Source organism: Heteronotia binoei, chromosome 2, assembly GCF_032191835.1.
Source record: "Heteronotia binoei isolate CCM8104 ecotype False Entrance Well chromosome 2, APGP_CSIRO_Hbin_v1, whole genome shotgun sequence".
Taxonomy (NCBI): Eukaryota; Metazoa; Chordata; class Lepidosauria; order Squamata; family Gekkonidae; genus Heteronotia; species Heteronotia binoei.
The window spans coordinates 200394050-200678667 of NC_083224.1; the positions used below are offsets into that span (position 1 = coordinate 200394050).

At 50.4% G+C, this 284618-nt stretch overlaps 3 protein-coding genes and 1 non-coding gene across 4 annotated transcripts in view; all 4 read left to right on the forward strand.

Moving 5' to 3' along the window:
- Positions 1-639: 639 nt before the first annotated feature.
- LOC132567472 (phospholipid-transporting ATPase ABCA1-like) lies at positions 640-147532 on the forward strand. The gene is made up of 50 exons (XM_060233147.1): positions 640-751; positions 2672-2765; positions 3287-3428; positions 6380-6507; positions 9092-9213; positions 12775-12963; positions 15081-15170; positions 15832-16069; positions 33955-34094; positions 35807-35923; positions 39005-39184; positions 40333-40547; positions 43031-43213; positions 45534-45756; positions 50470-50691; positions 54591-54795; positions 55537-55656; positions 58817-58988; positions 59965-60096; positions 61032-61171; positions 63292-63429; positions 64898-65118; positions 69899-69971; positions 70938-71140; positions 74441-74483; positions 78501-78602; positions 82323-82340; positions 84378-84532; positions 84619-84747; positions 87825-88019; positions 88812-88906; positions 89657-89689; positions 92889-92994; positions 94318-94392; positions 96658-96827; positions 105313-105490; positions 105611-105726; positions 107119-107263; positions 110592-110715; positions 114722-114851; positions 118666-118786; positions 120872-120934; positions 122315-122421; positions 124018-124159; positions 125648-125782; positions 125892-125995; positions 130567-130659; positions 134014-134257; positions 137179-137319; positions 146942-147532. The coding sequence occupies exons 1-50, from the start codon at positions 686-688 to the stop codon at positions 147530-147532; spliced, it is 7308 nt and encodes a 2435-aa protein (XP_060089130.1). The 5' UTR covers positions 640-685.
- An 11017-nt stretch (positions 147533-158549) lies between these two features.
- On the forward strand, positions 158550-174222 carry LOC132567473 (procathepsin L-like). Its single transcript, XM_060233148.1, has 8 exons — positions 158550-158554; positions 161472-161604; positions 162631-162753; positions 164895-165053; positions 167780-168004; positions 170117-170285; positions 171731-171845; positions 174111-174222. Exons 1-8 carry the CDS (start codon positions 158550-158552, stop codon positions 174220-174222), a joined length of 1041 nt encoding a protein of 346 aa, XP_060089131.1.
- A 20718-nt stretch (positions 174223-194940) lies between these two features.
- LOC132567811 (nuclear pore complex protein Nup98-Nup96-like) overlaps positions 194941-284618 on the forward strand; it is a 90139-nt gene continuing 461 nt past the window's right edge. Inside the window, 30 exon segments of the mRNA XM_060233494.1 lie at positions 194941-195066; positions 202964-203029; positions 203119-203259; positions 205624-205708; positions 223734-224183; positions 225976-226116; positions 227407-227540; positions 229319-229506; positions 230584-230694; positions 235589-235896; positions 240272-240385; positions 243274-243412; positions 243526-243703; positions 244397-244567; positions 246164-246385; positions 249876-250080; positions 255968-256139; positions 257117-257248; positions 258175-258314; positions 260415-260555; positions 264279-264548; positions 266900-267057; positions 267248-267391; positions 269059-269198; positions 270274-270495; positions 272107-272348; positions 274014-274168; positions 283765-283876; positions 284242-284319; positions 284322-284618. The exon segment at positions 284322-284618 is cut by the window's right edge and continues 461 nt beyond it. Coding sequence (XP_060089477.1) covers positions 194941-195066; positions 202964-203029; positions 203119-203259; positions 205624-205708; positions 223734-224183; positions 225976-226116; positions 227407-227540; positions 229319-229506; positions 230584-230694; positions 235589-235896; positions 240272-240385; positions 243274-243412; positions 243526-243703; positions 244397-244567; positions 246164-246385; positions 249876-250080; positions 255968-256139; positions 257117-257248; positions 258175-258314; positions 260415-260555; positions 264279-264548; positions 266900-267057; positions 267248-267391; positions 269059-269198; positions 270274-270495; positions 272107-272348; positions 274014-274168; positions 283765-283876; positions 284242-284319; positions 284322-284618 — 5182 coding nt within the window.
- TRNAT-CGU (transfer RNA threonine (anticodon CGU)) lies at positions 243038-243109 on the forward strand. Its single transcript has one exon. It is a non-coding gene; the product is annotated as a tRNA-Thr (tRNA).

A 284618-nucleotide genomic window follows, 5' to 3' on the forward strand; every position in this document is an offset into this window, starting at 1 on the left:
TGCTGGACTAGATGGGCCACTGGTCTGATCAGAAGGCCTCTTCTTATGTTCTGATACAGGGTGGTGGGCACAGCCACAAAATAGTTGTGGTTGGTGGTCCAAGAGGCAGAGCCACAGAAACATAAAGGACACAAGTGATGAGAAGTAATTAATAAAACCCAACGAGGGAAAGAAGAGTGAGAGAGAGAATAAAACTAATGCTCTGGGGGGAGCTGTCAAAGCAAGAACATTATTTTAAGCTGAGCAGCCAATCAGATCTCCAGTGGCCAGTCAGAAACCCTGCTGGGTAGGAGTCCTCCTTGACCCCAGACGCTTTCTAAAAATACTAGGCAAGTACCTGGAAAGGACTTTGTGAGTCTATGGGCACCACATTGGGGTCTCTTGATCTAAAGTAACGTATGCCATGAGCAATAATTCATTCTCCGAGCAATGGAGTAGGGAGCCCATGGCTGGAAGAATGAATCAGATTCTGTCCTTCTAGGATGGTTTTTGCATTTTAACTGCACATGCTTCCCAGACTACCTTTGCCTCTTCATGGACTAGAAACTTGCTTTGTAACTTGTGGTTCTCCAGGAGGTTGAATGCTATAGAATTGTGGAAGCCCTAAACTAACCCATTTTACTTGTGCCTGAAGGCGAACCAGCCAGCTTTCCAGAGAGCATGACCCTGAAGAGAGCTTTACAAGATGGGTATCGGCATCCAGCTGGCGTTGTTGATGTGGAAGAACTTCACGTATCGGCGTAGGCAGACGGTGCGTTGTTCTGGAGAATTCTAGTTCTGTTTCCCTAACCTGAAATGGCTCCTCAGGGCTGCTTTTTGCCCTGTTGAAATCTGAGGCTGCTTTTGGGTTAGCAAAAGGGTGTGAGGATGCTAATAACACCCCTCCATGTGTATTCGTGGCCTAGTCCAAGTTGGACCCTGTGCACCTGAAGATTAAGTACAAAAATCTGTGGAGAGCTCTGAATGCAAAAGCTCCCAGAGGGCATCTGGTGAGACCCTGAGAGAGATCAAAGGCAAGGTAGGGTGTGGGCTGGATTTAACAATCATGCAAGTATGTCCAGATCCCGTGAATGGAAAACCATATGCCTGGTAGAACCTGTGAAGCTGCCTTATTTTGTTTTACTGTGAAATACTACTGTGTTTTGTTTTACTGTGAAATACTACACACTCTCACTCTGTGTAGAAACAATATACAATTGTATTCAATATGTATTCAGTGAGAATGCTATCAAATGCTGCAAGATAGAGACTGGCAGTGGCATTTCAATAAGAGATTCTATATAAAATATTAATTTGGAAGGCCAAGATATGAAATACAGCACTACAACCCTATTGAACCCATAAATATAAAAGGCGGTCCCCTGAAGAAGGGTTCTTCCTGAAACGAAATGGACCGGTTCTTTTTATGATTCGTTGGACTTCAATTAATTTTTAATTGTTTGGACAGTAGGAGTGTTGTGGACGAGATGGTTTTTTGTCTGTATCATTGAGATATTTACAAGAGGATATGTTTTGGAAAAGACTGAATACATATTGAATACAATTGTATATTTTTTTCTACACGGAGTGAGAGTGTTATTTCAGTTTCCTTACCTCCGTGGTCCCGTTCTCCGCTGACGTTATTTTATTTTACCTCATGTATAACCCACCTTTCTCTCCAAAGCGACTTACATTGTTTTCCTCTACTCCATTTTATATTCACAACAACCCTATGAGGTAGGCTAGGTCAAGAGAGTGTGACTGATCCAAGGTCACCCAGTGAAATTCCATAGCAGACCTGGGATTCAAACCTGGGTCTTCCCTGATTCTAGACCTACACTAATCATTGACCCATGCTGGCTTTATGCTGAGTCAGATCAACAGATCATTCTGCTCTGAGGCCCCTGTAGTTATCAGGGAATTCCTGGGCAGAAGGGGAAAAAAATCTGTAACACCTGAGTCAGGAGGCCTGCATGGCCCCACCTCTTTACCTACATATCCCCACCCAGGTCTTATCCTTGGTCACACCAGAGTGATGTGGTTTTGCTTTTGCCTGCCCACAGAGTCCTTAGTGCCCATGTAGCCCCGTGGCGCAGAGTAGTAAAGCAGTCAGACTCTCTGCTCATGACCTGAGTTCAATCCCGGCAGAAGCTGGGTTCAGGTAGCCGGCTCAAGGTTGACTCAGCCTTCCATCCTTCTGAGGTTGGTAAAATGAGTACCCAGCTTGCTGGGGGGCGGGAAGTGTAAATGATTGGGGAAGGCAATGGCAAACCACCCTGCAAAAAGTCTGCCGTGAAAACGTCGTGATGCGACGTCACCCCAGAGTCGGAAACGACTTTGCACTGGGGACTACCTTTACCTTTTTAAACATCACCTGCTGTTTGCTAGAGTAACCTTCACATCCATCTACCCCCTCTATGTCCCTTTTCCTCTTTTGCTCCCAGACGCCTGTGCACCTAGTTTGCATATTTTGTATCAGACTTCACTTCCCACCCCTGGTTTTACAAGCAAAAAATTTCCTAGAAAAGCCTCTTGGAAATGTAGCTTGGAGACTCCAGTTAGTTCAGAATACTGCAGTTCTGCTATCAGAGTTGCTGGAGCAATGCGTGCTGTGCCCCTTCATTTACTTCTTTGGCTGCCCATCAGTTGCTTTTACCTAAAGTCCTTTATCGACTGCCTTCTTTCTCCCTAGGTCCAGCTAATTGTGGAAGTCCTGTGGCCCCTCTTCTTATTTTTCATCCTCATCTCGGTGCGGCGCTCTCACCCGCCTTTTGAGCAGCATGAATGTGAGTCCAAAGGAGCGCTCCTGTGGGTCAGGGCTGGCTGTCCCTTGAGGTTTGGGGTGGAGAAATGGCTTACAGGTTGGGTTGGTTTCCAGGACACCTGATGTCCGTGTTTTGGTTTTTGGTTGGGAGAGCCAGTTTGGTGTCGTGGTTAAGTGTGCGGACTCTTATCTGGGAGAACCGGGTTTGATTCCCCACTCCTCCACCTGCACCTGCTGGAATGGCGTTGGGTCAGCCATAGCTCTGGCAGAGGTTGTCCTTGAAAGGGCAGCTGCTGGGAGAGCCCTCTCCAGCCCCACCCACCTCACAGGGTGTCTTTTGTGGGGGAGGAAGGTAAAGGAGATTGTGAGCTGCTCTGAGACTCTTCGGAGTGGAGGGCGGGATACAAATCCAATATCTTCATCTACCTCACAGGGTGTCTGTTGTGGGGGAGGAAAATAAAGGAGAATGTGAGCCGCTCTGAGACTCTGAGTGGGGGGCGGAATATAAATCCAGTGTCGTCGTCTTCTTCTCCCATTGCGTAGGTCACTTTCCAAACAAAGCCTTACCGTCCGCTGGGACTTTGTCGTGGATTCAGGGCATCATCTGTAACGTGAATAACCCCTGCTTCCGGTACCCGACCACCGGAGAAACGCCAGGCTTGGTGGGGAACTTCGATCATTCCATGTGAGTAGAGGGCCATGAATTTGGGGTGCGTTTTCCCCCTCTCCATGTAGAACAAAGGGTGCCAGTTTGGTGTAGTGGTTAAGAGTGGTGGACTGTAATCTGGAGAACCGAGTTTGATTCCCCACTCCTCCTTTTCCACATGCAGCTGCTGAGTGACGTTGGGCTAGTCCAAGTTCTCTCAGTGCTATTCCCTTGAGAGCAGTTCTCTCAGAGCTCTCTCAGCCCCACCCACCTCGCAGGGTGTCTGTTGTGGGGAGAGAAAGGGGAAGGAGATTGTAGCCACTCTGAGACTTCAAGTGAAGGGCAGGGTATAAATCCAATCTCTTCTTCTTTTCACAACAATAAACAAAACTAGGAGCTTGTATTTATTTTTAATGGAATAGAAAACATGATTAAAAATAAGGAAGAGGGTATCCTGTGAAGACAAATCCCACCCCCCTCTGATCATCTCCCTATTTTAAAACATATTTCTGCACAAACATTAGCCTTACTGATTTGGGAGCCCCCCCCCTTCCACGGTTTCTTTTCCAAAATTGTTTTTTTGTGCAAACTTGGGGATTTTAAAAAATCAGCTGTAGCTGGATTTTTAAAAACCTTCTCTAGGGGCCAGCCTTTGCCTTTTGGAAATGAGGATGGGGAAATCTAAAATGAGTGAGAAAGCTCATCAACATGATTTTTGTTAGCCACCATGAGCTCCACAAAGGAGAAAGGTGACCAAGAAATATTTTAAGTAAAAATTAATATATTTTCCCATTGTGCTGTATTGGCAAGACAACGTGATGTGACAGAGCAGGGGCTCTGTAACCCTTCCCTGGGTATTTTCACAAATCAAAAGATTTAAGCACTGAACACCAGTGCACAGACTCTTATCTGGGAGAACCGGGTTTGATTCCCCACTCCTCCACTTGCAGCTGCTGGAATGGCCTTAGATCAGCCATGGCTGTTATAGGAGTTGTCCTCGAAAGGGGCAGCTGCTGGGAGAGTCCTCTCAGCCCCACCCGCCTCACAGGGTGTCTGTTGTGGGGGAGGAAGGGAAAGGAGATTGTAGGCTGCTCTGAGGCTCTGTCCTTGAAAGGGCAGCTTCTGTGAGAGCCCTCTCAGCCCCACCCACCTCACAGGGTGTCTGTTGTGGGGGAGGAAGGGAAAGGAGATTGTAGGCTGCTCTGAGGCTCTGTCCTTGAAAGGGCAGCTTCTGGGAGAGCCCTCTCAGCCCCACCCACCTCACTGGGTGTCTGTTGTGGGGGAGGAAGGGAAAGGAGATTGTAGGCTGCTCTGAGGCTCTGTACTTGAAAGGGCAGCTTCTGGGAGAGCCCTCTCAGCCCCACCCGCCTCACAGGGTGTCTGTCGTGTGTGTGGGGGGAGGGAAGGTAAAGGAGATTGTGAGTTGCTCTGAGACTCTGAGATTCAGAGAGAAAGGTGGGATATAAATCCAATATCTTCTTCTCCATCTTCAAAGCATCCATCTGTGCGCATCCCGTTGCTCAAGGTGATGAGCATTTAGCCAGGAAATAGTCATACAATGATTTTGAAAGAGAAGAGACCCTTTCCTCAATTCCATACCAGTTTAAAGTGGCTGGCGGTGTTACACCTCAAACAACTTTTTATTGGGGAATATTAATATTTCTTAGCTCAAAATGGTAGGCCTACGAGAGGTGAGGTGTATGGGATCTATATCTTTGTCTACGGAGATAGACCACTGAAAATCCTTTGGTTAATAATGGATTTTATTATAGCATAGGGTTTCAAATAGTTACATCTCAATCAAACAATTCAAGCATACAAGAGGAATACAAGAGGTTAGCTGAATAAGCAGGATGGGGGAGGGTGATACAATACCTAGATCTTGCAGGGTAGACTCAGTCAGAGGAAATGCAAGGCTTCTGGAGGGAGATTTCTCTTGAGAGGAAGGGGGGGTGAGGGTAGGAAGGGGGTGGAGGAAGGAGAGGGTGAAGGGATTCCCTTTTTCCCTTTCTTCCCACGCTTCTCGCTGTGCTGCCCCTTTTTCCTGTGCTTTTCCCTGTGCTGTGCCCTAACCTGACAGGTTGGGTTGTCTGTTTTCTAGGGTAAATTACGTCACATCACTCAATTCCACTACCCAATGAGGGAGCAGAGTGTCACACCAATGGAAAGTCGGGGTGTCATATGTGTAATAGCCAATCAGAGACCATTCGTATCATAGATCCATACCCCAACATAGGCATTTTAATTACACTGGCCAAATGACTTTATGGCCTTGTTTTTCCCAAAACTGGTTCCTTTGAAGCTCCCCAAAAGTGATAGATTTCTCTCTTAGTGTCAAACATGGATGGGCATCCATCAAGTGGTCAGGGGACTGGCTGACTTTGATGGCCTTAGCAATTAATTAAAGAAAAATAGAAACTTTGTTAAAAGTCAGAATTGTGAGATCAGTTTACAGGTTATACCACACATTCACAACAAAAGGAGTGCTTAGCCTCTAACCTTCCTGCTGTCTTGTCCTGAGGATTAACAGACAGACACAAGCCATTTATTTGTGTTGGAGGTTTCCTGGGTCATTCTTATTTCCTTATGCTTTGATAACAGGACTTTTAAAGGTTGCCAAAAGTGAAGGAATTTTTATGGCACTGCCCACACCACCTCTCTGAGCCCGAAACTTTTTCACTCCCAGGAGCAGAAAGATGGACGCTTCTCAACCTTTCAGCTGGCATCATGTTGTTCTGGCCTGTGAACCAGAATCACATTACAGACCTGCTTTGGGGTCAAGAAGGAACTGGATTTGTCTCCCTTATGTGCAAGAAAGACCATTCCAATTCAAATGGGCATTGCTGTATCCAATTAATATTCTAGGGTTACATTGCAATATCACATTCCAGGGGTGCATGGCTTGGGAATAAGTACAGGGGTGTCTTCTTGGGTATCAGCGGGTCAGATGAAAAACCATGAGGTTTAGCCTGTGTTGTCTTCCCTGGCAGCCTCTTTCGCCTGTTTGCGGACGCCCAGAAGATCCTCCTCCATGTGAATAACGGGCAGGTGAAGGGCAGTTTCTCCCAGCTTCTGTCTGCTTTGCAACAGCTCAGTGGCAATGGAAACCTGTGGGCAGGTAAGGATGTTCTCAGCTGCCAGGTTACAAGTGCAGAGGAAAAGAAGTGCAGTATCTGTGCACACGTAATGCTGCTGAAGGTGCAAAAGAGCACCCAGATGCTCTGCTGTGTTGCCACAAACAGGCTCTCTGCCAGCCAGGTGAGGTGAGCTGTTTGTGGGAGCTCAGACCTGGGAAGGGTAAAGCCTTTTCATGCCCAGACCTGGGAAGGGTAAAGCCTTCAGTAGCTCTCTAAGGCAAGCCAGGGCCTAGGCTTGGGGATACGTGGGTTCAGTCCCAGCTGAGCTACAGAGGGCGGTGAGTGGCCTTGGCCAGTCACTGTCTTGCAGTCCCGACTACCTCGCTGGGTTATTGGGAAGATAAAATGAGAAAACCTCCTCAAGTGTGCTGCATTTTCGTGTAGTGGTCAAGTGTGCAGACTCTTGTCTGGTAAAACCGGGTTTGATTTCCCACTCCTCCACTTGCAGCTGCTGGAATGGCCTTGGGTTAGCCAGAGCTCTCGCAGGAGTTGTCCTTGAAAAGGCAGCTGCTGTGAGAGCTCTCTCAGCCCCACCCACCTCACAGGGTGTCTGTTGTGAGGGAGGAAGGGAAAGGAGATTATAGGCTGCTCTGAGACTCTGTCCTTAAAAGGGCAGCTTCTGGGAGAGCTCTCTTAGCCCCACCTGCCTCACAGGGTGTCTATTGTGGGGGGAGGAAGAGAAAGTTGTAGGCCGCTCTGAGACACTGTCCTTGAAAGGGCAGCTTCTGGGAGAGCTCTCTCAGCCCCACACACCTCAGAAGGTGTCTGTTGTGGGGGGAGAAGATACAGGCAATTTTAAGCCGCTCTGAGTCTCTGAATCAGAGAGACGGGTGGGGTATAAATCTGCAGTCTTCTTTTTGTCACTGCCCTCCATTTTGGCTTCCTTTGACTGTCATTAGTCCTTCCACTGGTTTTATTCTGATCCCCTTCTGTATATTTTTATGTTGCTGATTCTTTTATAACACAAATGTTCTCTGCTTTGTTGCTGATTATTTATCTTTTGCTTTTGTGATCCAGGTGTTTCTAGTAGTTTTTTAGATTTAAAACATTTCAGGGATATTTTGTGGCAGTTGTTAGTCAATGTGGTTAAAGTTATTAAAGTACACCAAGTTCTTATCTCAAATCTATTGGTAGCGGCGAAATCCATGATTTTCTTTAAGTGGAGATCAAAACAAGCTCTGTCAGTCTTGTGTTGGTTTTCCAAGATTTGGGACAACCTTATAATGGAAAAAAAATCAAAGACTGTATCCATCAATCTGACTCAGGGCCTCGATACTCAAAAATCACAGAAAAATTGTTTCCTTTTATTCAGTACACTGCAGCAAATGACATTCAGTCTCAAAAACTGGAAGATTTTGAACTTATTTTCTTATGTTTCCATCCCCCCCACACACCTTTTCCTCTTTCCTTACTTACATGTGCTAGTTGTGGTCTGTACCTTATGGAGTCCTCTTTTTTTCTTAATGCAAATAGATTTACATTCCCAAGTCATAATACTTCCATAATATTTTATACTCTTCATTTGACTGGTTACCTTCCAACGATGAAAAGCACTTAACATTTCTGCCTAGTCATCAGTTACTTCTTTCTCTATACAGATATTATGGATTGTTTGATAGCTTCTCTGACATATGTGTAATTCTTGTATTATTCAGAGTTTATTTTCAGTGAACATCTATATGTTTTGACAGTACTGTATGATCTATTGAGCTTTCTTCTTTTTTAAAAAAATCAGTAAAAATGTTAATTTAAAAAAAATATTAAAGTACTGGGAGACCTGGGTTCAAATCCTTCCTCAGCCAGTCTCTCTCTCTTAGCCCAGGGCCCCCCACAAGGTGACCAGTCTCTCTCTCTTAGCCCAGGGCTCCCCACAAGGTGACCAGTCTCTCTCTCTTAGCCCCCAACCCCTGGGCCACAGACCAGTACTGGTCCATGGCCTGTTAGCAACCGGGCCATGAGTTGTATAATTATTTCATTATATATTACAATCTAATAATAGAAATAAAGTGCACAATTGTATCATCCCAAGACCATCACCCTCCCCTGGGCCATGATAAAATTGTCTTCCATGAAACCGGTCCCTGGTGCCAAAAAGGTTGGGGACCGCTGTCTTAGCCTAATTATCTCTCAAGGTAGTTGTAAGGATAAAATGAAGGGGTGAAGAGAGAGAGAGAGAGAGAGAGAGAGAGAGAGAGAGAGCCATATATGCTATGAGGAATGTGTACTGTGCAAAGGTGGGATAAAAATCAAATAGGTAAAGAGTCAACAGAAATATCAGTCTTAAAAATGTAGGGTCTAGGTGTCTTAAAGAAATAAGGCATGAAGAAAGGGAATGCAGGAGTCCAGAGAACCTTTCACATGAGCTGACAACCTTCAGCTGAGTAGCTGTTTATACTCAGAGCAGCCTATTCAGTTGGAAGTTGCTTGACTTGTGTTCCAATCGTGGCATAGACTATGTGCTTCTTCCCTTTGCATTGGCCAGACGAGTGGTGAGCCAGAGGGCCATGGGTTCAAGTCCTGCGTCTCATGGTCATTCTGAATCTTGAATTCCTTTTTCTTTGCCAGCGGTTCCGGTCAGGGCCTACTTGAGAGAAAATGAGACTTTCTCTCAGTTCCTTGAGGTGAACGCCTCCCTCCCACCCGCCTCGGTGGAGGACCTGCTTGGGGCGGAGCTCAGCCCACGTGTGGTAAGTAAAAAGCAAGTTGCTTTTTTGGAGGGATGATGAGGACTAGAACCTTGATGTGACTCCTGCTCGGCGCAGCAGTCATGAGAGACAGAGGCTCAAGGTGTTTTAGGGTAGAATCCACGGCACATCTGTTTAAAAGAATCTCCTTTCCTAAGGAGCTGCTGCCAGAATAGAGACCCCTTGCTTAAGAGCAGATGTCTGCATGGTTTCAGAAGGTAACTCAATAGCTGTCACGGGCTGGGGCCGGGTCAGGCAAAGTCCAGGGGCAGTCCAAGGTCTGTAGCCGGTGAGCAAAGAGGGTCCAAGGTGCCAAAACCAAATCACAGTCCAGGTATCGCAGGTCAGAGGTTCAGAAGCCGAAGTCAGGGGGTCCAGAAGTCAAAGCCAAAGTCAGGGGGTCCAGAAGCCAAAGTCAAAAGCCGAAGTGGATGCTAGAACGTCAGGTAAGTAACTAGTTGCTTCCACAAAGCCTCCTCCCAAAGCGCACAGCTATATAGCCCTCTGCTGTCTGTTGCCCATTTGGGCTAATTGCTGGCTCAGAGAGGCAGCCAGGATCCTGCTGAGACTCAAGCATCCTCACTCCTAGAAGGGCCAGAATCCTTTCAAAACTCAGGGCTCAGGGAGCATCTTGCTCGTGAGCGTGCCGCCCTCCTCCGATCCCTGAGGTCCTGACGAAGGCGGTCACGCTCACGAGCCACCCGAGAGGGCGAGGCAGGGGGGCTTGGATCTTCTCCAGCAGGAGGCAGGGGCACTGGTGCAGTTTCTTCCGCAGGCTCAGCTTCTTCTGCAGGGTCCCCAGTACCCATGACAATAGCAGAACTAGGGTTGTCAGCTCTGAGCGACTCATTTACATATTAGGCCACACCCCTTGGTGTCACCATTGTTTCACACAGGGTTTTTGTAGAAAAAGCCCAGCAGGACCTCATGCATATTAGGCCACACCCCCTGACACCAAGTCTGCCGGAACTGCGTTCCTGCTAAAAAACAAAGCACTGTTAAGTATTAAATAATCAATAGAAGGTAAAATGTAGTTATTAATATAAGAATAGATTGATTCTGGCCACGATCAGATGGGCTGTTTGGTCCGATGTGGTCCCTTCTCCCTACCGGATTTAATATGAGTGTCCAGATAGTAACATCTGTCCCCCATTCCGTACCCCCTCCCGTCCTTACCCTGAACTTTTCTGACCCCTGAGAAAGTCCGGTATTTACAGCTCTAATTGTTCCACCGCACATTTCCGGCCATCTAGTCACCCCATTGCATGCTCAAGTTTGGTGAGTGGTTAAGTGTGCGGACTCTTATCTGGAAGAACCGGGTTTGATTCCCCACTCCTCCACTTGCACCTGCTAGCATGGCCTTGGGTCAGCCATAGCTCTGGCAGAGGTTGTCCTTGAAAGGGCAGCTGCTGGGAGAGCCCTCTCCAGCCCCACCCACCTCACAGGGTGTCTGTTGTGGGGGAGGAAGGTAAAGGAGATTGTGAGCCGCTCTGAGACTCTTCGGAGTGGAGGGCAGGATATAAATCCAATATCTTCATCTACCTCACAGGGTGTCTGTTGTGGGGGAGGAAGGGAAAGGAGATTGTGAGCCGCTCTGAGACTCTTCGGAGTGGAGGGCGGGATACAAATCCAATATCTTCATCTACCTCACAGGGTGTCTGTTGTGGGGGGGAAGATAAAGGAGATTGTGAGCCGCTCTGAGACTCTTCGGAGTGGAGGGCAGGATATAAATCCAATATCTTCTTCTTCTCAAGACATCTGGAGAGCTGCGATTTCCACTCCCTGGCCACCATCCCCCCCCCCCCCTCAGGTTAGTGATGTGCGCATAACTGCATATTTGTCCATGGTAAATAAATGGTTCTGCACATGCATAAAATGGAGGGGTTTTTTTGTTTTTAAAAAGGGTGGTGTGTCTGGTTGCTCCCTTTCCGGAACAAATAGTTCTGGAGATATTAGAGGTGCAGGCAGACCACACCAAGCCTACCATCCGATCAGGACCCAAATCTACTTTAATCTCTTTTATTTTTCCATATATACTGTATTAGAATTTCTATAGTTTTGATTTATCCACAGTAGTTTTAATTCTTGTTGGTTAACCCCCCCCCCCAAAGTTGAGCTTCTCGGGATCATAAATGCTGCATCAGTTTTGAAGAAGAAAACTGCAATTTTATACCCTGCCCTTCTCTCTGAATCAGAGACTCAGAGCGTCTTGCAATCTCCTATATCTTCTCCCCCCCACAACAGACACTTTGTGAAGTGGGTGGGGCTGAGAGGGCTCTCCCAGAAGCTGCCCTTTCAAGGACAGAGGCTCAGAACAGCCTACAGTCTCCTTTCCCTTCCTCCCCTGCAACAGACACCCTATGAGATAGGTGGGGATGAGAGAGCTCTCCCAGAAGCTGCCCTTTTAAGGACAGAGGCTCAGAGCGGCCTACAATCTCCTTTCCCTTCCTCCCCCACAACAGACACCCTGTGAGGTGGGGGGGGCTGAGAGAGCTCTCACAGCAGCTGCCCTTTCAAGGACAACTCCTGCGAGAGCTCTGGCTAACCCAAGGCCATTCCAGCAGCTGCAAGTGGAGGAGTGGGGAATCAAACCCGGTTCTACCAGACAAGAGTCTGCACACTTAACCACTTGGCACTACACCAAAATGCAGTACACTTGAGGGGGTTTTCTCATTTTATCTTCCCGATAACCCAGCCAAAACTCCTGAGATTAAAGGGGGGGGTATACATTCTAGTGCCAGATCTTGGAAGAAGGGCAGCCTGATATGGCGTTGGACAAATGATGTTGTGAAGAGCATGGCTGAAGAGAGGCAGCATAGAACCATTTAAGTATAAATAGATTAATTTCCTGATGACGATTAAGAGGGGTCATTTTGTAGAAAAATAAGTGGTGGAGCTCATTAGCATAACTCATTAGCATATGCCACCCCCCACCAGGCAAAAGCAACCTGACGCAAGAAAGGAGAGCCCCAGGTGAGCAAGGACTGCTTGGGCTGGCTAGAGATCCAGCCAGCCTAAGCAGGCCTCACTTACCTGGGGCTCTCCTTGGCCACCCCCCTTCCCAGAATCAAAAGGCCAGCAAGCCACCCGCCACCCCAAATCACATAAGAAGTGTGGGCTTCTCCAGGGGTTCATGAGGGCTGCTGGGGGCGTGCAAAGCCCCTGGTGGCTGGCTGCTTGCCTGCTTTCCTAATCCGGGGATTGTTATGCAGCTGCACCTCCTATTCAATGGACTAGGTGGGGAGGAGGAGGGGGTACCCTCAGAAAGGTTCAGGAGCTGTGCTCCTGTGAGTTCCTGCTGAATTCAGGGCCTGACGATTACTGTTGATTTGCCCTGTATGAACAGTATTATTGCTATTGCATCCACCCTGAGCAGTTAGAGTGTTGGAGAACATTCTCTGACCACTACACCAGCACAGTCAGGAAGAGCAGCTTGAGTACAGACCACTGGGGAAAATCAGAAACTTTTGTTTTTTTTCTGTTATGGAATATGGAATTTGTTGATGTGGTCTAAAATGTGCACAGTTTTCCCTTTGACTAACTACCTGATTTCTTTCCTTCCAGTTCTCTCGCACTGGCTTGTCCTTAAAAGAGATTGTTTGCAGCCGGTCGATTCTCGCAGAGTTTCTGGCGGTGAAGGGAGCTGGGGCTGCTGAGGACCTGCAGAAGAGGCTGTGTGCTTTACCTCCACCCACTCTCCAGGCCTTGGAGCGCAGCTTCATCTCTCAGGCAGACTGGGTCAAAATATTTGCAGTTAGGTGGCAAAGGGACGTGAGTGTATCTTGAGGGTTCGTCGCATGATCTGCTGCAATAAATCGTGCAGGGATTTGTGCCATCGACCTAACTTTCCATGATCTGCCGCTCTTTAGGTGTTTCAGTTCTGGGTTCTGTCTGCAAAAGCTGGTCTCCTATTTTAAGGAGGTAGAAATCTGAAAATTTGCTTTACGTTTTTGGATGGAGTGTATAATATAGTGGGTTCAGTGCATGGAGGAGACGCTATTGCAGGGATCATAGCTCTTTATTGGGATTACAGCATGGCAACCAGTAGCTAAAGGAGACTGCCTAACTGGACCAATGGGGCCAACTATATGTAGTCCTGGTTCCCGCGCTAGAACACCATTGGATCGTTTGAACCATCAGGGGGCTTTTAATTGGCCAGGGCATCAGGGATTTGGATTCTACTGCCCATTGTTCTAGATTCCCCAAGCTCAGTCCTCAAGGCTTCAATGAGCCAGGCAGGAACACTGCTAAAGAACGTAAGCATGAGTCCCTGTACACAACAGAGCGTATCGGCTAAGCCTCCAGTCTACAACAGGCAGCCTTAGGAGAGCTTCTATCTTTCCCCCATTCCTCATTATGGAGATAACGAGACTAGAACAGCTCACAGGGTCCTTGGGAAGAGTCATAGAATCATAGAGTTGGAAGGGACCTCCAGGGTCATCTAGTCCAGCCCCCTGCACAATGCAGGAAACTCACAAACCTCCCCCTAAATTCACAGGATCTTCATTGCTGTCAGGTGGCCATCTAGCCTTTGTTGAAAAACCTCCAAGGAAGGAGAGCCCACCACCTCCCGAGGAAGCCTGTTCCACTGAGGAACCGCTCTAACAGGCAGGAAGTTCTTCCTAATGTTGAACTGGAAACTCTTTTGATTCAATTTCAACCCCTTGGTTCTGGTCCTACCTTCCATGGCCATAGAAAACAATTCCACAAAATCCTCTCTAGGACAGCCCTTCAAGTACTTGAAGATGGTGATCCTACCACCTCTCAGCCGCCTCCTCTCCAGGCTAAACATCCCCAGCTCCTTCAGCCTTTCCTCACAGGACTTGGTCTCCAGACCCCTCACCATTATGAGACTCTCATTTGTACAAAGCACTGTGAATATGTAGGGCTGCTGTTGAAAGAGAAGCTGCTATTTTAAAAAGCCGATAAACTGGGGGGTGGGAGTGGGTGGGAATCGTTTTGTTTCTGCACCAGTCCTGTGCCACTTTATAGGACATAGAAGCAAAAATCAGAATCTGCGTCAATTAAGACCGATTCCCCACTAGCCTTACGCCGCTCTCACTCTCCTCTTCTCCGCGGGGCTCCGTCAGATTCCACACTATCTGCCCCAGGGGTGCCACTCACTCTGCTTTTTTCAAGCAGCAAACAAGATCCTCTGAAAACTGGTTTCTGTTTGCCGCACGAAAAAGGCGAAGCGAGTTGCAGCCCCGCGGAGAAGAGGAGAGTGAGAGCGGCATAAGGCTAATTGGGAATCGGTCTAAATGGGCACAGTTTGGCTCCGAAATAATGCCTTGCTGTTTTGTGCGAGGGAGAAACAAGCACAAGCTCCTCATGAGTAAGGAGGGGCACTGACATGAAATTCAGTAGCATCCCTAGTGAGACCTCCTTTCCTTCCAAGAGCAATGTTAGTTTGCTTATCTCTGATTCCAGTTTGGTGAGAGCCAGTTTGGTGTAGTGGTTAAGTGTGCGGACTCTTCTCTGGGAGAACGGGGTTTGATTCCCCACTCCTCCACTTGCACCTGCTAGCATGGCCTTGGGTCAGCCATAGCTCTGGCAGAGGTTGTCCTTGAAAGGGCAGCTGCTGTGAGAGCCCTCTCCAGCCCCACCCACCTCACAGGGTGTCTGTTGTGGGGGAGATTGTGAGCCGCTCTGAGACTCTTCGGAGTGGAGGGCGGGATATAAATCCAATATCTTCTACTTCATCTTCTTCTTCCTTCAATGTCTCAAAATCTTCCCTGAAGAGCCCTATGAAGCTGCTTTATAGATGGAACAGACCCCTGACTCTTCTAGCTTGGGGAGAGGTCTCTTCCGACCTGCAGGGCTTCTCCGAGTTCTCAGGCTGGGTCTGTCCTCCTCTTCCCTCTGACCAGGAGCGTTTGAAGTCTGGATCAGCTGACACAACAGACGGTGCAGAGTTGCTGTACATTGTTCTTCGAGACACCTCATTGTTAGCAAAGGAGGTAATGTGTGTGTGTGTGTGTGTGTGCTCCAGGGAAGAGGCAGTGTGGTGTAGAAGTTAGAGACCCAAGGTGAATTCAGTCCTTCAGATCAATGTCCCCTCTAAACTGTGGAGTCTTGTGAGGAAAAAATATACTTTGTGAGCTACTGGCATTCAAGCTGTGAGCGACTGGGGCCATTTTTCCTGAGGCCATTTTTCCTGGGACCATTTTTCCTGAGCTGAGACAAAAATGTGTGAGCTGGAGGCTAAAAAATTGTGAGCTAGCTCACGCTAACTCAGCTTAAAGGGAACACTGCTTCAGATCCCAGTAGGGGTCAGTCAACAGAGGCTAAAATGACTTCTAGGTACATTCACAAACGAAAAATGCAAAAGAGTAGTAGTAGTAGTACATTCACACACAAAACCTGCAAAATAATAGTAGTAGTAGTACATTCACACATGAAAAATGCAGAATAATAGTAGTAATAGCAATAAATAATAATAAAGGAGGTTGGGAAGGGAAGCATTTTGCACGTGCTCAGAAGCATACACTGACCGTTCTGGGGTGGCCCAGAAAACAGCCCCCACCTGTAGGTAACTTATGGATGCCTCTTTGTGCTGGGGTGGGGTGGGGCAAACACAGCTGTTTCTAGAAGCTTCCAGTGTGTTCTCCTGTGTCCCAGGTCTCCAACATGACCAGCTTTGGGGAATTCCGTGAGGCCATGCGGAATCTGTCCGAGGGTGCCATTGCCTCTTCTCCTCAAGGAGCATTTGAGACGGTGTCCCAGGTTGTGTGCGGTCACCCGGAAGGGGGTGACATGAAGATCCCCTCCCTCAACTGGTACGAAGACCACGACATCAAGAGCTTTCTCAGCCGCAACGGATCTGAGCAGAAGTCGGTCTCCTTGGACAACGCCACGAGTGAGTGAGAGCAAACGACTCATCCCAGAGGATTGTTGGACAGGCAAGACCTGTTGAAGCTTCTGTGGACTCTGGGTGTTGAACCCAAGGAAGCACTGGGAGGTGGTGAAAAGGGGGGTTGCTTTCATATGTGGCGGACATGTCCACTGATTTCTTCATTTTGGTCACCAGTCATTATGGAAGTTTTTTATATTACGGGAGTAAGGATTCCATTATCCCCTAAAATTGGTCTCCTAAACATTTGGGATGATTTTAGACTTCCTGAATTAAAGAAGGAGTTGATTTCTTTGTTGCTCAATGCAGCTAAGTGTGCTATTGCATTACTCTGGAGACAGAATTCAATTCCTTTATTGGTGGTCTGGTTAAGCAAATGCTGGGAGTATTTTATTTTGGACAGAATTGCATATAATCTAGAAGGCAGGCATCCTGTTCACATAGAAGGTCAGCTCTTTTAGCTAAGTGATCCCCTTTTCTGGATTATTTTTCTTGTGGGAATTTTGGTTCAATTGCAAATAATATACTGGTCTGGGATTCATTTGTTTTTAACTTGGTTATGCACTGTTTATACTTGTGGTTCATTTGGATGTTTATTGGTGACTTTGCTGGATCATAAGTTTGATTATTATTTTGACTATGATCCTGAATGTTAATCTGTTTATTGAAATAAACTTGTTTTTATTTTTTTAAAAAAAAGTAGCGGAGCCCAATCCCACAGGGGTTGCCACCACCACCTTTCCTGCAATCAGACAGAATACCACTGGAAAACAATAAGTGCGCTTTATTCCTTATGTATGATTTTTGCACATATACGATTTTAAACCAGTGTACACAAAAACAACATCAATTTATAATTTCTTCCCTCCAGAAAAATTACAAATCCTTACAAACAACAGTTTGGTTTCAAAATTTCCAGTAGAGGGATTAATAGTCTTCAGGAATCCTTCCTCCAATAAACAAAGTTCATAACGCTGTCCAAAACGTGTTGTGAAATCCTTTCCAAAGGAGGGACCAGGAAATCCTTGCAGCCTTCATAAGACATCCCCTCTAGATTTCAATACTGGTCTTCTTCAGTTAACCAGGCTGTTAAAATAGGACCCGATTTCTTATAACTTCTTTCACAGACCCAAGGTTCACAGTTTACAGCGGAATCAATAAGTTTTTCAGTGGCATTCTATTTGCTTGCCTTCACTCTGAAACCCCTTCTTCTGTTGCATAACCACCTCCTTTCCTGGCACCCACCAAGAGTTTTTAGAAAGTAGGTGGGGCCAGATGGCGCTTTTATCCAGCAAGGCTTCTGATTGGTCGCTGGTGATTTTACGGGTTCTGTAGATTTTTAAAATGTAGTTTTGGCAGCAGCTGCCACCACAGCACAAAGGTCTTCGCTGTAAAATGGAAGGTAAGCTGCAATAGCCATTTTGTGGTTGGCTCTTTCTCCTGTAAATTCCACAGAAGAAGGGGTTTCAGTGTAAAGTCAAAGCAGATAGGATACCACTGAAAAACAATGAGTAAACTTCAATCCTTATATATGACTTATCCCATATACAACTTTAAACCAGTGTATACAAATATCAACATCAATTTCCAATTTCTTCCCTCCAGAAAAATTTACAAATTATTAACAAACAACAATTAGTTCCAGTACTTTCCAATAGAGGGATTTTCAGAAATCCTTCCTCCAATATAAAAAGTTCATAATGCAGCCCATAACTTTTTGTGAAATTCTTTCCAATGGAGGGGCCAGGAAATCCTTGCAGCTTTCATAAGACGTCCCCTCTAGATTTCAAGACGTTTCAATGCTGGTCTTCTTCAGTTAATCAGACAGTTAAAATGAAGCCCAATTTCAATAATTTCTTACACAGACTCAGAGTTCAAAGCTAAAACAGAATCAAGAAGTCAACTCCCTATTGAGTCGCCAACTCCTGGAGGGAGCTATTTCTCCTCCGGCCACTTGGGCTCGCTGCCACCACCTGCTCAGTCTAGGGGTTCAGATTGAGAGGAACAGGACTCCCAATCCCCCTCTCCAGCTCTGTGGCCAGGCCTCAAGGCCCTCTGCCACCCAGTACTTGGGTGTCACAGAGACCACAGCACTTCTTCGGGGAACCACTGGAGGATTGGCACCTTATCCAACTGCATGCCTTCCCCGGGGCCCCCTTCTTAAAGCAGCGTGGTCTAAAGCAGTTGGGGATCTATGTGGTACAGAGTTTGACTGCCAGCATTCAAAACAGCAAAAATATTTAATTAAAAGAGAAAAAGAAAAGAACAGAAGAACAAAACAAAAACAGTTGCATGTAAACGGTTAGCACAGCACAGCACCCGCACAGCAAACAGCATGACAAAGAAAAGGTGGTTATAAACGCATCCTACTGTCCCTGGTCTAAACTTGCCCTGGTTTGTGGATGACTTACTTGGTCTGACTGCCTGGGGGCCTCCTTTTCCTGAGTAGGCCTATCCCACAGTCAGGAGCCCCCATGCTCACAACCTCCTCCTTTGAGCGCCCACTGAGGACTGCCCCTCTTCCTGCCTAACTCACATACCAAGAACAAAAGAACTTCCTGCCGCTCTAGGAGGCTTTCCCCCTAGAGTTGTTGGTTTGGCTCTGGAAGGGAGGGGGGAATGAAAGGAGGGCTAGGCCCCAAAGCCTGCTTAGCAGTTTCATGTTCCCTCCCAACTAAGATGGCGTTTCTCCACAGATTGCATTACGAACTTTGTTCATTGGAGGGAGGACTGTTAATAATGTGTTAATAATTTGGAAATCGATGTTGATGTTTGTATTTGGTTTAAAGATGTACATAGGATAAATCATATATAAGAATTCAAGTATATTCATTGTTTTTCAGCCGCTCCTTCTCCTGTGGCAGCTGGTTTGTGACAGCAGCCTCCATATTGCATCCGAATTGCAAAAGTGCCCGCGGTCTCCAAAAGTTTGGGAATTCCCTCTAAAGCTTCAGAGTCTTGCGAGTAAAAGTTCTACTTCGTGAGCTGCTGGTATTAAAGTTATGAGCTACTGGCATTAAAGCTGTGAGCGACTGCATCAGTTATTGTGCTCTGGGGGTCATCCTTCCTGAGCTAAGACAAAAATGTGTGAGCTGGAGGCTAAAATCTGTGAGCTAGCTCCCGCTAACTCGGCTCAGAGGGAACTCTGCTCTTGGGATGCAGTGCCTGAACATAAGAACATAAGAGAAGCCATGTTGGATCAGGCCAACGGCCCATCAAGTCCAACACTCTGTGTCACACAGTGGCAAAAAATGTTATATACAAACATACACTGTGGCTAATAGCCACTGATGGACCTGTGCTCCATATTTTTATCTAAACCCCTCTTGAAGGTGGCTATACTTGTGGCCGCCACCACCTCCTGTGGCAGTGAATTCCACATGTTAATCACCCTTTGGGTGAAGAAGTACTTCCTTTTATCCGTTTTAACCTGTCTGCTCAGCAATTTCATCGAATGCCCACGAGTTCTTGTATTGTGAGAAAGGGAGAAAAGTACTTCTTTCTCTACTTTCTCCATTCCATGCATTATCTTGTAAACCTCTATCATGTCACCCCGCCTCTAAGGCTTTGCAAGGAGATTTGGCGGCCACTCCCTCTGCATTTCTATTCAGAGATTTCATGCACCTAAGCTCTGCCTTTTGCATTTCCAGGTCAAAAATTTTGAAATTCTCCCTCACAACCATTACTTACAAGCTCATGGACAGGCCCAGGGGTAGGGGTCCCTATGCCCCTAAGCCGAAGGCCTATCCTCCGCCCCCGAGTCAATTTTGCGCACACTTTGTGCGTGCGTGCACCTGATGATGTCATAATGGCATCACTGCCACACTCCCCCGGACTTAGCCGAGCTGGCGCGGGGGAGGGGCGGGGACAGCAGCGGGTGCAGGGGGGGCGCTGGGAGGCGAAAAGCAGCAGTGGCAGGCGCTGGGAGGCGAACGGGGGCGGGGCAGGCTCTGGGAGGCGAGCGGGGGTGGGGAGCGGGCACTGTGAGGCGAACGGGGGCGGGCCCTGGGAGATGAACGGCGGCAGGCGTTGGGCGGGGACAGATACTGTGAGGCGAACGGCAATGGGGGGGGCGGCCATTTTTGAGTCACACAGTGAAGATCCTTGTGCTGCTGCCAAAACAACATTTTTGTATATCTGCACAGGCTATCAAATCTCCTTTGGCCAATCTGAATCCCTGCTGGGCAAAAGCCCCACTTGGCCCTGCCCACTTTTTAAATACGCTTAGTGGGCACCAGGAAGAGTATTAGAGGGCACCCATGGGCACCGTGTTGCGGACCCAAGGTTAGATCTAGGGCTGCCAAGTTCTCGGGCCAGGCAGGGGTTCCCCCGCTCCCGGAGGTTCCCAACCCGCATTGGGTCACTGGGGGGGGGGGGGGGGGCTCTGACGTCGCTGGCGCAGTGATGTCATCGCACCAGCAATGTTGCATGCCGGCCTCTCTAGGAACTTCCAGGAAAGCTCTAGCAATTTGGGAGGGAAAATATGGTACTTATTGTACCATAGAGTTTTCCCTCCCAAATTGCTGAAGTGTCTGGAAAAACCATACCGTTTCCCCGGAAGCTCCTAGAGTGGCCAGTGTGCGCTGCCACTGTGACGACATCATTTGCGAGTGATGTCATTGCGCCCTGCGCACGAACAGTCCCCTGCCGTGTTGGGGACCGTGTTGGGAACTGAAGGGTAGATCCAGGGCTGCCAAGTTCCCAGACCGGGCAGGGGTTCCCCCACCCCCAGAGGTTCCCAACCCGCATTGGGCTGGTGGGGGGGATCCGATGACGCCGGCACAGTGATGTCATCGTGCTGGCTGTTCTAGGACCTTCTGGGAAAACTAGCAATTTGGAAGGGAAAATATGGTACCTATTGTACCATAGAATTTTCCCTCCCAAATTGCTGGAGCATCCAGGAAAACCATAGAGTTTTCCTGGAAGCTCCTAGAGTGACCGGCGTGCTCTGCCGCCGTGATGACGTCATTTGCAAGTGATGTCATTGTGCTGCGTGCACGAACAGTCCCCTGCCGGAGGCTGCTGGCGGACTTGGCAACCCTAGGTTGATCCTCGAAGCTTAGAACTCATCATACAGTTAAAATCAGAGTGTTGGGATCAAGGCAGGAGTATCAATTTAGCCGGATGTGTGTGGAAAACATCCAAATCCGGTATGTGTACTGGAGGATCCTCAAGTAAAAACAAAAGATGTACACATTGATACCCCAGAAAAAAGGCAGAATTCAGCATCCAGAACATGTTTAATTCCTTCCCTCCCAAAAAAGGCAGTTTGTAATCCATGTGTTTGATCAAAACCTGAGGACCCAACTAGACATTGCCTGTGGCTGCTGATGCCGCGGCGGTTGGCTCTTTCACCGTTTGAAAAGACATGATGGGAGAAACAAGATTGCCTGACCAGTGTTCTCTGAATTAGCATGAACTAGTTGGCCGTTTTTTAGTCCATACATTTTTGCCTTAGCTCACTAAAAATGGCCCCAGAGCAAACTAACTGTCAGAACTTAAGAACTTCAAACGGATCCCATACTTGGTTACAAAGTTAGGATTTTATTGAAGAGAACTAAGCACTGGAAAAGGCAAGATAACAGTGATGGCGAGAGCCAGCACCAACTCAATTTTATACACGTAAAGCAAACATCTCACAAAGCCACAATTCACATTGTATAGGCACATCTGTCTTCTCACCATCACTATCAGTAGAGAGGATGCCTCCCTACTCTGAAGGCCATGCTATTCGGCTTCAAAGGGTCCCAGTGTGAGAATGTGCAGAGACATAACATAACTCACTCTACAGCCCCAAATATTTTGGATACCAGTGGGGCAAGGTTAATTACTATTCAGGCACTCTGGGTTAAGCAAAGGTTACAACATGGAGTCAGTTTGGTTCAGTAACAATACAGCTCTAAGCCACAGTAAAACTACCATACAGCATTGGTCACATTATAGGGGACCAGCATCAAAGATACAAGTTCTGACATATTGCCCCCCCTAAGCGCCCCCTCCCGCGGGGCCAGCTTTGGGCTTGTGCGGGTACAGTAGGTGAAACTTTTTCAGCAGTTGCGGAGCCGCTACGTTCTGAGACTCGACCCACTCGTCACAGCTCGGGGGGAAGTGTTTCCACCTGATCAAATAATACAGTTTCCCCCGTTTGACTTTGGAGTCCAGGATCTCCTGGACTTCATGGTGACTCTGACCCCTCACTGTCGTCGGAGGGGGCGGTGGGGCCCTGGGATGGAAGGACGTAGCACCAGGGTCTTTCCGAAGCAAGCTGCAATGAAAAACAGGATGGATCTTACTTAGAGATTTGGGTAGTTCGAGTTCCACCGTTACTTTATTTATCACCCTCTTGATTTTAAAAGGTCCAAGGAACTTCAGTGCGAGTTTGCGGCAGGACTGGGGAAGGGGGAGGTTTTTTGTCGACAGGAAAACTGTATCCCCCACCTTTAGATCCCACTCTGGGGAGTGTTTTTTGTCGAACTGCTTTTTGTAGGCTTTTTTCGCTTCCTCCAGGTTTTCCTGAATTCCCTTCCAGCCTTCACGAAGTCCCTCCCACCACTGTTGGCATGAAGTCGGTTGGGATGGGCTGGCCGGGAGGGTGAGTGTGGGGAACGGCTTGCCCTCGTAGCCATTGATGATTTGAAAAGGGGAGGTCTTTGTTGAGCTATGGAGGCTATTGTTGTAGCCGTACTCTGCAAAAGGGAGGAGATCCACCCAGTTGGTCTGTTGGAAATTAATGAAACAGCGGAGGTATTGTTCTAGAAGGCCATTAACCCTCTCCGTCTGTCCGTCCGACTGGGGGTGGTAGGCAGAGCTCAGTCCTTGCTCAATGCCAGCCAGTTTGCAGAACTCCCGCCAGAAGTTGGCAACGAACTGTGTTCCGCGGTCACTAATGACCTTGTCTGGGAATGAGTGTAGGCGTACAATGTGAGTGAAAAAGAGCTGGGCGAGTTTTTTGGCCGTAGGTAATTGTTTGCAAGGGATGAAGTGAGCCTGCTTTGAAAAGGTGTCGACTACGACCAGAATGACTGTTTTGCCCTGTGAAGGTGGGAGTTCGACAATGAAATCCATGGAGACTACCGACCAAGGTCGGGTGGCTGTAGGCAGGGGAACCAGGTGGCCCGGAGGTTTGCCCCCCCTTCGTTTAGCCATGAGGCAGGTGGGACATGAAAGCACAAATTCCGATACATCTTTTTTAATTTTCGGCCACCAGAACTGGCGGGTGAGTAAGTTGAGTGTTTTGACATAGCCAAAGTGGCCGGCCAAGCGACTAGAGTGGCAGCGGTCCAAAACCTCCTTCCTGAGGGGATCGGGCACATAGATTTTTTCATTGTGCAACCAGAGCCCGTTCTCGGCTTTAACCAAGTTGGGGGGGCGGTCAGTTTCTTGGATCTTCTTCGTGGTCTCTGTGCATCACACTGATGGGAGTAAGGCGCCTGCGCCGATCTCGATCGGTAAACTAAAAAGCTGCGGATTTCCGCGCCAACGTCCCAGTGCGCATGCCCAGGAGCCCCCACCACGCATGCTCACTGAGACGGGCACGGACATCCCGCCAGTTCTCTTCTGACCGCCGCGCTGATCAGTCGATCTACTTGCTTCGGTCGGTGAACTTTTTTTCCCTTTCTTTGGATTTAGTATAGCTAGCTGTAGCTTAGTTTTATAGTGTTAGTTTTAGGTTTTAGTTAGTGTTAGTGTTTTTTTCGGGGGCGTTCGGGCGGAGCGCGTTAATTTTGCTCCTTTCCCCCCCCCCTCTTCCCCGTCTTCCCGCCTTCTGGCGCATGGAAAGGCGGTGGGGATTTTTTCGGCGGTGCTCCAAGTGCGGGAGCAAGATAGCTCCACCTGACGGGCACTCACTCTGCCTCCTGTGCTTGGGAGAACGGCATCGCCCAGACTCTTGCACACACTGTGCAAAATTCTCGAGACAAACCCGGAAGAACCGAGCAGCGAGACTTGCGGCGGCCCTCATGGAACAAACTCTGTCTCCGGTTTGTTCATCGGCGGAGAGGGCAGACCAGCCCGTCGTTACCGACCCACCATCGACGTCGACATCGTCGGTGGTCGATGTCGAACGCCCGCTTTCCGACGCCGAACGGCACGCCAAACGCGGTGCCTCGGCCCCTCTGTCGGACTCCTCTATGCCAGCTAAGCGGCCTAAAGAGGATATGGGCGTAGCGAGCGAGAAGAAGAAGAAGAAGGCAAAAAGGCTGGATAAGCCAAAGCCTAAATCCTCGTCCTTCATCGCTCCCACCTCTCCGCAGGACCCGACGGCTCCGATCATACCGCCGCTTAAGCTGCTTGCCTCGCCGATTCGACCACTCACCTCGATGTCGACGGAGCTCGTCATCTCCTCCGACTCCGACCAGGAGATCGAGCCCGGCCAGCGTCCCGACATCGAACCACCGTTTCGGCCTCGCCCTCGAGCCCCCCGCAGTCCACCCCCTCGGGACCGAGAGGAGAACATTAAGGACCGTTCGCCTAGGAGCCGATCCCCTCGACGCCGAGACCCTGCCCAGGTCCCATGGGACCAGAGACAGTGGCAATATTTATATGGGGCCTACCCCATGCAGCCTTCCTTCCCGTGGCTCCTTCCTCGTCAACCGGATTGGGACCAATCTTCCGAGGCTTCCTACCGGTCTCGGACGTCGTACCGTCCCCCGCGTCGCACAGCCTCCGCGTCGGTGTCGAAGGCTCCCGACGTCGAGGACACCTCATCACCAGTTCGGCACCGAGCCCCAACAGAGAAGCCAAAACCAAAGACCCCGGTGTCTCCACCCGACCCGCATCTCTCGGATCGTTCGGAGTCACCTGCGCGATCACCTAGGTCGCATGATTCATCGGCTGATGAACAGGATACCTCTTCGCCGAGACAACCCTCCCCTTCACCGAAGACCTTCGAGGAGCAGCCCATCTCCCCCTCGGAGGACTTAAAATCATACGGGGACTTGGTAAAGCGCATGGCGCAGTCACTGTCGCTCACCACTGTGCAACCCGAACCGATCGTTACCGACACGGTCTTCGATATCGTTCAGAGGGATACTTCCACCGCAGTGGCGCTACCTTTGACTAACGTCATGATGCACACTGCCAAAGCCTCATGGGACAAACCCATTTCGACACCTGTGTCGTCTAGACGCCTGGATCATATGTACCGGATCCAGGAAGCTGGTGCAGAGTTCTTGCACAACCACCCTCGTCCTAACTCCATTGTCGTTTCTTCATCTTCACGCGCCAAGAAGACGCATTCCACTCCTCCCGATAAGGAGGGGAAGAAATTAGACTCCATAGGCAGAAGGCTGTATTCTACAGGTTCGCTGGGCTTCAAAATCGCCAACTACGCGGCCTGTATGAGCCGTTACCAGTATGGTCTCTGGGACCAGGTGTCCACACTTCTTCCTAGCCTCCCGGAACAGACTAAAACTGCCCTCCGGAGACTGCAGAAAGAGGGTATGTTGCTAGCAAAGCAACAACTGAACTCTTCCAAACACTCGGGCGACACTTGCGCGAAAACACTTACAACTGCTATTGCCCTTCGTCGCCACTCCTGGCTTAGGTCCACGGCCCTCCAACATGATACCCAGGCCTATATAGAGGACTTACCATTCGACGGCTCTGGCTTGTTTAGTGCAACCACCGACTCGGTGTTGCAGGAAATAGATAAGAGTATCAAAACATCGAGGAACCTGGGAGTCTCTGCGGCACGACCTCAGTCCAAACGACAGACACCGAAACCTTGGAACCGGAAACCATTTCCCAAGTCGCCGGACCAATCATGGCGCCCCAAGTCTGCCTCCCCGTACTCTAAACAGCAATATACGCCCAAGCCAAAGTATTCTCCTCCGGCTGGACAGTCTTCTAGGCAGAAGGGTTCCAAGCAACCCAAGCAGGGCCTTTGACTGCTTCCCGGCCCTCCTCCCTTCCCCCTCCTTGTACCGTACCCGCCTCTTCCCATATCTGGAAGCTTGGGAGACTATTACGACGGACAAATGGGTCCTCGGCATCGTTCGAAGAGGCTATATCATCGAGTTTTGTCAACGCCCGGTCACACCGACGTTCGTTTCCACCACCCCTACGGACGTGTTGAAAGAAGAGGTCGTATCCCTCCTTCAGAAGGATGCGATCGAGCGCGTACCTTCAGACCAGCACCGCCTAGGCTTTTATTCCCGATACTTTATAGTGCCCAAGCGGGATGGTGGCCTGCGGCCCATTATGGACCTCCGGGCCCTAAATTTGTTCATAAGCTACCTCAAGTTTCGGATGACATCTTTGCCGAACATCCTTCCCCTCCTGAACCAAGGGGATTGGATGGCCACACTGGATCTGAAGGACGCCTACTTTCATGTGTCTATTCATCCCTTCCACCGAAAATTCCTTCGTTTTTCTGTCGGCTCAGATCACTTCCAGTATCGGGCCCTCCCGTTTGGCCTTTCTACGGCCCCCAGGGTCTTTACAAAGACTATGGTCGTGATTGCAGCGTTTCTACGGCTTCAGGGCATCACCCTGTTTCCGTATATCGACGACTGGCTGCTAGTCGCTCCGTCTCGAGAGACTCTGCTGTGTCACATCACCACTACCCTCACGCTGCTGCAGAACCTGGGCCTGCAGGTGAACCACAAAAAATCCCGTCTCCAACCCTCACAGAGGGTCCAGTTTATCGGTGCCATTCTGGACTCCAGGGTTTGCAGGGCTTTCCTCCCACCGGACCGGGCGGAAGACATCATTCGGGCGGTGAGGGCTCTCCAGGAGTGCCCTGTGGCCACCGCTCGCCAGCTTCAGCGCCTACTAGGCCTCATGGCCGCCACCACAGCGGTGTTGGTCTTCGCGAGGCTTCGCATGAGGCCTCTTCAACTATGGTTTCTGGCTCATTTCAAGACCGGGAGGGATTCGCCAGAACGCCGCCTGTCGCTTCCCCCAGAGATCTTGCATTCCCTCGACTGGTGGACGCGGAAGGCCCATCTATTAGAAGGGGCTCCTTTTCACAAGGAACCTCCGACCCTCACCATCACCACGGACGCCTCCCTGTGGGGCTGGGGGGCGCATATGAACGGACTCTGTGTGGGGGACCGATGGGCTTTATCCCAGGCAGGCAATCACATCAACTTCCTGGAGCTTTTGGCGATCTTTCACGCAGTGAGATCCTTTCACAAGTTCCTGCGGAACAGAACGGTGGCAGTTCTTACGGACAATACTACAGCTATGGCGTACGTCAACCGACAGGGCGGCACGGTCTCCCGCCGACTCTGTGGCCTAGCCGTAGCTCTGTGGGACTTGTGCATCGCCCTAGGGGCTTCGCTGGTCGCCACCCACCTTCCTGGGAACCTGAACACCCAGGCGGACTTCCTCAGTCGGGGGGGCGCCGCCGGGCACGAATGGGAGCTCAATTGGACTTTTCTGCGTCCGGTCTTCCTGACGTGGGGATTCCCGGAGCTCGACGTGTTTGCCACGAGGGCGAACAGGAGGTGCCCTCTCTTCTGTTGCAGGGGCGGAGTGGATCCGCTGTCCCTCGGGGACGGCCTCCTTGTGCCCTGGACGAGGCACAAGGTTTATCTCTTTCCCCCGCTGCCCCTGATCACCAGGGTGATCCAGAAAGTCATCCGGGAACGGCCGAAGGGCATCCTTGTAACTCCCTGGTGGCCCAGACAGCACTGGTTCCCCCTGCTCCTTCGCCTGACCGGCGGGGTGTACCACCACTTCCCGCAGGCCCCGGACTTGCTGCTACTGCACGGAGGGCAGGTGGTACACCACGACATACCGCAACTGAAGTTGACGGCTTGGCGGCTCCAGTAAGGTCATGGTCGGAAAGGGCCCAGTTTGTGATGCTGAATAGCAGGAAACCCTCCACTCGTAGAGCGTACTCCTATAAATGGGGAGTGTTCGTCCGCTTCTCTTCCTCCCGTACGGGTGACCCTATGACGGCGGGCCTGCCGATCGTCTTCGACTTCCTACTCTCCTTACTGGACAAGGGGCTCTCGGTATCCTCTGTTCGCGTGTACCTTGCGGCCATTTCTGCTCACCACTCGCAAGTGGATGGGCGTACTGTGTTTGCCCATCCGGACACTAAACGTTTCCTCAGAGGGGCTATCAGACTGTATCCAGCTGTTAAACATCTGGCGCCCGCCTGGGAACTGTCTCTGGTTCTGCAAGCCCTCTCGGGGAGACCCTTCGAGCCCATGGCTACGTGTCCTCTTCAACTGCTAGCCTGGAAAACGGCGTTCCTGGTGGCCATAACCTCGGCTCGACGAGTGGGGGAGCTGGCAGCTTTGCGCTGCGATCCCCCCTACTTATGTTTTTCTGAGGAGGGAGTTCGTCTGCGACCCGATATCACCTTCCTCCCGAAGGTAGTGTCGGCTTTTCACCTGGACCTGGAGACGTGCCTTCCAGTCTTTTTTCCCAACCCGTCTAATGAGGACGAGCGTAGGCTGCACGCCCTGGACGTAAAGAGGGCGCTAGCCTTCTACCTGCACCGCGTCAGGCCTTTCCGGAAAGACCCTAGGCTCTTCGTATCCTACGCCCAGCCTTCCCTGGGGCATAAAATATCGGCCCAGAGGCTGTCCAAATGGATAACGGAGACTATTAAGCTCTGTTATCTGCTGCGCAAGAGGCCCTTACCTGGGCCCATCAAGGCCCATTCTACCCGAGCGATGGCGACTTCAGCGGCCTTCATGCGAGGCGTCCCACTGCAGGACATTTGCAGGGCTGCAACCTGGTCCTCTGGACATACCTTCGTACGCCACTACGCGTTGGACCTACGAAGCCGTCGCGAATCGGCGCTGGGCCGAGCGGTGTTAGAGTCTGCTTCCTGCTGATGGACCGTGGCACCCGCCTCCAGGTATGGTCTTGGCTTGCTAGTCTCCCATCAGTGTGATGCACAGAGACCACGAAGAAGATAAACAGGTTTCCTACCTGTAACTGATGATCTTCGAGTGGTCATCTGTGCAGTCACACTCCCCGCCCTCCTTCCCCGCTGCGACCGGTCCATCACTGGGCTGACGTGGCGGTCAGAAGGAACTGGCGGGATGTCCGTGCCCGTCTCAGTGAGCATGCGTGGTGGGGGCTCCTGGGCATGCGCACTGGGACGTCGGCGCGGAAATCCGCAGCTTTTTAGTTTACCGATCGAGATCGGCGCAGGCGCCTTACTCCCATCAGTGTGACTGCACAGATGACCACTCGAAGATCATCAGTTACAGGTAGGAAACCTGTTTTTATACTCTGAGAGGAATCGAGACAGTAATTCTAAGTCTGGAGGGTTGGTCTATTTACCGGAGCGGGTGGTGACCCCCCCCGCGATGGTTGAGGGGGAAATTAATGAGTCCACCACCTCCTCCCTGAGACTGTCGTGTTGGGGCATGCGGGAAAGGGCGTCCGCTAGAAAGTTTTTTGAACCTGGGATGTGTTTCAGCACAAAATCAAACTTAGCAAAGAAGCCTGCCCACCGGATCTGTTTTGCAGTCATTTTGCGACGCCCAGTGAGGGCTTCGAGGTTTTTGTGATCGGTCCAGATTTCGAAGGGGACTCTCGCTCCCTCAAGCCAGGAGCGCCAGGTTTTTAGGGCAAACATGACTGCAAACGCCTCTTTGTCCCAGACAGACCAATTTCTCTGTTCATTGGAAAATTTCCTTGAAATATAGGCACACGGTCGGAGCACCCCATTTTCTCCCCTTTGCATTAATATGGCTCCTACAGCGGCGTCGGAGGCGTCGCATTGGACCACGAAGGGCTTTAGTTCGTCAGGATGAGCCAGCACGGGTTCGGAGGTGAAGAGGCGTTTTAGCTCAGTGAAAGCTTTTTGACAGTCAGGCGTCCACGTTAGGCGTGCGCCTGGCTTTTTAGCCTCGTCACCTTTCCCTTTGGTTTTGAGGAGTTCTGTGAGAGGGAGCATGACTGTAGCGAACCCCTTTATGAAGTCGCGGTAAAAGTTAGCGAACCCGATAAAACTTTGTAACTGTTTGCGGGTTCGAGGGGGCTCCCAGTCTAGCACCGCTTGGACCTTTGCGGGGTCCATGGACAACCCTTCTCCTGACACCCGGAAACCCAAGTAGTCCAGCTCGGTCTTGTGGAATTCACATTTCGACAATTTGGCATACAGTTTGTGTTTACACAGGGTGCTTAACACTTTTCTGACCAGAGGCACATGAAACTTTAGATCTTGTGAATAGATAATGATGTCATCAAGGTACACCACCACCCCCTTAAACAGGAAGTCCCGTAGCACTTCATTGATAAAGTTCATGAAAACACCCGGGGCCCCCTGTAGCCCAAAAGGCATAACTAGGTACTCAAACTGTCCCAGTGGGGTGTTGAAGGCTGTCTTCCACTCGTCCCCCTCCTTGATGCGGACGCGGAAGTACGCGTCTCGGAGGTCGAGCTTGGTAAATACTTTTCCCTTTGCTACGGTGTTTAGCAAGTCTTTTATCAACGGGATCGGGTAGGCGTTGGACATGGAAATCCCGTTTATCGCACGAAAATCTGTGCAAAGCCTAAGAGACCCGTCCTTTTTCTTTCGGAATAGGACGGGGGCGGCATGGGGGGCTGTGGCTGGTCGAATAAAGCCGCGCTTTAGATTCTTGTCCAAAAACTTTCGGAGTTCAGCTTTCTCCGCCCAACCCATGGAGTACAGTTTCGCTTTGGGAAGCTGCTGCCCTGGGATTAGCTCAATGGCACAGTCCGTAGGGCGGTGGGGCGGTAGCTCGTCCGCTTCTTTCTCGCTAAACGCCAGTCTTAGATCCCGGTACTCCTTGGGGATGGAGGCGACTTCCTCGAGTGTGAGGCACGCCCGCATATTTTGGGGGGGAGCGTGCGGCCCCCATTCGGGGCGCCAGTGGTGATGCTCGCACCTCCAATCCGGGAATCGGACGATCTGTTCCTCCCACCTTATATCTGGTTGGTGGCGGGCGAGCCAAGCCGAACCCACCACAACATCGAAGGAGCAAGAGGGGGCAATTACGAAAGTCTCAATTCCCCAATGCTCCGCGGTCCCTACCGGGACCGCCTGAGTTTCCAAAGTACATGGCTCCCCCCTCATGGGACCCCCGTCCATCTGCTGGAACTGCATCGGTTGTGGCAGGGGCGAGGTGGCTAATCCCAACGCCTCAACTAGGCGGGGGGTGATCAAGTCCCTGTTACACCCTGAGTCGATTAGCGCTCGGGCGTGCATGAATCTCTTTAGGTTCGGGTTAAGGAGGGTGACGGCCATAAAAAGTAAACCCCCAGTTGCTCTCACCGTGAGGAGTGCCGGCTGTTGTTGGACCTGCTTTGCGGCACCCATTAAAGCAGGTCGCTGTCGTTTCCCGCCGACTCGGTGTCGTCCGACTCCTCGGTCGACTCCTCTACTGTCGCCAAGTTGGTGGTAAAATCCTCGTCAGTCGCCAAGGAAGTGGCGACGGAGCCCCGACTGGGCTCCTTCGAGCGGCTGCTCTTTTTCTTTTTCGGGCCCGGGGTGGTTGGCCTCGCCGTGGGTGGTGTGGAACCCGCTTTCCCGGGGCAGTTAGCAGCAAGATGATTTGGGTCTCCGCATTGGAAGCACTTGCGGGCAGGAGACGGGGTGGAGGTCGCCGGAGTCTTCCTCCCTTCGGACTTAGTCGGGGTGTGTTTGGCTCCCTTCCTCGCCAGTTGCTGTCGTCTCATCCCCACATGTTGGAGGTTGGTCTCCACTTCTCCGGCCAGTTGGATCCACCCGACCAACGTGTCGGGCCTTCTTGACTGTAGCAGCGGTCGAGGATGCTCGGATTCAAACCATTGATGAACGCGGTATATTCCATGACCTCGTTCCATCCCCTCGCTGCCGCACAGTACCCCAGGAACTCGGTGGCATACTCGCGGGTGGAGCGGTTGCCCTGCTCGATGCGCTGAAGGGCGGCGACCGCCTTCTCCTCCCGTAGAGGATCGCCATACTGGCGGAGCATCGCGTGCAGGAACCCCGCCACGGTAGCTAGCTCGGGCTTTCTCCCCATGAAAAGCCCCACGTACCACTTGCGGGCCGCACCTCTCAGTCGGGACGCGATGTGGTACACTCGACTGGCCTCGGTCGGGTAATCTGCACCCCAGTGGGTGAAGAACGTGTCGCACTGAATGGTAAAGTATTCCACGTCCTCCGGATTCCCATCGAAAGTAATCTTCAACTCCCTTCCCCGACCCTCGGCCCCCCCCCGGGGCTCGCGGCACCCCAGGCGGCGGCACCGGGCCCGGTAGAGCCGGCGGGATCGGGGCGGGTGGCGCCGGGGCCCCCGGGGCGGGCGGCGCCAGCGGCGCCGGGGCGGCCGGGGCCGGCGGAGCCGGCGGTGCTGGGGCGGCCGGAGCCGGCGGCGCCGGGGCGGCCGGAGCCGGTGGGGCCGGGGCAGCCGGAGCCTGCGGGGCTGGGGCTGGCGGGCCCACGGGCGGCTGCCCCAGTGGCAGCCCTCCAATCGGCATTCCCAGGACCGCAGTTTGCAAAGTGCGGAGCTGGTCGTAGATCGCGCCCAGGTTCTGCTGCAACTCCTCGGCCATCGTCACGCGGGATCGATGCACGTCGTCGTGGATCTCCCGCACCCAGTCGAATAAGTCGTTGCGGAGGGTCCGGATTTGATCGTCTCCCCCTCTGGGTTCCGTGCCCTCCGCCTGGTCTTCGTCGCCGTCTCCGGCTCCCCCTTCGCCCAACATGCTCCGGTACCGTTGCTCCGCGGCGTCGATTGCTGCCGTGGACTTCCGCGGGCTCCAGGTTCGCGGGGCCGGGAAAGCGGCGTCGACCGAGAAAGGCGCTGGGACCTTAATTTTGCGTCGGACCCCCGTCACGTTTGGGTCGAGCGGCGGGTCCTCCGATGGGGTGGTGGGCTCTCCGTCGTCTGGCACTTTTGCCGCCATCGGGCCAAGCCTCCAGTACAGATAAGCCACGAACAATGGGATCACTGTTATAATGTCAGAACTTAAGAACTTCAAACGGATCCCATACTTGGTTACAAAGTTAGGATTTTATTGAAGAGAACTAAGCACTGGAAAAGGCAAGATAACAGTGATGGCGAGAGCCAGCACCAACTCAATTTTATACACGTAAAGCAAACATCTCACAAAGCCACAATTCACATTGTATAGGCACATCTGTCTTCTCACCATCACTATCAGTAGAGAGGATGCCTCCCTACTCTGAAGGCCATGCTATTCGGCTTCAAAGGGTCCCAGTGTGAGAATGTGCAGAGACATAACATAACTCACTCTACAGCCCCAAATATTTTGGATACCAGTGGGGCAAGGTTAATTACTATTCAGGCACTCTGGGTTAAGCAAAGGTTACAACATGGAGTCAGTTTGGTTCAGTAACAATACAGCTCTAAGCCACAGTAAAACTACCATACAGCATTGGTCACATTATAGGGGACCAGCATCAAAGATACAAGTTCTGACACTAACTTATGTAGTAGCTCCCTACTTTAATGCCAGTAGCTCACAAAGTAGAATTTTGTCTCACAAGACTCCACAGCTTAGAGGGAACAATACACCTCACCTCTGTGTGCTGAAGCATTTTTTTTAAAATGACTAAATTCTTCTGTAATATGACAGTGGCCATGGGTCCAACCCATGGGCACTGTAACATCTACTTTGGCCCTAATGGATGGTAGAATAATATTTCTAGGGGTTGGAGATGGGTACACACCAGTACAACCAGAATAAATTATGCAAATCAAGCACTCTGCATAATTTATAGAGGCTGCAGAATTTGGATTCCTTTGTGTGGAATTTTAATTTCTTTGAACTAATAATGTGAAATACTTTTATTCCTGACTCAAGTGTACGAACGTTGACGTTTTTGGTTTTTAGAAATGAGTGGGTCCTGTTATTTCCCCCTGCAAAAAGTGTGTGTGTGTGGGGGGGAGGAATATTTGGGTGGGGCAAACTGAATCCTCCTTTTTCTTCGTTATTGTCCCCTTCAGGCCCCTACTGCAAAGATTTGATCCGGAGCTTGGAATCCAACCCGTTCTCCCGCATTTTATGGCAGGGCATCAAACCCTTGTTTGTCGGCAAAATTTTGTACACCCCTCCTACGCCTGCCACGCAGAAGGTCATGGCTGAGGTGAGACAGAGGAGGCCTTTTGGGAATCTACCGATGAAATGGGCCTATATCCAGGTGCTCATAGACCTTTTTTTGCAATATGGGAATGTCAATATTGGACCTCCTTTACAACATGAAGTATGCAAAATTTATAATATGAAGTATTAAAATACATGAATGGATGATTAAATTGGACCTTTATTATAACATGAACTCTGCAAAATTTTAAATGTGGAGCATAAATTTATATGAAGGTTTTTAAATGGTTATAATAAATTTTTTTATTCGCTACAGTAGTTGTTTAACTTCCATTGTTTGACGCAGAAGGTCATGGCTGAGGTGAAACAGAGAAGTCCCTTTGGGAGGTGGTGGCCATCTTCTGGAAGCGTGTGTGTGGGAACCTTTTTGGCGGGAGTCGGGGTGGAAGATAAGCCTCTAGGGTAGCAGCAGAAAAGAGCAAGAGTCCTGGAGCACCTTAAAGACTAACAAAATTCGTGGCAAGAAGGAGCTTTTGTGAGTTACTGGAAGTGAACAGCAGCCCCGTAGTCAGAAAAATTTGGGTGGAGGAGTCCAGGAGATAAAAAATTTGTTGGGGGGGGGGGGGCACAGGGCTTGGCTGCTTTTTCCCTCCAGCAGCCAGCCCTCACAGACTCAGCTCTCTGTCTCCCAAAAAAAGAAAAAAAAAAGAGAGGGAGAATTCCCATTGTGTGGTTGACACTTTAATAAATAAAAAATGGGGTGAGGGAGTGGAGCGCGGGGGTTATTTTACAGTGTGTCTTCTCTCCTGTGGAGTGTTCATTTCTGATCAGGCCCCAGGCTCTCTCTCTCTCTCTTGCTGTTCCTCTCTTGCAGTTGCGCTCTCTCTCTCTCTCTTTCTGTCACTCTCTCTTGCTGCTGCCCTTTCACAGTTTCTCTCTCCCTCTGCCGCTCTTTCGCTCTCCCCCTTGCTGTTGCTCTCTCTCTCTGCCACTCTCACTGCTGTTCTCTTGCTGTTTCTCTCTCTCTGTTTCTCTCTCTCGCTCCCTCCCTTTTCCTCAGGTCCAACGGAGGGGCCCTACAGAGGGATGGGGCGGGGTTAAATAGTGCGGCCTGCCCCCCCCCCCCGGTGGCTACATGAGTGACTCACGAAAGCTCGTACCCTGACACATATTTTGTTAGTCAATAAGGTGCTCCTCAGCTTTTTTCCTCCTACTGCTACAGTCAGAGTAACACAGCTACCCATCTGCAGAAGTGAGCAGTGACTCATGAAAGTTTGTACCCTGGCACAAATTTTTTTGGTCTTGAAGGTGCTGCTGGACTTCTTACTCTTTTCTGCTGCTGTGTACAGACTAACACAGCCACCCAGTCTTGATCTAAGGCCACTTAAGATCCTGCCTCTCTCCCCCATTCCATTCCCCCATGATATGGCGTACTTCTTTCACCGTGGTGGCTTCCATTGGGGCTCTCAAGTACACAGAAGATGCAGACCTATCAGGGGGGTCTCCTGTGTAGTTGAGCTTCCAGGTCCAGAGGCATTCAGAGGTAGACTGCCTCTGGAGCTGGAAGCTCAACTACACATGAGACCTCCCTGATAGGTCAGTCAGCTCCTGGAAGCAAAGCACTGTGTGGGGGGGAAAGGCAGTGTCGGGTCTTGGCCTTCGTGCCCCGCTTTCTGCCGTTACCTGGTCAGCCTCTGCGGGTCTTTGGCCTGACCCAGATTCGTGCTTACGGCCACTGCACCTCGCCACCTCCAGGTGAACCGGACTTTCCAGAACCTGGCCGTTTTACGTGAAGTGCGAGGAGCCTGGCAGGACCTGGGGCCGCAGATCTACACCTTCATGAACGCCAGCCCTGAAGTGTCCGTGATTCAGGTCTGTCTGTTTTTCTTACGCTCAGCCTTCCTTAGGCCTCCGTGTGTGTGTGGCGGGGGGGGGGGGGAGAATTAGGGTGTGATTTAGAGGGGCTCATGTTTCCAAAATTGCATTTCCACCAGGGCCGGCTCGACCACTAGGCAAACTAGGCAGTTGCCAAGGGCGCCAGGAGGGGGGGCGCTGACTTGGGCTCTCCCTCCCTCCCGGCGCCCAAGACAAACGCCTAAATTTGCATCTCGGCCCCGCTGCCACCCCCCCTTCCACTGCGCCATGCTCTGCCCCCGCACATGATCAGAGGAGCGCGCCGCGACGAGGATTGGCTCTACCGGCTTCGAAGGAGCCAACATCTGAGCATTCTTTGAAGAGAGAGCTGGAGGATGCTTTGCTCTCCCCTCACTTCCAGTTCCGGAAAGGAGGGGGGAGAAGCTTCCTCCACTGCGCTCTTCCAAGAACGTGCAGATGCCAGCTGCCTCGAAGCCGGTAGGGCCGATCCTCGTTGTGGCACACTCCTCTGACCGATGGGGGGGGGGTCGAGACGGAGCATGGTGCTGCAGAGGGAGGGCGGTGGGGAGAGGTGGGCAGGGAGCCATTCCCAGCAATGCCCCCTCTAAGCCGTGGAGTCTTGTGAGCAAAAATTCTACTTTGTGAGCTACTGCCATTAAAGTGGTGAGCGACTGCATCGATTAGTTTGCTCTGGGGCTGTTTTTCCTGAGCTGAGACAAAAATGTGCGAGCCAGAGGCTAAAAACCTGTGAGCTGGCTCACACGAACTCAGCTTAGAGGGAACCCTGATTTCTACCTTCTGTCGGTGCTGATCATGGAGCAGGGGTCCCCAACGTGGCGTCTGTGACATTTGCTGACATCTCTCCTGGCAGCCACCAAGTGCTTTTAGAAAGTAAGCGGGAACAGGTGGGGCTGCCGGCCATGGGAGATTTGATTGGCTGTGCAGATTTTTAAAAACGTTGCATTGGCAGCAGCTGCCCCCATAACCTTTGGGGTGGGACTGAAGGTAAGCTGAGGCAGCCATTTTGTGGCTAGCTCCGCCTCCCACAGCAGCCATTTTGTGGCAGCCATTTCACAGCCATGCCGATCAACCTGTGTCAGAATCCCAGAGGTGCCCACAGGCTCAAAAAAGTTGGGGACCCTTTTCTTAAGAGCAAGGATTGCAGAGTGGGTGCACAGTGTTGAGCATTCTGGCAGCTGCCCCCTTTCCCCTTCTCGTGATGGAACAGATCACCATTTACCAAGTGGTAAGGTATGCCCCGTGGTGCAGAATGGTAAAGCTGCAGTCCTGCAGTCTAAGCTCTCCGCTCACGACCTGAGTTCGATCCCAGCAGAAGCTGGGTTCAGGTTGACTCAGCCTTAATAATAATAATAATAAATTTATTTTTGTATCCCGCCCTCCCCCGCCAAAGGCGGGCTCAGGGCGGCTCACAGACATGGCATTCCATGATTCAAATAAAACAATGTAAACAACAATTTTAAGTAAAATCAATTCCTTCCATCTTTCCGAGATCGGTCAAAGGAGTCCCCAGCTTGCTGGGGGGAAAGTGTAGATGACGGGGAAGGCAAAGGCAAACCACCCCGTAAAAAGTCTGCCATGAAAACGTTGTGGTGCCTGGAGTCACCCCAGAGTCAGAAACGACTGGTGCTTGCACAGGGGACGACCTTTACCTTTAAGGTATCCTTGACAACAGTTGGTGAATGGGCCTTTGGAATGATGCTGCCAAGTGGTCAGGACAGGAGTATTTGTCCGACTTGTTCAAACAGAAACCCACAACTATCCTTCTGAATTTTCCAGGCAGCTTGTATGTAGGGAGAGATGGAGGTCCGAGCCCCTTGTGATCTGACATTCTGTGGTCAGGGGATGATGTGACATGAAAACTGGGGGCTGCTGAGGTTCAGCCTGGTGCAGAGTAGATTTTTTTAAAAAACAGAAACCAAGAACTCCTTAACGTTTTTTAGCTACATGAGTCCCAATGTCGAGAAGGGCTGTTGAGCAAACCTCAACTAGCTTTATGCCCCTGGATCTGGAAAGCAAAAAGGACAGATAGTTTGGTTGGGTTTTAAAGAGCTGTTTTACAAGCTTGCAGACACCTTGGTCTTGAAGACACAGCAGATGTCCGTCCGTGCAATCCAGTGCCCCTCTTTCTCCTCAGTGGGGACTAGAACAGCCAAGCCCCCGGCGTTGGAGGTTCCCAAACTGCCGGCCCGCACTGGGCCAGCCCGGGGAACTTCGTTGCGATGATATCACCCACGAGTGATGTCATCGCACCGGTGATGTTGTGCGCTGGCCGCTCTAGGCATTTCTGGGAAAACTCTATGGTTTCCCCGGACGCTCTGGCATTTTGGGAGGGAAAATTGCTAGAGCATCCGGGAAAACCATAGAGTTTTCCTGGAAATGCCTAGAGCAGCTGGCGTGTGATGTCGCCAGTGCGATGACGTCACTCACAGGTGACGTCATTGTGCCACACGCACAAAAATCCTAGTGGGGACCCAAAGCAGCTTACGTTGTTCTACTTTTCCCCATTTTATTCTCACAACAACCTTGTGAGGTAGGTTAGGCTGAGAATGTATGACTGGCCCAAGGTCACCCAGCAAGATTCCATGGCACATGTGGGGATTCAAACCTGGGTTTCCTAGTGTAACACTCCTCTACCACTACACCATGCAGTTGTTTTCTCCACCCAAAGGCTCCTGGAGGTGGCTTGTTAGGCCGTCCGAAACAGATACAGAAGCTGATGGAAATACCAGTAAATCAAAGTAGCTGGCAGCCAGCAGCAATATAAATTCCTCAGCATGCAAAATTTATTCAGCAATGACAAAAGATACACGCATACAAGGGGCAACATTTATTTAATTTTTTTTTAAAACACCTCCAGTTTAAAAAAAATGCTAAAAGATTAAACAGTGTTCATGATAGTTTTAAACAGTGCTAAAAAGAAAGAGTCTAAAAAGTCTGGATGAGTTTAAAACTTCTTAAGCTGACACCTGAAACAAGAAGCTTAGTGCTGGCTTACCGAGCATCCCAGAGTTGAAAGTTCAACCTAGAAATCTGAAGCACCTCTGCTCATTTCCACAGAACCTTTTGGAAAGCCCTGGGGTGACCCAATACCTGGAGCAGCGCCTCAGCGGAACATTCTGGAATGTGTCAACCTTGAGGGACTTTCTGTCAGCGGACTCAGGAGGCCAGACCTACACTTGGCGTAATGCCTATGCTGAAGTGGATGAGATCATTGGCACCTTGTCCCGGTTTATTGAGGTGTGTTTGGGGTCATGAGTTATGTCTTTCTGCCCCCCTCCCCACTATCCTCCTTCACAGGATATTTCTTGATGGCTGAGGTGAGACAGAGAAGTCCCTTTTGGAGCTGACGGCCATCTTCTGGAAGTGTGAGAGGTGATACGATCACCATCTTCAAGTACTTGAAGGGCTGTCTCATAGAGTGTGGTGCGGAATTGTTTTCTGTGGCCCCAGAAGGTAGGACCAGAACCAACAGGTTGAAATTAAATCAAAAGAGTTTCCAGCTCAACATTAGGAAGAACTTCCTGACCATTAGAGCTGTCCCTCAGTGGAACAGGCTTCCTCAGGAGCTGGTGGGCTCTCCTTCCTTGGAAGTTTTTAAACAGAGGCTAGAAGAGCCCCGTGGCGCAGAGTGGTAAAGCTGCAGTACTGCAGTCCTAAGCTCTGCTCACGACCTGAGTTCAGTCCCAGCGAAAGCTGGTTCAGGTAGCCGGCTCCAGGTTGACTCAGCCTTCCATCTTTCCGAGGTCGGTAAAAGGAGCACCCAGCTTGCTGAGGGGGGAAGTGTAAATGACTGGGGAAGGCAATGGCAAACCACCCCGTAAAAAGTCTGCCATGAACACGTTGTGAAAGCGATGTCACTCCAGAGTCGAAAAAGACTGGTGCTTGCACAGGGGACGACCTTTTCTTTTTTTAAGATGGCCATCTGACAGCAATGCGGATCCTGTGAGTTTAGGGGGAGGTGTTTGTGAGTTTCCTGCATTGTGCAGGGGGTTGGACTAGAGGCCCCTGGAGGTCCCTTCCAACTCTAGTATTCTATGCTTTAAGTGGGCTCTCCTTCCTTGGAGGTTTTTAAACAGAGGCTATATGGCCATCTGACAGCAATGCGTATCCTGTGAGTTTAGGGGGAGGTGTTTGTGAGTTTCCTGCATTGTGCAGGGGGTTGGACTAGATGACTCTGGAGGTCCCTTCCAACTCTAGAATTCTAAGTGTGTGTGTGTGTGTGGGAACCTTTTGGTGGGAGTCGGGGTGGAGGATAAGCCTCTAGGGTAGCAGCAGGAAAGAGCAAGAGTCCAGGAGCAAGCTGTAGTGTCAGGGGAACGGGATCATGGCCAGCAGGCGTGTATTCCTTGCAAAAACTGAGGGTGATGGCAGCCCCTTGCCCCTAGTGTGTCTCGCTGGACAAGATCGAGGCGGTGTCGACTGAAGAGCGTCTCATCTCCCGAGCCATGCGGCTGCTGGAGGACCGCCAGTTCTGGGCCGGAGTTGTGTTCCTACCGCCAGAGAACCAAAGCGAGCTTGGTCCAGACTTGCCAGCCCGTGTCCGTCTCAAGATCCGCATGGACATCGACGACGTCACCCGCACCAACAAGATCAAGGACAGGTGTGGCCAGATTTGGGGAAAACTGAGAAGTGGAGACATCAACTCCGCTCTGACACAAAAGAGAGAAAGATGCCATTTCTTGAGCCAGTAACTGGCTTAATTCTGTTCCGTATGACCGAGGGAGTCTCCTAGAAAGCGCTGAGGCGATGGCTGGTGAGGTCTCGGTACGCTGAGAAGGAGCCCAACGGCAGGCTGGGAAATGAAAAAGAGCCCTGGAGTCAGCTGAGCACTCTCTGCAGTGCCGGAGGGGCCGCTTGGCTCATGCAGCCAATGGCAGTGAAGATGATCCAAGTGGTGGGGGGCGGGGCAGCTCTGCTGCTTGAGCCTGAGGTTGGAGTATTCAGGTAGGAGTCCAGGAGCCAGAACTAACAACGAGAGCCAGCTCTCTCAGCCCCACCCACTTCACAGGGTGTCTGTTGTAGGGGAGGAAAGGAAAGGAGATTGCAGGCCACTCTGAGACTCTGTCCTTGAAAGGGCAGCTCCTGTTAGAGCTCTCTCAGCCCCACCCGCCTCACAGGGTGTCTGTTGTAGGGCAGGAAGGGAAAGGAGATTGTAGGCCGCTCTGAGACTCTGTCCTTGAAAGGGCAGCTTCTGGGAGAGCTCTCTCAGCCCCATCCGCCTCACAGTGTGTCTGCTGTGGGGAAGGAAGGGAAAGGAGATTGTAGGCCGCTCTGAGCCTCTGTCCTTGAAAGGATAGCTTCTGGGAGAGCTCTCTCAACCCCACCCACCTCACGGGGTGTCTGTTGTGGGGAAGGAAGGGAAAGGAGATTGTAGGCCGCTCTGAGACTCTGTCCTTGGAAGGGTAGCTGCTGTGAGAGCTCTTTCAGCCCCACCTGCCTCACAGGGTGTCTGTTGTGGGGGAGGAAGGGAAAGGAGATTGTAAGCTGCTCTGAGTCTCTGATTCAGAGAGAAGGGCGGGGTATAAATTTTCAGTCGTCATCGTCTTCTACCAGAGCTTAGACGTTCTTGCAAAGGCTGAGGGGGGAACTGAGGCCTTAAATACTCCTGGAGGGAGATAGAGATGCAAGCCCCGCCCCTCCAAAAGCAGGCTATTAGTTGTTAAAGGCATGGCATCTACTTACGACAGTTAGCATCCCAGCAAGTTTGGGGCGGTTCAGGGCTTTGTGAGGCCTGAGGGGTCAGTTGGAGACAGACCTCAGATTTTGCAGGCAGCTCTGGGGTGGAGGTCGGGTTGTCAGGTGCCCTCCGTTGCCTGCCCTCACTCCTGTGAGAAGAGGGAGGAAAATGGGGAGAGGACAACCGCATTTCTAGCAATGCTTCAGGAACTAACCCAGTCTCTATGGTGCCTATCATAGAGTTTGGACTGACTCCCAAGAGCACTGTGACATCACTTCCAGCTCTTTACCTGGAAGTGACATTCAAGTGTCAGCGATGCTTTCCCTCCTCCCAAGCAGCTCACGGGGGTGGGGGGTGGGCCTGGCATTCCTCAATGGAGTCCGAAGGTAGGGCTGTGTCCCAGGGCGAGAGGGCAGGCTCATATACTTGGGGCTCATCAGAGGGGGTTCCTGGGAGTACCTCAGCCTCCCCCTCCTGTGGTGGCGTCAGGTGCTCTGCCCCCTCCTCCCCTGAATCTTTGGTCTCTGCCTGGCGACGAGAAGTCAGTTCTCTGGTCCGTGACGCCCAGTGGTCGCCCTTTGCCTCTGCAGCGTATTCCTGTCACTCAGCTTGTTCCCACTGCCTTCCAAGGCAGAGACCAATGGGGAACTTCCCTGTGAATTTAAAGCGCTGATCTGCTCCAGAAGCGTGGCTGGACTGGGAGCCGCCAAGCGTACCGCAATCTGAGTCGTTTCTTGTTTAATTCCTTAAGCTGGGGGTGTCGAACTCATTTGTTATGAGGACAGGATATGCCATAAATGAGATATTGTTGGGCCGAGCCATGTTGGGCCAGGCCATGTGGGTACCCATTTAAGATTAGGTAGCAGAGATATACATTTATAAGGAACACAGACAAACACAAATATATATATTTTAAAAAAACTTAAAACATGCTTGAAGCGTTAGCACTCATTGGTCTTAAAGGTGCTTTCTTTGTACCTCTCCCACGGAATCCAGGGAACTGGGCAAAGGAAGCTCTTTCCTTCCTTCCCCAAGGAATGGGAGGGAGGAGCCTCAGCCAATAGAAGGAAAAGAGACTTGGCTCAGTAGCTCTGCTGTGTGATTGAGAGAGCCTGGCAAAGCAAGCTATTCCTCCCCAAGGGAGGAGCCTCAGCCAGTGGAGAAAATAGAGGCTTTGCTCTGTAGCTCCTGTGCAATTGAGCAAGCCTGGCAAAGCAAGCTGTGATGCAGAAGGAAGCAAGAGAGAGGGAGAAGGAAGCAGATGACAAGCTAGTTGCTCGGTGGCCTGATAGAGCCCTCTGGGGGCCTGATTTGGCCCCTGAACTGCATGTTTGACACCCCTCTCTTAAGTGCAGAGCGTCGTTGCCCCGAAACTCACTCTTCTTTCCTGCTTGTGCCCCATTCAGGTTTTGGGACCCAGGACCCGCTGCTGATCCCTTTGAAGACTTGCGTTATGTCTGGGGCGGCTTCGTCTATGTGCAGGACCTCGTGGAACAGGCGGTGGTGCGGGTTCTCTCTGGGATGCCGTCGCTGCGTCGCACGGGCATCTATGTGCAGCAGATGCCCTACCCCTGCTTTGTGGATGATGTGTGAGTTATGGCAGGTTTCTGGTCCTTACATGCTTTGGAAAAATCTTACACTGAGCCCATGCAGGAGGCTCCATCCTTTGGGCACTTGGGTGTGTAGGGAGCTTCTTCGCTGCCCAGCCTGCCCCTTGTTGCTTCCTGGCTCTGGCCTCCCCGGCTCCTCTCCTGAGACACTTGTCATTCTCTGGCCAGTTTCTGCATCTCTTGTCTGACTGCAGATTTATACCCCGCCCTTCTCCCTGAATCAGAGACACAGAGCGGCTTATAATCCCCTTTATCTTCTTCCCCCACAACAGACACCCTGTGAGGTGGGAGGGGCTGAGAGAGCTCTCCCAGAAGCTGCCCTTTCAAGGACAACTCCTGTGATAGCTATGGCTAGCCCAAGGCCATTCCTGAGACACTTGTCATTCTCTGGCCAGTTTCTGCATCTTTTGTCTTGGAAGGTATCCTGTTACAGGAAGGGCCTGCAAAGAATCGGCGAAGGGGAGGGGAGACACAATTTGGAAATCAAGCCCTGCCTTCCAACATCTTCCCTTCTGGACATTTTTAAGCTTTCTGGTGTTGTGCATGATTTGAGAGAAGAGCAAGATTTGAGTCCAGTAGGACTGTAAAGAACCAGGTTCCCCAGAACAAAATTCAAACCCAGTGGCACCTTTAAGTCCAACAAAGTTTTATTCAAGGTATAACATGCTGTGTGCACACCCACTTCTTCAGATATGGTACGTGAAGGTGTGCCTGAATGCAAGTTTATACCGTGAGTAAAATGTTCTTGGTTACGGAGGTGCCACTGGACTCCCACTTTGTTCTGTTGCTTCGGACCAACATGGCTGCCCAGCTGAATGTCTCTTCAAGATTGCCCAGGTGTAATCTTTCAAGGGCTAAACTTCCCTTGGGACTCCGGAAAGACTCTGGGGATCTTGTCGGTGCTTCAGATGCTGCTGGACTCCAGTCTTGCTCTTCTGCTGCAGGCCCAAACTGAACAGGCGAGGGACCCCCTCCCTTGCGGGTCAGAGTCCCCCACGGTGCAGCTGTCATTGTCTGCACAGGGGCCAGGCCGGTAGAGGGATTTCCCTTCGTGCGGACTCAACACTGGCAAGGTTAGTGGCCGGCCAGAGTCCTGGGAGAGGACGCCCACGAGCCCTGACACTAAGAGCGGCTGGGCTGCTGAGGGATCTCATGACCCGGGTGTGTGGGGGACTTACCAGGGATGGCTTGTTCCATCTTCGGCGTCGGAAGAGAAATCACGCCTGAGGCTGGCATCAAGGGTCAATATTGATATGCAACCTGGAAAGGTTTGCCCTGATACTGTGGTGTTACCACCTGCCCTTTCTTTGTGGGAAGTGGTGGGAAAGGATCCCTGAATGAGACTGAATAGGGGAGCTGGAGAGCAGCTGGAGTTGTGGGACCACTGATCGGCAGCAGTGGGGGAATGATGATATGCTGCTCGGCTTGGTGTGGTGGTGAAGTGCGCAGACTCTTATCTGGGAGAACTGGGTTGGATTCCCCACTCCTCCACTTGCAGCTGCTGAAATGGCGTTGAGTCAAGCATAGCTTTTGCAAGAGTTGTCCTTGAAAGGGCAGCTGCTGTGAGAGCCCTCTCAGCCCCCCCCACCTCAGAGGGTGTCTGTTGTGGGGGAGGAAGGAAAAGGAGATCGTAGTCTGCTCTGAGTCTGTCTTTGAAAGGGCAGCTTCTGGGAGAGCTCTCTCAGCCCCACCCACCTCACAGGGTGTCTGTTGTGGGGGAGGAAGGGAAAGGAGATTGTAGGTCACTCTGAGACTCTGTCCTTGAAAGGGCAGCTTCTGGGAGAGCTTTCTCAGCTCCACCCACATCACAGGGTGTCTATTGTGGGGAAGGAAGGGAAAGGAGATTGTAGGTCACTCTGAGACTCTGTCCTTGAAAGGGCAGCTTCTGGGAGAGCTCTCTCAGCCCCACCTGCCTCACAGGGGATCTGTTGTGGGGGAGGAAGAGAAAGGAGATTGTAGGCTGCTCTGAGACTCTGTCCTTGAAAGGGCGGCTTCTGGGAGAGCTCTCTCAGCCCCACCTGTCTCACAGGGTGTCTGTTGTGGGGGAGGAAGGGAAAGGAGATTGTAGGCCGCTCTGAGACTCCGTCCCTGAATGGGCAGCTTCTGGGAGAGCCCTCTCAGCCCCACCTACCTCACAGGGTGTCTGTTGTGGTGGGGGGAAGGTAAAGTAGGTTGTGACTGCTCTGAGATTCAGAGTATGGAGTGGGATATATATCCAAAATCTAATATCTCCCTACTTTGGAAGTTCAATGAATCTGTGTGGATTTTGGTCATCTCTCTCTCCCTCCCCCTGCTCCAGCTTCCTGCGTGTCTTAAACCGCTCCCTGCCCCTCTTCATGACGCTGGCTTGGATCTACTCCGTAGCCATGATCATCAAAGGCGTGGTGCACGAGAAGGAAGCTCGCCTGAAAGAGACCATGAAGATCATGGGGCTGAAGAGCGCCACCCTCTGGCTCAGCTGGTTCCTCAGCAGCTTCATCCCTTTCCTCATCAGCGCCTTGCTGCTCGTCCTGATCCTCAAGGTGGGTCATCTGGGACTCGTATAAGAGAACAGGTTGCTAGTCTGGTCTCTCAGTTGGGCAGATCCCTCTTAGGTCACCATTCAGAAGTACACAAGCCACGTCGTTGCACTGCCAGCAATGCTGGCCTAAGTGTAGTTTCCCTGCAGGCCTGTGAGGACACTGCCCCCTCACTTCCAGGCAAGGCCGCCTGATTTCCAGGGGGCAGGTTGTGTTTTCCCTTTTTTTTGCCATGGCTGGGCCACCAAAGTGTCATCAGCGGGAGCTGGAGAGCTGAGCAGGGCCCAGGGCACTGCAGCAGGCAATCAGCAGGCGGAGAGGAGGGAGGTGGAGGAGAGGGAAGCAGAGGAAGCCGCATGGAATGGGCTGGGGGGGGTGGGCAGGTGGAGCTGTTGGCTGCAAAGTGCTGGGGTTGGGGAGAGGGAGGTAGAAGGAACCTCCCCCCCCCCCCCCGCTTGCACGCCAGGTGCAGTCCCTTGCCAGTTTGGTGTCGTGGTTAAGTGTGTGGACTCTTATCTGGGAGAACCGGGTTTGATTCCCCACTCCTCCACTTGCACCTGCTGGAATGGCCTTGGGTCAGCCATAGCTCTGGCAGAGGTTGTCCTTGAAAGGGCAGCTGCTGTGAGAGCCCTCTCCAGCCCCACCCACCTCACAGGGTGTCTGTTGTGGAGGAGGAAGGTAAAGGAGATTTTGAGCTGTTCTGAGACTCTTCGGAGTGGAGGGCGGGATATAAATCCAATATCTTCATCTACCTCACAGGATGTCTGTTGTGTGGGGAGAAGATAAAGGAGATTGTGAGCCGCTCTGAGACTCTTCGGAGTGGAGGGCGGGATATAAATCCAATATCTTCATCTACCTCACAGGGTGTCTGTTGTGGGGAAGGAAGGTAAAGGAGATTGTGAGCCGCTCTGAGACTCTTCGGAGTGGAGGGCGGGATATAAATCCAGTATCTTCATCTACCTCACAGGGTGTCTGTTGTTGGGAAGGATGGTAAAGGAGATTGTCAGCTGCTCTGAGACTCTTCGGAGTGGAGGCGGGACATAAATCCAATATCTTCATCTACCTCACAGGGTGTCTGTTGTGGGGGAGGAAGGGAAAGGAGATTGTGAGCCGCTCTGAGACTCTTCGGAGTGGAGAGCTCTGTTCTTGGGAGACAGGACTTCTGTAATTTTTCTTTTGCCAGTCTTTTATCAGCATGGCAGCCTCTCTGGAGCTTGTCTAGAGTGCTGCTCCGGTTCTGGGTCCATTCTAGGAGCTCATTTCTCCATAGATCCTGATAACCTTTCATTTGCACTTTTTGTCCTTCCACTAAAAAATAAATAAATCTTGATGTATGATTTTTTTTAAAAAAACTACCGAGTGTTTTATTTCTCAGTGGCACTTGGGCAGTGTGAATTTTCACCCTGCTGAAATCACTTTGACTGCCTCCCTCAGACATATTGGACTCAGTTCCCGCACTTTGCATTAATTGGGTTATAGTTGACGCTGATGCTTTTGAAATAATGCCTTCTAAATAGAAGAGAGCAGTGTGCATGTAGAAGTATCCCCAAGTGGGTGGCCCCCTTCACTTCCTGGCAGCACACAGAGCAGAGCACAAACGATATCAACTGCGGACTCGGAAGCTTGGCAGATATTTTCCCTTTGAGGTCATTTATGATCCATCAATGTGAAAAGTGGGTCGCAATGTATTCTGTTTAATTTTCTTTAGCAAAAACCCCTTCCTATTGTCATAGTAACTCCCTTAAAGAATCCCTGAGTCACCTTGAAAGCCTCATCTTATAATGGCCAAAGACATCTCCTCCTCTTGCAGCTCTCTCAGCCCCATTCACCTCACAGGGTGTCTGCTGTAGGGGAGGAAGGGAAAGGAGATTGTGAGCCACTCTGAGACTCTGTCCTTGAAAGGGCAGCTTCTGGGAGAGCTCTCTCAGCCCCACCCACTTTACAGGGTGTTTGTTGTGGGAGAGGAAGGGAAAGGAGATTGTATGCGGCTCTGAGCCTCTGTCCTTGAAAGGGCAGCTTCTGGGAGAGCTCTCTCAGCCCCACCCACCCCACAGGGTGTTTGTTGTGGGGGAGGAGATATAGGAGATTATAAGCTGTTTTGAGTTTCTGAGAGTTTCCTAAGAGAGAGCCAGTTTGGTGTGGTGGTTAAGTGCGTGGACTCTTATCTGGGAGAACTGGGTTTGATTCCCCACTCCTCCACTTGCAGCTGCTGGAATGGCCTTGGGTCAGCCATAGCTATCACAAGAGTTGTCCTTGAAAGGGCAGCTTCTGTGAAAGTTCTCTCAGCCCCACCTACCTCACAGTGTGTTTCTTGTGGGGGGGGGAAGATAAAAGGAGTTTGTGAGCCACTCTGAGATTCAGAGTGGAGGGTGAGATACAAATCTAATTTCTTCTTCTTCATTCTAGTAGGAGCAAAAATGGGGGTGGGGTGGGGTGGGGTTGGATCAACATCATGTGACACCACTGGAATATAACAAGAGCTCTGCTGAATCATTCCAGTGACGGTGCATCTAGTCCAGCATTCTGTCTCACACAGCAGCCAACAGTTCTTCTGGAGGGCCAACAATAGGACACAGAGGCCGAGGCCTTCCCCTGAGAAGAACATCAGAAGACCCCTGCTGGATCAGCCCAGGAGGGTTCATCTAGTTCAGCCTCCTGTCTCACACAGTGGCCAGCCAGTTCCTCTGGAGGGCCAACAACAGGGCAGAGAGGCCAAGGCCTTCCCCTGAGAAGAACATCAGAAGAGCCCTGCTGGATCAGATCAACGAGGGTCCGTCTAGTCCAGCATCCTGCCTCACACAGTGGCCAGCCAGTTCCTCTGGAGGGCCAACAACAGGGCAGAGAGGCTAAGACCTTCATAAGAACATCAGAAGAGCCCTGCTGGATCAGATCAACGAGGGTCCATCTAGTCCAGCATCCTGCCTCACACAGTGGCCAGCCAGTGGCCAGTGGCCACTGCCTCTGGAGGGCCAGTAACAGGCCATAGAGGCTGAGGCCTTCATAAGAGCCCTGCTAGATCAGTCCAGTGAGGGTCCGTCTAGTCCAGCATCCTGTCTCACACAGTGGTCCCAACTAATTGCTATGGACAGCTAACAACAAGGCATAGAGGCCAAGGCCTTCTCCCGATGTTGCCTCCTGCTCCGGGATTCAGAGCATTGGTGCCTCTGAATTTGGAGGTTCCCTTCAGGCACCACGGTTACTAGCCATCCACAGGCTTATCCTCCATGAATTGATCTAATTTCTTTCTAAAGCTGTTTTAAATCCATACGCTTCTGATTGCACCTGGAAGTTATGTCTTGACACTCTAGGATTTCCCTAAATCTCTGTGATTTTTGCCATAGACATCTGGGAACGCCCAGAGTCTCATGATGTCATTTCTGCGTAGAATCAGAAGTGATGTCATGACATCTGAGAGAAAGGCAGATATATAAATATTTTACATAAATAAATGCATGCACAGTCACAGAGAACTTAAATAGGCGAGGGGAGGAAGGAGAAAGAGAGGAGGGATTCTGGTAGATGACGAAAGGAGGACCAGGGTGTACTGCAGCTATGATGGCACAAAATGGGTGCTTCTAATTACCTGCTTGGGATTGCAGGCTGTGTTTATATCAGTGCCCTACATGGCCAGGGGCCAGCATACCTGCAGGACCGCCTTTCCCTGTACATTTCCCGGAGAGCAATACGGTCGAGGTCACAACACCGTTTATCTATCCCTGGCCTGAAAGACGTCAGGCTGGCTTGACTAGAGCAAGGGCTTTTTCAGCTCTGGCTCCTATGCTACGGAACAAGCTGTTGCAGGAGACCGGGGCCCTGTGGAACTTGCTTCGATTCCGCAGGGCTGTAAGGCCGAACTTTTCCAGGTGGCCTTCGGCCAATATCTCTGTGCCTCTGGCAAGAGTAATTGGTCTCTCTGTGGGTTCTTTACAATAAGAATACTTTTGCTTAACATAAGATCAATAGGCCACCGGGCCATTATCATTCTTATTGACTGTAGTCTGCTGTATACGACGCCTGTTTTATAGTATGATATGATTTTATTGATATGTAACTATTTTATTGTATTTATTGTACTGATTTTTAATATTGTTGGAAGCCACTCTGAGCTGTTTTCGGAGGATTTAAATGTTCAGAAATAAATAAATGTTCAGAACACACACACACTCACAAGAGCCCCGTGGCACAGAGTGGTAAAGCTGCACTACTGCAGTCGGAGCCCTCTGCTCACGACCTGAGTTCAATCCCAGCGGAAGTTGGGTTCAGGTAGCCGGCTTGAGGTTGACTCAGCCTTCCATTCTTTCAAGGTCGGTAAAATGAGTACCCACCTTGCTGGGGGGAAAGTGTTGATGACTGGGGAAGGCAATGGCAAACCACCCTGTAAAAAGTCTGCCGTGAAAACATGAAAGCAACATCACCCCAGAGTCGGAAACGACTGGTGCTTGCATAGGGGACTACCTTTACCTTATATATATATATATAGTGGTCATTTTGTAGAAAAATAGGTGGTGGAGCTCATCCAGGGATTGTTATGCAGCTGCACATACTATTCAATGGACAAAGAGGTGGAATTCTCAGAAGGAGGTGGTGGAATTCTCAGAAAGGTGCAGGAGCTGTGCTCCTGTGAGCTCCCTCTGAATCTGAGGCCTGTATATATATATTCAGGATATAAATGTTCAGAAATAAATAAATAACATGCTCTCCTGTTTTTCTCTCCAGCGAGGGGACATCCTGCCCTACAGTGACCCCACCGTGGTCTTCTTGTTCCTGGCCACCTTTGCCGTGGCCACCATCTCCCAGTGCTTCCTCATCAGCACCTTCTTCTCGCGTGCCAACCTGGCCTCAGCTTGTGGAGGCATCATCTACTTCTCCTTCTACCTGCCTTACGTGTTGTGTGTGGCTTGGCGCGACCACATTACTTTTCCTCTGCGGCTCTTGGTGGTGAGACCAGTTTCCCGTGTCCCCACGATTGCGCAGCTTTCCTTACCTCCCTGCCAGTGTTCCCTCTAAGCTGAGTTAGCGTGAGCCAGCTCACAGATTTTTAGCCTCCGGCTCACACATTTTTGTCTTAGCTCAGGAAGGATGACCCCAGAGCACAATAATTGATGCAGCAGCTCACAACGTAGAATTTTTGCTCGCCAGATTCTGCAGCTTAGAGGGAACATTGCTCGCTGCCCTTATCCCTTCAGCCCAAAGTGGCTCAACTAATTCACTTTTCAACGTGTAACATAAATATCTGCATCATTTTTTTTTGCCATTAGAAAAAAAAATACTTTAAAATATAGCGGAAGATGGGTTTAGTTTATGTAATTAGATAAACAGCCAATATCCCTTGTTTGAGTGTGTGAATACAAAAAACATTATTTTGATACACTATCCTGCATCAGATCCTGTTTCAGTGTGCTGTAAATGTTTTAACTACCCCATTAGGTAGGCTGCTAACTCCATAATTGTAGTTGAGGGTGCTGAAATTGAGACCATCTTGGAAGTGGTGTCAAATGTTATGAGGGCCAGATCTTACATAAATACCACTTTGTCAGGCTGGGCCATGTGAACACCGTGTGCCAGAGATACAAACTCGATAAAGGACACTGGCAAACCCAATCAAACTGTTGACCCCTAGCACTGTTAGCAATTGGTTTACTGGGGAACCCACAAAAAATGGGCTCTCCCAGATCCCCCCACTCCCATTTCTCATCCTTCCTGTACTTTCCACAGAAGTAAAAAGTGGTTTGGATCCTGTTACCGTTAGGTGGATCTGTAACTGGTTGACAGATCACACCCAAAGAGTGCTTGTGAATGTTTCCTCATCCTCTTGGAGAGGAGTGACAAGTGGAGTGCTTCAGGGATCTGTCCTGGGACCTGTTTTGTTCATCGATTTGGATGAGGGAATAGAGGGAATGCTTAGTAAATTTGCAGATGATACTAAATTGGGCGGGGTTGCAAACACAGAAGAAGACAGAAACAGGATACAGGATGACCTTGACAGGCTGGGAAACTGGGCTGAAACCAATAAAACGAATTTTAACAGGGATAAATGTCAAGTTCTGCATTTAGGTAGGAAAAATCCAATGGATGGTTATAGGATGGGGGAGACTTGTCTTAGCAGTAGTATGTGCGAAAAGGATCTAGGGGTCTTAGTGGATCATACGCTGATCTTTAATCGACAGTGTGATGCGGTGGCTAAAAAGGCAAATGCAATTTTGGGCTATATCAACAGAAGTATAGTGTCCAGATCACGTGATGTGCAGGTATCGCTTTACTGTGCTCTGGTAAGACCTCACCTGGAGTATTGTGTTCAGTTTTGGGCACCACATTTTAAGAAGGATATAGGCAAGCTGGAACAGGTCAGGTCCAGAGGAGGGCAACGAAGATGGTGAGGGGTCTGGAGACCAAGTCCTATGAGGAAAGGTTGAAGGAGCTGGGGATGTTTAACCTGGAGAACAGGCGGCTGAGAGGTGATAGGATCACCATCTTCAAGTACTTGAAGGGCTGTCATCTAGAGGATGGTGTGGAATTATTTTCTGTGGCCCTGGAAGGTAGGACCAGAACCAAGGGGTGGAAATTAAATCAAAAGAGTTTCCGGCTCAACATTAGGAAGAACTTCCTGACCGTTAGAGCGGTTCCTCAGTGGAACAGGCTTCCTCGGGAGGTGATGGGCTCTCCTTCCTTGGAGGTTTTTAACAGAGGCTAGATGGCCATCTGAACGCAATGAAGCTCCTGTGAATTTAGGGGGAGGTGTTTGTGAGTTTCCTGCATTGTGCAGGGGGTTGGACTAGAGGACCCTCGAGGTCCCTTCCAACTCTGTAATTCTAAGTGGTGGGGCTGAGGGGAAGGCCTAAGAGAGAGCCTGCTTTCAAAACCTCCAGGGGGTGCTTTTTGCCTTCCCATGGCCTCTTTTCCCGCAGGGGCTGAGAACAGCACCAGTGGCTCATGGGCAATGTTCCCTCTAAGCTGTGAGGCCTTGTGAGCGGGAATTCTACTTTGTGAGCTACTGGTATTAAAGTTGTGAGGTACTGCATCCATTAGTTTTTTTCTGGGGCCATTGTGAGCTAAGACAAAAATGTGTGAGCCAGAGGCTAAAAAAGTGTGAGCTGGCTCACACTAACTCAGCTTAGAGGGGACACTTCTCAAGGGATGGATGGAGCCAGCTGGGCAACCGCTTTGGTCTGAAGCAAAAAACAAAGTAGGAGTCCTGTGGCAGCTTAAAGACCAACAAAGTTGTATTCAGAATGTAAGCTTTCGTACGCATGTGTGCTTCTTCAGACGAGGGAGTGGGATACAGAGAGCAGAGCTACACATAGCTGGTGGGCAGCGGTTAAGCCTGCATAGCGGTACTGGGTTGGAGCACTTTCCCTATGAAGAAAGGTTGAAACGCTTGGGGCTCTTTAGCTTGGAGAAACGTCGACTGCGGGGTGACATGATAGAGGTTTACAAGATAATGCATGGAATGGAGAAAGTAGAGAAAGAAGTACTTTTCTCCCTTTCTCACAATACAAGAACTCGTGGGCATTCGATGAAATTGCTGAGCAGACAGGTTAAAACGGATAAAGGGAAGTACTTCTTCACCCAAAGGGTGATTAACATGTGGAATTCACTGCCACAGGAGGTGGTGGCGGCCACAAGTATAGCCACCTTCAAGAGGGGTTTAGATAAAAATATGGAGCAGAGGTCCATCAGTGGCTATTAGCCACAGTGTATGTGTGTATAACATTTTTTGCCACTGTGTGACACAGAGTGTTGGACTTGATGGGCCGTTGGCCTGATCCAACATGGCTTCTCTTATGTTCTTATGGTACAAAGTTAGAATCCGATGGCAAAATAGTGAAGTTAACAAACTGAAAGAACGTTTGGTCAGGATAGCATTTGCATGGGAAACCAATAAAACAGTAACTTGCCAGCATGGGAGAATGATGGTGAGAGTGTCATAAGGCAATAAATGGAATCTGTTAATTGCCCTATTGCTTGCAAGTCAAGGTTAAACTGAGAACATGTCTTTCCCCGAGGTGTCCCCGTCCACCTAATTTACTTTTTAACATGTAACATATGTCAGTTCCGCAGGGCCTGTAAGACGACCCTCTTCCGGCTAGCTTACACCTAACTGGCATAGGAATTAAATGTAGCTCTACCAGATTCTTGCTATACATACTGCCGTAGTGTTTAATGTTTTTAAGGTTTGAAATGTTTTGAATGTTTTAAATGTTTATATATTTAAATACCAATTTAATATTTTATGTTTGACTCATCTGTTGTAAGCCGCCCTGAGCCACCTTGGTGGGAAGGGCGGGATGCAAATCATAAATAAATAAATAAATAACATCATAAATATCATTCTAGTTTACCATTAGAAAAAAATAACACATTAAAATATAGTGGAAGAGGGGTTTAGTACATGTAATGAGATAAACAGCCAATATCCCTTATTTGAGTATGTCGATACAAAATGCATTATTCTGATATACTATTCTAAGAGAGAAATACATTGGAATACTGTGGATGTATAGCTCTACTTGGTGAGAATGGATTTTTAGAATATGTAATGAGATAAAAAACCCAATATCCCTGTTCAGTCCCGGGGAGTTGTTTGTTCCAAGTTTGTAATTCAGCAGTTGTTTGTTCCAAGTTTGTAATTCAGCAGTTTCCCTCTCCGTTCTGTTTTTGAAGTCCCTTTGCCAGTGGACCATGTGTTTTTGACACCCCTGGCCTTGTGACCTTTGGGCAACAGTGAGATTTGAGCGGGGCAGGGGGAGGCCTCCCGGATCCTAGCTTGTCTGATTGGCTCACTTCTCTGTGACATCTCCAACCTTTGTTCCTTTCCTTTCTCCCCACCTGCCCGCCAGAGCATCATGTCCCCAGTGGCGTTCGGCTTCGGCTGCGAGTACTTCTCCCTCTACGAAGAGCAAGGGATAGGTGTTCAGTGGCACAACCTCCACTCCAGCCCCGTGGAAGGAGATCGTTACACATTTGCCACGTCTATGGGGCTGCTTCTCTTCGATGCACTGCTCTATGGCCTGGCCACATGGTACATTGAGGGCGTGTTCCCAGGTAAACAAGCCACAATTCTCTGGGGTTGACGTCGGTTTTGCATATTGTTTCCGTTTATGTCGTAGATTCCCGAAGCCACAAAAGATAAGTTTTGTGGCTGAATCCTGTGGTACTTCTGCTCTTTGAGTTGCCCCAGTCTTCGCTTCTGACTGGGATTTTGAAATTTTGGTAGCCCACACACTGTCCTGTCACGCCATCTTGGCAGATTCAGTATGTTGATCTGTTGCAACTGGCTTAACAACTATTGAGTCGTGGGGAGAAAAGGTGTTCTGGATTTTTAGGAGATACAGGTATGTGGGGTTGCAGGCTATGTTTGGGTGTTTGCTCTTGGGAGAGTGGCTCTCCCAAGATGGCAGCTGCTCTCTGTGGGTTTTGTATGTAAAAGCTGGGCTTTTTCTGTAGTAGGAACTCCTTTGCATATTAGGCCACACCCCCTGATGCAGCCAATCCTCCTGGAGCTGACAGTAGGCCCTGAACGAAGAGTCCTGCAAGCAATTGGAGGCTCGGCTACATCAGGGGTGTGTGGCCTAATATGCAAATGAGTTCCTGCTACAAAAAAGCCCTGCGTAAAAAGGATTAACAACGCTGTCCCTACTGTCCTGTTCAGCAGTGTTTTTGAACCCTGTCTCCAACTGCTGGAGTTGAAGGAAGGCTTCACCTGTCAGATGCTCGCCTGTTTGTTTAAATTGATCCGTGGGGTGTTAATTGAAATGACTTGCAGCCCTGATTTTCTGTTGCCAGGCCAATATGGGATCCCAAAGCCTTGGAATTTCCCCTTCCAGAAGAGTTACTGGCTTGGGAGGTCCTCCAGCGACGGCTCCCCTCACCCCTTTCCTACAAACTCTCTCAACTCCGCAAAAGGTAGGCCTGCGTTCTGTTCGGTGGCCCTTGGATTGCCGGGGTTTTGTGCGCGTTGTGTAAAACGGCATTCCTGTTTCTAAGGAATCACCCTCGTACAGCAGCCATTGGCGTAGTTTGGTGTAGTCAGCCAGTTTGGTGTAGTGGTTAAGTGTGTGGACTCTCATCTGGAAGAACCGGGTTTGGTTCCCCACTCCTCCACTTGCAGCTGCTGGAATGGCCTTGGGTCAGCCATAGCTCTTGCAGAGTTGTCCTTGAAAGGGCAGCTTCTGGGAGAGCTCTCTCAACCCTACCCGCCTCACAGGGTGTCTGTTGTGGGAGAGGAAGGAAAAGGAGATTGTAGGTCGCTCTGAGACTCTGTCCTTGAAAGGGCAGTTTCTGGGATAGCTCTCTCAGCCCCATCCGCCTCACAGGGTGTCTGTTGTGGGGGAGGAAGGGAAGAGATTGTAGGCCGCTCTGAGACTCTGTCCTTGAAAGGGGAGTTTCTGGGAGAGCTTTCTCAGCCCCATCCGCCTCACAGGCTGTCTGTTGTGGGGGAGGAAGGGAAGAGATTGTAGGCCACTCTGAGAGACTGTTCTTGAAAGAGCAGCTTCACTCTCAGCCCCACCCACCTCACAGAGTGTCTGTTGTGGGGGAGGAAGGGAAAGGGGATTGTAGGTCACTCTGAGACTCTGTCCTTGAAAGAGCAGCTTCTGGGAGAGCTCTCTCAGCCCCACCTACCTCACAGGGTGTCTGTTGTGGGGGAGGAAGGGAAAGGGGATTGTAAGCCACTCTGAGACTCTGTCCTTGAAAGGGCAGCTTCTGGGAGAGCTCTCTCAGCCCCACCCACCTCACAGGGTATCTGTTGTGGGGGAGGACTGTTGTGAGACTCTGATTCAGAGAGAAGGGTGGGGTATAAATCTACGGCCTTCTTCTTTTCCCAGCCACTCTTTCTGTTGCTTGTGGAGAGTACACTGCACCAAGTAGACAGGGGGAACCCTTCTAGCCTTCTTTCTATGGTTCAGGGGGACCCAGGAGCATGTCTGTCGAATGCCTCCTTGTTGTGATGAGCACTTGGAAAAGCCATCTGTTGCAGAGAGGGATGTCAGGCTTCTTGGTGTGCAGAAGGAGTGGCTTTTTCCCTCCCCTGCCCAGTGCTCCCCTCCCCAAGAGGCCGCTCCCAGTGGGGACAGGGCCTCCAAGTGGGGTTCTGTTTTGCTCGCTTATGGTGGGAGACCTCCAGCCCATCCCAGCTCTTGGCAGCTGATTGGTGGGCAGAAACTGGGGCCAAGGACTGGGGAGAGTAAACACCTTAGGGGGGGGGATGAAAAAAAGCAAAGCCTCATGTACTTATAGGAAGTTTTGACCATACAGTTCTTAACCATAGAGTTTGCCAGGAACTCTGGTCAGATCTTCTGGTAAGCAGCCGAGACCTTATTTTGCTTTTTGGATTTTTCTCCAGGATGTTGCCCCCACCCCCTGCAGCCCTCCCACCGTTTGCCAGGTGCTGCCTGACCATCCTAATTCCCCGTATTCGTGAGTTAGGGCTGCCAAGCCCCCGGTCCGGGCGGGGAATCCCCTCCCCCTGTGTCACTAGTGCGATGATGTCACCCAGAAGGGACGTCATCAAAATGGCGGCACACACAGGCTGCTCGAGGCATTTCCAGGAATACTCTATGGTTTTCCCAGACGCTCTAGCCATTTGGGAGGTAAAACTCTGTGGTACAATAGAGTTGAGCCAGGACTTGAAGAGGACTTGGCAACCCTAGAGTGAGTGGAAGCATTTTGTTCTCGCCACAGTCTCCAAGGGCATCCCTTTTCCCCCTGGAAGTGAAGGGCATCCCTTGGCACTTTTGTGAACAGGCAGAAGGGGTGTCCTTGGGGACACTGTCGGAGGAAAGATGAAACTGCACTGCCAGGATCCTGGGTTTTGCAGGCAGTGGTCCTGCGGTCTGATTCACTCTAATGAAGTGTTTCCGACTACAGTTGCTAGACCCCCTGGTCTCATGCTTTTGGGTGCTCCTCTTCCCACCCCCAAATTACCCCATCATATCTTCAAGAAGCATGAAATGAACATATGAAGCTGCCTTATACTGAATCAGACCTTTGGTCCATCAAAGTCAGTATTGTCTTCTCAGACTGGCAGCGGCTCTCCAGGGTCTCAAGCTGAGGTTTTTCACACCTCTTTGCCTGGACCCTTTTTTAGTGGCGATGCCAGGGATTGAACCCGGGACCTTCTGCTTCCCAAGCAGATGCTCTACCACTGAGCCACCGCCCCTCCCTGAGGGACGATACGCCTACATCACCCAGAGGTGTGGCGATAACTATAACTACGATAAGCCTACATCACCCAGAGGTGTGGCGTAGGCATGTTCAGTGGTGACACTGTCGTTTCGGGGCAAACTTCTTATGATGATTATGGTAGCTAACTTTGGTGTAGTGGTTAAGTGTGCAGACTCTTATCTGGGAAAACTGGGTTTGATTCCCGACTCTTCCACTTGCAGCTGCTGGAATGGCCTTGGGTCAACTATACCTCTCATAGGAGTTGTCCTTGAAAGGGCAGCTTCTGGAAGAGCTCTCTCAGCCCTACCCACCTCACAGGGTGTCTGAGACTCTGATTCAGGGAGAAGGGCGGGGTATAAATCTACAGTCATCATCTTCTTCTTCTAATTCTACTGTAGAGTTTTCAATGCCCAGCAAATGCCGACAAGGCCACATCATTGTGGTGCTCCTCCCTACTTCCCAGAAAGGTCCCTCCCCCCCCGCCCTGATTTGCCAACCTTATTTCCCACCCTTCTGGTACAGTGGCCTGGAAGTCCAAATTTACTTGGCAGAGTGACCCACTGAGGGGGAAGAAGTTTGTGCACGAATCGATAAAACCTCAGATCCCGAGGTCCTTCTTTCACAAGCTTTGTGACCTGCTTTTGGGCCAAGACTTGCAGGTTTGGAGATGCTGCTGTTAGGCAGTTTCTCTGCATCCTCCTGTGGCTGATGAAGCGTCAGGGTCCCTGTTTCCCAGTCACGGTCCTCTCCAGACGGAGCAATTTCATTGCTCAGTCCATTTTGAATATTTGCATTCTGCTGCATTGCCTCAGTGACGATGCACGCCGGCTTGTGCCGAATGCCCCTGAACGCTCACCGCTGGGAACACCTCATCCGAGCTCTTCTTTGCCCTCTCTCCCAGCACTGGTGGAGGAGCCTCCTGCCCATGTACAGGTGGGCGTCTCCATCCGCAACCTGGTGAAGATCTACCACAGCAGCAAGAAGATTGCTGTCAGCGGCCTCAGCCTTGACTTCTACGAGGGCCAGATCACTTCCTTCTTGGGCCACAACGGCGCCGGCAAGACCACCACCATGTAAGCCAGGTTTGAACAGTCTGGGCGAGCCCTGGGTTGAAGGTTTTGTCTTCTTGCTCGCAGATGTAGGCAGCGTCCTTCCATTTAAGTATTGTCCGCAATACTTAAATGGAACCTCCATGGATGGGGGAAGTCTACCTCAGCAGAGACGGGCAGTAGACTTCATGACCTGCCACTGGACTTGTCTGGAAACCTCTGGGCGGCCACTCTGGTTAGCAGAATGCTGGGCTGGGTAGAGGTTTGGTCTGATTGGGCAGCTCCAACTAAAAAGAATCCAGGCAAGTAGGCGTGAAAAACCTCCGCTTGAGTCTCTGGAGAGCCGCTGCCAGTCTGAGTAGACAAGACTGACTTTGATGGACCCAGGGTATGATTCAGTAGAAGGCAGCTTCATATGTTCATATGTTAAGACGCTGGAGAACTTCAGAGCACACAGAGCTTGGGGAACCAGTTCTTTGTAAGACAGCTTCATATATATGTAACCCTTTGACCTGTTAAAGGGTCAGGGTTCTGGTCACAGAGTTGTGGATCCCCCCCCCCCTTTTAAAGCCAGAACAGCACTTAAATGGCTTCTATTTAAAGGCAGGGAAAGACAACGGATCTAATCTCTTATACCAACCCTTCTCTGTGATCTTTTCTTTGCTCAGACCCGTAGCTAACCAGTGACCCATGGGACCTGGCCCCCTGACAGTTTTGGGGGGCTCCTCACCCCCATCCCAGGGCCACTCCTTTCCCTCTCTCTTCTGCAAAATCATGCATGGGGGTGGTGGGTGCTTCTGCAAGCCCTCCCATGTTATTTAAATCACGCAAGGAGGAGAGGGACAGCTCCAGACTCTCCAGCTTTCTACTCTCACCCTGTGGCTCCTCCCCCATGACCCCTTCCCCTGCGGCCCCTAACTACGGGGCTGTCTTTGCCCTGCATTGCAACTGGGAGGGGCTTAACTTGGGACTGATTTTTCCTTCTGTTCACTCCTCCCAGGTCCATCCTGACCGGCCTGCTGACCCCCAGTTCTGGCACCGCCTATATCTTGGGGAGGGACATCTGCTCAGAAATGGACACCATCCGGAAGACGTTGGGGATGTGCCCTCAACACAACGTCCTCTTTGACATGTAAGGCTTCCGGGTCAGTTCCTGCAATGGAAGTCACAGTAGAAAGGGATGAGCTGGAAAAAGCAGTTGCATCGCAGTCTTTGTCCCTCCAACGTTTTGGGAGTGCGTGACCCTACCCTGGGCCCGTATCCTGATCTCCGTTCTGCAAGTTTTCATGCACGTGGGCTAAATAAATGTTGAAATGTATCCTCATGCCCGCCTGCTTTATTCCCGGATGTTCTTATAACTGTCTGCAGGACAAAAATCCTATCCCAGGCTGCGGTTACATTGTCTGCAGCCGCACACCAGCTGTGCACCCCTGCCCTTTGATTGGTAAACAAACAGCCATGCCATCCTGTAATACCTGCAGGCAGGGGTAGAATTCTTGCAGGCACTCCTTTGCATATTAAGCCACACACACCTGATGTAGCCAGTCCTCCAAGAGCTTACAAAAAATGAGCCTTGTAAGCTCCAGGAGGATTGGCTACATCAGAGGGTGTGGCCTAATATGCAAAGGAGGTTCTGCTAGAATTTCACCTCTGCCTGCAGGGAGATATATATATATGAGCCCTGTGGTGCAGAGTGGTAAAGCTGCAGTACTGCAGTCCTAAGCTCTGTTCATGACCTGAGTTCCCAACGGAAGCTGGGTTCAAGTAGGCGGCTCGAGGTTGACTCAGCCTTCCATCCTTCTGAGGTCGGTCAAAGGAGTCCCCAGCTTGCTGGGGGAAAGTGTAGATGACTGGGGAAGGCAATGGCAAACCACCCCGTAAAAAGAAAACGTGAAAGCAATATATATATTATAGGTAGGTGTCTTCCAGACTGAATTAAGCTTTTTTGATACGGGGAACCCCTCCCTGCAAGTGATGGAGCCGCTTTCGAGAGGTGGTGTAAGTGAAGGTGACCTCCTTTCCCAGGGCATTCACATCCAGCTAACATGTCTGCTCCTTTTTCCTCAGCCTGACTGTGGAAGAACACATTTGGTTTTATGGACGTCTGAAGGGCCTCTCTGAAAAGCAAGTCCAGGAGGAGATGGACCAGATAATACAGGACGTGGGGCTGCCCCACAAGCGGTGGGAACAGACCAAGAATTTATCAGGTTGGTCTGGGGTTGAGGATCTAATGAAACATATGTATGTAATAATGCCACGGGTGGAATTCTAGTAGGATCCTCTTTGCGTATTAGGTCACACACCCCTGATGTAGTCAGTACTCCAAGAACTTACAAAAAAGAGCCTTATAAGCTCTTGGAGGATTGGCTGCATCAGGGGTGTGTGGCCTGATACGCAAAGTAGCTCCTGCTAGAATTCCACACCTGCTAAATGCCTTCCAGTTACAACCGACATATGAAAACCCAGCAAAGGGACTTTCAAGCCAAGTGAGAAGCAGAGGTGGCTTGCCACTGCCTTCCTCTGCAGAGGCCTCCTTGGTGGTCTTCCATCCAACGACCAGCTTATGACGACCGCAGCAAAGGGGCTTTTGGGGCAAGTGAGAAGGTGGTTTGCCATTGCCTTCCTCTGCAGGGCCTTCCTTGGTGGTCTTCCATCCCAGTACCAGGGGCTTTCAAGGCAAGCAAGAAGCGGAGGTGGTTTACCGTTGCTGCCTTCTACAGAGCCTTTCTTGGTGGTCTCCCTTACAAGCAGTGGCCCTGCTTGGCTCCTGAGATCTGATGAGATTAGGCTGTGCCTTGCTGCTTTCCTTCCCAGGGTGGTGGAAACCCTCTCCTAAGTGACAAGACCCGCTGTGCTTCATGACTGGTTATATACATTGTGTGGGGTTCAAGTTTACTCCCTAATTTAAGTTTCTTGGCAGCAGGAGCCCTGTTTTCAGGAAAACTGGTTTGGTCCAGCCGTGCCAATCACAGTAGTCAACTTTTGAGTGCATCTTTGCATCCATAAGGGCTAGACGTATTATTGTGGCTCAGTGGGAGCAAGGGGCCATGGCTCAGTGGAAGAGCAATATGCTTTGTATACAGAAGTTTCCAGGTTCAATCCCTGGCATCTCCAGTTAAGAGAAACAGGTAGGAGGTGATGTGAAAGACCTCAGCCTGAGACTCTCGGGAGTCACCGCCAGGCTGAGTAGATAGTTCTGACTTTGATGGACTTGTGATAGGATTCAGTATAAGGCAGGGGTGGCCAAACTGAGGTTCGGGAGCTCTTGTGGCGCTTTCACACATAGTGTGTGGCTCTTAAAGCCCCCACTGCCCAATCAGCCAGCTTGCAGAAGGCATTTGTCTCTTTAAATTACTTCTCCATGCCAAACCAGCCAGCACCTTGGAGAATGCATTTAAAGTTAAAGCCGCTTTCTTTCCACCTCTCCCTCCTTCCCATCTATTTTCCTTCCTTCCTTCCTTCCTTCCTTCCTTCCTTCCTTCCTTCCTTCCTTCCTTCCTTCCTTCCTTCCTTCCTTCCTTCCTTCCTTCCTTCCTTCCTTCCTTCCTTCCTTCCTTCCTTCCTTCCTTCCTTCCTTCCTTCCTTCCTTCCTTCCTGTCTTGTGGCTCTCTAACATCTAATATTTATGCTATGTGGCTCTTACGTCGACAAATTTGACCACTCCTGGTGTAAGGCAGCTTCCTATGTTCATATGCCTTCTTTTAGAATGAAAGCTAAGAAATCACCCCCCCATACACACACACACACAAAAAGGTTGCATTTCATGCCACTTCTGCATTTCCACCAGTGTACTGCAGCATACGAACTGGCCTTGAAATAATATATAAATTACAGAAATTCCTATAGCGTAGGAAGCTGTATAATCGCAAAACATATTGGCGAGGTCTGGCAATTAAGCCAAGCCGCGTGTAAGAAAACTATCTTCTCCTGCCTATTCCTGAAGAAGACCTTGGCCTTGCCTCTGGGGATCGGTTCGATTCTGATTATGTCTGTCTTTCCTCCAAAGGAAGATTCAGAGCAGGGGTTTACCCCAAAATTATTGTCTGTCCCCAGTGGTCAGCACACAGCAGATCCCAGGTTCCATCCGCAGCATCTCCAAGTAAAGGACCTCTTTTGTGCCTGTGAACCTCGAGAGGAGCTGCATTAAAACAGGTGGTAAGACCTGTGAATAGCAGCAAATTAGCATGCAGATAATAAAAGAGTTAACAAACAGATACGAAAACCGAGTGACTTAGCATGTGTAATGAGATAAAAACCTGCTATCTCTGTTAAGCCCTGGGGTTCCATAACGTAGCTTTCGTATACATGTGCTCTTTTCTCTGGAAAGGTGGAATGCAACGGAAGCTCTCCGTAGCCATTGCCTTTGTGGGTGGCTCCAAGGTGGTGATATTGGACGAGCCCACAGCCGGCGTTGACCCCTACTCTCGCCGAGGGATCTGGGAACTGCTGTTGAAATATCGTGCAGGTCAGAGCTTGCTGGCATTGGGGTTCGGATTGTGTGTATGGGGTGAAGTATGCAGCAAGTAGATAAAGAGAAGCTTTCCCTCCCTGTGCCATCAGGTCCATGAGCAGCCAGTACAGTTCAAATCTGGCCAGGTGAAAGGAGTTCCCCCCCCACACACAATTTATCATTAACTTGCGGAACTCACTGCCCCAGGACGCTCGCTATTTCAGATGGCTTTGGTTAGACAATGTTAAGGATGGATCTGTCAGTGGATGCAGTGCTAGGCAGTCAAAACCTTGGGGGCCCCCTTGCAAATTATGTCAGAATCGGAACACCTGCCATGCCACCTGCCGCCCCCACTGCAGCCTGCAGGCCCCTTCTGCAAAGCCCCTTTGACAAAGCTGCAGGGGAGAGGCAGAGAGGGGCAAAGCTGGCGACAATGCCAGCTGCACCAGGCCAGTCAGGCAAAGAGTGGCTCAGTTGCTGGCTGCCCGTGCAGGCTGGGAGGGCTGCAAGCAGGGAGCAAACCGGGGTGGGGGAAGCCGGCGTGGGGCCCCGAAAGGCATGGGGGCCCGTAGGCCGGTGCCTGCTTGGCCTAATTGAGTGGATGGCTAGATGCAGCCTCCATGTTCAGAGGCCGCCCACCCTTGGAAGCCAGCTGCTGGGGCAATGGTGGGGAGGGGGGAGGGTTTGACACCTCAGGGCCTTCCTTGCGGGACGTCAAGGGCGCCTGGTGGGGCACTGTGGGAAACAGGGTTCTGGGCCAGATGGAGCACGGGGCTGATCCAGCAGGGCTCTTTTTACATCTTCCTGGAGTCCAGGAGCACCTAAAAGGCTAACAGAATCTGGGACACTGTAGGAGCTTTCATGAGGCACTTCTCACTTCTGAAGCTCACTTCATGAAAGAAGAAAACGACTGCAGATTTATACCCCGCCCTTCTCTCTGAATCAGAGACTCAGAGCAGCCTACAATCTCCTTTCCCTTCCTCCCCCACAACAGACACCCTGTGAGGCAGGTGGGGCCGAGAGGGCTCTCCCAGCAGCTGCCCTTTCAGGGACAACCTCTGCCAGAGCGATGGCTGACCCAAGGCCATTCCAGCAGCTGCAAGTGGAGGAGTGGGGAATCAAACCCGACTCTCCCAGATAAGAGTCCACACACTTAACCACTACACCAAGCTGGCCATTCCAGCAGGTGCAAGTGGAGGAGTGGGGAATGAAACCCAGTTCTCCCAGATAAGAGTCTGCGCACTTAACCACTACACCAAACTGGCTCATAGCTCATCCCCTGCCACAAATGTTGCTAGTCTTTTAGGTGCTGCTGGACTCTTGCTATTTTCTACCACTACAGATTGACTGACATGGCTCCCCATCTTGATCAAAATCTTCCTGGGCTTGCCTTGCACCAAAAGCAACGAGCCTGCTAGACTCGGGGCTGCCAGAGCCAGCCAGAGCTCCTCACGAACGCTCCTCTCTCCTTCCGCGCTTTCAGGCCGCACCGTCCTCCTGTCCACCCACTACATGGACGAGGCAGACCTGCTCGGTGACCGCGTCGCCATCATCTCCCAGGGCCGGCTCTGCTGTTGCGGCTCCTCGCTCTTCCTCAAGACGAAGCTGGGCACGGGCTACTACCTGACCCTGGTGAAGCAAGAGGCCGGTCGGGCTCGCGAGAGGGTGAGCGCCACCAACGGCCTCATCCCCACCAATAAAAAGGTAACTGGGCCGTAACACACAGAGCTCAGGATTGGAGCAGCCTCTGCTTTGTGTGAGAATACTAAGACTTCACCAGAGAGAGGCAGAGAAAGGTGGCGGGGATTGTAGAAATCCCCGACTGCCTTTCTTGGTCCCCTGGTTCTCTCTGCTTCTCTACTTTAGCAGGTAGTTGTCTATCAGGCGGGGGCAGGAGTAGGGCTTTTTTTTGTAGCAGGAACTCATTTGCGTATTAGATCATGTCCAGATCACGTGAAGTGATGGTATCGCTTTGCTCTGCTCTGGCAAGACCTCACTCTGGTATTCCCCACTCCTCCACTAGCACCTGCTATCATGGCCTTGGGTCAGCCATCGCTCTGGCAAAGGTTGTCCTTGAAAGGGCAGCTGCTGTGAGAGCCCTCTCAGCTCCGCCCACCTCACAGGGTGTCTATTGTGGGGGAGGAAAGGAAAGAAGATTGTGAGCTGCTCTGAGACTCTTCGGAGTGGAGGGCGGGATAAAAATCCAATATCTTCTTCACCTGGAGTCTTGTTTTCAGTTTTGGGCACCACATTTTAAGAAGGATATAGACAAATTGGAACGGGTCCAGAGGAGGGCGACAAAAATGGTGAGGGGTCTGGAGACCAAGTCCTATGAGGAAAGGTTGAAGGAGCTGGGCCTGTTTAGCCTGGAGAGGAGGCGGCTGAGAGGTGATATGATCACCATCTTCAAGTACTTGAAGGGCTGTCATCTAGAGGATGGTGTGGAATTGTTTTCTGTGGCCCCAGAAGGTAGGACCAGAACCAATGGGTTGAAATGAAATCAAAAGAGTTTCCAGCTCAACGTTAGGAAGAACTTCCTGACCGTTAGAGCAATTCCTCAGTGGAACAGGCTTCCTCGGGAGGTGGTGGGTTCTCCTTCTTTGGAGGTTTTTAAACAGAGGCTAGATGGCCATCTGATAGCAATGAAGATCCTGTGAATTTAGGGGGCGGTGTTTGTGAGTTTCCTGCATTGTGCAGGGGGTTGGACTAGATGGACTAGATGACCCTAGACTCTATGATTCTAAGTGTGTGTGTGTGGGAACCTGGGTTCTGCCAAGTGTTTTTGGAAAGTGGGCAGGGCCAGGTGGTGCTTTTACTCAGCGAGGCTTCTGATTGGCCATTGGCCATGCAGATCTTTAAAGACCTCATTTTGGCATCGACTGTTGTCACAGCACAAGAGCCACTGCGTGATAGAGTGGGAACTGCAGCGGCCATTTTGCGGCTGCACCCATCACTCTGGGTCAGAATCCCAAAGGTGTCTGGAGGCTCAGAAAGGTTGGGGACCCCCGCGGTAGGGGGAGCAGGGAAGTTTAGCTGCCGGAAGGGGACGCCATATAAGCCAAAATAGACTGGGGGGAGGAAGGCGGCTTGGAAGGGGAAGGGAAAGTCTTATATCGAGTGACCCTGCCTAGATAGATTTTATGTACGGCAAAAGTCAACATCTTAAACAAAACAGATAGCTATACATATCCATAAGAACTATCTGTAAAACATGGTAAAAGTATTATAACATTATTAACATTGAAAAATATACAGAAATGGCCATTAAAACAAACATACTCTGGCATTTTAGGCTACTAGTAATTTTCTCGTCCTGAAGGCGAACCAACCAAATTTAGCTATTTTAAGAGTAACTGCCAGATATTTTTCCCTCCAGGAGTTCTTTAAGTTGGGATATTTTTTGACTGCTAGTGGGGGGAGTGATCATGGAAGGCAGGAGGGAGTCTCTAGGCTTCCTGTACACCTTGCAGTCATAAAAGACATGAACTAATGACTTTATGTCAGGGGTGGCCAACGGTAGCTCTCCAGATGTTTTTTGCCTACAGCTCCCATCAGCCCCAGCCATTGGCCATGCTGGCTGGGGCTGATGGGAGTTGTAGGCGAAAAAAACCATCTGGAGAGCTACCGTTGGCCACCCCTGATCTATGTCATCATTACAGCAAGGGCATATAGGAGCTTCATGGGGATTTCCCTGTATCCACCCTCTGTAACTGCAGAAGGGAGGGCGTCCCACCTCATAAGGGAGAATATTCTTCTGCATTCATGGTTTTCTAGGGGAAACAAATATGGCATGGGAGATAAGAACATAAGAGAAGCCATGTTGGATCAGGCCAACGGCCCATCCAGTTCCACCCTCTGTGTCACATAAGAACAGAAGAGAAGACATGTTGGATCAGGCCAGTGGCCCATCCAGTCCATCACTCTGTGTCACAGAAGAACATAAGAGAAGCCATGTTGGATGAGGCCAATGGCCCATCCAGTCCAACACTCTGTGTCACATAAGAACATAAGAGAAGCCATGTTGGATCAGGCCAACGGCCCATCCAGTCCAACCCTCTGGGTCACATAAGAACATAAGAGAAGCCATGTTGGATCAGGCCAACGGCCCATCCAGTCCAACCCTCTGGGTCACATAAGAACATAAGATAAACCATGTTGGATCAGGCCAATGGCCCATCCAGTCCAACACTCTGTGTCACACAGTGGCAAAAAAATTTATATATACACACACACTGTGGCTAATAGCCACTGACAACCTGCGAAACAGCTCTATAAAGGTGCACCATCTTTGTGAGTTATTTAAGTCCGTTTGCCTGGCAGTGTCTAATATCCTTTGAGCCATCGAGTGATGCGGTTTGGTCTGGTGATTAGGGTGGGCTTTAAGCTTGAAAGTGGGTTTATGTCCCGTGTTGCCTCTCTTTCCTTGGGCTGGGGAAGGAGCCAGCACAATCTGACTCGTTGAGCCTTTGTTGAAATGCAGTTGAATTGTACATCCCTCACCCTGGTTTGAACATCAGGCGAAGCTTAATATTGCGAAAAGGCCGGTTCCAGCCTGCAGCCCCGTTATCGCAAACAGCGGGGTTCCTGGCGCTAACCATTTCCACTTGTTCAAGGAAGAGGGCGATGCCCCTAATAGAATCTCGATGAATTTACAGTATTTTGGTGCAATATTGAAGACGTTTATCCAACCGCCTTTGCGGTATTTCTCATGAGTCAAGCGGTTTGAAAGAATATGCATATTGAATTGTGTGCACTACACCTGGTGAATAACTGACTGTATGGATTGTCGAATCATATCTCGAATTTTTCTGTTTAATATATTAACACTTTCCAGTAATTATAGCCGTGAGCCTATTGGTTGTTTTTCTAGCTTATATTTCCTGGCAAAAACCCTGGGCACTCGGACTGCCCAACAGTCATTTTTCACAGTGCTGTCCCTGCAAGAAGCTGGGCTTTTTTTGATAACTGCCTTTTTTCCCTGGGAAAATCTGCCCGAGGCTGGGTGGTGTGCACCCTCTTTTGTGGCCTTTTGTGAGGTCTGGGTATTCCAGAGAGCTTTTTTGGTTAAGTCTTAATGCTGGACTGTTAACTTTTTCGCTCAGTCCAAGTTGAGCAATTGTTGGAAAGTTTTCGTACCCTATTGTGATTTTTGGCTTGCAGTTTTAACTTGTGAAAATGTCTGGTGTGTGTGTGGCTTTGGTTTTTAAAATGTTGTTTTCAAAGGCTGCTTCGAAGGGTAGAATAAAAATGTTTTAAAATTAAATACAAATAGGAAAACCAAAAAAGAGAGAGAGAGCTGGTTGAAGTCTCTTTTTTGATTTTTGAAATAATCTTTATTTTTAATATACACCAAACCAATATGACAATACATTAAAACAAAGACAAATACACATTTGTTACAGAGAAGATAAGAGCCCCGTGGCGCAGAGTGGTAAAGCTGCAGTGCTGCAGTTGGAGCCCTCTGCTCATGACCTGAGTTCGATTCCAGCGAAAGCTGGTTCAGGTAGCTGGCTCCAGGTTGACTCAGCCTTCCATGCTTCTGAGGTCGGTAAAATGAGGACCCAGCTTGCTGGGGGGAAAGCGTAGATGACTGGGGAAGGCAATGGCAAACCACCCCATAGAAAGTCTGCTGTGAAAACGTCGTGAAAACAACATCACCCCAGAGTCAGAAACGACTGGTGCTTGCACAGGGGACTACCTTTACCTTTTTTTTTTACAGAGAAGATACGAATAAGGAATGACATGTATTAGGAAAATAGCAAGTCCCGATAATAAGCCTTATTAGGAACCACATTTTGCTGAGTCAAATATGATACTACTGGAAACCATACTGCTGTACATTTTTCTTGATAATTTTGTAAGTTAGGCATGAGATGACAACTAGTAATTTTGCAGTGAACAAAACATTCCCACACTTTATTTTGCCAGGATGATAAAGAAGGTGAGCTTTTATCTCCCCATTTAGAAGCAATTACAATCCTAGCAATGGCTAAAAGTAAAGGCAGTCCCCTGTGCAAGCACCAGTCGTTTCCAGCTCTGGGGTGACACTGCTTTCCCGTTTTCTCGGCAGACTTTTTTACGGGGTGGTTTGCCATTGCCTTCCCCAGTCATCTACACTTCCCCTCCAGCAAGCTGGGCACTCATTTTACGGACCTCGGAAGGATGGAAGGCTGAGTCAACCTGGAGCCGGCTACCTGAACCCAGCTTCTGCTGGGATCGAACTCAGGTCGTGAGCAGAGGGCTGCGACTGCAGTACTACAGCTTTACCACTCTGTGCCATGGGGCTCTGAGCAATGGCTAGGAGAGTGGTAATCAGAATATTTCTACTTTTGCTTCCAAAGCCAACTGGTAGCATGGATAACAAAAGGATTTCTGGCCTGATAGGAACCTTGACTCCTTTTATCATATAAATATGCTGTAAAATCAACATATTGGTTGAGGCCTTCTTGGAACGTTTGCTCAGGCTGTGCCCTTTTCTCTGTAGGAGGATGACATTTCGGAGAGGAGCAGCGATACGGGACTGGGGAGCGAACAGAACAGCGAATCCAGCGCCTGTGGTGAGCAGGTCTTGCAAGGGCCGGAATAGGTCTAGAAGGAGAAGGAAGACTTGAAATCCAAGATGATTAGAGGGCTGGAGCCCCTTCCCTATGAAGACAGGCTGAAGAGTCTGGGACTTTTCAGTTTAGAAAAGAGATGACTAAGAGGCAGGGGTCGTTTTGTAGAAAAATAGGTGGCAGAGCTCATTAGCATATGCCGTCCCCCCACCAGCCAAAAGCAACACAACGCAAGAAAGGAGAGCCCCAGGCAAGCGAGGCCTGCTTGGGCTGGCTAGAGATCCTGCCAGCCCAAGCAGGCCTCGCTCACCTGGGGCTCCCTTTGGCCACACACCCTCCAGTCAAAAGGCCAGCGAGCCACCCGCTGCCCAGATTCACATAAGAAGTGGAGAAAGGGTGGTGTGGGCTTCTCCAGGGGTTAATGAGGGCTGCTGGGGATTGGCTGGCTGCCCGCTCTCCTAATCCAGGGATTGTTATGCAGCTGCACCTCCTATTCAGTGGACAAGCAGATGGGGAGGGAGAGGAGGAACCCTCAGAAAGGTTCAGGAGCTGTTCTCCTGTGAGCTCCTGCTGAATCTGAGGCCTGCCAAGAGATTTGTAGGTGTATGCACAGGGTGGAAAGAGTTGAGAAACAGAACTTTATCTCCCTCTCCTCAAATACTAGAACTCGAGTGCATCCAGTGAAGCTGACGGGCATTAGGTTCAGGGCAGACGAAAGGAAATACCACCTTACCCAAAGAGTAATTAAAATGTGGGATTTGCTGCCGGGGATGTAGTGATGACAGACGGGGAGCAGGTTCGTCAGCTTCTCAGAGGAGTCTGTCTGGCTGCTTTCGGAAGCGGGATGTTGGGCTAGAAGGATGCCCAGTCTTGATCTTCTCACGACTCCCCACCCAAAGTGTGCGTGTGGTGGCCCTCGGCCCTGCTCTTTGCACTCAACTTCTGCTCTCCTTTCTGGCTTGGAATCAGATGTGCCGCGACTCACAACTCTGATCCAGAAAATGGTCCCGGGCTCACGGCTGGTGGAGGATGTCGGCCAGGAGGTCGTCTACGTCCTGCCATACAGCGGTGCCAAAGGGGGTGCATTTGGGAACCTGTTTGAGGAACTGGACAGCTGCCTGGGTGAACTCGGCATCTCTGGCTACGGCATCTCTGACACCAGCTTGGAGGAGGTACCCTTTGAGAGATCTCTCTCTCTTTCCCTCTATTGAGCCAGTTTGGTGTAGTGCAGGGGTGGCCAAAGGTAGCTCTCCAGATGTTTTTTTGCCTGCAACTCCCAACAGCGCCAGCCATTGGCCATGCTGGCTGGGGCTGATGGGAGTTGTAGGCAAAAAACATCTGGAGAGCTACCGTTGGCCACCCCTGGTGTAGTGGTTAAGTGCACAGACTCTTATCTGGGAGAACCGGGTTTGATTCCCCAGTCCTCCATTTGCAGCTGCTGGAATGGCCTTGGGTCAGCCATAGCTCTTGTAGGAGTTGTCCTTGAAAGGGCACCTTCTGGGAGAGCTTTCTCAGCCCCAGCTGCCTTACAGAGTGTCTGTTGTGGGGGGATAAAATATAGGAGATTGTGAGCCACTCTGAGCCTCTGTCCTTGAAAGGGCAGCTGTAAAAAGCTCTCTCAGCCCCACCTACCCCACAGGGTGTCTGTTGTGGGAGGGGGGAGGTAAAGGAGATTGTGAGCTGCTCTGAGACTCTGAGATTTAGAGTATAGGGCAGTATATAAATCCAATATCATCTTCGTTTTCTTCTTGTCTTCTGGCAGACAGTGAAGACTTTTTTGTTCTCTTTGGCAAACCTCTAGTAACTTTGGTTGGATTATTTATTGAATTATTGTTTTAGGCAGATTATATTATTTTATTAAATTATTGTTTGTTGTTGTTTTGTCGTTGTTATTAAAACATTTTTATGTCACCTTTCCATCCAGTGTCCACAAGGCGGTGAACATAAAAAAAAGATTAGAACATTTGAGTAGTTAAAAACATAGTTAATTTTTTTTTTTAAAAAAAAATTAGTTTAAAACACATAAAAAAACTAAGGAGCTCAAGTTGCTATTATTTTAATTTTTTTCTAAATGTTCAGGTGTTATAATGTTTGCCCCCTTTTCAGGGGTGGAATTCTAGCAGGAGCTCCTTTGCATATTAAGCCACACCTCCCTGATGTAGCCAATCCTCCAATAGCTTACAAAAAAGAGCCTTGAAAGCTCTTGGAGGATTGGTTACATCAGGAGGGTGTGGCCTAATATGCAAAGGAGCTCCTGCTAGAATTCCACCCCTGCCCTTTGGGACCCTGTTTGGGTGGAAAGGTGGCAGGGAACTGTTTGAAATAAGTTAGAAAGAAAAGAGGTTGCTGCAGCAGCTCATAAGTTCACCAGATGTCAGAGTTACGGGGGGGAACTGTAGAGGTCGTCTGGTCAGGCGTGTTGCCCATGAGAGAGTGTGTTGTCCATCCGGACCCTTAAATCCTTGCCATATTTATTCAAAATAGAAAAAGCGGGATATCAATATTCTAAATAAATATTTTGGAAAGGGAACTGGGCGCTCGTGGAATGGATGGACGATGCAGTTGATGGCTGCCAGTTTTCTGCCGAAACTCCAACTCCCCCAGCTCTCCCCCCCCATCACCACCCAGGTCATGCTTGTGGACGTAAAAAACCTCCAAGGCCTGGGAAAGTAGCGATATGGGAGAGTGACGGGGAAGCAGTTGAGGATGGAAGGAGCTTCACCGCTATCCTTTCCCCCAATGCTTTCCGGCAGTGGAATTCGCTGCCAAAGGACGTAATGATGGCCACAGGAATAAACAGCCTTAAAAGGAGAGTAGATAGGTTCATTTTGAGCAGACTTCAGAGGATGGTGGAAGACAGGAGGGCCTGCGTGACTTGGTCCAGGGGGTCACAATAGGGTTGCCAAGTCCCATTCAAGAAATATCTGGGGACTTTGGAGGTGGAGCTAGGAGACTTTGGGGGTGGAGCCAGGAGACATTAGGGGTGGAGCCAAGATCAAGGCTGTGACAAACATAATTGAACTCCAAAGGGAGTTCTGGCCATCACATTTAAAGGGACGGCACACCTTTTCAATGCCTTCTTTCCATGGGAAATAATGAAGGATAGGGGCACCTTCTTTTGGGGCTCATAGAATTGGACCCCCTGGTCCAATCTTTTTGAAACGTGGGGGGTATTTTGGGGAGAGGCACTAGATGCTATACTGAAAATTTGGTGCCTCTACCCCCCAAAACAGCCCCCCCCAGAGCCCCAGATACCCGTGGATCTATTCTCCATGATTTTCTATGGGAATAAATCTCCATAGAGAATAATAGAGTTCCCAGCAGACATTTCCTTCCCCTCCCCCCGCTTTCTGACGACCCTGAAGCGGGGGGAGAGCCTCCAAACCGGGGGATCCCCTGCCCCCACCTGGGGATTGGCAACCCTAGGTCAAAAAGAGTCAGACTCGACTGTGCGACTGAACAACAACAGATAGGTTCATGGAGGATAGGTCTATCAGTGGCTCCTCGCCATGGTGACTGAGGAGAACCTCCACATTCAGAGGCACTAATCCTCTGCATCTCAGAGCCAGGAGGCCACATCAGGGGAAAGCCTTGGCCCTCCAGAGGAACTGCTTGACCGCTGGGTGAGACAGGAGGCTGGACTTGATGGACCCCTCGTCTGATCCAGCAGGGCTCTCCTGATGTTCTTATGAAGGCCTCAGCCTCTGTGCCCTGTTGTTGGCCCTCCGGAGGAACTGGTTGGCCATTGTGTGAGACAGGATGCTGGACTTTGTGGACCCCCGGTCTGATCCAGCAGGGCTCTTCTGATGTTCTTATGAAGGCCTCAGCCTCTGTGCCCTGTTGTTGGCCCTCCGGAGGAACTGACTGGCCATTGTGTGAGACAGGATGCTGGACTTTGTGGACCCCTGGTCTGATCCAGCAGGGCTCTTCTGATGTTCTTATGAAGGCCTCAGCCTCTGTGCCCTGTTGCTGGACCTCCAGAGGACCTGGCTGGCCCCTGTGTGAGACAGGAGGCTGGACTAGAGGGACCCCTGGTCTGATCCAGCAGGGCTCTTCTGATGTTGTGAATGCCTGTCCCTGGCTGTTCCAAGGGCATCAGCAGCTGGATTTTACAAGACCCAACAAAGGCTTGCAAAGGGCAAAGTTATCAGAGTCCAGAGTAGATTTGCTAGGTCCAACTCAAGAACTATCTGGGGACTTTGGGGGTGGAACTAGGGAGTTCCATCGCACACTTAAAGGGACCACACACCTTTTAAATGCCTTCCTTCCATTTAAAATAATGAAGAATAGGGGCACCTTCTTTTGGGATTTATAGAATTGGGGAATCTCCTGCCCCCCACCTGGAAATTGGGAACCCTAGTCCAGAGTCTAGTGAAAGATCACTTATGGCGGCTGTAGAGGAAGCTGAATCCTGACCACAGGGATTGGGGACCTGTTCCAAGCTTTGTTTCATTTTCTTTTCCTCCTTCCAGATCTTCTTGAAGGTGGCTGAGGACACTGGTGTGGATGCAGAAGGTAATGCCTAAGTTGACTATCAGCAAGGCTCAGAGCTAGAATTGTAGATGGGGACTCAGAGGCCATCCAGTAGACCTCTTTCAAAAGGGTCTTCCAACCGTCTCCTTCCAACAAGCCTATCTGCCTCTCACGGGCCTCGGTACCCCAGCTGAAAACCCAGCGAGCTTTGGCCTTTAATTGAGGAGACCTGCATTCTAAACCAGTTTGGTGTAGTGGTTAAGTGTGTGGACTCTTATCTGGGAGAACCGGGTTTGATTCCCATCACCTCCACTTGCAGCTGCTGGAATGGCCTTGGGTCAGCCATAGCTCTCGCACAGTTGTCCTTGAAAGGCAGCTTCTGGGAGAGCTCTGTCAGTCCCACCTGCCTCACAGGGTGTCTGTTGCGGGGAACAACAGAGACTGAGGCCACTCTGAGACTGAGATTCAGTGTGGAGGGTGGGATACAAATCTAATGTCTTCTTCTCAATCCTAAAAGCTGATTGGTATGGCACTTTTTCTCAGCCTTAGTTCAGAAAGCTGTTTGTTTAGGTCAGCCTAATGTGGAATACCCCTTCTGTATCTCACCCAGAGGATTTCAACAGGAGGGAGAATGGGAAGGGGGAAATGGTGAAATGCAAATAGGTTTGCCTATTACCAAAACGTCCTTGTTTTTGAGGATGTGTGAAATACTTTACCATGAGTGAAAGCTTCTTTTCACTGATGGAAACGAAAAGAAATCTTAACTTAGCCTGAAAAAACTAAGGCTGTTCTTCATTCAATTTTTTAAAAATTGCCCCCTTGTTGACTAATCTGTTAATGCTTCATATCATTTTAAAAACCATGTAAGTAACAGCTTGCCTCTGGTTTTGCCCCAGAAAATGGTCCAAGTACCCTGTAAGGTAGGTGAGGCTGAGAGAGCTCTCACAGAAGCTGCCCCTTCAAGGACAGCTCTGTGAGAGCTATGGCTGACCCAAGGCCATTCCAGCAGCTGCAAGTGGAGGTGATGGGAATCAAACCCGGTTCTCCCAGATAAGAGCCAACGCACTTAACCATTACACCAAACTGGTTTGGAATCCAGGTCTCTTCAATTAAAGACCAAAGCTCGCTGGGCTCTCAGCAGGGTGTACCAAGGCCTGTGAGAGGCAGATAGGCTTGTTGGAAGGAGACGGTTGGAAGACCCTTTTGAAAGGGGTGACTGGGTGCGATGGAGGAGTACCAGAAACGATTTAAAGTGATTGATATGCCTTTCATATGTTGTCTCTTCCATTTTTATCCTGCTGTTCTTCAGAGAAACTCTGGGAGGCAGGGCATTTTTGTATGAAAAGCCCAGCAGGAACTCATTTGCATATTAGGCCACACCCCCTGCTGTCACCAGAAGTGGCATCACCCATTCAGTAGGCTACTTTCCATATATCGACGCAGGACAGTACAGTGCCATCCGCTGCATTTCATGGATGCGTGTTCTCACGAAGTCCAATGAGAGACTTTGTTTTGCCCCCCACCCCCAAAAAACATGGCCGGAGAGAGAGAGCCATGTGTGGTGGAGCGGGCAGCGGCAGGCCCAGCTTCTCCTGGGAGGGTGCACTTGTGGGTGGTTCCACATCTCTCACTCTCTTCGCAAGCCTGTTGAGGGCTGGAGGCGGCAGAGAGGACAGAGCTAGTGGTCCGGGAGCATGTGGCTGCCTAGTGCTTCCCCTCTGCCTGAGACTTTTCTTTGAGCCAGAGCTCTTGCCAAGCCAATTGGAACGGCGTTCCTGCGCGTTCCTGCTCAAAAGAAGCCCCACTGGGAAGTATATACGGTTCTCACTTCCTCCATTTTGCCTACCCAGCCTTGTGAGGTAGATGAGACCGAGAAGGGGAGAAAGAGAGAGGTTCAGAGTCACCCAGTAAGCACAGTGGAAACAGGACTCAGTTTTATGCCACCCAAATCCAACACTCTATATATCAGGGTTTCCCAAACTTCCCCCCCCCTTGTGGCCCAGTTATTTTTACACTTCTCCTTTGTGGTCCTTTAAAATTTGGGGGTGGAGCCAGCAGACTTTGGGGGTGGAGCCGGAAACAGAAATTATGTCATTTCCTGTGGTGTCACTTCCGGTCAAAGGCCAACACAGAGACATTGGGGGATGGAAGGAAGGAAAACGGAGCTCAGGCTTTGCAGCCTGTGTCACTCTTCAAGCCTAGCTTTTATCTGCACAACAGAGACGTTGGGGGATGGAAGGAAAACAGAGCTCAAGCTTCAAGCCTAACTTTTCTCTGCATAACAGAGAGATGGGAAAGGAAGGAAGCAGAGCAGAGCTCATGCTTTGCTGGGGGCGGGGCTAGCTTTGGCTTTTCTTGTGACCCGGTATTGAAGCTTCCATGGCCCGGTACTGGGTCACGACCCTGCAAATGGGAAACGCTGCTTTATACCAAAAACAGGCAGACTTGAGCAGGTCTCCTTTCTTTTGGCCTTTTTTGTCAGAGTTTTGGGGTCCACCATCTCCAAGCTAGCTCCTCCTGAGGGCAGTCACAATTGCTGCTTGTATGACTTTGTGCACATTTTATTTATTTATTTATACATACATATCCAGGGCTTTCTTTTTTTTTAAGCAGGAATGCATGAGAATGCCGTTCTGGCTGGCATGGTGTCAGGGGGTGTGGCCTAATATGCAAATGAGTCCCCGCTGAAACAATGGTGCTGGAAGGGGTGTGGCCTAATATGCAATTGAGTCCCTTATATCCCATTCTCCACTGCATGTCAGAGATGATGGAGATCTTTAAATGGAACCTGGGGTATCTGCCTGCCTGTCTGTCTGAATACAAATTGTAACCCAAGGATTCCAACCCCTCACAAAGAGCTGGTTCTGGGCTGCCGGTTGCTGCGTCCATTGTATAGGCCCGGAACATTGAGGCTGCAGGAGCTGAGCCTGGTTCCTTGTTGCTTCCAATCAGGGGTGTCAAACTCATTTGTTATGAGGGCCGGATCTGACATAAATGAGACCTTGTTGGGCCGGGCCACGTGTGTACCTATTTAAGATTAGGTAGCAGAGATATACACTTTTATAAAGAACACAAACACAAATATATATATATATATATTAAAAATTTAAAACATGCCTAAAATGTTAGCACTCATTGGTCTTAAAACTGCTTTGCATTTCTCCCATGGAACCTCTGTTTTCTCCATTGGCTGAGGCTCCTCCCTTGGGGAGGAAGGGAGGAGGAAGAGCTTGCTTTGCCAGGCTCTCTCAATTGCACAGCAGAGCTACTGAGCCAAGCCTCTCTTCCTTCAGTTGGCTGAGGCTCTCCCCACCCCAGTCCCCTGGGGAAGGAAAGAGCCAGAGCTTCCTTTGCCCAGTTCCCTGGATCTCATGGGAGAGATACAAAGAAGCACCTTTAAGATGAACGTGCTAGTGTTTTGGTTCTTTCCTTCCTTCCCCAGGGAACCAGGAGGGAGAGGAGCCTCAGCCAATAGAAGGAAGAGAGGCTTGGCTCAGTAGCTCTGCTGTGCAATTGAGAGAGCCTGGCAAAGCAAGCTCTTTCTCCTCCCTTCCTCCCCAAGGGAGGAGCCTCAGCCAATGGAGAAAACTGAGGTTTTGCTCTGTAGCTCCTGTGCAATCGAGCAAGCCTTGCCAAGCAAGCTGTTACCCAGAAGGAAGTAAGATATGGGGAGAAGGAAGCAGATGACAGCCAGTTGCTCGGGGGCCTAAAAGGAACCCTCCAGGGGCCTGATTCGACCCCTGAACTGCACGTTTGACACTCCCGCTTGAAACCCATTGCTCTTGCTTTTTAAAAATTGTGAGTGGACTTGAGGGGAGCTGCTGTAGCAACATGAGCCCACCACCCTTTTTGGACTTGGCGTGGGTGGGGCTGGGCTCCTACTGAGAGGAAGCCCTGGGGATTCCCTGGGGACTCTTACGTTTTCCCATGACCCAGCTGGCCACTGAACAGCTGCTTCCTATTGCCCATCCACCGTTCACCTCCCTGGCACTCGAACATATGCTGCCAGCAATCCTGTCAAATCACGCAATGTGTTGTCTGCTCACGTCCTCTATGCAGGTGCTGCTGAGGCCCCTCCAAGTCTCCCCACGTCCTCCCCGGTCTCTGCTTACACTCTCCGGACCCTCAGCGAGGACACCGAGATGGCCGATGCCGAACCGGGTAAGCCAGGTTGGGGACTGTTGGGTTGGCGTGTTTTTTTTGGCTCTGGCAGCCATGCACAGTGGCTCAAGGAGAGATGGCAGCCACGGTTTATCCATTTTCTAAGCTCTTGGAGGATTGGCTACATCAGGGGGCGTGGCCTAATATGCAGAGGAGCTCCTGCTAGAAAAAGAGCCCTTCGTGTGAAACGAGAGAGGCTGTGAGCTTTTCAGGCAGAGTGACTGCTTTGGAGCTTTATTTGTTTATGGCTTAAAACTCAGACTGATTCCCCACTGGCCTTATTTTATTTATTTTATTTTATTTATTTATTCTATGATTTGTATCCCGCCCTTCCCACAAAAATGGCTCAGGGCGGCTCACAACAGACGATAAAACAGAATTCAAATTAACATTTACATATATAAGCAGTTAAAAAAGTCAGTACATTTAAAACCTAAAAACCTTAAAACTTTAACATCAAATCTTATACAATGTAATTAACAGGAGTCTAATAAGCTACATTTATTTCCCAGTCAGATGTAGGCTAGCCGGAAGAGGGTTGTCTTACAGGCCCTGCAGAACTGAGTAAGGTCCCGCAGGGCCCTCACCTCCTCTGGCAGCTGGTTCCACCATGTAGGGGCCATTATGGAAAAGGCCCTGTCTCTGGTTGACTTAAGACGGACTTCTTTAGGCCCGGGGATAGTAAGAAGGTTTTGAGTTCCCGACCTCAGTACTCTCTGGGGAACGTGTGGGGAGAGACGGTCCTTCAGGTAGGCAGGTCCCAGGCCATATGCCGCTCTCCTGCTCCTCTTCTCCATGGGGCTTCCGTCAGATTTCACACTATGTGCCCCGGGGCTGCAATTCGCTTCGCCCCTTTCATACGGCAAACAGAAACCGGTTTTCAGAGTTCCTTGTTTGCTGCGCGAAAGAGACGGAGTGAGTTGCAGCCCCTGGGGCAGATAGTGTGACATCCGACCGAAGCCCCGCAGAGAAGAGGAGAGTGAGAGCGGCGTAAGGCTAGTGGAGAATCGGTCTCAATGTGGTTTTTTGATTCTAAACCCAAAAATGACTTTGTTGCAGTCATGGCCGAATGGGCCTGCGCAGGCATATAGGCCCTGTTCCACTCTGCCCTTCTGGGTTTTTCTCACACTTGAAGACGCTTTTCTTTCTCTCTCTCCCACCACCTGGCTTTCCCCAGGAATTACCCACTGGGAGGGTCAGGACTCCCAGTTCCCCTCCCACGTTCTGAGGCCTTGCCTCAGTGTCTCCTGCTGCCCAGCTCCTGGTCACCACCGGAACTGTTTACGACCTTCTGTGCCCCTGGAGGAAAGGCACTTGCCAGCAGCCTGCCTTCCCCCCAGTGGGCGAGATGGTGGAAGTCTATGTCGTACAGAGAATCACTGCCGGCATCAGAAGTTAAAAGTTGAGAGAGCCAGTTTGGTGTAGTGGTTAAGTGCGCAGACTTTTATCTGGGAGAACCGGGTTTGATTCCCCACTCCTCCACTTGCACCGGCTGGAATGGCCTTGGGTCAGCCATAGTTCTGGTAGGAGTTGTCCTTGAAAGGGCAGCTTCTGGGAGAGCTCTCTCAGCCCCACCCACCTCACAGAGTGTCTGTTGTGGGGGAGGAAGGGAAAGGAGATTGTAGGCCGCTCTGAGCCTCTGTCCTTGAAAGGGCAGCTGCTGTATGAGCTCTCTCGGCCCTACCCCCATCTCACAGGGTGTCTGTTGTGGGGAAGGAAGGGAAAGGAGATTGTAGTCCATTCTGAGACTCTGTCCTTGAAAGGGCAACTTCTGGGAGAGCTCTCTCAGCCCCACCCACCTCACAGAGTGTCTGTTGTGGGGGAGGAAGAGAAAGGAGATTGCAGGCCGCTCTGAGACTCTGTCCTTGAAAGGGCAGCTGCTGTAAGAGCTCTCTCAGCCCTACCCCCATCTCACAGGGTGTCTGTTGTGGGGGAGGAAGGGAAAGGAGATTGTGACCGCTGTAAGACTCTGAGATTCAGAGTATAGGGCGTGATATAAATCCAATATCATCATCTATAAAAAGTTTACAAAGCGTACTTTAAGTTCAGCACTGAACTGAGCAAGGGAATCCAAAAGAAATAGGTAAAACGCAAATCCTCTGTCTTTTAACTCTGTGCGTGCCCTATCAGATGTTAAAATTTAGGATATGCTCTTTAGCTTAGGATTCTAAACCTCTTCCTTTGAAGGTTTCTCCAGCTCTTTAGGCCGGGACATTGGCAAAATGGCTGCCTCCTCCAGGAAGAGATCTGTGTGTGATTGTCACACCGGCAGGAGACCAAGGAGGGCTTTCTGCTGGCTGCCGCCATTCTGGTCGGGGTCTGTCTGGGAGGGCCAGGAGTGGCCACCCGACCCCTTTGCCTTCCTTATTAACAAACACCTTCTGTCTGTGACCAAAGAGACATGAGCACTCAGGCAGTTTAACAACAAGGAGTTTAATATAAGTGCTCTAGAACAAGAAGTGGTTTTAAATATTAGAGCAACAGTGAAAGGCAGAAATAGTAAAGGTGATGCAAAGAAACAACAGCCCCGACGCGACTAACTAAATTAAAGGTGTCATTTGTTATGAGGACCGGATCTGACATAAATGAGACCTTGTTGGGCCAGGCCATGTCAGGTTCGGCTGGGCCATTTTGGGCCAGGCCATGTGTTTTAATTTAAGATTAGGTAGCCAAGATACAAACTTTATAAAGGATATGGACAAAAGCCATTACATTCTTTTTTTAACAAAAACACCTTAAAATGCTTAAAACATTAGCACTCATTGGTCTTAAAGGTGCTTTCTTTGTAGCTCTCCCATGGGATCCAGGGAACTGGGCAAAGGAAGCTTTGGCTCTTTCCTTCTTTCCCCAGGGGACAAGAAGGGGGATGAGCCTCAGCCAATAGAAGAAAGAGAGACTTGGCTCAGTAGCTCTGCTGTGCAATTGAGAGAACCTGGAGAAACAAGCTCTGCCTTCCCCCCCTTCCTCCCCTAGGGAGGAGCCTCAGCCAAAGGAGAAAATAGAGGTTTTGCTCTGTAGCTCCTGTGCGATTGAGCAAGCCTGGCAAAGCAAGCTGTGATGCAGAAGGAAGCAAGAGAGAGGGAGAAGGAAGCAGACAACAGCCAATTGCATGGGGGCCCCATGTTTGACACCCCTGAACTAAATGTTCCCTTCCTCTAATACCACAAAACTCACCACCCTGAGGTGAGGGAACCCTCATGACTGCAACCTTAGAGAGAACACATATTCTGCATTCTTAGAGATAACCCACTCCCCTCTCCAGCTGGCCTTTTATTGTTTCCTCCCAGGTCTCACCCTGTTGGCCAAGTTTTCCCACCAAAACTGCTTTCACCCAATCAGAGGGACAGAAGGGATCCTGGGAAATGTAGGCCCAGTAGCTACTCTAATATAGGTTTCCCTGGAGCCTGTAGGCCTCACTAGGCCTAGGATCATGACAGTGATCATTGACTCAGCAGCTAAGGGAGGGGGTCAAAGGTGCTCCTTCCTGTAGACTATCTAGTATTCTGTTCCTCCAGATCTCTCTGTTCCTTGTTTGAAGGGGGGAACTTGAATCTAGCTGTTCTGCTGTGCACCAACTTGGCTGCCCTTCTGGAAGTCTGCAATGGGGGTTAGGCAGGTGGGGAGGTTCACCTGGGCAGTCCTGAAGGCAAGAAAGGGATTCTTCTATCCTAACCTCTCTTCTCTCTCTTTCTTCTTCCTTCCCGCCATCTTTCTGCTAAGTCAAAGGACGCAAGAAAGGTAAATGGTTTGGGACAGGGTGACTCCTTGTCCCTGAAACGAAACCAGAATGCTCGGCGTGCAGGGCTGGAGATAGGGTTGCCGAGTCTAATTAAAGAAATATCTGGGGACTTTGGGGGTGGAGCCAGGAGACATTGGGGGTGGAGCCAGGGCAAGGTTTGACAAGCATCATTGAACTCCAAAGAGAGTTCCGGCCATCATGTTTAAAGGGACCACTCAGCTTTTAAATGCCTTCCCTCCTTGGAAAAAATGAAGGATAGCGGCACCTTCTTTGGGGGCTCATAGAATTGGACCCCGCGGTCCAATCTTTTTGAAACGTGGAGGGTCCTTTGAGGAGAAGCATTGGATGCTATGCTGCAAATTTGGTGCCTCTACCTCAAAAAACAGGCCCCCCCCCCAGATACCCGCCTATCAATTCTCCATTATTCCCTATGGGAATCGGTCTCCATAGGAAATAATGGAGTGCCCAGCAGACATTTTCCGATGACCCTGAAGCGGGGGGAGGGAGGGCCTCCAAACCGAGAGATCCCCTGGTCCCACCTGGGGATTGGCAACCCTAGCCTGGCTGCTGATTGCGGTTAGGGATTCAGGAAAGTCGTGTCCGTGGCGACCAGCTTCCACTCACAGGGTGGAGAAATCTGTTCCCTTCTCAGCGTCTCCGGACCCGGTGGCAGTTCGAGACCTTTTATCACCCGAGGAGCCGGAGCAGATGACGAAACTCCTGTGAGAAGAGGGAATTGTGTAAGAGCTTAAAAGGCCCTTTGGGGTGTTCTTTTAAACTTCTTTAAAAGACTTTTAAAGTGAGTCCATCGAGTGAGCTTTGCGGTCTTCTCGGAGTCTCACAACGTTCCTTCTTATCACAAGAGTTTGACCCCCCCCCCCCCGCTTTTTTTTTGTGGTTCCACTGCTGGTATTGATTTTTGAAGGCACCAGGGCATGGGTGGATACTGGGTTTTTGATTCCCTGTCACGTTTGTCGGTTCACATATTAACACTAAACTGGAAGGACTGGAGGAGGGACTGTGGCTCAGTGGTAGAGTATCTGCTTGGGAAGCAGAAGGTCCCAGGTTCAATCCCTGGCATCTCTGACTAAAAAAGGTCCAGGCAGTAAGTGATGGAGATGGAGGGATGATGGCTCAGTGGGAGAACAGAAGGTGCCAGGTTCAGTCCCCAGCATCTCCAGTCAAAAGGACCAGGCAGAAGGTGATGCGAAAGACCTCAGCCTGAGACCTTGAAGAGCAGTTGCCAGTCTGAGTAGACTTGGATGGGCCGAGGGTCTGATTTGATATAAGGCAGCTTGGTGTGTTCATGGAGAAGGTGCGGGAGTGCAGTGCAGGGTACTGTGTGACACAGTCACTCTTCTGGGCTGTGACACCCAGGCCAATTTTTGTAGTCACCTGTTTGGTTGACAGCCAGTTTGGTGTAGTGGTGAAGTGTGCGGAGTCGCATCTGGGAGAACCGGGTTTGATTCCCCACTCCTCCCCTTGCACCTGCTGGAATGGCCTTGGGTCAGCCGTAGCTCTCTTATCTGGGAGAACCGGGTTTGATTCCCCACTCCTTCGCTTGCAGCTGCTGGAATCGCCTTGGGTCAGCCATAGCTCTGTTATCTGGGAGAACCAGGTTTGATTCCCCACTCCTTCACTTGCAGCTGCTGGAATGGCCTTGGGTCAGCCAGAGCTCTCTTATCTGGGAGAACCGGGTTTGATTCCCCACTCCTCCCCTTGCACCTGCTGGAATGGCCTTGGGTCAGCCGTAGCTCTCTTATCTGGGAGAACCGGGTTTGATTCCCCACTCCTTCGCTTGCAGCTGCTGGAATGGCCTTGGGTCAGCCATAGCTCTCTTATCTGGGAGAACCGGGTTTGATTCCCCACTCCTTCGCTTGCAGCTGCTGGAATGGCCTTGGGTCAGCCATAGCTCTGGCAGGAGTTGTCCTTGAAATGAGGGGTACTTTCTGAGAGCAAAATGATTAAAAGCAGTGAATTCCTTTGCAAGCCAGAAGGAGCGAGCTAAGCTGTTGCGTTTCCTGTTCTTTCACCAGCCGATGAACCAACAGAGACAGATCTCTTGCGTGGCGTGGGTGCCCAGGATTCCTGCCGCCTGACGGGCTGGGCGCTGACCTCCCAGCAGCTGCTTGCCCTCTTCACCAAGAGGTTCCTGTATGCCCGGCGTAGCACTAGGGGATTCCTTGCACAAGTATGACTCCTTCCTTTTCCGCCTGAAGAATTTGGAAAGCCCTCGCTGGGTTCCTCTGCCTGACCCTTTCTGGGTTCCCTTTCCAGATCGTGCTTCCTGCCCTCTTCGTCTGCATCGCATTGCTCTTCAGCCTGATTGTCCCGCCCTTTGGCAAATACCCGCCATTGCCTCTCACACCCTGGATGTACGGTCCCCAAATGACTTTTTTCAGGTATGCCTAGGGATCGTTTTGTACAAAAATAGGCAGCGAAACTCATTAGCATAACTCATTAGCGTATGCCCCCTCACACCAAAAGCAACCCATGCAGGAAAGGAGAGCCCTGGGTGAGCGAGGCTTGCTTGGGCTGACTAGAGATCCAGCCAGCCCAAGCAGGCCTTGCTCACCTGGGGCTCTCTTTGGCTGCCCGACCCTGTCTAAAAGCCAGCAAGCCACCCACCGCCCAACATCACTTAAGAAGGGGAGAAGGGTGGTGTGGGCTTCTCCAGGGGTTAATGAGGGCTGCTGGGGGTGTGGCAAAGCCCCTGGTGGCTGGCTGGCTGCCCGCTCTCCTAATCCAGGGATTGTTATGCAGCTGCATCTCCTAATCAATGGACAAGGTAGGTGAGGAGGAGGAGGGGGCAGCCAGAAAGGTTCAGGAGCTGTGCTCCTGGGAGCTCCTGCTCAGTCCGAGGCCTGGGCATGCCTTTGCTCTTGCCCTGCAGATGGGTGGGCAGCTGGCTAGCTGATAATGGAAGTCAGTCCGGCTGGAAGGTTGGTGACTCATGAAACTCTTGGCAGCGCTAGGAGGAGCTCTGTGCTGGTCAGAAAACTCCCGTCTCCCTCATGACCCCCTTCTCATTCTCTCCAACCTATCTGCATCCTTCAGCCATCTACCTAATTTTTATCCCGTCTTTCCTCCAAAGAGCTGTGTGCGGGGTACATCGGGGTCCCCAACCACAGGGCTGTGGACCAAAACTGGTCCGTGGCCCGCAACCGCCTGGGCCGTGCAGCGAGGCCGAGGAGCCGCACCGCTCTCACATGCCCAGGACCCAGGCGGATGAAAAAGGCAGAGCAGCCTTGCTCCGAGGCAGGGAGGCAGCCTCACAGCGAGGCAGAGCAGCCCCACAGCCCTTTCCTCCTGCCTGGGACCCGATCGACTGACCGGCGGGGGTCTTTAAATGGGATGGGGAGCCAGATTGGCCTCCTGCCCCCTGGCCGCCTAGCAAGGAGGAGGCAGAAACAGCCCCAGTCTCCCATTTAAAAACCCCCATTTAAAGACCCCCACCTCACAGGGTGTCTGTTGTCGGGGAGGAAGATAGTGGAGATTGTGAGCTGCTCTGAGATTCCGAGTGGAAGGCGGGATATAAATCCAATATCATCTTCTTCTTTGGAATTCTGTCACAGTGCAGTAGGCACAGCACAGAATGGCTGCCGCAAAATGGTCGCCACAGGAGGCAGCCGCAAAATGGCTGCCAAAGCTTGCCTTCAGACACACAGGGAAAGATGCTTCTGCTGCGCTGGCAGCTTGCTGCGCCAGCAACATTTAAAAAAAATCTGCACAGCCAATCAGAAACCTTGCTGAAGAGAAGCCTTATCGAGCCCCATCCACTTTCTAAAATCACTTGGAGGACACCACATTGAGGAGCCCTGCTCTTTCCGCTCTAACTCTGGCTCTTTCCTCCACTGCGTCCCCAGCGATGACTCCCCCCCGGGTGATGCAGACTCTGCTCGACTCCTGGAAGCCCTTCTGGAGGAACCAGGCTTCGGCGCCGAGTGCGAGTGAGTACTCCTGAGGCTCCCTGAACTGCGAAGGCACCTTGCTTCTGAGTTCGTGTTGGAGACATGCCTCGCTCACTGATGCGGGAACGATCCGTGACTCTGGAGAAGGCAAGCCCCGAGCAGTGCCTCACGCAAACAGGTGGCGGTCAGCTCAGCGTGGGTGATTTCGTACATCTCTGGGTGCTGACGTTTATTGAAAGATCCAGTCTTCCTCAGTGCTCTGGTGCAGTTGAATGTTCTGTTCCTTGGAGGAGACTAATTGAGCAGTCAGACCAGTAAGTCATGCAGAGACATGATGTGGCGGACTGGTCCTGCGTCTTGTAGCTGGCCCCAGCCCTGGCCAGCCCTTCCCGGTATGCTGACCTGAAAGGGCTGCTCCACTTTGCTGCCTCAGGGTATTCGCTGCCACCACTGTCCCTCTCTGGGCTCTGGTTAAGCTGGACAGCCTCCTAACCTCCCTCTGGACTCGCTAAGAACCCTTCTTGGGGCTTCCTAGGGATCTTTGGGCCTCCCCTGGAGAGTTGGCAACCAACCACTGTGCCACTTCTCTCCACCCTAGGGATTCCGCAACCCACTCCTAAGCGTTCCACGCAGTTGGGGGAACAAGGTGGTACAGAGGGACTCCACCTTAAACAGACAAAATATATATAACTATGTACAGGCATTTAAAGTAGTGAACAGAAGAAACAAATCAAAATAGGGGAAAAAGCGCCCCTTCTCTCCCTGTTAAAATACTTGCCCTAACTAGATGACATGCAGGGCAGGCTCCTTACTTGGACTGTTGCAAGCCTGACCAGACCTTCTGAGTTAACTCCAAGGCCGAACTGCCCACTATGAAAAGGTAAAAGGTAAAGGCAGTCCCTTGTGCAAGCACCAGTCGTTTCCGACTCTGGGGTGACGTCGTATCATGACGTTTTCACGGCAGATTTTTTACGGGGTGGTTTGCCCTAGCCTTCCCCAGTCATCTACATTTGCCTCCCCCCAAGCTGGGTACTCATTTTACCAACCTCGGAAGGATGGAAGGCTGAGTCAACCTTGAGCCGGCTACCTGAAACCAGCTTCTGCTGGGATCGAACTCAAGTCATGAGCAGAGGGCTCCGACTGCAGTACTGCAGCTTTACCATTCTGCACCACTACCAATTTAGGGTTTCCCGCCCAAAATCCTCAATATAAATTGCAGTTCCCGCCCAGGAACTGGTTTATTCTCCTGCAGCCTTCAGGGAGACCAGCCTGAAAGACTTCTTGTCTCTCTAGGAGGCCTCCTCAGAATAGCTGTTTCCAGACAGGAGGGGAGGAGGAAGAGACTTAGGCCCAAAGCCTGCCTCCAGTTAAATACAGGCCTAAAATGGCGTTTCTCCACACGTGACAGCCCCCCCCCCCTTTGGGTTTTTGTTCTGGCTCCAAGGAAGCCTTTCATGATTAGTCTCTCATGACCAATCAATGTTTCCACCTGCTGTTCTATGTGACGTTAATGGTGATGCCCTCAAATCCTGACCCGAGGCCTTGTTCTCCTTCTGCCCCGCTTGCCTTGAGGGTGTCAGGAAGCTGTCGTGCTCCCACACTCAGAACTTTGTGGTCCCAGAAGTGCCTCTGTCTCTGGTGGAAGTTTTTGAGAATGGCAACTGGACTCCGAGAGACCCCTCTCCGGGATGCGAGTGCAGTTCCCAGGCGGCTCGAAAGATGCTCCCCAACTGCCCCGAAGCAGCTGGAGGGCTGCCGCCACCACAGGTAAACCCCGAGCTTTCCCTGTAGCAACAGAAAAGAGCAGAAGTGTCCAGTGACATCCGAAAAGACGAGCAAAATTTGTGGCAGTGGATGGTGCTTTTGTGAGTAGAAACGAGCAAAAGTGTCCAGTAGCATCTGAAAGGAGTTTTCCTGAGTTCCTTCTCACTTCTGCCATAAATGCAGTTAGTCTTTAAGGTGCTACTGGTCTCTTGCTCTTTTTTTACTGCTCAAGACAGACTAATATGGTCACCCATCTTGAGCTTTCTCTGGGTTTTATAAGTTGTCATTGGCGGGGGAGAGGAGGGCAGGATCTCTCCAGCTAAGGTGTTCTGAGCCTGTGCCGTCCAGACCTGCCTCCCTTGGCCATTTATTTATTTAAAACTTTCATTAGTCGCCTTTTCCCTTGTGGAACTCTAGGCTGCTTGCAGTATAAAAAACATCTTAAAAACACAGTAAAAGCCATGATAATTAAACAATCACAAAAAATGAAGGCCTAAAATAAAGCTGTCTTCAGCTGCCTCCTGAAGATGAAAAGTGAGGGGGCCACGCACATCTTTCTGGGGAGGTTGTTCCAGAACTGTGGGGCTACCACCAGAAAGGCCCTCTCTTGTGTACCCAACCGGATGAACTTTGGCCAATGAGACAGTCAAGGGGACCTCTCCCTGCCATCTTAGCCCCTGGGCAGAAACATACGGAAGAAAATGGTCCTTCAGATACCCCAGTCCCAAGCCATGCAGGGCCTTTGTAGTAGTTGTCGAGTCTTCCCTTGGTGACGATTGTGTCTCCCCATTCCAGATGCAGACAGACACCGGTCACATCCTGCAGAACCTCACTGGAAGGAACATTTCGGATTACCTGGTGAAAACATACAGCAGAATTATTCGCAAAGGGTGAGCACGCCCCCCTGGCGTTTTGAGGTGGGCAGGCTACAGTTGAGATTGCCAGATTTTGCAAACGTAGGGAAGCGGAGTTTTAAAATAGTTCTATTTTAAAGATGAAATTTAAAAACAAAACGCCCTCTGGTGGTAGACACCATCCAAGGAGAGACAGTCCTTCCGGTACAGGAAACATGGAAGCAAGGCCTCTTGTAGACCATGTTTTGGGACTGTACCCACCTCAGTATGCCTGCAGGACTTTCCATAATTCTTTCTCAACAACCAAACAAAATATCCTGACCGGGGAAAAGGAGCTCTAGACTGATCTTCTCTTCCGCATATATAAGGGGATGGAAGAGCAGTGCATTATGACACCCCCCTCCCACGTTTGTGCTTTATGTGTAACTGGTACAGTCCAGAAACAGTCTCGGTTTCATTTTATGGGGGGCTTTTGAAGAGGCCTTCCTCCTTCTCTTGCACAAGAGGGGAAAAACTCTCTTTGGGCATCCCGTAGAAACAAAAAAAGCAAGGAACAAAACAATTTTTACAAAATTCTGGCAACTTAATTAATTAATGGATTAAAACTTCCACAGTTAATTGGCGAGGATTTCATGAATCAGCTGGCAACCTGAAGGATGGCATCATTGACAGATGATTCTTCTGTCTGGGTGTGCCATAAACTTCCACAGATTCTTGCATTACCCTTTGTCTCATTGTGCACACTTCCTTTGACACCCTCAGTACCAATTCTTGTCTTTCTTTTAGGTTAAAAACAAAGAAATGGGTTAATGAACAGCGGTAAGATACTTTTTGGGGTTTTTTTGTCAAATGAATATTTTCCTAGACTGGTGATCTGGCTGTATGTGTTCTGGTTCTCATTGGTAACTGCTTTTGATCTTGTGCAAGGATCTTAGGAGGTCTAACTCTTGGGTTTGGGGGGTTTTTTGGGGAGGGGGGACCTATGGAATGCGTCCATTTTTCTGGGGGACCAGAAATTTTTTCTCCCTCTCTCCAAATACTAGAACTCAAGGGCATCCATAGAAACTGATGGGCAGTAAGTTCAGGACAGACAAAAGGGGATGCCACTTTGCACAGGGAGTGATTAGAAAAGGGGTGGCCAAACTTGCTTAACTTCAGAGTCACGTAGAATAAACACCAGCTGTCTGAGAGCCACAAGACATGGCCATCAGATGTTTGAGAGCCGCAAGACAGGGAGGGAGGAAAGTAGATAGGACGGAGGGAGAGGTGCAAAGAAAGCAACTTTTAACTTTAAATGCATTCTTCAAGTTACCAGCTTGATTGGCTTGGAGAAGTATTTTAAGGAGATGAATTCCTTCTCTAAGCTGGCCATTAGGGCAGTGGGGGCTTTAAGAGCCACACAATATGTGTGGAAGAGCCACATGTGGCTCCTGAGCCACAGTTTGGCCACCCCTGGATTAGAATTTGCTGCCGGAGGATATAGTGGAGGCCACAGGAATAAACAGCTTGAAGTGGGGATTAGATAGATTAATGGAAGTTAAGTCTTGGTGCTTGGGGGGGTAGGCAACAGTGGGAGGGCTTCTAGTGTCCTGGCCCAATGGTGGACCTCCGGACGGCACCTGGGTTTTTTGCCACTGTGTGACACAGAGTGTTGGACTGGAGGGGCCATTGGCCTGATCCAACATGGCTTCTCTTCTGTTCTTATGTGACACAGAGTGTTGGACTGGATGGGCCATTGGCCTGATCTAACAGGGCTTCTCTTCTGTTCTTATGTGACACAGAGTGTTGGACTGGATGGGCCATTCCAACAGGGCTTCTCTTATGTTCTTATGTGACACAGAGTGTTGGACTGGAGGGGCCATTGGCCTGATCCAACATGGCTTCTCTTATGTTCTTATGTCTGGGGCAAGTGATGCTCTGTATTCTTGGTGCTGGAGGGGGGGGCACAGTGGGAAGGCTTCTAGTGTCCTGGCTCCACTGATGGACCTCCTGATGGCACCTGTTTTTTTGGCCACTGTGTGACACAGAGTGTTGGACTGGATGAGCCACTGGCCTGATCCAACGTGGCTTCTCTTCTCCATCAGTGGCCACTAACCATGGTAACTGAGGGGAACATCCGCATTCGTTCTATAACATTTGTTGATGAATTTTGTTACGCATGTTTTGGATAAAACTTTTTGGAGAAATACTGGTCGTTGGTCTTTTCAATCACGGTGCTTTTCCATTCAGTCGGTCTTTTTCCTTGGGTTCTCTTTTTGGTCGGGTAATCTTCAGATGGGCAAGACCCAGTGTGGCTCCAGGTTGCTGCTGAGCAGGGCTTCCTGTGCCCAGCTTAGAGGGAACGCAGAAAGGCCATACGAGGGAGAAAAGTGTGACCTCTGCACTAGCCCTTGATGCTGTTCTGACAGCTTCCCCACCCTGAGTAAACTCACCTGAATACTCATACGTGGGACTGTCCTTGACTCTCCTCTGGAAACTCCAGCTGGTGCAGAACGCTGCTGCACGGCTGCTGACATCGTCGCCTATACGGGCACGGATCCATCCCGTGCTGAGTGAACTGCACTGGCCACCCATTGAGTATCGGATCCGGTTCAAGGTGTTGGTACTTACCTTTAAAGCCTTATGCAGCCAGGGGGCAGCATACCTAATGTCAGACATTGAACGTCGAAATAAGCACGAATCATTTTGTTGCAAAATTAATCCATTTATTCGAGAACTAGTGGTCTGGGATAGAAGCAGATTGAGTTTGATACATTCCAGGGTTGTCCCTGGGCTTATGTAGAAGATAATAACATAACAATAGAAGCATTCTCACACCCTGAGAGACAGTTGTCTGTTCCCATACTCCCTTACCTCCTTCCCAGGAAGGCTCCCTGCTGGTTACCTTGAAGCATACCATCTTCAAAGGTTTGGAGCGCCTGGGAATGCCAAGTGAGAAATTCCTCCCCTGGGATTTACAATCTCCTCTCTGTGTTTGAAATGCACAGTTTAGAAATCAGGGTTAGTAATAGCAACCAAGATGGCGTTAGTCATGTCAAGCAACTAAAATCAGTTTAAAGCAGTTACAATGTCTGACACCTACGGGACCGCCTCCCCCTGTATGAGCCCCGTAGGTCCTTACGATCAGCGACCCAACAACTTCTGTTGATACCCGGCCCCAGAGGCATCCTTCTGACCTCGATGAGGGCCAGGGCCTTTCCAGCCCTGGCCCCTGCATGGTGGAATGAGCTCCTCCCCCTGGAGATCCGAGCCCTGCGGGATCTGCTCCAATTCCGCAGGGCCTGTAAAACAGAGCTCTTTCGCCAGGCTTTCAGCTGAGGCAGTGGGCGTCACTTGTTACTGGCCTCTCCCCTTCATTCCATCCCAGTGCTATAAGCAGGGCTCTTTTTCTAGCAGGAGCTCCTCTGCATATTAGGCCGCACACCCCTGATGTAGCCAGTCTTCCAACAGCTTAGCAGGCTCTTAGTAAAGGGCCTACTGTAAGCTCCAGGCTACACCAGGGGTGCATGGCCTAATATGCAGAGGAGCGCCTGCTAGAAAAAGAGCCCTGGCTATAAGACCTGGACCTGGACAATGGGCCACATTTGTGAGGCAGAATTTGCCATTTTAGTACCTGTCGTTATTCTGTAATTTTAGATTTTATATATTTCAAATTGTTTTTTTACTGTCGATTGTTTTTACGATATAACCCACCCTGAGCCTGTTCTTCGGGAGGGGCGGGCTAAGAATCAAAAATAAATAAATAAAGCTGCCTTTGATCTGACCCTCGGTCCATCAAAATCAGTATTGTCTACTCAGACTGGCTCTCCAGAGGCCATTCATATTATCTACTCCCTGCTCCTTTTAACTGGAGGTGCTGGGGGTTGAACCTGGGAACTTTGGCATGCCAAAGAGATGGTCTACCACTGAGCCATGGCCCCTCCCCGAGGGCTTCTCCTTCTCAGAGGTGACCGGACTTGTATGAAAGCGAAGGGAGCAGGCCAGCCTCTTAGTGACTCCGCTCCATTGTTCCCACAAGATACGGTGGATTCTCTCTGGGGGCCCACAACTCGCAGGCTCTGCCAACCCCTCAAGTGGTGGACACTACTGTGGAGAAGATCCGTGGCTTTCTCAGAGTCACTAAGGTGAGGACTGGCTTGGGACTGGTTCAAAAGGGGAGGGGATACAACAAGTGAGGATCTTCACATCGGAGCTGCACGTTCACCACCATTTCAGCTGGGACCAGAAATGATTGACTTGATCATACCAAAGGGTGGCTTCAGAAGACCGGGCACATTTCACTCCCCTCTGCTCATGCAGCAGTAGTTTGGAATATGCTCCGTTAGCTGCAGGGCACCAAATGAATAGGCCATGCATGGTGCCACAAGTGACCATGTGCATACATGGAAACGCATTGCTAGAGGACACAACGTGCATTGATTCCCAGTTTAAACCGAATTTAAACCAAGTCCTGACTTTGAAAAACTTCCACCGATGAACTTTTAGCATGGTATTGTCCAAAAGTAAATATTGGGATGGTTGTTCAGCTATGGGGTGGGGAGTGGGGCAGAAAATAGAGACTGCCTCTATGGAAGCTGGTGATCCCACAATGAGGAGTGCAAGGCTGATCCGTAGCCCTCTGACCCAAAGCCCCCTGATCAGTTGAAGACATGTGGATGGTGTGGAATTGTTTTCTGTGGCCCCGGAAGGTAGGACCAGAAGCAATGGGTTGAAATTGAATCAAAAGAGTTTCCGGCTCAGCATTAGGAAGAACTTCCTGACTTAGAGCGGTTCCTCAGTGGAACAGGCTTCCTCGGGAGGTGGTGGGCTCTCCTTCCTTGGAGGTTTTTAAACAGAGGCTAGATGGCCATCTGACAGCAATGAAGATCCTGTGAATTTAGGGGGAGGTGTTTGTGGGTTTCCTGCATTGTGCAGGGGGTTGGACTAGATGACCCTGGAGGTCCCTTCCAACTCTATGATTTTATGGCCTCACTTCCTGACATTTTTGTAGTTGGCTCCGCCTCCTGTGGCAGCCATGTTGTAGATGTGACCACCACCTTACGTCAGAATTCCCAAAGTGCATGCAGGCTTGAAAAAGTTGGGGACCCCTGCCTTAGGCCATCTTCTGTCTGAAGAGCTAAGATATGTTCCTCTTCTGTAGTCTGCTCTGTGGTGGGTTTCCCTACCCCGGCTGCCCCTCCATTCCCCTCACAATGCCTGGCTGTGTTTTTGAACATTCCGTGCCTTCTCTCTCCCCTGCCGCAGGCAGCTTGAATATTTGTGAACATTCCTTGATGTTATAGCAGCTTGTCTTCTGTTGAAGTGATGGCGGTGGAAAGAAAGTGCACCCAGTTCTTAGCCTTAAGCTCCTTCATGTTTCCTTATCGCTTTCTCTAGACTTTTAAAATCAGACACAAGCTTCTAGTCCTCCTCACCCACTTGTTTCCTAATATTTTTTAAACCCTCAGGGAAGTTCTCTGGACAGGCTTTTCAGCAACCTTAGTGGCTTCGTTGATGGACTGGAGTCCTCTGAGAATGTCAAGGTTGGTTCTTGTTTAAGGTTATTAAGAAAGGGGTGGGAAAAAGACAAGCCAGTACCGTCATCCCTTTGAATAGACCTCTGGTGTGGCTCTTATCTGGAATACAGGGACACAATTTGTGCCAGTAGCGCTTAAAAGCTAGCAAAAGTTTCCAGAGTATAAACTTTCTTGGTGCTTGGGAGGGACAACAGTGTGAGGATTTCTAGTGTCCTGGCCCCACTGATGGACCTCCTGTTGGCACCTGGGGGGCTTGGCCACTGTGTGACACAGAGTGTTGGACTGGATGGGCCATTGGCCTGTTCCAACATGGCTTCTCTTATGTTCTTATGTGACACAGAGTGTTGGACTGGATGGGCCATTGGCCTGATCCAACATGGCTTCTCTTATGTTCTTATGTGACACAGAGTGTTGGACTGCATGGGCCACTGGCCTGATCCAATATGGCTTCTCTTCTGTTCTTATGTGACACAGAGTGTTGGACTGGATGGGCCATTGGCCTGTTCCAACATGGCTTCTCTTATGTTCAGTGAGTCCAAGCTCACTTTAATCAGATCCTTTGACTCACAAAAGCTTATTCTGGGGCTGCCAGGTCCTTACCTCTTACCAGCGCGGAGAAGAAAGCAGCCTTCCAGGAGGATAACTTCCAGGAGTTATCACATCAAGGGCATTGCATGGAGGGCACTCTAGTTTGAGGGCAAAACTCTGTGGTTAAATTGTCCTCAAACCATAGAGTTTTGCCCTCAAACCAGAGCATCCCTGCATTACGTCATTGCGTTGGGGATGTCACTGTTTGGGGGTGGGGTTTCCAAGCTGGCTAACAGTGAGGTGACGCCCCTAAAGGTGGGAGATCCCCCACTTGGACCTGGGGGTTGGCTACCCTAGCTTATACCCTTGGGGGAAAATGTTGGTCTTTTAAACACTACCGGACTGGTTATTCTACAGAATAACCTGGATCCCCATGTAAATCCATAGGGCTGTGAGAAGTACAGAAAAGGGTGACTCAAATGATCTGGGAGAACCAGGTTTGATTCCCCACTTCTCCACTTGCAGCTGCTGGAGTGGCCTTCGGTCAGCCATAGCTCTCGCAGGAGTTGTCCTTGAAAAGGCAGCTACTGTGAGAGCCCTCTCAGCCCCACCCACCTCACAGGGTGTCTGTTGTGGGGGAGGAAGGTAAAGGAGATTGTGAGCCGCTCTGAGATGCTGTCCTTGAAAGGTCAGCTACTGTGAGAGCCCTCTCAGCCCCACCCACCTGACAGGGTGTCTATTGTGGGGGGAGAAGACATAGGAGATTGTGAGCCGCTGAGTCTCTGATTCAGAGAGAAGGGCGGGGTATAAATCTGCAGTCTTCTTCTTCCCCCCTGCAGAAAACCGAAAGAATTTGGGGCTCTATAGACAAAAGGTTATGGGGGGGAGGAGGACATTGAGTGCATGTGTAGAGTGCCACCACATCACAGCTGACTGCAAGGGTGACTTTCAAGGCAAGTGAGAAGTGGAGGTGGTTTGCCCTAGCCTTCCTCTGCAGAGCCTTCCTTGGTGGTCTCCCTTCCAAGTACCAACCCTGCTTAGCTTCCGTGATCTGACACTACCAGGCTACGTTGTGCCACCTTCTCTTCTGGGGTCATCGTAGAAGTGCATAAAATTGATACACACAGTGGAGAAAGTGGGTAGAGGGAACTTTTATCTCCCGCTCCTGTAATATTGTGGGTACCCAATGAAGCCGATGGGCAATAGATACATCTTCACATAAAAGTCATTAGTTTTTCATGCGAAGGCTCAAGGAACTTGTGGCGCTCAACTGCCCCCCGATAGAGTGATGGCCTCTGGTTTTGATGGCTTGAAAAGGGAGACGGCTTCATGGACAAGGAAAGGTCTGTCCATCAAGGACTCGAGGGAGGCGGGTGGCCTCCAAATCTTAGGTGCTAAGGGCACAGGTTCTGGGCACCTGTGCATTCCCAGAACATTTGGTTGGTTGCCCAAAGAAACAGGGTCAGGGCCGGCTCTCCCACTAGGCAAACTAGGGGGTGCCGAATTGGGCCGGCGCTGAACAGGGTGAAGGGCCAGATAAGATCTTTGGCCTGATCCACTTGAGTTCTTCTTAGGGGCCTTGAGGGATCGGGTCAGTCAGATTAAGGGGAGAGGTGAGTTTCTAGTAGTGGGTGGGGGTTTACGCCTGCTGGATGGCTTGCCATATCTGGCCTTCTGGGCAGCACGCGGTCCCAGCATCTGACCTTGTGAGCGCAGAGCCAGTTTCCCACGTTTCTATCCCAGGTCTGGTTCAACAACAAGGGATGGCATGCCATGGTGTCTTTCGTCGGCGTGGCCAACAACGGCCTCCTCCGGGCCAGCCTGCCTGCGGGCGCAGACCGTTCGCGCTACGGCATCACAACAATTAATCACCCCCTCAACATGACCAAAGAGCAGCTCTCAGAGGCGGCCCTGTGAGTACTGCCTGCTTGTGTACGAAGCTCTCCGTTCCCTCCCTGCAAACTGCTTCTTAATGGCATTACAAAGCTTTCATAGACATTTCAACTTACTTCGTGGGGTGAGTAGCGAGGAAAGGTTGCCCGCAGAATCTGGAAATCGGTGCCACTGCGTGGAAAGAAGGCGGAAGTCGTCTGAAAGTGCAAAACAAAAATAACCCCCCGAAAGACCTAGAGACAGGAGAGCCATTGTTATGGGAAGCTTGTCTATCAGTCCCGCTTTATCCCACCCAAAGAGATCAAGGCAGCATATGTGGATCTTCTTCGTGGTCTCTGTGCAGTCCCACACATGGGTTATCCGCCTGGATCGAACCCGACCTCGGAGAATTCAAAGCAATCTTGAGTGTTAATTTTGGTGCGCACTCCGTCCTGTTCTGGGGAGGAGGCATCCACTGCGCATAACTAGAACGAGAGGGAGGTGTTCCACCCACCCAGTTTCTTCTTTACTGCCGTCCGGGATACACCTACCTCGCTGCATCTCCGTATTTCTCTGCAATCTTCACTCTGTTCCTTGCATTCTCACCATTTTTTCTTCACCCTTCCAAGTTTTCAATCTTCACCTCTCCAGTATTGTTAATATATATAATCTATCGTCTTCTCCTTTTTTCCCCCCTTCCTCCCCCACCTCTTCCCGGGCGGATGGAAGGGAAAGACACCAAAATCACCTTTAAAAAGTGCGCTCGGTGTGGGGCTAAGATTCCATCAACAGACGGACATTCTCTGTGCCTTTTCTGTCTGGGGGAGACCCATAGAACCGACACCTGCCTCCACTGTAGCCAGTTTGGGAAATAGGCTAGAAAAAATCGTGCGGCCAGGCTCAAAAGTCACCTTCTGGAGTCTTCATTACGGCCTGTGATGTCCCATGCTTCGGGATCCCAAACCTTGCCATCATCCCTAACTATACAAAGGGACATGGCTCGACCAGCAGCTTCCTTGGCATCCTCTCCCAGCAAGCATAAGTCCGGAAAACACTCCAAGAAGTCCGACGATTCCAAAAAGAAGCACCGTATGCAATCGACTTCTGGAAACCCTCGGATTCGACATCCCCAAAATCGAAGTCAAAGACAGATAATGGGTCTTCGGACCCTAGGTCTCCCACTATGACTTCGGCACTGCACCCGTTTCCACTTCGACCTCGATGCCGACGGTACCGACTCCACCGGAGCATATCGACACAGTACCTGATGAGATCGTCCATATTCACTCGAGATCTCCTTTGATCCACAAGTCCTTGCCTGAGAACATTCTTGACACCAAGTCACTTAAATCATCGTGCCATCAGAGTCAATGAGCTAACCTTCTTGAAGCAAACTCTTTTCGAGAAGTTTCATTGCCTCGCAAACAGCAGTCAGTCTCTCCAGTGTCTCCACTTTGACGGGAACCGTCGACGCCCAGAGAACCATCCACCTGAGTTCTGGCAGAACGATCCCCACGTTGTCGTAGGGAACATTACTACTACTGCAGTCCATCATGTTCCAGGTCACCATCCCCTCGTAGGTACCGACGGTACTACAGGTCACCCTCCTCAGAGTCTCATCGGTACCGGTACCGTGAGGAAGCATTCCATCCTCGGTACTGTGAGATGGATTACCAGCCCACATACCGAGAACCTCGATACCGTGAGGACACCTACCGTCCTCGGTACCGTGAGGAGGTTTCTTGTACCAGATCCCATGGAAGTCCTCTACATCGTCCAAGACATTATGCCTTAGTGTCCAAACCACTATCACCAGCCAGGTCTACTTCAGTCTGTTCAATCTCTTCAAAACAACAGCCTGAACAGCCTTCCTGACATCTAAATCTGTGACAATGCCTACCAAGCCTATTTATTCGGCTCCCACCGATGTTGCCATTGATGCCCCTGAAGAATCTGAAGCCGAACACTCAGACTCTTCTCAATCAACGACTTCTGCACCTCATTCTCCAGCCTCTGATATTACCAAGCCAGCTGACCTTTCGCCATCGGAAGGATCAAAGGCTTACCTGGATTTACTCTCTAACATGGCTAATACCCTAAATATCAAACTCACCATGGACCTACCTAGACTGTCAGACGTAGTCCATGACTTGGTGCATGCAGACCTGCCAGCAGGCTCTTTCCATCCTATGCTTCCTGTTCATCTAGAAGAGGCATGGTTTAAAAAGCTTTAAAACCATCATCAGTCCAGCCTACATCCAAACGGATTGAGTCTCTCTACAAAATTCATTCCCCAGATTCAAAATTTCTATTCAACCATCCAGCACCCAATTCCATGATTGTGCCCTCGTCATCAAAGTCTAAGCAAACACGCCATCCGGTTTCACCTGAAAAGGAAGGAAAGAAATTAGACACATTAGGGAGGAAAATCTACTCCCTCACCACTGCTACTTTCAAGATCCATAATTATTTAGCCTACTTTTTGGCATACACTTTTAATTTAACGTCTCAGCTTAGCACCATGATCCCTTCGTTACCTGACACAACACAGAAGCAAGCATCACACATACTACAGGAGCTCTCTCATGTGAGCAAACAACAAATTAATTCAGTATGCCACGCAGTAGCCTGCTCATCCTGGACCATGGCCACATCAATCGCCCCATGTCGCCATGCCTGGCTCCATTCTTCTACACTACAGCCTGTCAGAACTTAAGAACTTCAAGCAGATCCCATGCTTTATTTCAAAGTTAGGATTTTATTAGAGAGAGAACTAAGTACTGGAAGGGACGAGATAACAGTGATGGCGAGAGCCAGCACCAGCACAATCTTATACACGTAAAGCAGACATATCACAATACCACAATTCACACCGTTACAAGCACATCTGTCTTCTCAGCATTCCACTATCAGTGAGGAGGTTACCTCCCCACTCTGAAGGCCACACGGTTTAGCTTCAAAGAGTCCCAGTGTGAGAATGTGCAGAGACACATCATAACTCAAGCTACAGCCCCAAATATTTTGGATACCAGTGGGGCAAGGTTAATTGCTACACCAGCACTTGAGGTTAAAAGAAGGTTACAACATGGAGTCAGTTTGGTTCAGTTACAATTCAAGCTTGAGCAATAGGAAAATACACTACAGTACAATATTGGTTACACTCCAGTATTGGTTACATTGCAAGGAAGCAGCAGTAAAGTTACAAGTTCTGACACAGCCCGACATCAAGTTCAAAATCGAAGACTTACCTTTTGATGGTCAAGGACTCTTTAACGCCACTACAGACGATATTTTGACTACAGTCGATGACAGAAGGAAGAGGGCTAAAAGGTTGGGAGTTAACCAACAACAATCCCAACCTAATCGGCAGAGAGTATGGAAACCTTCATACTACGAGCGGCCCCGCTCACCTAGACAAACCAATTTTTGGAAACGCAAGGCACCTCCAGCCAAGCAGCCATTCCATCAAAGGGCCCGTCCACAAACCACAAAGAAGATGGCCCCTGCTTCAAAACAGTCTCTTTGACTCTCTTATACTCCCTCTCTATCCATCACAACATCACTCAGACAGCACCAGACTATGTCCCTTTTACCCCATGTGGGAATCAATAACATCAGATTCTTGGGTCCTGGCGATCATCCACAGGGGTTACTTCATAGAGTTCGATTCACCTCCGAAGCTCCACGGATTCATCACTACTCCTCCCTCCCTCCAGAAAAAAATCACCACCTTGCTGGACAAGGCAGCTATAGAACCAGTTCCACTGCAGTTCCATCACACAGGGTTTTATTCCCGTTACTTCTTGGTTCCAAAGAGGAACGGAGGTCAACGCCCTATCTTAGACCTACGCAAACTCAATCAACACATTCGTTACAAAAAATTCCGCATGATTACCCTGCAATCTATTCTACCACTGATTCAAGAGCAAACCTGGATGGTGTCGACAGACCTTCAAGACGCCTACTTCCACCTCACCATCAATCACCATCACAGAAGATTTCTCAGGTTTGCCGTCGGGGACCAACATTACCAGTTCCGCTCCCTCCCCTTTGGTCTATTGACAGTGCCAAGAGTCTTCACAAAATGTATGGCGGTGGTGGCAGCCCCACTCCGACAACAAAAGATCTCCATCTACCCTCACATAGATGATTGGCTTGTCGTGGCTCAATCCAAGGAGCAACTCCAAAGGGACATCTCTACTATCTTGTCTCTTCTATCCTCGCTAGGCCTTCAGGTCAACCTAACAAAATCCAGCCTGATCCCTATGCAGAACATTCAGTTCATAGGGAAACGTCTTTAAACTGTAGCACACAAGGCCTACCTCCCGACGGACAGAGTACACCATATCCAATCCCTAGCCAGTACCATCATTATGCATCGTACTCAAACTGCTCTCATCTTCCAACGTATGTTGGGTCTCACGGCAGCCACCACCTCCGTCCTATGCTTTGCAAGACTCCACATGCGCCCTCTTCAACTGTGGTTCGTACGGACATTCCGTCCACATTGCCAACACCAAATGACCCTACTTACGGTTCCATCTTTCATCCTACCATCTCTGGAACGGTGGACGCTGGAACGCCATCTTCTGACTGGAATGCCGTTCATACGGCCAACCCCGTCTGCCATTGTCACGACTGATGCTTCGAAGTGGGGATGGGGAGCCCACTTGGGAACATTGACAGTTCAGGGTCAGTGGACAGATTACGAAAGATCCCTCCACATCAATTTCCTCGAGCTCTAAGGTCTTTTCTGCCATCTCTTCAGGGCCAACACATTCAGGTCACTTCGGACAATATTGCTACTGTCTTCTACATCAATCGCCAGGGAGTGTCAGGCGATGGAGACTCAAGGCTGTATTCATTTGAGACAATGTAATACTTTCATTGGAAACTCATAGCTTGAAACAGAAATTGAGACTAATACCTTAGCAGGGGTGTTTCTGGGTCTTATGGAATCTACATCGAAGTAACTTCTAAACAAAGCCATTATTCTCAAAACAACAGGGATTAAAGGCGCAAACTTTCACACGAGAGCCTCTGCTTATCTCCTAGCCTCTGGGAAGATGCTGGCCAGCGGCGGTATCTATTAACGGTCACATTCCTTTGCTCTCTTCACCACCTAAACAAAGTTAACACTTCAAACATTCCCTTTGATATGCATGGTAACTACAATCTCACAAAGGCTAGGGGTTAGTATAGAAAAGTCCATTTGGTTAGTATTTTATAATTTCAGTATGATATAGTTACAGAGCCTGACAGGGAGGCACTGCTTCTGTCCCCCTATGCAAGCGAGTCCTGTCCCTACGGCATTGGAGCATTGCGCACAACGTATTTCTGACAGCTGTGCATCTGCCTGGAATCCAAAATGTGAAAGCAGACACACTAAGTCGACACCTAGTCAACAACCACGAATGGACCCTCAACCGCCATTACCTTCAGACAGTCTTCAAAATTTTCGGAGTTCCGGAAATAGACATATTTGCCTCCCCACACAACACCCAATGTCCACGTTTCTACACTTGAGGTCCGCCATCCCTGCAATCCGCAGGAGACGTCTTCCTCCACCTGTGGTCAGGACCACTGCATAACCTATTTCCACCCATTCCTCTCATCACAAGAACACTGCAAAAAATCAAGCTAGATCGCATCAATTGTATCCTGATCACTCCATGGTGGCCCCGTCTACCTTGGCTCACCACTCTTCTACTTTCGAACAACACATTCCTCCGATTTCCCTGAGTACGCGACTTAATCTCCCAACAGGAAGGCAAGGTCCTACACCATGACCCTGCTATTTTAAGACTGACTGCCTAGAAGATCAGTTTTTGAATTTTCCTTCGGATGCTCGCCATGTCATGCTCAATGCCAGAAAACCTTCCACTAGAAAATCGTACTCTCTGAAATGGAAACTTTTTTGGGCATATGCTACTAGTCATAACTTCCACCCTGAACTTTCCACTATAGCCCAGATTTTGACATATACGTTGTCTCTTTCTAATGCGGGACTGACTTATTCTTCTTTGAAAGTGCATTTAGCAGCCATCTCAGCTTTCCATCCACGCATTGAAGGTGCACTGTTTTCTCCCACTCCACGACTAAGAAGAAGAAGAAGAAGATATTGGATTTATATCCCGCCCTCCACTCTGAAGAGTCTCAGAGCGGCTCACAATCTCCTTTACCTTCCTCCCCCACAACAAACACCCTGTGAGGTGGGTGGGGCTGGAGAGGGCTCTCACAGCAGCTGCCCTTTCAAGGACAACCTCTGCCAGAGCTATGGCTGACCCAAGGCCATGCTAGCAGGTGCAAGTGGAGGAGTGGGGAATCAAACCCGGTTCTCCCAGATAAGAGTCCGCACACTTTAACCACTACACCAAACTGGCTCTCCTTCATCGTTTATGAAAGGAAAGGCGTTTATGAAAGGAATCCTGCGTATCCAACCTCCACTCTGTCAGTTACATCCCACTTGGAGCTTATCTCTCGTGCTGAGCCAACTTTTGAAACCGCCTTTCAAGCCTATGGCATCTATCCCTCTGCACCTTCTGTCATGGAAGATGGCATTGCTGGTGGCACTTACATCGGGTAGCAGGGTCAGTGACATTTGTGCTTTCAGGGCAGATCCTCCATACACTATCTTTCACCATGATAGAGTAATATTACGCCCTGACCCGTCCTTTCTACCTAAAGTTGTTTCACTTAGGAAAACCATCTACTCTACCTTCATTCTTTCAACGTCCTAGTGATGACGGTCAACGGGCCCTTCACAATTTGGATGTGCATAGGGCTCTTGCCTTCTACATTGAGCGGACACGTTCCTTCCACAATGACACTAGACTTTTCGTAGCCTATGGAACCCACAACCAAGGTCGCAAAATCTCAACCCAAAGATTTTCTAAATGGGTTGTTGCGGCCATTTCCTTATGCTACCGACTGGCTAAACAACCTGTACCAGAACGTTTATGAGCTCATTCCACTTCAGCCGTTTCCACGTCATCAGCCTTCTGCAAGGGCGTCCCGATGGAAGACATCTGTGTCGCTGTTGTCTGGTCTTCTCCATCTACATTTGCCACGCACTTTGCTTTAGACGTTTGTGCTTGGCATGACGTGTCCTTCGGACAGACTGTACTGCGATCCATTTTTGACTGATATCCCCAGTCTTCTATTCTGTAAATACATTTTTTAATTTCTCATATACATGATTAACCTTTGCCTTATTATTACAGATCCAGCACCCGCCTCCAGGCAGAATAGCTTGCTAGTCACTCATGTGTGGGACTGCACAGAGACCATGAAGAAGATGGACAGGTTTCTTACCTGTAACTGATGATCTTCGAGTGGTCATCTGTGCAGTCACACACGCCCGCCCAGCCTTCCCTGCTGCTGGTTTTTTGCTCTTTTTACTTACAAGATTTTTCTATACAGCGGCTAGAAGAAACTGGGTGGGTGGAGCGCCTCCCTCCCATTCTTGGCATGCGCAGTGGATGACCCCTCCCCAGAACGGGACGGAGTGCGTGCCAAAATTAATGCTCAAGATTGCTTTGAATTCTCCGAGGTTGGGTTCAATCCAGGCCGATAACCCATGTGTGTGACTGCACAGAAGACCACTCGAAGATCATCAGTTACAGGTAATAAACCTGTCCTTGTCTCTTCCTCTACCTGAGGGCCTCCCATTATGCTGCCTGTGGGTACCATGGTGCCTGCCAGCCCCTTTCCTGGCACCTACAAAGCGTTTCTGGAAAGTGGGTGGGGCTATTAGGGCTTTCACCCAGCAGGGCTTCTAATTGGCCACTAGAGATCTAATTGGTTGTGCAGAGAACCAGTTTGGTATAGTGGTTAAGTGTGCGGACTCTTATCTGGGAGAACCAGGTTGGATTCCCCACTCCTCCACTTGCAGCTGCTGGAATGGCCTTGGGTTGACTATGGCTTTCGCAAAGTTGTCTTTGAAAGAGCAGCTTCTGGGAGAGCTCTCTCAGCCCCACCCACCTCACAGGGTGTCTGTTGTGAGGGAGGAAGATAGAGGAGATTGTGAGCGGCTTTGGGACACTGAGATTTGGAGTGGAGGGCAGGGTATAAATCCAATATCTTTTTTTTCTGATTAAATTAACATTGGTTTGACAGTGGCTGCCACCACAGTGTTTGTTTTATTTTCTCACACACTCCTTGTTCACAGTGTATTTTTTTTAAAAAATATTGCTCTTGTCCCCTGTGTGGCTCCACCTCCTGTGACCCCCATTTTGTGGTTGGTTCCGCCTCTCATGGCAGCCATTTTGTGGCTGCACCCGCCACCCTGTGTTAGAGTTCCAAAGGGGCCAACGTGATCAAAAAGGCTGGGGACCCATGGTCTTCCTTAATCTTCACTGAAATCCTGTGAGGTAGACTAGACAGAAAGTGAGAGAGAGAGAGACTGGCTCCAGGATCTCCATTGACGTCTGTGGCCAGCTGGGACTCCAGCCCAGTCCTAGATCAGACTCACTAACCACCACACTGCCCTGGCTCATGTCGCTCATAGGCCTGTGTCTTCTCCAGGATGGCCACCTCAGTAGACGTGCTGGTTTCCATCTGTGTGATGTTCGCCTTGTCCTTCGTCCCCGCCAGCTTCGTGCTCTTCCTCATCGAGGAGCGGGTCAGCAACGCCAAGCACCTGCAGATCGTCAGTGGCATGAAACCCTGGGTCTATTGGCTGGGCAACTTTGCCTGGGACATGGTGAGCTGCGGTGGCTGGCCGGGGCTCAGGTTGGGAGCAGCCCCCCCCTCCTTGTGGCACTGTGAACCAGCTCTTTGCACCCCGCAGAGGGGCTGACCTTCCCTCGCCTCTTCCCTGCAGTGCAATTATCTCATCCCGGCTGCTCTGGTAGTCCTCATCTTCATCTGCTTCCAGCAGAAGTCCTACGTGTCTCCGGAGAACCTCCCAACCCTGATTCTGCTGCTGCTCCTCTACGGGTAAGGCCAGAACGATGGGGAATTGCACCCAGTCCTTGACCACGTGGCAGGTGAGAGAGAGTGGGGTTGCCAGCCCCCTGGTGGGAACCCTGCTTTCTCAGGCTCTTGCCCACTGCCGGCCAGCTGTCTGGCGGAGGGAAATCTTGCCCCTAACTGACCTTTTGGGGCCTACTTCAGGCCTACTTCCAGTTTCAGGTCTCCTTATAATTGGGGGTGACGTTCTTGGTTTTGGTCAAAACTCTATGGCTTGAAACCAGATTTACCATAGAGTTTTGCCCCCCCCCCAAAAAAAAACAGTGTCATTCCTCCCCCACCCCCCACCCCCACCCCTGGAAGTAGGCCCAAAACCAGAAACAGGCCTGAAAATGCCCAATAGCAATTCTGGTCTCCTGGAAGGATGTCAGAAGACCCCCATTGGCCAGGTAAGCATGGCCAGTGCATGGGAGTGGGACAAATAGATAGCTGCCTAGAGCGCCACCTGGCAGCCCCTCTCTCCATGTCCAGTGTGTGTGGTCCTTGGAGCCTGCCTTCCCCAGTGGAAAACAGGCTCCATGGAATGCAGACGCTGCCTGATTGGTTTTGTGTTCCCCGGATCTGTTACAGACCCAGGAAATGTGAAAGCAGACAGTGCCTGTGCAGTGTACTCCTCGGAGCCCAGCAGGGATAAATTAACCAATTGTGAAAGCTGAAGAAGAGCCAATGACAGTTTCTAAAAACTGGCTCCTGTTGAAGTTGTCTGCTGCCACTCTTCTTTAATAGAGCCCTGGGGTGGGAGCCATAGCTCAGTGGTGGAGCATCTTTCTCACATGCAGAAGGTCTTGCCCCTGACATCTCCAGCTAAAAGGATCAAGTAGAAATGGACATGTGAAGGTTTTGTCCCTGGCACCTCCAGCTAAAAAGATCAAGTAGTAGTCTCACAATTTTTATTGCTTAATCTCACATTTTTTTAAAAAATTAAAATTTGAAATAAAAACTGTAAATTAAACATGTAAATAGTTCCAAGTTTCTTCATTTCTCCTACAATTCTCTATTTTTTTTTAAATGGGGGGGGAGGTGCTAGTGGACAGCTCGCCTAGGGCACCAAAACCCCTCACACCAGCCCTGCAAGTAAGACTACAATGCAGATATTGTGAAAGATACCTTTTGTAAGAACTAAAATGCCATTCAGAATCTAAGAAAGGGTGCCATTTCCTCATGAGATTAGAATTCTGTACCAGTATCTGACTTAGAGACTGAGTCTGCTAGGGAGTAAATCTAATAAATAAAAATAATAGGAATGGATCAAATCGATTTGATAATAATTTGATTGCAAAATAATAGGAACAGGACTAATCAACTCCCAGCATATCACACTGATTTCTCTCTCTTTGTCCCCTCACTCCACCCTATCAGATGGTCCATCACACCTCTCATGTACCCAGCATCCTTCTTCTTCAGCGTCCCCAGCACGGCTTACGTGGCCCTGACATGTATCAACCTCTTCATTGGCATCAACGGCAGTGTGGCTACTTTCGTCCTTGAACTCTTTAAGGATAAGGTGGGCCGTGGTACCCTTGAGGTTTCTCACTGGGGGACTTTCTCCATGTGTCGCGCTGTAGGAACAATCCATTTTTGAAGCGATGAGTGTGGAATGCCTCTTCAAGGAAGGGCGAACCGGAAACGGTAACAAATGCTGGTGTTACCGTCAGAGGCTTCCTTTGCACCCACTTTCATGAATTCCAACTTGTTGATGTTTTGAAGCTGTTATAATTGCTGCTTGGAAATAGGAAAGAATTGACAAGAACAGAAGGCGTTTTTCTTCAGCAGAAGCGCTAGTGCTTGAACCCGTCCCGCAGGAGTGGGCGGGTGAAGTCACTGAAGTGGAAATAAGCTCCTGAAGTCGGAAACTGACATGCTCACATGGGACTGAAATGCATTTGGACTTTGGTTGTTATTTATTTATTTAGGTTAATTTATATTCTGCCCTTTCCCAAACTGGCCCAGGGCGGATTACATACAGATAAACCAAGCAGATACAATACAATAAATGAAATACAGTTAAAACAGCAACATAACACAGTACAATATGACAAAGGCGGGTGGACGCATGCTGCAAGTTGGAGTATAGTCAGCGGCCCAGATACAATAGTTCAGACCACTGTGGGGGAGGATAGCCGATGGTGTTATCTCATGTTTGATTGTGAGAGTTTGCGGTGATATTTATGAAATATCTATAGAAGACTGCAGATTTATACCCCACCTTTCTCTCTGAATCAGAGACCCATAGCAGCTTACAATCTCCTATATCTTCTCCCCCCACAACAGTCGCCCTGTGAGGTGGGTGGGGTTGAGAGGGCTCTCACAGCAGCTGCCCTTTCAAGGACAACTCCTGCGAGAGCTACAGCTGAGTCAAGGCCATTCCAGCAGGTGCAAGCGGAGGAGTGGGGAATCAAACCCAGTTTTCCTAGATAAGAGTCCGCGCACTTAACCACTACACCAAACTGACTCTATATAATATTGGATATGAATCCTATTTTGGACGGTTTCACTTTCAAGAGAGTTTTTTTTGGAATTCGGTTTCATAGTAGCTATTTCTTGTGTATGATACTTTGTTAATTTTCTACAGTTTGCTGTAGTGGGAGAGCCAGTTTGGTGTAGTGGTTAAATGTGTGGACTCTTATCTGGGAGAACCGGGTTTGATTCCCCACTCCTCCACTTACAGCTGCTGGAATGGCCTTGGGTAGCCAGAGCTCTTGCAGACCTGTCCTTGAAAGGGCAACTACTATAAGAGCTCTCTCAGCCCCACCTACCTCACAGGGTGTCTGTTGTGGGGGGACAAGATATAGGATTGTAAGCCGCTCTGAGTCTCTGATTCAGAGAGAAGGGCGGGATAAAAATCTGCAGTCTTCTTCTTTTTCGTTTGTTCTAGCTTAACCTACCCAGCAGGGTTGCGGGCATCCAATATTGGAGTGGGAGACAAGTATGCTGTTTTGCACTCCTTGGAGGAAAACCAGGATGAAGATGTTCTGGATAGAATGCTGAGAATTCAGGAAGTTCCTCTAGATCAGGGGCATAGACATCATGCTGTCCACCGGCACCTTTCATGCCAGCCATCAAGCGTTTTTAGCAAAGTGAGTGGGACAAAGTGGGGCTTTTGCCCAGTAAGACTTCTGATTGGCCACTGGAGATTTGATTGGCTGTGGAGACTTTCAGTCATGTTGCTTTGGCAGCAGCTGCCATCACAGTACAAGAATCTTCACTGTGTGACTGCAGGGAAGCTGCGGCAGCCATTTTGTGCCTCGCTCCACTTCCTGCGGCAGCCATTTTGTTGCTGTGCCCACCATGCAGTGTTAGAATTCCAGAAGTGCCCACAGGCTCAAAAAAGGTTGAGAACAGAAGCTGAGAAAGCCCCACTTTGTCCCATCCATTTTTCTAAAAACACTTGGTGGGTGGCATGAAAGGTGCCGGGGGACAGCATGTTGCCTATGGCCCCTGGTCTGGAGGAACTTCCTGAATTCTCAGCATTCTATCCAGAACATCTTCATCCTGGTTTTCCTCCAAGGAGTGCAAAGCAGCATACTTGGCTCTCCCCCGCCAATATTGTATGCCCACAACATAGGGTTGCCAAGTCCAATTCAAGAAATATTTGGGGACTTTGGGGGTGGAGCCAGGAGACATTGGAGGCAGAGCCAAGATCAAGGCTGTGACAAGCATAATTGAACTCCAAAGGGAGTTCTGGACATCACATTAAAAGGGACAGCACACCTTTTAAAATGCCTTCCTTCCATAGGAAATAATGAAGGATAGGGGCACCTTTTTGGGGGGCTCATAGAATTGAACCCCCTAGTCCATTCGTTTTGAAACTTGGGGGGTATTTCGGGGAGAGGCACTAGATGCTATGCTGAAAATTTGGTGCCTCTACCTCAAAACACAGCACCCTCCCCAGAGCCCCCGGTACCTGCTGATAAATTCCCCATTATTCCCTATGGGAATCGTTCTCCATAGGGAATAATTGCCCAGTAGACATTTCCCTCCCCGCCCCCTCGTCGCTTTCTGATGACCCTAAAGTGGGGGGAGGGCCTCCAAACTGCAGTCCTGGGGACTGGCAACCCTCTCTCTCTCTCACACACACACACACACACACTTACTGGGTCTGGTTCCTCCACAACAACATCTGAAAAGAACAGGGGCTACGCTGCTCTCTCTCTCACACACACACACACACTTCCGCTGAAACGAAAGCAAAACAAACCAAGGGACTGCATTGCTGACCCTTCCCATGAAGTACTTCCTGCTCAACTTTAAAGGCACACACACACATTTTGAAACAGACCTGTTCGCACGTTTCTAAACCTGTCAGAGATGTACAGGCTGAGGGGGCGGGGCTTCCCCTGAGGGGGCGGGGCTTCCCCTGCCGGCCAGCTGGCTGGGGTTGGGGGGAAGCCTTGTAAAACCAGGAGATCCTCCTCTGGGACCTGGGGATTGGGCAGCCTACCACAACAACCCTGCTTGGGTAGGTTAAGCTAGAACAAAAAAAAAAAAAACTGTGGAAAATTAACGGTGTCTTACACAAGAAATAGCTACTATTAAACCTAATTCCAAAAAACTCTCTTGAAAGTGAAACAGTCCAAAATAGGATTCATATACAATATTATATACATTTCATAAATATCACACCAAACGTTTAGGTCTTTGAGGGCCCTTGGCTTCTCCACCTGCTTAGCAGCCCATTTCCCTGAGGTACCAGGAAGGAAAGGCTGGAGTAACCACGGAATTAGGCTGCAGAAGGTCTTGGGGAGGGGGCGGGGGGAGAAGCCAGGCTGCGCCTCTCCTTTGGCCGTCATCCCAGAAGGCTCATCGGCATCTCCTTCCTGTTTTCGGAGCAGAAACTGAACGACATCAACATCATCCTGAAGAAGGTCTTCCTGGTCTTTCCCCACTTCTGCCTAGGCCGAGGATTGATCGACATGGTGAAGAACCAAGCCATGGCTGATGCCTTTGAGAGGTTCGGTGAGTGTTTCAGTTTCTAATTATTACAGCCCATGGCGAGCGTAGATCAAAACAAGCTATATAAAATACCCAAAGCGCACAGCCCGTTAGAGTGTTATAGTATAATGTGCAAGGACTTAAGAAGGAGGTATTTAAGGGGAGAGGAGACCTTATAGCATTCTTGAGGCAGAAAACAAAGGAAGAGGACTGCAAAACCCAGTTCGGTGGGTGACAGCAAAAACCACCAGATGTTGGGGGACTTCAACTTGCCCTGACAGGTTCCGCATGTTCTCTGCAGGATAAAATTTGTGCTGATGATTTATTTTCTTGCTTCTGTTGACACCCCCCCCCCGGCCTGATCCAGGGCTGTATCGGGGGGGGGGGGCGGGCAGAGGGGGGTGCTTGCCCCGAGTGCTGACGGGGGGGGGCACCAAATTGGGTATGGAGTCCATTGTATTCTATGGGACCATAAGATTGAATGATCCATAAGGGGGTGTCATTTTTTAATTTTGCCCCCCCCCCAAAAAAAGCTATGTAGATCTGATCCTGGCCTGATCTGATAGGTCCCATCCCTTTCGTGCATCCAAAATGCCCCTTGCCACCACCGGTATTCCCGGTGCTGCCAGGTATTCCTAAACCAGAAGCTGGCAGCCTGACTCCTATTTAGGGTTGCCAAGTCCAGTTCAAGAAATATCTGGGGGCTTTGGGGGTGGAGCCAGGAGACTTTGGGGGTGGAGCCAGGAGCAAGGTTGAGACAAGCACAATTGAACTCCGAAGGGAGTTCTGGCCATCACATATAAAGGAACCGCACATCTTTCAAATGCCTTCCCTACATTAGAAATAATGAAGCATAGGGGCACCTTCTTTTGGGGCTCATACAATTGGACCCCCTGGTCCAATCCTTTTGAAACTTGGAGAGCATTTTGAGGAGGGTCCTCAGATGCTATGCTGAAAATTTGGTGCCTCTACCTCAAAAAACAGCCCCTCCAGAGCTCCAGATACCCCCAGATCAATTCTCCAGTATTCTCCCAGTTCTCCCAGCTGACTGGGAGCGGGAAGGAGCCTGGGAAAGCAGGAGAACCCCCGCTGCGACCTGGGGATTGGCAAGCCTACGCCTATTACTACTGTTGCTGCTGTTTTTGTTATGCTCAGGGGTCATTTTGCAGAAAAATAGGTGGTGGAGCTCATTAGCATAACTCTAATTAGCATATGCCACCACTCCCCAGCCAAAAGCAACCCGACACAAGAAAGGAGAAACCCGGGCGAGCAAGGCCTGCTTGGGCTTGCTAGTGATCCAGCCAGCCTAAGCAGGCCTCACTCGCCTGGGTCTCTCCTGGGCTGCCTCCCCCCCAGTCAAAAGGCCAGCAAGCCACCCGCCACCCAAAATCACATAAGTGAAGAAAGGGTGGTGCGGGCTTTTCCAGGTGTTAATGAGGCTGCTGGGAGCGTGGCAAAGCCCCTGGTGGCTGGCTGGCTGCCCGTTCTCCTAATCCAGAGATTGTTATGCAGCTGCACCTCCTATTCAATGGACAAGGTAGGTGGGGAGGAAGAGGGGGAACCCTCAGAAAGGTTCAGGAGCTGTGCTCCTGTGAGCTCCTGCTGAAACCGAGGCCTAACTGATTAATCACCCATCCTGGCCTGCACCAGTCTCTGGATGTTGTACAGCATACAATAAAGCAGGGCCAATGGCTGGGGCTGATGGGAGTTGTAGGCAAAAAAACATCTGGAGCACTACCATTGCAATAAAGCATACCACACAATGGTGTTTTTGAAAATTCCTTTATTGCAGGGGTGGCCAACGGTAGAAAAAGCTCAGAAGGGATGCATTTGCATATTAGGCCACACCCCCTGACACCAAGCCAGCTGGAACTGTGTTCCTATGCATCCGTGCTCAAAAAAGCCCTGATTATCTCATTAAAATCGCACATATGTTAATTAAAATTATAAAAACTCAGATGACATCCTGCCGGTTTCTGTGCGTGACGACACTTAGGCATTCTGTAGATCTTTCTGATTTCCACCTCACATTGTGCAATGTCATCCTCGCAGCAGCCTTGAGAGGTAGGCCAGTGCCACCCGTGGGTGGGAGGACGGAGGCTGGATGCCTTCCTAGGGCCGCCTTATGAGCTTGTGCCGGAGGTGAGCTTTGAACCACTGATAATCCCAGGTCATACTCCGTTCTCTCTCTGCTACTTAGTAGGGTTGCCAGGTCCCCTTTCCCATCCAGAGGGGGGATTTGGGGGGCATTCCAGGGGTTGGTGAAGATGTCATGCAAAGTCCCTGGCACAATGACATCACCCAGAAGTGTAGAGATGCTCTGGTATTTGAGCCAAACTCTGTGGCTTTTTCACCCTCAAAATCATAAGAGTTTTCCCAAATGCCAGAGCATCCCTGTGTGACATCCCTAACCCTATGACATCACTTCCTAACCCTATGACATCACATCGGGGAATCTTGCAGCAATGTCCTTGTTTAGGGAAGGGGTTTCCCCTGCCGGCCAGCTGGCCCATGGTGGAGAACAGCCTCCTAAACCGGGGGATCCTTTGCTAGGGGCTGGCAACCCGAGCAGCCGCAAGGCCCAGCCATGTCGACTGCTGCTGAACTGACTGCTTGAGCGCAGGCAGGCTGGGAACACCAGTCTTGCAGCCCTGAGGCCCCAAGTTGGACATTTTTAGAAATCACCTTGTAGGTGTTCTCCGCCGACAATGAAAATAGGCTTATTGGAAATAAGCAAATGCATCCGGTGGTGAGCGAACTGCACTGGCTTCTTATCGAGTACTGGATCTGTTTCAAGGCGTTGGTCCTTACCTTTAAGGCCCTCTATAGCCTGGGGCCTGCATATCTTCGGGATCTCTTCTCCCCATATGAGCCCTCCCCACCCCCCCACCCCAGGATCCCTGGTCCTAAGGATGCCCAGTTGACCTCAATGAGGGCCAGCGCCTTTTTGGTCAGGGCCCCTACCTGGTGGAATGAGTTTCCGCTGGAGATCCGGGCCCTGCAGGACTTATCTAAGTTTTGCAGGGCCTGCAAGACAGAGCTCTTCTGCCAAGCTTTTAATTGATCTAATGGGTTTCCTCTGAAATCTTTGCTTCCCCCAGAACTTTACTATCCATGTGCCTAAGTTGTGCCAAGTATTCGAATTACAGTTCTAAGTGGGGTCGATTATCTGAAGTTGTTCCAAAGCTATGCCAGTTAGCTGAAGCTGTGCCAACCGTTTGAATTGTGGTCTCAGGCTGTGCCAGTTGTCTGAACTATGGTCCTTTGTTTGATATTTACAAGGGGCCTCTTGGCGCAGAGTGGGAAAGCTGCAGTACTGCAGTCTGAACTCTCTGCTCACGACCTGAGTTCGATTCTGGCGGAAGCCGGGTTCAGGTAGCCGGCTCGAGGTTGACTCAGCCTTCCATCCTTCCGAGGACGGTCAAATGAGTAGAAAGTGTAAAAAGACTGGGGAAGGCAACGGCAAACCACCCCGTAAAAAGTCTGCCGTGAAAACAACGTGATGTGACGTCACCGCAGAGTCCGAAACGACTGGTGCTTGCCCTGGGCACTCCCTTTACCTTTCAAGAGCCCTGTGGTGCAGAGTGGTGAGCTGCAGTATTGCAGTCCAAGCTCTGCTCATGACCTGAGTTCGATCCCAGCGGAAGCTAGTTCAGGTAGCCGGCTCAAGGTTGACTCAGCCTTCCATCCTTCCGAGGTCGGTAAAAGGAGCACCCAGCTTGCGGGGGTGGGGGGGGGGAAGTGTAGATGACTGGGGAAGGCAAGGGCAAACCACCCAGTAAAAAAGTCTGCCGTGAAAACAACTGGTGCTTGCACAGGGGACCTTTCCTTTTCCTTTATATTTACGAGATTTTGTTGTTTGTTAATTTTGTTGATACGCTTTATTTATTGTTATTGTAATGTTCTCAATGCTGTAAGCTGCCCTGAGCCCGCCTTCTGGGATAGGATGGAATATAAATCACAAATTAGATTAAAATATGTCATCCCGTCAGCGGGGTCACTTTTGTTTCACTTTTCACTTCTCCCCCAGGGGACATGCATTTTGTTTCTCCACTCAGCTGGGACCTGGCCGGAAAAAACATCTTTGCCATGGCTGTTGAGGGCTTCGTCTTTTTCATCTTCACCATCTTGGTGCAGTACAAATTCTTCCTCCGCTTCCGGTGAGTGGGGCGTGCGTGTGGCAGACAGGGATGTTAAGTGGGTGGTCTTGCCAATGCAAAATCAAAGGCATGTGTCCACCTCTCTCTCAAAGGCTGTTATTGTAATGCCCCTGTCTAGATCTTTCGTGTGGTCTCATGTGGAATACTGTGTACAGCAGGGGTGTCAAACATGCGGCCCTTAGAGGCCTCCTATCAGACCCTCAAGCAACTAGCTGTCATCTGCTTCCTTCTCCTTCTGCAGCCCAGCTTGCGTTGCAAGGCTTGCTCAGTCGCACAGGAGCCAAAGAGTAAAGTCTCTATTTTCTCCATTGGCTAAGACTCCTCTCTTGGGGAGGAGACGGGGAGGCAGAGCTTGCTTTGCCATCCTCTCTCAATTGCACAGCAGAGCTACTGAGGCAAGCCTCTCTTCCTTCTATTGGCTGAGGCTCCTCCCTCTCCTGGTCCCCTTGGGAAGGAAGGAAAGAGCCAGAGCTTCCTTTGCCCAGTTCCTTGGATCCCATGGGAGAAATACAAAAAAGCACTTTAAAGACCAATAAGTACTAATGTTTTAAGCATGTTTTAAGGGTTTTTTTAAAAAAAAATTAATTGTGTTTGTCTGCATCCTTTGTAAAGGTTCTATTTCTGCTACCTAATGCTACATAAGAGCCCCATGGCACAGAGTGGTAAAGCTGCAGTACTGTAGTCTGAGCTCCCTGCTCACGACCTGAGTTCAATACCGGCGGAAGCTGGTTCAGGTAGTCGGCTCCAGGTTGACTCGGCTTTCCATCCTTCTGAGGGGGGAAAGCGTAGATGACTGGGGAAGGCAAGGGCAAACCACCCCGTAAAAAGTCTGCCGTGAGAACGTTGTGAAAGTAACGTCACCCCAGAGTCGGAAACGACTGGTGCTTGCCCAGGGGACTGCCTTTACCTTTAATGTTACATAGCTACACACATGGCCTGGCCCAACATGGTTCAGCCCAGCAAAGTCTCGTTTATGTCAGATCCGGCCCTCATAACAAATGAGTTCGACACCCATGGTGTACAGTTCTGGCCACCATATATCAGAGCTGGAAGGGGTCCAGGTACAGAGAAGGGAGGCCAAAATGATGAGGGGGTTGGAGCACCATCCCTATGAGGAAAGGCTGAAGACTCTGGGACTTTTCAGTTTAGAAAAGAGATGATTAAGTGGGGGGGACATGATAGAGGTTTATAAAATTATGCCTGGAGTGGAGAGAGCTGACAGAGAATTTTCTCTTCTTCTCCCAGAATACCAGAACTCAAGGGCAGCCAAGGAAGCTGATGGACAGTAGCTTCAGGACAGACAAAAGGGAATATTACTGTACACAGAGAGTGATTAAGATGTGGAATTTGCTGCCAGAGGAAGTAGTGATGGCCACAGGAATAGACAGCTTTGAAAGGGGATTGGACAGATTCATGTCTTCTGTCAATGGCTATTGGCCTTGGTGACTGGGGGGACAGCCACATTCAGAGACAGTAATCCTCTGAATCCCAGCGCCATGAGGCAACATCAGGGGAGGCCTTGCCTCTCTGCCCTGCTGTTGGCCCTCCAGAGGAACTGGCTGGCCACTGTGTGAGAGAGGATGCTGGACTGGATGGACCACTGGTTTGATCTAGCAGGGCTCTTCAGATGTTCTTATGAAGGCCTCAGCCTCTATGCCAAGCTGTTAGCCCTCCAGAGGAACTGGCTGGCCACTGTGTGAGAGAGGATGCTAGACTGGATGGACCACTGGTTTGATCCAGCAGGGCTCTTCAGATGTTCTTATGGAGGCCTCAGCCTCTATGCCAAGCTGTTAGCCCTCCAGAGGAACTGGCTGGCCACTGTGTGAGAGAGGATGCTGGACTGGATGGACCACTGGTTTGATCCAGCAGGGCTCTTCAGATGTTCTTATGGAGGCCTCAGCCTCTATGCCAAGCTGTTAGCCTTCCAGAGGAACTGGCTGGCCACTGTGTGAGAGAGGATGCTGGACTGGATGGACCACTGGTTTGATCCAGCAGGGCTCTTCAGATGTTCTTATGGAGGCCTCAGCCTCTATGCCAAGCTGTTAGCCCTCCAGAGGAACTGGCTGGCCACTGTGTGAGAGAGGATGCTGGACTGGATGGACCACTGGTTTGATCTAGCAGGGCTCTTCAGATGTTCTTATGAAGGCCTCAGCCTCTATGCCAAGCTGTTAGCCCTCCAGAGGAACTGGCTGGCCACTGTGTGAGAGAGGATGCTAGACTGGATGGACCACTGGTTTGATCCAGCAGGGCTCTTAAGATGTTCTTATGGAGGCCTCAGCCTCTATGCCAAGCTGTTAGCCCTCCAGAGGAACTGGCTGGCCACTGTGTGAGAGAGGATGCTGGACTGGATGGACCACTGGTTTGATCCAGCAGGGCTCTTCAGATGTTCTTATGGAGGCCTCAGCCTCTATGCCAAGCTGTTAGCCCTCCAGAGGAACTGGCTGGCCACTGTGTGAGACAGGATGCTGAACTAGGTGGACCTCTGTCTGATTGAAAGCTTCGGCCTCTCTGCCCTGTTGTTGGCCCTCCAGAGGAACTGGCTGGCCACTGTGTGAGAGAGGATTTCTCACACAGAAATTTCTTTGTGCAGTGGTGTTTGAAATGCATGTATTGTCTTAAGAGACTATGATTTAGAAGTTTTTAAGACGGAGTGGAAAAAGTTTAGAAGATATGTAGAAAAAGAGTGGAAAATAAAAGGACATTGGACAATTTTTGATAATGATTAAGTTTTAAAAAGAAGAAGAATATAAATGTTTGTTTTAATAGTTAAGGGTACCTTTAAATATTTGCATTTTAAGTAAATAACACCGGCGGGGGTCAAGTAACGGATAAAATTACCAATAAAATTGTTTTAACCTGAAATGCATGTATTGTCCTCCAGGCACTGGATATGACACAGAGGAACTCGCAGTCTTTAACATGCACACAAAAGCTTCTACCCAGAATGAAACTTTTTGGGTCTTGCCATTGGACTCCGGCTTTGTGCTGTTGCTTCAGACCCACAGAGCTACCCACCTGAATCTATCTTTAATGCCATTGCTTTAGTTTTTGCTGACCGTATTCCTCCCTGCATTTAGCCTAGATGTGGGTTCCGCCTCCTCCTCCTTTTTTGAGAAGAGGTAGGAATTGGATTGCCAAAAGAAGACGACGACAACTGCAGATTTATACCCCGCCCTTCTCTCTGAATTAGAGACTCAGAGTGACTTACAATCTCCTGTATCTTCTCCCCCCACAACAGACACCCTGTGAGGCGGGAAGGGCTGAGAGAGCTCTCCCAGAAGCTGCCCTTTCAAGGACAGAGGCTCCGAGCGGCCTACAATCTCCTTTCCCTTCCTCCCACACAACAGACCCTGTGAGGTGGGTGGGGCTGAGAGAGCTCTCCCAGAAGCTGCCCGTTCAAGGACAGAGTCTCAGAGTGGCCTACAATCTCCTTTCCCTTCCTCCCCTGCAACAGACACCCTGTAAGGCAGGTGGGGCTGAGAGAGCTTTCACAGAAGCTGCCCTTTTTTTTGACAGAGTCTCAGAGTGGCTTACAATCTCCTTTCCCTTCCTCCTGCACAACAGACACCTTGTGAGGCAGATGGGGCTGAGAGAGCTCTCACAGCAGCTGCCCTTTCAAGGACAACCTCTGCCAGAGCTATGGCTAACCCAAGGCCATTCCAGAAGGTGCAAGTGGAGGAGTGGGGAATCAGACTCGGTTCTCCCAGATAAGAGTCCACACACTTAACCACTACACCAAACTGGCTCTGTCAAACATGGACATCAGCAGATAGAGGAAGGCACCAGGCACTGACCCGTTCTCTTCTCTCCCAAGGCCTTTTCCAGTCAAGCTCCCTCCACTGGCTGAGGAAGATGAGGACGTGGCCAAAGAACGGAAGAGGGTTATGAACGGGATGCACCGGGAAGATGTTTTGGTGCTCCAGGACCTGACAAAGGTGATCTCGCTGGTGGTGGGCTTGGCTGTTTTCTGTATTTTTAAACCTGATCAGAGGATAAGATTAAGGTTGTCTAGCGAACAGAGCCAGGGCAACAAATGGACATAACTTCTGGTAACAGGCAGTTTCGGTACGATTTTCTCAGCATTTTACAATTTGAATCCTTATTCATAGCCTCAGGAATAAATTTTACATGGATCTACGCTTTGTCTTGCTACCTTTCTCTTCTTTCCGTTCCTAAAGGCTTTAGGTTTGTACCGAAACTGCCTGTTACGGGAAGGCATGCCCATTTGTTTGCTGTAGATTTCAGCCTTCATCTGTACCTGTGGAAGTGACTTACCTGTTGAATGAACATTGTCGGTTCCTGTGGGACCGTTGGATTGCTTTGTAAAGTTCACCGTGGGAACAAGAAAGAGCGAATGCTAAAAGCTCCAGCAAGGACAATAAGAGAGAAGGGAGTGTCACTCTTTTACTTTTTTCAAGAAGAGGGTTTCTCATGGAACCGTGTTCTGTTATTGCATGGATGTCAATAATGGGGATGTGAATAAAGGGGAGGGACAGTGGCTCAGTGGTAGAGCATCTGCTTGGTAAGCGGAAGGTCCCAGGTTCAATCCCCAGCATCTCCAACTAAAAAGGATCCAGGCAAGTAGGTGTGAAAAACCTCAGCTTGAGACCCTGAAGAAAAAGAAGACTGCAGGTTTATACCCCTTCCTTCTCTCTGAATCAGAGACTCAGAGCGGCCTACAATCTCCTATATCTTCTCCCCCCACAACAGACACCCTGTGAGGTGGGTGGGGCTGAGAGGGCTCTCCCAGAAGCTGCCCTTTCAAGGACAATTCCTGTGAAAGCTATGGCTGACCCAAGGCCATGCTAGCAGGTGCAAGTGGAGGAGTGGGGAATCAGACCCGGCTTTTGCAGATAAGAGTCCGCTCACTTAACCACTATGCCAAACTGGCTCTCACCCTGGAGAGCCGCTGCCAGTCTGAGTAGGCAATACTGACTTTGATGGACCGAGGATATGATTCAGTATAAGGCGGCTTCATATGTTCGTTTATGGTCAGTGATCAAACAAACATTGTTATAGATTTAAAAGTGTGTAAAATGTTTATATGAAATTTGGAGACTCGTTGTGCTCCCATTTTTTCAAGGGTTGTATTTATCAGTCTAATTTGATGCTGAAGCCCTATTTTGCATCGGTCTCAGTAGAGTGGCAGGCCTCAGAAACATGCGCTTGGCACAGCCGTCTCGCTTGTCTGTTCTGCTTGGCAGGCTTTAATCCAGGGCTTTATGTTGGGGAGGGGCTGCAGCTCAGTGGTAAAACATCCGCTCGACATGCAGAAGGTGCCCGGTTCTGTCCCCAGCCTCCCCAGTTAGAAGGCCTGGGTCGAAAGTGCTGTGGAAGCACTAAGACCCTGCGGAGCAGCTGCCAGTCTGAGCAGGCGATCCTAGCCTGGGGGAACCAGTGGTCTGGTTCAGCAGGAAGCAGCTTCATGCCTTCGAGTGCTCCCAAGAGGAAGCCTGGGGGAACCAGTGGTCTGGTTCAGCAGGAAGCAGCTTCATGCCTTCGAGTGCTCCCAAGTGTCAAGTCGGCTGATTCAAAACGAGACCTTCTTGATAAAAGTTTCTAGTTTATTGATATCATTGTTCTCAACTACTCCGAGAGATTGGAAGACTAAGGAACATACAGCAAAGTGTAATCATATAAGGTATACTTCAAAGGGATTCTTTAGGGAGGGGGTACTATGCAGGGCACATTCACACATTGATGTTACAATTTCGTTCTCAGGCCTGTTGGCCTTGGGCGAGAAGCCTCCCCCGGTGCCCAGCCTGAGAAGGCACCACAATGTCTTTCGCATATTCCCATTTCAAAGCAAAACTACATAACAAAAGGAAGGGAGGGAGGCGAGGAAAGTTCGAGCTAGCAGCATTGGCATACAGTGTGGCTTTTACCCAGAATGCTTCCCCCTGAACCAAAGATGGAATACAGACTTGACCAGAGTTGAAGCAGACTTGACACCAAGAGGAATGGAGCAAAGGGGGGGGGTGTCAGTTTCCAGTTGATCAGCTGGGTTATCCTGTCTCCAGGTTTACCGGATGAACAGAAAACCAGCCGTGGATCGCTTATGTGTGGGAATTCCTCCAGGAGAGGTAAGCCTTGCACCAAACGACCCCCCCCCTTTTTTTGCCTAGTTACAGCTGACCCACGGCAACCCCAGAGGGTTTTAAAGACAAGAGACGTTCAGAGGTGGTTTGCCCTTGCCTGCCTCTGCAGAGCAACTCTGGACTTCCATGGTGGTCTCCCATCCAAGGGCTACCCAGGGCTGGCCCTGCTTCGCTTCCAAGATCTGACAAGATCAGGCTAGCCTGGGCCATCCCGGTCAGGCAGAGGTTCCAAGGTGGCTAGCCATTGCCTGCCTCTGCACAGCGACCCTGGGCTTCCTCAGTGGCCTCCCATCCAAGTACTAAAGAAGAAGAAGACTGTAGATTTATACCCGGCCCTTCTCTCTGAATCAGAGACTCAGAGCAGCTTACAATCGCTTTTATCTTCTCCTCCCACAACAGACACCCTCCCACAACAGGAGGCCCGTCTGAAATCCACCAGGGACAGGGCCTTTTCGGTAATGGCGCCTTTCTGGTGGAACCAGCTGCCGGAAGGAGTGAGGGCCCTGCGGGACCTTGGGCAGTTCCGCAGGGCCTGCAAGACAGCCCTCTTCCGGCTGGCCTATAACTAACTGACATTGGAAACTTTATGGAAGGTTGTAGTGTAGCATTTTAGCAGATCGCTTGTTCTATACGTTTTATTATTTCACTGTTTTAAATTGTCTAAGTTGATGTATTTTTAAAGCCATTGATGTATTTTAAAGCCAAACTTTATGTTAGATTTTATATGTTGTGAGCCGCCCTGAGCCGCTTCGGTGGGAAGGGCGGGATATAAATTGAAATAAACTGAAACTGGGGCTGAGAGAGCTTTCACAGAAGCTGCCCTTTCAAGGGCAACTCTTACGAGAGCTCTGGCTGACCCAAGGCCGTTCCAGCAGCTGCAAGGGGAGGAGTGGGGAATCAAACCCAGTTCTTAACTACTACACCAAACTGGCTCTCTAAAGAGAGAGAGACATGCTGCTTAGCTTCTGAGATTTGATGAGATCAGACTCGCCTGGGCCATCCACGGTGGGAATTGGGAACATGGCACTATTCCGAGTCCGGTTCTGGGTTGCGGTTCTGCTTGCAGTGGATTGTGGGAAAGAGATGCATGCCTTGCAAAAGCTAGCATGGAAGCAGCTGAATTTGCCTGGGTGCATTGGACAAAATGGGCTGCGGCCTGCAGAGCCTTCCTTCCCAAGACATGTGTCAGTCTTTAAGGTGCCACAAAGCTCATCATGGCCGCTCTGCTTGAGTGGAACAAGAGGTGGGGGTCCCATCTGGTCCATCTCGTCACTCCCTGAGAAACCCAATGGGATGGTTGTGTGATGTCGGGGAGAGGGGAGAGTTTGCCTTCAAACTTGTAGCTCTTCGATTCCCCCTCTGCAGTGCTTTGGCCTTCTGGGTGTGAACGGCGCCGGGAAGACAACAACTTTCAAAATGCTGACTGGGGACACAGAGGTGACCATGGGAGAAGCATTTCTGAAAGGGTATAGGTAAGTGGAGTTTCTGCCCCATGGACAGAATGGAGTGGATCTGGAAGACTGGGTTTCGAAAGATTGAGTTTCAGAATAGTTTCCCTATTTTTACTATTATTAACATAAGAACATAAGAGAAGCCATGTTGGATCAGGCCAATGGCCCATCCAGTCCAACACTCTGTGTCACACAGTGGCCAAAAAAATTATACACACACACACACACACACACACACTGTGGCTAATAGCCACTGATGGACCTGTGCTCCATATTTATATCTAACCCCTTCTTGAAGGTGGCTATGCTTGTGGCCGCCACCACCTCCTGTGGCAGTGAATTCCACATGTTAATCACCCTTTGGGTGAAGAAGGACTTCCTTCTATCCGTTTTAACCCGACTGCTCAGCAATTTCATCGAATGCCCACGAGTTCTTGTCTTGTGAGAAAGGGAGAAAAGGACTTCTTTCTCTACTTTCTCCATCCCATGCATAATCTTGTAAACCTCTATCATATTATTTTTAAACCACCCTCCCTGCAAAAAGAAATGAATGAATGGATTGTTTTGTCTTCCAGAGGTCCCCAGCGTTTTTGAAACTGCAGACACCTGGGGAATTTTGATAGAGTTGTGGCCACAAGCACCAAATGGCTTCCACATGGCGGCCAGCTGTGGGCTGGGAGATTTGGGAGCAGACTCTTGGTAGGGTGGAGCTGGGGAGGGGAGAGAGCTCAGTAAGGCTGAACCGCCATCATCCCCCCTCTGAAGCTGCCATTTTCTCCAAGGGAACGGATCTCTGCAGTCTGGAAAACAGTTATAATTCTGGTAGGATTCCAGGCCTCACCTGGAGGTTGGCACCTTGACTGCTGCAGGAGGTGGCTCCAACCACAAAATGTCAGGGTGAGAGATGATGCGTCACTCCAACAGGGACTCTTCAACATTTCAGCAGAAGCTCCATGTAACTCTTTGGGGTCAGGAAGCAATATTTGGCCAGGGGTCATAGGATCATAGAGTTGGAAGGGACCTCCAGGGTCATCTAGTCCAACCCCCTGCACAGTGCAGGAAACTCACAAAGACCATGGAGGTTTTGTGCCCTTGGAGGTTTTGTGCCCTCTTCTGGGCATGAAGCAGGGTTCACTGGGGGGTGAATGTGTTTGTGTGTGGGGGGGGGAGGTATTTGTAAATTTCCTGCTTTATGCAGAGGTTGGGCTAGATGAACCTAGAGGTCCCTTCCTGCTCTATGATTCCAGGATACTTTTTAAAATGAAGATGTTTAGTGTTTAAATATTTTCTTGCATACACATGGTGTACCTTCAGTCACATGGTGAAGATCCTCGTGCTGTGGCAGCAGCTGTTCCCAAAGCAACTTCTTGAAGATCTAGAGAGCTGATCAGAACCCTCCCTGGGCAAAAGCCCCATCTGCCCACACCCACTTTCTACAGAATGTTAGCGGGCGCCAGGAAAGACATTGGCAGGTGCCCTGGCGCTCGTGGGCACTGTGTTGGGGACTCCTGCTCTGTTCCGCCTCCCTATTTAGATCAGTCCTCTTTGTGGATCTTTCGTTCACAAACTCTCCTGCCCTGGCTGTCTTCTCCCTGCCCCTCCGCTCTCATTGCACAGCGTGCTGACCGATCTGCAGTCCGTCCACCAAAACATGGGCTACTGTCCTCAGTTCGACGCCATTAATAACCTTCTTACGGGTCGCGAACACCTCCAGTTCTACTGCCGCCTGCGTGGGGTCCCAGACAGCGCAATTCCCAGGGTAAGAGCATGGTTTTCTATCTGGAGCAAGCAGGTGCTGGAAAACATTGGTACTGAAGTCCAGTTGCAGTGAGGACCAGAGGGCAGTCTGCACATGTTAAGGGTGGTCCAGTCCTCCATTTAGTGACTGGGTGAAAGAGCTGAAGTATGCGAAGCAGGGCCTTTTTCAGTGGTGGCTCCCCTCAAATTGTGGAACTCCCTGCCGCAGGAAGTTTGTCCTGCACCTTCATTTCTGGTCTTTCAGACTTCAGCTGGTTACTCTAATACAGTGCCCCCCAACCTATCTGGCCCCAGGGCCAGCAGGGTGGGGGCACCCAATTCTACCTCCCCTCCCACGGTGCCTCCTCCTTCTCCCCCCATTTATTCCTCTACCTCCCATTTCCACCATTTTAAGGCTGGGGAAGGGGCTGTGATCGACAGGGAAAACCTCGGCAGCAGCGGCAAGCAACCAGCTGAAAGAGCGGCGCTGCCCTTGCCTCAGCAGCACAGGCCAGGGGGGCGGGGAGTGCGATGGTTAGAAAATGATACAGTTGTGCACTTTATTTCTATTAATTTGGTGTGGTGGTTAAGTTTGCAGACTCTTATCTGGGAGAACCGGGTTTGATTCCCCACTCCTTCACTTACAGCTGCTGCAATGGCCTTGGGTCAGCCATAGCTCTCGCAGGAGTTGTCCTTGGAAGGGCAGCTTCTGGGAGAGCTCTCTCAGTCCCACCCGCCTCAAAGGGTGTCTGTTGTGGGGGAGGAAGGGAAAGGAGATTGTAGGCCGCTCTCTCTGTCCTTGAAAGGGCAGCTTCTGGGAGAGCTCTCTCAGCCCCACCCAACTCACAGGGTGGCTGTTGTGGGGGAGTAAGGGAAAGGAGATTGTAGGCCACTGTGAGCCTCTGTCCTTGAAAGGGCAGCTTCTGGAAGAGCTCTCTCAGCCCCACCCGCCTCACAGGGTGTCTGTTGGGGAGGAAGGGAAAGGAGATTGTAGGCCACTCTGAGCCTCTGTCCTTGAAAGGGTAGCTTCTGGGAGAGCTCTCTCAGTCCCACGCACCTCATAGGGTGTCTGTTGTGGGGGGAGGAAGGGAAAGGAGATTGTAGGCCGCTCTGAGACTCTGTCCTTGAAAGGGCAGCTTCTGTCAGAGCTCTCTCAGCCCCACGTACCTCACAGGGTGTCTGTTGTGAGGGAGAAAGGGAAAGGAGATTGTAGGCCGCACTGAGACTCTGAAATTCGAAGTGGAGGGCAGGATATAAATCCAATGTCATTGTCTTATTATTATTATTACATTGTAATATATAATGAAATAATTGCACAACTCCTGGCCTGGTTGCTAACAGGCCACAGACTGGTACCCGTCCACTGCCCGGGGGTTCGGGACCTCTGCCTTGGAGGATCAGCCATGGTTGGGTGGTTTTGGCCTTTGCATCCCAAAGTTGTGAGTGATCCTGCAGAGCTTCTTGTGTGTCCTCCTCACCCTGCCATGTTCCTTGTTCCGCCTTGGTCCAGGTGGTTCAGTGGGGGTTATCCACTCTTGGCCTAACGCAGTATGCAGACAGACCCGCTGGCCGGTACAGCGGGGGGAACAAGCGCAAGCTGTCCACAGCCATCGCCCTCATCGGAGCACCGCCTGTCATCTTCCTGGTCAGTGACATCATGTGCAGGGCAGAGTTTGGGGGCGGGCCTTCCTCCTGCCTATGGGGCCCCTTGCAGACTGAATCTTCTCTTTCCACGGGGCGGCTTTGACTTCCAGGATGAACCAACGACTGGGATGGATCCACGAGCCAAGCGTTTCCTGTGGAACTGCATCCTGGGCGTGATCAAGGATGGCAGGTCTGTGGTGCTCACGTCGCACAGGTGAGAGCAGAACCCCGTGGGCTCACCTGGGCAGGGGGTGATGCTCTCTCTGAGACTTTTTGCAGCCCAAGCAAAGGAAACCCCTAGTAAATAGTCCTTTCCAGTCTTCAATAATAATAATAATAATATAATAATAACTTTTATTTCTATCCCGCCCTCCCCGCCTAGGCGGCTCAGGGCGGCTAACAACAACTTAGACATTAACATAAATGATAAAACTTTAAATTTAACAATTAAAATTAAGCATAAAAACCAGTCAGTTAAGTTAAAATACATGATTTTCGTTAGCCTAGATATATATGAGTGTATCTGGCAGCGATTGAGCTGTTATGGCGCTGGTTCTGCCAGTTTAGGTAGTCTTATAGATGGCGGTTCTTACACCAGGCAACTCAGCAGTCAGTGTCGTTATAAGCTTGCCTAAAAAGGGCGGTCTTGCAGGCCCTGCGGAACTGGCCGAGGTCCCAATAATACTTTACCATGTAATAGTATCAAACAGACCCCTCTCATACAGTATCCAAAAGTATCAAGATACACAGTAAGCAATGAACTATCAATAGTACAATTAGAAATTACAAACAACAAAAATATTGTCTCATTACATATACTAAACCACCTTCCACTACACTTTAATGTACCCTGATTTTCTAATGGCTAACTTATATTAATTCTCTTTTAGAGCAGCGTATCAGAATATTTGGGTTTCGTTTTTTTGTACTGACATACTCAAATGGGGGATATTGGCTGTTTGTCTTATTGCATATACCAACCCATCCTCCACTGTATTTTAATGTCTTCCTTTTTTTCTAATGGCAAACTATAATGGATGTTATAATCTCTTGAGAACCCCTGTCCTCTATTTAAACTAGCAAAGCCAGAATGTTACCTGGATTTATGGCACTTCGCACCCACAACAGCAGGCTGCTTTTTATCGCCCTCCAGTGTTGTTTCAGCCCTGCTTTGTCTTAACACTAACAAACACAGATCCCTATTTGCGATTCTTTTAATCTGCTAAAAACATTCCCATGATTCTACACTGCCCACTTATATTAAGATTTGCTGCTTCCATTCCCATTTTGTCTGATGTCTGCTTAAGAGCATACGAAAGCTTACATTCTGAATAAAACTTAGTTGGTCTTAAAGGAGCACTTGTCTACTGCTTTGTTCTATTGCTTCAGACCAACACAGCTTGCCTACTGGGATCTATCAACAAAAATATACAAACATATTCCCAAGTCCGTATTTCCATAAGTCAAAACTGCTCTCCAAAATTCTGTTACAAATTCTCCAGGTAGCTACATGGCAAAGTCTCTGATGGTGCTACTCATGCATACCTTTCATATAAGTCTTAAAGACTACTTGCATATATTACAAACTAGATTCTATTAGATTCATAGAATAAGTCAAATAAATATTGATCAATTTTCCAGTAGCTTCATACACTATCCATACAATATGTTACAAAGTACACAGCAATTTTCTGAAAGTCCTTAAAGCTACATTCCCATAAGTTTGTAATTAGCTCATTCTGGAACCATCACTCCAATTCTTAGGCAAAAAGCCCGCGTTTCCAGCTTCCAGTTGGTGATGAAATAGACCAGGTAGCACTCGCAGGCTGTAAGTAGCTGTAAGTAGATTGGAACCGGTGCTTCATAATTTTTTCACTCCGTTTTGTGCAAACATTTTTCATTCCGCCTTTGGTGTAGTGGTTAAGTGCGTGGACTTTTATCTGGGATAACTGGGTTTGAGTCCCCAATCCTCCACTTGCGCCTGTTGGAATGGCCTTGGGTCAGCCATAGCTCTGACAGAGGTTGTCCTTGAAAGAGCAGCTGCTGTGAGAGTCCTCTTAGCCCCACCCACCTCACAGGGTATCTGTTGTGGGGGGAGAAGATATAGGAGATTGTGAGCCCCTCTGAGACTCTGTCCTTGAAAGGGCAGCTTCTGGGAGAGCTCTCTCAGCCCCACCCACCTCACAGGGTGTCTGTTGTGGGGGAGGAAGGGAAAGGAGATTGTAGGCCGCTCTGAGACTCTGTCCTTGAAAGGGCAGCTTCTGGGAGAACTCTCTCAGCCCCACCCGCCTCACAGGGTGTCTGTTGTGGAGAGGAAGGGAAAGGAGATTGTAGGCCACTCTGAGCCTCTGTCCTTGAAAGGGCAGCTTCTGGGAGAGCTCTCTCAGTCCCACCCATCTCACAGGGTGTCTGTTGTGGGGGGAGAAGATATAGCAGATTTTAAGCCACTCTGAGTCTCTGATTCAGAGAGAAGGGCGGGGTATAAATCCACTATCATCTTCAACATCAAAAAGCTCTCAATTATTCATCACAGCACTAGTTCTGGGTGCCCCCTTGCCCAGATGGTCAGGAGGTATGGGCTGGGTTCTCATCAGTATGCGGATGACACCCAGCTCTATCTATTGATGGTATCATGGCTCAGACTGAGCCGGTTAAAGCTGAATCCGACAATGACGGAGGTTCTCTACCTGGGTCGCAGCGGCCCAGGAAGGATGATCCCTTTACCAACTTCCGATGGGGCGCCACTGACACCAGTGCCAAGGGCTAAGAGCCTGGGAGTGCTCCTGGAGTCCTCCTCAACAATGGAGGCCCAAGTAGCAGCCACTGCTAGAGCCGCTTTCTACCATCTTCAGCAAACTCGGCAGTTGGTCCCCTACCTTGAGTGCAGCGATCCACGCCTTGCTCACCTCGAGAATTGATTGCCAGAACGCTCTACGTGGGGCTGCCCTTGACTCAGATTCGGAAGCTGCAGCTGGTGCAGAATGCTGCAGCCAGGCTGCTAATGGGGCTTCCCCGGCAGGAGCACATTCAGCCTGTGCTGAGAGCGCTGCACTGGCTGCCTGTTGCGTGCCGAATCCGTTTCAAGATCCTGGTATTAACCTTCAAAGCCCTATCTGGCCTAGGACCTACCTATCTGCGGGACCACCCTGCCCCGCATGTTCCCCAGAGAGCACTTCAATCAAGTTCTCAAAGTTTTTTTGGCTGTCCCTGGGCTGCAAGTGGCTAGACTTAGTTCCATCAGAACAGGAGCCTTCTCGGCTGCAGCCCCAATACTCTGGAACCCCCTCCCAGAAGCCATCAGGGCCCTGCGGGACTTATCACAGTTCCGCAGGGCCTGCAAGATTGAACTGTTTCAGATGGCATAGAACATCTCACAGGAGAGGGCGGCCACCGCATCTGGGTGTATCGCGCCTTTATTACTAACTGGCGAGGATCTTTACGTGTTGAGAAAAGAAAATATTACATGATCTGCCTGAATAGATGCAATTTTATCTGATTGTTTTATTGTTGTAATATTGCTTATTGTTTATTGTGTATCTTATGTTGTTAGCCGCCTTGAGTTTGCATAGAATGGAAAAGAAAGGTCCCCTGTGCAAGCACCAGTCATTTCCGACTCCGGGGTGACGTTGCTTTCACAACGTTTTCACAGCAGACTTTTGTGTTTTAACAATTTATTAATAACACATGGTTACAATATTTAATTATCTTTTTCTTATACTAAACCATATGATATTTCACCCCCCCTCCCTCCAATATTGACTTCCCCGAAGTTATAAATTTGCAGTTAATTCTGAAGGTACCACGAATCTATCAAAATGTAATACTTTTGATTAATACTAAAAAATTGTCCAATGTCTTTTTACGTTCCACTCTTTCTCCGTATATCCTTTGAATTTCTTCCACTCCTTTTTGAATAAGTCTAAGTCATAGTCTCTTAAAGTTTTAGTTAATTTGTCCATCTCACTCCACGATAAAACTTTCACAGTCCAATCCCATTTCTCTGGTATTGTTCCTTGTTTCCAAAGCTGCGCATACAATGTCCTAGCAGCTGAGAGCAAATACCAAATTAAAGTCCTGTCTTCCTTTGGAAATTTTTCTAATTGTAATCCAAGCAAAAAAGTCTCTGCAGTTTTCTTGAGGTCGTAACCCAAAATTTTGGAGATTTCTTGTTGTATCATCTTCCAATACTCCTTCGCTTTTCCACAAGTCCACCACATATGAAAGAAAGAACGTTCATGTTTTTACATTTCCAACACCTATCCAACTATTTTCACGGCAGACTTTTTACGGGGTGGTTTGCCATTGCCTTCCCCAGTCATCTACACTTTTCCCCTAGCAAGCTGGGTGCTCATTTGACTGACCTCGGAAGGATGGAAGGCTGAGTCAACCTGGAGCCGGCTACCTGAAAACCCAGCATCCACCAGGGATCGAACTCAGGTCATGAGCAGAGCTTAGGATTGCAGTACTGCAGCTTTAACACTCTGCACCATGGGGCTCTTAATAGAATGCATAGAATGGGCAGGATATAAATATAACACAAGTAAATAAATGAAATAATAGCGTGGACTCATCTCTGGTCTTTTCATGATGACTGACTGTTGCCTTCTAGGCCGTTTACTTGGTCTTGCTACTTATCACCTCCCTCCCGGCTCTCATCTGGGAATTAGGTTCGCGGGCGCTGGCTTGAGGGGGGGAAAGGAAGATATTGGGGGGAGGGGGAATGAAAAGAGGTGAGCCGTGCCTGTTTTTAATTCCCTTCGGATCTTTTCCATTCTCCCCTGGCAGCATGGAGGAGTGTGAGGCGCTCTGTACCAGAATGGCCATCATGGTGAACGGCCGTTTCCGATGCCTGGGGAGCGTGCAGCACCTGAAGAACAGGTATTTATTCTGTGTACTAGTTATTATTGAATTCCTTTTTACGCCATCTTTCTCCCCAGCAGGGGGACCCAAAGTAGCTCACATCTTTTTCCTCTCCTCCGTTTTATCCTCGCAAACAACCCTTTGGGGAAAACTAGGCTGAGAGGCTGCAACTGGCCCAAGGTCGCCAAAGATCTTCTGTGGCTTGAGAGGAGATTCAAACCTCTCAAATGCTAGTCTGATGCTCTTAGCCACTACGCCACGGTGCCTCTGAAAAGCTCTCTGAGAGAGGAGAGGAAGCGACTGAGAGGTGATCTGATCACCATCTTCAAGTACTTGAAGGGCTGTCATATACAGGATGGGGTGGAATTGTTTTCTGTGGCCCCGGAAGGTAGGACCAGAACCAATGGGTTGAAATTAAATCAAAAGAGTTTCCAGCTCAACATTAGGAAGAACTTCCTGACTGTTTGAGCGATTCCTCAGTGGAACAGACTTCCTCGGGAGGTGGTGGGCTCTCCTTCCTTGGAGGTTTTTAAACAAAGGCTAGATGGCCATCTGACACAAGGAAGATCCTGTGAATTTAGGGAGAGGTGTTTGTGAGTTTCCTCCATTATGCAGGGGCTTGGACTAGATGACCCTGGAGGTCCCTTCCAACTCTATGATTCTGAGTCTATTCCCTCAGGTAGTGAAGGGCAGGGTATAAATCCAATTTTTCTTTTCCTTCTCCTTCTCCTCCTTCTCAATAGTCTCATGAGGGCCAAACTAGATGAACTCTCCTCTTCTCCAGACTGAACGTTCCCAAATCCCTTAGCCATTCGAAGCAGGAGCTTGATTACCTTACTTCAAAGAAGTATTATCTTATTTCAAATAAGGGTCAGACGGTGGGGAGGGTTTAGGCCTCAGTAACATCCCCGGCACTAGCCAGTCAGTGCTTTCCAGAGCTGATGTCTGCTCCAAACTGGAGTGGGGCTGCTGGTGGGAGAGGACAGGTCCCTTCCAAGACTCAGTGCTTGTCAGTGAGCTCAATTTTGATTCGTTGCCCTGTTCTTCCAGATTTGTCATGCTGCTGTGATGTTGGGTGGTATCCTGTTGCCCCGCTACGCAAAGGGACCTACAATTCCTGGTGATCTCTAGCCCCGAAGACGTCTGGCTGTCCTCGACCAGAGCCAGGGCCTTTTCAACGTTGGCCCCGACCTGGTGGAACTCTCTGCCTGGCTGCATCCACGCTCTGTGGGACCTTGTGCAGTTCCAGGGAGGTTCCGCTAGGCCTTTGGTTGAGGACAACAGTGGGTGCCACCTTACCTGGCACTCCCTTCCCTTCCCCTCCCCCCACTCTGCGTTTTCTGATTGCCAGACAGTCGTACATGCGGTACAATGGCTTTAGCACCATCTGATGTTATTCTTAGCTATTGGATTCTAGATTGTACAGTTTATGGTGTCAGTCGCCCGGAGCTCAGAGAAGGGGGGTATATAAATCTAAATTATAAATAAAATAAATAAGAAAATTCAGTGGGCAGAAGACTCCACCTGTGTCTGCGCAGAGGGGTAGGACATGATCCTCAAAGCACATTTCTTGAAAAAAAGACGACTGCAGATTTATACCCCACCCTGCTCTCTGAATCAGAGACTCAGAGCGGCTTACAATCTCCTATGTCTTCTCCCCCCACAACAAACACCCTGTGAGGTGGGTGGGGCTGAGAGAGCTCTCCCAGAAGCTGCCCTTTCAGGGACAGAGTCTCAGAGCAGCCTACAATCTCCTTTCCCTTCCTCCCCCACAACAGACACCCCGTGAGACAGGTGGGGCTGAGAGAGCTCACCCAGAAGCTGCCCTTTCAAGGACAGAGTCTCAGAGCGGCCTACAATCTCCTTTCCCTTCCTCCCCCACAACAGACACCCTGTGAGGTAGGTGGGGCTGAGAGAGCTCTCCCAGAAGCTGCCCTTTAAGGGACAGAGTCCCAGAGCAGCCTACAATCTCCTTTCCCTTCCTCCCCCGAAACACACACCCTGTGAGGTAGGTGGGGCTGAGAGAGCTCTCCCAGAAGCTGCCCTTTAAGGGACAGAGTCTCAGAGCAGCCTACAATCTCCTTTCCCTTCCTCCCGCACAACAGACACCCCGTGAGGCGAGTGGGGCTGAGAGAGCTCTCCCAGAAGCTGCCCTTTCAAGGACACAGGCTCAGATCGGCCTACAATTTCCTTCCCCTTCCTCCCCCAAAACAGATACCCTGTGAGACAGGTGGGGCTGAGAGAGCTCTCCCAGAAGCTGCCCTTTCAAGGACAGAGTCTCAGAGCGGCCTACAATCGCCTTCCCCTTCCTCCCCCACAACAGACACCCTGTGAGGCAGGTGGGGCTGAGAGAGCTCTCCCAGAAGCTGCCCTTTCAAGGACAGAGGCTCAGAGTGGCCTACAATATCCTTTCCCTTCCTTCCCCATAACAGACACCCTGTGAGGCAGGTAGGGCTGAGAGAGCTCTCCCAGAAGCTGCCCTTTCAAGGACAGAGTCTCAGAGCAGCTTACAATCTCCTTCCCCTTCCTCCCCCTCAACAGACACCCTGTGAGGCTGGTGGTGCTGAGAGAGTTCTTCCAGAAGCTGCCCTTTCAAAGACAGAGGGCGTTTTCGCACTCACCTTCAGCCGGCGCGACCCCCCTCTTCACCGCGCAGGATCTGCGCGGATTTCACACTAAATGCCGCGGAGCAGCCGGAAGAGCCGGAAACTCCCGTCGCAAAAGCCGCGCAAACGGAAACTGCTTTTTGGCGGTTTACGTTTGAGCGGCTTTTGCGCCGGGAGTTTCCAGCTCTTCCGGCTGCTCCGCGGCATTTAGTGTGAAATCCGCGCAGATCCTGCGCGGTGAAGAGGGGGGTCGCGCCGGCTGAAGGTGAGTGCGAAAAAGCCCAGAGTCACAGAGCGGCCTACAATCTCCTTTCCCTTCCTCCCCCACAATAGACAACCTGTGAGGTGGGTGGGGATGAGAGGGCTCTCCCAGAAGCTGCCCTTTCAAAGACAGAGTCTCAGAGCGGCCTACAATCTCCTTTCCCTTCCTCCCCCACAACAGACATCATGTGAGGTGGGTGGGGCTGAGAGGGCTCTCCCAGAAGCTGCCCTTTCAAGGACAGAGTCTCAGAGCGGCCTACAATCTCCTTTCCCTTCCTCCCCCACAACAGACACCTTGTGAGGTGGATGGGGCTGAGAGAGCTCTCATAGAAGCTGCCCTTTCAAGGACAGCTCTGCGAGAGCTATGGCTGATCCAAGACCATTCCAGCAGCTGCAAGTGGAGGAGTGGGGAATCAAACCCAGTTCTCCCAGATAAGAGTCTGCGCACTTAACCACTACACCAAATTGGCTCTCTACTGAAGCCATCTGCACCCTTCTGCCTTAGGTTTGGAGATGGATACACGATCGTGCTCCGGGTCTCTGGGACCGACCCAGATCTGGGTCCCCTGGAGAAGTTCATACGGGACTCCTTCCCCAGCATAGTTCTCAAGGAGAAGCACTACTCCACCCTCCAGTACCAACTGCCATCCCATGGCTGTTCCCTGGCCAAGATCTTTGGCATCCTCTCGGCTCACCAGGGCACCTACCACATTGAGGACTACTCCGTCTCCCAAACCACCCTGGACCAGGTGAGGACTGGGATTCGCCGCTGCGGCAGGAGGCCTTACTTTAAGGGTGTGGGGGCTTGGATCCTCTCTCAGTTCCCAGCTTCCTTGGAGAACCACATTTGCAAGCTTAATTTCTGGAACCACAAGGACAAGTACCTTTTGCAGGAATAAAAAGTTTATCCCAGGGGTGGCCAAACTTGCTTAATGTAAGAGCCACATAGAATAAACATCAGATGTTTGAGAGCCACAAGACATGAACATCCGGTGTTTGAGAGCTGGAAGGGAAAGAAAGAAAGAAAGAAAGAAAGAAAGAAAGAAAGAAAGAAAGAAAGAAAGAAAGAAAGAAAGAAAGAAAGAAAGAAAGAAAGAAAGAAAGATGACGGATGGATGGATTGATGTCGGATGGATGGATGACGGATGGATGACAGATAGATAAATGGATGATGGATAGATAGATAGTAGATGGATGGATGATGGATAGATAGATGGTAGATGGATGGATGGATGGATAGATAGATAGATAGAGAGAGAGAGAGAGAGAAAGAAGAGAGGTGGAAAGAAAGCAATTTTAACTCTAAATGAATTCTCCAAGCTGCCAGATAGCTTGGCTTGGAGAAGTGATTTAAAGAGAGAAATGTCTTTTCCAAGTCAGCCAGTGGGAGCTTCGAGAGCCACACTATATGTGTGAAAGAGCCACATGTGGCTCCTGAGCCACAGTTTGGCCACCCGTTTTATCCCCTCCACCAGGTTCCGTGCTTACATACGGACCTGGACAGAGCTCACCTGAGACTGCCGGCTCTAAAACGCCCCTTCTGCCTTTATGCTAGCAAAATTAACGTAGAGCTGTTTTGCATGTTACTGAACCTGAACCCTGGGATGGCTGCTGAAGGCTGAGTCAAGGCCCGGAAATCTGCAGCAGTCCCAGCTCTCCAGACAGGCCAACCGGCCTGCCTAAATACTCTCTGCTGCTTGCTGCCTTTTGTGTTTTACTTTCTTATGCATACAGCGAAGGGCCAAACTGCCTTGCCCTGCCCTGCCCTGGATGGCCCAGACTGGCCTGCTCTCTCCCCCCTGGTCAGCATTTAGATGGGAGACACCGGAGAAGTCCAGGGTTGTGACGCTGAGGCAGGCAATGGCCGACCACCTCTGAAGGTCTCTTGCAGTGCCTTGAAAACCCCACTGGGGGTTGCTATAAGTCAGCGGGGGTGGGGGGACAACACATGTAGTCCCTGCAGATGCTACAAGGAATAGAAGAAGAATCGCAGATTTATACCCCGCCCTTCTCTCTGAATCAAAGACTTTCTCAGCACTTGATGGTCTTAAAGGTGCTTTCTTTGTTATTTCTCCCATGGGATCCAGGGAACTGGGCAAAGGGGACCAGGAGGGCCTCAGCCAACAGAGAAAACCGAGGTTTTACTCTGTAGCTCCTATGCAATTGAGCAAGCCTGGCAAATCAAGCTGTGATGCAGAAGGAAGCGAGAGAGAGGGAGAAGGAAGCAGATGACAGCCAGGTGCTCAAGGGCCTGATAGGAGCCCTCTGGGGGCCTGATTTGGACCCCCGGCCACATGTTTGACACCCATAGCTTAGAGGGAAGAGAGGAACAAAGACGATCAGGGCCTGCAGACATAGCCCTACAAGGAAAGGCTGAGGGACTGGGGGGGAGGGGGGGACATGAAGAATAGGAGGCTGAGAGGGGACATGATTGCTCTCTTGAAATATTTAAAGGGCTGTCCCTTGGAGGAGAGCAGGGATCTCTTCCTGTTGGCAGCAGAGGAGAGGGTTTAAATTAAGAGCAGGAAGATACCAGCTGGATATTAGGGAAAAACTTCTTTACAGTGGAATCAGCTGGGTAGGGAGGCGGTAAGCTCCTCCTTTGTGGCCATCTTTTAAGCAGTGGTTGGACAAAGACTTGTCAGGGATGCTCTAGGCCAGGGGTGTCAAACATTTGGCCCGGGGGACAATCAGGCGCTCAGAAGGCTCCTGTCAGGCCCCCAAGCGACTGGCTGTCATCTGCTTCCTTCTCCTTCTGCAGCACAGCTTGCTTTGCAAGGCTTGCTCAGTCACACAGAAGCCAAAGAGCAGTGTCTCTTTTTTCTCCATTGGATGAGACTCCTCCCTTGGGGAGGTGACGGGGAGGCAGAGCTTGCTTTCTCAATCGCACAGCAGAGCTACTGAGCCAAACCCCTCTTCCTTCTATTGGCTGAGGCTCCTCCCTCTCCTGGTCCCCTGGGGAAGGAAGGAAAGAGCCAGAGCTTCATTTGCCCACTTCCCTGGATCCCATGGGAGAGCACCTTTAAGACCAATGAGTGCTAATGTTTTAAGCATGTTTTATGTTAAGTTTGTTTTAAAAAATCTTTAATTGCATCTGTGTCTTTTATAAAGTTTATATCTCTATTACCTAATGTTACATAGCTCCACATATGGCCCAGCCCAACAAGGTCTCATTTATGCCAGATCTGGCCCTCATAACAAATGAGTTCGACACCCTTGTTCTAGGCTGATCCTTCACTGAGCAGGGGGTTGGGCTAGATGGCCTCTATGGCTCCTTCCGACTCAATGATTTTGTGGCTGGAGCTCTCCTCCCACCAAGCCACATTCGAAGGCTGCTCAAGCTCTCCTTTATTTTTTTTAAAAAACAGACATTCCCCACAGCTGCTGCGTGTCTGTGGGGAACCTGAGCCGGGTGTGATAAGCCAAGGCCTGTTTTCCAAACCCACTAGTTCAGTCCAAAGTTTGGGGGTGGGGTGGCGTTTACATCTTGTGATAATAGAGCAGGGGTGCCCAACGGTAGCTCTCCAGATGTTTTTGCCTACAACTCCCATCAGCCCCAGCCAGCATGATGGGAGTTGTAGGCAAAAAACATCTGGAGAGCTACCGTTGGGCACCCCTGTAATAGAGCAATTCTTGTCTCTCCTCCTCCCCCCCCCCCATTCCTTTGAAGGTGTTTGTACATTTTGCCAAGGACCAAACCGATGAAGACCATCCTCAGGAAGCCCCCTGTGTGGCCAGCCCAACGAACCCCAGCTGCCATTGGCAAAGGATCACTGGTTTCTTGGAAGATAGAAGTGTGCGAGAGAGCCAAGTCTGAGAGGGGAGGCAGACACCCTGCAACCTGACTCCAGGAACGTGGACTCGCGGCAACCCTTTTGAGCGCCTGTCTCTTTCCACACAAGCTCCCTGAAGGAGCGGGCGCAGAGAATGGACGAGGCTTGAAGCCTTAGAGGACTCCGTTAATGGCTCGGAGCAGCAGAGGGCGTGTTTGTATGTCGAGGCGGTTCTCCTGGGTCAGATTAAAGATCTGCATAGTCCATCCTGCTACAAAAAAAGCCCCACAATATCCCTCCTTACAGATGCACTGATATTTTTTAGACAATCTCTCCCACACACACAATCCTTAAATGTTGGGGGGCATCCTCTGCTACTTGAATCTTTGCTTTTGGTCTTAAGTCATCTGTGAATGTTAATTAATGTTAATTAAGCTTTTCTGGACTGTTACCATCATTATTCCAGAGAAATGTGTAAGGCATGTTGCATTGTGTAAAATGTCTCCGGTTCTCGCGTTTGCGGATGCAACAAAATCCCACCCCTCCGTGAACTTTTAGCCTCTCTTTTGAACAAATATGCTGATTAGCTGGGCCTGACCTAGCTAGATATTTTGGATCTCATTATCCTTTTGCTGTAAACACCCTCCCCCCGCCCCACCCCGTATGTTAACAGCCTGGACCACTGGCAGTGTTCAGAACTCCGCGGCTATAATCTCTGCTTCCTGCTGGCTGGATGGGGGGACAGGAAGCTGCGCTCCCCCCAGATCCCCGCATGTGGGGACAAGTGCCTCCGTCGCCTCGCACCCCCTCCTCCCTTGGTGGTTGCATCGCCCCTCTCTTCTCTTGAGCAACATGTCTTTCTTCTGTTTTCTGAATCAGGAATTTGGTTAAAATACAAAGCGATAATTTTAAAAATGCAATTGTGTTGAATAATATATATTTTAAAAAAACAACCGTGTTTAATACTGCGTCTGCCTGCCTTCTGCTCCAGGACTGAAGAACGGTGTGTCTGTGTCAGTCTATCTCTTGTAGTAGAAAAGAGCAAAAAGTCCAGGAGAACCTGAAAGACAACACAGTTTGTGGCAGGGGGGACAATGGGAGGGTTTCTGGTGTCCTGGCCCCACTGGTGGACCTCCTGATGGCACCTGTTTTTTTTGGCCACTGTATGACACAGAGTGTTGGACTGGATGGGCCATTGGCCTGATCCAACATGGCTTTTCTTATGTTCTTATGTCTGGGGCAGTGATGCTCTGTATTCTTGGTGCTTTTTTGGGGGGGGGGAGGGCACAGTGGGAGGGCTTCTGGTGTCCTGGCTCCCCTGATGGACCTCCTGATGGCACCTGGGTTTTTTGGCCACCGTGTGACACAGTGTTGGACTGGATGGGCCATTGGCCTGATCCAACATGGCTTCTCTTATGTTCTTATGTCTGGGGCAGTGATGCTCTGTATTCTTGGTGCTTGGGGGGCGGGGGCAACAGTGGGAGGGCTTCTAGTGTCCTGGCCCCACTGGTGGACCTCCTGATGGCACCTGGTTTTTTTGTCCACTGTGTGACGCAGAGTGTTGGATTGGATGGGCCACTGGCCTGATCCAACAAGGCCCGAGTACGGGTACTCTGCAGTTTTACCTCTTTCGGCCCGGGGATAATCAGTAGGTTCTTCCCTGCTGACCTCAGTGCTCTCTGGGGTTCGTACGGGGAGAGACGGTCCCTAAGGTAGGCAGGTCCTCGGCCATATAGGGCTTTAAAGGTAATAACCAGCACTTTGTAACGAATACGGTATATAACTGGCAGCCAGTGCAGTTCATGCAGCCCCGGCTGTATGTGCTCCCACTTTGGGGCTAGGATGCCCGTCAGCACCCCCCAGAGGGGCCACTGCTGGGCTGCTCCCCACTCCCCCCCCCACGGCCACTGCCCATCCATAATAGCAGAGCAAAAAATGTGCACGGGGAGGAGAAATGCTGAGAGTGGGCAAGGGAAGAGCATTTTGAAAAGGCATGATGCATACAAGTGCTTGTTTTGACCGGGGCGAGGTGTGTGTGTCTAAAGGTGGCTCTGGGATCCCGAGGATGAATGGTGGTTCCCCTCAGCCACCAGCGCTGGTAGCCACAGATAGACCTCTCCTTCATGCATCTGTCTCACTCCCTTGGGGCCAAGCCCACCTTTGAATCTCTCTCTCTGTCCAGCAGTCTTTTCTTTGGTGCATCCTGAACCTACCAGGTTCTCTCTGTCAGCCCTCTCTAGCCCAGGTGCGCATTTGGTGGAATGGGCTTTGCATATTAGGCCTCACAACCCTGATGTAGCCTGTGGCGGAACCGGCCCGATTCTGCCTTCAGACCTGGTCCCGTCAGCTCCCTATTGAGTCGCCAACTCCTGGAGGGAGCTATTTCTCCTCCTGCCCCTTGGGCTCGCTGCCACCACCTGCTCAGTCTAGGGGTTCAGATTGAGAGGAACAGGACTCCCAATCCCCCTCTCCAGCTGTGAGGCCAGGCCTCAAGGTCCTCTGCCACCCTGCACTTGGGTTTCACAGAGACCTCAGCACTTCTTTGGGGCACCCCTGGAGGATTGGCACCTTATCCAACTGCATGCCTTCCTCCTTCCCAGGGGCCCCCTTCTTAACACAGCGTGGTCTAAAGCGGTCTGGGGATCTATGTGGTCCAGAGATTGACTGCCAGTATTTAAAACAGAAAAAACATTTATTTAAAAGAGAAAAAGATAGGGAAAGAAAAACAAAACAAAAACAGTTGCCTTTAAAAAGTTAGCACAGCACAGCACACGCACAGCAAACAGCATAACAAAATAAAGGTGGTTTTTAAACGCATCGTATTGTCCCTGGTCTACACTTGCCCTGCCTATGAGAATGACTTACTTGGTCTGACTGCCTGGGGCCTCCCAGGCAGGAGCCTCCATTGCTCACCACATGCTCGCTCGAGCGCTGGCTTCCAACTGTAGCCGCAAGATTGCTTCTGACTGGGTGGGTGTCAGAACTTAAGAACTTCAAACGGATCCCATGCTGGGTTACAAAGCTAGGATTTTATTAGAGAGAACTAGGTACTTGGAAGAGACAAGATAACAGTGATGGCGAGAGCCAGCACCAGTACAGTTTTATACACTAAAGCAAACACATCAAAAAACCACAATTCACACCGTTGCGGGCACATCTGTCTTCTCACCATTCACTATCAGTAAGGAGGTTTGCCTCCTCACTCTGAAGGCCACACGGCTTGGCTTCAAAGGGCGCCAGTGTGAGAATGTGCAGAGACACATCATAACTCAGTCTACAGCCCCAAATATTTTGGATACCAATGGGGCAAGGTTAATTACTACATAGGCACTTGAGGTTATGAGGAGGTTACAACATGGAGTCAGTCTGGTTCAGTTACAATTCAAGCCTGAGCAATAGTAAGGTTACCATACAGTGTTGGTTACATTGCAAGGAAGCATTAGCAAAAGTTACAAGTTCTGACATACTGCCCCCCCTAAGCGCCCCCCCCGCCGGGAACCGCCTTGGGCTTGTACGGGTACAGTAGGTGAAATTTTTTCAGCAGTTGCGGTGCAGCTACATCCTGAGATTTGACCCACTCGTCACAGCTCGGGGGAAAGTGTTTCCATCTGATCAAGTAATATAATTGCCCCCGTTTGACTTTGGAGTCCAGAATCTCTTGGACTTCATGGTGACTCTGACCCCTCACTGTCATCGGAGGGGGTGGTGGGGCCCTGGGATGGAATGACGTAGCACCAGGGTCTTTCCGAAGCAAGCTGCAATGAAAAACAGGATGGATTTTGCTTAGAGACTTGGGGAGGTCGAGTTCAACAGTTACCTTGTTTATGACTCTTTTGATTTTGAAGGGCCCTAGGAACTTTAGTGCAAGTTTGCGGCATGTTTGCGGGAGGGGGAGGTTCTTGGTAGATAGAAAGACTGTATCTCCCACCCTCAATTCCCACTCGGGGGAATGTTTCTTATCAAACTGCTTTTTGTATGCCTTTTTTGCTTCCTCCAGATTTTCTTGAATACCCTTCCAACCTTCACGGAGCCCCTCCCACCATTGTTGGCAAGATGTGGGTTCGGCGGGGCTGGCGGGGAGGGTGAGCGTGGGGAACGGTTTGCCCTCGTATCCGTTAATGATTTGGAAGGGGGAAGTTTTGGTAGAGCTGTGAAGGCTGTTGTTATAGCCATATTCCGCAAAAGGGAGAAGGTCTACCCAGTTGGATTGTTGGAAATTAATAAAACAGCGGAGATATTGTTCAAGAAGGCCATTGACTCTCTCTGTCTGTCCGTCCGACTGGGGGTGGTAGGCAGAGCTGAGTCCCTGCTCAATGCCTGCGAGTTTGCAGAACTCCCGCCAGAAGTTGGCAACGAACTGCGTTCCGCGGTCACTAATGACCTTGTCTGGGAAGGAGTGTAGGCGTACGATGTGGGTAAAAAAGAGCTGGGCGAGCTTTTTTGCTGTGGGGAGTTGTTTGCAAGGTATGAAGTGGGCTTGTTTGGAAAAAGTGTCAACCACAACGAGAATGACTGTTTTGCCTTGCGAGGGGGGAAGTTCGACAATGAAATCCATGGAGACTACCGACCAAGGCCGGCTGGCTGTGGGGAGGGGAACGAGGTGGCCGGGGGGTTTCCCCCCCTTCGTTTTGCCATGAGGCAGGTGGGGCAGGTCAGGACGAATTCCGAAACATCTTTTTTGATTTTTGGCCACCAGAATTGTCGTGTGAGCAAGTTGAGTGTTTTCACATAGCCGAAGTGGCCTGCTAGGCGACTAGAATGGCAACGCTCTAGGATTTCTTTACGGAGGGGGCTGGGCACGTAGATTTTCCCATTGTGCAACCAGAGACCATTTTCTCCCTTAGTTAAGTTAGGCGGGAGGTCAGTGTCTAGGTTTGATTCCGTGATGAAGCGGGGCAAAAGGTCTGCGTCTGGGGGGCTGGTTTGTTTCCCGGAGCGGGTGGTAACCCCTCCCGAAATGGCGGAGGGGGGGGCCAGTGAGTCCACCACTTCTTCTCGGAGGCTCTCGTGCTGTGGCATGCGAGAGAGGGCGTCTGCCAAGAAATTTTTTGAGCCCGGGATGTGTTTTAACACAAAGTCAAATTTTGCAAAAAACCCTGCCCACCGGATTTGTTTTGCAGTCATTTTGCGGCGCCCGGTGAGGGCCTCGAGATTCTTGTGATCGGTCCAAATTTCAAAAGGGACCCTTGCCCCTTCTAGCCAGGAGCGCCAGGTTTTGAGGGCAAACATGACTGCAAAGGCTTCCTTGTCCCAGACTGACCAATTCCTTTGCTCGTTTGAAAATTTCCTTGAAATATATGCACAGGGACGGAGCACCCCGTTTTCCCCTTTTTGCATTAATATGGCCCCCACTGCGGCGTCGGAGGCGTCGCATTGGACCACGAAGGGTTTCAATTCGTCGGGGTGTGCCAACACGGGCTCTGAGGTGAAGAGGCGTTTTAGCTCGGTGAAGGCTTTTTGGCAGTCAGGCGTCCACGTTAAGCGTGCGCCTGGCTTTTTTGCCTCTTCAGTTTTCCCCTTGGTTTTTAGGAGTTCAGTTAGGGGAAGCATGACCGTGGCGAACCCCTTGATGAATTCGCGGTAGAAATTTGCGAATCCGATAAAACTTTGGAGCTGTTTGCGGGTCCGAGGGGGTTCCCAATCTAGTACCGCTTGGACCTTTGCCGGGTCCATTGACAGTCCCTCCCCCGACACCCGGAAGCCCAGATAGTCAAGCTCTGTCTTGTGGAATTCACATTTTGCCAGCTTGGCGTACAATTTGTGTTTACAGAGGGTGTTTAACACTTTCCTGACCAATGGCACATGAGATTTGAGGTCTTGTGAATAGATAATGATGTCATCAAGGTACACCACCACCCCCTTATATAGGAAATCCCTCAACACTTCATTTATAAAGTTCATGAACACTCCGGGGGCCCCCTGTAGACCAAACGGCATGACTAGATACTCGAATTGTCCTAGAGGAGTGTTGAAAGCCGTTTTCCATTCGTCCCCCCTCCTTGATGCGGACGCGGAAGTACGCGTCCCGAAGGTCAAGTTTGGTGAATATTTTCCCTTTCGCTACGGTGTTCAATAAGTCTTTTATCAACGGGATCGGGTAGGCGTTGGACATTGAAATCCCGTTTATCGCACGAAAATCTGTGCAAAGTCTAAGCGTCCCGTCCTTCTTCTTTCGGAAGAGGACAGGGGCGGCGTGGGGGGCTGTGGCTGGTCGTATGAACCCACGCTTTAGGTTTTTGTCCAAAAACTTTCGGAGTTCCGCTTTCTCCGCCCAACCCATGGAGTAAAGTTTCGCCTTGGGGAGTTGTTGCCCCGGGATCAGTTCAATGGCGCAATCCGTGGGGCGGTGGGGTGGTAACTCATCTGCTTCCTTTTCGCTAAACGCTAGTCTTAGGTCCCGATACTCCTTGGGAATTGAAGCGACTTCCTCGAGTGTGAGGCAAGCCCGTTCGTTTTGAGGGGGAGCGTGCGGTCCCCATTCGGGGCGCCAGTGGTGGTGTTCGCACCTCCAATCGGGGAATCGGACGATCTGTTCCTCCCACCTTATGTCCGGTTGGTGGCGGGCGAGCCAGGCCGAGCCCACCACCACATCGAAAGAGCAGGAGGGGGCGATTACGAAAGTTTCAATCCCCCAGTGCTCTTCGGTTCCTACCGGGACCGCCTGGGTCTCAAGAGTGCATGGTTCCCCCCTCATGGGTCCCCCGTCCATCTGTTGAAATTGTATCGGTTGCGGTAGGGGCGAGGTGGCTAATCCTAGTGCCTCTACCAAGCGGGGGGTAATCAGGTCTCTATTACACCCTGAGTCGATTAGCGCTCGGGCGTGCATGAACCGCTTTAAGTTTGGATTAAGAAGGCTAACGGCCATAAACAGTAAACCCCCAGAGGCTCTCACCGTGAGGAGTGCCGGCTGTTCCTGGACCTGCTTTGCGGCACCCATTAAAGCAGGTCGCTGTCGTTTCCCGCCGACTCGGTGTCATCCGACTCCTCGGTTGATTCCTCCACGGTCGCCAGGTCGGTGGTAAAATCCTCGTCAGTCGCCAAGGAAGTGGCGACGGAGCCCCGACTGGGCTCCTTCGAGCGGCTACTCTTCTTCTTCTTCGGCCCCGAAGCGGCCGGTTTCGCTGAGGTTGTTCCCGTTTTAACGGGGCAGTTGGCGGCGAGATGATCCGGGTCTCCACACCTGAAGCATTTGCGTGCGGCGGAGGGGGTTGAGGTCGCTGGGGTCTTCCTCCCTTCCGCTTTAGTCGGGGTGTGTTTGGCCCCCTTTTTCCCCAGCTGCTGCCGGCGCATCCCCACGTGTTGGAGATTGGTCTCCACCTCCCCGGCCAGTTGGATCCATCCGACCAGCGTGTCGGGTCTCCCTTGGCTGTAGCAGCGGTCGAGGATGTTTGGGTTCAAGCCATTGCGGAACGCGGTGTATTTCATGACTTCGTTCCATCCCCGGGCCGCCGCACAATAACCCAGGAACTCAGTGGCATACTCGCGAGTAGTGCGGTTGCCTTGCTCGATGCGCTGAAGGGCAGCGATGGCTTTCTCCTCCCGCAGAGGGTCGCCGTACTGGCGGAGCATCGCGTGCAGGAACCCCGCCACGGTTGCTAGTTCGGGCTTCCTTCCCGCGAAGAGCCCTACGTACCACTTGCGGGCCAGGCCCCTCAGTCGGGACGCGATGTGGTATACTCGGCTGGCCTCTGTCGGGTAGTCGGCACCCCAATGGGTGAAGAACGTGTCGAATTGTATCGTGAAGTACTCCACGTCCTCTGCATTCCCGTCGAACGTAATTTTCAGTTCTCTTCCCCTGCCGTCGCCCCCCCCCCCGGAGCCGGGGGCCCCCCTGGGATCGGGGCCTGGGGTGCTGCCGGCGGCGGCACCGGGCCCGGCGGGGCCGGTAGAATCGGGGCGGGTGGCGCCGGTTGCACCGGAACGGGTGGTGCCGGTGGCGCCGGGGCAGGTGGTGCTGATGGCGGCGGAGCCGGGGCGGGCGCCACCGGCGGTGCTGGGACCGGCGGAGCCAGTGGAGCTGGGGCGGGCGCCACCGGCGGTGCTGGGGCCGGCGGAGCCGGTGGAGCTGCGGGCGGCTGCCCCAGCGGCAGCCCTCCAGCCGGGATCCCCAGGACCGCAGTTTGCAGGGTGCGGAGCTGGTCGTAGATCGCGCCCAGGTTCTGCTGCATTTCTTCTGCCATCGACACGCGGGACCTGTGCACGTCATCGTGAATTTCCCGCACCCAGTCGAACAAATCGTTGCGGAGGGTCCGGATCGGGTCGTCCCCACCACGCGGCCCCGAACTTTCTGCTCGATCGTCGTCGCCGTCTCCGGTTCCCCCTTCGCCCAACATGCTTCTGTACCGCTGCTCCGCGGCGTCGATTGCTGCCGTGGACTTCCGCGGGCTCCAGGATCGCGGGGCGGGGAACGCGTCGACCGAGAAGGGCGCCGGGACCTTAATTTTGCGCCTAACCCCCGTCACTTTCGGGTCGAGCGGTGGATCGTCTGTTGGGGTGGTGGGCTCTCCGTTGTCTGGAACTTTTGCCGCCATCGGACCAGGTTTCCAGTTCAGATAAGCCACGAAACAATGGGATCACTGTTATAATGTCAGAACTTAAGAACTTCAAACGGATCCCATGCTGGGTTACAAAGCTAGGATTTTATTAGAGAGAACTAGGTACTTGGAAGAGACGAGATAACAGTGATGGCGAGAGCCAGCACCAGTACAGTTTTATACACTAAAGCAAACACATCAAAAAACCACAATTCACACCGTTGCGGGCACATCTGTCTTCTCACCATTCACTATCAGTAAAGAGGTTTGCCTCCTCACTCTGAAGGCCACACGGCTTGGCTTCAAAGGGCGCCAGTGTGAGAATGTGCAGAGACATATCATAACTCAGTCTACAGCCCCAAATATTTTGGATACCAATGGGGCAAGGTTAATTACTACATAGGCACTTGAGGTTATGAGGAGGTTACAACATGGAGTCAGTCTGGTTCAGTTACAATTCAAGCCTGAGCAATAGTAAGGTTACCATACAGTGTTGGTTACATTGCAAGGAAGCATTAGCAAAAGTTACAAGTTCTGACAGTGGGGGGCACTTTTGCAGGTGCCCCTGCATGCTGATAATGCTCCAACAGGAGGACTTGCATATCTACTACAGTCAGGTTGTCACACTCCAGCTCTTGCTTTGCGCACTCTTCCTGGAGCTGTGGCTTTGTCATCTTCAGGATTTCCAGTTTCTTAGCACGCTCCATCCTAACTAAACTGAACTTTCCCTACTCCAGTTGACCCGAAAAGAAAACAAAACCTCTGTTGCTTCCTCTGGGTGCTTGCACATATCAAAACCCAAAAATGCCTGGCCAATTTGTTCTCATCCCACCGCTGTTTGTTCTCATCCCACCGCTGCCGCCAAGTGTGACGGAACCGGCCCGATTCATCGGGCCGGTTCCGTCACATAGCCAATCCTCCAAGAGCTTACAGGGCTCTTAGTACAGGGCCTATTGTAAGCTCCAGGAGGATTGGCTACATCAGGGGTGTGTGGCCTGATATATAGCCCTGGAACTCCCATTTTTGTAAGAAATAAAAAAAATGCTGGTGGTTTCGGAGTCGATGCTTTCCCAAGGCTGGTTGGCTGGCTCTGCAGTTGGGTTACTTTCCCCGTGTCTCAACTCAGCCACGATCTTGCCAGGCTGGAGTAAATTCGGAGTGCTCGACCACGTGCTTCTGGGAAGGAGCCTCTTTGATGACACTGAACAGACACAAGGGTCTCTCCCAGGAAGAGGTTTTCCTCGCGAAGCCTCCGGAGGCCAAGATGCATTTGGCATACAGCTGCGAGTGGAAGACAGGGCGGAAGAGAACCCCTGTCCTTCCTTCCCGCTGGTCTTGCCGCAACCTGATCGCTTTTACCGCAAGAGCGAGGAGGGAAGCATTCTCAGCGGCCCCCTCTGCCCTGTGTGGTTCTGCATTCGGGGTCCCCAAACCTTTGGAGCCTGCTGGCAGCTTTGGGGTCCTGATGTGGCCTGATGGGTGGAGCCACGAAAGGGATGCTCTGACGTGGCTGCTGCAGCTTCCATTCAGTCACGCGGTGGAGATCCTTGTGCAGCTCTTGGGGCCGCTGCCACCAAAGCCACGTTTCTCCAGATCTGCACAGCCCGTCGGAAGCCTCGCTGGGCAGAAACCTCACCTGGTCCGGCCTGCTTTAGAAAAACACTTGGTGGGCTTTAAGAAAGGTCCACGCTGGGGACCCCTCCTCTCCTTGTTCTGAAGTTTAAAGACAGAAGGGAGATCCACATTTTTTTTAAAAAAGGCTTTGTAATACTTCTCTGTCGGGCAAGTGTTCCAAGGGCTCCAAATGAGGACATCCTTCCCCAACGATGCAGGGCCCAGGCATGATGGAGGGGGCACGGGGCTGCTGCCTTTACTTTCAGCAGGGTCCAGGGATGGCAGAACTCATCCTTGGAGAACTCGGAAGGGGGAAGTGTCTCCTTGTGCAATTGGGGGGTGGGGGGGATGATTGAGGGCAAATCACAGGCCTTCGTTTGCAGCATTGAGATCACTTGTGAAATCCCGTCATGAGCCGCAGTTTGGAGAGGCGAGTGAAATAAACAGCATGGGTGTGTCTCAGGGCTCCCTGATATGGTACCCAAAGTCACCCTGGTGCCTCTTGATCTTTTTCCTGGTGCCGGCCAAGTCTTCTTAGAAAGTGACAGGGCTGGATGAGGCTATTCTCCAGCAAGAATTCTGATGGGCTATGCACATCCGTGCACTAGCTCTCCCTGTCTTTGTCATCTAGACCAGGGATCCCCAACCACTGGTCCGTGGACGGGTCCCGGTCCGTGGCCTGCTAGCAACTGGGCTGCAGAGCAAGGCAGAGCAGCCCCGGACTAAAGAGGCGGTGCAGCCTTGCTCCCCTTGCAGGTGATGCAGTCTCGGAGCGAAGGTACACCACCTCTTTCATCCGCCCTTGTCCAGGGCTGGCAGAAGGGGCAGCGCTGCTGTAACCTTCGCCTACCCCTTCGTTTATAGGCCCCTACTGATCAGCTGATTGGCAGGGGTCTTTAAGTGGGAGGGAGAGGCAGAAACAGTCCCCGTCTCCCCCCCCATTTAAAGACCCGCATGGGGGCAGGGAGGTGGTGTGGGCAGGGGGGAAATCTGGGGTGGCAAAACCCCCAGTGCCGCCTCCTCCACCAGTCTGTGGAAAAATTGTCTTCCATGAAACCGGTCCCTGTGGCAAAAAGATTGGGGGCCGCTGGTCTAGACAGCCATCATATTACCAATTGAATGTTTGGCCTTCTTCTTAAACTGAGAGGGGTTTCAAAAATGTATAATGGAATGTGAGAGCGATGTTCTGTGATCCTCATTCTGACCCCTCTGCTTGTGTTTTCCCCTTATTTTTTTTAATACGAACCCAAAATGCATAGACCACGTAAAATGAGTTGGAGTTACTAAAATGTTTGAGTGCAATTTCAAGATTTATATTAGGATGTAGAAATACTTTTGTTTCCATTGGTATGGGAAATAATTGGGAATTACCACAGAATGGTAAAGCTGCAGTACTGCAGTCTGAGCTCTCTGCTCACGACCTGAGTTCGATCCCGTCGGAAGCTGGTTCAGGTAGCCGGATCCAGGTTGACTCAGCCTTCCAGCCTTCCGAGGTCGGAAAAAGGAGTCCCCAGCTTGCTGTGGGGGGTGGAGTGTAGATGACTGGGGAAGGCAATGGCAAACCACCCCGTAAAAAGTCTGCCGTGAAAACGTCATGCTGCGACGTCACCCCAGAGTCCTAAACTACTGCTGCTTGCACAGGAGACTACCTATTTGTAAAAAAATTGTCACTTTACTCCACTAGATGACACCAAATCACGGCATATATCAGAATGAACCCTCCTGTCTTTAAGAGCTGTAGTTCTACGAAAACCAACATATGGTGGATCTTCATACCCTGCAATTTCAGACAAGAGATGACAATGTTTGTTAAGAATCCTACATGTAGCATAGGCAGGAGGAGTATAATCAAGGGCACACGGTATAATATTTTGCCTGGTTTTAGCACATCTCTTTATTAAGGCGGCTCTTTCTCTCTGACCGGCCTTGAGTCCAGCCTTTTGTACAACCTCCATGGGAAAACTCCATTGTTGCAGGAAGCATTCACTCAACTGTTCACAGTGTTGTCTATAATGAAGGGAATTAGTAGAATTTCTCTTCATTCTGAGAAGCTGGCAAAATGGAAGACTCTCCTTTAAATGCCGTGGGTGGAATGACAAAAAAATGTAAGTATGACCCCCCATCAGTTTCTTTGGAAAGAAGGTTCACTGCTAGTCTGTGCTTTCCTGCGGCTAACAATCATATCTAGAAGCTGAACACTGTCTCTATCAGCCTGACCCGAGTCCTGGCTCACACAGTAGACAACTCGTTCCTCCAGAGTTAGAATGGAGCCAACGTCCACGTGGTGACTGGGGATCTCCACGAATTATATAACCTAGAGCAGGCAGCCTGATGTGGAGACCGAGACCATCCCTGATATTGCTTCCAGGCATGGGGATTCAGCGGTTGACAGCCTGTGAACGTGGAGGCTTTGGCCCCCATGGCTAAGAGCCCCTAAGAGGCCTCTCTTCCATCAGTCTGTCCACCTGACTCTCAAAACCAGCGTGTGCTTGTGGCCGTCACTCTATCCAAAAGCAGTCAATGCCAACATTTAAGGACTGAAATGAAGTGAAATGAGTGAAAATCATGGAGTGAAATGGAGTGAAAAAGGTATTTCATATGGTCTGATGTGAATCTAAGGTTGCCAATCCCAAGGTGGGTGTCAAGACAGAGCTCACGGGTGTAGAAAGGCAAATAAGTATTGAACTCTCTGTGAGTGTTTCTACTAATGCATGTACCCAAACAATTTTATACTAAACAATATTCAAAGTATTCAAAAAAATTACAGAAGATTGTGCAACCTTCTCTCTTTGTTTGTAGAGCTCCACAAGGTCCAAGAAATTCCAAAACAGATTGGACTGCTTCCCAAAACAGATGTGGCTGCAAACAGACTGCTGCTTCTGTCCCATTTCAGCATGTCCTTCTTCAGACAGCTCACCGAAGTGGCTGGCGTGTCATAAAAAATTGATTAAACCATATTTTAACCAATATTTTAAATACATATTTTCTTGAGTCTTATTCAAGGTACTCCCATGTATGCTCACTAAATTATTTCAATAGGCTGTGTTCCTTGTTTCCAATGGATCTGGCTCACACTTCCATTTGCTCTGAGCTTCTCATGAAAGGGCCCGACAAAGAATCCAGAGGAGTCAAGTTTATGAAACCTAACAGTTGTATTCAATAGATTTGGGAGTATACTGGAATGAGATTACTGTTTTACAAAGATCCTGAATTAATTTACAGCTTGTAGCACAGCAAACCTTTAAGGATCCTGTATTAAGTTAGAACTTTTTAACAACCATTTTTACAAGAATTAGTTCACCAAACTTAAGACTTTTAAATGCATCAGACTGGCAGAACTGGAGGTGCCAGCATCTAGTATCAGATTTTTCAATGGTAACAGAACCCAAAAACTTTTTACAGATATCAACACAAGTTTGAAATGGAAAATAGATTGGAGTTGGTATAAGGGAGCGGTCTTTATTTAATGCTTGGCATTCTACAGTATTTCGGAAATGACTCTACTTGAAAAATTAATCACTCTATCTGATGCCTTCCACTGGGGGGGTCGACCCTGTGATAAAAAGTGACTGGAATCTACCCGCTTTTCCTGACTCCCTCCTGTTCTCCTGTTGTGTCTAGGTCTGAGTATGCTACTATAATTCCTATCTTCCCCTGAGGAACTGGTTTCCTCCCTCGATGTATCTGTATCTGAATAGGTTTGCAAGGGATTATCCCACAAGACTCTTTTTGGAGTGGGAGAGGAAAACCACCAGGTATATATATTTCCATCAGCATAGTCCCTAGAGTCCCTATTATATTTCCAAAGATTCTCTGATCTTAATTTGGCTTCAAACTCCTTCAGTTGTTTTCCCATTTCTCTTATTTTATTATCAAATGTGCTTAGGGGACATTGTTCTCTTAGGGAAGTACGGTAATAGCTGAATCTATGTCCTGTTTTAAAGTGGAACCCACCTCTTTACACTTTTTTATTACCAAGAACATCAAATCCTCAGAACATTTATTAAGTATAGCTGCCAAGTCAGACTTGAAGCTATCATCATTCCTAAACATGGCTGGAGGTTTGAAAATCCTTAAACGCTTAGGTATCACATTTGCCTTGCAATATTTACTTAGGAAGGTAGCATGAGACTGGGTTTTGATAAACTACTTCTTTAAGATGCCGCCAGTTTTGCTCAGTATCTTTTTCGGACTCATCTTGAATGTCCTCTAAGTCTGCCAAAATGACATCTTTGTCCTTGGCTGTAAAGGCTAATTTACCAGTTTGTGCCATAACTCTCAGCACAAGTATGTCAAGATAGAGAGCTCACGGGTATAGATAAGCAAATATAGATAGAACACTCCATGAGGGTTTTTACTAATCCAGAGGGGCGGCCCGACGCCCCATGGTGCCCTTGGCAAAGACGCTGCCTGGTGCCCCCCCACAGCACCCCCGCACTGTACCCCCTGTGCCATCCCTCACGACTCCGTGCCCCCGTGCCTCCTCCTCCCTCCCTTACCCATCCATGTCGATTTCAAAGCTGGAATCGCTCACAGTCTGTCAGGACCAGTGTCCTGAAAGGGTGGCCTGCTGTCGTTGACTCCTCCTCGCCACACTTCCTGGATGGGAGAGGAGTCAGCAGCAGTGGGGCTGCCCTTTCAGGACGCTGGTTCTGACAGACTGAGAGTGAGGCCCCCGCTGCATGGTTTTACCTGCCGTTCAAGCAATCCGTGGGGGGGGGGCGTGCTTTAGATTGCCAGAACACAGCGCTAGAGCCGGTTCTGGCTTTGAAATCAACACGGGGGGAGGGAGGGAGGAAGAAAGAGGCGTGGGGGGGCAATCTAGGCGTTTGCATAGGGGAGGGGGGAAGGCCGAATTTGCTGCCCCCGCCTGCTGGCGGCCTAGGCAACTGCCTAGTTTGCCAAGTAGGGGAGGCGTCCCTGCTAATGCATGTACCAAAACAATTTTATACTGAACAACCTCCATGGAAAACCCGGTTGCAGGAAGTATTCACCCAACTGTTCACACTGTTGTCTATAATGAAGGGAATTAGTAGAAATTCTCTTAATTCTGAGAAGCTGGCAAAATGGAAGATTCTCCTTTAAATGCCGTGGGTGGAATGACAAGAAATGTAAGTACGACCCCCTATCAGGAAAAAAGCTTCGCCGCTAGTCTGTGTGCCATCCTGCAGGAAACAGTCATATCCAGAAAAGGAACGCTGTCTCTATCAGCCTGGCCTAGGGTTGCCAAGTCCAGTTCAAGAAATATCTGGGTGGAGCCAGGAGACTTTGGGGGTGGAGCCAGGAGACATTGGGGCGGAGCCAGGAACAAGGGTGTGACAAGCATAACTGAACTCTGAGGGACTTCTGGCCATCACATTTAAAGGGACAGAACACCTTTTTAAATGTCTTCCTTCCATATGAAATAATGAAGGATAGGGGCACCTTATTTTGGGGCTCAAAGAATGGGACCCCTTGGTCCAATCGTTTTGAAACTTGGGAGATATTTTGAGGAGAGTTACTAGATACTATACTGAAAATTTGGTGCCTCTACCTCAAAAAACAGCTCCCCCAGAGCCCCCGAAACCTCCAGATCAATTTCCCAATTCCCCATTATTCAGTTGTGCTTGTCTCAACCTTGTACCTGGCTCCACCCCCAAAGTCTCCTGGCTCCACCCTCAAAGTCCCCAGATATTTCTTGAACTGGACTTGGCAACCCTATCTAAAAGGGAAAGAGGGGATGCTGGGAGATGGAGGCCCTCGAGCAACTCCTAGGCAGGCTTCTCCCTGCCTTCTAGGCCACACTAGGCCTCAGATCATGACACACACACACACACAATCGCACACAACCGATAAGCCCCTCCTCCCTCCCCCAGGAAGAGAAGGCAGGGGGTCCTTCCCCTCCCCCGCCAGGCTTCCTCCAGCCCACCTCAGCAGCAGCAGGTCATTTGCATGCCAGTCTTCCCAGAGTGCATTGTGACAGGACAACAGGCAGGAATGCCTCCGAAAGGGTCTTCCCAGAGTGCATTCTTTCACATCTTGTGGGTCCACTCTGTCTTTCTCTGGCTGAAAGGGGCAGGCCAGCACAACAGAGTCAGGAGACGGGGGAGCCGCGGGAAAGATGCCGCTACTCAGTACCAGTGAGTAGCATCACGAAATAAAAAGCCCTGCCATGACGCTGAATATTTCTTGGAACCAACACAGCTCATCTACAAGCTTGGTCTGAAGTTCGTCATGTTCAGGCTCTGATGCTGGTGACCCTTGTAGTTTCACGTGGTTCACCCTCCCTTGGTTTCTCTTTCATGTTCTTGCTGCGGCTCCATCTACAGAACCACACAGCTTCTAGGTAATGTGAACTTGCAGGCTTGTGCAGAAACCAAACCTTCAGGATGCATAAAACGTGGATTCCGATGTCTCTACACTAATGCACAGAGTATGGGAAACAAACAGGAGGAACTCGAAGTCCTAATAAAGGAAGGAGACTATGACATAATAGGCCTTACTGAAACGTGGTGGGATGACACTCACATCTGGAATATTAGGATTCAGGGGTACAACTTATTTAAAAGGGACAGGCAAATGAGAAAGGGTGGAGGCGTAGCAGTATATATTTGTGAGGAATATACTTGTGAGGTATACACTTGGGAGGAAATAGGTGAATTGGAGCATGGCAGCTCAGTTGAGAGTCTCTGGGTAAAAATAAAAGGAGTAAGAAACAACAGTGATATTATTGTGGGGGTCTGCTAGAGACCGCCAAGTCAGGCAGAGGACTTGGATGAGATACTTCTACAGCAGATTGCAAAGTTCTCCAAAAGAAGGGATACAGTGATCATGGGAGATTTCAATTACCCGGATATCTGTTGGAAGTCCAACTCTGCTAAAAATGAAAAGTCAAATAGATTCCTGACTTGTCTTGCTGACAACTTCCTTTTCCAGAAAGTGAAGAAGGAAACAAGGGGATCTGGTATCTTGGATGTGATTCTTGCCAACAAGGAAGAATTTATTGAAGAAGTGGAAATAGTGGGCACCCTGGGCAGTAGTTTCCATGTGATTTTGGAATTTACAGTCTTAGGGAAGGGAAAAGCTATACGTAGTCAGACTTACAGGTTGGACTTCAGAAAGGCAAACTTTGATAAACTTAGAACTGTGCTGGGTAAAACCCCATGGTCAGAAATACTTAGGAGGAAGGGGGTTCAGGAGAGGTGGGAGTTTCTTAAAAGCGAAATACTGAAAGCGCAATCACAGACGAGTCCTATGAGAAGAAAAAATGGAAAAAGCCTAAAGAAGCCAAAGTGGCTCCATAAACTGCTCTCTGAAGACTTGAGAAATAAAAAAGACTCCTTTAGGAATTGGAAGGAGGGCCTTATGACCAAAGATGAATATAAACAAATCACCAGTGTTTGTAGAGAAAAAGTTAGGAAAGCTAAACCTCAGTATGAGCTTAGACGGGCCAAAGATGCTAAAAACAACAAAAATGGGTTCTTGGAGAACAGGAGAGGTGCCGGAAGATTGGAGGCACGCGAATGTTGTCCCCATCTTCAACAAGAAAAAAAAAGAGGATCCGGGTAACTAGCAACCCGTCAGCTTGACATCTATACCTGGAAAAGTTTTAGAACAAATCATACAGTCGGTCATCATACAGCCGTTCCAGCTTGTCTATATCCGTCTTAAATTGTGGTGCCCAAAACTGAACACAATACTCCAGGTGAGGTCTTACCAGAGCAGAGTAAAGCGATACCATCGCATCACGTGATCTGTACTCTATACTTCTGTTGATACAGCCCTGGACCAAGTGCTGCCCATCAGAGAGAAGACTGACTTTGCTAAGGTCGAGGGCAGGGATGCTGAATTCATTTGTTATGAGGGCCGGATCAGACAGAAATGAGACCTTGTTTGGCCTGGCCTTGTGTGTCATAAAATGTAATGCCAGTGTTTCTTTGAATATGTACAATCTGAAAATAACACTCTTTCTTCATTGCCAAAGAAATATTTGGATTTTATCTTCTATTGCAGGGGTGGCCATGCTGGCTGGGGCTGATGGGAGTTGTAGGCAAAAAACATCTGGGGAGCTACCGTTGGCCACCCCTGTTCCATTGATTTTTTGTCTCTTGGTACTAACTCTTTTAAATAGAAGCACAGACTTGTGCAGGGATTTTATTTATTTATTTGCTTACATGTTTTTCTTATTGCCTAGTGAATATGCATTCTGTACAATAGGTCTGTTTAATTGCTCTCCGTATTGTATGCGGCATCAGTTTTCATATTTTGTCTATTAACATAGGCAATTGTTCTATAATCAAATAAAGTTTTACTTGAAATTTAAAAAAAAAAATGTAATGCCAGGTAGCGGAGATGTAAATTTTATAACAAGACACAGACAAACACAGTTAAAGTTTTTCTTTATACTTAAAAAACATGCTTTAAAAAATAGTGCTCCATTTATACACCGCTGGTGGTCATGCCCAATGCTGCAGTCGTTTTGGGTAGTCTCTCTCTCTCTCTCTCTCTCTCTCTCAGCTTGACTTCGCGAACGAAGATTTAAGAAGGGTGCAATAGTCCACGTCTGCTGCAGGCTCGCTGGTGGCTGACAAGACCAATGCGGGACAGGCAGATCCGGCCACAGTGGCTGCAGGGAAAAGTCTGATTTGGGGTTGGTGCTGTAGCAGTGCGATTCTTCCTCAATCTCCTTTTGTCCTCAAGACCAGCTATGCATGCGTTCTCAAAGGAAGAGACAGCCTGGTGGATGGTGTGCCTCCATGCTTTGCGATCTGAGGCTAGGTCAGACCACTGGTGATGGTTGATGCGACAGGTGCCAAGGGTAGTGATCGTGGCAAAAATCAAGGATAGCACGGGCTATAGTTTACCCTTAAGATCACTTTGCTTGACTGTTGGAAAGGTATTTCTATTACTTCACTCAACAAATCCCTGATATCCTTCTTACTAGCTGCTGCTAAAATGGTGTTGGCTCAGTTTTGGAAATCTCCCAATATTCCACTGGTTAAAGCCTGGTATGCCAAAATCTGGGAGGTCTATGGTATGGACAAGATAGCAGATAGTTTACTCAATACAAACGATTCAGAGGGTAACGAATCTCTGATGTACAAGTGGCTTCCATTTCTTAAATTTTCTTTTGGTCCTGTAGATGAAATGCGTACATACACACCTTGTAGATACTATGACATTATTAACGATGTAATCAAGATGTGAACAAAGTAGTTATCCTTTAATTTAGCTGCCAATTATGTATTTTTGTGTTTTGTTCTTTTGTTTTTATTTTGTGTATATTATCTTTTTGCGGTTTTTGCTTATTCACAAAGAATGATTGGAGATACAGTCATTGATTGCTTTGCATATGTGTTTATTAAGCTCAATAAAGAGTTTTTGAAAATTAAAAAAAAATTAGTGCTCTTGCAATATTTTATTTAGCAGTCTCTGGTAACTTACACCTCTTGCTCTGGATTGCTTCGAAACTTGGAGGCAATGTCTGTGATGTAGCAATGACGTCACTATCTCACACACACACACACACACTTTCCAAAGTTCGGAAGGGCAGCAGGTTCACTTAGAGAGCACTCGCTGCAACACCCCCCCCCCCGATTTTACCTAGGCCTTCCGAGGCTCAGGAGACCTCGGCAAAGTCAGGACAGCAGCGGCGCGACCGCAGAGTGTGGGGAGAGGGGGCGCCTCATGGAACCCCTAGGTCAAGTGGCGCCCTACGTGACCACCTACTTGGCCTACTCCCACGCGCCGGCCTTGGTCCTCTTCTCTGCTGCCCACAGGAACAGCGCCTTGTCCTCCACTAAATGACAGCTCTTTAAAGACTTTAAAAAAGAAAGGGCAATCATGTTCCCCCCTCAACCTCCTCTCCTCCGGAATGAACATTCCCAAGCCCCTCAGCCTGTTCTCATAGAGCTTCTTGGTCTCCGGGCTCCTGATCATCCTCGTCGCTCTCCTCTGCACCCGCTCCATTCTGTCCACATCCTCCAGAACCGCACACAATGCTCCATGTGTGGCCTGACCAATGAAGTGTACAGCAGAACTATGACATCTTGCAATCTGGAAGTTATGCCTCTGTTGATTCACCCCAAGATGGCATTTGCCTTTTCTGTCATTGCATCACACCAGCTGCTCATATTCACTTTATGGTCCACCCATGCCCCAAGATCTTGTTCACACACACTGCTACCCAGAAGTGTATCCCCCATCCAGTATGCTCACTGGGCAAGCCTGTGTGTCCTACTGAAGGTTAACATGCAGGTTTTCCAGGGGGGGCTAACAGAATCTCTCTGCGGCCACTTCCAGTTGGGAAAATGCTGGATGGGGCAGTTGAGTTCCCCTCACACCATAATCCCTGTCCCAACTGACTGGAAAGTTCAGCAGATGTCTAGAGACACACCAGGAGAATGTATTGTGTAGCTTAAAAAGGTAACGGTAGTCCCCTGTGCAAGCACCAGTCGTTTCCAACTCTGGGCTGACGTTGCTTTCACGACGTTGTCACGGCAGACTTTTTACAGAGTGGTTTGCCATTGCCTTTCCCAGTCATCTACACTTCCCCCCCAGCAAGCTGGGGACTCATTTCACCGACCTCAGAAGGATGGAAGGCTGAGTCAACCTGGAGCCGGCTACCTGAACCAGCTTCCGCTGGGATCGAACTCAGGTTGTGAGCAGAGGGCTCCGACTGCAGTACTGCAGCTTTACCACTCTGTGCCACGGGGCTTTTATTGTGTAGCTAGGCCTTCAAAAAACCATGAGAAATGTGAAATTAGAGGTTGGAAATGCATGATTTCGTTGCAGCATTGGTAGTGTTTTAACCAAAGGATGCGGCTGGGGTTGTGATGTGACTCAAAAGACATTCACAGATGGACCTGAGGAGAATCAGGATGTGGTCATAGTTTTGATGCGGTGTTTGCATCCACCAACCAAGGATGGGGCTTTGAGATCATTTGAGGTACATGGACGTGAGAAGTCGACACTGCTGCCAAGAAATGAGACCATTTGGGTTCATTTCCCTGCATCTTGTGTGGGTTTGAAGCCCTCCAGATAACCACCTTACCCTATAAAGGGACAAATCGATGTAGCCTTGGAGCACTTCGTTGCCCGCGGTGGAGAACCCTCTCAGGAGGAAAGGTTGCAACGAGACGATGAGGTAGGACTTCCCACAGCAGAGCAAGACAGAATTTGGTGGGGTCTCTCAAGTTTAAATTGGGGTCTGCTTTCCGTTGAAATTGGCAAATGGCTGAGCCAATAGAAAAGTAGGGTGATTTGTGTCAGAGATGAGCCATTTAAATGGGGTTGCAGTGAGATCAGCTCTGTGTGGTTTTGGGACTGGGTTCCGCCCCGTGGCGCAGAGTGGTAAAGCTGCAGTACTGTAGTCTGAGCTCTCTGCTCACGACCTGAGTTTGATCCTGGCGGAAGCTGGGTTCAGGTAGCCAGCTCAAGGTCGACTCACCCTTCCATCCTTCCGAGGTTGGTAAAATGAGGACCCAGCTTCCTGGGGGGGAAGTGTAGAGAACTGGGAAAGGCAAGGGCAAACCACTCCATAAAAAGTCTGCCATGAAAACATCGCGATGCGACATCACCCCAGAGTCAGAAACGACTGGTGCTTGCACAGGAGACTATCTTTACCTTTTTCCTGCAAAATGAGTTTGGGTGGCCATGAATTCTGCCTGCTTTCTGTGCTTTCAGTGCAAATGCAGCACAGATCTGTTCAATGGTTGAATAATCTCACACCCACCTTTGAAAGTCTCTCTTTTTCTCTGTCAGGGTCCTAACTTTGGAGGCCCAGGTGTGTACAGGCTGACTGTAGTCATTGCAGATAGAGAACTGTGCTCTTCTGTTGAGAGAGGTGGTCACCTCTATATCAATCAACTTGACAGTTTGTATGCCAGCATTGGACCATGTCATAGATTTAAAGAAACAGCCTGTTTCCTGATGTGCCACCCAACTCTTAGAGAATGACCTGAGGACAGTTCCATGTCAAACACTTAATACTCTTCTGCTGTTTCCAAACTTGGATTAAAAGGTTGAGACCCCACCTTTGATTATCAAAGCAATCTGACATAAGGGCACTCATAACAGAGGGGTAGTCTTGCTCTTTTTCAAGAATCATCTTTTGCATCACATTCTTGATTGCCTTTTACTGGCCAGGGGATCAGCAGTCCAATTTTCCTACAAAGTTTCCTTACTCTGGGACAAGTTTTTCAAGCATGGCCCCATAAAACCCATCAAAGTCGGGGGCTATCTTGAACATATGAAGCTGCCTTATACTGAATCAGACCCTGGGTCCATCAAAGTCAGTATTGTCTACTCTGACTGGCAGTGGCTCTCCAGGGTCTCAAGCTGAGGTTTTTCACACCTATTTTCCTGGACCCTTTTTAGTTGGAGATGCCGGGGATTGAACCTGGGACCTTCTGCTTACCAAGCAGATGCTCTACCACTGAGTCACTGTTGCTTGCTGGGTCTCCAGCTTGGTGCTTCGTTACTAATGCTGTTTTGAAGCTGCTGTCTTCACAAATGTGTGGATGTGTATGTAGGAAAAGTGATTTTATTTTATTGTATCTGCTTGCTCTTGCCTTATGCTAGAGCCTGAACCAGCTTTTAAAATCTTTTCAAGAAAGCCTGTCACTTCTACTGGTGTGTGTGAGAGAGTCCAAATTCAGTCTCTGACAAGCTATTAGAAGGGGATTTTTTGATCAAGACTGGGGAATCAAAATGTAAGGTGGGAGATCCCCCCCCATCTCTGACATATTCAAACACACACACACACACACACACACGGTGATTTTTTTCCCTATGGTGCAGAGACACGCATGTACACACAGAGAAAGCTGAAGTTTTCTGCTGCAAAGAGAGGTAGGTGTGAATGGGGGAGTAGAAACTACTTTTTCTGGTTAGGAAGAACATTAGAAACAGTGCTCAGGGTTGGATAGGGGGGGTCTCAGGGTGAAAGGAACCCATTCTCTCTCCTTTTCTGCACATGTTAATAATGAATGTCCCCTTATCAAAGTTCTTACAGTTACAATCTCATGCACTGGATTTTGTGCTGGATGTGTAAATCGTGGAGTGATGACCACAGGGCACGCTATATGCAAGTGCGTGGGACTGTAACTTTAAGAACGTTGATAAGGGTTCATGTTTTCAGTGCAATGATATGAATAATGTATGTAATGTATGAGCATAATATGTTCTTTTAATGTGTTCTATGAATATAATAGAATTCAGTTTGCAAAGCATTTAAGTAGTTTTCAAGACTTTTTCACCCGCAATTTGTGTTGTTCAATCCCCAGGTGGGGGTAGGGGATCCCCCGGTTTGGAGGCCCTCCCCCTGCTTCAGAAAGCGGGGGGGGGAGGGGAATGTCTGCTGGGCACTTCATTATTCCCTATGGAGGCCAATTCCCATAGGGTGTAATGCAGAATTGATCTGTGGGTATCTGGGGCTCTTGGGGGGGGCTGTGTTTTGAATTAGAGGCACCAAATTTTCAGCATAGCATCCGGTGCCTCTCCTCAAAACAACCCCCAAGTTTCAAAAGGATTGGACCAGGGAGTCCAATTTTATGAGCCCCCAAAGAAGGTGCCCCTATCCATTATTTCCAATGGAAGGAAGGCATAAAAAAAAGGGGCGCAATAGCTTTAAATGTGATGGCCAGAACTTCCTTTGGAATTTAGTTGTGCTTGTCACACCCTTGATCCTGGCTCCACCCCCAAAGTCCCGAGACATTTCTTCAATTGGACCTGACAACCCTAGAGGGAACACTGATGTTCACTGGCTCTGCGTGTTCAGTGGCAGACTGCTTAATGTTCCCTCTAAACCGCAGAGTCTTGTGAGCAAAAACTCTACTTTGTGAGCTCCTGGCATTAGACTTGTGAGCTACTGCATCAGTGAATGTGCTCTGGAGTCATCCTCCCTGAGCTAAGACAAACGTGTGAGCTGGAGGCTAAAAAAATCTGTGAGCTAGCTCACTCTAATTCCACTTGGAGGGAACACTGGTCGGGGGCTATCAGTGGGCAATGCAAGGGAACCGAACAGCTAAACTGAGAACTCTGGGAATGCTTTGCCTTTGTAGACACACGGTCAGCCTCTGGGCGGTGGCAACAAGCTTCTTGGTCTTCCAGAGGACATCCACTGCAGGACCGGCCGTGGCCCTGGAAGAAGCGTGGAAAGACTGGAAGGCCACCAATGGCAAAGAATACCTGGAGGTGGGGGAGTGTGACCTTGCGCGGAGTGTTTCTGAGTATGTGCAGAACGTCATTCTTGGGGAGCTGTGCTTTCTTTAAGGGCAAAGCAGCTCTCTTCAAGGGCAGGGTGCTTGGAATTAGATTGCTTGAAAACAGCAGTCCCCAACCCTTTTGGCACCAGGGACCGGTTTTGTGGAAGACAATTTTTCCAGGGACCAGGGGGGGGATGGTTTCGGGATGATACAATTGTGCACTTTATTTCTATCAGTTTGGTGTAGTGGTTAAGTGCGCGGACTCTTATCTGGGAGAACTGGGTTTGATTCCCCACTCCTCCACTTGCAGCTGCTGGAATGGCCAGTTTGGTGTAGTGGTTAAGTGCGTGGACTCTTGTCTGGGAGAACTGGATTTGATTCCCCACTCCTCCACTTGCAGCTGCTGGAATGGCCTTGGGTCAGCCGTAGCTCTCGTCGGAGTTGTCCTTGAAAGGGCAGCTTCTGTGGGAGCTCTCTCAGCCCCACTTGCCTTCCCCACCTGTTGTGCGGGGTGGGGGGGAGGTAAAGGTGATTGTGAGCGGCTCTGAAATTCGGCGTGGAGGCCAGGATATAAATCCAATGTCGTCATATTATTATTATTATTACTGCTCCTGCTGCTACATTGTAATATATAATGAAACAATTATACAACTCACAGCCTGGTTGCTAACAGGCCACGGATTGGGACCCCTGCTTTAAAACAAATGAATTCCCTTCTCCAAACTAGAGCGTCCAGTCCACTGTTTGTGTTTATGACCATGTTTGGATCCAGTAGCGGCCATCCACGTTGACGTCCCTTTGGGTGTCCCATGCCAGAAGGAAGTGGCACGCAATAGCCCCTCCTCACCCGTGCTGGCTTCTGAAAGTCAACCTTCCACTGCAAATAAAATCATAATCAATGTGATCCAGAGCAGCCGAATCCTCTCCTGAAAAGCATGATCTGGTTCTGGCATCGCTGTTCCCTACAGTCTCTTTCCAAGGCTGGCTGGCTGAATTCGTTCTGACTGCCTTGCAGGACGAAGAGAACTTCCGTCGGACCATCTGGGAGAAGAATCTCTGGATGATTCAGCAGCACAATTTGGAGGCGTCTCTGGGGAAACACACCTATCGGCTGGGGATGAACCACTTTGGCGATCTGGTAAGGAGACTCTTTTTCATCTCATGGACTTAACCACTTGTTACGTCTGTGTTTGATCACGTTTTGCCTTTCAAATATCTTCCCAGGGCTTGTTTTGTAGCAGGAACTCCTTTGCATATTAGGCCACACCCCCTGATGTAGCCAATCCTCCAAGAGCTTACAGGGCTCTTAGTACAGGGCCTACTGTAAGCTCCAGGAGGATTGGCTGCATCAGGGGGAGTGGCCTAATATTTAAAGGAGCTCCTGCTACCAAAAGAAAAAAAAAGCCCTGTCTTCTACCTGCATCCTAAATGTATCTCTGGCTGTTATGTTTCTACCTCATTCTTTCTCAGCGGAAGCTCAGGGTGGCAAAACTAGTTCTCCTCACCTCGATTTTACCCTTAAGACTACCCTATGAGATAGGTTAAGCCAGGAGACAGTGTGCAGCTCCATGCCTTCTGGCCAAGGGCCAAACTGTATCAACAGAAGTCTAGTGTCCAGATCACGTGATGTGATGGTATTGCTTTTCTCTGCTCTGGTAAGACCTCAGCTGGAGTATTGTGTTCAGTTTTGGGCACCGTTTTAAGAAGGATATAGACAAGCTGGAATGGGTCCAGAGGAGGGCAACGAAGATGGTGAGGGATCTGGAGACCAAGTCCTGTGAGGAAAGGTTGAAGGAGCTGGGCATGTTTAGTCTGGAGAGGAGGCGGCTGAGAGGTGATATGATCACCATCTTCAAGGACTTGAAGGGCTGTCATGTAGAGGATGGTGTGGAATTGTTTTCTGTGGCCCCGGAAGGTAGGACCAGAACCAAGGTGTTGAAATTAAATCAAAAGAGTTTCCGGCTCAACATGAGGAAGAACTTCCTGACAGAGCAATTCCTCAGTGGAATAGGCTTCCTCGGGAGGTGGTGGGTTCTCCTTCCTTGGAGGTTTTTCAACAGAGGCTAGAGGGCCATCTGACAGCAATGAAGATCCTGTGAATTTAGGGGGAGGAATTTGTGAGTTTCCTGCATTGTGCAGGGGGTTGGACTAGATGACCCTGGAGGTCCCTTCCAACTCTATGATTCTAAAGATGCAAAGACCTGCTGGGGTTGTATTCCCTGTGAAGACTTTCAGTCGGATGTGCTTTGTAGGTTCTGTGCTTGTAATGTAGTTCTCAGGTGTGTGAGGGCCCAGTCTGGATGAGGTCCATCGCAGGTGGGAAGAGGGCATTTCTACTTCCCTTTGCCCCGTTGTCCTGACCTGAAATGGTTACCCTTGAGTAGATGTCGAGCTCCCAGTGAGCAAATAGGGAGGCTGCTGAGTGTGCCAAACTCATAAAGAAGCTTGACCAGACTACCTGACTCCAGGTCGGGGATGGCTCTTGCCTACACTTTACGTACCTGGTGCAATGACATCACCTAGAAGTGATGTCTTTACGCCAGGCACATCATGGGGGGGATGCTCTAGCTATTTGGGTTAAGACTCTATGGCGCCATAGAGTTTTTACCCAAATTGCTAGAGCGTCCCCCACGCAAGTGTCTGGTGTGATGACATCGCTTCCAGGTGACCTTATCGCACTGGGCACGTCATGCACGACGGAGCTCTTTGGGGGTGAGGATCCCCTGGGGAGCCAGCTCTGTGCTAGCAGTTTGGTGGGTCCAAAACCAGGGTAAACCCCGGGAGTTTGGGAACCAGGGCAAACCCCGGGAGTAAATGGGAGGCTGGGAATCCTCAGCTTGACACATCTCAAGACTTCAGTACGCTTCAACATCCTCTCAGTTTCAGTCTTTGCTGCAACAGGCCTATAAAAAAGAGTCTGGAGGCTTAGGGTAGCCAACCTCCAAGTGCAGCATGAAGATCTTTGGGTATCACAATTGACTACTAGACAACAGATCTCTCTCTCCCTGGGGAAAATAACTGCTTCGGAGGGTAGACTTGATGGCATTATATTCAGCCAAGGCCTCTCCCCTCCCCAAACTCTGGCTTTACAGGCCAGGCTGATGTCACTGCCATTTTGTTGCTGACAGACTGAGGGAACTGGGGCTTGTCTCAGCCAAGGTAGCGACACGTGGAGGCTTCCTAGCTTTAGAAGTCACGCAACCACCATCTTGACATCACCTCTCAGGTGAGAGAAAAGGTCTGTTTGACAGAGTTTCCCCCTCCTGCTTTCTCCTCCAGACGAACAAAGAGTATACCCAGAGGACAAACTGCATTTATTCGGGCCCCGCTGAACCCCCTGGTGGGAATGTGACTTTATTTCAAGAATCAGCCACTCTGGAAACTCCCAAGGAAGTGGACTGGCGGAAAAAGGGTTATGTGACCCGAGTCAAAGACCAGGTGAGAGGGATGACTGGTAGAGAATCATAAACAGCCACATCAGGAATTCACGGACCAGTACAATAACTAGAAAGTCTTTGGAAAGGAGTAGGGCAAATATTGGGGTGGTAAATGAGAGATTATGGTTCTTTTTTATTTATACATAAGCAGTCGTATTTTAACGGACAAAAGCATAAAAATCAGAAAAAAACTATCATGGGACAACACTTCCCAACAGTGTTGAACCCCGGTCAAATAACTGGTGTAAGGAGTAGAGTTGCCAAGTCCACTTCAAGAAATATCTGGGGACTTTGGGGGTGGAGCCAGGGGACTTTGGGGTGGAGCTAGGGGACTTTGGGGGTGGAGCCAGGAGCAAGATTGTTACGAGCACAATTGAACTCCAAAGGGAGTTCCGGCCATCACATTGAAAGGGACCACTCAACTTTTAAATGTCTTCCCTCCATGGGAAATAATGAAGGATAGGGGCACCTCCTTTTGAGGCTCATAGAATTGGACTCCCTAGTCCCATCTTTTTGAAACTCAGAGTGTGTTTTGAAGAGAAGCATCGGGTGCTATCCTGCAAATTTGGTGCCTCTACCTCAAAAAACTATTCCCCCAGAGCCTCAGATGCCTGCAGATCAATTCTCCATTATACCCTATGGGAATCAGTCTCCATGGGGAAGATTGGAGTGCTCAGCAGACATTTCCCTCCCCCCCCCTCATGCTTTCTGATGACCCTGAAGCAGGGGGAGAGCCTCCAAACCGGGGGATCCCCTTCCACCACCTGGGGATTGGCAACCCTACATAGAATGAACTCTTAGATTTCAGACAGGTATCCCCTCCCCCCAATGAAAAAGTCCTGGCATGTAGATAACAGGGTTTCCAGGTACTCCCTGGCACCAGCAGGGGTGGGGGGTTGCCAGATCCAAGTTGGGAAACTCCTGGAGATTTTGGGATGGAGCCAGAGGAGGAGATTGGATTTATATTCTGCATTTCACTTGGAGTCTCAGAGTGGTTTACAATCTCCCTTCCCTTCCTCCCCCACAACAGACACCCTGTGAAGTAGATGGGGCTGAGAGAGCTCTTCCAGAAGCTGCCCTTTCAAGGACAGAGACTCAGAGTGGCCTACAATTTCCTTTCCCTTCCCCTCCCCACAACAGACACCCTTTGAGGTGGATGGGGCTGAGAGAGCTCTCCCAGAAGCTGCCCTTTCAAGGACAGAGACTCAGAGTGGCCTACAATCTCCTTTCCCTTCCTCCCCCACAACAGACACCCTATGAAGTGGGTGGGACTGTGAGAGCTCTCCCAGAAGCTGCCATTTCAAGGACAAAGTCTCAGAGCGGCCTGCAATCTCCTTTCCCTTTCTCCTCCACAACAGACACCCTGTGATGCGAGTGGGGCTCAGAGAGCTCTCCCAGAAGCTGCCCTTTCAAGGACAGAGACTCAGAGTGGCCTACAATCTCCTTTCCCTTCCTCCCCCACAACAGACACCCTATGAAGTGGGTGGGACTGTGAGAGCTCTCCCAGAAGCTGCCATTTCAAGGACAAAGTCTCAGAGCGGCCTGCAATCTCCTTTCCCTTTCTCCTCCACAACAGACACCCTGTGAGGCGAGTGGGGCTCAGAGAGCTCTCCCAGAAGCTGCCCTTTCAAGGACAGAGACTCAGAGTGGCCTATAATCTCCTTTCCCTTCCTCCCCCACAAGAGACACCCTGTGAGGTGGGTGGGGCTGAGAGAGCTCTCCCAGAAGCTGCCCTTTCAAGGACAGAGTCTCAGAGCGGCCTACAATTTCCTTTCCCTTCCCCTCCCCACAACAGACATCCTGTGAGGCGTTTGGGGCTGAGAGAGCTCTCCCAGAAGCTGCCCTTTCAAGGACAGAGTCTCAGAGCGGCCTACAATCTCCTTTCCCTTCTCCTCCCCACAACAGACACCCTGTGAGGTGGATGGGGCTGAGAGAGCTCTCCCAGAAGCTGCCTTTTCAAGGACAGAGTCTCAGAGCGGCCTACAATCTCCTTTCCCTTCCCTTCCCCACAACAGACACCCTGTGAGGTGGGTGGGGCTGAGAGAGCTCTGAGAGAACTGCTCTTGAGAGAACAGTTCTTGTGAAAGAACTTGTGACTGACTCAAGGTCACACCAGCAGGTGTATGTGGAAGAGTGGGGAATCAAGCCCTATTCTCCCAGATTAGAGTCTGCAGTCCTTTTTTTTTTGTATGAAAAATTTTATTGAACGATTTCACTTACAATCCACATTAAAAATATATCAAATTGTGATATACAGGATTTTGTGGTAAAATATTATTTGTAAGATGAGTCACAACTGGTAACCAAGGTATCACAACTTTTTCCTCATAACATTTGAGGAGAACATTTTGAAGAAGAATACGCCTGCACTCCTATCTGCTACCCCAGACTGGTGACAAGGACCTCAGTGGGGTAAAATTCATAGAGGCCACCCTCAAAAAGATCCGTTTTCTCCAGGGGGGTTGCTCTCTGTAGTCTGGACATCAGTTGTAATGCCAGGGGTTCTCCAGGTCCCGCCTGGAGGCCTGGCATCCCTAAATAATCAGCAGAACAAGCCGGAAGAGGGAAGAATCTTTCTCCCAGTTGCACCGCTTCTATATCCAGGTAGGGATTTTTTAAATATGGAGGAAGGATCCATTTTGAAACAAGAATCTCTTTCAATTCGAACAGTTGTGGTCCGTGGACTGAGCTCCAGAGCCTCTCCTCTCTGATTTTTCTTTTTTGTAGGGCAACTGTGGCTCCTGTTGGGCGTTCAGTGCTACCGGCGCCTTGGAAGGCTTGCATTTCAAGACCACCAAACGTCTGGTCTCACTAAGTGAACAAAACCTCATTGACTGCTCTGGAAAGTTCCACAACTGTGGATGTGGTGGAGGAAATGCCTCACGGGCCTTCTTGTATGTGCAGCATAATGGGGGCATCAACTCTGAGAAAACATACCCATATTTATCAAAGGTAATATGCAGAAGCCCAGGTGTGCCCTGTAAGTGTGATGACAGCGTACAAGTCCCTACTTTTCTATTCTGTCATATCCGTCCACCTGCCTTCTCAAGAGAGCCAGTTTGGTGTAGTGGTTAAGTGTGCGGAGTCTTATCTGGGAGTATTGGGTTTGGTTTTTCACTCCTCCACTTGCAGGTGCAGGAATGACCTTGGGTAAGCCATAGTTGAAACGCTTGGGGCTCTTTAGCTTGGAGAAACGTCGACTGCGGGGTGACATGATAGAGGTTTACAAGATAATGCATGGGATGGAGAAAGTAGAGAAAGAAGTACTTTTCTCCCTTTCTCACAATACAAGAACTCGTGGGCATTTGATGAAATTGCTGAGCAGACAGGTTAAAACAGATAAAAGGAAGTACTTCTTCACCCCAAGGGTGATTAACATGTGGAATTCACTGCCACAGGAGGTGGTGGTGGCCACAAGTATAGCCACCTTCAAGAGGGGTTTAGATAAAAATATGGAGCACAGGTCCATCAGTGGCTATTAGCCACAGTGTGTGTGTGTGTGTGTGCGTATAATTTTTTTTGGCCACTGTGTGACACAGAGTGTTGGACTGGATGGACCATTGGCCTGATCCAACATGGCTTCTCTTATGTTCTTATCGTTATCTCAGAGGTTGCCCTTGAAAGGGCAGCTTCTGTGAGAGCACTCTCAGCCCCACCTACTTCACAAGGTGTCCGTTGTGGGCAGGGTGGGAGGGAGGTAAAGGAGATTGTGACCGCTCTGAGATTCAAAGTAACAGGCGGGATATAAATCCAATATCATCATCATCTTCTCCTCCTCCTCCGTTCTAACTAGCGACTTATCTATCTGTACATTTTTATCTTGCCTTCTCCAAAGCATCTCAGAACACCATACTTGGTTCCAGGCCTTGAATTCAGCAGGAGCTCACAGGAGCGCAGCTCCTGAACCTTTCTGAGGGTTCCCCCTCCTCCTCCCCACCTTGTCCATAGGTGCAGCTGCATAACAATCCCTGGATGAGCTCCACCACCTATTTTTCTATAAGACGACCCCTACTTGGTTCTCCCCTCCACCACTTTATCCTCACAACCACCCTGTAAAATAGGCTTGTCCGAAAGGGTGTGGCAACCCAGCATTATCCAGTGAGCTTCATGGCAGAGTGGTGATTTGAACTCAGATCTCTTAAGATCCCTGTCCAACATTATGACCATTGTACCACACTGCCCCCGCTGCCTGAGAATCATCACTGTTGTTTGCAGGGCTTTTCTTAGTAGCAGGAGCTCCTTTGCTAGGGCTGCCAAGCCCTTGGTCCAGGTGGGGGTTCCCCTGGAAGTGACATCATCGCACCGGCGACATCACACGGCGTCCACTCTAGGCGTTCTCGGGAAAACTCTATGGTTTTCCTGGATGCTCTAGCCATTTTGGAGGGAAAACTCTATGGTATAATAGGTAGAAGTTAGTAATCCCCCACTGAACCCTATCCTTTGCATATTAGGCCACACCCTCTGATGTCGTCAATCCTCCGAGAGCTTATAGGGCTCTTAGTAGAAGGCCTACTGGAAGCTCCAGGAGGATTGGCTACAACGGGGGGGTGCGGCCTAATATGCAAAGGAGTTTCTGCTACAAAAAAATGCCCTGGCTGTTTGTATGTGTGTGTGCATGTAGAACTGGGTATTGAGGACAGGCCTCAGGATCTACTTGGTGGGGGGGAGCAAATTTCCTGTCTGTACTACAGTGCAAGAATGAATTATTGCCACACTAGATACGCATCCCAAATAACCAGAGAATGAGCTCTTCCCCAAGAGACATTCCACCCTCTTACATAGGGCTGCCAACCCCCCTGCCCTGGAGGTTACTAACCTGCCGGCCCACATTGGGCCAGAGGGGGAACCTCCACCGATGTCACCGGCATGATGACATCACCCGGAAATGACATCATGCCGCTGCCGTGCACCGGCCACTCTAGGCGTTTCCAGGAAAACTCTATGGTTTTCCCTGGATGCTCTAGCAATTTTTTTTTGGAAACTCTATGGTACAATAGTACAAAATGGAGGCCACGGGGGACTTGGCAACCCTGCTCTTACACCCTCATTGACATTTCTCTGCAGAACAGCTCCCCTTGTCGTTACGACCCCCAGAAAGCAGAGGCGAAGTGTACTTCCTTCGTAGCGATCCCAAAGGGAGATGAGAGAGCTTTGGAGCGAGCTCTGTTCAGTGCTGGCCCCGTTTCCATTGCCTTTGATTCCAGGAGCCGAGAGTTCCAGTTCTACAAGTCAGGTAAGGAGCCCTTCGAGGAGGACAGCAGATTCTGAGCATTTAAGCGCATCTGTGTTTTACTGCAACAATATGAGGGCACATCCTTCCCCCCCCAAAAAAAATAAAACAGAAGAAAACCACCAACTTAGGAAGCTCAGCTGTGCAGCTTCTATGCCAGGAGTGTCAAACATGTTGTTCGGGGGCTGAATCAGGCCCCTGGAAGGCTTCTATCAGGCACCAAGCGACTGGCTGTGGTCTGCTTCCTTCTCCCTCTCTCTTTAGGGAATCTTTAGGGCAGCAATTCTCAACCTTTTTGGCACCGGGGACCAGTTTTGTGGAAGACAATTTTTTCCAGGGACCGGGGGAGAGGATGGTTTCGGGATGATACAATTGTGCACTTTATTTCTGTTAGTTTGGTGTAGTGGTTAAGTGTGTGGACTCTTATCTGGGAGAATCGGGTTTGATTCCCCACTCCTCCACTTGCACCTGCTGGAATGACCTTGGGTCAGCCATAGTTCTGGCAGGAGTTGTCTTTGAAAGGGCAGCTGCTGTGAGAGCCCTCTCAGCCCCACCCACCTCACAGGGTGTCTGTTGTGGGGGGAGAAGATATAGGCGATTGTAAGCCGTTCTGAGACTCTGTCCTTGAAAGGGCAGCTTCTGGGAGAGCTCTCTCAGCCCCACCCACCTCACAGGGTGTCTCTTGTGGGGGAAGAAGATATAGGAGATTGTAAGCCACTCTGAGTCTCTGATTCAGAGAGAAGGGTGGGGTATAAATCTGCAATTCTTCTTATTATTATTATTATTACTGCATTGTAATATATAATGAAATAATTATACAGCTCACGGCCTGACTGTTAACAGGCCATGGCCTGGGGGTTGGGGACCCCCTCTTTAGGGAATCAGTGGGGAGGAGGTGGGGCAGTCAAGCAGAGGACAAGAAGGGATGGGGAGGAGGCGGGGCTGGTGGGAGGATGAAGGGAATTGGTGGGAAGGACACAGAGTGGGCAAGCAGAGGACGAAAAGGGACGGGTGAGAGAATGAAGGAACTGGGGAGGAGGCAGGGCGGGTGAAGGGCTGAGAAGCGGCAAGCAAGGAGGAGGTGAATGGGTGGAGGAAGAGGCAAACTAGTGTTTGTCTACGGCAGGGGTGGCCAATGGTAGCTCTCCAGATGTTTTTTTGCCTACAACTCCCATCAGCCCCAGCCATTGGCCATGCTGGCTGGGGCTGATGGGAGTTGTAGGCAAAAAACATCTGGAGAGCTACCATTGGCCACCTCTGGTCTATGGCATGGGGAGGGCCAAATTCAGCACCCCCACCCTGCTGGCGCCCTAGGCAACCGCCTAGTTTGCCTAGTGGACGGGCCAGCCGTGGCTCAAGACAAGGTGAGTCACCTGCAGCCACAAGACGCTAAATCAGTCTCCCGCCGGTACCTTTCTTGTCCCAATGCAAACTTCTCCTCTGCTCAGGGATCTTCTCCTGTCCTTGGAGTGACAAAAAGTTGACCCATGCCATGCTGGCCGTGGGGTATGTGAATTCCCCAGAAGTCAGGAAAGGAAGCAGCTATTGGATCCTGAAGAACAGGTGAGAGCGAGAGAGCTGTCCACGAAGCAGGCCAGTTGTACCGAGATCACAGAATCATAGAGTTAGAAGGGGCCTCCACGATTGTCCAGTTCAACCACTGGCAAAATTCAGGACATTCACAAGTCCCTCCCCCTTACACACCCTCAGTGACCCCTGCTCCATGCCCAGAAGATGGGCAGAAAACCCCCCAAACCAATCCCTCCAGGATTGCTTTCTGACCCCGTGTTAGAACTAAGCACTGATGAAACCCTTCCTGCCCTTCCTCTCTTGATCTACCTAAATTGTGAGATCTGGTGGCTTTTGATTATAAATCAGCCAAGTGATCAGTCAAGAACTCTGATGAGAGGGCCCCTTCCCCCTGTTAGAAGGCATGAGAATGCCTGTACCCCACGGTTCCCCCCAGTTCCAGCCAGATCTGAGTCATTATCCCATAAAACTCTACGCAAGCCACAACAGGCGGAAGGAGTCCCTGCCTGAATAGCTCTACCCTTTCGTCTGGAGAGGAGGCGGCTGAGAGGTGATCTGATCACCATCTCCAAGGACTTGAAGGGCTGTCATCTAGAGGATGGTGCGGAATTGTTTTCTGTGGCCCCGGAAGGTAGGACCAGAACCAGTGGGTTGAAATTAAATCAAGTGTTTCTGGCTCAACATTAGGAAGAACTTCCTGACTGTTAGAGCGGTTCCTCAGTGGAACAGGCTTCCTCCTTGGGAGGTGGTGGGCTCTCCTTCCTTGGAGGTTTTTAATCAGAGGCTAGATGACCATCTGGCAGCAATGAGGGTCCTGTGAATTTAGGGGGAGGTGTTTGTGAGTTTCCTGCATTGTGCAGGGGGTTGGACTGGGTGACCCTGGAGGTCCCTTCCAACTCTATGTTTCTGTCTGGGTCACTCCCAGCCCCATAGCTAGGAGTCAAAGGGGGAGGAGGCCAAAGGGGGGCTGTAGGAAGGGGGGCTATGGAGGTGAGAGCAAGAAGCTGGAGAGGGTGGGAGCCACCCCTCTCCCTCCCCACTCCAGTGTGATTTAAATTGCATGTAAGCTCTGGTTAGGGTTGCCAAGTCCAATTCAAGAAATATCTGGGAACTTTGGGGGTGGAGCCAGGAGGCTTTGGGGGTGAAGCCAGGAGACACTGGGGGCAGAGCCAAGAGCAAGGGTGTGACAAGCATAATTGAACTCCAAGGGAGTTCTGGCCATCACATTTAAAGGAACCGCACACCTTTTAAAATGTCTTCCTTCCATAGGAAATAATGGATAGGGGCACCTTCATTTGGGGCTCATAGAACTGGACCCCCTGGTCCAATAATTTTGAAACATGGGGGGCATTTTGGGGAGAGGTGCTGGATGCTATACTCAAAATTTGGTGCATCTACCTCAAAAAACAGCCCCTCCAGATCCCCCAATATCTCCAGATCAATTCCCCATTATACCCTATGAGAATCTATCTCCACATGGGGAATAATGCTCAGCAGACTCTTCCCCCCCTCCCCCCGTTTCTGACGACACTGAAGCGAAGGATTGGCCTCTCTACTCACGAGTTTCTGCCAACTTCTTCAAAGTAACACAGACACACCATCCCAAAAGCAAGCCTTTCTAGTGGAAACTGAAGCCTCCGGAGGTGGAAAGTCACAAGGTGGCTGTGGGGGAGGGACTTTCCCGCCACCAGCCATCGGACTGGGAGTGGGAAGGAGCCTGGGAAAGCGGGAGAACCCCCGCTGGGACCTGGGGTTTGGCAAGCCTAGCTCCGGTTCCCCTTCTACCTTTCCTGGCACTCAGCCTGCAGTGATCAACTTCCAATTCCGAAGTTCCAAAGAAAGCTGATTTGTATCTCTGCACTCCCTCCCCATTCCCCTGCTTTCCTGTGCCCTTCCCCAACCGGGAGCAGCAGGGAACATGGGCGGCTTGTACACACTGGCTGGGGGGAGACACTTCCTGGCTGCCCTCCTCCCTCCCTCCCCACCCTGAAAGGCTCTAGCTCCCCTTGCAGCCTGTGCAATATAGGGGCCTCTCCTCCCACCCACCCAAAAACTTAGTGTTCAGGCTCATGGGGGTGGAAAACAAGGCAGCACATGCAACCCCCAGCTCTTGGTGGGCGGACTAAGGGCTGCTGGGAGCAGGGGGTGAGGCTGGCTGCCTACCTACCCACCCAAATGTTGGAATTTGCCTGGAGAACTCTCATTTTCAAAGAGAAACACTAGAAAGAGTAGGGTTGTTAGGTCTCTGTCTGTCTGCTGTGGATGTTCACTCTCTCTTCATATTTTTTTCTCTCACAGCTGGTCTAAACTGTGGGGTGAAAAGGGTTACATGCGACTGTCGAAAGGAGCCAATCACTGTGGTATAGCGGATGGCGCAAGCTATCCCATCCTGGCCCCGGTCAAAGAGTAGTGATTCTGTCTTCCGGAACTTTCCCGGCTCCAGGGCTCCAATCCACGGTACATTGAGCTGCTACAGCGTCTGCGGTCATCTGTTCCAGAGTGAAATTCTGCAGAGATTTGCAACAAATTCTTCCAAATAGGACAAAGGCTCGCTAAAATCCAATGGTATTTTGAGGTGTTCTGGAGAATTGTCCTGTGGGAGAAACGGGCAGGGGTTGAGGGCACAGTAGAGTGCCTAATGTCAAGTGCCTTGCCAGTATAGGCTTAAAACAGGAGATCTTAATGCTAGTAGAAATGTTTCTTCTCTGGAATGTCTTCTCTTCCCTTCTTAGAGAGCCAGTTTGGTGTAGTGGTTAAGTGTGCAGACTCTTATCTGGGAGAACCGGGTTTGATTCCCCACTCCTCCACTTGCAGCTGCTGGAATGGTTTTGGGTCAGCCAGAGCTCTCATAGAAGTTGTCCTTGAAAGGGCAGCTGCTGTGAGAGCCCTCTCCAGCCTGCTTTTACCGTCAGACTACAGACCGTTTTATATTTCTAATACCTCTTTCAATATGAAAATCCCTTTTTAAAATTTCTCCTTCTTGCCTATCAAACTCTGACGTTTAAGAATCTTTTTGTGCCATTTTCTCTTTCCATGTGTTTTTCAACCGTAGTCCTGCAGCGATCACACAACCAGATAGATTGTGCATACAACAGTCCCTGTCCGTTGCAAATAAAAGCACAAAATATGCATCCACTGTACAAACAAGTCTACACAACTGAAAGCCAACGAAGGGAATAGAATCATTGTGAAAAATGTAAATGAACCTGCTAGTTGCTGCACGTCTCACAATTGCATCCGTATGGAATTCTTCTTCACCTCCAAACCGACAAGCCTGGTTTGACATGTGACGAAACCGGCCCGATTCTGCCTTCAGACCCGGTCCCGTCAACTCCCTATTGAGTCGCCAACTCCTGGAGGGAGCTATTTCTCCTCCGGCCACTTGGGCTCGCTGCCACCACCTGCTCAGTCTAGGGGTTCAGATTGAGAGGAACAGGACTCCCAATCCCCCTCTCTAGCTATGAGGCCAGGCCTCAAGGTCCTCTGCCACCCTGTACTTGGGTTTCACAGAGACCACAGCACTTCTTTGGGGAACCCCTGGAGGATTGGCACCTTATCCAACTGCATGCCTTCCCCCCCTTCCCCGGGGCCCCCTTATAAAGCAGCGTGGTCTAAAGCGGTTGGGGATCTATGTGGTACAGAGTTTGACTGCCATCATTCAAAACAGTAAAAATATTTAATTAAAAGAGAAAAAGGAAAGGAAAGGAAGGAAAAATACAACAAAACCAGTTGCATGTAAAAGGTTAGCACAGCACAGCACCCGCACAGCAAACAGCATGACAAATAAAATGTGGTTTTAAACGCATCCTACTGTCCCTGGTCTAATAAGAAAAAAACACCAAAAGAACTTCCTGCCTCTCTAGGAGGCTTTCCCCCTAGAGTTGCTGGTTTGGCCCTGGAAGGGAGGGGGGGAGTGAAAGGAGGGCTAGGCCCCAAAGCCTGTCTAGCAGTTTCATGTTCCCTCCCAACTAAGATGGCGTTTCTCCACATGTCCCCCTCCTTAAATTCTGAGCCGGAGGGGCTGCCTCCTACAGAGGTGACCCCGTAGCAGAATCCAACCAAACAAGGAGAAACCCATTAACCAAAACAGAACATATACCAAGATTAGGAATTTTCCCAACAATACCCAAAGTCCACACCCTAGGTGTCCATGTCCTTTCTGGACAAAAAGTCGCATTGCTGCATTCGGAAGGAAGGTCTAGTCCTTAAGATGTACTCCTCCATCTCCCAGGACCACCTCTGGAGTTTGGTGCTCTCTCTCAGTTGCTGCTGTTGCTGGGATGAGTGGTCCATCAAAGGAGGAAATTCCTGGCCCCACATATGAGGTTGGAAACTGCCCAGTTCCCACACAGTTGCTTCTTCTTTATCCCTCATTGGTGGAATGTTCCCTCTGTCCACTCTGACCTCCCAGAAAACCAACTCTGGTGCTCCAAACAATTGCTGTTCCAGCTTCTTTTTGTCTCCTTCCTTCCTACTTATATGCAACGCCATGGACCTCGCAGAGAATGGCTGTGGTATATTCACCTGCACCACTTTAACTGTCTTTCCAGTCTTCTCCATAGCCACCACGTAGGTAGCATCGTCCAGGTCATCCACAATCACATGGGGTCCCTCCCATTCCGCTTTCCGTTCACCAGTATGAAGTGGCAGGAAAATCATCACCCTATCCCCTGTCTCAGCTTCTGAGAACTCCACTTTCTGGTCCCTTGCCACCTCACACAGTGGTTCCAGCCTAGGGTCACTTTGAACTTCAGACAGGAACATTTCTGGCTCCCCCAGACTTTCCATCATTTGTTCCTTCAAGCCACCCCTAGTCCCACTGTTTCCAGAATCCTCCGCAAAGGTTTGGCTTGGGTTCTCAGTCCCCTCGGTTGGTTTTTCAGCACTACCCAACTGACCCCCTTCCTGCCTGGAAGGTCCCACAGCTTCCCAGGACTCCTGTCTGCCCTGCTTCGAGACAACCTGTTCTGAGAGAGTCTCGGAAGATCCCACTTCCTGATCCACAGCTACTTGGTGAACCAGTTCCCACCTAAGGTCACTCAGGACCTCCTTCTGGAACCACTCCCATTCCCCCAAGTCTTCAGCTATGTGCTCCTCTGAGCCCACATTAGCCTTGCTGCTCTCAGAACCTCCTGTGAAATCTCCACTCTCCACCTCTGTCTCTTCAGCATGCACATCCTTTACGCTAGACAGGTTCCTTTCCTCGCTAGGAACATCTACAGCCTCTTGCTGCATTTGGGGAAAGCTACACCCCTCTTCCCCTTGGGAACACCCTCCTCCAGGGCTTGAGACAGGCTGGTCCTCCCCCTCCTGGGTGACTGACCTCTCTTCGTCCTCAGTAACCTGGGCTATTTCCCCCTCCCTGGCTGCTTGTGAGGTGGCTTCCCTAAAGTTGCCTTCCGCCCCCCACTTTCCTCTGAGGGTTTGGCTGCGGGTTACAGCATTGATAGAGTACTGGCCAACCAACAAATCCCGGCCCAATAACACTGGAACTGTCTGTTCCTTCATTACCCCAACCTCCATAAGACCTACTGATCCTCGCCATTCCACTGACATCCGGGCCACAGGAATCTTGGCGGGTGGTCCCAGAACCCCCTTGATTCTGAATGCCATATCAGGGACAATGTCAGCTTCTGACACCAGATCTGCCCTCACAAGGGTGACTGAAGAGCCAGTGTCAGCATATCCCAAAACCAACCAGTCCTTAAGCCTTATTGGTTCAACAAAATCACTCCAGGCCTCTGCAGGCTCCATTCTGGTGAAAAGACATTCATGGCTTACCACAGCCACATACTCCTCCTTCACCTTTGGAGTGACTGGTGCTTTTGTTGTGGGTTTGGGGGTTTCAACTTGCAGCTCTGGGCAGGCCGACCGTAGGTGTCCAGCCTGGCCACAGCTGTAGCACGTTCGAATCTGGGGCCGATCCAGATTAGTCAAATCAGGGGATTTCCTACCTTCTTCCTGGACAGGTTTCCCTTCCCTTTTGGGTGCCGGGTGTTCCTTCCCACCCATTGGGGACCCCTTTTGTCCCCTTCCCAACTGGGAAGGGATCCAATCCAACCCCTCTCGGTTCTGCACCAGCTCGTCTGCCAGTTCTGAGGCCTCTGTAATGGTTTTAGGTTTCCTGTCTTTTACCAGGCATTTCAACTCTTTGGGAAGTCTTAAGTAGAACTGGTCTAAAATCAACAACTGAAACAAAGCCTTAAAATCCTGGGCTTTTTCTTCCTCTACCCATCTCTTCCCAAGATCACCTAGCTTTACCCCAAATTCAGAATAGGATTTACATTCTTGTGGGGCTAAACCCCTGAACTGCTTTCGGAAGTGGTCTGCCCCCAGTTTAAACCTTTTAAATATAGTGGCTTTATAGGCTGCAAAGGTTATCCCCCCATCTTCCATAGGCATGCTGTGATAGATGGCTGAAAGTTCTCCAGTCAGGATGCTACAGAGGTAAGACATATACTCTTCCTCTGCAATCCCCCACTGTTTGGCTGCCTTCTCAAAGTTGGAGAGGTATATGGAGGGGTCTTCTCCCTCTTTGTACACTGCAAAGTCTTTGGGGGTGACTTTGATCTTTTTGCTTTGTTCAGCTTTCAGACGTAGCACCTCAAGCTCATGGCGACGTTGCTCTTCCTGCTCCCGTCTGCGGATCTCAGCTCTCTCTCTTTCCTCCTGTCTGCGGATCTCAGCTTGTCTTTCATCCTTCTCTCTTTCCTCCTGTCGGCGAATCTCAGCTCTCTCTCTTTCCTCCTGTCTGCGGATCTCATCCCTCTCTCTTTCCTCCCGTCTGCGGTTTCGGTCCGCCTCGATACGCATTCTCTCCAGTTCCAACTGTAGCCGCAAGGTTGTTTCTGACTGGGTGGGGGGCACTTCTGCAGGTGCCCCTGCATGCTGATTATGCTCCAACAGGAGGTCTTGCATATCTGCTACAGTCATGTTGTCAACTCCAGCTTTTGCTTTGCGCACTCTTCCTGGAGCTGTGGCTTTGTCATCTTCAGGATTTCCAGTCTCTTAGCACGCTCCATCCTAACTAACTAAACTTTCCCTACTCCAGTTGACCCGGAAATAAAACAAAACCTCTGTTGCTTCCTCTGGGTGTTTGCACGTATCAAAAAAACAAAAATGCCTGGCCAATCAAGTTCTCTGTTTGTTCTTATCCCACCGCTGCCACCAAATGTGATGGAACCGGCCCGATTCTGCCTTCAGACCCGGTCCCGTCAACTCCCTATTGAGTCGCCAACTCCTGGAGGGAGCTATTTCTCCTCCAGCCACTTGGGCTCGCTGCCACCACCTGCTCAGTCTAGGGGGTCAGATTGAGAGGAACAGGACTCCCAATCCCCCTCTCCAGCTATGAGGCCAGGCCTCAAGGTCCTCTGCCACCCTGAACTTGGGTATCACAGAGACCACAGCACTTCTTCGGGTAATCCCTGGAGGATTGGCACCTTATCCAATAGTAGGCCTTCCCCCTTCCCCGGGGCCCCCTTCATAAAGCAGCGTGGTCTAAGCGGTTGGGATCTATGTGGTACAGAGTTTGACTGCCAGCATTCAAAACAGTAAAAATGTTTAATAAGAAGAGAAAGAAAAACAAAAACAAAAACAGTTACATGTAGAAGTTTAACACAGCACCTGATCAGCAACAAGAAGGGCAAATAAAAGGTGGGTTTAAACGCATCCTCTCGTCCCTGGTGCAAACTTGGTCTACCTTGTGAATTACTTACTCGGTCTGACTGCCTGGGGTCCTCCTCCTCTTGAGTAGGCCTCTCCCACAGTCAGGAGCCTACAGACTCACAACCTTTCTCTTGGAGGGCCAGCTGCGGACTGCCCTTTTCCCGCCTAATTCAAATAAAAAACCCAAAAGAACTTCCTGCCCCTCTAGGAGGCTTTCCCCCTAGAGTTGCTGGTTTAACTCCAGAAGGGGGGAGGGAATGAGGGGAAGGCTAAAGAACTTCCTGCCCCTCTAGGAGGCTTTCCCCCTAGAGTTGATGGTTTAACTCCGGAGGGAGGGGGGGAGTGCAGGAAAGGCTAGGCCCCAAAGCCTGCCTAGTAGTTTCATGTTCCCCTCCAACCAAGCACCAACATTAACCAAGATGGCATTTCTCCACAAAGGGGCTGGAACACTTTCCCTATGAAGAAAGGTTGAAACGCTTGGGACTCTTTAGCTTGGAGAAACGTCGACTGCGGGGTGACATGAGAGAGGTTTACAAGATAATGCATGGGATGGAGAAAGTAGAGAAAGAAGTACTTTTCTCCCTTTCTCACAATACAAGAACTCGTGGGCACTCAATGAAATTGCTGAGCAGTCAGGCTAAAACGGATAAAAGGAAGTTCTTCTTCACCCAAAGGGTGATTAACATGTGGAATTCAGTGCCACAGGAGGTGGTGGCGGCCACAAGCATAGCCACCTTCAAGAGGGGATTGGATAAAAATATGGAGCAGAGGTCCATCAGTGGCTATTAGCCACAGTATATGTGTGTGTATATATAAAAAAAATTTTGCCACTGTGTGACACAGAGTGTTGGACTGGATGGGCCATTGGCCTGATCTAACTTGGCTTCTCTTATGTTCTTATAACTCAACCTTCCATCCTTCTGAGGTTGGTAAAATGAGTGCCCAGCTAGCTAGATGACTGGGAAGGCGATGGCAAACCACCATGAAACAAAAAGTCTGCCACGAAAATATTGTGATGTGATGTTACCCCAAGGGTTGGTAACAATTTGGTGCTTGCACAAGGGGGACTACCTTTATCTTCATCCAGGCCTCATTTGGGGTAATAAATTTTATTGTGCTCTTTCTTTCTTACCTCCCCCTACCCCGTTACTTGCTTCTGGGCTCCACTGTTCAAACCCCCTGGGAGAATCTTGCTGAACACGTAAGATATGACAAACTTCCAAATATTTTTCCCCACAAAAAAAAAATAAAAAATGGAGAAATAATTCAAACCTCTAAAGCAGACAGATGGAAATCTTCCTCATGCCGCATAGGAGAAAGGAATTTTAAAAGACTGAGGGGAGTCAGGTTTTATGACGACCATTATAATTCAAGAAGCATTTTAACGTAGATGGGGAGCTGATATAACTTAGTACACCATTCGATGACGTCAGCGGGGTGTGGCATATGCAAATGAGTTGTGCTATTGAGCTCTCGCACCTCTTTTTCTACAAAACGACACCGGTTTCATCCACGACTCACAATCTTCCTGAGGCTGATCCAGCCCTGCATACATCTGTACTGTTGTTATCTGTGTTTCATACATGTTGCTCTTATTATTTTTCTCTGCTTGTGTCTCCCTTTTCAGAGGTCCCAGTTTGGTGTAGTGTTTAAGTGTGCGAACGCTTATCTGGGAGAACCGGGTTTGATTCCCCACTCCTCCACTTGCAGCTGCTGGAATGGCCTTAGGTCAGCCATAGCTCTCCTATCTGGGAGAACCGGGTTTGATTCCCCCCTCCTCCACTTGCAGCTGCCGGAATGGCCTTGGGTCAGCCAGAGCTCTCCTATCTGGGAGAACCGGGTTTGATTCCCCCCTCCTCCACTTGCAGCTGCCGGAATGGCCTTGGGTCAGCTAGAGCTCTCCTATCTGGGAGAACCGGGTTTAATTCCCCCCTCCTCCACTTGCACCTGCTGGAATGGCCTTGGGTCAGCCAGAGCTCTCCTATCTGGGAGAACCGGGTTTGATTCCCCGCTCCTCCACTTGCAGCTGCTGGAATGGCCTTGGGTCAGCCAGAGCTCTCCTATCTGGGAGAACCGGGTTTGATTCCCCACTCCTCCACTTGCAGCTGCTGGAATGGCCTTGGGTCAGCCAGAGCTCTCTTATCTGGGAGAACCGGGTTTGATTCCCCCCTCCTCCACTTGCAGCTGCTGGAATGGCCTTAGGTCAGCCAGAGCTCTCCTATCTGGGAGAACCGGGTTTGATTCCCCACTCCTCCCCTTGCACCTGCTGGAATGGCCTTGGGTCAGAAAGGGCTCTCTTATCTGGGAGAACCGGGATTGATTCTCCACTCCTCCACTTGCAGCTGCTGGAATGGCCTTGGGTCAGCCAGAGCTCTCTTATCTGGGAGAACCGGGTTTGATTCCCCACTCCTCCACTTGCACCTGCTGGAATGGCCTTGGGTCAGCCATAGCTCTCTTATCTGGAAGAACCGGGTTTGCTTCCCCCCTCCTCCACTTGCACCTGCTGGAATGGCCTTAGGTCAGCCAGAGCTCTCCTATCTGGGAGAACCGGGTTTGATTCCCCACTCCTCCCCTTGCACCTGCTGGAATGGCCTTGGGTCAGAAAGGGCTCTCTTATCTGGGAGAACCGGGATTGATTCTCCACTCCTCCACTTGCAGCTGCTGGAATGGCCTTGGGTCAGCCAGAGTTCTCTTATCTGGGAGAACCGGGTTTGATTCCCCCCTCCTCCACTTGCAGCTGCTGGAATGGCCTTAGGTCAGCCAGAGCTCTCCTATCTGGGAGAACCGGGTTTGATTCCCCACTCCTCCACTTGCACCTGCTGGAATGGCCTTGGGTCAGCCAGAGCTCTCTTATCTGGGAGAACCGGGTTTGATTCCCCCCTCCTCCACTTGCAGCTGCTGGAATGGCCTTAGGTCAACCAGAGCTCTCCTATCTGGGAGAACCGGGTTTGATTCCCCACTCCTCCACTTCCAGCTGCTGGAATGGCCTTGGGTCAGCCAGAGCTCTCTTATCTGGGAGAACCGGGATTGATTCTCCACTCCTCCACTTGCAGCTGCTGGAATGGCCTTGGGTCAGCCAGAGCTCTCTTATCTGGGAGAACCGGGTTTGATTCTCCACTCCTCCACTTGCACCTGCTGGAATGGCCTTGGGTCAGCCAGAGCTCTCTTATCTGCGAGAACCGGGTTTGATTCCCCACTCCTCCACTTGCAGCTGCTGGAATGGCCTTGGGTCAGCCAAAGCTCTCTTATCTGGGAGAACAGGGTTTGATTCCCCACTCCTCCACTTCCAGCTGCTGGAATGGCCTTGGGTCAGCCAGAGCTCTCTTATCTGGGAGAACCGGGTTGGATTCCCCACTCCTCCACTTGCACCTGCTGGAATGGCCTTGGGTCAGCCGTAGCTCTCTTATCTGGGAGAACCAGGTTTGATTCCCCACTCCTCCACTTGCAGCTGCTGGAATGGCCTTGGGTCAGCCAGAGCTCACTTATCTGGGAGAACCGGGTTTGATTCCCCACTCCTCCACTTGCAACTGCTGGAATGGCCTTGGGTCAGCCAGAGCTCTCTTATCTGGGAGAACCGGGTTTGATTCCCCACTCCTCCACTTGCACCTGCTGGAATGGCCTTGGGTCAGCAAAAGCTCTCTTATCTGGGAGAACAGGGTTTGATTCCCGACTCCTTCACTTCCAGCTGCTGGAATGGCCTTGGGTCAGCCAGAGCTCTCTTATCTGGGAGAACCGGGTTTGATTCCCCGCTCCTCCACTTGCAGCTGCTGGAATGGCCTTGGGTCAGCCAGAGCTCTCTTATCTGGGAGAACCGGGTTTGATTCCCCCCTCCTCCACTTGCAGCTGCTGGAATGGCCTTGGGTCAGCCAGAGCTCTCTTATATGGGAGAACCGGGTTTGATTCCCCCCTCCTCCACTTGCAGCTGCTGGAATGGCCTTAGGTCAGCCAGAGCTCTCCTATCTGGGAGAACCGGGTTTGATTCCCCACTCCTCCACTTGCAGCTGCTGGAATGGCCTTGGGTCAGGCAGAGCTCTCTTATCTGGGAGAACCGGGTTTGATTCCCCACTCCTCCACTTGCACCTGCTGGAATGGCCTTGGGTCAGCCAAAGCTCTCTTATCTGGGAGAACAGGGTTTGATTCCCCACTTCTCCACTTGCACCTCCTGGAATGGCCTTGGGTCAGCCACAGCTCACTTATCTGGGAGAACCGGGTTTGATTCCCCACTCCTCCACTTGCACCTGCTGGAATGGCCTTGGGGCAGCCAAAGCTCTCTTATCTGGGAGAACAGGGTTTGATTCCCCACTCCTCCACTTCCAGCTGCTGGAATGGCCTTGGGTCAGCCGTAGCTCTCTTATCTGGGAGAACCAGGTTTGATTCCCCACTCCTCCACTTGCAGCTGCTGGAATGGCCTTGGATCAGCCAGAGCTCACTTATCTGGGAGAACCGGGTTTGATTCCCCACTCCTCCACTTGCACCTGCTGGAATGGCCTTGGGTCAGCCAGAGCTCACTTATCTGGGAGAACCGGGTTTGATTCCCCACTCCTCCACTTGCACCTGCTGGAATGGCCTTGGGTCAGCCAGAGCTCTCTTATCTGGGAGAACCGGGTTTGATTCCCCACTCCTCCACTTGCACCTGCTGGAATGGCCTTGGGTCAGCCAAAGCTCTCTTATCTGGGAGAACAGGGTTTGATTCCCCACTCCTCCACTTCCAGCTGCTGGAATGGCCTTGGGTCAGCCAGAGCTCTCTTATCTGGGAGAACCGGGTTGGATTCCCCACTCCTCCACTTGCACCTGCTGGAATGGCCTTGGGTCAGCTGTAGCTCTCTTATCTGGGAGAACCAGGTTTGATTCCCCACTCCTTCACTTGCAGCTGCTGGAATGGCCTTGGGTCAGCCAGAGCTCTCTTATCTGGGAGAACCGGGTTGGATTCCCCACTCCTCCACTTGCACCTGCTGGAATGGCCTTGGGTCAGCCGTAGCTCTCTTATCTGGGAGAAACAGGTTTGATTCCCCACTCCTCCACTTGCAGCTGCTGGAATGGCCTTGGGTCAGCCACAGCTCTCTTATCTGGGGGAACCGGGTTTGATTCCCCACTCCTCCACTTGCAGCTGCTTGAATGGCCTTGGGTCAGCCATAGCTCTCTTATCTGGGAGAACCGGGATTGATTCTCCACTCCTCCACTTGCAGCTGCTGGAATGGCCTTGGGTCAGCTAGAGCTCTCCTATCTGGGAGAACCGGGATTGATTCTCCACTCCTCCACTTGCAGCTGCTGGAATGGCCTTGGGTCAGCCAGAGCTCTCTTATCTGGGTGAACCGGGTTTGATTCCCCACTCCTCCACTTGCACCTGCTGGAATGGCCTTGGGTCAGCCAGAGCTCTCTTATCTGGGAGAACACGGTTTGATTCCCCACTCCTCCACTTGCACCTGCTGGAATGGCCTTGGGTCAGCCAAAGCTCTCTTATCTGGGAGAACAGGGTTTGATTCCCCATTCCTCCACTTCCAGCTGCTGGAATGGCCTTGGGTCAGCCAGAGCTCTCTTATCTGGGAGAAACGGGTTGGATTCCCCACTCCTCCACTTGCACCTGCTGGAATGGCCTTGGGTCAGCCGTAGCTCTCTTATCTGGGAGAACCAGGTTTGATTCCCCACTCCTCCACTTGCAGCTGCTGGAATGGCCTTGGATCAGCCAGAGCTCACTTATCTGGGAGAACCGGGTTTGATTCCCCACTCCTCCACTTGCACCTGCTGGAATGGCCTTGGGTCAGCCAGAGCTCACTTATCTGGGAGAACCGGGTTTGATTCCCCACTCCTCCACTTGCACCTGCTGGAATGGCCTTGGGTCAGCCAGAGCTCTCTTATCTGGGAGAACCGGGTTTGATTCCCCACTCCTCCACTTGCACCTGCTGGAATGGCCTTGGGTCAGCCAAAGCTCTCTTATCTGGGAGAACAGGGTTTGATTCCCCACTCCTCCACTTCCAGCTGCTGGAATGGCCTTGGGTCAGCCAGAGCTCTCTTATCTGGGAGAACCGGGTTGGATTCCCCACTCCTCCACTTGCACCTGCTGGAATGGCCTTGGGTCAGCTGTCGCTCTCTTATCTGGGAGAACCAGGTTTGATTCCCCACTCCTTCACTTGCAGCTGCTGGAATGGCCTTGGGTCAGCCAGAGCTCTCTTATCTGGGAGAACCGGGTTGGATTCCCCACTCCTCCACTTGCACCTGCTGGAATGGCCTTGGGTCAGCCGTAGCTCTCTTATCTGGGAGAAACAGGTTTGATTCCCCACTCCTCCACTTGCAGCTGCTGGAATGGCCTTGGGTCAGCCACAGCTCTCTTATCTGGGGGAACCGGGTTTGATTCCCCACTCCTCCACTTGCAGCTGCTTGAATGGCCTTGGGTCAGCCATAGCTCTCTTATCTGGGAGAACCGGGATTGATTCTCCACTCCTCCACTTGCAGCTGCTGGAATGGCCTTGGGTCAGCTAGAGCTCTCCTATCTGGGAGAACCGGGATTGATTCTCCACTCCTCCACTTGCAGCTGCTGGAATGGCCTTGGGTCAGCCAGAGCTCTCTTATCTGGGTGAACCGGGTTTGATTCCCCACTCCTCCACTTGCACCTGCTGGAATGGCCTTGGGTCAGCCAGAGCTCTCTTATCTGGGAGAACCGGGTTTGATTCCCCACTCCTCCACTTCCAGCTGCTGGAATGGCCTTGGGTCAGCCAGAGCTCTCTTATCTGGGAGAACCGGGTTGGATTCCCCACTCCTCCACTTGCACCTGCTGGAATGGCCTTGGGTCAGCCAGAGCTCTCTTATCTGGGAGAACCGGGTTTGATTCCCCGCTCCTCCACTTGCACCTGCTGGAATGGCCTTGGGTCAGCCAGAGCTCTCTTATCTGGGATAACCGGGTTTGATTCCCCACTCCTCCACTTGCACCTGCTGGAATGGCCTTGGGTCAGCCAGAGCTCTCTTATCTGGGAGAACCGGGTTTGATTCCCCACTCCTTCACTTGCAGCTGCTGGAATGGCCTTGGGTCAGCCATAGCTCTCTTATCTGGGAGAACCGGGATTGATTCTCCACTCCTCCACTTGCAGCTTCTGGAATGGCCTTGGGTCAGCCAGAGCTTTCGTAGGAGTTGTCTTTGAAAGGTCAGCTTCTGGGAGAGCTCTCTCAGCCCCACCTACCTCACAGGGTGTCTGTTGTGGGGAGGGGGAAGGTAAAGGAGATTGTAAGCCACTCTGAGACTCTGTCCTTGAAAGGGCAGCTTCTGGGAGAGCCCTCTCAGCCCCACCCACCTCACAGGGTGTCTGTTATGAAGGAAGAAGATAAAGGAGATTGTAAGCCACTCTGAGACTCTGTCCTTGAAAGGGCAGCTTCTGGGAAAGCTCTCTCAGCCCCACCTACCTCACAGGGTATCTGTTGTGTGTGTGGGGGGGGGGGAGGGGGTAAAGCAGATTGTGACCATTCTGAGACTCTGACATTCAGAGTATAGGGCAGGATATAAATCCAATATCTTCTTCCGGGTTTATAAAGGTCATTTTTAACTCCAGGCCTCTAAAGTTTGCACTTCCCCACTCTTTTGTGATGTGGGCCAACAGTGAATTTGGTACAGCTAGCGTCAAGTCCAGGAGTCAAGTCCAAAAGGCCAATGCCATGCTGGGAATTATTAGGAAGGGAATTGAAAACAAATCAGCCGGTATCATAATGCCCCTGTATAAATCGATGGTGCAGTCTCATTTGGAGTACTGTGTGCAATTCTGGTCGCCGCACCTCAAAAAGGATATTATAGCATTGGAGAAAGTCCCGAAAAGGGCAACTAGAATGATTAAAGGGCAGGAACACTTTCCCTATGAAGAAAGGTTGAAACGCTTGGGGCTCTTTAGCTTGGAGAAACGTCGACTGCGGGGTGACATGATAGAGGTTTACAAGATAATGCATGGGATGGAGAAAGTAGAGAAAGAAGTACTTTTCTCCCTTTCTCACAACACAAGAACTCGTGGGCATTCGATGAAATTGCTGAGCAGACAGGTTAAAACGGATAAAAGGAAGTACTTCTTCACCCAAAGGGTGATTAACATGTGGAATTCACTGCCACAGGAGGTGGTGGTGGCCACAAGCATAGCCACCTTCAAGAGGAGTTTAGATAAAAATATGGAGCAGAGGTCCATCAGTGGCTATTAGCCACAGTGTGTGTGTGTGTGTATATATTAAAAAAAAATGTTTGCCACTGTGTCCAGAAGGGTGATTAACATGTGGAATTCACTGCCACAAGAGGTGTTGGTGGCCACAAGTATAGCCACCTTCAAAAGGGGTTTAGATAAAACTATGGAGCACAGGTCCATCAGTGGCTATTAGCCACAGTGTATGTGTGTATATAAAATTTTTTGCCACTGTGTGACACAGAGTGTTGGACTTGATGGGCCGTTGGTCTGATCCAACATGGCTTCTCTTATGTTCTTATGTACAGGGACTCCACAGGCATAGACAACTTCAAGAGGGGATTGGATCAGCATCTGGAGCAGAGGTCCATCAGTGGCTCTTAGCCACAGGGTATTGTTGGAACTTTCTGTCTGGGGCAAGTGATGCTCTCTATTCTTGGTGCTTGGGGGAGGGGGGGAACACAGTGGGAGGGCTTCGCGCCCTACTGATGGACCTCCTGATGGGACTTGGGTTTTTTGGCCACTGTGTGACACAGAGTATTGGACGGAATGGGTCACCGGCTTGATCCAACATGGCTTCTCTTATGTACTTATGTCCGGGGCAGTGATGCTCTGTATTCTTGGGGCTTGGGGGGGCAACAGTGGGAGGGCTTCTAGTGTCCTGGCCCCACTGGTGGACCTCCTGGTGGCACCTGGGATTTTTTCTGGCCACTCTGTGACACAGAGTGTTGGACTGGATGGGCCATTGACCTGATCCAACATGGCTTGTCTTATGTTCTTATGTCTGGGGCAGTGATGCTCTGCATTCTTGGTGCTTGGGGGGGGGGGGCAACAGTGGGAGGGCTTCTAGTGTCCTGGCCCCACAGGTGGACCTCCTAACGGCGCCTGTTTTTTTGGCCACTGTGTGACACAGAGCATTGGACTGGATGGGCCATTGGCCTGATCCAACATGGCTTATCTTATGTTTGGAGCAGTGATGTTCTGTATTCTTGGTTCTTGAGGGTGCAACAGTAGGAGGGCTTCCAGTGTCCTGGCTCGACTGGTGGACCTCCTGATGGCACCTGGTTTTTTGACCACTGTGTATCACAGAGCGTTGAACTGGATGGGCCATCAGCCTGATCCAACATGGTTTCTCTTACATTCTTTAGAGCAGAGGTCCATCAGTGGCTCTCAGCCACAGGATATTGATGGAACTCTCTGTCTGGGGAAGTGATGCTCTGTATTCTTGGTGCTTTGGAGGGGGGGGGGCAACAGTGGGAGAGCTTCTAGTGTCCTGGCCCCACAGGTGGTCCTCCTAATGGCACCTGGTTTTTTGGCCACTGTGTGACACAGAGTGTTGGACTGGAGGGGCCACTGGCCTGATCCAACAGGGCTTCTCTTATGTTCTTATGTGACACAGAGTGTTGGACTGGAGGGGCCATTGGCCTGATCCAACAGGGCTTCTCTTATATTCTTATGTGACACAGAGTGTTGGACTGGATGGGCCATTGGCCTGATCCAACATGGCTTCTCTTATGTTCTTATGTGTGACACAGAGTGTTGGACTGGAGGGGCCATTGGCCTGATCCAACATGGCTTCTCTTATGTTCTTATGTTCTCCACGTTGCTTTGCGGCATCCTGCCGCGGGGCACATGGATTGGGGATGGGGAGGGGAGGCAACAATAGTCCGTGGGGGAGGGAAGCAACTTGCGGGCAAGGTGGCGTTTGCACCATAACAAAAAGCAGAAAAGAAATTCCCCCGTCTCCAAATCCTACAACTAACCCTGAAGTTTACTCATTGGGATTGCTGGTTCCAGGGGCAAGATTTCCTCACTGCCTTTAGAAAAGAGCCAGCATCCAGGAGCACCTTAAAAACTATCAAAACTTCTGCAGGGGGTTGGACTAGATGAACCGGAAGTCCCTCCCGACCGCATGATTCTATGATCTTCTACGGCTGACCCCGTTAGTTTCCCAGCTGTGCCAAGAACAGACTAGCCCGCTCCATACAGGTCACGCTCTCTGTAATAAATGACCTCTATCATTCTTCGGAGCATGTCCGAACAACCTGTTAGCAAGCACTTCGGTTGCCAGTGTCCTGGTAGTAGCTGGGGATCTTCTGGAATTACAACCAATCTCCAGGCTGCGGAGATCAGTTCCCCAGAAGAAAATGGCTCTGGAGGGCCTCCAGCGACCAGCGGAGGCCGCGGAGAGGCCGCGGAGCAGCCGGCGCTGGTCCCTGGAGGCCCTCCAGAGGCCCGCAGAGGCCGCGGAGCAGCCGGCACTGGTCCCTGGAGGCCTCCAGAGGACCAGAAGTGTTATTTTATTCAGTACTGGTGTCTTCCCTGATACTATCCAGTAAGGGCTTATCAGGGGAGGGTTTTTTTTTTAACAGGAACTCCTTTGCATATTAGGCCACACCTCCCTGATGTAGCCAATCCTCCAAGAGCTTACAAGGCTCTTTGTACAGGGCCTACTGTAAACTCCATGAGGATTGGCTACATCAGGGGTGTGTGGCCTAACAAGGAGTTCTTGCTAGAATTCCACCCCTGATGGTAACCAAGGCTTTTTTTGTAGCAGGAACTCCTTTGCATATTAGGCCACACCTCCCTGATGTAGGCAATCCTCCAAGAGCTTACAGGGCTCTTCGTACAAGGCCTCTTCTAAGCTCCAGGAGGACTGGCTACATCAGAGGGGTGTGGCCTAATATGCAAAGGAGTGCCCTGGGGCTTATAATGGTGGCACTTTCGCAGCACTGAGGATCATAAGGGATGTCCGAGTGGAGGGGCAGATTTTGTTGTGGCAGGTGCTTCTCTTCTTCCTTCTTGTCCAGCTTCACACCAGGGGGGAAGCCGTGCATTGCACTCAGAGGACTCTGTACAAATAACAGCCCACCTGCCATATTGAGAGAAACTTACAATGGTGGGTAGTTCTGTTGCCGCTTCGGTTTGAAACAGCACAGGAAGCGGAAGATGCCCCTGAGGGAGGCAAGAGAACACAGGTCAGCAGAAGAGGAAGAAGATGGAGTTGCTCTACTCAGGAGGGAGGGAGGTGGGAAAGAGCGAGTCATAGCTGAGCAGAAACAGGAAATGAGGAAAGAGTCAGAGTCCAGAAGTACATAAGAACATAAGAGAAGCCATGTTGGATCAGGCCAGCACTCTGTCACACTGTAGCCAAAAACCCCATCAGGAGGTCCATCAGTGGGGCCAGGACACTAGAAGCCCTCCCACTGTGCCCCCCCAAGCACCAAGAATAAAGAGCATCACTGCCCCAGACATAAGAACATGAGAGAAGCCCTGTTGGATCAGGCCAATGGCCCATCCAGTCCAACACTCTGTCACACAGTGGTCAAAACCCAGGTGCCATCAGGAGGTCGATTAGTGGGACCAGAACACCAGAAGTCCTCCCACTGTGCCCCCCCCCAAGCACCAAGAATACAGAGCATCCCTGCCCCAGACATAAGAACATAAGAGAAGCCCTGTTGGATCAGGCCAATGGCCCCTCCAGTCCAACACTCTGAGTCACATAAGAACATAAGAGAAGCCATGTTGGATCAGGCCAGTGGCCCATCCAGTCCAACACTCTGAGTCACATAAGAACATAAGAGAAGCCCTGTTGGATCAGGCCAGTGGCCCCTCCAGTCCAACACTCTGTGTCACACAGGGGCCAAAAAACACAGGTGCCATCAGAAGGTCCACCAGTGGGGCCAGGACACTAGAAGCCCTCGCACTATGCTCCCTCAAGCACCAAGAATACATAAGAACATGAGAGAAGCCCTGTTGGATCAGGCCAATGGCCCATCCAGTCCAACACTCTGTCACACAGTGGTCAAAACCCAGGTGCCATCAGGAGGTCGATTAGTGGGACCAGAACACCAGAAGTCCTCCCACTGTGCCGCCCCCCAAGCACCAAGAATACAGAGCATCCCTGCCCCAGACATAAGAACATAAGAGAAGCCCTGTTGGATCAGGCCAATGGCCCCTCCAGTCCAACACTCTGAGTCACATAAGAACATAAGAGAAGCCATGTTGGATCAGGCCAGTGGCCCATCCAGTCCAACACTGAGTCACATAAGAACAGAAGAGAAGCCATGTTGGATCAGGCCAGTGGCCCCTCCAGTCCAACACTCTGTGTCACATAAGAACATAAGAGAAGCCCTGTTGGATCAGGCCAGTGGCCCCTCCAGTCCAACACTCTGTGTCACACAGGGGCCAAAAAACACAGGTGCCATCAGAAGGTCCACCAGTGGGGCCAGGACACTAGAAGCCCTCGCACTATGCTCCCTCAAGCACCAAGAATACATAAGAACATAAGAGAAGCCATGTTGGATCAGGCCAATGGCCCATCCAGTCCAACACTCTGTGTCACTCTGTGTCTCCATATTTTTATCTAAACCTCTCTTGAAGATGGCTATGCTTGTGGCCGCCACCACCTCCTGTGGCAGTGAATTCAGAGCATCACTTGCCCCAGACATGAGAACATAAGAGAAGCCCTGTTGGATCAGGCCAACGGACCATCCAGTCCAACAAGCTGTGTCGCATAAGAACATAAGGGAAGCCCTGTTGGATCAGGCCAATGGCCCCTCCAGTCCAACACTCTGTGTCACACAGTGGCCAAAAAACCCAGCTGCCATCAGAAGGTCCACCAGTGGGGCCAGGACACTAGAAGCCCTCCCACTGTGCCCCCCCAAGCACCAAGAATACAGAGCAGACATAGGAACATAAGAGAAGCCATGTTGGATCAGGCCAATGGCCCATCCAGTCCAACACTCTTTGTCACACAGGGGCCAAAATCTCAAGGGCCACCAGGAAGTCCACAAGTGGGGCTGGAAGTCCTCCCACTGTGCCCCGCCCCCAAGCACCAAGAATACAGAGCATTTCTTGCCCCAGACATGAGAATATAAGAGAAGCCCTGTTGGATCAGGCCAATGGCCCATCCAGTCCAACACTCTTTGTCACACAGGGGCCAAAATCTCAAGGACCACCAGGAAGTCCACAAGTGGGGCTAGAAGTCCTCCCACTGTGCCCCGCCCCCAAGCACCAAGAATACAGAGCATTTCTTGCCCCAGACATGAGAATATAAGAGAAGCCCTTTTGGATCAGCCAATGGCCCATCCAGTCCAACACTCTGTGTCACATAAGAACATAAGAGAAGCCATGTTGGATCAGCCAATGGCCCATCCAGTCCAACACTCTGTGTCACACAGTGGCCAAAAAAACCCCAGGTGCCATCAGGAGGTCCATCAGTGGGGCCAGGACACTAGAAGCCCTCCCACTGTGCCCCCCGAAGCACCAAGAATAAGAGCATCCCTGCCCCAGACAGAAGAACATGGGGGCGTGTGACAGCTCCCAGTGCTGGAGGCAGGCTGTGGCTAAAGGGGGGCAGGTTACCTGATGACGTAGAAGATAGACTTTGGCGTCGGGATGATGTTGAAGGGGACAGGCAGCGTCAAGCCCTCCCTGAAGTAGGACAAGTAGAGCTTTGAGCGGGCAAATTTCCACTCCACGTCAGCGTCGTTCTGCAAGAGTGAGCCAGAAAGAAGAGGTGAGGGACATGCAACCAAACATCTAGTCATCAATCGCTGACTAACTTAGTCAAAAGGCAAGAGAGGCAACTGTTCCATGCCCCACATTTGGGGGGCAACCACCCACAGGCTTTGGGCCTTCGAAGAATGAAGGAGAAGAGCGAATTCCTACTGGGGATTTGTCCGCTGTCTTCTGGAAGCAGCAAGAAAGAAAGAGGGAAGCCAGCGTGTAAGCAACATTGCAGAAATAGAAAGGAACCACTGACGATGGCCACTAGATGTCACTCATGCAGGGCTTTTTGTGTAGCAGGAATTCCTTTGCATATTAGGTCACACACCTCTGATGCAGCTAATGCCGCTGGAGCTTACAGTAGACCCTGTAAGAAGAGCCCTGTAAGATCTTGGAGGATTTCCTGCATCAGGGGTGTGTGGCCTACTGTGCAAAGGAGTTAGGGTTGCCAAGTCCAATTCAAGAAATATCTGGGGACATTGGGGGTGGAGCCAGGAGACTTTGGGGGTGGAGCAAGGAGACATTAGGGGCGGAGCCAGGAGCAAGGGTGTGACAAGCATAAATGAACTCCTAGGGAGTTCTGGCCATCACAATTAAAGGGACTGCACACCTTTTCAATTCCTTCCTTTCATAGGAAATAATGAAGGATAGAGGCACCTTCTTTTGGGGCTCATAGAATTGGACCCCTTGGTCCAATCTTTTTGAAACTTGGGGGGTATTTTGGGGAGAGGAACTAGATGCTATACTGAAAATTCAGTGCCTCTATCCCAAAAAACAGCCCCCCCAGAGCCCCAGATAGCCGCAGATCAATTCTCCATGATTTTCTATGGGAATAAATCTCCATAGGGAATAATAGAGTTCCCAGCAGACATTTCCCTACCCTCCCCCCGCTTTCTGATGACCCTGAAGCGGGGGGAGGGCCTCCAAACCAGGGGATCCCCTGCCCCCGCCTGGGGATTGGCAACCCTAAAAGGAGTCCCTGCCGCACAAAAATCCTTGCACACTTGTATCTTAAAAGCATTAGATAACCATTTATTCTTTTCAAAAATCCAGCCTCTGTCTTGTTTGGTTTGTGGTCAGAACCAAAATATTACAATAATCCAATGCGGAAAGAGAAAAGCACAATGAGATATAATCCCAAAGTTTCAACAGTCTCACTCCAATTTCTAATGTCCAGCTTGACGTGCAGTCAATAAAGGGAAGGGTTTTTTTTTCTGAATATGTCTTATTATTTCGATCCTTTACATCAAGCTTATCCTTTTTCTCATACAGAATATACATCTAAACCTCTATCCCCTTTTACTAAATATTCTTGTTCGGTCCTTTCAGTCTGAGTATTCTTATTTCGGTCCGTATTGAGGCCTTCTCGCTTTCAAGTGATACAACCGCTCTTTAATCTTCTTCCTCTTCTAGGCCTTATTAGGTCCTTTTCCTCTTTCCTCTTCCTATTCTTAACGCGGTGTTAAGAATAGGTGTTAAGAATAAAGGGAAGTGAACTCATGCGGAACCTTGAAAATCCATAAGAAATAGGACGCCTTCTCCGGATGAGAAGGGCCACATTTCAAATAGCTCTTTTTCAAATCTAATAGGCTAATGGTGGGACCCGATCTCAGCAATAGGTTGAAATTAAAGGTGTCATTGGGCTCAAATTGCTCGTTGTTTGTCAGCCATCCAACATGCCGAGGTACTGCATTTCTCTATTGCTTGTTTGCACAACTGTCCGCTGAGGGCAGTGGCCCCTTTAAGGGTGGGTGATTCTGAAGGTTCCATAGCAGTTGGTGGCGCAGATGTCATTCCCTCGCACGATGTCTAAACATATAAAGAAGATGTCTAAACATATAAAGAAGATGAACGTTAAAGCAAGCAAAGTCCTGCGTTCTCTTCCTTGCTTGACGGAGCTCAAACACCTTATGAAGGAATTGGGCTACTCGGTAAGCTTCATAACAAAATAGCCTGGGTATTTATTTCAATTTATATCCCGCCCTCTCCGCAAGCGGACTCAGGGCGGCTCACAACATCGTATAATACAATCAATCCAATAAACCATTCTCTGGCGCTGCTTCAGTACAGTATAGCATTGGAGAAAGTCCAGAGAAGGGCAACTAGAATGATTAAAGGGCTGGAGCGCTTTCCCTATGAAGAAAGGTTGAAACTAGGGATTCCCCATGTACTACTGAATACCGTATCCGGAATAGCCGCATATACGGTAATGCGCGGCTATTTCCGAATATACGGCCCTATTATACCCTATGGGCCATTGAAATCAATGGCAAATAGGGTATATTTGAAGCCGCCTGGAGGGGGGGGTTGAGGGAGAGCCCCCAAATTTGCAAGGGACCTGCAGGGGACTCTCCCCTCCAACCCCCCCCCCCAAGTCCCAAAAAGATTGGGCCAGGGGATCCCATTCCAGGGGCACCCAAAGAGGGTGCCCCTATTCCATCATTATACCCTATGGGACATTGAAATCAATGGCAAATAGGGTATAATTGAAGCCGCCTGGAGGGGAGGGGGTTTGAGGGAGAGCCCCCAAATTTGCAGGGGACCTGCAGGGGACTCTCCCCTCCAACCCCCCCAAGTCCCAAAAAGATTGGGCCAGGGGGTCCCTGTCTTTGGGCTCCCCAAAACGCCCATTGCCAACAATGATGGGGAAAGCCCAATTAGCCACTTCCTCCACTACAATTGCTGTGGGGAAAGTGGCTCTGGCCAGAGGGGGGTTTGAGGGAGAGGCCCCAAAACTGCAGGGCAGCTTCAGGGGACTCCCCAGCATGCAACCCCCCTGGCCCCAAAAGACAGCACCCATCTGTGGGCACCCCAAAAGGAACACTGCTCCCAATGGTGAGAAAAAACCAATTAGAGCCACTTCCTCACTGCAATTGTTGTGGGAAAAGTGGCTCTGGGGAGCAGGAGGTTTTGAGGAGAGCCCCCCAAACTGCTGTGCAGCTTCAGGGCACTGTCCCACACAAAACCCACAAGGCCAAAAAAAATTGGACCAGGGGGTCCAATTCCTGGGGCACCCAAAGCCAAACCTAACTACACACCAGAGAATCTCTATAGGCCCCAAATGCACTACATCCCTCTATCTAATCTATGAACCCTGCAGGCCTGGCACCAATATAAACCCAGTTGCCAACGTCACTGCCACACAAAACACAATCTGCTCAAGGTCTGCTCTGCAGACCTGGCTGCAGCAAACTCAGATGCCAGCTCTCCAGCCCTGCCCCAAACAACACAGGGAGAGCTGGCCAACCACAAAAAGCCTGCTGGTTCCGGGTCTCTCACCCAGGTGCCAGCTTCCCTGCCACAGAACACACAATCTACAGATGCCAGCTCTCCAGCCCTGCCCCAAACAACAAGGGGAGAGCTGGCCAACCACAAAAAGCCTGCTGGTTCCGGGTCTCTCACCCAGGTGCCAGCTTCCCTGCCACAGAACACACAATCTACAGATGCCAGCTCTCCAGCCCTGCCCCAAACAACAAGGGGAGAGCTGGCCAACCACAAAAAACCTGCTGGTTCCGGGTCTCTCACCCAGGTGCCAGCTTCCCTGCCACAGAACACACAATCTACAGATGCCAGCTCTCCAGCCCTGCCCCAAACAACACGGGGAGAGCTGGCCAACCACAAAAAGCAGACGGGAGGAAAGAGAGAGAGCTGAGATCCACCGACGGGAGCAGGAAGAGCAACGTCGCCATGAGCTTGAGGTGCTACGTCTGGAAGCTGAACTAAGCAAAGAGATCCAAGTCACCCCCAAGGACTTTGCAGTGTACCAAGAGGGAGAAGACCCCTCCATATACCTCTCCATCTTTGAGAGGGCAGCCAAACAGTGGGGGATTGCAGAGGAGGACTATATGTCTTACCTCTGTAGCAACCTGACTGGAGAGCTTTCAGCCATCTATTACAGCATGCCTATGGAAGATGGGGGGATACCTTTTGCGGCCTATAAAGCCACTGTATTTAAAAGGTTTAAACTGGGGCCAGACCACTCCCGAAAGCAGTTCAGGGGTTTGGCTCCACAAGAAGGTAAATCCTATTCTGAATGTGGGGTAAGGAAGGAACAGACAGTTCCAGTGTTATTGGGCCGGGATTTGTTGGTTGGCCAGTACTCTATAAATGCTGTAACCCGCAGCCAAACCCTCAGAGGAAAGTGGGGGGAGGAAGGCAACTTTAAGGAAGCCACCTCACCACCAACCAGGGAGGGGGAAATACCCCAGGTTACTTGAGGACGAAGAGAGGGCAGTCACCCAGGAGGGGGAGGACCAGCCTATCTCAAGCCCTGGAGTAGGGTGTTCCCAAGGGGAAGAGGGGTGTAGCTTTCCCCAAGTGCAGCAAGAGGCTGTCGATGTTCCTAGCAAGGAAAGGAACCTGTCTAGCATAAAGGATGTGCAGGCTGAAGAGACCGAGGTGGACAGTGGAGATTTCACAGGAGGTTCTGAGAGCAGCAAGGCTAATGTGGGCTCAGAGGAGCACATAGCTGAAGGCTTGGGGGAACGGGAGCGGTTCCAGAAGGGGGTCCGGAGCGGCCTTAGGTTGGAGCCGGTTCACCAAGTAGCTGTGGATCAGGAAGTGGGATCGTCCGAGACGCTCTCAAAACAGGTCGTCTTGAAGCAGGGCAGACAGGAATCCTGGGAAGCTGTGGGACCTTCCAGGCAGGAAGGGGGTCAGTTGGGTAGTGCTGAAAAACCAACCGAGGGGACTGAGAACCCAAGCCAAACCCTCAGGGGAAGGTGGGGGGAGGAAGGCAACTTTAGGGAAGCCACCTCACCACCAACCAGGGAGGGGGAGGACCAGCCTGTCTCAAGCCCTGCAGGAGGGTGTGCCCAATGGGAAGAGGGGTGCCAATTTCCGCAAGGGCAGCAGATGCTGTGGAGCCTTCCAGGCAGGAAGGAGCTCAGTTGGCTGACACTGAAAAACCAACTGAGGGGGCGGAGAACCCAGATCAAACTTTGGCTGAGTGTTCTGGAAACAGTGGGACTAGGGGTGGCGTGAAGGAACAGATGATAGGAAGTCTGGGGAGCCAGAAATGTTCCTGTCTGAGGTTCAAAGTGACCCTAGGCTGGAACCACTGTGTGAGGTGGCAAGGGACCAGAAAGTGGAGTTCGCAGAAGCTGAGACAGGGGCTAGGGTGATGGATGTCCTGCCACTTCATACTGGTGAACGGAAAGTGGAATGGGAGGGACCCCATATGATTGTGGATGGCCTGGACGATACTACCTATGTGGTGGCTATGGAGAAGGTGGGAAAGGCAGTTAAAGTGGTGCAGGTGAATATACCACAGCCATTCTCTGCGAGGTCCATGGTGTTGCATATAGGTAGGAAGGAAGGAGACAAAAAGAAGCTGGGACAGCAATTGTTTGGTTTTCTGGGAGGTCAGAGTGGACAGAGGGAATATTCCACCAATGAGGGATAAAGAAGAAGCAACTGTGTGGGAACTGGGCAGTTTCCAACCTCATATGTGGGGCCAGGAATTTCCTCCTTTGATGGACCACTCATTCCAGCAACAGCAGCAACGGAGGGAGAGCACCAAACTCCAGAGGTGGTCCTGGGAGATGGAGGAGTACATCTTAGACTGGACATTCCTTCTGAATGCAGCAATGCGACTTGTTGTCCAGAAGGGACATGGGCACCTAGGGTGCTGGACTTTGTGTATTATTGGAGAAATACCTGTATGTTTGTGTAATATTTTGGTTAATGGGTTTCTCCTTGTTTGATTGGATTCTGCTACGGGGTCACCTCTGTAGGAGGCAACCCCTCCGGCTCAGAATTTAAGGAGGGGGAAGTGTGGAGAAACGCCATTTTAGTCAGTGGTGGTGCTTCATTTGGCAGGGGTCAGTAAATCCCTCAGCAGGCGTTGTAGCCTTCCCCTCACTCCCCCCCTCCCTTCCAGAACCAAACCAACAACGCTAGGGGGAAAATCTCCCAGAGAGGCAGGAAGTGCTTTTGTTCTTGCCATGTGTTAGGCAGGAAGAGAGCCTCAGTTGGGAGCTGGCGCTCTGGAAGAGAGGTTGCTTGCCGGTGAGCTCCTGCCTGTGGGGGAGGCCTGCTCAGGAAAATGAGGCCTCCAGGCAGGCAGACTAAGTAAGTAATTCACAAGACAGGGCAAGTGTAGATCAGGGCCAGCCGGATGCGTTTATAATCAACTTTTCTTTGTTATGCTGTTTGCTGTGTTGGGCTGTGCTGTGCTAATTTTGTAAATGCAACTGTTTTTGTTTTGTTTTTCTTTCCCTATCCCTTTCTCTTTTTAAATAAATATATTTTTACTGTTTAAATGCTGGCAGTCAAACTCTGTACCACATAGATCCCCAGACCGCTTTAGACCACACTGTGTTAGGAAGGGGGCCCCGGGTAAGAAGGGGGAAGGCATGCAGTTGGATAAGGTGCCAATCCTCCAGGGGTGCCCCAAAGAAGCGCTGAGGTCTCTGTGAAACCCAAGTGCAGGGTGGCAGAGGACCTTGAGGCCTGGCCTCATAGCTGGAGAGGGGGATTGGGAGTCCTGTTCCTCTCAATCTGAACCCCGGGACTGAGCAGGTGGTGGCAGCGAGCCCAAGGGGCAGGAGGAGAAATAGCTCCCTCCAGGAGTTGGCAACTCCATAGGGAGCAGACGGGACCGGGTCTGAAGGCAGAATCGGGCCGGTTCCGCCACAACCCTAACCCCAAGAAATCCAAGCCACCCAAATCAGGAGAAGTAAAAGGACACTGCACTTTAAAAAGTCCTCTCACTAAATTAAGATATGGGCAAATTAGCAAAAAAAACCCCACCCCAGGCCCCCACCCCCAGCAGAACCTAACCCCAACCCCAAATAGGCTACCCTACCCACCCAGTACTCACCCACCCAAATCTGAACAAGTAAAGGGACTCTAGTCCTTTTACCAACAAAAACTAAAACAAGAACCCCAAAACTGTCTTACCTTGTCTTCTCTGAGTCCAGGGAGGTCTCTGGTAAGGCAGTGAGAGAGCAGCAGGTAGGAGCTGAAGCCAAGGGCCAGCCACCAGCAGCAGCACAATCTCTCTCACACCAACCCACATACACCAACACAGCAATGGAGGAGTCCAGCAGGAAGACTCCTTAAAAAGGTTCTCTGGCCCTACAGAGAGCAATTTCAAAAAATAGCATTGCTCTCTCTGATTGGCCAGAGAACATTGCTTACTTGGATACCCAAGTAAGCAAAAGATCAAAATAACAATGTAGCTGATGGCTGGGCCATCAGCTACACAGTACACAACAACAGCCCTGCAAAGCATGCAATTGCAATGCATTTTGCAAATGCATGCTTTGGATTGGCTGCTGGGGCTCCTCTTCCCCCTCCCCCCTCCCTGATTCCAGGGAGGATATGGGAAAGGCGGGAAGAGGCCACTAAAGGTGGGAAACCAGGCAAAGCAGCTCCTTTGAGGCTGCAGAGGCTGCTTTTCCCGCCTTTTGACAGCTGACAGCTGACAGCCGCATACTTCCGAATGGCAGGTGGTGGCGGCTGCAAGCATAGACAGCTTCAAGAGGGGATTGAATAAACATGGAGCAGAGATCCATCAGTGGCTATTAGCCACAGCATATTGTTGGAACTCTCTGTCTGGTGCAGTGATGCTCTGTATGCTTGGGGCGGGGGGGCACAGTAGGCCCATTGGCCTGATCCAACATGGCTTCTCTTATGTTCTTATGAGCACACCTTTTCGAGGACCGTTGGAGTCCTTCCATTATTTGGACACTTATAGCAATTATTGGGTATCGCTGGACCTTTTGCTAAGTTGTTCATAATGTACGTTTATTGAGACAACACCACTTTTTGGTATATATTACTTTACAAGTGGGTTGGTATTGCACAGTTGTTTTTCTGTTCTGCTTTAATATTTTGGGACAAACCTCTATGTTTTCTCAAGTTTCCAAAGAGACTTCTTGACCTGTGCATTTAGGGACCCTCTTGCTTTTAGACATATGACACTATAGCAGCGCCCACCTCACGGCCTCACTGGATCTCTATATTTTCGTCTCTTCGGGGTATTTTTACTTGTTCTGTTGATGGGACCCCAGCAGCTTTGTTTATTTTTCCCACAAAATATATAGGCTCACGAGAACTTTAACTTAAACCACAAATTTATTGTAACAAAAAGTCTTAACTGGGGATATGGGAGATATTTACACAGGCTTATTCTTTGTTCAGTTGTTTCAAGCTTACAGTCACTTTTACTTTCTTGGATCTTTCACAGTTACACAGTTCACCGTTCCCTTTAACTCACTCTCCACCTCTAGCCAAGGTCTGGCCTCTTGGGATTGATGTGTCTAGTCTCACCCCTCGACTGGAGTCTCTCCTCTCAGCCCTTCTTGGTGTCTCAGACCCACATCCACTCCCTCAGCCTCCTCACTAGATCTTTAGAGTAGTTTCCCGGTGTCTGTGACCATTCTGGTCTTAACTGACTCACACACACACAGCCCTCTTGGCTGGTTTTGTCCAGCTGGCAGTCTCTGGAAGACTTCCCCGTCTCCGTCTCCAGCTTCTTCACAGGATCAACTGCCCTCTTAGCCCTTCTGGCCGGCACTAACTGACCCTCTCAGTCTCTGTCAGGTCCCCACTGACAGACTTCTCTGACAGGCCTCCACTCTGTCAGACTCCAACTGACTGAACTCCTGCCTCAGCAGTTTCCCTCACTAAACTAACTTTTTTCCCTCCCTGAGAGCTCAGAGCCCTTTGCCCCCACCATCAGGTCACCTGACGCAGCCCTGTGCGTCTTCAGCTTATGCTTAACCCATTGCTTTCCGTCACAGACACCAATTGGATCAAATGAATTCCTGATCTCTGGTCACAGCATTGAACTGTTCTGGGTATCCCCCTCCCCCAAGATCAGCCTTGAGTATGACGTGCGCATTTACATGGGTAATGAAGAATTGTGTGTGCACGCACACACCCCGGCAGAAGCGCCCTTGCATGGACAGTAAGCAGCTGTAGGAGCCAACCTTACCAAGAACAGAGTTTATATGACAGATTACTTTGGGTAGTCCAGTCACACCTTGTTGTTGGATTCTTTGCATGGTAGGAGGGGAAATAAACGAGCCTGTTTTGAAGGGAGTTTTCCCCCTGTCTTCAGACACAAACTAGTAAGGGCTGGGTGGTAATGCTGGAATGAATTGCAGAACTTGAAGATCTTAGCAATCAGCAGCACCAGAGGCAGTGATGCGTTGTATAATGCTCCAGTGAAAGCTGTTTAGTTTCCATCACTTTGGGCGGAGGGAAAGCCCTGGACAGCTTTTCTGCCGAGCTGTGGATCCTGATAAATCAAAACCGCTCTGTGAACAATATTATTACGAAATGTAATTAATACGAGGAAAAAAGTGCATTTCAGCAACCTCATCATTTTATATACCGCATGTGCATGTCTATGCACATATATACAACATGTGCAAGTAGTCCAAACCATAAATCTAAAAAGAGCTCCAACGGACAGCTAGCAGCGTAAAGCCTGTTATGGACGGCCAGGCCCTTCCTCCAGGGAGGGTCTTGCAAAACTTGCAGTATATGTGTAGAAAATATCCACAGTGTTCAAATCTTTCCCAAATTTATGCACAAAATCAGAATGCTGCTGCCTCCATCTGGTCAGCAAGTTAATTGCGGTATGTAATAATATTGTTCACAGAGTGGTTTTGATTTATTTGATTGCAACTTCATTCCTCTGTGTAGCTTATTGTGCATCTTCCAGCTGTGGATCCTGGCAGCATGCATAACTCCTTCAGTACTTTCTACAGTTTCACAGCTCAGATGGAACTAGGTTTTCTCCTCGGCTGTTAGGCTTGAGCTGCCTTAGATTTAACATCTACCCATCTTGCCTTTTCTAAATTTGATCGGCAGCTCTTCAGTTTGTCCCCTTTCGGTGTGGTTGACAGTTGCCACCAGCAGCAACGCATACTGTATTCGGTAACTAGAACCACTGTGTAGTTGTGCCTCTTAAGGAAAAAAAAGGTTGTGTTGAAGCACCTCTTTTTCAAATATCCCCCTAATTTTAGCAGGGTTTGTTTGGAGCAACGCAGCCCTCTCAGACCGGAGGCCTTTTCGGAACTGCTGCAAATACGAATACCGCGACTGCCTTTGGAACTGGAACAGGCCTCTTCGGACAAGCCAACACAGGATTTGGCGTTGGTGGCTCGGTAGGTCTGTGGGGAGTAATGCGATCCTGAGGAGGTGCCCATTAGCCTGTTCCTCCTTACTTGTTTGCAGACTTTCTTTGGGGAAGGGTGGTTTATAAATTTAATAAATAATAACCATAATATTTGCTGCATTCTGTCATGGAAGAGCCCTCAGAGGGCTTCTCGGGGAGTGGCTTGAAGACTGCTGCTTGGGGTAATGCGAAGCTAAAAGAGACCCAGTGTGGTGTCATGGGGTTGGACTATTCCAACTAGTGTTGGATTAGGGCAGGGGTGGGGAACCTCTGTCCCTAGGGCCGTATACGGCCCTTGAGGTCACTTGGTGTGGCCCTCAGGGATTGCTGGGCCGAACCGAGCCATGTGGCAGCCTCCCTGGGGCCTGGCTAGCCAGCGAGGATTGTGGGGCCCAGCCGCTCTGTGCAGCAGCCTCCCCAGAGCCTGGCAGGGATCACAGGGCCCAGATGTACTGTGCGGCAGCCTCCCTGGGGCCTGGCTGGCCAGCCAAAATTGCTGCAGGGCCTGGAAAAGTTACTGCCACAGTTCAGTTTGCTCTTGATTATCCCAGATGGTGTGACCTAATATGCTAACATTAGGGTATGTGGTCTAATATGCTACTGAGTTCCTGCTGGGCCTTTTCTACAAAAAAGCCCTGGACCTATGCCTAGGGCGGCAGGCTGTGTGTGTGTGTGTTAGGCTCTCCTCACATGACCCAATAGAACGACTATTATTTGTATTAATTTTGCTGGCCTGAATCATTCTCCCTCGGCGGAACACTGTTTTTTAAGTTGATAATTTTTTATGGCCCGCAAATGATGTTATAAATATCCATATGGCCCTTGGCAGAAAAAATTCCCCACCCCTGGACTAGGGTCTGAGAGACCCAGGTTTGAATCCACGCTTAGCCATGGAAGCTGGCCGGGTCACCTCGGGCCAACTACACTCTCTGAGCTGAACCTACCTCGCAGGGTTTTTGTGAAGATAAGACAGAGGAGCAGAGAACAATGTCAGCTGCTTTGGGTCTCCCCTGGGGAACAAGGCAGGATACAAATGAATAAGAATAAATAAAAATAAATACTTCAGGTTTTCACGGCTGGCATCATCATTAGGGTTTATAGAAACTTTCGGGCTCAAGTGCCGTGTTCTACTGGAGAAAGTTTTTCTTCCAGACGTTTCGTTCTCAGCTGTGGAGAACATCCTCAGTGGCGTTGCAGCCGCAGCAGGAGTTCTGACCTTCTTGGCTGCTGTGCATTGAGTGAGGCCAGGGCTGCTGGAGAGCTGCTATTTCTAGGCTGAAGGGGGTGTGGCCGTCTCACCACACCCTCTCACCACACCCCCTCTAGCCTAGAAATAGCAGCTCTTCAGCAGCCCTGGCCTCACTCAATGCACAGCAGCCAAGAAGGTCAGAGCGCCTGCTCTGACTGCAACGCCACTGAGGATGTTCTCCGCAGCTGAGAACGAAACGTCTGGAAGAAAAACTTTCTCCAGTAGAACATGGCACTTGAGCCCGAAAGATTCTACAAACTCTAATAAAAATAAATACCATGGAATGGTGTTTGTGTGTCGTTGAATGGCTCTGATAGGAACCATACAGACTTAGATTTATAGTCCCTTGAAATAGAGATAGCCAAGAATTTGGTGTGGGGCAGTATTTGAGAAGCTTTTGTTTAATAACTCCAAAGGTTGTAACTTGATTGGTGGCAAAAAATTTTGGCAGCTGGTTCGCGGACATGAGCTTGGGGTTCTCTGAGGGTGATACGCTGTTGTGTGCCTCTCTGGGAGCTTTATAAACCAGATGTGGCAGGATCTGTCCTAGCAAAGAGGAGGATTTGAGTGATACTGTCTCCCCTCCATCTTTGCTCTTTTGTATCTTCCTCTCCTAGCAGAAGGAAGGTGGTGAAGATTTCAGTTCCCTTTCTGCCTGTTCCCCTTCACCATGCTTCGACATTTTTAGCCCCCTTGGCTTTTAAAAAGAGTGAAGGGGGCAGGGAATTGTCTTCACTGGATCTGAATTTTAAGAACCACCCCAAGTATTTCATTCAGATGGTGATGTATTTCCCTGACATTTGCAACAGAGAATGTACACATTACTGTTGGTGACCAATGTTCCTCTAAGCTGCAGAGTCTTGTGAGCAAAGAAATCTACTTTGTGAGCTACTGGTATTGAAGTTGTGAGCTCCTGGCATTGAAGCTGTGAGTTGCTGCATAAATTATTGTGCTCTGGGGCCATTTTTCCTGAGCTAACACAATAATGTTAGCTGGAGGCTAAAATCTGTGAGCTAGCTCACGCTAACTCAGCTTAGAGGGAACACTGTTTGTGACTTGTGTGGTGTTCTGCTAAACAAAGGTTTGTGTGTTTCCTCCTTTCAGTCCCTTTTTAGCAACAAGCCTGCTGGATTTGGATCCACAACCACCAGCGCGCCCTCATTCGGAACGACGACTGGCAGCCTTTTCGGTAACAAAATAGATATTTTTTTCTGATTTCAGTTCATTTATTTGTTGAATATACTACATGGCACACTGTGGACGTTTGTACATCTAAATACTGCATTGTAAACCATGTTATTGGGAGATGGGGGGGGGGCTCCAAATCACAGTGCCACAGGAGGCGGCTGCTACAAGCATTGCCAGCTTCAAGAGGGGATTGGATAAACATATGGAGCAGAGGTCCATCTGTGGCTATTAGATATTCTCTGTCTGATGCTCTGCTCTTGGTGCTTGGGGGGGGGAAAGTGAGAGGGCTTCTAGTGTCCTGGCCCCACTGATGGACCTCCTGATGGCACCTGGGTTTTTTGGCCACTGTGTGACACAGAGTGTTGTACTGGATGAGCCATTGGCCTGATCCAACATGACTTCTCTTACCTTCTTATGTCTGGGGTAGTGATACTCTGTCTTGGTGCTGGGGGGTCATAGTGGGAGGGCTTCTAGTGTCCTGGCCCCACTGATGGACCTCCTGATGGCACCTGGGGTTTTTTGCCACTATGTGACACAGAGTGTTGGACTGGAGGGGCCATTGGCCTGATCCAACAGGGCTTCTCTTACGTTCTTATGTGACACAGAGTGTTGGACTGGAGGGGCCACTGGCCTGGTCCAACAGGGCTTCTCTTATGTTCTTATGTGACACAGAGTGTTGGACTGGAGGGGCCATTGGCCTGATCCAACAGGGCTTCTCTTATGTGACACAGAGTGTTGGATTGGAGGGGCCATTGGCCTGATACAGCAGGGCTTCCCTTATGTTCTTATGTGACACAGAGTGTTGGACTGGGTGGGCCATTGGCCTGATCCAACAGGGCTTCTCTTATGTTCTTATGTGGCACAGAGTGTTGGACTGGATGGGCAATTGGCCTGATCCAACAGGGCTTCTCTTATGTTCTTATGTGACACAGAGTGTTGGACTGGAGGGGCCACTGGCCTGATCCAGCAGGGCTTCCCTTATGTTCTTAATGAGATCTGTTTCACTCTGCTGTTTGAAATCTTTGTTAGTAACAGCTCTGAAACCCTTTCCTGCTTGCTGCTTGAAAACACAGAACTGCTTTATGCTGAACTGGAACCTTGGTCCATCGGATTCAGTTTGTCCACTCAGACTGGCAGGAGCCATGGCCCCTCCCTTAGAATCCTAGAGTTGGAAGGGACCTCCAGGGTCATCTAGTCCATCCCATGCACAATGCAAGAAACTCACAAACACCTCCCCTTAAATCCACAGGATCCTCATGTCTGTCAGGTGGCCATCTAGCCTCTGTTGCTCATTGGATCTTTGTTTCTTGGCTGATAGGATGTTCTTTTGCACCAGCCAAGCGGTAGTAGTATTGGCTTGTCGGGGAGTCTTTATTTTGCCATAGTGAGCTTTCCTCGAGCCAACACAGAGCTGCCCAGGCCTTCCCAAACAAACCAAGGCCAGTTACAGGCTTGTTAGGCCAACCTCGTACGGAAGACCCCTACAGAGGACAAGGTGATCATCCTTGGCGACTTCAATGCCAGAGTAGGTAAAGACTCGGAAGCCTGGAAAGGAGTACTTGGCAAACACGGCATTGGCAACTGCAATGACAACGGGCGCCTCCTGCTAGAATTCTGCATGGAGCACCAGCTCACCATCACCAACACTATCTTCCAGCAGAAGAACAGTCTGAAGACAACCTGGATGCACCCACGGTCCAAGCACTGGCACCATATCGACTACATTCTGGTGCGCCAGAGAGACCTTCGAGATGTCTTACACACCCGAGTAATGCCCAGTGCGGAATGTCATACGGATCATCGTCTTGTACGCTGCAATCTCCGTCTTCACTTTAAACCCACACCCAGGAGAGGAGGTATCCCTCAGAGGAAGTTTCAGGTTGGCAGCCTCCAGTCAGCCGAAGTTAAAGCTGCCTTCCAGGCAAAACTCCAGTCAAGAATTGAGGACCCCAGTTGTCCCACAGACCCTTCTCCAGAAGCACTCTGGGAACACCTAAAAACTACCGTTCTGCAGATCTCTGAAGAAGTCCTCGGGTTCTCCACAAGGAAGAACAAGGGCTGGTTTGATGAGAACAATCAAGAGATCCAAGAATTACTGGCAAAAAAGAGATCTGCCTACCAAGCACATCTTGCTCAGCCTCCTGTCCTGGGAAAAAAGCAACCTTTCGCGCTGCATGTAGCAACCTCCAGCGCAAGCTTCGAGACATTCAGAACGAGTGGTGGACCAAACTTGCAGAGAGAACCCAGCTGTGTGCAGACACTGGTGATTTAAGAGGATTCTACGAAGCCCTGAAGGCAGTATATGGTCCATCATATCAGGCTCAGAGTCCCTTGCATAGTGCAGACGGCCAAGTGCTCCTCACAGACAAGGCATCCTTACTGAACCGGTGGTCGGAGTATTTTCAGGTTCTCTTCAGTGCCAACCGCGTAGTTCAAGATTCAGCAATCCACCTCACCCCACTTCAACCAGTGAAAACAGAGTTGGATGAGATCCCCACCCTAGAAGAGACTGTTAAAGCCATCAAGCAACTGAAAAGTGGCAAGGCAGCAGGAGTTGATGGAATCCAACCAGAGATCTGGAAGCATGGGGGCACAGTACTACATAGCTCACTTCACAAAGTACTTGTCACCTGCTGGGAACAAGGCAAATTACCACAGGACTTTCGCGATGCAATCATCATCACCCTATACAAGAACAAAGGGGAAAAGTCAGACTGCTCCAACTACCGGGGGATAACCCTGCTCTCCATCGCAGGCAAAATCCTTGCCAGAATACTCCTGAACAGACTGGTGCCCACCATTGCAGAAGAACTCCTCCCAGAGAGCCAGTGCGGCTTCAGAGCTAACAGGAGCACCACCGACATGGTATTTGTTCTCAGGCAGCTCCAAGAGAAATGCAGGGAACAGAACAAGGCTCTGTATGTGACTTCTGTCGACCTTACCAAAGCTTTCGATACTGTTAGCAGGAAAGGCCTGTGGCAAATCTTGGAACGTTTAGGATGTCCCCCAAGGTTCCTCAGCATGATCATCCAGCTACACGAAGACCAGCGAGGCCAAGTCAGACACTGCAACGACCTCTCGGAGCCCTTCCCAATAGGCACAGGTGTAAAGCAAGGCTGCGTTCTCGCGCCAACTCTCTTTACGATCTTCTTTAGCATGATGCTTCAAAGAGCCGCAGTAGATCTAGATGATGACGATGGTGTCTACATCCGCTATCGCACCGATGGCAGCCTGTTCAACCTGAGGCGACTAAAGGCCCACTCCAAGACAATGGAAAAACTCATCCAAGAGCTACTGTTTGCTGATGATGCTGCACTCGTCTCCCACTCGGTATCAGCTCTGCAGCATATGACGTCCTGCTTTGCAGAGGCTGCCAAGCTATTTGGCCTAGAAGTTAGTCTGAAGAAGACAGATGGTCTCCACCAGCCTGCACCCCAGGAAGATTATCACCCTCTCTGCATCACTGTGGGTGAATCAGTTCTGAAGACAGTCCAGCAGTTCAGCTACCTGGGGTGCATCATCTCCTCAGATGCCAAGATCGACAAGGAGATTGACAACAGGCTGGCAAAGGCAAACCGTGCATTTGGCCGACTGCACAAAAGAGTGTGGAGCAACAAGCATCTGAAAAAAGGCACAAAGATCAATGTTTACAAAGCGGTTGTGATGACAACCCTCATCTACGGCTCCGAATCGTGGGTTTTATACCGTCATCACCTGCGACTCCTTGAGCGCTTTCATCAGCGCTGCCTTCTCAACCATCACCAGTGGTCTGACCTAGCCTCAGATCGCAAAGCATGGAGGCACACCATCCACCAGGCTGTCTCTTCCTTTGAGGACGCACACATAGCTGGTCTTGAGGACAAAAGGAGATTGAGGAAGAATCGCACTGCTACAGCACCAACCCTAAACCAGACTTTTCCCTGCAGCCGCTGTGGCCGGAGCTGCCTGTCCCGCATTGGTCTTGTCAGCCACCAGCGAGCCTGCAGCAGGCGTGGACTATTGCACCCTTCTTAAATCTTCGTTCGCGAAGCCAAGCCGAGAGAGAGAGAGAGAGAGAGAGAGGCCAAGCGGTGGCAGCAGCAAGCACACTCTCCCTCTCCCAGTGAAGCGGAGAGAGGAAGAAGACAGCAGAGAGCGGGGGAGGTTATGAGGCCCCTTATCCCCAAGAGGATTTCTGCTGCTTCCCTCTCTTGTGGGCATGTCCCACAGACTTTGAGGAAGGAGAGGGTGGACTTCATGAGGCCCTTCCTGCAGCAGCTGGGCCTGCTTGCTGTGTGAGGGGGGCTCTCCTCCATATGTCCAGGAATGACAGGAGAACCGCTTAGGCAGCACTTCTATTTGAGACCAGCAAATGCTGTTTTCCCAGAATAACGGCGCATCCTCTCGAAAAGGCTTTGTGGCGCATTTGCCAAGGCCGACGGTGCGAGTAAAGGGGGAAATATATTTTATTACTCAGCTGAAAATTCCCTGCACGTTTCCCCAACAGACTTAGAGGGAATCAGTCATATAATACGCAAACACAATCCCGAGGTCTCATGAAACGGTTATTTCATTAACGTTAGGTAAATAAAAGTTCTGCTTTAGAAATCAAATAGCAATTTGTGCTTTGTAGCATCCTGTAAATACAAGATCAGTAAGTAGAACAAAGCAGAATCCAGTAGCACCTTGAAGACCAACCAAGTTTTATTCAGAATGGAAGCTTTCGTGTGCTAGAAGCACACTTGGGGCTCTTCAGCTTGGAGAAACATCAGCTGCGGGGTGAAATGATAGAGGTTTACAGGATTATGCATGGGATGGAGAAGGTAGAGAAAGAAGTCCTTTTCTCCCTTTATCACAATAAAAGAACTCGTGGGCATTCGATGAAATTGCTGAGCAGTCAGGTTAGAACGGATAGAAGGAAGTCCTTCTTCACCCAAAGGGTGATTAACATGTGGAACTCACTGCCACAGGAGGTGGTGGCGGCTACAAGCATAGTCAGCTTCAAGAGGGGGTTAGATAAAAATATGGAGCAGAGGTCCATCAGTGGCTATTAGCCACAGTGTGTGTGTGTGTGTGTATTTTGCCACAGTGTGACACAGAGTGTTGGACTTGATGGGCCACTGGCCTGATTCAACACGGCTTCTCTAATGTTCTTATGTGACACAGAGTGTTGGATTGGAGGGGCCACTGGCCTGATCCAACATGTCTTCTCTTACGTGACACAGAGTGTTGGACTGGAGGGGGCATTGGTCTGATCCAACAGGGCTTCTATTATGTTCTTATGTGACACAGAGTGTTGGACTGGAGGAGCCACTGGCCTGATCCAACAGGGCATCTCTTATGTCCGTACGTGACACAGAGTGTTGGACTGGAGGGGCCACTGGCCTGATCCAACAGGGCTTCTCTTATGTTCTTATGTGACACAGAGTGTTGCACTGGAGGGCCCATTGGCCTGATCCAACAGGGCTTCTCTTATGTTCTTATGTGACACAGAGTGTTGGACTGGATGGGCCATTGGCCTGATCCAACATGGCTTCTCTTATGTTCTTATGTGACACAGAGTGTTGGACTGGGGGGGCCATTGGCCTGATCCAACAGGGCTTCTCTTCTGTTCTTATGTGACACAGAGTGTTGGACTGGAGGGGCCATTGGCCTGATCCAACAGGGCTTACCCTATGTTCTTATGTGACACAGAGTGTTGGACTGGAGGGGCCACTGGCTTGATCCAACAGGGCTTCTCTTATGTTCTTATGTGACACAGAGTGTTGGACTGGATGGGCCATTGGCCTGTTCCAACATGGCTTCTCTTATGTTCTTATGTGACACAGAGTGTTGGACTGGATGGGCCATTGGCCTGATCCAACAGGGTTTCTCTTATGTTCTTAGAGTTGGACTGGATGGACCATTGGCCTGATCTAACAGGGCTTATCCTGTGTTCTTAGTGTTGGACTGGATGGGCCATTGGCCTGATCCAACAGGGCTTCTCTTATGTTTTTATGTGACACAGAGTGTTGGACTGGATGGGCCATTGGCCTGATCCAACAGGGCTTCTCTTATGTTTTTATGTGACACAGAGTGTTGGACTGGATGGGCCATTGGCCTGATCCAACAGGGCTTCTCTTATGTTTTTATGTGACACAGAGTGTTGGACTGGATGGGCCACTGGCCTGATCCAACAGGGCTTCTCTTATGTTCTTAGTGTTGGACTGGATGGGCCATTGGCCTGATCCAACAGGGCTTATCCTATGTTCTTAGTGTTGGACTGGATGTGCCATTGGCCTGATCCAACATGGCTTCTCTTATGTTCTTAGTGTTGGACTGGATGGGCCATTGGCCTGATCCAACATGGCTTCTCTTATGTTCTTAGTGTTGGACTGGATAGGCCATTGGCCTGATCCAACATGGCTTCTCTTATGTTCTTAGTGTTGGCCAGGATGGGCCATTGGCCTGATGCAACATGGCTTCTCTTATGTTCTTAGTGTTGGCCAGGATGGGCCATTGGCCTGATCCAACATGGTTTCTCTTATGTTCTTATGTTTTAATCTATGTGATTATTAAGCTGTGCCTTGCCAGAGACTGAGCACATTGCAGAGAGCTCTGGGATAGAGCAGAGAAGTGCTACAAGCGTGAGGTTTGTGGCTCAGCAGCTGGGGGAGTTGCTAAAAACTTCTGAGTTTGTGTGAAGGGCTGGAGGTGAAGGTGATTGAAGGTGATTGATTAGGAGTGGCTGTGTTCCCCACCCTCTTTGCATTATTAAGCTGCACCTTGCCAGAGAGCTAAAGGGCTCTTGGCCTGTGGCTCTTAGCCTGAGGGCTGTGTAAGGACCAGGAACCCAGATTCCTTGTGTTCCCAATAAGGTAAGTAGACTCTCCAGACGGGGAGCCACATAAACAAACAGGGTTTAAAAGGGGACTGTATATTTTTTAAAAAGCTTTCATGAAGGTAGAATGCCAGCAGGGGGGTGGGGGCTTTCCAGTGTTTTGCACTGAGTGCCACATGTATGACTATCTGCCCAAAGGACAGAAGTCTTGGGTGTGTGCTCGATGCAAGGAGCTCCTGGTCCTCAGGGAACGAGTTCGTACCCTTGAGGCTGAGGTGATTGACCTGGAGAAGCAGAGACAGTCAGTTAGGCACTCGGAGAAGACTCTCGGGGACGTGTTAGATGAGCCCCGCTCTGAACGTGGCAGCTCCGTTGCAGCCGAGGAGCATGAGGGTCGAGAGGGAACAGGGCACCGTGCTGAGGATAAGGGGAATGCGCCCTCAGAAGGGACCTCTTCTTCGGTTGGTGAGCGGGAATCCTTTCGCGCCAAGGAACCATCCCTGGGCAGGGAGAGGGGGGCAGGTCTTGCTAGTTGGTGATTCGATCCTTAGGCAAGTAGACAGCTGGGTGGCAAAACCACATACTGACCGTACGGTGACTTGCCTGCCTGGTGCGAAGGTAGCAGACATTATGCGTGTACTAGATAGGCTTATACACAGTGCAGGGGAGGAGCCAGTGGTCGTGGTGCATGTTGGCACCAACGACGTGGGGAAATGCAGTTGTGAGGTCCTGGAGGAAAAGCTTAGGCTGTTAGGCAGGAGACTTAAGGCCAGGACCTCCAAGGTAGCCTTCTCAGAAGTGCTACCTGTTCCACATGCAGGGCTGGAGAAACAGGCTCAAATTAGAAGTCTCAATGTGTGGATGAGAAGATAGTGTAAGGAGGATTTAAGTTTGTTAGGCACTGGGATGCTTTCTGGAACAAGCGGGAGCTGTACAAAAAAGACGGTCTCCACTTGTCCCCAGATGGAACCAGGCTGCTGGCGCTTAAAATCAAAAAGGTGGCAGAACAGTTTTTAAACTAAATCTTGGAGGAAAGCCAACAGGAGATGAAATGTCTCTGGTTTGGGAGGACTCATCTCAAAGAGATGCAGGGTTAGCTGTTACTTTTCTACCGGGTAACAGATCAGAGTTGTCCACTGAGATGGTGACAAAAAGTATGGACTGTCTGCCAGAGTCTCGAGGCGACAGGAGGAAGGTGGCGGGCCTAGCTTGCCTGGGAAATTATAGATGTTTGTACACAAATGCTAGAAGTGTTCAAAGTAAAATTGGTGAGCGGGAATGTTTTGTGTTGGGAGAAAACATAGACATTGTGGGAATTTCAGAAACTTGGTGGAATGAGGAGAATCAGTGGGCCACAGTGATTCCTGGATATGTTTATTGGAAGGATAGGGAGGGAAGGGTTGGAGGTGGGGTGTCTCTGTATGTCAGAGAGGATATACGGTCCAGTAAGATTGAGGTCAGAGAATTAGATTCTCTTCTAGAAATGCTTTGGGTTGAAATAGAGGGCCCAAAAGGAAATTTAACTATGGGAGTTTGTTATCGCCCACCAAATCAAAAGAGAGAGGACGACTATAATATGATGGAAGGCTTAAAGATAGTGGCTAAACATAAAAACTGTGTCATCATAGGTGATTTTAACTACCCGCAGATTGATTGGGTCAATATGTGTTCTGGTCGAGAGAAAGAGATTGAGTTTCTAGATGCTCTCAGTGACTGTGCTATGGAGCAGATGGTCTCTGAACCTACTAGGGGTTGGGCGACCCTGGATTTGGTCCGAAATAATGCCTAAGACTTGGTGAGAGATGTAAAGTGATCGCACCGCTTGGGAGCAGTGACCATAACATTGATTTCACCATTTGTATAAATAGAGAGTTGCCCCAAAAGACCAGCACAACCACGTTTAACTTTAAAAGGGGTAAATTCTCTGAGATGAGGAGGCATGTGAGGAGGAAACTGAAAAGAAAGGTCAATACAGTCAAAACCCTTGGGGAAGCTTGGAGGCTATTTAAAACTACAATCCTAGAAGCTCAGATAAAATATATATACCACAAGTTAGGAAAGGCACAAACAGGTATAAGAAAAGGCCTGCATGGTTAACAAACATAGTAATGGAAGCTGTAAAAGGTAAGAAGGACCCCTTTAAGCGGTGGTAAGCTAGTCTAAATGAGATTAATAAAAGGGAACACAGGCTGTGGCAAATCAAATGCAAGACTGCAATCAGGCAGGCAGAAAGGGACTATGAGGAGCATATTGCAAAAAACATAAAGACCAACAATAAAAATTTCTTCAAATATATTAGAAGCAGGAAACCAGCCAGGGAGGCAGTGGGGCCCTTGGATGACCAAGGGGTCAAAGGATTACTGAAGGAGGATAGGGAAATGGCTGAGAAGCTGAATGCATTTTTTGCCTCTGTCTTCACTGTGGAAGATGAGAAGTGTTTGCCTGCTCCAGAACCACTAATTTTGGAAGGGGTGTTGAAAGACCTGAGTCACATTGAGGTGACAAGAGAGGAGGTCCTACAACTGATAGACAAATTAAAAACTAATAAGTCACCAGGTCCGGATGGCATAAATCCAGGAGTTCTGAAAGAACTCAAAGTTGAACTTGTGGATCTTCTGACAAAAATATGTAATCTTTCATTGAAATCTGCCTCCGTTCCTGAGGACTGGAAGGTAGCAAATGTCACCCCCATCTTTAAAAAGGGTTCCAGAGGAGATCCGGGTAACTATCGGCCAGTCAGTCTGACTTCAATACCGGGAAAGTTGGTAGAAAGCATTATCAAGGACAGAATGAGTAGGCACATTGATGAACACGAGTTCTTGAGGAAGACTCAGCATGGGTTCTGTAAGGGAAGATCTTGCCTCACTAACCTGTTACATTTCTTTGAGGGGGTGAACAAACATGTGGACAAAGGAGACCCGATAGATATTGTTTACCTTGACTTCCAGAAAGCTTTTGATAAAGTTCCTCATCAAAGGCTCCTTAGTAAGCTCGAGAGTCGTGGAGTAAAAGGACAGTTCCTTTTGTGGATCAAAAACTGTCTAATTAATACGAAGCAGAGAGTGAGTATAAATGGGCAGTCTTCGCAGTGGTGGACGGTAAGCAGTGGGGTGCCGCAGGGCTCGGTACTGGGTCCCATGCTCTTTAACTTGTTCATCAATTATTTGGAGTTGAGAGTAAGTAGTGAAGTGGCCAAGTTTGCAGATGACACTAAATTGTTCAGGGTGGTGAGAACCAGAGAGGATTGTGAGGCACTCCAAAGGGATCTGTTGAGGCTGGGTGAGTGGGCGTCAACGTGGCAGATGAGGTTCAATGTGGCCAAGTGCAAAGTAATGCACATTGGGGCCAAGAATCCCAGCTACAAATACGATGGGGTGTGAACTGGCAGAGACTGACCAAGAGAGAGATCTTGGGGTCGTGGTAGATAACTCACTGAAAATGTCAAGACAGGGTGTGATTGCAATAAAAAAGGCCAACGCCATGCTGGGAATTATTAGGAAGGGAATTGAAAATAAATCAGCCAGTATCATAATGCCCCTGTATAAATCGACGGTGCAGTCTCATTTGGAATACTGTGTGCAGTTCTGGACACCACACCTCAAAAAGAATATCATAGCATTGGAAAAAGTGCAAAAGGCAATTAGAATGATTAAAGGGTTGGAACACTTTCCCTATGAAGAAAGGTTAAAACGCTTGGGGCTCTGTAGCTTGGAGAAACATCGACTGCGGGGTGACATGATAGAGGTTTACAAGATCATGCATGGGATGAAGAAGGTAGAGAAAGAAGTACTTTTCTCCCTTTCTCACAATATAAGAACTCATGGGCATTCAATGAAATTGCTGAGCAGTCGGGTTAGAACGGATAAAAGGAAGTACTTCTTCACCCAAAGGGTGATTAACACGTGGAATTCACTGCCACAAGATGTGGTGGCAGCTACAAGCATAGCCAGCTTCAAGAGGGGGTTAGATAAAAATAAGGAGCAGAGATCCATCAGTGGCTATTAGCCACAGTTTGTGTTTGTGTGTATGTATATGTATATATATATACACACACATAGGAGAGAGAGCGCAATCGATCTATTTTTTGACCAGTGTGTGACACAGAGTATTGGACTAGATGGTCCATTGGCCTGATCTAACAAGGCTTCTCTTATGTTCTTATGTTTTAACTAATATATTTAAGTGGTTTTATCGTTTTAATGACTGTGATCATAGCACGCTATGACTTTGATGTAAGCCGCCCTGAGCCCACCTCAGCGGGGAGGGTGGGGTATAAATCGATTTAAACATAAACATTTGTCAATCTACCTCAGTTTTCCTGCCTTCAAAGTCCCTTTGGCTTTGTATCTCCTCCTCTGCAATGTAACTGTTGCTAGAAAAAATTAAAATCTTCAGATTCTGTTCCAGCAGGCAGAAGTACAACTTTCTCTGTAATCAGTCTTTGGGTGGTACAAATTGTAAAGCACCTGAAATGAGGTAAATGTGTGTAATTTTAGTGGAGGAAGTTCATTCCAGCTGGTGTGCTTGTCTTGGCATTTTGCCGTTGAAAACATTTGGGCGCGTGTTAGGATATTTCTGGTACAGCTTCCATGAAGGTTGGTTCCGGGGGTGGTCATGTTATAGCATTGCTTTAGGATATTATAGCATTGGAAAAAGGGCAGCTAGAATGATTAAAGGTTTGGAACACTTTCCCTATGAAGAAAGGTTGAAACGCTTGGGGCTCTTTAGCTTGGAGAAACGTCGACTGCGGGGTGACATGAGAGAGGTTTACAAGATTATGCCTGGGATGGAGAAATGGCCTGATCCAACATGGCTTCTCTTATGTTCTAGCCAGCTTCAAGAGAGGACTGGATAAAAATGTTATAGCACTAGAATGATTAAAGGGTTGGAACACTTTCCCTATGAAGAAAGGTTGAAACGCTTGGGGCTCTTTAGCTTGGAGAGACGTCGACTGTGGGGTGACATGATAGAGGTTTACAAGATTATGCATGGGATGGAGAAGGTAGAGAAAGAAGTCCTTTTCTCCATTTCTCACAATACAAGAACTTGTGGGCATTCAGTGAAATTGCTGAGCAGTCAGGTTAAAATGGATATAAGGAAGTCCTTCTTCACCCAAAGGGTGATTAACATGTGAAACTCACTGCCACAGGAGGTGGTGGCAGCTACAAGCATAGTCAACTTTAAGAGGGGATTGGATAAAAATATGGAGCAGAGGTCCATCAGTGGCTATTAGCCACAGTGTGTGTGTGTGTATATACACACACACACACACATATATTGGCCACTGTGTGACACAGAGTGTTGGACTGGATGGGCCATTGGCTTGATCCAACGTGGCTTCTTTTATGTTCTTATGTGACACAGAGTGTTGGACTGGATGGGCCATTGGCCTGATCCAACATGGCTTCTCCTATGTTCTTATGTGACTCAGAGTGTTGGACTGGATGGGCCTGTGACGGAACCGGCCCGATTCTGCCTTCAGACCCGGTCCCGTCAGCTCCCTATGGAGTCGCCAACTCCTGGAGGGAGCTATTTCTCCTCCTGCCCCTTGGGCGCGCTGCCACCACCTGCTCAGTCCCGGGGTTCAGATTGAGAGGAACAGGACTCCCAATCCCCCTCTCCCGCTATGAGGCTAGGCCTCCAGGTCCTCTGCCACCCTGCACTTGGGTTTCACAGAGACCTCAGCACTTCTTTGGGGCACCCCTGGAGGATTGGCACCTTATCCAACTGCATGCCTTTCCCCTTCTTACCCGGGGCCCCCCTTCTTAACACAGCGTGGTCTAAAGCGGTCTGGGGATCTATGTGGTACAGAGATTGACTGCCAGCATTTAAACAGTAAAAATATCTTTATTTAAAAGGGAAAAGGATAGGGAAAGAAAAACAAAACAAAAACAGTTGCATCTACAAAATTAGCACAGCACAGCCCAGCACAGCACAGCCCAGCACAGCAACCAGTATAACAAAGAAAAGTTGATTATAAACGCGTCCTGCTGGCCCTGATCTAAACTTGCCCTGTCTTGTGAATTACTTACTTAGTCTGCCTGCCTGGGGGCCTCCCAGGCAGGAGCCTCCATTGCTCACCACATGCTCGCTCGAGCCCCAGTTCAAATCTGGCTTCTCTTCCTGCCTAACACATGCAAGGAACAACAGCACTTCCTGCCTCTCTAGGAGATTTTCCCCCTAGCGTTGTTGGTTTGGCTCTGGAAGGGAGGGGGGGAGTGAGGGGAAGGCTACAAAGCCTGCTGAGGGGATTTACTGACCCCTGCCAAATGAAGCACCACCACTGACTAAAATGGCGTTTCTCCACACTTCCCCCTCCTTAAATTCTGAGCCGGAGGGGTTGCCTCCTACAGAGGTGACCCCGTAGCAGAATCCAATCAAACAAGGAGAAACCCATTAACCAAAATATTACACAAACATTCAGGTATTTCTCCAATAATACACAAAGTCCAGCACCCTAGGTGCCCATGTCCTTTCTGGACAAAACGTTGCATGGCTGCCTGCAGAAGGAATGTCCAGTCTCTAAGATGTACTCCTCCATCTCCCAGGACCACCTCTGGAGTTTGGTGCTCTCCCTCCGTTGCTGCTGTTGCTGGGATGAGTGGTCCATCAAAGGAGGAAATCCCTGGCTCCACATATGAGATTGGAAACTGCCCAGTTCCCACACAGTTGCTTCTTCTTTATCCCTCATTGGTGGAATGTTCCCTCTGTCCACTCTGTCCTCCCAGAAAACTACCTCTGGTGCTGCAAACAATTGCTGTCCCAGCTTCTTTTTGTCTCCTTCCTTCCTACCTATATGCAACACCATGGACCTCGCAGAGAATGGCTGTGGTATATTCACCTGCACCACTTTAACTGCCTTTCCCGTCTTCTCCATAGCCACCACATAAGTAGCCTCGTCTAGGTCATCCACAATCACATGAGGTCCCTCCCATTCCACTTTCCGTTCACCAGTATGAAGGGGCAGGAAAACCATCACCCTATCCCCTGTCTCAGCTTCTGAGAACTCCACTTTCTGGTCCCTTGCCACCTCACACAGTGTTTCCAGCCTAGGGTCACTTTGAACCTCAGACAGGAACATTTCTGGCTCCCCCAGACTTCCTATCATCTGTTCCTTCAAGCCACCCCTAGTCCCACTGTTTCCAGAACACTCAGCCAAAGTTTGATCTCGGTTCTCCGCCCCCTCAGTTGGTTTTTCAGTGTCAGCCAACTGAGCTCCTTCCTGCCTGGAAGGCCCCACAGCTTCCCAGGATTCCTGTCTGCCCTGCTTCAAGACGACCTGTTTTGAGAGCGTCTCGGACGATCCCACTTCCTGATCCACAGCTACTTGGTGAACCGGTTCCAACCTAAGGCCACTCCGGACCCCCTTCTGGAACCACTCCTTTCCCCCAAGCCTTCAGCTATGTGCTCTTCTGAGCCCACATTAGCCTTGCTGCTCTCAGAACCTCCTGTGAAATCTCCACTCTCCACCTCGGTCTCTTCAGCTTGCACATCCTTTACGCTAGACAGGTTCCCTTCCTCGCTAGGAACATCCACAGCCTCTTGCTGCACTTGGGGAAAGCTACACCCCTCTTCCCCTTGGGAACACCCTACTCCAGGGCTTGAGACAGGCTGGTCCTCCCCCTCCCTGGTTGGTGGTGAGGTGGCTTCCCTAAAGTTGCCTTCCTCCCCCCACCTTCCCCTGAGGGTTTGGCTTGGGTTCTCAGTCCCCTCGGTTGGTTTTTCAGCACTACCCAACTGACCCCCTTCCTGCCTGGAAGGTCCCACAGCTTCCCAGGATTCCTGTCTGCCCTGCTTCAAGACGACCTGTTTTGAGAGCGTCTTGGACGATCCCACTTCCTGATCCACAGCTACTTGGTGAACCGGTTCCAACCTAAGGCCACTCCGGACCCCCTTCTGGAACCACTCCTTTCCCCCAAGCCTTCAGCTATGTGCTCCTCTGAGCCCACATTAGCCTTGCTGCTCTCAGAACCTCCTGTGAAATCTCCACTCTCCACCTCGGTCTCTTCGGCTTGCACATCCTTTACGCTAGACAGGTTCCCTTCCTCGCTAGGAACATCCACAGCCTCTTGCTGCACTTGGGGAAAGCTACACCCCTCTTCCCCTTGGAAACACCCTACTCCAGGGCTTGAGACAGGCTGGTCCTCCCCCTCCCTGGTTGGTGGTGAGGTGGCTTCCCTAAAGTTGCCTTCCTCCCCCCACCTTCCCCTGAGGGTTTGGCTTGGGTTCTCAGTCCCCTCGGTTGGTTTTTCAGCACTACCCAACTGACCCCCTTCCTGCCTGGAAGGTCCCACAGCTTCCCAGGATTCCTGTCTGCCCTGCTTCAAGACGACCTGTTTTGAGAGCGTCTCGGACGATCCCACTTCCTGATCCACAGCTACTTGGTGAACCGGTTCCAACCTAAGGCCGCTCCGGACCTCCTTCTGGAACCGCTCCCGTCCCCCCAAGCCTTCAGCTATGTGCTCCTCTGAGCCCACATTAGCCTTGCTGCTCTCAGAACCTCCTGTGAAATCTCCACTCTCCACCTTGGTCTCTTCAGCATGCACATCCTTTATGCTAGAAAGGTTCCTTTCCTTGCTAGGAACATCGACAACCTCTTGCTGCACTTGGGGAAAGCTACACCCCTCTTCCCCTTGAGAACACCCTACTCCAGGGCTTGAGACAGGCTGGTCCTCCCCCTCCTGGGTGACTGCCCTCTCTTCGTCCTCAGTAACCTGGGCTATTTCCCCCTCCCTGGTTGGTGGTGAGGTGGCTTCCTTAAAGTTGCCTTCCTCCTCCCACTTTCCCCTGGGGGTTTGGCTGCGGGGTACAGCCTTGATAGAGTACTGGCCAACCAACAAATCCCGGCCCAATAACACTGGAACTGTTTGTTCCTTCATTACCCCACATTCAGAATAGGATTTACCTTCTTGTGGAGCCAAACCCCTGAACTGCTTTCGGGAGTGGTCTGGCCCCAGTTTAAACCTTTTAAATACAGTGGCTTTATAGCCTGCAAAAGTTATCCCCCCATCTTCTATAGGCATGCTGTAATAGATGGCTGAAAGTTCTCCAGTCAGGTTGCTACAGAGGTAAGACATATAGTCCTCCTCTGCAATCCCCCACTGTTTGGCTGCCCTCTCAAAGTTGGAGAGGTATATGGAGGGGTCTTCTCCCTCTTGGTACACTGCAAAGTCCTTGGGGGTGACTTGGATCTCTTTGCTTAGTTCAGCTTCCATACGTAGCACCTCAAGCTCATGGCGACGTTGCTCTTCCCGCTCCCGTCTGTGGATTTCAGCTTTCTCTCTTTCCTCCTGTCTGCGGATCTCAGCTCGTCTCAGCTCCCTCTCAGCTTGTCTTTCCTCTCTCTCTCGTTCCTCCTGTCTGCGGATCTCCTCCCTCTCTCTTTCCTGGTGTCTGCGGATCTTGTCCCTCTCTGCTTGTCATTCCTCTCTCTCTCGTTCCTCCCGTCTGCGGTCTTGGTCCGCCTCGATACGCATTCTCTCCAGTTCCATCTGTAGCCGCAAAATTGCTTCTGACTGGGTAGGGGCCACTTTTGCAAGTGCCCCTGCATGCTGATGATACTCCAAAAGGAGGTCTTTCATATCTACTACAGTCATGTTGTCACACTCCAGCTTGTGCTTTGCACACTCTTCCTGGAGCTGTGGCTTTGTCATCTTCAGGATTTCCCGCATCTTAGCACGCTCCATCCTAACTAGCTAAACTTTCCCTACTCCAGTTGACCCGAAAATAAAACAAAACCGCTGTTGCTTACTCTGGGTGCTTGCACGTATCAAAAAACAAAAATGCCTGGCCAATCAAGTTCTCTGTTTGTTCTTATCCCACCGCTGCCGCCAAGTGTGACGGAACCGGCCCGATTCTGCCTTCAGACCCGGTCCCGTCAGCTCCCTATGGAGTCGCCAACTCCTGGAGGGAGCTATTTCTCCTCCTGCCCCTTGGGTGCGCTGCCACCACCTGCTCAGTCCCGGGGTTCAGATTGAGAGGAACAGGACTCCCAATCCCCCTCTCCCGCTATGAGGCTAGGCCTCCAGGTCCTCTGCCACCCTGCACTTGGGTTTCACAGAGACCTCAGCACTTCTTTGGGGCACCCCTGGAGGATTGGCACCTTATCCAACTGCATGCCTTTCCCCTTCTTACCCGGGGCCCCCCTTCTTAACACAGCGTGGTCTAAAGCGGTCTGGGGATCTATGTGGTACAGAGATTGACTGCCAGCATTTAAACAGTAAAAATATCTTTATTTAAAAGGGAAAAGGATAGGGAAAGAAAAACAAAACAAAAACAGTTGCATCTACAAAATTAGCACAGCACAGCCCAGCACAGCACAGCCCAGCACAGCAACCAGTATAACAAAGAAAAGTTGATTATAAACGCGTCCTGCTGGCCCTGATCTAAACTTGCCCTGTCTTGTGAATTACTTACTTAGTCTGCCTGCCTGGGGGCCTCCCAGGCAGGAGCCTCCATTGCTCACCACATGCTCGCTCGAGCCCCAGTTCAAATCTGGCTTCTCTTCCTGCCTAACACATGCAAGGAACAACAGCACTTCCTGCCTCTCTAGGGTCGTTTTCGCAGTTAGCGTTTGCTCCCCTTATTCCGCGGCGCAATTATGTCCGGATCATTTTTCTCGTTTTCCCACTAGTGACTCTTTGCGGAGTCGCCTTCCCTGAAGCCCCGGCTCAAATTGTTTTCCCACTGGCATCGACTTGAGTTCGATGCCCTGTCAATCATTTTTTTTTAAGCGCAAGTCTGGTTTCGTAATGACGTACTAACGTACTAACGTAACATAGAGCTGTTCCCTCCCCTTCTTTTCGTGGACAAACCGCATCACGTGTGCTGCTGCTGCTTATGGATTGGCTGCAGCTGTAGTATCCTCCACAGCCCGAAGAGAGAGAAATCGAGGGGTTTGTGTGTGTGTGTGTGTGTGTGTGTGTGTGTGTGGCAGCTTCTTCCTTTCCCAGCCTCGCTCCCTCCCGGGTGGCGACGCTGGGATTTCCTCCGTGCTCTACTTCCCATTTTATACATGGCGATTTTGTGCAGGTCCAGAAATCCTGGTGGCACAGCTGAGGGAGGCATTGCCTTTTTAAAACACGCACACACATGAACGCTTTGGCCCGCGCCGGCACTAGATTTCCCCCCCCCCCAACATTGTATAACGCAACAGCGAAATAACGCAACTAAAGTCAATAATAATAATAAAAAAATTCTAACGAAACCAATTGAAGTGGCAATTGAGGCTATTCCTACGGCGCCATCAACCCCATCCACCAGCACCAGCAGGCCGGCTGGCACTCGCAGCGGGCGCGCCAGGAGGAAGCCGCCGCCGCCGGGCTCCTCTCGCAGACGCACCGCAAAGGAGACGGCAAGCGGCGGGAGGTCAACGGGGAAAGCAGCGCCTGCACAGCCCGCCCACCCGGCTCCCTTCCGCGGTTCCCCGAGGGCGCCCAGTCTGCAGGAGAAGCGCTCGGCGCGCCTCTAGGCAGACGCAGCTTCGGGGCCCTGCAGCATTTCGGGACAGCCCCCCCCCGGACTGGCTGGAAAGAAAAGGGGGCTCCAGAGCGCAGCCGGCCCCGAGGGAGACGCAGCTCCTTTTCCTGCTTGGAAACAAACTTTACTTTTGGCGGGGCTGCGGCGGGGGGGGGCACCTCAAACCCAGAAGGCGCACCGGCAGACCGAGTTTGGGATGGTGCCGGGCAAAGAACGAAGGCACAGCGCGGCTCCCCGGGGACGTCGGTGGGGCATCCAGCTCCTCTTTGTTTACTGTATGCCCCCACCGCACCAAGCAGACGAAATAACGCAACTAAAGTCAATAATAATAATAAAAAATTCTAACGAAACCAATTGAAGTGGCAATTGAGGCTATTCTGGGAGGTTTTTTTTTTTCTTTGTTAATTTCGAAATATCGCTATTACGCAAAACTGTGAAGTTTAAAAAAAAAATGGCCGCGCCGGCACTTTGGGGAAGTGCCGCGAAAGGCTGATGATTGGCCAAGGGGGTGGATGGGGTGGGAGGACGGAAAGGGAGAGGGTGCCGCCCACACAGCAGTCGATCCGGCGTGGATGGATTTCCCACAGAAAACTCCGCGGAGTGGATCCGGAGTGGATCCGGAGGTTTTCAAAAACTCCGGAAGGAGGTGGATCTAGATACTCCGGCGTGAAAACCCTGCGGCGCCGGAGCAAACCGCAGTGCCGGAGCAACAGGTGGGAAAACGAGGGAAAGATCCGGAGGTAAATGGGGTGCTATGCCGGAGTAAACGCTAGTGCGAAAACGGCCTAGGAGATTTTCCCCCTAGCGTTGTTGGTTGGGCTCTGGAAGGGAGGGGGGGAGTGAGGGGAAGGCTACAAAGCCTGCTGAGGGGATTTACTGACCCCTGCCAAATGAAGCACCACCACTGACTAAAATGGCGTTTCTCCACAGGGCCATTGGCCTGATCCAACATGGCTTCTCTTATGTTCTTATGTGACTCAGAGTGTTGGACTGGATGGGCCATTGGCCTGATCCAACAGGGCTTCTCTTATGTTCTTCTGTGACACAGAGTGTTGGACTGGATGGGCCATTGGCCTGATCCAACATGGCTTCTCTTATGTTCTTATGTGACTCAGAGTGTTGGACTGGATGGGCCACTGGCCTGCTCCAACGTGGCTTCTTTTATGTTCTTATGTGCAGTGTTTCCTTTAAGCTGAATTAGTGTGAGCTAGCTCACAGCTCTTTAGCATCTGACTCGCACGTTTTTGTCTTAACTCAGGAAAAATGGCCCCAGAGCAAACTAATTCGTTCAGTAGCTCCTAACTTCCATGCCAGCAGCTCGCAAAGCAGAACTTTTGCTCCCAAGACTCCACATCTTAGAGGGGGGAGTGTTGGTCAAAGGATTCTGCTGCAGAACAGCTAGATGGGGGTCCTTGGTGCATTGTGCCCCCATATGTTGGCTTCTCCTGTTGGGCTTGGATCTAGCTGTAGTGCAGCCGACTGCGGTGTTGTGTGGGCTTCTCAAAGAGCCCTCCCCCCCCCGCACTGAGGTTTAAAAAAAAAACAACCCCAAAAGACTTCCTTGCAAGTGTATCATCCTTTCCTTGCATGGACAGCGGTAGAGATGGGGCCTCTTGTTAGCGTCCACTGTTTTAGTATCAAACCCCAGGGCTGATTGGGCAGGTTTTAATAGCGTTGGTTATTCTAATACCTGCCGTTGCAGCTTAGAGCGAGATGTTAATTCTTTTTTGTGAAGCAAGACCTCGAGGTTTGGGGGTGGAGATCTGGTGGGTTTTGATGGCTTTCTTCAAACTGTTCTTTCCCACAAACACACACCCCTTTTTAATAGACAGCTGTTATGTTTTTTAATGTTTTAACTGTGTAAAATGTTTAAATGTAATACTTTATGTTAGATTTTATGTGCTGTGAGCCGCCCTGAGCCACTTCGGTGGGAAGGGCGGGATATAAATCGTAAATAAACTAAACTAAACTCTTTCTCCCTTTCTTTGCAGCCCTTAACGCCGGGCAGACTTCCTTATTTGGGAGCACCCAGCCCAAACTTGGAGGCACTCTGGGGACAGGCACTTTTGGAGCCACTGGATTTAACACAGCCACTGCAGGACTTGGCTTCGGAGCTCCTCAGCCTGCTGTGGGTAAGTGTGAACTCTCACTCCAAGGGAGAGGGGATCCTGTCCTTTTGACAGAAGGTCCAGTATCCTGCCGTAAGGTGCTCTAAGGCTGAGAGCCAGTTTGGTGTAGTGGTGAAGTGCGTGAACTCTTCTCTGGGAGAACGGGGTTTGATTCCCCACTCCTCCACTTGCAGCTGCTGGAATGGCCTTGGGTCAGTCATAGCTCTCTTATCTGGGAGAACCGGGTTGGATTCCCCACTCCTCCACTTGCACCTGCTGGAATGGCCTTGGGTCAGCCATAGCCCTCATAGGAGCTGTCCTTGAAAGGGCAGCTGATGTCAGAGCTCTTTCAGCCCTACCCACCTCACAGGGTGTCCGTTGTGGGGGAGGAAGATAAAGGAGATTGTGAGCCACTCTGAGATTCAGAGTATAGGGCAGGCTATAATCATCTAGGGCAGTAGGGTCTCTGAGGGTGATAACGGACGGGCATTCAGGAGCGGATCAGATCGGAGGCGTCCCATGTTGGGCTGGCTCAAAAAGAGCTGTCCAGAACCCCCCCTCCATGTTTCCCAGCGAGGCAGCCCCATCCTATCTATGAAGCAGCTTAGTGTGATCAGACCGGGGTGGGGGTGGGGGCCAGGCACCTCAGAGGCTGCACTGCTCTTTTTCTTCCCCAACGAGTCAAGCACTCTGGTTTTTTTACAAAAAAAAAAACACCCCAGAAACATCTTGGGGTGGCTTAGTGGTTTCACACCACCAAGGCACCTTGCTTGTGCAATTCCCCGTCCAGACACCAAAGGGGCGACTGGTGTGCGGCTTAAAAAGTTTTTGAGCCGCTCCGCTGCGGCCAGAGGATGGGGTGAGTACGGGATGGGGCCCCTCCGAATCCCACACTCTGTGTAACACAGTGACCAAAAAATCAGGTGCCATCAGGAGGTCCATTAGTGGGGCCAGGATACTATAAGCCCTCCCACTGTCTCCCCAAGCACCAAGAATACATAGCATCACTGCCCCAGACAGAGAGCTCCAACGATACCCGGTGGCTAATAGACACTGATGGACCTCTGCTCCATATGTTTATCCAATCCCCTCTTGAAGCTGTCTATGCTTGTAGATGCAACCACTTCCTGTGGCAGTTAATTCCACGTGTTAATTGCCCTTTGGGTGAAGGACTTTCTTTGATCCGTTCTAGTCCAACTGCTCAGCAGTTTCATCGAATGTCCACGATTCATTTTCATGGAATGTCCTTACCTGTTGACAGTTGTTCTGTTGTCAGCATGAGAACCCACAAGGCACCTTTTCCTTTGCTTGCAGCTCTGACAGACCCGAACGCGTCAGCAGCCCAGCAAGCCATTCTTCAGCAGTACCTCAACAGCCTGACTTACTCCCCTTACGGGGATTCTCCACTCTTCAGAAATCCCATGTCTGATCCAAAGAAGAAGGAAGAGGTGAGGACCGGAGTCTTTTAGATTGAAGCAGTAGGTTGCGTCCCACTGAAGCCGTTCTACCAATGGCGGTGTTTTCCTCCCGGACCTCAAATCTGCAGCGAAGTGTCACGGCTGATGGAGTGGATCCAAAGGATCCACCCCAGGACTTCCTTATAAACAGCGAAGTATCTGGTTGAGAAAAACTAAAGAAATACGGGTGCATGTTGTCCCGTCAGATGTATTTGAAACAAAAACGATAAGCTTTTATTTATTCCATTTATATCCTGCCCTCCCTACCGAAGCGGGCTCAGGGCAGCTTACATATTCATGCATATGCATGGACATATAATAAGTAAGATAAAAACCATAAAACAATTTAACAACCACAAGACATAAAAATTTACATTTCGGTGCTATGATCTTGCAATCAGATTTATCTGTGTCTTAGATGGTCCTTTCTGCTGCTAAGAGCATAAGAGAAGCCATGTTGGATCAGGCCAATGGCCCATCCTGCCCAACCCTCTGTGTCACACAGTGGCCAATATATGTGTGTACACACACACACACTCACACACACACACTCTGTGGCTAATAGCCACTGATGGACTTCTGCTCCATATTTTTAAGCAATCCCCTCTTGAAGCTGGCTATGCTTGTAGCTGCCACCACCTCCTGTGGCAGTGATTTCCACATGTTAATCACCCTTTGGGTGAAGAAGGACTTCCTTCTTTCTGTTTTAACCCGACTGCTCAGCAATTTCATCGAGTTCTTGTATTGTTAGAAAGGGAGAAAAGTCCCTTTATATACACACACACACATATACATACATACATATACACACGTATACACACACACACACACACACACACACACACACACACACACACACACACATATATATATATATATATATATATATATATATATATATATGGAGCAGAGGTCCATCAATGGCTATTAGCCACAGTATGTGTGTGTATATATATATATATATATACACACACACATACTGTGGCTAATAACCATTGATGGACCTCTGCTCCATATTTTTATCCAATCCCCTCTTAAAGCTGTCTATGCTTGTAGCCGCCACCACCTCCTGTGGCAGTGAATTCCACATGTTAATCGCCCTTTGGGTGAAGAAGGACTTCCTTTTATCCATTCTAACCCGATTGCTCAGCAATTTCATTGAATGCCCACAAGTTCTTGTATTGTGAGAAAGGGAGAAAAGGACTCATTTCTCTACTTTCTCCATCCCATGCATAATCTTGTCAACCTCTATCATGTCATCCCGCAGTCAACGTTTCTCCAAGCTAAAGAGCCCCAAGCGTTTTAACCTTTCTTCATAGGGAAAGTGTTCCAAACCTTTAATCATTCTAGTTGCTCTTTTCTGCACTTTTCCCAATGCTGTAATATCCTTTTTGAGGTGCGGTGACAAATAGTTTTTGTGCCAGTTTTGAAACACAGGTTTTCTATTTACACGGAAATAGCTCCCATGCTCTTATGGGAGCATCCAAAACGAACAGGTGCTCCTGAGACTCTGGTTTCTACCTAATAAGAGCTTATCACGAAGCAGGATAGGGATTGCAGTGTACCGTCCGAGAAATGCACCGGTTGGATGGCAGCTGCCAGTTAGAATTCTTTCTGTATTTGCCGCTGAGGCCCTACGCAAGCTAAGCCCAGCCTGCTTGATTGGAGTTCAGACGGAGTCTCACGCAGTCCTGATTTGGGGCGCAAACATCAGTGTCTGAGCCGAAACCTGACTGCAGGTGCTCACATGTCTGCATCTTTCTTTGCAGAGACTGAAGCCGACCAATCCCATGGCCCAGAAGGCGCTGACCACGCCCACTCACTACAAGCTGACCCTTCGCCCTGCGAAGAGGTTGCGGCCGAAAGCTTTGCAGACGACGGGGTCCTCCAAGTCTCACCTCTTTGATCCCCTGGACGACGACGAGCCAGCCCTGTTCAATGGGGCTTTCATACCCAAGTGAGTCTGGGGGGACAGGTGGAAGGGAAGAGGGAGAAGGGGCGAAGTTGAAAGTTTCTCTCCTGGGTGATTCTTGGTGGTCTTAATCCGGAGCAGCCCTTCTCTTGGCAGATGCAGCCAGATGTTCACATGAGTTGGCTTGGCTTGCATGGAGGCCATTTTCAGGTATTGCCCACTGCAGAGAGGTTGAGCAGTAAGACCTTGGAAGTCCCTCCCACTGCTTGAGATCGGAATTGCCGTTGCTGTCTGGATATTCCAGTGCTTAGATCCCCAGTGTGCTGACTGGAGAGCCAGTGTTGGTGTAGTGGTGAAGTGCACGGACTCTTATCTGGGAAAACCGGGTTTGATTCCCCATTCTTCGACTTGCAACTGCTGGAATGGCCTTGGTTCAGCCAGAGCTCTCTTATCTGGGAGAACTGGGTTGGATTCCCCACTCCTCCACTTGCACCTGCTGGAATGGCTTTGGGTCAGCCGGAGCTCTCTTATCTGGGAGAACCAGGTTTGATTCCCCACTCCTCCACTTGCACCTGCTGGAATGGCCTTGGGTCAGCCATAGCTCTCTTATCTGGGAGAACCAGGTTTGATGCCCCACTCCTCCGCTTGCAGCTGCTGGAATGGCCTTGGGTCTGCCATAACTCTGGCAGAGTTGCCCTTGATAGGGCAGCTGCTGTAAGAGCTCTCTCAGCACCACCCACCTCACAGGGTGTCTGTTGTGGGGGAGGAAGGGAAAGGAGATTGTGAGCCACTCTGAACTTCGGAGTGGAGGGTGGGATATAAATCCAATATCATCTTCTTCTTGTGCCATGCATGCTGTGTCAGAATCCCAGAAAATGCCCACAAGCTCAATAAAGTTGGGGTCGCTCTTCTAGCGGGTTATAGATGTGTTAGGTTATCATGGCAAAAGCGCATACTATGGAGTTTGTAGATTAGCAAGCAAATTTTATGTTACAATAAGTTAGTCTTCTAAGTGTCCCAGGGTTCTTTAAAAGCCATAAGAGCAGGGTGTAACCAGGCTGGCCGGACTGAGTTATTGCTACACCCTCTCAAGAGATGTCTGTGGGCTTTGGGGTCTTTCAGGAAGAGAATCAAGAAACTGGTTCTGAAGAACATCAGCAGTCTGTTTTCTCCGGTCAGCGGTGAAGCCGAAGACCTCGCCTCTCCCTCTGAGTATCCAGAAAATGGGGAACGGTATGTAGTGGTGAAGAGCAGCGAACTCGAATCTGGAGAACCGGGTTTGATTCCCCCACTCCTCCTCCTCCACGTGCAGCCAGCTGGGTGACCTTGGGTCAGTCACAGCTCTCCAAAGAGCTGTTCTGCTCAAGAGCAGTTCTTGGAGAGTTCTCTCTCAAACCCCACCTGTTATGGGGAGAGGAAAGGAAGGCGATTGCAAGTCACTTTGAGATGACTTTGGGTAGTGAAAATTGGGGTATAAAAACCAACTCCTCCTCTTTTTCTCCTGAAATAAATTGCTTGTAGAAGCAGCTGCAGTAGTTGAGTTTGGAGCATTTTGCAAACCTTCTAGTCCAGAAGTTAGTGTTGTGTGGGAGCCCGCGCGGCCAGGTGTTGTAGGGAAGGGACAGGAAAGCAGTCAAGTCACGCTTGCCTTCCTCGGCTGTAATTAACATAAGAGCCCTGTTGGATCAGGCCAATGGCCCCTACAGTCCAACACTCTGTGTCACATAAGAACATGAGAGAAGCCCTGTTGGATCAGGCCAAATGCTCATCCAGTCCAACACTCTGTGTCACATAAGAACATAAGAGAAGCCCTGTTGGATCAGGCCAATGGCCCATCCAGTCCAACTCTCTGTGTCACATAAGAGAAGCCCTGTTGGATCAGGCCAAAGGCCCCTCCAGTCCAACACTCTGTGTCACATAAGAACATAAGAGAAGCCCTGTTGGATCAGGCCAATGGCCCCTCCAGTCCAACACTCTGTGTCTCATAAGAACATAAGAGAAGCCCTGTTAAATCAGGCCAATGACGCATCCAGTCCAACACTCTGTGTCATTTAAGAACATAGAGAAGCCCAGTTGGATCAGGGCAATGGCCCATCCAGTCCAACACTCTGTCACATAAGAACATAAGAGAAGCCATGTTGGATCAGGCCAATGGCCCCTCCAGCCCAACACTCTGTGTCACTTAAGAACATAAGAGAAGCCCTGTTAGATCAGGCCAATGGCCCCTCCAGTCCAACACTCTGTGTCACATAAGAACATAAGAGAAGCCCTGTTGGATCAGGCCAATGGCCCACCCAGTCCAACACTCTGTGTCACATAAGAACATAAGAGAAGCCCTGTTGGATCAGGCCAATGGCCCATCCAGTCCAACACTCTGTGTCACTTAAGAAAATAAGAGAAGCCCTGTTGGATCAGGCCAATGGCCCCTCTAGTCCAACACTCTGTGCCACTTAAGAACATAAGAGAAGTCATGTTGGATCAGGCCAATCGTCCATCCAGTCCAACACTCTGTGTCACACAGTAGCCAAAAAAATTATACACACACACACACACACACACACACGCTGTGGCTAATAGCCACTGATGGACCTCTGCTCCATATTTTTATTCAATCCTCTCTTGAAGGTGGCTATGCTTGTAGCTGCCGCCACCTCCTGTGGCAGTGAATTCCAAATGTTAATCACCCTTTGGGTGAAGAAGGACTTCCTTTTATCCATTTTAACCCGACTGCTCAGCAATTTCATCGAATGCCCACGAGTTCTTGTATGGTGAGAAAGGGAGAAAAGGGCTTATTACTAACCTGTTACATTTCTTTGAGGGGGTGAACAAACATGTGAACAAAGGGGACCCAATAGAGGTTGTTTACCTTGACTTCCAGAAAGGTTTTGATAAAGTTCCTCATTGAAGGCTCCTTAGAAAGTTTGAGAGTCATGGAGTAAAAGGACAGGTCCTCTTGTGGATCAAAAACTGGCTGAGTAATAGGAAGCAGAGAGTGAGTATAAATGGGCAGTCTTCGCAGTGGAGGACGGTAAGCAGTGGGGTGCCGCAGGACTCGGTACTGGGTCCCATACTCTTTAACTTGTTCATAAATAATTTGGAGTTGGGAGTGAGCAGTGAAGTGGCCAAGTTTGCGGATGACACTAAATTGTTCAGGGTGGTGAGAACCAGAGAGGATTGTGAGGCACTCCAAAGGGATCTGTTGAGGCTGGGTGAGTGGGCATCAACGTGGCAGATGAGGTTCAATGTGGCCAAGTGCAAAGTAATGCACATTGGGGCCAAGAATCCCAGCTACAAATACAAGTGGATGGGGTGTGAACTGGCAGAGACTGACCAAGAGAGAGATCTTGGGGTCGTGGTAGATAACTCACTGAAAATGTCAAGACAGTGTGCAATTGCAATAAAGAAGGCCAACGCCATGCTGGGAATTATTAGGAAGGGAATTGATAACAAATCAGCCAATATCATAATGTCCCTGTATAAATCGATGGCGCGGTCTCATTTGGAGTACTGTGTGCAGTTCTGGTCGCCGCACCTCAAAAAGGATATTATAGCATTAGAGAAAGTCCAGAAAAGGGCAACTAGAATGATTAAAGGGCTGGAACACTTTCCCTATGAAGAAAGGTTGAAACGCTTGGGACTCTTTAGCTTGGAGAAACGTCACCTGTGGGGTGACATGATAGAGGTTTACAAGATAATGCATGGGATTCCCCCTCCCTCCCACCCAATTTTTAACACTTGGGAAACCGGTGGTGAAGGGCCGGTTCCCGGGGCTCTTTTAAGGCACCCCGCCGATCAGCTGATGGAGAGGCCAGCGTCTCCTGTGCTGGCCTTCCTGCACTCTCAGGACCTTCGACTTTCACCAGCTTGCTGCTTTTCTTCACTGCCACTGCCCTGATCGGCGGGAGAGGGGCAACTTGAAAAAGCCCCAGGAACCAGCACTTTCCTGCTGGTTCCCCGGGTGTTAAAATTGGAAGGGGGAGGTGTCACAGAGAGGGACGGTGGGCATCCTCCACCAGGCTGCCACGGGCCAGGCCTGGAGCCATATGATCCAAATCACACATGCTTCCGTAAACAGAACTGTAGCTCGGGAACTTCAGTTCCTACCGTCGTTTCTTGCAGTGGCTCTGTAACGTACTCAGTCGGGAGACACGAGTAGGGCAACATTCTTTATTAAGAGCACGTTGCAAGAGAGCTAACACGCGGGCCGGGTCCCGCTTATGTACAATACCCGGTACAGCCTACTGGACAGGTCAGGCCAATCCTGACCTGTTAAACTTCCCGCCACAGCTGGTGATTGGCGGGGGATTCCGCGCCCTGAGCTGGGGCGCCTGGGACAGCCCAGTCGCCTCTGCGAATGGGCGCGTATAGCTACCGATACACTACAGGCTCAGTGTTGTGTCAGTGATGCAAAGAGCATACAGCAATGCCAGAGCTGTATTGACCTGCCTATGGAACTTCCACAGCAGAATGAAAAGTAGAAACGACATCCAGACTTCCCAGTACGCAGTGCACCAAAGATCTATTTCAGGTAGTTGGGTTTGGCGTCTCCTGCAAGCACGAGCCTCGGGTGCTAACAAAAATGTATGCAGGAGCATACGAGCACCTAAACCTGCAGGAAAGAGGAACTTCAACTTGCCAGCACAATATCCCATGTTGTGAAGATAACTTTGCCTTCTTGAAGCAAACAGGGTTGGCGTTCCCCTGACCACCTCTGGCGGTCCAGTCCAAAGAACCCGACTGGCGGCCAACCTCACTAGGGGCAAAGAACAAAGAAAGGGGAAAGTGGAAAAAACTCAACCCAAATGCACACTGTGTACTGGAGGGTCAAGGTCTCTATACCCCAAGTCATAAAGTGTGTATCATTTATTATAAAACATACACAAAAATGAATTTTAAAAGATACTTTCTGAATGTTAGGATTTCACATCCGCATTTGATGGATTTCTAATTACTAGTATTCTTGAGTTTAGTAATCAAGGATCAGTTGTCGAATGTATAGCTGCATATGATCTTTTTTGTCATTTCTGTATCTCTTTGTTTATAATCTGATACATGCCCCGTTGTGCAGGGTGGTAAAGCTGCAGTACTACAGTCCTAGGCTCTGCTCACGATCCGAGTTCGATCCCGGCGGAAGCCAGGTTCAGGTAGCCGGCTCCAGGTTGACTCAGCCTTCCATCCTTCCGAGGTCGGTCAAATGAGTCCCCAGCTTGCTGGCGGGAAAGCGTAAAAGGCTGAGGAAGGCAATGGCAAACCACCCCGTAAAAAGTCTGCTGTGAAAACGTTGTGAACGCTGTGTCGAACTCATTTGTTACGAGGGCCGGATCTGACATAAATGAGACCTTGTTGGGCCGGGCCACGTGTATCATAAAATGTCATGCCAGGTAGCAGAGATAGAAACTTTATAAAGGACACAGACAAACACAGTTAAAGATTTTTTAAAAAGTAAAAGGAAACATGCTTAAAACATTGGTCTTAAAGGTGTCTACTTTGTATCTCTCTCATGAGATCTGGGGAACTGGGCAAAGGAAGCTCTGGCTCTTTCTTTCCTTCCCCTGGGACCAGGAGGGGGAGGAGCCTCAGCCAATAGGAGGAAGAGAGGCTTGGCTCAGTAGCTCTGCTGTGCGATTGAGGGAGCCTGGAAAAATAAGCTACCCTTCCTCTCTCAGAATAGGAGAAAAGAGAGGTTTTGCTCTGTAGCTCTGCTGTGCGATTGAGCAAGCCTGGGAAAGCAAGCTGTGATGCAGAAGGGAGGAAGAAGGAAGCAGATGACAGCCAGTTGCTTGGGGGCCTGATAGGAGCCCTCTGGAGGCCTGATTCGGCCCCTGGACTGCATGTTTGACGCCCCTGCTGTAAATGGCTGTGCGATTGAGCAAGCCTGGGAAAGCAAGCTGTGATGCAGAAGGGAGGAAGAAGGAAGCAGATGACAGCCAGTTGCTCGGGGGCCTGATAGGAGCCCTCTGGGGGGCCTGACTAAGCCCCTGGGCTGCATGTTTGACACCCCTGGCCTAGAGCTTTGTGCTTGACTCCAGGGGGCCTCGCCCCTTGTCTGCCTCTTGAGAGTTGGTGGGAATGGAGGCAGTTTGCCTCGGAGAAACCAGAGTGACCTTTCCCCACCCCCTCCTCTTAGATTCCACTTCCTCTCCAGCTCCATCCATGAGAACCACCGGCCGGCCGGAGAGCAGGACGAGGAAGACGATCGCCATGAGGTGACCAGCTTCTACACCGACCCCATCGCGAAGCCTGTCCCTCAGACCCCGGAGAGCCTCCTGCACAAGCACCAGAACCATGTGGACGACACCATCATGGCCCTGAACATGCGAGCGGCCCTGCGGAACAGGCTGGAAGGCAGCAGCGAAGACGCCTCCTTCCACGAGGACTCCCTGCAGGAGGACCGGGAGAAGGAGACCGAGAACACGCACCAGGTGCACCCCGCAGGTAGGGCTTCTGGCCGCGCTGCCTCGGAAATGCGTCATGGCCCCTAAAGCTGCTCTTTAGGGCAGGGGGATCAAACTCCTTTGTTATGAGGGCCGGATCTGACATAAGAAGAGGAAGATGGTATTGGATTTATATCCCACCCTCCACTCTGAATTTCAGAGTCACAGAGCGGCTCACAATCTCCTTTATCTCCCTCCCCCACAACAGACACCCTGTGAGGTGAGTGGGGCTGAGAGGGCTCTCACAGCAGCTGCCCTTTCAAAGACAGAGTCTCAGAACGGCCTAAATCTCCTTTCCCTTCCTCCCCCCACAATAGATACCCTGTGAGGAGGGTGGGGCTGAGAGGGCTCTTACAGCAGCTGCCCTTTCAAGGACAGACTCTCAGAGCGGCCTACAATCTCCTTTTCCTTCCTCCCCCACAAAAGACACCCTGTGAGGTGGGTGGGCTGAGAGGGCTCTCACAGCAGCTGCCCTTTCAAGGACAGAGTCTCAGAGTGGCTCACAATCTCCTTTTCCTTCCTCCCCGCAACAGACACACTGTGAGGTGGGTGGGGCTGAGAGGGCTCTCACAGCAGCTGCCCTTTCAAAGACAGTCTCAGAACGGCCTACAATCTCCTTTTCCTCCCTCCCTCGCAACAGACACACTGTGAGGTGGGTGGGGCTGAGAGGGCTCTCACAGCAGCTGCCCTCTCAAGGACAGAGCCTCAGAGTGGCTCAGAATCTCCCTTCCTCCCCCGCAACAGACACCCTGTGAGGTGGGTGGGGCTGAGAAGGCTCTCCCAGCAGCTGCCCTTTCAACGACAACCTCTGCCAGAGCTCTGGCTGACCCAAGGCCATTCCAGCAGCTGCAAGTGGAGGAGTGGGGAATCAAACCCGGTTCTCCCAGATAAGAGTCCGCACACTTAACCGCTACACCAAACTGGCTCTCCTGGCTTTGAGCAGCCAAGAGGGACCGAGGTGACATTCCATTCTGCCAGCAGTGAGAAGTTCCTGTTGATTATTTATTATTAATTAACATCATCATCAATAACACACCAGATTCCCATTCCGCCCTTCCCCTCAAAACAGGGATCAGGGCAGCGTATGTCAGTAAAAAAACATTCAAATATTAAGAGAACATAAGAGAAGCCCTGTTGGATCAGGCCAATGGCCCCTCCAGTCCAACACTCTGTGTCACACAGGGGCCAAAAAAACCAGGTGCCATCAGGAGGTCCACCAGTGGGGCCAGGACACTAGAATCCCTCCCACTGTGCCCCCCCACCCAAGCACCAGGAATACAGAGTATCATTGGCCCGGACAGAGAGTTCCATCAATACCCTGTGGCTAAGAGCCACTGATGGACCTACAATCTCCTTTTCCTTTCTCCCCCACAATAGACACCCTGTGAGGTGGGTGGGGCTAAGAGGGCTTTTACAGCAGCTGCCCTTTCAAGGACAGACTCTCAGAGTAGCCTACAATCTCCTTTCCCTTCCTCCCCTACAACAGACACCTTGTGAGGTGGGTGGGGCTGAGAGGGCTCTCACAGAAGCTGCCCTTTCAAGGACAGAGTCTCAGAGCAGCCTACAATTTCCTTTTCCTTCCTCTCCCCCAGCAGACATCCTGTGAGGTGGGTGGGGCTGAGAAGGCTCTCACAGAAGCTGCCCTTTCAAGGACATAGTCTCAGAGCAGCCTACAATTTCATTTCCCTTCCTCCCCCACAACAGACACCCTGTGAAGTGGGTGGGGCTGAGAGATCTCTCACAGCAGCTGCCCTTTCAAGGACAACTACGAGAGCAATGGCTGACCCAAGGCCATTCCAGCAGCTGCAAATGGAGGAGTGGGGAATCAAACCCGTTTCTCCCAGATAAGAGTCCGCACACTTAACCACTACAAACTGGTGAGACCTTGTCCGGCCGGGCCGGGTGTGTACCTATTTAAGATTAGGTAGCAGAGATGTAAACTTTTTGAAGGACACAGACTAACATGACTAAAGATTTTTTTTTGAAAAAAACTTAAATCATTAGCACTTGTTGGTCTTAAAGGTGCCTTCTTTGTATTTCTCCCTTGGGATCCTGGGAACTAAGAAGCTCTGGTCTTTCCTTCCCTCCCCAGGGGACCAGGAGGGGGAGGAGCCTCAGCCAATGGAGAAAATAGAGGTTTTGCTCTGTGTGATTGAGCAAGCCTGGCAAAACAAGTTGAGATGCAGAAGGAAGCAAGAGAGAGGGAGAAGGAAGCAGACAACAGCCAGTTGCTCGGGGGCCTGATAGGATCCCCCAGGGGGCCTGCTTTGGCCCCCAGGCCATATGTTTGACACCTCTGCTTTAGGGACTGAGAACCAGTTTGGTGTAGTGGTTAAGAGTGGCAGACTCTAATCTGGAGAGCCGGGTTTGATCCACATGCAGCCATCTGGGTGACCTTGGGCCAATCCCAGCACTCTCAGAACTCTTTCAGCCCCACCTACCTCACTGGATGTTGGTTGTGGGGAGAGGAAGGAAAGGCAATTGTAAGCCGCTTTGAGATCCTTTGGGTTGTGAAGGGTGGGATACGAAAACCAACTCTTCTTCTTTAGACTTGTGCAAGCACTGTTTTCTAATCCCTGATTAACCTTCCTAAATCCCCCCCTCCCCTTAAGGTTAAACTTAGCATTTGTGTGCGGCTTGAAGCCGCTAACTTGCTAGCGCGAGTCTCCTGATAATTGCCCTGCGGACCGACAAGGTGCGGTGGGGTTGTGTTTGTTTTTTCCATTGTTCTGAGTTCTCTGGTGTGTGGTGACCAATGCTTCCTCTAAGCTCTTGTGAGCAGAAATTCTTCTCTGTGAGCTACTAGCATGAAGGTTCTGAGCTCCTGCATAGATTGGTTTCCTTTGGGACCATTTGTCCTGAGCTAAGACAGAAACGTGCAAGTTGGAGGCTAAAAAACTGAGCGAGCTCACATTAACTCAGCTTAGAGGGGACACTGGGAACTGGGATGCTGTCTGCACCACGCTCAAGCCTGGCTCAGCAAAACTGCTTCAGAAGAGTCCGCTTGAAGCCGCTAACTTGCTAGCGCGAGTCTCCTGATAATTGCCCTGTGGACCGACAAGGTGCGGTGGGGTTGTGTTTGTTTTTTCCATTGTTCTGAGTTCTCTGGTGTGTGGTGACCAATGCTTCCTCTAAGCTCTTGTGAGCAGAAATTCTTCTCTGTGAGCTACTAGCATGAAGGTTCTGAGCTCCTGCATAGATTGGTTTCCTTTGGGACCATTTGTCCTGAGCTAAGACAGAAACGTGCGAGTTGGAGGCTAAAAAACTGAGCGAGCTCACATTAACTCAGCTTGGAGGGGACACTGGGAACTGGGATGCTGTCTGCACCACGCTCAAGCCTGGCTCAGCAAAACTGCTTCAGAAGAGTCCGCTTGAAGCCGCTAACTTGCTAGTGCGAGTCTCCTGATAATTGCCCTGTGGAACGACAAGGTGTTGTATGTGGCACGAAGCCAGTGGTCCACGTGGCATATTCCAGAAAGATAATTTCAGAGCGTTTGTCTGCTTTATGTGGCAGTAAAAGAACTGAAGAATATTCAGGTACCTGAAGTGAGCAGTGAGTCATGAAGGCTCCTCCCCTGCCATAAATTTTGTTAGTCTTTATGTGCTCCTGGACTTTTGGCTTTTCCATTTGCTAGTTTGAATGACTTCCGGTTAACTGCAGAGGAGGTCTGTAGGGCCTTGTGTGTGTGTGTATTCTTGCTGCCTGCCGTTGATCTGAATTGTGCCAGCGTCCCACCAAAGCTGTTTCTCCAGCTTCCTCTTGGCCTTGTCATGTACGCTGTGGCGCCCTGGCTCTCCCTTTGCCCATCAGGGCCTTGGAAGCAAGCGCTCTTGGGTTCCGACTGTCAAGCATGCGGGTTCAATGATGAGTCGAAGTTGCTACAAAGACTACGTTTATTGATAAACCGATACTTTGGTATAGCAGGTTCTTGAGAGTAATGAAGCTGATACATTGATACAATACTTTTAAGGCTTACTTCAAAAGGATTCCAAGGGATGGGGGTGCGGAGTAGCATTCACACACAAACTATCATAAATGTCTACGTTCCCATAGTGTTATCAGGGCTTCGTCCTTGCTTTCTCCAGATGTCCTGTGCTCCCTTAGTGGAATGTACGGGAAGGTGCTGATTACTTGGTTTCGGTTCTCACTACTTCTATTTACAAGCCATAAAGCAAAACGGGGGAAGGGAAAGAATAACAGGCTAACAAAGTTGGATCCTCCATGATGCTTCACAGATCAGGTTTAGGCAGGACCCTAAAACAATCAGTTATCAATGGAATTTCACCATGCTTGACACCTACTGTGGTGGGGCTTTTGCTCTGTGGTCAGGAGGAGAGAAGGGTTTTCTTCATCCAAGCTTCTCTTTTTCTTTTAGGGATTTGCTTAACCCGATGGGGCTACTACACAATTCCATCGATGGAGGAGTTGGCCAGAATGACCAGCGACAAGGGAGAGTGTGTGGTGACGAACTTCACCATAGGCCGTAAAGGTGAGGGGGGGGGGTTGCGTGCGCTTGTGCTGCCACCTGTCCGAAGGTGCGGGCAAATTCTCTTCTGCATGAGTGGGAAGCTGAGGGCCCTGTCTTTAGGTGCTGCGCCATTGATGCCCTCTGTGTGCTACTCGAGCGGGACTTGAGGGGCTTTTAAAAATTGTTGTTGTTGTTGCCATCTTCTGTGCATGGAGCAGGGGTTACTGGGCGTGTGTGTGTGTAAAGAAGAATTTGTGAATTTCCTGCATTGTGCAGGAGGTTGGACTAGATCACCCTGGAGGTCCCTTCCGATTCTGTGACTCTGGGAACAGCAACCTTATGCATTCCCTAAATCAGGCGTGACCAAACTGGCTCAGGAGCCACATGTGGCTCTTTCACACATATTGTGTGGCTCTTGAAGTCTCCACCACCCCATTTGCTGGCTTGGAGAAGGCATTTCTCCCTGTAAGCCACTTCTCCAAGCCAAGCCAGCCAGCAGCTTAGAGAGTGCATTTAAAGTTTCTTTCTTTCCTTCCTTCTTCCCTCCCTCCCTCCCTCCCAGTTCTCAAGCATCTGACGTTCACGTCTTACGCTCGCGGCTCTCAAATATCTGACATTTTTCTATGCGACTCTTATGTTAAGCAGGTTTGGCCCCCCCTGTTCTAAATAAATGCCACCTTGAGAAGTAACACGAAAGCTTCAGTTCTTTAGGAGATGCAGTAATTTGTCTGCTGACTGGATCCTGTTCGTATAGAACTCCCAGTCTTCGGTTATTTGCGCTAGTTGACTTTTCCTTCCAGGAGCAATTCATGCGGCTGCTTTGAACTTTTAAAAGCCGGGGGGCCCCCGACCTTTTGGAGCCTGAAAGCATCTTTGGAGTTCTGCCGCAGTGTGATGGGCACAGTTACAAAATGGCTACCGCAGGAGGCGGAGCCAGCTACAAAATGGCCGCCGCCACTCACCTTCAGTCATGCAGGAGTCTACTGTTAAGCTTTCATTCCGAATAAAACTTTGTCGGTCGTCAAGGTGCTGCTGGACTCCTGTTTTGTTCTGTTGCTTCAGACCGACATGGCTGCCCTCCCTGGATGGGACTTCAGTCGATCATTTATTTATTTATGGCTTTACATTTCTCTCCCGCCCTCTCCGCAAGCGGACTCAGGGCGGCTGCCAACATTCATTTTTACAGATTGAAACCAAGAAAAGATAATTACAATTTAAAAATTTTTTTTAAAAATCCATGGTGCTGTATCACTACAATATAAAATAAGCGGTGATCACCTAGTACTCTGTAATGATGTAAGGTGGCAGCTCTCTCCCGGTTAGATCTCAAGGGCCTGACAAAACAGTTCGGTCTTACAGGCCCTGCGGAAAATAGAGAGATCCCGCAGGGCCCTTATGGCCTCCGGGAGAGCATTCCACAATTCTGGTGCTGCCACCGAGAAGGCCCTAGCTTGCGTCAGCCGCAGCCTGGCCTCCTTTGGTCCAGGGATGGACAATAGATTTTTTGTCCCTGAATGCAGTGCTCTCTGGGGAACACGCGGAGAAAGGCGGTCCCGCAGATAGAGAGGCCCCTGACGTCATGCAGTGGAGGTTCTTGAGCTGTGGTGGCAGCTGCTGTAAAACAGCGCTTTTGGGAATCAGAGCAGTCAGTCAGATGTCCAGGGTCTTCTCAGGAGCTTCACTAGACAAAAGCCCTCCTTTGCCACGAAAGGTTCTGGGTGTCGTGGCGCCTGTGGGTGCCATATTGGATATCTCTGATTTAAAACGTTTTACAGTCTGCCCGCCCCCTCCCCCCAGTCCAACATCACCTGGCACCTACGGTCAACCCAGCACTTCTTTTCGAACCCACATTTTTTTTGGAGAGGTACATTTAGTCTCAGAAGGTTTTGTCATTTCCAGAGTCTGTGCCTTGGGTTCTAGTGGAGTGCAGAGCCTCATGCTCCCCACTGGATGCATTTTCTAGTTGTTGACTCTCATGGTGCAAGGTGTATGGAATTGTTTTTATTGTATATTCTGTTTGGGGTTTTTTAATATTCTGTGTAGTTTTTAACTTGTTAGCCGCCCTGAGCCTATTAGGAGAGGGTGGGATATAAATTTGATAAAATAAATAAATCTCTCCAAGGATGAACATCCACATTTCTGTTACCGTTGGGGGGCAGGGTTGGGAGTACACAGGGAGTATCCTTTGACCAATGAACTTCCACCATATTGGCATCCTTTAGCAGCCAGGTTTGACAGGGGAGAGATGGTAGCTCAAGGGGAGGGATGGTGGCTCAGTGGTAGAGCATCTGCTTGGTAAGCAGAAGGTCCCAGGTTCAATCCCCGGCATCTCCAACTAAAAAGGGTCCAGGCAAGTAGGCATGAAAAACCTCAGCTGGAGACCCTGGAGAGCCATGAATGGGGCTGTAGCTCAGTGGTAGAGCATCTGCTTGGTAAGCAGAAGGTCCCAGGTTCAATCCCCAGCATCTCCAACTAAAAAGGGTCCGGGCAAGTAGGCGTGAAAAACCTCAGCTTGAGACCCTGGAGAGCCATGAATGGGGCTGTGGCTCAGTGGTAGAGCATCTGCTTGGGAAGCAGAAGGTCCCAGGTTCAATCCCCGGCATCTCCAACTAAAAAGGGTCCAGGCAAGTAGGCATGAAGAACCTCAGCTGGAGACCCTGGAGAGCCATGAATGGGGCTGTGGCTCAGTGGCAGAGCATCTGCTTCGTAAGCAAAAGGTCCCAGGTTCAACTCCCGGCAACTCCAACAAAAAAAGTTCCAGGCATGTAGGCATGAAAAGTCTCAGCAAGAGAGCCTGGAGAGCCGCTGCCAGTCCAAGGAGACAAGACTGACTTTGATGGACTAAGGGTGGTCTGATTCAGTAGAAGGCAGCTTCATATGTTCATGACAGTCTCGGTTGTCTCCACCAGGCTACGGCTCCATCTACTTCGAAGGAGAAGTCAGTCTAACTAATCTGGACCTCGACGAGATCGTGCACATCTGCAGGAAAGAGGTGATCGTCTACCCTAACGATGACCTAAAGCCGCCCATCGGGGAAGGCCTCAACAGGTGAATCCAGCGTTTAAGTGCAGTGGAATATTGGCTCACTTCCTTGGAATTGTGGGCGCTGCCACTGGCATGCTCACGTCTCAGGCCTCAAACCCTGTTCTTTGTTCTCACAGGCGAGCTGAAGTCACGTTGGATTGCGTTTGGCCGACCGACAAAACCTCCCGAGCCTTGATCAAGAGCCCCGAGCGCCTGATGGAGATGAACTACGAGGGCAGGCTGGAGGCCGTCTCTCGGAAGCAGGGTGCCCGGTTCTTGGAGTACCGCCCAGAGACAGGCTCATGGGTATTCAAGGTAACACCAGCCAGCAGCCTTGCAGGCCCTCCCTAAAGGAGAACGGCTTTGATGAATGTATGAACATTAGAGAAGCCACGTTGGATCAGGCCAGTGACCCGTCCAGTCCAACACTCTGTGTCACATAAGAACATAAGAGAAGCCCTGTTGGGTCAGGCCAGTGGCCCCTCCAGTCCAACACTCTGTGTCACACAGTGGCCAAAAATAACCTAATGCCATCAGGAGGTCCATCAGTGGGGCCACTCCCTCCCACTGTGCCCCCCCAAGCAACAAGAATACACAGCATCACTGCCCCAGACAGAGAGTTCCAATACACTGTGAATAAGAGCCACTGATGGACCTCTGCTCCATATGTTAATCCAAGCCCCTCTTGAAGGTGGCCATGCTTGTGGCTGCCACCACCTCCTGTGGCAGTGAATTCCACATGTTAATCACCCTTTGGGTGAAGAAGGACTTCCTTTTATCCGTTCTAACCCGACTGCTCAGCAATTTCATCGAATGCCCACGAGTTCTTGTATTGTGAGAAAAGGAGAAAAGGACTTTTTCCCCTATCTTCTCTATCCCATGCATAATCTTGTAAACCTCTAAAGAACCCCAAGTGTTTTAACCTTTTTTCATAGGGAAAGTGTTCCAATCCTTGAATCATTCTAGTTGCCCTTAATCATTCTAACCGTGGCTTGTGTCTCCATGCAGGTTCGGCATTTCTCCAAATACGGCCTGCAGGATTCCGACGAAGAGGAGGAAGAGCCCCTGTCCAAAGTGGAGGCGAAGAAGCTTAAAACAGCCCAGGCCCCCTTGCTGGGCCAGTCCCAGCAAGGGGCCCTGAACAGGAAGCCAGCGCCCTCCTCCCAGGTAGAGAAGAAGGTTGGACAAAACCAGGGGCACTCTTTTCAGGAGGGATCGCCTAGGGCAGAGGTGGTCGAATGGCAGGTTGGGAGCCACATGTGGCGCTTTCACACATATTGTGTGGCTCTCGAAGCCCCCCTTGCTTCATCAGCTGGCTTGGAGAAGGCACTGGTCTCTTTAAACCACTTTGCCAAGTCAGGTGGTGGCTTGGAGAATGCATTTAGAGTTAAAATTGCTTTCTTTCAACCCCTCCCTCCCTCCCTTCCCTCTCTTTCTTCCCTCCCTCCCCTCCTTCCTTCCCTTTCTCCCTCCCTTCCCTCCCTCCCAGGCTCTAAACAGTTACGGTAATTTTTTTCTAAAGCTGTTTTAAATCCATACACTTCTGATTGCACCTGGAAGTTATGTCTTGACACTCTAGGATTTCCCTAAATCTCTGTGATTTTTACCATAGACATCTGGGAACGCCCAGAGTCTCATGATGTCATTTCTGCGTAGAATCAGAAGTGATGTCATGACATCTGAGAGCAAGGCAGATATATAAATATTTTACATAAATAAATGCATTTCCCTGTACATTTCCCGGAGAGTAATACGGTCGAGGTTACAACACCGTTTATCCCTGGCCTGAAAGACGTCAGGCTGGCTTAACTGGGGCCCTGTGGAACTTGCTTCAATTCCACAGGGCTGTAAGGCCGAACTTTTCCAGGTGGCCTTCGGCCAATATCTCTGTGCCTTTGGCAAGAGTAATTGGTCTCTCTGTGGGTTCTTTACAATAAGAATACTTTTGCTTAACGTAAGATCAATAGGACACCGGGCCATTATCATTATTATTGACTGTAGTCTGCTGTATACGACGCCTGTTTTATAGTATGATTTTATTGATATGTAACTATTTTATTGCATTTATTGTACTGATTTTTAATATTGTTGGAAGCCACTCTGAGCTGTTTTCGGAGGATTTAAATATTCAGAAATAAATAAATGTTCAGAACACACACACACTCACAAGAGCCCCGTGGCACAGAGTGGTAAAGCTGCAGTACTGCAGTCGGAGCCCTCTGCTCACGACCTGAGTTCAATCCCAGCGGAAGTTGGGTTCAGGTAGCTGGCTTGAGGTTGACTCAGCCTTCCATCCTTTAGAGGTCGGTAACATGGGTACCCAGCTTGCTGGGGGGAAAGTGTAGAGGACTGGGGAAGGCAATGGCAAACCACCCCGTAAAAAGTCTGCCGTGAAAACGTGAAAGCAACATCACCCCAGAGTCGAAAAATAGGTGGTGGAGCTCATCCAGGGATTGTTATGCAGCTGCACCGACTATTCAATGGACAAGGAGGTGGAACTCTCAGAAGGAGGAGGAGGAACTCTCAGAAGGAGGAGGTGGAATTCTCAGAAGGAGGAGGAGGAACTCTCAGAAGGAGGAGGAGGAACTCTCAGAAGGAGGTGGAACTCTCAGAAGGAGGAGGAGGAACTCTCAGAAGGAGGAGGTGGAATTCTCAGAAAGATGCAGGAGCTGTGCTCCTGTGAGCTCCCTCTGAATCTGAGGCCTGTATATATATATTCAGGATATAAATGTTCAGAAATAAATAAATAACATGCTCTCCTGTTTTTCTCTCCAGCGAGGGGACATCCTGCCCTACAGTGACCCCACCGTGGTCTTCTTGTTCCTGGCCACCTTTGCCGTGGCCACCATCTCCCAGTGCTTCCTCATCAGCACCTTCTTCTCGCGTGCCAACCTGGCCTCAGCTTGTGGAGGCATCATCTACTTCTCCTTCTACCTGCCTTACGTGTTGTGTGTGGCTTGGCGCGACCACATTACTTTTCCTCTGCGGCTCTTGGTGGTGAGACCAGTTTCCCGTGTCCCCACGATTGCGCAGCTTTCCTTACCTCCCTGCCAGTGTTCCCTCTAAGCTGAGTTAGCGTGAGCCAGCTCACAGATTTTTAGCCTCCGGCTCACACATTTTTGTCTTAGCTCAGGAAGGATGACCCCAGAGCACAATAATTGATGCAGCAGCTCACAACGTAGAATTTTTGCTCGCCAGATTCTGCAGCTTAGAGGGAACATTGCTCGCTGCCCTTATCCCTTCAGCCCAAAGTGGCTCAACTAATTCACTTTTCAACGTGTAACATAAATATCTGCATCATTTTTTTTTGCCATTAGAAAAAAAAATACTTTAAAATATAGCGGAAGATGGGTTTAGTTTATGTAATTAGATAAACAGCCAATATCCCTTGTTTGAGTGTGTGAATACAAAAAACATTATTTTGATACACTATCCTGCATCAGATCCTGTTTCAGTGTGCTGTAAATGTTTTAACTACCCCATTAGGTAGGCTGCTAACTCCATAATTGTAGTTGAGGGTGCTGAAATTGAGACCATCTTGGAAGTGGTGTCAAATGTTATGAGGGCCAGATCTTACATAAATACCACTTTGTCAGGCTGGGCCATGTGAACACCGTGTGCCAGAGATACAAACTCGATAAAGGACACTGGCAAACCCAATCAAACTGTTGACCCCTAGCACTGTTAGCAATTGGTTTACTGGGGAACCCACAAAAAATGGGCTCTCCCAGATCCCCCCACTCCCATTTCTCATCCTTCCTGTACTTTCCACAGAAGTAAAAAGTGGTTTGGATCCTGTTACCGTTAGGTGGATCTGTAACTGGTTGACAGATCACACCCAAAGAGTGCTTGTGAATGTTTCCTCATCCTCTTGGAGAGGAGTGACAAGTGGAGTGCTTCAGGGATCTGTCCTGGGACCTGTTTTGTTCATCGATTTGGATGAGGGAATAGAGGGAATGCTTAGTAAATTTGCAGATGATACTAAATTGGGCGGGGTTGCAAACACAGAAGAAGACAGAAACAGGATACAGGATGACCTTGACAGGCTGGGAAACTGGGCTGAAACCAATAAAACGAATTTTAACAGGGATAAATGTAAAGTTCTGCATTTAGGTAGGAAAAATCCAATGGATGGTTATAGGATGGGGGAGACTTGTCTTAGCAGTAGTATGTGCGAAAAGGATCTAGGGGTCTTAGTGGATCATACGCTGATCTTTAATCGACAGTGTGATGCGGTGGCTAAAAAGGCAAATGCAATTTTGGGCTATATCAACAGAAGTATAGTGTCCAGATCACGTGATGTGCAGGTATCGCTTTACTGTGCTCTGGTAAGACCTCACCTGGAGTATTGTGTTCAGTTTTGGGCACCGCATTTTAAGAAGGATATAGGCAAGCTGGAACAGGTCAGGTCCAGAGGAGGGCAACGAAGATGGTGAGGGGTCTGGAGACCAAGTCCTATGAGGAAAGGTTGAAGGAGCTGGGGATGTTTAACCTGGAGAACAGGCGGCTGAGAGGTGATAGGATCACCATCTTCAAGTACTTGAAGGGCTGTCATCTAGAGGATGGTGTGGAATTATTTTCTGTGGCCCAGGAAGGTAGGACCAGAACCAAGGGGTTGAAATTAAATCAAAAGAGTTTCCGGCTCAACATTAGGAAGAACTTCCTGACCGTTAGAGCAATTCCTCAGTGGAACAGGCTTCCTCGGAAGGTGGTGGGCTCTCCTTCCTTGGAGGTTTTTCAACAGAGGTTAGATGGCCATCTGACAGCAATGAAGCTCCTGTGAATTTAGGGGGAGGTGTTTGTGGGTTTCCTGCATTGTGCAGGGGGTTGGACTAGAGGACCCTCGAGGTCCCTTCCAACTCTGTGATTCTAAGTGGTGGGGCTGAGGGGAAGGCCTAAGAGAGAGCCTGCTTTCAAAACCTCCAGGGGGTGCTTTTTGCCTTCCCATGGCCTCTTTTCCCGCAGGGGCTGAGAACAGCACCAGTGGCTCATGGGCAATGTTCCCTCTAAGCTGTGAGGCCTTGTGAGCGGGAATTCTACTTTGTGAGCTACTGGTATTAAAGTTGTGAGGTACTGCATCCATTAGTTTTTTTCTGGGGCCATTGTGAGCTAAGACAAAAATGTGTGAGCCAGAGGCTAAAAAAGTGTGAGCTGGCTCACACTAACTCAGCTTAGAGGGGACACTTCTCAAGGGACGGATGGAGCCAGGTGGGCAACCGCTTTGGTCTGAAGCAAAAAACAAAGTAGGAGTCCTTTGGCAGCTTAAAGACCAACACAGTTGTATTCAGAATGTAAGCTTTCGTACGCATGTGTGCTTCTTCAGACGAGGGAGTGGGATACAGAGAGCAGAGCTACACATAGCTGGTGGGCAGCGGTTAAGCCTGCATAGCGGTACAAAGTTAGAATCCGATGGCAAAATAGTGAAGTTAACAAACTGAAAGAATGTTTGGTCAGGATAGCATTTGCATGGGAAACCAATAAAACAGTAACTTGCCAGCATGGGAGAATGATGGTGAGAGTGTCATAAGGCAATAAATGGAATCTGTTAATTGCTCAATTGCTTGCAAGTCAAGGTTAAACTGAGAACATGTCTTTCCCCGAGGTGTCCCCGTCCACCTAATTTACTTTTTAACATGTAACATATGTCAGTTCCGCAGGGCCTGTAAGACGACCCTCTTCCGGCTAGCTTACACCTAACTGGCATAGGAATTAAATGTAGCTCTACCAGATTCTTGCTATACATACTGCCGTAGTGTTTAATGTTTTTAAGGTTTGAAATGTTTTGAATGTTTTAAATGTTTATATATTTAAATACCAATTTAATATTTTATGTTTGACTCATCTGTTGTAAGCCGCCCTGAGCCACCTTGGTGGGAAGGGCGGGATGTAAATAAATAATAAATAAATAAATAAATAAATAAATAAATAAATAAATAAATAAATAAATAAATAACATCATAAACATCATTCTAGTTTACCATTAGAAAAAAATAACACATTAAAATATAGTGGAAGAGGGGTTTAGTACATGTAATGAGATAAACAGCCAATATCCCTTATTTGAGTATGTCGATACAAAATGCATTATTCTGATATACTATTCTAAGAGAGAAATACATTGGAATACTGTGGATGTATAGCTCTACTTGGTGAGAATGGATTTTTAGAATATGTAATGAGATAAAAAACCCAATATCCCTGTTCAGTCCCGGGGAGTTGTTTGTTCCAAGTTTGTTCCAAGTTTGTAATTCAGCAGTTGTTTGTTCCAAGTTTGTAATTCAGCAGTTTCCCTCTCCGTTCTGTTTTTGAAGTCCCTTTGCCAGTGGACCATGTGTTTTTGACACCCCTGGCCTTGTGACCTTTGGGCAACAGTGAGATTTGAGCGGGGCAGGGGGAGGCCTCCCGGATCCTAGCTTGTCTGATTGGCTCACTTCTCTGTGACATCTCCAACCTTTGTTCCTTTCCTTTCTCCCCACCTGCCCGCCAGAGCATCATGTCCCCAGTGGCGTTTGGCTTCGGCTGCGAGTACTTCTCCCTCTACGAAGAGCAAGGGATAGGTGTTCAGTGGCACAACCTCCACTCCAGCCCCGTGGAAGGAGATCGTTACACGTTTGCCACGTCTATGGGGCTGCTTCTCTTCGATGCACTGCTCTATGGCCTGGCCACATGGTACATTGAGGGCGTGTTCCCAGGTAAACAAGCCACAATTCTCTGGGGATGACGTCGGTTTTGCATATTGTTTCCGTTTATGTCGTAGATTCCCGAAGCCACAAAAGATAAGTTTTGTGGCTGAATCCTGTGGTACTTCTGCTCTTTGAGTTGCCCCAGTCTTCGCTTCTGACTGGGATTTTGAAATTTTGGTAGCCCACACACTGTCCTGTCACGCCATGTTGGCAGATTCATTAAGTTGATCTGTTGCAACTGGCTTAACAACTATTGAGTCGTGGGGAGAAAAGGTGTTCTGGATTTTTAGGAGATACAGGTATGTGGGGTTGCAGGCTATGTTTGGGTGTTTGCTCTTGGGAGAGTGGCTCTCCCAAGATGGCAGCTGCTCTCTGTGGGTTTTGTATGTAAAAGCTGGGCTTTTTCTGTAGCAGGAACTCCTTTGCATATTAGGCCACACCCCCTGATGCAGCCAATCCTCCTGGAGCTGACAGTAGGCCCTGAACGAAGAGTCCTGCAAGCAATTGGAGGCTCGGCTACATCAGGGGTGTGTGGCCTAATATGCAAATGAGTTCCTGCTACAAAAAAGCCCTGCGTAAAAAGGATTAACAACGCTGTCCCTACTGTCCTGTTCAGCAGTGTTTTTGAACCCTGTCTCCAACTGCTGGAGTTGAAGGAAGGCTTCACCTGTCAGATGCTCGCCTGTTTGTTTAAATTGATCCGTGGGGTGTTAATTGAAATGACTTGCAGCCCTGATTTTCTGTTGCCAGGCCAATATGGGATCCCAAAGCCTTGGAATTTCCCCTTCCAGAAGAGTTACTGGCTTGGGAGGTCCTCCAGCGACGGCTCCCCTCACCCCTTTCCTACAAACTCTCTCAACTCCGCAAAAGGTAGGCCTGCGTTCTGTTCGGTGGCCCTTGGATTGCCGGGGTTTTGTGCGCGTTGTGTAAAACGGCATTCCTGTTTCTAAGGAATCACCCTCGTACAGCAGCCATTGGCGTAGTTTGGTGTAGTCAGCCAGTTTGGTGTAGTGGTTAAGTGTGTGGACTCTCATCTGGAAGAACCGGGTTTGGTTCCCCACTCCTCCACTTGCAGCTGCTGGAATGGCCTTGGGTCAGCCATAGCTCTTGCAGAGTTGTCCTTGAAAGGGCAGCTTCTGGGAGAGCTCTCTCAACCCCACCCGCCTCACAGGGTGTCTGTTGTGGGAGAGGAAGGAAAAGGAGATTGTAGGTCGCTCTGAGACTCTGTCCTTGAAAGGGCAGTTTCTGGGATAGCTCTCTCAGCCCCATCCGCCTCACAGGGTGTCTGTTGTGGGGGAGGAAGGGAAGAGATTGTAGGCCGCTCTGAGACTCTGTCCTTGAAAGGGGAGTTTCTGGGAGAGCTTTCTCAGCCCCATCCGCCTCACAGGCTGTCTGTTGTGGGGGAGGAAGGGAAGAGATTGTAGGCCACTCTGAGAGACTGTTCTTGAAAGAGCAGCTTCACTCTCAGCCCCACCCACCTCACAGAGTGTCTGTTGTGGGGGAGGAAGGGAAAGGGGATTGTAGGTCACTGAGACTCTGTCCTTGAAAGAGCAGCTTCTGGGAGAGCTCTCTCAGCCCCACCTACCTCACAGGGTGTCTGTTGTGGGGGAGGAAGGGAAAGGGGATTGTAAGCCACTCTGAGACTCTGTCCTTGAAAGGGCAGCTTCTGGGAGAGCTCTCTCAGCCCCACCCACCTCACAGGGTATCTGTTGTGGGGGAGGACTGTTGTGAGACTCTGATTCAGAGAGAAGGGTGGGGTATAAATCTACGGCCTTCTTCTTTTCCCAGCCACTCTTTCTGTTGCTTGTGGAGAGTACACTGCACCAAGTAGACAGGGGGAACCCTTCTAGCCTCCTTTCTATGGTTCAGGGGGACCCAGGAGCATGTCTGTCGAATGCCTCCTTGTTGTGATGAGCACTTGGAAAAGCCATCTGTTGCAGAGAGGGATGTCAGGCTTCTTGGTGTGCAGAAGGAGTGGCTTTTTCCCTCCCCTGCCCAGTGCTCCCCTCCCCAAGAGGCCGCTCCCAGTGGGGACAGGGCCTCCAAGTGGGGTTCTGTTTTGCTCGCTTATGGTGGGAGACCTCCAGCCCATCCCAGCTCTTGGCAGCTGATTGGTGGGCAGAAACTGGGGCCAAGGACTGGGGAGAGTAAACACCTTAGGGGGGGGATGAAAAAAAGCAAAGCCTCATGTACTTATAGGAAGTTTTGACCATACAGTTCTTAACCATAGAGTTTGCCAGGAACTCTGGTCAGATCTTCTGGTAAGCAGCCGAGACCTTATTTTGCTTTTTGGATTTTTCTCCAGGATGTTGCCCCCACCCCCTGCAGCCCTCCCACCGTTTGCCAGGTGCTGCCTGACCATCCTAATTCCCCGTATTCGTGAGTGAGTTAGGGCTGCCAAGCCCCCGGTCCGGGCGGGGAATCCCCTCCCCCTGTGTCACTAGTGCGATGATGTCACCCAGAAGGGACGTCATCAAAATGGCGGCACACACAGGCTGCTCGAGGCATTTCCAGGAATACTCTATGGTTTTCCCAGACGCTCTAGCCATTTGGGAGGTAAAACTCTGTGGTACAATAGAGTTGAGCCAGGACTTGAAGAGGACTTGGCAACCCTAGAGTGAGTGGAAGCATTTTGTTCTCGCCACAGTCTCCAAGGGCATCCCTTTTCCCCCTGGAAGTGAAGGGCATCCCTTGGCACTTTTGTGAACAGGCAGAAGGGGTGTCCTTGGGGACACTGTCGGAGGAAAGATGAAACTGCACTGCCAGGATCCTGGGTTTTGCAGGCAGTGGTCCTGCGGTCTGATTCACTCTAATGAAGTGTTTCCGACTACAGTTGCTAGACCCCCTGGTCTCATGCTTTTGGGTGCTCCTCTTCCCACCCCCAAATTACCCCATCATATCTTCAAGAAGCATGAAATGAACATATGAAGCTGCCTTATACTGAATCAGACCTTTGGTCCATCAAAGTCAGTATTGTCTTCTCAGACTGGCAGCGGCTCTCCAGGGTCTCAAGCTGAGGTTTTTCACACCTCTTTGCCTGGACCCTTTTTTAGTGGCGATGCCAGGGATTGAACCCGGGACCTTCTGCTTCCCAAGCAGATGCTCTACCACTGAGCCACCGTCCCTCCCCGAGGGACGATACGCCTACATCACCCAGAGGTGTGGCGATAACTATAACTACGATACGCCTACATCACCCAGAGGTGTGGCGTAGGCATGTTCAGTGGTGACACTGTGGTTTCGGGGCAGACTTCTTATGATAATTATGGTAGCTAACTTTGGTGTAGTGGTTAAGCGTGCAGACTCTTATCTGGGAAAACTGGGTTTGATTCCTGACTCTTCCACTTGCAGCTGCTGGAATGGCCTTGGGTCAACTATACCTCTCATAGGAGTTGTCCTTGAAAGGGCAGCTTCTGGAAGAGCTCTCTCAGCCCCACCCACCTCACAGGGTGTCTGTTGTGGGAGAGGAAGGGAAAGAAGATTGTAGGTCACTCTGAGACTCTGTCCTTGAAAGGGCAGCTTCTGGGAGAGCTCTCTCAGCCCCACCCACCTCACAGGGTGTCTGTTGTGGGGGAGGAAGGGAAAGGGGATTGTAGGTCGCTCTGAGACTCTGATTCAGAGAGAAGGGTGGGGTATAAATCTACAGTCTTCTTCTTTTCTCAGCCACTCTTTCTGTTGCTTGTGGAGAGCACACTGTACCAAGTAGACAGGGGGAACCCTTCTAGCCTCCTTTCTATGGTTCAGGAGGACCCAGGAGCATGTCTGTCAAATGCCTCCTTGTTGTGATGAGCACTTGGAAAAGCCGTCTGTTGCAGAGAGGGATGTCAGGCATCCTGGTGTGCAGAAGGAGTGGCTTTTTCCCTCCCCTGCCCAAGAGGCCGCTCCCAGTGGGGACAGGGCCTCCAAGTGGGGTTGTGTTTTGCTCGCTTATGGTGGGAGACCTCCAGCCCATCCCAGCTCTTGGCAGCTGATTGGTGGGCAGAAACTGGGGCCAAGGACTGGGGAGAGTAAACACCTTAGGGGGGGGGAATGAAAAAAAGCAAAGCCTCATGTACTTATAGGACGTTTTGACCATACAGTTCTTAACCATAGAGTTTGCCAGGATCTCTGGTCAGATCTTCTGGTAAGCAGCCGAGACCTTATTTTGCTTTTTGGATTTTTCTCCAGGATGTTGCCCCCACCCCCTGCAGCCCTCCCACCGTTTGCCAGGTGCTGCCTGACCACCCTAATTCCCCGTATTCGTGAGTGAGTTAGGGCTGCCAAGACCCCGGTCCGGGCGGGGAATCCCCTGCCCCTGTGTCGCTGGTGCGATGATGTCACCCAGAAGGGATGTCATCAAAATGGTGGCGCACACAGGCTGCTCGAGGCATTTCCAGGAATACTCTATGGTTTTCCAAGACGCTCTAGCCATTTGGGAGGTAAAACTCTATGGTACAATAGAGTTGAGCCAGGACTTGAAGAGGACTTGGCAACCCTAGAGTGAGTGGAAGCATTTTGTTTTCGCCACAGTCGCCAAGGGCATCCCTTTTCCCCCTGGAAGTGAAGGGCATCCCTTGGCACTTTTGTGAACAGGCAGAAGGGGTGTCCTTGGGGACACTGTCGGAGGAAAGATGAAACTGCACTGCCAGGATCCTGGGTTTTGCAGGCAGTGGTCCTGCGGTCTGATTCACTCTAATGAAGTGTTTCCGACTACAGTTGCTAGACCCCCTGGTCTCATGCTTTTGGGTGCTCCTCTTCCCACCCCCAAATTACCCCATCATATCTTCAAGAAGCATGAAATGAACATATGAAGCTGCCTTATACTGAATCAGACCTTTGGTCCATCAAAGTCAGTATTGTCTTCTCAGACTGGCAGCGGCTCTCCAGGGTCTCAAGCTGAGGTTTTTCACACCTCTTTGCCTGGACCCTTTTTTAGTGGCGATGCCAGGGATTGAACCCGGGACCTTCTGCTTCCCAAGCAGATGCTCTACCACTGAGCCACCGCCCCTCCCTGAGGGACGATACGCCTACATCACCCAGAGGTGTGGCGATAACTATAACTACGATAAGCCTACATCACCCAGAGGTGTGGCGTAGGCATGTTCAGTGGTGACACTGTCGTTTCGGGGCAAACTTCTTATGATGATTATGGTAGCTAACTTTGGTGTAGTGGTTAAGTGTGCAGACTCTTATCTGGGAAAACTGGGTTTGATTCCCGACTCTTCCACTTGCAGCTGCTGGAATGGCCTTGGGTCAACTATACCTCTCATAGGAGTTGTCCTTGAAAGGGCAGCTTCTGGAAGAGCTCTCTCAGCCCTACCCACCTCACAGGGTGTCTGAGACTCTGATTCAGGGAGAAGGGCGGGGTATAAATCTACAGTCATCATCTTCTTCTTCTAATTCTACTGTAGAGTTTTCAATGCCCAGCAAATGCCGACAAGGCCACATCATTGTGGTGCTCCTCCCTACTTCCCAGAAAGGTCCCTCCCCCCCCCCCGCCCTGATTTGCCAACCTTATTTCCCACCCTTCTGGTACAGTGGCCTGGAAGTCCAAATTTACTTGGCAGAGTGACCCACTGAGGGGGAAGAAGTTTGTGCACGAATCGATAAAACCTCAGATCCCGAGGTCCTTCTTTCACAAGCTTTGTGACCTGCTTTTGGGCCAAGACTTGCAGGTTTGGAGATGCTGCTGTAAGGCAGTTTCTCTGCATCCTCCTGTGGCTGATGAAGCGTCAGGGTCCCTGTTTCCCAGTCACGGTCCTCTCCAGACGGAGCAATTTCATTGCTCAGTCCGTTTTGAATATTTGCATTCTGCTGCATTGCCTCAGTGACGATGCACGCCGGCTTGTGCCGAATGCCCCTGAACGCTCACCGCTGGGAACACCTCATCCGAGCTCTTCTTTGCCCTCTCTCCCAGCACTGGTGGAGGAGCCTCCTGCCCACGTACAGGTGGGCGTCTCCATCCGCAACCTGGTGAAGATCTACCACAGCAGCAAGAAGATTGCTGTCAGCGGCCTCAGCCTTGACTTCTACGAGGGCCAGATCACTTCCTTCTTGGGCCACAACGGCGCCGGCAAGACCACCACCATGTAAGCCAGGTTTGAACAGTCTGGGCGAGCCCTGGGTTGAAGGTTTTGTCTTCTTGCTCGCAGATGTAGGCAGCGTCCTTCCATTTAAGTATTGTCCGCAATACTTAAATGGAACCTCCATGGATGGGGGAAGTCTACCTCAGCAGAGACGGGCAGTAGACTTCATGACCTTCCACTGGACTTGTCTGGAAACCTCTGGGCGGCCACTCTGGTTAGCAGAATGCTGGGCTGGGTAGAGGTTTGGTCTGATTGGGCAGCTCCAACTAAAAAGAATCCAGGCAAGTAGGCGTGAAAAACCTCCGCTTGAGTCCCTGGAGAGCCGCTGCCAGTCTGAGTAGACAAGACTGACTTTGATGGACCCAGGGTATGATTCAGTAGAAGGCAGCTTCATATGTTCATATGTTAAGACGCTGGAGAACTTCAGAGCACACAGAGCTTGGGGAACCAGTTCTTTGTAAGACAGCTTCATATATATGTAACCCTTTGACCTGTTAAAGGGTCAGGGTTCTGGTCACAGAGTTGTGGATCCCCCCCCCCCCTTTTAAAGCCAGAACAGCACTTAAATGGCTTCTATTTAAAGGCAGGGAAAGACAACGGATCTAATCTCTGATACCAACCCTTCTCTGTGATCTTTTCTTTGCTCAGACCCGTAGCTAACCAGTGACCCATGGGACCTGGCCCCCTGACAGTTTTGGGGGGCTCCTCACCCCCATCCCAGGGCCACTCCTTTCCCTCTCTCTTCTGCAAAATCATGCATGGGGGTGGTGGGTGCTTCTGCAAGCCCTCCCATGTTATTTAAATCACGCAAGGAGGAGAGGGGCAGCTCCAGACTCTCCAGCTTTCTACTCTCACCCTGTGGCTCCTCCCCCATGACCCCTTCCCCTGCGGCCCCTAACTACGGGGCTGTCTTTGCCCTGCATTGCAACTGGGAGGGGCTTAACTTGGGACTGATTTTTCCTTCTGTTCACTCCTCCCAGGTCCATCCTGACCGGCCTGCTGACCCCCAGTTCTGGCACCGCCTATATCTTGGGGAGGGACATCTGCTCAGAAATGGACACCATCCGGAAGACGTTGGGGATGTGCCCTCAACACAACGTCCTCTTCGACATGTAAGGCTTCCGGGTCAGTTCCTGCAATGGAAGTCACAGTAGAAAGGGATGAGCTGGAAAAAGCAGTTGCATCGCAGTCTTTGTCCCTCCAACGTTTTGGGAGTGCGTGACCCTACCCTGGGCCCGTATCCTGATCTCCGTTCTGCAAGTTTTCATGCACGTGGGCTAAATAAATGTTGACATGTATCCTCATGCCCGCCTGCTTTATTCCCGGATGTTCTTATAACTGTCTGCAGGACAAAAATCCTATCCCAGGCTGCGGTTACATTGTCTGCAGCCGCACACCAGCTGTGCACCCCTGCCCTTTGATTGGTAAACAAACAGCCATGCCATCCTGTAATACCTGCAGGCAGGGGTAGAATTTTTGCAGGCACTCCTTTGCATATTAAGCCACACACACCTGATGTAGCCAGTCCTTACAAAAAATGAGCCTTGTAAGCTCCAGGAGGATTGGCTACATCAGAGGGTGTGGCCTAATATGCAAAGGAGGTTCTGCTAGAATTTCACCTCTGCCTGCAGGGAGATATATATATATGAGCCCTGTGGTGCAGAGTGGTAAAGCTGCAGTACTGCAGTCCTAAGCTCTGTTCACGACCTGAGTTCCCAACGGAAGCTGGGTTCAAGTAGGCGGCTCGAGGTTGACTCAGCCTTCCATCCTTCTGAGGTCGGTCAAAGGAGTCCCCAGCTTGCTGGGGGAAAGTGTAGATGACTGGGGAAGGCAATGGCAAACCACCCTGTAAAAAGAAAACGTGAAAGCAATATATATATTATAGGTAGGTGTCTTCCAGACTGAATTAAGCTTTTTTGATACGGGGAACCCCTCCCTGCAAGTGATGGAGCTGCTTTCGAGAGGTGGTGTAAGTGAAGGTGACCTCCTTTCCCAGGGCATTCACATCCAGCTAACATGTCTGCTCCTTTTTCCTCAGCCTGACTGTGGAAGAACACATTTGGTTTTATGGACGTCTGAAGGGCCTCTCTGAAAAGCAAGTCCAGGAGGAGATGGACCAGATAATACAGGACGTGGGGCTGCCCCACAAGCGGTGGGAACAGACCAAGAATTTATCAGGTTGGTCTGGGGTTGAGGATCTAATGAAACATATGTATGTAATAATGCCACGGGTGGAATTCTAGTAGGATCCTCTTTGCGTATTAGGTCACACACCCCTGATGTAGTCAGTACTCCAAGAACTTACAAAAAAGAGCCTTATAAGCTCTTGGAGGATTGGCTGCATCAGGGGTGTGTGGCCTGATACGCAAAGTAGCTCCTGCTAGAATTCCACACCTGCTAAATGCCTTCCAGTTACAACCGACATATGAAAACCCAGCAAAGGGACTTTCAAGCCAAGTGAGAAGCAGAGGTGGCTTGCCACTGCCTTCCTCTGCAGAGGCCTCCTTGGTGGTCTTCCATCCAACGACCAGCTTATGACGACCGCAGCAAAGGGGCTTTTGGGGCAAGTGAGAAGGTGGTTTGCCATTGCCTTCCTCTGCAGGGCCTTCCTTGGTGGTCTTCCATCCCAGTACCAGGGGCTTTCAAGGCAAGCAAGAAGCGGAGGTGGTTTACCGTTGCTGCCTTCTACAGAGCCTTTCTTGGTGGTCTCCCTTACAAGCAGTGGCCCTGCTTGGCTCCTGAGATCTGATGAGATTAGGCTGTGCCTTGCTGCTTTCCTTCCCAGGGTGGTGGAAACCCTCTCCTAAGTGACAAGACCCGCTGTGCTTCATGACTGGTTATATACATTGTGTGGGGTTCAAGTTTACTCCCTAATTTAAGTTTCTTGGCAGCAGGAGCCCTGTTTTCAGGAAAACTGGTTTGGTCCAGCCGTGCCAATCACAGTAGTCAACTTTTGAGTGCATCTTTGCATCCATAAGGGCTAGACGTATTATTGTGGCTCAGTGGGAGCAAGGGGCCATGGCTCAGTGGAAGAGCAATATGCTTTGTATACAGAAGTTTCCAGGTTCAATCCCTGGCATCTCCAGTTAAGAGAAACAGGTAGGAGGTGATGTGAAAGACCTCAGCCTGAGACTCTCGGGAGTCACCGCCAGGCTGAGTAGATAGTTCTGACTTTGATGGACTTGTGATAGGATTCAGTATAAGGCAGGGGTGGCCAAACTGAGGTTCGGGAGCTCTTGTGGCGCTTTCACACATAGTGTGTGGCTCTTAAAGCCCCCACTGCCCAATCAGCCAGCTTGCAGAAGGCATTTGTCTCTTTAAATTACTTCTCCATGCCAAACCAGCCAGCACCTTGGAGAATGCATTTAAAGTTAAAGCCGCTTTCTTTCCACCTCTCCCTCCTTCCCATCTATTTTCCTTCCTTCCTTCCTTCCTTCCTTCCTTCCTTCCTTCCTTCCTTCCTTCCTTCCTTCCTTCCTTCCTTCCTTCCTTCCTTCCTTCCTTCCTTCCTTCCTTCCTTCCTTCCTTCCTTCCGACATTCATGTCTTGTGTCTCTCTAACATCTAATATTTATGCTATGTGGCTCTTACGTCGACAAATTTGACCACTCCTGGTGTAAGGCAGCTTCCTATGTTCATATGCCTTCTTTTAGAATGAAAGCTAAGAAATCACCCCCCCACACACACACACACACACACACAAAGGTTGCATTTCATGCCACTTCTGCATTTCCACCAGTGTTCTGCAGCATACAAACTGGCCTTGAAATAATATAAAAATTACAGAAATTCCTATAGTGTAGGAAGCTGTATAATTGCAAAACATATTGGAGAGGTCTGGCAATTAAGCCAAGCCGCGTGTAAGAAAACTATCTTCTCCTGCCCATTCCTGAAGAAGACCTTGGCCTTGCCTCTGGGGATCGGTTCGATTCTGATTATGTCTGTCTTTCCTCCAAAGGAAGATTCAGAGCAGGGGTTTACCCCAAAATTATTGTCTGTCCCCAGTGGTCAGCACACAGCAGATCCCAGGTTCCATCCCCAGCATCTCCAAGTAAAGGACCTCTTTTGTGCCTGTGAACCTCGAGAGTAGCTGCATTAAAACAGGTGGTAAGACCTGTGAATAGCAGCAAATTAGCATGCAGATAATAAAAGAGTTAACAAACAGATACGAAAACCGAGTGACTTAGCATGTGTAATGAGATAAAAACCTGCTATCTCTGTTGAGCCCTGGGGTTCCATAACGTAGCTTTCGTATACATGTGCTCTTTTTTCTGGAAAGGTGGGATGGAACGGAAGCTCTCCGTAGCCATTGCCTTTGTGGGTGGCTCCAAGGTGGTGATATTGGACGAGCCCACAGCCGGCGTTGACCCAGGGCCATCACTGTGTGCTCTCGGAGACCCCCGACTCCTGGGCCAGTTTGGTGTAGTGGTTAAGTGCATGGACTCTTATCTGGGAGAACCGGGTTTGATTCCCCACTCCTCCACTTGCAGCTGCTGGAATGGCCAGTTTGGTGTAGTGGTTAAGTGCGCGGACTCTTATCTGGGAGAACTGGGTTTGATTCCCCACTCCTCCACTTGCAGCTGCTGGAATGGCCTTAGGTCAGCCATAGCTCTCCTATCTGGGAGAACCGGGTTTGATTCCCCCCTCCTCCACTTGCAGCTGCCGGAATGGCCTTGGGTCAGCCAGAGCTCTCCTATCTGGGAGAACTGGGTTTGATTCCCCCCTCCTCCACTTGCAGCTGCCGGAATGGCCTTGGGTCAGCCAGAGCTCTCCTATCTGGGAGAACCGGGTTTGATTCCCCCCTCCTCCACTTGCACCTGCTGGAATGGCCTTGGGTCAGCCAGAGCTCTCCTATCTGGGAGAACCGGGTTTGATTCCCCGCTCCTCCACTTGCAGCTGCTGGAATGGCCTTGGGTCAGCCAGAGCTCTCTTATCTGGGAGAACCAGGTTTGATTCCCCACTCCTCCACTTGCAGCTGCTGGAATGGCTTTGGGTCAGCCAGAGCTCTCTTATCTGGGAGAACCGGGTTTGATTCCCCGCTCCTCCACTTGCAGCTGCTGGAATGGCCTTGGGTCAGCCAGAGCTCTCTTATCTGGGAGAACCGGGTTTGATTCCCCACTCCTCCACTTGCAGCTGCTGGAATGGCCTTGGGTCAGCCAGAGCTCTCTTATCTGGGAGAACTGGGTTTGATTCCCCGCTCCTCCACTTGCAGCTGCTGGAATGGCCTTGGGTCAGCCAGAGCTCTCTTATCTGGGAGAACCGGGTTTGATTCCCCACTCCTCCACTTGCACCTGCTGGAATGGCCTTGGGTCAGCCAGAGCTCTCTTATCTGGGAGAACCGGGTTTGATTCCCCGCTCCTCCACTTGCAGCTGCTGGAATGGCCTTGGGTCAGCCAGAGCTCTCTTATCTGGGAGAACCGGGTTTGATTCCCCGCTCCTCCACTTGCAGCTGCTGGAATGGCCTTGGGTCAGCCAGAGCTCTCTTATCTGGGAGAACCGGGTTTGATTCCCCCCTCCTCCACTTGCACATGCTGGAATGGCCTTGCGTCAGCCAGAGCTCTCTTATCTGGGAGAACCGGGTTTGTTTCCCCACTCCTCCACTTGCAGCTGCTGGCATGGCCTTGGGTCAGCCAGAGCTCTCTTATCTGGGAGAACCGGGTTTGATTCCCCACTCCTCCACTTGCACCTGCTGGCATGGTCTTGGGTCAGCCAGAGCTCTCTTACATGGGAGAACCGGGTTGGATTCCCCGTTCCTCCACTTGCAGCTGCTGGCATGGCCTTGGGTCAGCCAGAGCTCTCTTATCTGGGAGAACCGGGTTTGATTCCCCACGCCTTCACTCGCAGCTTCTGGAATGGCCTTGGGCAGCCATAGCTCTCTTATCTGGGAGAACCGGGTTGGATTCCCCCCTCCTCCACTTGCACCTGCTGGAATGGCCTTGGGTCAGCCAGAGCTCTCCTAGGAGTTGTCCTTGAGAGGGCAGCTGCTGTGAGAGAGCTCTCAGCCCCACCCACCTCACAGGTTGTCTGTTGCAGGGGGAGAAGATATAAGAGACTGCAGGCCGCTCTGAGACTCTTGAGATTCGGAGTGGAGGGTGGGATATAAATCCAATACCTCCTTCTCTTCTCTTCACCACCTGCCGGGTGGGAGGCCCAGCAAAGCATTTCTGGGAGCGCCTGGTCCTCTCTGTAGCCTGTGGCATCTGGGCAGAATGTGGCAGAGGCTTTTTATGGAGCCAGGTCCAGATAGGCAGCCATGCGAGTCTGTCTGTAGCAGCAGAGAAGAGCCAGAGTCCCGCAGCACCTTCAAGACTAACAAAATTTGTGGCCTCAGGGGAGGAGCTTTCATGAGTCATGCCGTGGATTTTGCTAGTCTGCAAGGTGCTTCTGGACTCCGCCTCTTTCCCGCTGTGTAATCTTTGTGTTAGTCTGCTTCTTTGGAAAAACCAGAGGCCTTCCAGTCCAGGCACATTAGGAGGTGGCTGGGCTGCAGTCGGCCACAAGTGGTAACGGGCCCTGCCGGAAGCGTATTTGGGCCAGCTCGTGGCCGTGGGGTTGTGTCCACAAGAGACATCCTGAGGAAGAGGGGAACTGAGGTGGTGCCCATCAGCCCCTTTCCTGGTGCCTGCCAAGTTCTTTTGGGAAGTTAGTTGGGCCTTACCTGGCTCCCAGCCCTGGAGCAACAGCTGCCCACAAATGCAGAGAGACGGTGGCTCAGTGGCAGAGCATCTGCTTGGAAGCAGAAGGTCCCGGGTTCAATCCCCGGCATCTCCAACTCAAAAGGATCCAGGCAAATAGGCGTGAAAAACCTCAGCTGGAGAGCCATGAATGGGGCTGTGGCTCAGTGGTAGAGCATCTGCTTTGGTGAGCAGAAGGTCCCAGGTTCAATCCCCGGCATCTCCAACTGAAAAGGGTCCAGGCAAGTAGGCGTGAAGAACCTCAGTTGGAGACCCTGGAGAGCCATGAATGGGGCTGTGGCTCAGTGGTAGAGCATCTGCTTTGGTGAGCAGAAGGTCCCAGGTTCAATCCCCGGCATCTCCAACTGAAAAGGGTCCAGGCAAGTAGGCGCGAGGAACCTCAGTTGGAGACCCTGGAGAGCCATGAATGGGGCTGTGGCTCAGTGGTAGAGCATCTGCTTTGGTGAGCAGAAGGTCCCAGGTTCAATCCCCGGCATCTCCAACTGAAAAGGGTCCGGGCAAGTAGGCGCGAGGAACCTCAGTTGGAGACCCTGGAGAGCCATGAATGGGGCTGTGGCTCAGTGGTAGAGCATCTGCTTTGGTGAGCAGAAGGTCCCAGGTTCAATCCCCGGCATCTCCAACTCAAAAGGGTCCAGGCAAGTAGGCGCGAGGAACCTCAGTTGGAGACCCTGGAGAGCCATGAATGGGGCTGTGGCTCAGTGGTAGAGCATCTGCTTTGGTGAGCAGAAGGTCCCAGGTTCAATCCCCGGCATCTCCAACTGAAAAGGGTCCAGGCAAGTAGGCGCGAAGAACCTCAGCTGGAGACCCTGGAGAGCCATGAATGGGGCTGTGGCTCAGTGGTAGAGCATCTGCTTGGGAAGCACGAGGTCTCAGGTTCAATCCCCGGTATCTCCAGCTAAAAAGGGTCCAGGCAAATAGGCGTGAAAAACCTCAGCCTGAGTCCTTGGAGAAAGAGCCGTTGCCAGTCTGAGTAGACAAATCTGGCTTTGATGGACCAAAGAGGGTCTGATTCAGTAGAAGGCAGCTCCATATGTTTGTATGTACACCTGATGGTCTGGAGAGCCCTCTGGAGACTCAGAGAGGAGGGGAATAGTGGGGCTTTTGCCCAGCACAGCGTCTGATTGGCCACTGGAGATTTGATTGCTTGGTCAGACTTTTTTTTACACTGTTGCTTAGGCAGCAGCTGCCCCCAGAGGACAAGGATCTTCTCTGTGTGGCTGAAGGGAAACTGCGGCAGCCATTTTGTGTCTGGCTCCACACACACACACCCCTCGTGGCAGCCATTTTGCAGTTCTGCCCATCACTTTGTGTCAGAAGCTCAGAGGTGCCGACCGGCTCAGAAAGCTTGGGAGCCCCTGTCTGGAGCAGTGCGAGATGCATAGAACTGGTAGTGTGTGCGTGGCGGGGTGTATCCCCCTTCCTGATCCCGTGGCGCTCTGTCTCTACAGCCGTGGTCAAGCACTGGTGCTTGGTGTGGACCTTGTGTGGGGCACTCTGGGAGCAACTGAAGGAGCTGGAGGCCCGCCTGGAGGAGCCCAGCGAGTACATTGTGGCCCTGGAGCGCCGGAAGGCCTTCTCCCAGTGGCTCTCGCAGACGGCGGCCGAGCGTATCGAGGACGAGGTCTCTCTCAGCCAGCACCACAGCCCTGCCGAGGCGGTCTTCAGCTACTTCACTGGGAAGAGGATCGGCGAAGCCTGCGGGCTGGCTCAGCAGTCTGGTAAGAGGGCACCCTTTCCCCTGGCCCTGAGAACCGGGGGAGGAGGGACCACGATTCGGTAGCAGGGCATTGCCTTTGCACACGGAAGCTCCCAGGTTCAGTCCCCAGCATCTCCAGTTGGAAGGGCCAGGTAGGAGGAAAGAGGAACAAGAGAAGCCATGTTGGATCAGACCAGTAGCCCATCCAGTCCATCACTGTGTCACACAGGGGACAGAAAAACCCAGGTGCCATCAGGAGGTCCAGCAGTGGGACCAGGACACTAGCCCTCTCACTGTTGCCCCCACCAAGCACCAAGAATACAGAGCATCACTGTCCCAGACATAAGAACATAAGAGAAGCCCTGTTGGGTCAGGCCAATGGCCCATCCAGTCCACCACTCTGTGTCACACAGTGGCCAAAAAACCCAGGTGCCTTCAGGAGGTCCATCAGTGGGGCCAGGACACTAGAAGCCCTCCCACTGTGCCCCCCACAAGCACCAAGAATAGAGAGCATCACTGCCCCAGACACAGGAACCTAAGGGAAGCCATGTTGGATCAGGCCAATGGCCTATCCAGTCCAACACTCTGTGTCACACTGCAATCAAAATAACTAGGGGCCATCAGGAGGTCCATCAGTGGGGCCAGGACACTAGAATCCCTCCCACTGTGCCGCCCCTCCAAGCGCCAAGAATACAGAGTATCACTGCCCCAGACATAAGAAAATAAGAGAAGCCATGTTGGATCAGGCCAATGGCCCATATAGTCCAACACTCTGTCACACAGTGGTCAAAAAACTCAGGTGCCATCAGGAGGTCCACCAATGGGGCCAGGACACTAGAAGCCCTCCCACTGTGCCCCCCTAGGCACCAAGAAGACAGAGTATCTCTGCCCCATGTTGGGTCAGGCCAGTGGCCCCTCCAGTCCAACACTCTGTGTCACATAAGAACAGAAGAGAAGCCATGTTGGATCAGGTCAGTGGCACCTCCAGTCCAACACTCTGTGTCACATAAGAACATAAGAGAAGCCCTGTTGGATCAGGCCAGTGGCCCTTCCAGTCTGACACTCTGTGTCACATAAGAACCTAAGAGAAGTCCTGTTGGATCAGGCCAGTGGCCCCTCCAGTCCGACACTCTGTGTCACATAAGAACCTAAGAGAAGCCCTGTTGGATCAGGCCAGTGGCCCCTGCAGTCCAACACTCTGTCACATAAGAACCTAAGAGAAGCCATGTTGGATCAGGCCAGTGGCCCCTCCAGTCCAACACTCTGTGTCACATAAGAACCTAAGAAAAGCCATGTTGGATCAGGCCAGTGGCCCCTCCAGTCCAACACTCTGTGTTATACAATGGCCAAAAAACCCAGGTACCATCAGGAGGTCCATCAGTGGGGCCAGGATACTAGAGGCCCTCCCACTGTGCCCCCCTAGGCACCAAGAAGACAGAGTATCTCTGCCCCATGTTGGGTCAGGCCAGTGGCCCCTCCAGTCCAACACTCTGTGTCACATAAGAACCTAAGAGAAGCCATGTTGGATCAGTTCAGTGGCGCCTCCAGTCCAACACTCTGTGTCACATAAAAACATAAGAGAAGCCCTGTTGGATCAGGCCAATGGCTCCTCCAGTCCAACACTCTGTGTCACATAAGAACATAAGAGAAGCCATGTTGGATCAGGCCAATGGCCCCTGCAGTCCGACCCTCTGTGTCACATAAGAACCTAAGAGAAGCCCTGTTGGATCAGGCCAGTGGCCCCTCCAGTCCAACACTCTGTGTCACATAAGAACAGAAGAGAAGCCATGTTGGATCAGGCCAATGGCCCATCCAGTCCAACACTCTGTGTCACATAAGAACATAAGAGAAGCCCTGTTGGATAAGGCCAGTGGGCCCTCCAGTCCAACACTCTGTGTCACATAAGAACCTAAGAGAAGCCCTGTTGGATCAGGCCAGTGGCCCCTCCAGTCCAACACTGTGTCACATAAGAACCTAAGAGAAGCCCTGTTGGATCAGGCCAGTGGCCCCTCCAGTCCAACACTCTGTGTCGCATAAGAACAGAAGAGAAGCCATGTTGGATCAGGCCAATGGCCCATCCAGTCCAACACTCTGTGTCACATAAGAACATAAGAGAAGCCCTGTTGGAGCAGATTAATGGCCCCTCCAGTCCAACACTCTGTGTCACACAGTGTCCAAAAAACCCAGGTGCCATCAGGAGGTCCAGCAGTGGAGCCAGGACACTGGAAGCCCTCCCACTGTTGCCCTCCTCCCCCAAGCACCAAGAATACAGAGCATCCCTGCCCCAGAGAGAGTTCCATCAATATGCTGGATATAGACAAGCTGGATAAAAGTTCCTGGGTCTCACTGGTTGATGCCCCCTTCCTCTTCTAGGGGACCACAGGCTGGCGCTGCTCCTCTTCCAGCTGGTGGGTAGCCAGGAGGTCCGGGAGCTCATGGCCATGCAGTTAGCGGACTGGCACCATCTGCAGGCGGACTGCTTCATCCAGGACGAGAGGCTGCGCATCTTTGCCCTGCTAGCTGGCAAGCCGGTGAGTGGTAACTGTGAAACCAGAGAGTGTGGTCGTTGGTGCCCCTTGAGCGCTGCTGTCTTTTCCCAACGTGGTCTCTGGTCGGTTGGGCATGTGGCTGCCCCCGGCTACCTTTTGGAGGCTCCCTGGGGAAGACTCGCGGGTGTCGGCCCCAACTAGCTGTGCTGCAGTTATTGCGTTCCTTCCGTAGGTGTGGCGTCTGTCAGAGAAGAGGAGCATCAATGTCTGTTCCCAGCTGGACTGGAAGCGCACCGTTGGCGTCCACCTCTGGTACCTGCTTCCCTCCACGGCGCCGCTGTCCCAGGCCCTGAGCATGTACGAAGCTGTGTTCCAGGTAAGCAGCAGGTGCTTCCTTGCAGATGGAGCTCAAGGTGTAGAGCTGGTTCGGTTCTGCCGGCTGCTGTCTCACGGGAAGATGGTTCAGCAGACTGTGACAGGCTGTGGTTCTTCTGCAGCTGCCTTTGGACGCTCTTCTTCATCATACAGAAATGAAGCCAGCAGCCAGCATTCAAATATATATATATTTTTAAAAACTTAAAACATGCTTAAACACTCATTAATCTTAAAGGTGCTTTCTTTGTAGTTCTCCCATGGGATCCAGGGAACTGAGCAAAGGAAGCTCTGGCTCTTTCCTTCCTTTCCCATGGGACCAGGAGGGGGAGAAGCCTCAGCCAATAGAAGGAAGAGAGGCCTGACTCAGTAGCTCTGCTGTGCAATTGAGAGAGCCTGGCAAAGCAAGCTCTCCCTCCCCCCTCAGCCAATGGAGAAAATAGAGGTTTTGCTCTGTAGCTCCTGTGCATCTGAGCAAACCTGGCAAAGCAAGTTCCTCGCCATGGGAGGAGCCTCAGCCAATGGAGCAAATAGAGGCTTTGCTCTGTAGCTCCTGTGTGATTGAGTGAACCTGGCAAGCAAGCTGAGATGCAGAAGGAAGCAAGAGAAAGGGAGAAGGATGCAGATGACAGCCAGTTGCTCGGAGCCCTCCGGGGGCCTGATTCGGCCCCTGAACTACATTTTGACGCCCCTGGGATTAGACAGTTTCATACACAGTGCTTCAGAGGTCAGAATACTTTTAGAAAAATACCAGATGATGATAAAAATGTATTTTTCAAGGTCACAGAGGTGTGTAACCCTAGGGAACCATAGCTTCGCAAAGGCTTCCTAGGATTTGGGGGGGGGGGGGGGGTGTTGGAGAACTGTAAGTGGATTTTTTCCCAAATATAAAATAGTCCCAGAGCCGGATTCTCCAGTCATTGGCTGAGGGCATCAGGCGGTTCTTCCAAGGTGCTGCAAGGGCCGGTCTTGCCACTGTCAATAACAGTGCAAACCTTTCCAATGAGGAAATAATCAAATCTCTTAAAGTGGCAAGCCGCAGTCCCAGCATGCCAAGTGCACGTGTTTAACGCTTCCAAACCAACCAGTATGGTAAACCAGGATTACGGTTGGGGATAGCGGCGGTTTCTAACCAACAGTCTTAATCTGCCTAGTCCAGGGGTGGCCAAGGGTAGCTCTCCAGATGTTTTTTGCCTACAACTCCCAGCAGCCCTAGCCAGCATGGCCAATGACTGCGGCTGATGGGAGTTGTAGGCAAAAAAACATCTGGAGAACTACCGTTGGCCACCTCTGGCCTAGTCTTTTCTCCCATCTCCCCCCCCCCCCGGGGTTAAGAATAATTTGTTTTTAAGGCACCTTTTGGGAACGACTGTGATATTATTTAATTTTTTTAGCTATTTTTAATTTGTATTTAAACGTTACACACCGCCTGAGCCCCAAGTATCAGGAGAGGGTGGTGTAAAAGTCTGATGATGATGATGATGATGATGATGATGATGATGATGATGATGATGATGATGATATAAAAAACAGGAATTCCTTCCTGTGTGATGACTGCGTTGCCCACAGTCGATGAGGCTTAGAAGGTCAGGAAGCCTCTGCCCCCCCCCCCCAGCCAGATCTGTTCTGCCTGCTGCCGCATTTCATTCCTCCGTGTGTTCTTTCCTCCAGGACTCCTCTGCGTGTGAGAAGTACACTTGCTCTCCGTTGCCGCCGTATCTGGAAGGCTCAGGCTGCGTGATCGAGGAAGGCGATTCACAGCGCTCCGTGCAGGATGTGTGTTTTCACCTCTTAAAACTGTACAGTGACAGGTAATCTTCTGGAAAGATTGGAGAAGCAGAAGAGTTTGGATTTATATCCCGCCCTTCTCTCTGAATCAGAGTTTCAGAGCGGCTTACAATCTCCAGTTGGGTATCGTGGTTAAGTGCGCAGACTCTTATCTGGGAGAACCGGGTTTGATTCCCCCACTCCTCCACTTGCAGCTGCTGGAATGGCCTTGGGTCAGCCATAGCTCTCTTATCCGGGAGAACCGGGTTTGATTCCCCCCTCCTCCACTTGCAGCTGCTGGAATGGCCTTGGGTCAGCCAGAGCTCTCTTATTTGGGAGAACCGGGTTTGATTCCCCCCTCCTCCACTTGCAGCTGCTAGAATGGCCTTCGGTCAGCCAGAGCTCTCTTATCTGGGAGAACCGGGTTTGATTCCCCACTCCTCCACTTGCAGCTTCTGGAATGGCCTTGGGTCAGCCATAGCTCTCTTATCCGGGAGAACTGGGTTTGATTCCCCACTCCTCCACTTGCAGCTGCTGGAATGGCCTTGGGTCAGCCATAGCTCTGGCAGATGTTGTCCTTGAAAGGGCAGCTGCTGTAACAGCTCGCTCAGCCCCACCTACCTCACGGGGTGTCTGTTGTGGGGTGGGGGCAGAGATAGAGAAGATTGTGACCACTCTGAGACTCTGAGATTCAGAGCATAGGGCGGGATATGAACCCAGTTTCTTCTTCTTCTTCTTCACCTTCCTCCCCCACAACAGACATCCTGTGTGGTGGGTGGGGCTGAGAGAGCTCTCCCAGAAGCTGCCCTTTCAAGGACAGCTCCTACAAGAGCTCTGGCTGACCCAAGGCCATTCCAGCAGGTGCAAGCGGAGGAGTGGGGAATCAAACCCGGTTCTCCCAGAGAAGAGTCTGCCCACTTAACCGCTACACCAAACTGGCTCTCCAAAAGAAGCAGGCAGGAGGTGATGGGAGAGATCTTTCTCTGCCTGAGACCCTGGAGAGGCACTGCGAGTCTGAACTTGATGGGCTCTCATTGGGTGTAAGGCAGCTTCAGGGGGTTACGTGGCCACCTGCAGGCCTGGCCAAAGTGCTGTGTTCTGATGTGGCTTTCTCTCCAGGTGCTATGATCTCCACCAGCTGCTGGATCCTCAGAGCATCACTGCCAACCCCTTGGACTACCACCTCAGCTGGCACCTCTGGGAAGTGCTGCGTGCCTTAAATTACACCCACCTGTCGGAGCAGTGCCAGGGAGTGCTGAACGCCAGCTACGCAGCCCAGCTCGAGAGGGAGGGGCTGTGGGAGTGGGCGGTCTTTGTGCTCCTTCACATGCCCAGCGCACAGTAAGTCTGGAGTCTCTTCCTTACCCTTTGGGGGAGGGGCTGTGGCTGAGCTTGAAAGCCGGCTTCTTGGCATGTAGAAGGCCCCAGGTTCAATCTCTGCCATCTCCTGTTTAAAACAACCGAGCTGTAAGTGGCTTGAAAGAACTTTTCGCTTCCTGAGAGACCCCAGAGAGCTGCTGCCAGTCTGAGTAGACAGTACTTAGGGGGTTGGATAAACATGTGGAGCAGAAGTCCATCAGTGGCTGTTAACCACAGGGTATTTATGGAACTCTTTGTCTGGAGCAAGTGATGCTCTGTATTCTTGGGGGGGAGGGGCAATAGTAGGAGGGCTTCTAGTGTCCTGGCCCCACTCGTGGATCTCCTGATGGCACTTCGGGTTTTTTGGTCACTGTGTGACACAGAGTGTTGGACTGGATGGGCCATTGGCCTGATCCAACATGGCTTCTCTTATGTCTGGGGCAGTGATGCTCTGTCTTCTTGGTGCTTGGGGGGGGCACAGTGGGAGGGCTTCTAGTGTCCTGACCCCACTGGTGGATCTCCTGATGGCACCTGGGGTTTTTTGGCCACTGTGTGACACAGAGTGTTGTACTGGATGGGCCAGTGATGCTCTGTATTCTTGGTGTTTGGGAGGGGCAACAGTGGAAGTGATGGCAAATCACTTGTGGAAGGCAAATCACAAAGTGGAAGGCACTGGCAAATCAAATGCAAGACTGTGATCAGGCAGGCAAAAAGGGACTATGAGGAGCATATTGCAAAAAACATAAAGACCAACAATAAAAATTTCTTCAAATATATTAGAAGCAGGAAACCAGCTGGCATTCAGCTTTTGATAAAGTTCCTCATCAAAGGCTCCTTAGAAAGCTTGAGAGTCGTGGAGTAAAAGGACAGGTCCTCTTGTGGATCAAAAACTGGCTAATTAATAGGAAGCAGAGAGTGAGTATAAATGGGCAGTCTTCACAGTGGAGGACGGTAAGCAGTGGGGTGCCGCAGGGCTCAGTAATGGGTCCCATTCTCTTTAATTTGTTCATAAATGATTTGGAGTTGGGAGTGAGCAGTGAAGTGGCCAAGTTTGCAGATGACACTAAATTGTTCAGGGTGGTGAGAACCAGAGAGGATTGTGAGGCCCTCCAAAGGGATCTGTTGAGACTGGGTGAGTGGGCGTCAACGTGGCAGATGAGGTTCAATGTGGCCAAGTGCAGTAATGCACATTGGGGCCAAGAATCCCAGCTACACATACAAGTTGATGGGGGTGTGAACTGGCAGAGAGTGACCAAGAGAGAGATCTTGGGGTCGTGGTAGATAACTCACTGAAAATGTCAAGACAGTGTCATGTATGGTAACCAGTTGTTTGAGTTTAATTCCGGGGGGGGGGGGGGGACATAGTGAAGGAAATAAAGCTATCGGAATCAAATTAAGAATTCTTAATTGTGGAATGCTGAGAGTAATTAACAGAGACCCTGGTGTTACGCTGCACCCTTCTCTCATGCGCAGAGGCTCCTTTGCAGCATCCTCTTCTTTGAGGTGGGGTGATTGGCTGGGGACGGAGGAGATACTATCTGATCCAGCCGCGTGGCTCACGTTTTGCCTTTTCTCTCTGTGTGTCTTTGCCAGCGTCCGCGAGAGGGCGGTGCGTGAGCTCTTGAGCCGTCACTGTGTGCTCTCGGAGACCCCCGACTCCTGGGCCAAGGAGGGTTTCCTCATGGAATGGCTGTGCGTGCCCCCAGAGTGGATTTACGAAGCCAAGGCCGTGAGGGCCAAGGTGCAGGGGGACAAGCACAAGGAGGCCCTGTTCTTGTCCAGAGCTGGGCACTGGAACCAGTGTCACCGGCTGGTTGTCAGGCATTTGGCAGCAGGTAAGAAACACAGAATGCGCGCCCTGGGCTGTGCTGGTGCAGCTTTCCCCCATGACACACGGCTTCTCGTCACCTTCGGGGGCCGGGGCACCCTTTCCTTCCAGGGGGCTTCAGATCATCCCAGGAGGTGGTGCCTCCTACAAGCACAGCCAGCTTCAAGAGGGGATTGGATAAGCATCTGGAGCAGAGGTCCATCAGTGGCTGTTAGCCACAGCATATTGTTGGGGCAGTTATGCTCTGTATTCTTGGTGCTTGGGTATTTTTGCCCCTGTGTGATACAGAGTGTTGGACTGGAGGGGCCATAGGCTTGATCCAACATGGCTTCTCTTATGCCTGGGACAGGGATGCTCTGTATTCTTGGTGCTTGTTGGGGGTGGGGGTGGCAACAGTGAGAGGGCTTCTGGAGTTCCGTCTCTGCTGCTGGACCTCCTGATGACGCCTGGGTTTTTTGGCCCCTGTGTGACACAGAGTGTTGGACTGGATGGGCCACTGGCCTGATCCAACAGGGCTTCTCTTATGTTCTTATGTGACACAGAGTGTTGGACTGGAGGGGCCATTGGCCTGATCCAACATAGCTTCTCTTATGTTCTTATGTGACACAGAGTGTTGGACTGGAGGGGCAATTGTCCTGATCCAACATGGCTTCTCTTCTGTTCTTATGTGACACAGAGTGTTGGACTGGAGGGGCAATTGTCCTGATCCAACATGGCTTCTCTTCTGTTCTTATGTGACACAGAGCGTTGGACTGGAGGGGCAATTGTCCTGATCCAACATGGCTTCTCTTCTGTTCTTATGTGACACAGAGTGTTGGACTGGATGGGCCACTGGCCTGATCCAACAGGGCTTCTCTTATGTTCTTATGTGACACAGAGTGTTGGACTGGAGGGGCCATTGGCCTGATCCAACATGGCTTCTCTTATGTTCTTATGTGACACAGAGTGTTGGACTGGAGGGGCAATTGTCCTGATCCAACATGGCTTCTCTTATGTTCTTATGTGACACAGAGTGTTGGACTGGAGGGGCAATTGTCCTGATCCAACATGGCTTCTCTTCTGTTCTTATGTGACACAGAGCGTTGGACTGGAGGGGCAATTGTCCTGATCCAACATGGCTTCTCTTCTGTTCTTATGTGACACAGAGTGTTGGACTGGATGGGCCACTGGCCTGATCCAACATAGCTTCTCTTATGTTCTTATGTGACACAGAGTGTTGGACTGGAGGGGCCATTGGCCTGATCCAACATGGCTTCTCTTATGTTCTTATGTGACACAGAGTGTTGGACTGGAGGGGCAATTGTCCTGATCCAACATGGCTTCTCTTATGTTCTTATGTGACACAGAGTGTTGGACTGGAGGGGCAATTGTCCTGATCCAACATGGCTTCTCTTCTGTTCTTATGTGACACAGAGTGTTGAACTGGAGGGGCAATTGTCCTGATCCAACATGGCTTCTCTTATGTTCGTATGTGACACAGAGTGTTGGACTGGAGGGGCCATTGGCCTGATCCAACCTGGCTTCTCTTATGTTCTTAGTAGGTGCCCCATTTCTGGCATCACTGTTTCCGCCGCCACCACCACTCCCATCTTAGAATCTTCTCTTTAAAAATCTCGTTAAGGAGTTGCTTCACACAGGCTTGGCCCTAAAGTTGAGTCTGCGTCTCTTTCAGATGCCATTATCAACGAAAAGTACACCTACCTGAAGGGGTTCTTGGAAGACATGGCCACCCCGGAGCACAGCCCGCTGATCCAGGACTGGGAGATGGAAGGGCTGGTCTTCTCGGACTACATCCTGGTCATCGAGGCCCTCGGCAGGATTCAGCAGGTAGATCGCTGGGCTGAGATGGCAGGGTTGGAAAAAGCATGCCCGGGGAGGGGAGGGCATTCCTCCTGGGATGGTGTGCCAGTGGAGTGTAGAGGTGGGGTATGTGGGGGAGCATGTAGATTTCTTTGCATAATACATAAGCAGTAATTCTTAAGTGACTTTTAAAATGCTTTAAAGGTTTAAACGGCAATGTTGTTTATTTTATCTTGCAGTCATAACCCTTAAGCTCTCAAATTGTTATTACGGGCTCCTACTTGGGTCCTACAATGTCGGTTCTCGTTGGGACTTTCTACAACGTATATCAAGGTTTGGTTGTTGTCTGTTTCCCGGGCTGTGTGGCTGTGGCCTTGGCATTGTGAGACTGGACGTTTCACCAGCAACTGTGACCGACAACCTCAGAGGTGTAACCCAGAAAACTGGAGTATTCGACCCAGAAGAGAACTCCAGTTTCCTGGGTTACGCCTCTGAGGATGCCAGCCACAGTTGCTGGCGAAACGTCCGGTCTCACAATGCCAAGACCACGAACACGCAGCCCGGGAAATCGACCGCAACCAATGGACTCGGGCCGTGAAAGCCTTCAGCGACTTATTACATCAAGGTTGTTTTTAATGACTGAAACATAGCTGTCGATGACTGTAATAAACCTGAACTATAACTAATTAGTGATACATCAGCCGCCCCTGCGAGCAGTTGACTTTTTTTGGCCAAGGAACAAATTCTCTCCTGTTTCCAGAGTTGAAATTAGCAGTAATAATAATAACAACAACATTTAATGAATACCCCGCCCTCCCCGCCGAAGCAGGCTCATGGTGGCTCACAGCATGATATAAAATGCAAAGACGACATAATAAAAACAATCATCGACGACGTGATACAATTGCCTTAAAATTCCCTTAAAACCATCTAATTAAAACCCAACAATTTCATACGATCGTGCCCGGTGCTACATTTTCAAAATTTCCGATCTTACTCATATACAGATTTTTTCATAATGACGGCACCACAGAATCCGCCTTAAGAAAAGGCCGGCTGAGAGAGGGTAGTCTTGCAGGCCCCGCGGAACTGAGCAAGACTCCGCAGGGCCCGCACCTCCTCTGGTAGTTGATTCCGCCAGTGGGGAGCCATGATTGAGAAGGCCCTTTCCCTTGGAATTTTCCGTTTGGCCTCTGTGACGGAACCGGCCCGATTCTGCCTTCAGACCCGGTCCCGTCTGCTCCCTATTGACTCGCCAACTCCTGGAGGGAGCTATTTCTCCTCCTGCCCCTTGGGCTCGCTGCCACCACCTGCTCAGTCCCGGGGTTCAGATTGAGAGGAACAGGACTCCCAATCCCCCTCTCCAGCTGTGAGGCCAGGCCTCAAGGTCCTCTGCCACCCTGCACTTGGGTTTCACAGAGACCTCAGCGCTTCTTTGGGGCACCCCTGGAGGATTGGCACCTTATCCAACTGCATGCCTTCCCCCTTCCCCGGGGCCCCCTTCTCAACACAGCGTGGTCTAAAGTGGTCTGGGGATCTATGTGGTACAGAGTTTGACTGCCAGCATTTTAAACAGAAAAAAACATTTATTTAAAAGGGAAAAGGATAGGAAAAGAAAAACAAAACAAAAACAGTTGCATCTACAAAATTAGCACAGCACAGCACAGCACAGCCCAGCACAGCAACCAGTATAACAAAGAAAAGTTGATTATAAACGCGTCCTGCTGGCCCTGATCTAAACTTGCCCTGTCTTGTGAATTACTTACTTAGTCTGCCTGCCTGGGCCCCCCCCAGGCAGGAGCCTCCATTGCTCACCACATGCTCGCTCGAGCCCCAGTTCAAATCTGCCTTCTCTTCCTGCTTAACACATGCAAGGAACAACAGCACTTCCTGCCTCTCTAGGAGATTTTCCCCCTAGCGTTGTTGGTTTGGCTCTGGAAGGGAGGGGGGAGTGAGGGGAAGGCTACAACGCTTACTGAGGGATTTACTGACCCCTGCCAAATGAAGCACCACCCCTGACTAAAATGGCGTTTCTCCACACTTCCCCCTCCTTAAATTCTGAGCCGGAGGGGTTGCCTCCTACAGAGGTGACCCCGTAGCAGAATCCAATCAAACAAGGAGAAACCCATTAACCAAAATATTACACAAACATTCAGGTATTTCTCCAATAATACACAAAGTCCAGCACCCTAGGTGCCCATGTCCCTTCTGGACAACAAGTCGCATTGCTGCATTCAGAAGGAATGTCCAGTCTAAGATGTACTCCTCCATCTCCCAGGACCACCTCTGGAGTTTGGTGCTCTCCCTTCGTTGCTGCTGTTGCTGGGGTGAGTGGTCCATCAAAGGAGGAAATTCCTGGCCCCACATATGAGGTTGGAAACTGCCCAGTTCCCACACAGTTGCCTCTTCTTTATCCCTCATTGGTGGAATGTTCCCTCTGTCCACTCTGTCCTCCCAGAAAACTACCTCTGGTGCTGCAAACAATTGCTGTCCCAGCTTCTTTTTGTCTCCTTCCTTCCTACCTATATGCAACACCATGGACCTCGCAGAGAATGGCTGTGGCATATTCACCTGCACCACTTTAACTGCCTTTCCCGTTTTCTCCATAGCCACCACCCAGGTAGCATTGTCTAGATCATCCACAATCATATGGGGTCCCCCCCATTCCACTTTCCGTTCACCAGTAGGAAGGGGCAGGAAAACCATCACCCTATCCCCTGTCTCAACTTCTGAGAACTCCACTTTCTGGTCCCTTGCCAACTCACACAGTGGTTCCAGCTTCGGGTCACTTTGAACCTCAGACAGGAACATTTCTGGCTCCCCCAGACTTCCTATCATCTGTTCCTTCAAGCCACCCCTAGTCCCACTGTTTCCAGGACACTCAGCCAACGTTTGATCTGGGTTCTCCACCCCCTCAGTTGGTTTTTCAGTGTCAGCCAACTGAGCTCCTTCCTGCCTGGAAGGCTGCACAGCATCCTGCTGCCCTTGCGGAAATTGGCACCCCTCTTCCCATTGGGCACACCCTCCTGCAGGGCTTGAGACAGGCTGGTCCTCCCCCTCCCTGGTTGGTGGTGAGGTGGCTTCCCGAAAGTTGCCTTCCTCCCCCCACCTTCCCCTGAGGGTTTGGCTTGGGTTCTCAGTCCCCTCGGTTGGTTTTTCAGCACTACCCAACTGACCCCCTTCCTGCCTGGAAGGTTCCACAGCTTCCCAGGATTCCTGTCTGCCCTGCTTCAAGACGACCTGTTTTGAGAGCGTCTCGGACGATCCCACTTCCTGATCCACAGCTACTTGGTGAACCGGTTCCAACCTAAGGCCGCTCCGGACCCCCTTCTGGAACCGCTCCCGTTCCCCCAAGCCTTCAGCTATGTGCTCCTCTGAGCCCACATTAGCCTTGCTGCTCTCAGAACCTCCTGTGAAATCTCCACTCTCCACCTTGGTCTCTTCAGCATGCACATCCTTTATGCTAGACAGGTTCCTTTCCTTGCTAGGAACATCGACAGCCTCTTGCTGCACTTGGGGAAAGCTACACCCCTCTTCCCCTTGGGAACACCCTCCTCCAGGGCTTGAGACAGGCTGGTCCTCCCCCTCCTGGGTGACTGCCCTCTCTTCGTCCTCAGTAACCTGGGCTATTTCCCCCTCCCTGGTTGGTGGTGAGGTGGCTTCCTTAAAGTTGCCTTCCTCCCCCCACTTTCCTCTGAGGGTTTGGCTGCGGGTTACAGCATTTATAGAGTACTGGCCAACCAACAAATCCCGGCCCAATAACACTGGAACTGTTTGTTCCTTCATTACCCCACATTCAGAATAGGATTTACCTTCTTGTGGAGCCAAACCCCTGAACTGCTTTCGGGAGTGGTCTGGCCCCAGTTTAAACCTTTTAAATACAGTGGCTTTATAGCCTGCAAAAGTTATCCCCCCATCTTCCATAGGCATGCTGTAATAGATGGCTGAAAGTTCTCCAGTCAGGTTGCTACAGAGGTAAGACATATAGTCCTCCTCTGCAATCCCCCACTGTTTGGCTGCCCTCTCAAAGTTGGAGAGGTATATGGAGGGGTCTTCTCCCTCTTGGTACACTGCAAAGTCCTTGGGGGTGACTTGGATCTCTTTGCTTAGTTCAGCTTCCAGACGTAGCACCTCAAGCTCATGGCGACGTTGCTCCTCCTGCTCCCGTCTGCGGATATCAGCTCTCTCTTTTTCCTCCTGTCTGCGGAGCTCAGCTTGTCTCAGCTCCCTCTCTGCTTGTCTTTCCTCTCTCTCTCTTTCCTCCTCTCTGCGGATCTTGTCCCACTCTCTTTCCTCCTGTCTGCGGATTTGGTCTGCCTCGATACGCATTCTCTCCAGTTCCAACTGTAGCCGCAAGGTTACTTCTGACTGGGTGGGGGCCACTTTTGCAAGTGTCCCTGCATGCTGATGATACTCCAAAAGGAGGTCTTTCATATCTACTACAGTCATGTTGTCACACTCCAGCTTGTGCTTTGCACACTCTTCCTGGAGCTGTGGCTTTGTCATCTTCAGGATTTCCAGCATCTTAGCACGCTCCATCCTAACTAGCTAAACTTTCCCTACTCCAGTTGACCCGAAAATAAAACAAAACCTCTGTTGCTTTCTCTGGGTGCTTGCACGTATAAAAAAAAAACAAAAATGCCTGGCCAATCAAGTTCTCTGTTTGTTCTTATCCCACCGCTGCCGCCAAGTGTGACGGAACCGGCCCGATTCTGCCTTCAGACCCGGTCCCGTCTGCTCCCTATTGACTCGCCAACTCCTGGAGGGAGCTATTTCTCCTCCTGCCCCTTGGGCTCGCTGCCACCACCTGCTCAGTCCCGGGGTTCAGATTGAGAGGAACAGGACTCCCAATCCCCCTCTCCAGCTGTGAGGCCAGGCCTCAAGGTCCTCTGCCACCCTGCACTTGGGTTTCACAGAGACCTCAGCGCTTCTTTGGGGCACCCCTGGAGGATTGGCACCTTATCCAACTGCATGCCTTCCCCCTTCCCCGGGGCCCCCTTCTCAACACAGCGTGGTCTAAAGCGGTCTGGGGATCTATGTGGTACAGAGTTTGACTGCCAGCATTTTAAACAGAAAAAAACATTTATTTAAAAGGGAAAAGGATAGGAAAAGAAAAACAAAACAAAAACAGTTGCATCTACAAAATTAGCACAGCACAGCCCAGCACAGCACAGCACAGCCCAGCACAGCAACCAGTATAACAAAGAAAAGTTGATTATAAACGCGTCCTGCTGGCCCTGATCTAAACTTGCCCTGTCTTGTGAATTACTTACTTAGTCTGCCTGCCTGGGCCCCCCCCAGGCAGGAGCCTCCATTGCTCACCACATGCTCGCTCGAGCCCCAGTTCAAATCTGCCTTCTCTTCCTGCTTAACACATGCAAGGAACAACAGCACTTCCTGCCTCTCTAGGAGATTTTCCCCCTAGCGTTGTTGGTTTGGCTCTGGAAGGGAGGGGGGAGTGAGGGGAAGGCTACAACGCTTACTGAGGGATTTACTGACCCCTGCCAAATGAAGCACCACCCCTGACTAAAATGGCGTTTCTCCACACTTCCCCCTCCTTAAATTCTGAGCCGGAGGGGTTGCCTCCTACAGAGGTGACCCCGTAGCAGAATCCAATCAAACAAGGAGAAACCCATTAACCAAAATATTACACAAACATTCAGGTATTTCTCCAATAATACACAAAGTCCAGCACCCTAGGTGCCCATGTCCCTTCTGGACAACAAGTCGCATTGCTGCATTCAGAAGGAATGTCCAGTCTAAGATGTACTCCTCCATCTCCCAGGACCACCTCTGGAGTTTGGTGCTCTCCCTTCGTTGCTGCTGTTGCTGGGGTGAGTGGTCCATCAAAGGAGGAAATTCCTGGCCCCACATATGAGGTTGGAAACTGCCCAGTTCCCACACAGTTGCCTCTTCTTTATCCCTCATTGGTGGAATGTTCCCTCTGTCCACTCTGTCCTCCCAGAAAACTACCTCTGGTGCTGCAAACAATTGCTGTCCCAGCTTCTTTTTGTCTCCTTCCTTCCTACCTATATGCAACACCATGGACCTCGCAGAGAATGGCTGTGGCATATTCACCTGCACCACTTTAACTGCCTTTCCCGTTTTCTCCATAGCCACCACCCAGGTAGCATTGTCTAGATCATCCACAATCATATGGGGTCCCCCCCATTCCACTTTCCGTTCACCAGTAGGAAGGGGCAGGAAAACCATCACCCTATCCCCTGTCTCAACTTCTGAGAACTCCACTTTCTGGTCCCTTGCCAACTCACACAGTGGTTCCAGCTTCGGGTCACTTTGAACCTCAGACAGGAACATTTCTGGCTCCCCCAGACTTCCTATCATCTGTTCCTTCAAGCCACCCCTAGTCCCACTGTTTCCAGGACACTCAGCCAACGTTTGATCTGGGTTCTCCACCCCCTCAGTTGGTTTTTCAGTGTCAGCCAACTGAGCTCCTTCCTGCCTGGAAGGCTGCACAGCATCCTGCTGCCCTTGCGGAAATTGGCACCCCTCTTCCCATTGGGCACACCCTCCTGCAGGGCTTGAGACAGGCTGGTCCTCCCCCTCCCTGGTTGGTGGTGAGGTGGCTTCCCGAAAGTTGCCTTCCTCCCCCCACCTTCCCCTGAGGGTTTGGCTTGGGTTCTCAGTCCCCTCGGTTGGTTTTTCAGCACTACCCAACTGACCCCCTTCCTGCCTGGAAGGTTCCACAGCTTCCCAGGATTCCTGTCTGCCCTGCTTCAAGACGACCTGTTTTGAGAGCGTCTCGGACGATCCCACTTCCTGATCCACAGCTACTTGGTGAACCGGTTCCAACCTAAGGCCGCTCCGGACCCCCTTCTGGAACCGCTCCCGTTCCCCCAAGCCTTCAGCTATGTGCTCCTCTGAGCCCACATTAGCCTTGCTGCTCTCAGAACCTCCTGTGAAATCTCCACTCTCCACCTTGGTCTCTTCAGCATGCACATCCTTTATGCTAGACAGGTTCCTTTCCTTGCTAGGAACATCGACAGCCTCTTGCTGCACTTGGGGAAAGCTACACCCCTCTTCCCCTTGGGAACACCCTCCTCCAGGGCTTGAGACAGGCTGGTCCTCCCCCTCCTGGGTGACTGCCCTCTCTTCGTCCTCAGTAACCTGGGCTATTTCCCCCTCCCTGGTTGGTGGTGAGGTGGCTTCCTTAAAGTTGCCTTCCTCCCCCCACTTTCCTCTGAGGGTTTGGCTGCGGGTTACAGCATTTATAGAGTACTGGCCAACCAACAAATCCCGGCCCAATAACACTGGAACTGTTTGTTCCTTCATTACCCCACATTCAGAATAGGATTTACCTTCTTGTGGAGCCAAACCCCTGAACTGCTTTCGGGAGTGGTCTGGCCCCAGTTTAAACCTTTTAAATACAGTGGCTTTATAGCCTGCAAAAGTTATCCCCCCATCTTCCATAGGCATGCTGTAATAGATGGCTGAAAGTTCTCCAGTCAGGTTGCTACAGAGGTAAGACATATAGTCCTCCTCTGCAATCCCCCACTGTTTGGCTGCCCTCTCAAAGTTGGAGAGGTATATGGAGGGGTCTTCTCCCTCTTGGTACACTGCAAAGTCCTTGGGGGTGACTTGGATCTCTTTGCTTAGTTCAGCTTCCAGACGTAGCACCTCAAGCTCATGGCGACGTTGCTCCTCCTGCTCCCGTCTGCGGATATCAGCTCTCTCTTTTTCCTCCTGTCTGCGGAGCTCAGCTTGTCTCAGCTCCCTCTCTGCTTGTCTTTCCTCTCTCTCTCTTTCCTCCTCTCTGCGGATCTTGTCCCACTCTCTTTCCTCCTGTCTGCGGATTTGGTCTGCCTCGATACGCATTCTCTCCAGTTCCAACTGTAGCCGCAAGGTTACTTCTGACTGGGTGGGGGCCACTTTTGCAAGTGTCCCTGCATGCTGATGATACTCCAAAAGGAGGTCTTTCATATCTACTACAGTCATGTTGTCACACTCCAGCTTGTGCTTTGCACACTCTTCCTGGAGCTGTGGCTTTGTCATCTTCAGGATTTCCAGCATCTTAGCACGCTCCATCCTAACTAGCTAAACTTTCCCTACTCCAGTTGACCCGAAAATAAAACAAAACCTCTGTTGCTTTCTCTGGGTGCTTGCACGTATAAAAAAAAAACAAAAATGCCTGGCCAATCAAGTTCTCTGTTTGTTCTTATCCCACCGCTGCCGCCAAGTGTGACGGAACCGGCCCGATTCTGCCTTCAGACCCGGTCCCGTCTGCTCCCTATTGACTCGCCAACTCCTGGAGGGAGCTATTTCTCCTCCTGCCCCTTGGGCTCGCTGCCACCACCTGCTCAGTCCCGGGGTTCAGATTGAGAGGAACAGGACTCCCAATCCCCCTCTCCAGCTGTGAGGCCAGGCCTCAAGGTCCTCTGCCACCCTGCACTTGGGTTTCACAGAGACCTCAGCGCTTCTTTGGGGCACCCCTGGAGGATTGGCACCTTATCCAACTGCATGCCTTCCCCCTTCCCCGGGGCCCCCTTCTCAACACAGCGTGGTCTAAAGCGGTCTGGGGATCTATGTGGTACAGAGTTTGACTGCCAGCATTTTAAACAGAAAAAAACATTTATTTAAAAGGGAAAAGGATAGGAAAAGAAAAACAAAACAAAAACAGTTGCATCTACAAAATTAGCACAGCACAGCCCAGCACAGCACAGCACAGCCCAGCACAGCAACCAGTATAACAAAGAAAAGTTGATTATAAACGCGTCCTGCTGGCCCTGATCTAAACTTGCCCTGTCTTGTGAATTACTTACTTAGTCTGCCTGCCTGGGCCCCCCCCAGGCAGGAGCCTCCATTGCTCACCACATGCTCGCTCGAGCCCCAGTTCAAATCTGCCTTCTCTTCCTGCTTAACACATGCAAGGAACAACAGCACTTCCTGCCTCTCTAGGAGATTTTCCCCCTAGCGTTGTTGGTTTGGCTCTGGAAGGGAGGGGGGAGTGAGGGGAAGGCTACAACGCTTGCTGAGGGATTTACTGACCCCTGCCAAATGAAGCACCACCCCTGACTAAAATGGCGTTTCTCCACAGCCTCCTTCAGCCCGGGGATTATCAGTAGATTCTGTGAACCTGACCTCAGCACCCTCTGGGGTACGTATGGGGAGAGACGGTCCCTAAGGTAGGCAGGTCCTCGGTCATATAGGGCTTTAAAGGTAATGACCAGCACCTTGTAACGGATCTGGTACACAATTGGCAGCCAGTGCAGCTCCCGCAGCCTCGGCTGTATGTGCTTCCACTTAGGGAGCCCTAATAGCAGCCCGGCTGCCGTGTTCTGCACCAACTGTAGTTTCCGGGCTCGGCACAAGGGCAGCCCCATGTAGAGGGCATTACAGTAGTCCAACCTCGAGGTGACAGTTGCATGGATCACTGTTGCACTGTGACTGCCGATCACTTTGGGGGAGGGGGGGGGGTCCGATAGCTGCAGAGCGTGTTCAAGATGGGCGGCCACGTGAGTGCCTCCGTAGCGGGAGAAAAGAGCAACAGTCCAGCAGACTGACAAAATGAGTGGCACAGGGTCTCCGAAGAAGTGAGCAGGGACTCGCAAAAGCTCCCAGTCTCAGAGGAGTGATGCTTTCCCCCTCGTTCATTGCGTTTTCAGCTGGATTGTTCCGGATACGAGCTGGAGGACTTACACACCCGAGTGACGTCCCTCTGCAACAGGATCGAGCAGGTGCCCTGCCACAGCGCCAAGGACAGGTTGGCGCAGTCCGGTAAGAGCGTGTGTGTGGCCAGTCCTCCTCTGGGCCGGGAGCGAGAGGGGGAGGAGGGCCCAGGCCCGGTTCAAGAGGGGCGTGTGCAGAGAAGCCCCGTGGTTGCCGGGTTATCCTAGAACCTTCTCTGGGCCGGGACGTTCACCTGCCCCGGAGGCTGCAGCATAACTCCAGAAGGGCTTAAACCTCTTCTGAAGTGCTTCCGTCTTCCTTCGCTGCAGCCCTCAGTTAACGTGCCTAAGCAGAGACTGGTTTCGTTGCGTGCGGTTGGGGGGAAAGGGGGGCCCAGAGACGTGCTCGTTGCGTCGCTAACCGTAGGGGGTTTTCTGCACCTTTCTCCCGTTCCCGTCCCCCCTTCCCCCCAGAAATGGCCAAGAGCATCGGCAACATCTTGCGCGTGGTGCTGAGCTTGCAGCACCCCCCCCGGACTCTGCCTCCGACGTCCAGAGAGTGCCCTCGCGCTTGCTGGCCCCCCACGTCGGCCGGCTGCCCCTGCCCGAGGACGACGCCTTGGAAGAGCTCCGCGGCCTGCCGCAGTCCTCCCTGCGGGCCTCGCCTGTGACCCAGCGAGGCCAGCCTGCCTCTGGACGTGGGCGGGACCGAGCCTTGCTTCTCCCCGGGGCGGGGCCCCAGTTGGAGGGCTTGAACGTTCAGTCGCCTGCCTGCCGCCCCGGGCTTCTTCCCCGCCCCCGGACGCCCTGCGGCTGCCTCCCGGCTGGCTCGTGGCCACGACCTTGGAGCG

What these genes read in the sequence shown, in the direction of transcription:
- LOC132567472 (XM_060233147.1), top strand. Translation starts at nt 686, where the DNA reads ATGGGTATCGGCATCCAGCTGGCGTTGTTGATGTGGAAGAACTTCACG. An exon ending in ACTGGGTCAAAATATTTGCA is followed by an intron (nt 12,964 to 15,080) that starts GTTAGGTGGCAA and finishes CCCTCTGACCAG; the next exon opens with GAGCGTTTGAAGTCTGGATC. An exon ending in GCTTTCTCAGAGTCACTAAG is followed by an intron (nt 92,995 to 94,317) that starts GTGAGGACTGGC and finishes TTAAACCCTCAG; the next exon opens with GGAAGTTCTCTGGACAGGCT.
- LOC132567473 (XM_060233148.1), top strand. An exon ending in ATGGCAAAGAATACCTGGAG is followed by an intron (nt 161,605 to 162,630) that starts GTGGGGGAGTGT and finishes ACTGCCTTGCAG; the next exon opens with GACGAAGAGAACTTCCGTCG. An exon ending in CATACCCATATTTATCAAAG is followed by an intron (nt 168,005 to 170,116) that starts GTAATATGCAGA and finishes ATTTCTCTGCAG; the next exon opens with AACAGCTCCCCTTGTCGTTA.